General features: G+C 41.1%; 10 protein-coding genes across 18 annotated transcripts in view; 5 read left to right on the top strand and 5 right to left on the bottom strand.

Annotated features, from left to right (window-relative positions):
- The first annotated feature begins 14,957 nt into the window (after positions 1-14,957).
- On the top strand, positions 14,958-65,299 carry glra4a (glycine receptor, alpha 4a). Of its 2 annotated transcripts, XM_085789350.1 has the most exons (10): positions 14,967-15,258; positions 45,696-45,826; positions 50,448-50,515; positions 51,632-51,855; positions 52,955-53,037; positions 56,291-56,428; positions 56,759-56,973; positions 59,509-59,658; positions 61,631-61,741; positions 64,293-64,585. In XM_085789350.1, the coding sequence occupies exons 1-10, from the start codon at positions 15,191-15,193 to the stop codon at positions 64,581-64,583; spliced, it is 1,479 nt and encodes a 492-aa protein (XP_085645476.1). In that variant the 5' UTR covers positions 14,967-15,190; the 3' UTR covers positions 64,584-64,585. The 2 variants fall into 2 exon arrangements, with proteins under 2 accessions (XP_085645475.1, XP_085645476.1); XM_085789349.1 differs by lacking the exon at positions 61,631-61,741 and having other exon boundaries at positions 14,958-15,258; positions 64,293-65,299.
- Positions 65,300-84,654: 19,355 nt separating this feature from the next.
- On the top strand, positions 84,655-89,819 carry gla (galactosidase, alpha). The gene is made up of 7 exons (XM_085789348.1): positions 84,655-84,914; positions 85,988-86,162; positions 87,014-87,188; positions 87,444-87,535; positions 87,656-87,817; positions 88,809-89,006; positions 89,193-89,819. The coding sequence occupies exons 1-7, from the start codon at positions 84,751-84,753 to the stop codon at positions 89,520-89,522; spliced, it is 1,296 nt and encodes a 431-aa protein (XP_085645474.1). The 5' UTR covers positions 84,655-84,750; the 3' UTR covers positions 89,523-89,819.
- On the bottom strand, positions 89,816-95,267 carry rpl36a (ribosomal protein L36A). The gene is made up of 6 exons (XM_085788928.1): positions 95,174-95,267; positions 92,625-92,758; positions 91,832-91,937; positions 91,667-91,734; positions 91,449-91,571; positions 89,816-89,896 (listed from the first exon to the last, which is right to left on the bottom strand). Exons 1-6 carry the CDS (start codon positions 95,265-95,267, stop codon positions 89,876-89,878), a joined length of 546 nt encoding a protein of 181 aa, XP_085645054.1. The 3' UTR covers positions 89,816-89,875.
- Positions 93,133-103,285, top strand: btk (Bruton agammaglobulinemia tyrosine kinase). 2 transcript variants are annotated; one of them, XM_085789346.1, is made up of 19 exons: positions 93,133-93,241; positions 96,321-96,373; positions 96,620-96,778; positions 96,912-97,016; positions 97,541-97,622; positions 97,778-97,903; positions 98,005-98,069; positions 98,166-98,353; positions 98,793-98,855; positions 99,000-99,054; positions 99,179-99,258; positions 99,584-99,711; positions 99,828-99,899; positions 100,249-100,420; positions 100,598-100,817; positions 100,983-101,047; positions 101,171-101,289; positions 101,449-101,606; positions 102,237-103,285. In XM_085789346.1, the coding sequence occupies exons 3-19, from the start codon at positions 96,638-96,640 to the stop codon at positions 102,306-102,308; spliced, it is 1,911 nt and encodes a 636-aa protein (XP_085645472.1). In that variant the 5' UTR covers positions 93,133-93,241; positions 96,321-96,373; positions 96,620-96,637; the 3' UTR covers positions 102,309-103,285. The 2 variants fall into 2 exon arrangements, with proteins under 2 accessions (XP_085645472.1, XP_085645473.1); XM_085789347.1 differs by lacking the exon at positions 96,321-96,373.
- A 338-nt stretch (positions 103,286-103,623) lies between these two features.
- timm8a (translocase of inner mitochondrial membrane 8 homolog A (yeast)) lies at positions 103,624-105,540 on the top strand. The gene is made up of 2 exons (XM_085789345.1): positions 103,624-103,848; positions 105,106-105,540. The coding sequence occupies exons 1-2, from the start codon at positions 103,738-103,740 to the stop codon at positions 105,265-105,267; spliced, it is 273 nt and encodes a 90-aa protein (XP_085645471.1). The 5' UTR covers positions 103,624-103,737; the 3' UTR covers positions 105,268-105,540.
- Positions 105,541-105,842: 302 nt separating this feature from the next.
- LOC146979506 (magnesium transporter NIPA2) lies at positions 105,843-109,962 on the bottom strand. Its single transcript, XM_085789344.1, has 6 exons — positions 109,860-109,962; positions 109,430-109,562; positions 108,564-108,620; positions 108,180-108,270; positions 107,244-107,404; positions 105,843-107,109 (listed from the first exon to the last, which is right to left on the bottom strand). Exons 2-6 carry the CDS (start codon positions 109,560-109,562, stop codon positions 106,475-106,477), a joined length of 1,077 nt encoding a protein of 358 aa, XP_085645470.1. The 5' UTR covers positions 109,860-109,962; the 3' UTR covers positions 105,843-106,474.
- A 685-nt stretch (positions 109,963-110,647) lies between these two features.
- mars2 (methionyl-tRNA synthetase 2, mitochondrial) lies at positions 110,648-113,585 on the top strand. Its single transcript, XM_085789343.1, has 3 exons — positions 110,648-111,192; positions 111,440-111,774; positions 111,905-113,585. The coding sequence occupies exons 1-3, from the start codon at positions 110,916-110,918 to the stop codon at positions 113,075-113,077; spliced, it is 1,785 nt and encodes a 594-aa protein (XP_085645469.1). The 5' UTR covers positions 110,648-110,915; the 3' UTR covers positions 113,078-113,585.
- A 953-nt stretch (positions 113,586-114,538) lies between these two features.
- On the bottom strand, positions 114,539-138,524 carry med12 (mediator complex subunit 12). 5 transcript variants are annotated; one of them, XM_085789337.1, is made up of 43 exons: positions 138,393-138,524; positions 137,480-137,584; positions 137,177-137,368; positions 135,338-135,497; positions 135,046-135,221; positions 133,889-133,999; positions 133,260-133,532; positions 132,979-133,125; positions 132,551-132,650; positions 132,295-132,431; positions 131,897-132,028; positions 131,084-131,210; positions 130,651-130,880; positions 130,473-130,532; positions 130,155-130,328; positions 128,930-129,074; positions 127,881-127,999; positions 126,326-126,469; positions 126,051-126,214; positions 124,908-125,039; positions 124,549-124,776; positions 124,303-124,447; positions 123,983-124,103; positions 122,975-123,085; positions 122,751-122,864; positions 122,488-122,624; positions 121,576-121,755; positions 121,187-121,258; positions 120,922-121,085; positions 120,570-120,731; positions 120,133-120,334; positions 119,387-119,496; positions 119,116-119,251; positions 118,707-118,856; positions 118,099-118,464; positions 117,862-118,006; positions 117,558-117,775; positions 116,792-116,866; positions 116,314-116,543; positions 115,985-116,174; positions 115,490-115,714; positions 115,059-115,140; positions 114,539-114,969 (listed from the first exon to the last, which is right to left on the bottom strand). In XM_085789337.1, exons 1-43 carry the CDS (start codon positions 138,492-138,494, stop codon positions 114,932-114,934), a joined length of 6,531 nt encoding a protein of 2,176 aa, XP_085645463.1. In that variant the 5' UTR covers positions 138,495-138,524; the 3' UTR covers positions 114,539-114,931. The 5 variants fall into 5 exon arrangements, with proteins under 5 accessions (XP_085645463.1, XP_085645465.1, XP_085645464.1 ...); XM_085789339.1 differs by having other exon boundaries at positions 117,567-117,775; XM_085789338.1 differs by having other exon boundaries at positions 117,862-118,003.
- Positions 138,525-140,721: 2,197 nt separating this feature from the next.
- LOC146979503 (ATP-binding cassette sub-family C member 5) lies at positions 140,722-172,316 on the bottom strand. Of its 2 annotated transcripts, none has more exons than XM_085789336.1 (29): positions 172,279-172,316; positions 162,613-162,801; positions 161,952-162,107; positions 158,262-158,409; positions 156,993-157,226; positions 156,472-156,645; positions 155,621-155,768; positions 154,229-154,377; positions 153,947-154,054; positions 152,910-153,254; positions 152,734-152,805; positions 152,459-152,583; positions 152,296-152,368; positions 151,941-152,144; positions 151,621-151,746; positions 151,188-151,299; positions 150,850-151,034; positions 150,304-150,450; positions 149,161-149,290; positions 148,614-148,767; positions 146,311-146,439; positions 145,979-146,165; positions 145,031-145,120; positions 144,386-144,578; positions 144,099-144,258; positions 143,383-143,461; positions 143,158-143,271; positions 142,608-142,772; positions 140,722-142,069 (listed from the first exon to the last, which is right to left on the bottom strand). In XM_085789336.1, exons 2-29 carry the CDS (start codon positions 162,789-162,791, stop codon positions 141,977-141,979), a joined length of 4,179 nt encoding a protein of 1,392 aa, XP_085645462.1. In that variant the 5' UTR covers positions 162,792-162,801; positions 172,279-172,316; the 3' UTR covers positions 140,722-141,976. The 2 variants fall into 2 exon arrangements, with proteins under 2 accessions (XP_085645462.1, XP_085645461.1); XM_085789335.1 differs by lacking the exon at positions 172,279-172,316 and adding an exon at positions 164,549-164,911.
- A 6,613-nt stretch (positions 172,317-178,929) lies between these two features.
- Positions 178,930-256,088, bottom strand: part of enox2 (ecto-NOX disulfide-thiol exchanger 2) — a 209,027-nt gene continuing 131,868 nt past the window's right edge. For both annotated transcript variants that reach the window (XM_085789333.1, XM_085789334.1), the window contains 13 exons: positions 231,706-231,837; positions 217,597-217,752; positions 210,507-210,713; positions 206,881-207,114; positions 204,994-205,206; positions 201,851-201,957; positions 196,213-196,327; positions 193,610-193,797; positions 191,697-191,837; positions 187,724-187,771; positions 186,781-186,877; positions 185,118-185,203; positions 178,930-179,753 (listed from right to left, as the gene is read on the bottom strand). In XM_085789333.1, coding sequence (XP_085645459.1) covers positions 179,622-179,753; positions 185,118-185,203; positions 186,781-186,877; positions 187,724-187,771; positions 191,697-191,837; positions 193,610-193,797; positions 196,213-196,327; positions 201,851-201,957; positions 204,994-205,206; positions 206,881-207,114; positions 210,507-210,713; positions 217,597-217,752; positions 231,706-231,837 — 1,856 coding nt within the window. In that variant the 3' untranslated portion in view covers positions 178,930-179,621. The remainder of the gene's footprint in view (positions 179,754-185,117; positions 185,204-186,780; positions 186,878-187,723; positions 187,772-191,696; positions 191,838-193,609; positions 193,798-196,212; positions 196,328-201,850; positions 201,958-204,993; positions 205,207-206,880; positions 207,115-210,506; positions 210,714-217,596; positions 217,753-231,705; positions 231,838-256,088) is intronic.

The raw sequence follows: 256,088 nt of genomic DNA, 5'->3' as shown, positions 1-256,088 counted from the left end.
ATACTCAAGTAATGATGTTATGAATTTGCCCAATTAATGCACTGCTAAATAGTAAGCAGTGCAAGTTAGTTTTGGATAGATGAGTAATTAATCAAGTTTCCCACAAAACAGCATTGTTCATTTCCCATAGCAAGACTGTTAATACTGTTTATTTTATCCATGGGACCGAATCCCTAACCTTGAGAAATAAGTCCTACTTATTCTCCCGAAAAGCATCTTCTCCTAAACCTAACTAAATAGTTTTTAAGGCCTATAAGTGTAACTAAGCTGTTACTGTTCCTTAAGCCTCACCTAACCTATAATAAGTTCATTATTGTAACCAGGACAATTAGAGCTTTTCACCATAGGGGCACTGTTTAAGCAGATGTGTATGGATTGTTTTCGTGGATAACGACAAATGACCTATTTTTAGGTTGGAGGATGCTGGTATATTTAAATTTGATATTTTGGAAATTTAAAATCAGTATCAACTATGTCTGGATTTGTCCTCATGAGACACACTATGAGCTTTCTGTGAAGAGAGAACATTTTGATACGAACGTGCTCTTCTTTAAATCCTCATTTTTGAGTGTGCAGCAGTGAGTGAGCGGTTGAAGTGTTTGAGAGTTAGTTCTTCTCCTGGTTTTCTTTCCTTTTGCTCAAATACCAGGAGGTCACGCACATAAAAGACCTCACACTTGTGTTGTTTACAGTGTTGTTGAATCTCCCGCTGTTTTCCAGCTGTGGGCTTATTTTGATGTCAGTGTGAGAACGGCGTTACGCAGCTGAGACAGATGAAGGTCAAGCCCCCCAACACTTAAGACATGTACCGAATATTTAAGACATGTTTTCGGCAGAAGCGGTGACTCATCTGTGCATGAGTGTTTTTCGAGTAAGTGAAGTAAGTGAAAGAAAGCGAAAAAATTTTTTCTTAAACTCAGATCTACTCAAGGCATCACGCTGCTGTGTATACTACTTAAAAACGGAGCATAATTTTCATTCATTTATGCAGGCCTTGATCCATAATGCACGAGGAAGACAAAGTTGTAGCATGAAAATTAATGGAAAAATGTAACAAATCTATTTTGTGAAATATGATACTGAGGGGAAAAAAAGGAGAAATTTACAAATAACTAACAGATCACTTTTGGATAACGTGAATCCAGATCCGACTGTACAGAAAGTCAGAGCTCACATGGTCCACAGTTATGAGAGAGCTTTACTTTACCCAGAGCTACTATACAGAACACCACCACCTTTAAGTCACAGCATGGCTCAGACTTTTTTTTTAGCTTGGCTACTGAGATAAATACATGATTCAGTGATGTTTACTGTAGAAACCACGGTTAGGTGGGTTGTGTTGGGGTGAATGATAGGAAGTTTAAATTCCTATAATAGTATATTGGAACTGAAATGACCCCACAGGTGACCAAATAAAACACAATGAATCGTGCGAATGCCATTAAACACCTTCTCACTATATCTACAGCCCTTTCAGCGGGAGGCCTGGTACCTCCTGTGCCATCTCACGTAAGCAGTTTCCAGATACGGCCCCATGAATCATCTTCTCCCTGTTTTTACTGCAGTTGGTCTCTAGTCTTGCTCTCTTGTTGCAGCAAAAATTGTTGGTTATCCCCCTATTCCTCAGACCATTCTGAAATGAGCAGCATTAGTTAACTGTCTTATTTTCCAGAAAATCAGTTGTTACCCTTGAGCAGCCGGTGTATAATGTGCAAAGCAAAGGACTTCTGGGAAATATAACCTCTGAGGTCTGTTCCTTGCTAAAGTGAAAGACTACAATGTCAACCTTTTACATTATAAAAAAGATAAGGTGCAGTTGCCCCTGGTTTCATCATGCCTCGTGTCAGAGAAGTTTCTTGTTGAATTCTGCAGGTTCCCCCCTCTATGTCTGGACACCTCTGACAGCTGAGAAGAGCTGCTGCCTTGTTTATTTTATCTAACATAACTCAAATTCCTCTTAGACCCATTAACTCAAAGACACATTTCAGGATCTCATCACAACACTCACAACTGAGAGCAAACAAATAAACATGTTAAGATTCAACGATCTTGCACAAAAGAGTTGATTGACTGTATTTTAATTGGCTCTATTTTCAACCTCACTAATTTTGCACCTAATTTGTATTGCAACTTAGAGTCACTGATCAATTATGAACATGTTTTTCCAGAACGCATCCACTCAAACGCACTTGCAGCCACGGCAGAATGTGAATAAGAAAAACTCACTCATTGTGAATTCAAATCAATAATTTAAGCAGACATGTTCATTTCAAATGTTGGTCTGTTGTTGTGCTCTCTGGCCACAGTGAAAGAGAGATCGCTCCCCAGAGTAGCACTCATACGTCTTTGTACTTGAGTCTGACACTAACCATCCAGTGTACTGAACTAAAGCAATTTAAGGTGCATTTACTCAAATGTCAGATGGTGCTTACAGTATCTGTGAAGGTTTACATGGCCAAATAGGGGCCATTATTCATGTTCAAACATCGCCGTCCACTTCCCTGCCAAGACAGCTGCTCAATCAAACTGTGCCAGGTTATTCTACTGATATATAACCACATACCAGTAAACATGGGACACCAAAGGAAATTGTTACAGGTTAAGAAAGAAATGTTTGCATGTTTCCAAATCCATCACTGTTATGATACAGCATTCAGAAAATAAAACTTAACCCTGGTGCTGGGTGTGTATGAGACAGAACACGCACTGGGTTGGTGACCTTAGAGCTGAATTTTGACATTTAACTCAGATAAATTGTTAATTCACCTAAACCAAGTGAATTAAATACTACAGTGAAAACTCTGTTGCTAGATTGTATATAACCTATTCACTCAGCTATTTCCTGCCTTATTGCTAATGGTTCTTATGAGTTATTCAATCATAACTAGAAGAACAACAGTATATACAAATTGTCATTGTGTATTCAGATGGTTATCTATAAAGCAAAATTGTTTGAAAGCAAAAAAAAAAAATAGCAAACTGAGGATGTTAAACAACACCTGTAGCTATATAAAGACACTAAATAAAACACTGAACTGAGAATGAAAGAATTGAACCATGAAAGCAAAGAAGGATCTGAGAGTGAAAAGAGACAAAACAGTACAACTGTTTTCCTTTAGATTTTACTCTCAGCCCACAGTTGTATTTGCCTGTTTCTTTTAATTACAGTAGTTTTTCCATTTACATTTTTTTGTAGTCTAATTGACAGTTTGATTTTCTTGTTTACAGGTTGGGTTTTACATCCACAGTTTGATTTCACTTTCAAAGGTTCCTAAATCAAGCTCGACAAACATCCACCCTGTGAAGTGAAAACCCAAACTTACAGGCTGTAAGTTATAAATATATGGCCTGTAAATGGCCTCTGGGACTCATCAGTTCAAAGACTTTTCCTCTTAGGTGAAGCAGCAACTGGACAATAAAAGTATAAGGTGCTGCATTATCAATTAAATACAATGATAAATATGACAAATTATATTTCTGAAGCAGCAACTTCGACTTTTTGATTGTGTTGCCATCATTATGAAGTGTTGCAGGAACATTCCAACCTTTATAGATTGGGACAAATTACTGTAATAACTATCTTACCTGGTGTCATGTCATGCAGCACTAAGTGCAGTTTCCCTCTTGCTGAGCACACACATGGATTCTTTCATTGATCACAGCCCAGTTGTCAATACGCTTTCCCACTACCACAGGATTAAGCTGCCGGAAGTCTTGTGACCTCCAATTCTGAAAAGATGGAAAACAAATAGAACAACAGTGTTTGAAGAAATGACATGGGCTTGCAGGAATAAACTATGAGGAAGAAAATTTTGATTTAACAAATCAATTGCACTTGTAGACAGTTTCTGATGAAAAAAAAAAAGTTTTATGTCAATTAATGTTTTTAAATATAAATAGACCTGGAGCCCCAGAATAAAGTGGTTCTGTTGAGGACAACTGTTCAGTGCAGTTCAATGCTCTTTCTCAGCTGAGACAGTGAGCAGGAAGAAGATTCATGATGGTCATGAAATAACTAACTCAACCAACATTAGATCTACCATGACTCTAACTTTTTGACATGCATAGGTTAGATTTATTGAACTCACTAAATCCAGGTGTCATTAATGGCAAATTTAGCAGACAAGATTGGTCGCCTGCAAATGAAACCATTTGACACAGCATTAGCAACACAACTGTTTTTATAGCATCCCAAATAAGCCAGAATCATTAAACAGCATAGTTGACCCAATAATGTTACAGAACATGAGAAGAGCAGAGCCATGGTGCATAACAATGTCAGCATTCAACCATTCATGAATGAGTGCTGATTGCACAGAGCTGTAAGGCTTACGATCAGGATATAGTATGTACAGGTGTCTTTCCAAGAAAGGTAGATGTTAAACATTAATACTGTATGTGCAGTGCTGCCTGGAGGCTACATGAAGAGCATCCATGATTGAATATATATCCATGATTAATTCAAAAAGGACACTGGTTCAAAACAATAGCCACATAAGAGCAGATGGTATTGTGTTTTCAAAAAAGACCAGAAGATTCCTCGCTGCAAAGGAAAACTACAACCAAGAGGGAGATGTTTTAACTCTTCACTGCCTCTGTAAGCTAATTAAAATGTTATTCATTATCACATTGCTTGTTTTCTATTCATTCACATTCATTCACATACTGTACAACAGCAACATAATATAAGCCACAGGGCACTGTATTGTTGTCTCGCACCATTTCTAGCCCTGCAAGTGTCACAGGCATAACGTGGAAAATAGGACAGCAATTGAACGCTTCTTCAAAATCCACTCCAAACATAAATGAGTCATACAGACACCATTTAAAACCACAATCTTCTAAAACTCCTTTTATGGGGGATTGTTTAGCTCAGTTGGTAGAGCAGGCGCCCCATATGCAGAGGCTATACACTAGTCCTCGCTGCAGCCGGGCCTGGATTGAATCCTGACTCAGGTGGCCCTTTGCTGTTCATGTCTCTTTCTTGACAATACTATCAATTAGTGGCAAAAAAAAACCTCCTTTTATGAGCTGCTTACATGAAATAAATATTTTCCCCAAGAAATAGATCTTCAGCCAATTAAATATATTTTGCCCTAATGACAGTAACAATATTAACACATTTTATAGAGCGCTTTCCTTGACACTCAAAGGCACGAATTTGTGTTTGCAGCATGTTCCTGAGCCATTAAGCTGCACACAGCTGCACAGTCGAGTCAACACAGCCAGAGTTGTATTTCATGATTACAAGTATTTAATACAGCGGCTTGTGTATCATAAAAGACGCTGCAATTAAAGCCTACTGCATCACTGTTGTAACATGGCTCAGAGCACACCAATTCCAATCTGCTCGGTGTACAAATCATTACAATTGATCAGTGGAGAATGGTGTGTGAATGTTGTGTGCGTGTCTGCTAAATGATGAAAGCCTGCTGTTTATTCTTGGTTTCGACAAACACTCCTGAGTGTGTGTATGTGTGCATGTGTGTGTGTGTGTGTGCATGCATGCCGGTGTGTGCTCAGCTTAAAAAAAGGAACTGTCAGTGTATTTTTTTAAACTATGAAAATTGGGACACTTTCACATGTTACTGAAAATCAAGAGCTATGAGTGGAAAATAAGCCTTTGCCTGTTTGTTTTAAAAAAAAAACCTGTCTCTAGTAGACGCATTCTATAGCTCTATGATAACATCACCTGACTTTGTTCTTTGTTACCATCATAATTAATGCTGTCATTCTTCCTGGTAGTCTCCTTTTAAACCATCAGAACGCAGTTATTGTATTAAAATGCCAATTAATCAAATTGGAACTGATTGCAAACTCAAGTATGTTTTCATTCGTTTAAAACGGTAGATGGTGGACACACAAACTGAACAATGCAGTCAAGTTATCTGTGCCTGCTAACGGTGTTTCAACACAATAAAAGAGGGACGTGGTTGAGCATAGTAAACTGGAGGGAATGCAAATGCAGGTGCAAGAGGTTACAAGGTGTTCATTTTGCCATTTAGTCCTGCCCCACATGTCGTTAGAGAAAAAAAGGTGTTTCTCCTCCTGTAGCTGTAAATAAGGCTAGAGTAAAAAGGTGCAGACTTGGTCTTTTCTTGTTTGAGAGATGGAACAGGGTTTGCTGCTCAAGTTTGAAGCTCTTATCTGGAATTGAGCAAAGTGTTCCCTTCACTTTTGTAGGTGACGTGAGACCAAAGCACCAGCGTCTGTCCACTTGGTGGGACGTACCACAAAGCACTTGGTATTTTATTGGAGGAAAGAGGTTACAATGAAGACTTGTACAGTGATGTTGAAAAAAATCCCTATGTGGTAAATATGTGGTAGCGTGCAAGATGGACATCACAGGAATGGAGAGGAATGAAAGGAGATACTAAGTACCTTTGATCAGGCGTCTAAAAAATACGTTCATGACCTTTCCCTCAGTGACATACGTCACCCATGTCACCATATTCCCGTCGGTCGTCAATGGTTGACCTTTTCTTTCCATTTTAGTTTGTTCCTCTATTTATACCACTGTTGAACATACCAGGCCTTCAGTCAGGCTTTTACCAGACTCTGTGCAGTTGTTTGTCAATATCAGGAGATGCCATGTTCCTCTGACAGGCCTTGTAGGTTAGGGAGAGTCCAATGCACATACCATTTTTATTCCGTGTGGGTTAATACGTCTTGGTACAGTCTGGATGGTGTAGTGCTGTTGAGGTTTCTTCATAATTATGTCTCAATCAAGTGAAAAGGGCTGCCTGCCCCACTGGAAGCTTTAGTCAGAGCCAGTGAGATACACTGCAATAATTAGTCTTTTTTTTTTTCTTCTTTTTTTTTAGTTCTTAAAGGCTTGTGCTTTGGACTCTTTGAAATTTAGAGTTTTTATTCACTACCAGCTTCACAGTAGGAATACAGGAACACACTGTTACTGCTAAACATAGATTTACAACAGGCGCAGGGCATTCCCATGTGAGGGAACAGACAGTACATCTTGGATAAGTTGGTGGGCTAAAGTTGAATTAGGATGCAACTGTGTGAAGCCGTTGGTTTCTATAGTTGACAGTCTGGCTTATAACTTTGACATTCACTGTTCTTTTCACCTCTAACCAAGTCAGGTGGATAATTTAGTTGAATTGGGAACTTATTTAAAAGCTGTCTGGTCACTAATGTGGCAATGCCACACACATTCTTTCAAAAACTGAAAAACAAAAGCACAAAGAACAGGTATAATAATTGCTATTCTACACTCAATGTATGAAATTAGAGTTTAAGTTAGTTTTACTTGAAATAGTTGAACATTTTGGAATAATGTGCATATTTGCTTTCTTGACGCTTAACACACACATCTGTGATACATGTTTTTACAGTTGAGGTTTGTCTGTATATTAGTAAAAAGAATTGAATATCAAGCTTCAGATGATTCAGATTAAGGATGTGGCTGCATTCCCACAAATATACAAAAAGGTCTTACTGTAAGACATGCACCTTAATCGACTTGAAAATTCTTTGTAAGACTCTTACAAAGATTTTTCAAGTCGATTAAGGTGAATGGACTTGGCATAACTGAATCATAAGTCTCAATATAATACAGGTGGTAGTTCCTTTGAGACAGTTTTTCCTCCTATAATAATTTCTTTGAAGGAGATTGCCTCAGACCAGAGGGTTGCAGTGCTCCACTCAACTACGTGCTTGGAAATCATAAAAAAGTCTTTGACAACCTCTAATATGAATAACATGTAAAGCCCATATTGTGTTAAACTTACTTTGGCATTGTAATCTCCCAATAATTTGGTTGACTGACTCTGACTGAGTGTGTATAGCCTTGTCATTTTCTCTGTGGCTACTGTGTCCATCTGTCAAAGCCAATCAGCTTTCTTCAGGATTGGCTGTCTGCTTTGGCTGGTTGTACAAATTGAATGGATGCTTTATGCATGCAGACTGATGGTCACGTCTGTTTGTATTATACCTTCACTTGTACTTCTTTGAAGACCTGGAGCACATTTACCTCTACATGAGGAGAATGTAACCGTATGATCAAATAAAATATTTACCGCACACTTTGATTTTACATAAAGTTTTCCTTCAAAGTAAAGTTTTTGTGGCTGAAAGCATGATTGAGTAAACGGCAAAGGCCATGAGGATTAGCCTGAAATGGGCTGAGCGCTATATTTATTTATGAGGAGTTTAGATATGAGCAAGCACGTTCTTCATTGAAAGGTGGGTAGTTCTTGGATAGGTTTATCCTCGTACCTTTTAGAAAACCTTATCAAAAAGTTTCTCTCATATACACAAGATGAACACAAAAATGACAAAATGAGACCAAAGAACAACAGAGATTGTATCAAACCAAAAGTAAAACTTCAGTAAATGTCTGAAAAATGAAAAAAGGGGCTGAGGCAGAAAAGGAAAACAAAACAACAACAAAAAGGCAAAATAAACATCAGACAATTTGAAGAAGAGATCTGAGGCTTCACTTCTGGACTGTGCAAACACTTCATTGTTGATTATTGTGTCTTTGATTTACACAGTTTCTACACTTTTGGAGTATTTGTTACTTAGTGTTTACACTCATATTCTAAAGCACAGTGCTTCATCCTGTTGTTAAAGGGACAACGGGGAGTTTCTCCAACGGCAGAACGAAAAATTCCGCGACAACAAAAAAGGGCCCATTTTCGATAAATATATCGTTTTGTCTCTATCGTTATTTTGTTATTATTAGTGGTGGCGGAGATGCTGGGCGAGCCGACCAGTGTTTCCTTACTTTCGGTTTCGCGGACATCATGAGAATAACGCCGCCGAATCGCCGTTTATGGTTGGAACTACGACAGTATCTGATCGTCTTTGAACCTCTGACTTTAATTCTTGATGAATGAAAACATGAGTTCTTGCGCCGGTCAAAGAATTTCACAGTGCGCGCGGAGGCTCATAAATGTAGTGTGAAAACGCTTCGCTTTTCCAAAACTCTGTTGTCCTTTTAAGTCATTTTCCTTCTATTATAATGAAAAATTACTATATATTTAAAGCATCATTCACATAATGCAAGGACACTTCACAAGAAGAAGCAAATAACTAAATTTAATACTGAACACTAAATGAATACAAAGCTCAGCTAAAAAGATAAGTCTTGTCGAGGTTTAAAAACAAACAAATTAAAGCAGAAGTAAGTGGTCCGGTCGTTTTCGCTAATGCTGCGTTCCAGGCAGGCTTTTGAAATCGTAAATTACAGCTTCAAGTCACAACTTACGACTTTGTAGCGTTTCAGGCAACCCACTCGTGTTTTTCCGACCTGTTTTACCGGTGAAAGTCACTATAACGGCCACTCGTAACTTCCGACCGGTGAACTCGTACCAGATCGAACTGGTACCACTTCACGGTCGGAAAAATACGAGTTTCCTTGAACGCACCATAACAGTCCTCGTCCCTACGTCGCCACATTCACGGCGTCCCTTGGCTGCACACACAGCCCTGCATGCCGTTCTCTCTCCTCATTGGATAAAAACTGTAGGATACGATAAATGTTTTCTCCTCGGCTCAGAGCAGAGCAGAGGGACTGAGAGACCCGTGTTTCAGTCCAAACACTCTATGTAAGTGATTGCTGTCGGAAGATATAACTATTTAAGACTTATATTAACACAAATATATCACTTACTTCTGCTTTAACCTAAAAGCAATAAAGAATCAGAATAAACTGAGAACAGAGAACCCACCCTGCCAGACCCTCAGCTACTTGCTTGTGACTGGACCACAGACGGATCTGTGTCCTCCGAGAGAGAAACTAGGCGACTAGCAGCTCCAGAGGAGAGACTGTCTTGGTAATTTGCCTTTCAAAGCTGGCAAGAATCTCCAACTGACAAGATAACTAGCTTTCAAAGCTCCTCAGACTGCAGTTTGCTGCTATGTTGCATTTCCTCTTCTGTGTCCCACTATACGTCATATGATAGACAGATGGTTCATCCACTCACCAGTCAGAGAGTTTTTTATAATACCTGCCCTTTTTGCCAAACAAAGTCTTCCCAGATGGTTCAGTGTGAAAAACCATCTGGCCTGTCAGGGCAAGTTTGTACTGAGGAACTAAAATATCTTTAAATATGTAACTGATCATTTATCATGTCATGAATTTGAACAGGTTGCATATTTGTCACCTTGACAACAGGGGGGGAAAAAAATGGAGAAATAATTGCCACATGTTGAAATCTGTCAGGTTCATCCGGATTGCCAAGGTGACGTCTCTAAAGGAGAGACAGTTGTTACCATGACCGTCCTAAATACAGATAGCTGAGATACCTCTATAGAGCATGGCACCTTAACCTTGTCTCCATGTAAGTTTCTCTAAACATTTTAAGGATAATCACCTCTTTAGGCCATAAACAGCATGGACCGCTGCACAAAGCTTTTTGTATTCACCTAGACCGACCGACCCAGACAGCCATGCAGAATGTTATTTACTCTGCAGCCGAGGATAAGAAAGAGGTTAGGCCACAAACAGGCTACTCCAGCCACAGGTCAATCCTTCAGGGGAAGGCTCAAGATTGGGATTTTGTGCCAGGCTGAGCAGCCATTTCTCTAGGACTAAGGGGGTGAAAACCTTCTAAGGCACAATTTTGCCAGCTAAAAACCACTTTCACAGCAAATGTACAAATGCTGGACACGATGACAACATAATGGATAGTCGATAGGGAATTACATGCATTTTTTGAAGCAATTTCCACTCAACTGTTACCAGTCTAAATCGGGGTCTCGGTGATTCCTCTTTCTTTACAGACTTCAAGTGAAGAAACAAGCCTGTGATGTCATGTGAGGAAATATTAGAGCCAATCTCAAACACCGTCTACTTAGGTTACTGTGTTAAAAAGGTCAAGTTTGGTATGTGACCATGAATAAAACAGAAGCATGGCTCGTGCTTATATTAAGGTAGGGTTGGTCGTAGTCGAGCACCTTCTGTCCACTTGTACGGGTGAAAGGGAAAAAGGTCAGTGATCACCACAGCTGGAATCTGACCTTTCATTGGCAAGCAGCTATTAATCTGCATGGCTGAGGGCAGGGTGAGAGGTTACAGTGTGACAGACAAGATAAAAGGGTTGACATTTTCTGCTTTCACTACAGATATCACTTGGGTAGCTTATCAGCAGCTCATTTTCCTTTTGAAGAGTTGTTTATCTTGATGTTGCAACATTTGAAAAAATTAAGTTGGTGTCATTTCAAAGCACGAGGCTGGTAATAATTGATATTGCTCTTATTGTTGTTTTTTTTAAACGGGATCTAAGGACAATAAGGGAAAAAACATAAACTCAATCTTCGTTTAAAAAAAAATTATATTTAGATATCCGGTTTAAGACTTAGCCAGTCCTCGGCTAACTAATGGGAGACGTGACACTAATATTCATCTTCATTTGCTGAATACTAGTCACCAACAAATGCACAATTTATTACTGTGTGAATAACATTTGCTAAAAGTGTTTTAGCTCCACACAAAATTGAAGTGGAGAAAAACAACACTTTCTGGTTTCATGGGGTGTTACGTGCTGGACTGGTACAGTGACCACAAACAACCGCTCCCACGCATCTAAACTGTCCGACTGGACAGATGTAAAAGTGTTGTCAATCTTCTCGTCCAGCTCTCGGCAATATCACGAACAAGCACATTTCAGGAAAATGCCAAACTGCTCCTTTAAAGATTTGCATCTTAAGAAAGAGTGAATGCTTGAGGCTACAGACAGGGTAGGGGAGCCTGTAAATATTGAGTGACGGGCTAATGCATTTTTTGTTTTTCCATAGGATTGAATGACATTAAGAAAAGAATACTAACAGAGCCTTCTAAAAAGCATACAGTATATAATTCACACAGGGCTTTAAATTGTAAAAAAAAAAAAAAAAAAAAGAATGAGCCAGACCTGACAAACCAATAGGATATGTGACATCAGTGTTCATCTTAATTTGGCAACACTGCCTTCCTTTGTGGAAATCTGGTGGGTGAAATTATCTGTAGTAGGTGGCGTACTCTCAAGCCCCAGATGTCGGCACTTATTTTAGAGCTCCACTGCTCGCCAACTGGATAGGAGAGCAGCAACAACAGCCTGGCTGCCAGAGACAGAAGCCCTCATCTTTTCATTTCCTCTCTCTGTTTTTCTCTCCACCGTCGACTCTCTGCATCTACTCACCCCATCTCCACCTCCCTCAACTCTACATCCTCAACACACTAAAGCTGGCCTCTCAGGTTTCTGCAGCTGATAGAAAATAAATAGAAATGCAAGACAGTAGAAAAGAAGCTGGGTGTTACACCAGAGTCTGACACAGTTGCCGTGGCAGCTACCAGACATCATGGGAGGCATCCTAATAAACCTTTTCAATAAATATTATATTTCACAATCCACTACAGGTGTGAAAATCTTCTTTCCAGCACATAAAACAGATCTAAACGTAAAACAGCATTTGCCTGATGCGAATAAAAACGGATGTAAATTAATTATCAGATTGAAAAGGCAAAGAAGCTTATGATTTTTCAGCCTTCATAAGAGCAGAGAAATCTAATGCATCTTTAATGCGTACCTCAGTGAAAGGCGAATGAGGAGATTGGGTTACTGAATAAGGTAAAGGTTAATCTGCTCTGTTTTCCAATATAAAGAGAACAAGAAAATGGTGACACCTCAGCCTGCTTAAGAAACACTAGATCTGCTGGGTGGAAGCCACTTGGGAAGAAAAATGGCTGCAACAGAAGCAATTTAATGGTCAAACCCTGTGAGTGATGTGTCACATTGTGCTACTGCCCTGTGATCTCTAATACAGAGCCTTTAATGGATACTGAGAGTGCAGATACACTGATCTATAACCAGTCACTGCATTTCTGAAAGACACCTAGCAGGTATGTAATCGACACAGATTTATTCTTCTATGGGAGAGACAGAGCTCATTCCCACAAGTAGACTGATGGTGGACTTGTTGGAGAAGTCCACCACCTGCTTTGAGATGTCAGCTGGGGAAAGGCGACTACAGTTACTACACTACTTGTCTACTACAAAGTAACAAAACCCACACAATTTACATTAGCGTCTACTGTATGTACTAGAACCTTTTTTTTTTTGATCCCAAAATAGGTTGGCTGTAGCAAATATCCATGTTGTTGCGAAACCTTCATGCCAGAGAACAATTTCTGCCCAGTGTAGCCTACCTTTCATTAATGTTGTTGATCTGTCTCTAACCTATACCCCAAGTAGCTTTAGTCCAAACTAAAATACTGTATTTATTTATATGGCCGGTTTCTAACTTTGATGACTGCTGCTGGTTGGAAAATAAGACACAATGTCATCTAGCAATGCACTCTGTTTTCACCAAGCCAGCCAGCCAATCTATTTCTTTGGTAACTTAGAAAAATAAATAAAACACTGAATATTTCATATCTTTAGAAACTACATTTGTAACATGTCAGATAATGAGACATAATTTGCCTTAAAGGTAACATTTATCTCCCTCTTAATTAATTTGTAATTTGAACATTTAGGGTCAGCAAAACAAGCTAAAAACACGATGTATCATTAAATGTGAACTACTCTGTTCACAGGCACTGGTAAGTATTACTATATGTGGGGGGCGGTATAATGGCTTAGAAGGAGCTGTGCGAGTGATGTCACTTAAGTCAGTATAATGTAAGGCTGAAAAGTACAAGTATGATAATGTGGTGTGGCATTATGAGGAAGTGACGTACCAGACCTCTGCAGCCCGAGGTCTGCTTGAGCCAGAAGCTGGAGGCTACATCAGCTGCTCCTATAACATGCACATCACTGACTGAACTGTTGGTCGTCACATTGCAGCGTGGGTAATGTAGTTGCCACGTTTTGACAATGAAGAAGGCAGCATTGAAGGAGACAGTCTCTGATTCTGGTGCATTGATTTTGTTATTTATATAACTAACTGTCCATTATAGGTAATGTCACTGGGGTGAAATGCTAAACTAATGTAGCAGCCTGAAAAACATCTTAGCAACCGATTGTCTATTTACACAGTGACCCAAAATTGAGCAATATTAAAATTTCAGTCATTTATCAAATTATTTTATCAATATGTGTCTTGTTTTTGTTTTCACGTGTAACCAGGGAACCAAAACAAAGGGCTGAAAGACAATAAAACACTGAGTAGGCTTAATGGCAATTAAAGGCAGTTACGAGACAATTCAATGTGAGTTAGCCACTTTGTATGAACTTAATATAAGAGGAATTTCTAAACTTGGTAAGTGTAGCTTTAAACTTTAAATCCTAATGTATATGTATAAGACTATTTCAGCATACTCTGCCCTCTAGTGGCCAGAGAGAAGCACAAGAAGGTTTAATAAAGCAGCCAAAAAACTTCAGGATACTCTGATTTACAGATACGGACTGTGTGAGTTCACTCTCAAACTCTTAAACACAATTTTAAACCTATAACACCAGCACTACATGGGCTGCACTCCCACACACACGTAGCCACACACACGTAGCCACACACACGTAGCCACACACACGTAGCCACACACACACACACACACACACACACACACACACACACACTCAGACATATGTGAATCCTCTGAACACCTCCTCCAATATTTCCAAACTGAATTTTGTTATTAGTGTTTGACTCTAGATTGCTCATCAACCAGCCTCTATTCAGCGATGTAATTTAGCTCATCATCATCATCAGCATCAGCATCATCATCATCTCAGCCATCACTGCCCCATCCCAATTAAGGCTAATTACACATGAGGAAGACGTCAAAACAAACGCGACTGTTCCTTTAAATCGTCACCCGTTTAATATGTTTTGAGTGGGGGGGTTCAAGAGAGACAGACCGAAAGAAAGAAGGCGAATTCACACTTTAATAATAAAAAAAACAACAACACACACACACATACACACATAATGAGTGACACGCAAACCGACACTCCCCTTCTACACAAGCAGCAACACACTGACTGAGTGAGTGAGTGACTGACCAGAGCTGTCCAGCTGCCTGAAGCAGAGAGAGCCTTTGCTGTGTGGATGTGTTCAGCCCTCTGTGGACTTGGTGGGAGGGGGGAGAAGTTTCCCCAAAGACAAGCTTGGATCACTGAGAGAGACGATGCCTTCCTCCTCTAACCCACTCTCACTAGCTGCTCAGTGGATTTGCTGATTCCCGAAATTATTTTTCCTTGCAAGTTTTATTCGGCGGGACTGAGGAGAGATTTTTAGCCAGAGGATGCTCCCACAGGTCATTCGGATTTTGTATGTCTTGTCTTTCTGCTTTTTCCAAGGAGGCTTTATCAGGTGAGGCGCACTGACATTTCTTATATTCTTTGTTGTTTATGCGACTTGTTTTTTTTCCCCCTCCCAACCTCTCATGAACTGCTTTATATCAACTTTTCCGCGACATCTCACATCTGTCATTTTACGCACTTTTACTTTTTGAACTTGATAACGTAGACGTGTCTCTTAAGGGGGGGGGGGCGCACTACACGGAGAGGGTTTTTAGTATTGGTGCGACGGAAATGTGTGAGGTTACCTTGAGGTAACTACACCCCCAAAACACTGGTCACATTTAATAAGATATCATTAAGTGAGAAAACCCGAGACATCCTTTTATAGAGCGGAACATGCGAGCCGAGGTGGGGTTGATCATCACTGGAAATCATCCACTTCTTTTACCCACAGCGCAAACTCTCATTGCTCGACACCAACTCTGAGATTTGAGATCATGGTCGCAGTTTGTAAACAGGCTGCAAATGCAAATTAATTAATTAATTGCACAAATTAACGAATAAAAAAAACATCATTAACTATTGCCTTATTACCTACCCTGGTCGAAAAACTACCTGTGGAATTCCTGCTTGCATGGCAGGGTTAATTTGGTGGCTTTTAGAGGAGGTTAAAAGGTAACGTCAAGACCTCAGTGAATGATAAGATATTCATGGGCTGATTAACAATTTACCAACAACATGTTGGCAAGGAGCTCATTGGGAGACGACCCATTTGATGCCTACTGACTGAATGCCATGCATACCAAACATCTGGATTCCTCTTTCCAGAATAAGAGCTTGTAATAGAGTTGAGAACACATGTGGTGGCAGACTGCAGTCACTGTGTATTCAGTGCGCCTGGGGACAGACGCAAAAAAAACCCCCCAAAATCATGTCTATTTTCCTTCACATATTTATTCACTCACTCAAACCGTCTACAAGCGACCCAGCTTCCTTTTCTCTCTTTTCTCCTCCTCCATACACCCTTGCCCTCTTCTACCCCTTCCATCTCCCACCCTCTTGGTGGCAAAAACTTTTATTTGCAGTGAACACTTTCCCTATTTCATGCCCTGCCAACCTCAGGTGGGAGCTGAAGGGAATTAAGATCTGCATAATCCTGGAGCGGAACAGAGCCGTGACTCTGTGAACCCAGGGGCAAGGAGAGCAGCTCTTAGCCTGGAGAGCAGTCAGCTGACAGCACCTCCTCTTGAGAAATTATATGCTCTCTCTCTCTCCAAGCAGCCTCTCCGCTCGCAATGTAGGAAGGGGAGAATGGGGGGGAGGAGGAAGGGATCGAGAAGAGGAGGGCAGGTGTGAGAGAGACAGGCAGGATCTGATACGGGTGTGGTGAGGTAGGGCTGGAGAGATGGAGGGTGAAAATGGGAATGGGAGCAAACTGGGATGAGGAGAAATGTGAAGCTGATTCATTTAGCTGGAGGCGGCGAGGAGATTAGTAAAGTGGCGGACGGGCTGAGAGATGGAGAGAAATGGTTCAGATAGGAAAGACGAGATGAGATGGAGAGAGGGGTGGGGGGAGGGGGAGAAGATGGAGCTGTGGGTGTGGGGGACAGGAAGTGTTGTAAAAGATGTGAGGAGATGTGAAGATTGTCATGTAAAACAGACCACAGGCTGGATTGGTATGATAGGTTTCGCACTGGATTGTTGTCAACAAGAGGAAATGAGAAACAGGAAAGAAAGCTGTAATAAATAACAAAGTTCATCTCATCTCAAGGCCGAGAGTTAAGAAGAGATTGTGTGTGAGAGAGAGAGAGAGAGAGAGAGAGAGAGAGGGAAAGTGTGTGTGTCTGTGTGTTAGTGAGTGAGAGAGAAAGAGATGACAACTGTGTCGGTCGTGTCTTGTTTCAACACTTTAGGTCTGTTAGTCTTAACTCAGAAAGAAAACCTGAATCTTTTTTCTATCACTTTGCTGCTTTCAGGAACGAAATACAAAACTACACTTTAATTAACTGAAACGTCGATTTATATTGCACTGACTGTGATGTCTGCAGTGGGTACAGTACAGGTATGTTGGTGTAAGTGGTTGAAAATTTGAGTTTTGTTCACTTTTTCTCAGTTCATGTTTGATTCCTGTTTTCTCTGCTGATTCCTTCGATCAATTACTTTATGCTTTGAGTTGTTTCAAGTTGGACTTTGATGATATGGTGGAGAAATATAAATATAACATCAAAATCACACTGTTAACTTGCAGAGTGTTTTCATGTTTCGAGTCCATAAGTGGACACGAGCACAGTCAATAGGGGGCGACAACATGACTAGTGTGGTGGTATTCACTATTGCCCCATATGAAAAGCACCTGGACTTGTTTGGTGTGTTTGACAGTTGACAGTCATGCTGTTGTCAACTCACTGCAACTCACCACAAGTCGTCAGCTTTAGGTGAAGAACAACTCCATTTACTGTACCACAGTGCCAAGTGGCTCCAGTGGCCAATTCACTTCTGGACTGTTGTTGAGTGACCTTTAGACTTAAAGCCTTAACACCTGTAGTTTCTTACTCGTAACTAATCTAAAGGTTGGCTGTGTATTGTTAGCTGCATACAGAAGGTTTTGCGGAGTTGCCACCACATCCATCTTTGACTGAATAAAATAAAAAACTGAAAACTGAAAAATTCTCATTTAAAAAACATATTGAAAAACCTGACAAAAGGGAAGTAAACAACATCATGAAATTTGACCGAACATTCAATCTCAGCTTTCACTCAGTACATGGCAGGTTTTTTTGATTTAATGCTACTAACACATTTGTGTGCACCAAAAATGTTTTGTTGAGTATAGCCTGGCTCCAGGTGAAGCTCTGAGCACTCTGTTGGGGACTATAAAGACACTTATCACATAGTTATTTCTGTGATTTGTGAGCTCTGCCATCTGGCATGGAGCTTGAAATTGTGCTACTTGTGTTTGCTCTCAATGGGGTGGCCAACAGCAGTTTGTATTTGTGCAGGTTCAGTCCGTTATAAGCAGAGCTAAACAACTGCAGCAGCTGGCTGGGGAATCTTGTTCTCTCTAAAAGATAATCAAAAATCTCAAATAAGCCTAAAAGTATCCCCACTGTGAGAAATTACAACAGTGGACACACAAATTGTGCAATTGTGTCCCCGTCCCCCATCATCTGATGTGGATCTGTTCGTTGGCAAATGGAGAGTGAAGTGCAGCGTGTTGCATTGAAGTGAAGGGCAGAGAAACGCGTCAAGGATCCCTTCTGTCCTTGCCTGGAGTCACTGAGAGATCATGAGTCAGAACTGGAAATATCAGAGAATAAGTCTTATCTTGTAGTGGAGCCGAGTCCTCACATGCCTGGTTATTGGCTGTCCAATTGATGTGTGTGTGTGTGTGTGTGTGTGTGTGTTCATGAGAGAAGGAGAGGTGGATTTGCTGGAGCTGTGCTGTCTTTTCCTCTGAGCTGTAATGAATTATTTCAAGTAGGTAATGACTTTACTTGATGATAAACTTAAACACATCACATCTTCGGAAAGTGGGTCAGCAGCAGAATTATCCAAATAAACAAATTGCAAGTGACATCTTTGGAAAAGAGTAAAGGAGCTTCATAAAGAATTGCTCTAACCCAGTTCAGCATGTTATAAGGAAAGTTTTCATTGCTCTGCTCTTGCTCCGTTTCTCATATTTGGTTTTAAGTATGTGCACTTGTTTTAATGCACCATCACTGATCCAAAAATGTGAACATTGTGAGAAACTCTTTGACATTTACATTTCTGGGTCCATTTTGTTGTTTGTTGGAAAGTCTCCAGCATCCCCATGAATAACTGGCCCAATTAAGATTATGTTTGTGCCACTGAGATACTTTCTAGTCTGACACCAATTTTGTGTAATAACAGAAAAAATATTCAGATATCCAAACAGTAGACTTAAAATGTCAAATTTTGTAATCAAAGAGCAAAGCACTTTGGACTCTTCAGTTTGCACAAATGTTCAAAAATCTGTGCTCAAGTCTAAGAAGTCATTATTTCCAGTCTGAGATCTCGTATTTACCAACTACTTTCAGTGGGAAAGTGAACACTTTTAGCTGTGCGTGGTCATGTACATAAAATGCATTCTCTCAATGAGAAATTGGTGAAAGAAAATAACAACGATAAGCCTCACTAAAGTCCATTCATACCCCAAATCAGCTGCCTAACTGTTATCAGGCATAATACCTTAACACAAAGACATCTTTGCTGCAATTTTTCTTCTCTTAGTTACCCCTTTTTGAAAAAGTCCAAGAACACAGTGTAAAAGAGGAAGAAGGTTTGGGAGTGGGCCTGGTCAGGGTGAAGACAAATGGGTGATAACATTTTGTACCAAATGACCTCTCTTAGGACAAGTACCCTTGACCACAGCCGACTTCTTTCCTGAACAAACTTTCTTGAACATTTTAAGCACTGCCGAGGAAATGGTAGCAGGTTTAGTGTTGTATGGCCTGTATGGAATGCATGAAACTGTGCTGTCTTAAAATGTAGTGCTGCTTTTCTAATATCTCTAAGTGTTTAAAATGAAATCACTTCATTCAGTGGATTTCCATGTGATGGTGAAGAAAGTCTGCATACTGTAAATTTTGTCGAGTTGTACTTTGGTCAATTTAGACACAGAAATTCACGATATTATAGCAAACTGTCTTAACAATGACCTCTTAAGAAGCAGGGAGCCAGAGAGACCACAGATGGAGAGAGCTGATGGAGCTTGTTAGCTGTGTTGCACCATCCACTTTTATTTCCCCCTTCTGTCAGAACAGAAACTGATCCAGACTGGCTTTAGACCGTTGTGGTAAAGCAGTCAAATACAAATATTTTTGAATAACCTGTGTGAACTACAGTGTTGTCCCAGTAGCTGACGGCTGCCAAACTGGGGTTGCTGTCAAGGCTCTCTGGCAAAAGCTGCTACCCGAAACACTGGGATTCATGTCCTTGTCGACCTCTTGACTAGTTAACTTAGTATATTCTGTTTTATATATATATTCTTATTCTCAGTTTTTCAGTTACTGTTAGTTTAAGTTTCAGCACAACTACTTTCTGTGGTTCTCTCTCTGCTTAAAAACCTTTCTGCCTGAAAACCTTCCAGACAGATGTCTTTCATGCAGGCAAATTTGACAGGTGCAGTGGAAACTGTTTACACATGATCACGTCTAGCCCAGTCAAATCCACTCTTATAAGTGGGGGATTATAATGGTCATAATAATTTCTTATAAAGATTACGATGTAATTGACATTTGTATATAGATAGATATGTATATTTCTCTCTCTCTCTCTCTCTCTGTTTTGCATATTTTTCTATTTTCTATGCTACGATGCTACTACAACAACCAAACTTCCCATGTGTGGGATAAATAAACAGTCTTATGTCTTATGACATGAATATAAAGTAATGAAACAGACAGCTTTGCAGGTTGTCCGAATGGCTCAGGTGAAATCATTACACTGCACTCATGAAACACACCTGCTGAGAGAGTGTAGGGATCTTAATTACACACTGTAGAAGTCCTAAAATGTTAGAAGAGCAGGAACAGCAGGCGAAATAACTCACTGAGTCAAAGTGGTGAGGATGCACACACATGCACACATGTTAGGAGAGGGTCGGCAGCGGAAGGGCACAACCATTTTTTTCAAGTGTTGTGTGAAAAGAAAATCAATTGTAGGTGAATTACCTGATAACTATAAGCAAATTATTTCTAATGACATTTCTATGCGAATGATTCTGTGCCGAGTTTTTTAAGATTTTTTTAAAAATCTGTATGAGTGGTGGATCACTAACAACATTACGTGATCACCATAACTTGTTCCCACTGTACCCAAAAGCAACTTCACAGCTGTTGACTGAAATCAAAAAGGTATAGAGTCTGAATTTGGGCCCCTCCTCTCAGACTCAACATCAACTTAAATGTGTGAGATCAAGGGTTTCCTAAAGGGAAATGCTACATGTAGAAGACACTATGTTAAAACTCAAAGCATATTTTCATGTTTATTGAAAATATTGTATCAAATTACTTGAATAAAGAAGCACCTGTGAAAGAGCAGGCGCAAAAGCGTTCCCTGAAGAAAATGTTCTGGAAAGAAGTAAACACAATTTAGTCAATCCAAACTTCAAAAGCTTCGTTGTTGGGTGAGGACACAATCTTTCTATGATAGTTTTTAATTAAATTCTGATGGTAGTCCCAGCTGGTATAGAAGTATCTGCAACAGAAAAGTAATATCTGGAGGCTAGTAAACAGTAGTGGAAAGAGGTTCGCAATGATTGTCTGCTTTTTTTTCTAAATGTTTTAGGCCTACAACTGACAGGGAGATGAAAACAAAGTATGAGTGTGTAAAAACCTGGATGAGAAAATGTCAATTCCACCTGGGAACTGTTTTTCCACACATGGTGAACCTAAAATTGGCCTCGTGTGGAGAAAATGCATAGCCTTTGCATAACTGAACTGAAATTAAAGCGTAGAAGTCAGCTCACATGCAGGGTTTCACTTGTTAAACCTTTTCCAAAAACGAAATTGCACATGCCAGTAAAAACAAACAATATTATCAATCGAGTGTAGCTGTAATTTCACCTTGAGTAAGAGTGTCACAGACACTTTTGGGGCTCTGTTATCCTCTCTGAAAACACAGGAACCCCCCCCCCCATACACACACACACACACACACACACACAGGGCTGGTACACAGACTAGAGCAGAGAGGAGTGCTGACGAAAAGGAGGCATGAAAGGAGGACAGATGGGATGTTTACGTGAGTTAATGACTAAAAAATGAGAGCCAAGCTGGAGACAGGAGTTGAACAGACGGTTTGCTCTCCGCAGCCAGCGCCACCATGAACAGTAGTGGTATACTTATCAATGAAATATGAAGACTAGGGATACAAAGAAAATTCATCAAAAGATAAACAAAGAGTTGATATATTTTTCCCTGGTAAGCCTTAAATTCCATTGAGGATAAGTTGTTGATTTAATTGTAGCTTGTTAAATAAAACTTCAAAAGCAAGTCTTTATTTACTCTGCCCATTCTCAGAGGAACGTCAGGATTCGTTTTAAACTAGTTCAATTTTATATAGTAACCGTCTTTGCAGCCGGAAAAAGTCACTGCACTGTTAACTTCTCAGCCAAACTAAGAAGCCATCCTTCTCATTATAAATTTGCTACGAGCAACTTTTAATAAAAACGAGGAGCTGGTGAGCATGCATATTTGGCCTCACAGTCTAATCTAAAATCCTTGACAAGCCAGCGGTGTCTGACACAGACCTGCCCATAGCCTCAGTGGGCATAAAATTTGTGTTTGGATATATGGAGGTGACAGCTTACTGATGGTCTCCAGCAGTCAGCCAGCACCTTCACAGTTACTCTGACACCCCAAGCTGAGAGATGTGACTGATGGGTTTCTACCCATTTCAATCAAACCACACATGACCTTTACCTCTTTCTGTTATATAAAATGTGCATTACAATCTCCTTTGCCACATCTGAAGACATAGTAATTTTCACAGAGATCCTGATGCTGGAGGGTAAAAGATAGTGGTTTCTATCCCCAGGGAGCATATCTCCTGAAATACGCCAATTATCTTTATGATCTTTTCTCTTATTAAGAATCTCACCATGAGTTTAAAAGCTATCATCAGTGACGTCTTACAAAAACCTTCCATCTTGGAAGAAAAATGGGCATCTCTCCCTTTTGCTGACGCACACTGCTTGTGTCTGTGAGATGCCTTTGCTGCCAGCTGAAATCAAAACCCCGAGCCACTGAATAATAAACGCATCATGAAGTGTAACTGATGCGTATCAGCTCAGGGTAAACATTTAATCTCTGCAGAACTGTAGCCCACAAATGCTAAGCTGACATCACTTGCTTCACATATATGAACAGTTCATGTATATGGATGAAAATGTCACGCCAAGAGTAAAAGAAAGCATGGAGATAAACTTCCCACCTCATGGCCACAGAGAACTGCAAACTGGCAGAAGTCTATGCAAAAAGGCTTAAAGCAACATTAACCAAAGAAGTAGGACAAGAGAAGTCTTGCTGGGGAAAAAAAAAGAAAGAAAGAAATCATCAAATTAAAGCTACTCTTATCAATATACTATAATAATAATGGATGAAATTACTATTCAGAAAATGGGTTGCTTGCTGTGATGAAACCATTGAGGATCAGTTCCCCTCAGCTCTATGGGACCTTTTTAGCATCTCTCAGCCTTTAATCTTACTTTTCTGGTTCACTCTAATGATTCATTGTCACCAGAATCATTTTCAGATGCAGACATGGTTAGTCAGCAGAGAGCGGGTAGCAACTAAAGAGTCATGGATCTCCATCCTGAGCTGGTGGAAACCAAAACTGAATGTGTAAACACACAAAAAAGGCTTTGCAGCACCAGTGATGCCTAATAGGTCAGCTGTTGTGTTTAAAGCAGAAGTAAGCGATCCGGTCGTTTTGGCTAATGCTGCGTTCCAGGCAGGCTTTTGAAACCGTAAATTACAGCTTCAAGTCACGACTTACGACTTTGTAGCGTTCCAGGCAACCCACTTGTGTTTTTCTGACCTGTTTTACCTGTAAAAGTCACTATAACGGCCACTCGTAACTTTCGACCCGTGAACTCGTACCAGATCGAACTGGTACGACTTCACAGGTCGGAAAAACACGAGTTACGGGCTGCCCTGAACGCACCATAACAGTCCTCGTCCCTACGTCACCACATTCACGCGCATCCCTTGGCTGCACACACAGCCCTGCATGCTGTTCTCTCTCCTCATTGGATAAAACTTGTAGGATACGAGAAAAGTTTTCTCCTCGGCTCAGAGCAGAGCAGAGTGACTGACAGACCCGTGTTTCGGTCCAAACACTCTATGTAAGTGATTGCTGTCGGAAGATATAACTATTTAAGACTTATATTAACACAAAAATATTGCTTACTTCTGCTTTAAACCGTGCTTTGCCACACCCAAAAGCAGCATTGTGTTGACACCATACTTGTCTATTATCAATACTGAGAAAGGTCTCTTCAGCCAGACTATCAACTTGCTATAATCACACGTATAGTCAGAAATAAGTTCAAGTATTGCCCTGGCTGCTTGAACCCAGAGACAGCAGTGGTGGTGGCACTGTGGAGGTGTCGCAGTTTAGGTGGCTTCAGTGGTTCGAAAACCAAGTTGTGCTTTCAGATACATGAGAATCTTTGTTTTGGTTTGTGCACACAGTGTAACATCTCGAGACAACACAGCACACAGAGTCTTGTCATTATCTTGGTAACAAAGTGTGTGACACAGTGAAGGGGTAATGCAATTAAGTGGACCTCTCCACTCTTTTTCTCTGGCCCTGGCAGATTAAAATGGCCACTTATTGACTAGAGCAGCACTCTGGCTCTGAGGTTCACCACTGTAGGTCATTATGTTCTCTGCAATTAGGAACATGAAGTGGGTACCCATTATGAAACCCTCCATCATGTCATTATGTCTGACCATACAGTCCCCTGCTGATTAAACCTCACTCTGAGGGACAGGGAAGAGTGAGGCCTACAAAACACCAAATCTCATAATAAATGGCTGCACAAAAAGAAACTGTGGGGAGTAGGGTCAAACTGCAGATCTGTTTTGTAATTGAATCAAAATCTCATTAAGTGAAGCATTTAGAATGACCATGCTGCAATCAATCAGTAATTACAAAGGCCTGTAATTTATCAGCCAAATAGAGCAGGAAACAGTAGTAGAGTCACTAACTCGAAGTAAAATGTACACCTCAGCCTAACCCATTAGCTTTAATTAAGGTTATTTCGTTTGTTTTACTTGAGTGACACTTTTCAGCATATGAGACCATTTTGATTCAGAATTAGATCACTTAAAGTAAAAAATGAACTCAACAAGGAGATAGTGGATGAGCGAAGTGCACGCATGGACGCAAGAATAACTAATTTAGAACAAAGCTTTAACTCAAATCTTGTAGGCGTGATCTGCCTCAAATAAAACAAAGGGATGATTCATATTGATAATATTCTTACTGTTTGACTACTTTATTTGTGGTTTGCTTTGAAAACATACTCAATAGTAAACTGTACATAAATAATTTTACCGTAGTGGATAAGCTTTAAAGGGATAGCTCAACATTTTGGCAAATTGGGCCATTCCCTATAGTTTTAGGAGTAGGTGCAAGCTGTTTTTTTCTCTCTTTGCATTTGCCTTAAAATCAACTCGTATAAATCAAATGTATAGTCTGGAAACGACCGGTATAGACCTCGGCACAATCCTTTCAAACTGCCTCTGCACGCAATAGGGTAGTGCTATGACTAATCAGAGCAAAGAGCAGGATGACGTTAGCCCGACAAGCCAATTAAAATGTATGTCGCCATCGCGTTAAGCCCGCCCAACGACTCTCTAAACAGATAGAGCGCTGTGATTGGTGAACACAATCGGTGTTCGAGACTCAAAAAGTTCCTATGGCTCGTTTCTAGACCCACCAACGGCCTATCAGCCTCCGTAGCGTAGCTCTGAGTAGCTAGCGGCTCTGCTCCGCCGTTCTAAAAATACTTGCACCAACAATTAAAGCTAACAAACCTACTGCTATGACTATAGGGATTATGGGCCATGTGGGAAATGTTGAACTATCCCTTTAAAAATGACCACAACACCCAAAAAGACAAGAGCCTATTCTTTCATTGCATGTTCATATTTCACTAATTGGAAAGCCAGCAGTCCACCAAGCTGCTCTATAAACATAGCTCTCTTCCTATTAACATTTTTTACAAAAGTGCATTTATTGTAGTCACTGAAGCTCGTTCCTGTGACTGTAATGTAACAGCTCATTGATTAAAGAAGCTACTGTGTGATCCTCTTACATGGTACATTGCAACATCCATTTATGCCTTCCTGCAGTAAAAAATAAAAGCTCGAAAACATCAAAAACATGTTCCTCTCACTCCATTTTAGTCCAGCTGAGGTCATAGATGACCGATGAAGCAGGTTCTCTCAGGTGGTGAAGGAGGTGCAGAGGGTCGTTGAGGAGGATTACAGCTGTGTTCGTCAGATAACACAATGGCAGAGAGAGGGTCTCTTGTCTCCAGCAGCATGAAATGAGAGTGGTCCATGTTGGTATACAAAGCAGGGGCCTGTGTAATTCCTCCCCACGCTGAATGAATTACTGCCTGGTATTGGTGCTCACTCTGGCCCGCAGGTGTCCGTCTTTTATACACTGTGCAAAGATGCTTCAAGGGTAAAACACTACAGTTCATGTGCTTCCACAAATCCCTTGTGTTCTGACCTCTGGATCACTGGCAGACTTTTTCTTACTACATTAGTGAAATGACTGGTTGTCCTTGACAGGTGAAGTGCTGTATTTTAACTTCAGATTACAGTGGGGGAAATAAGTATTTGATCCCCTGCTGATTTTATAAGTTTGCTCCCCCACAAAGAAATGGATGGTCTATAGTTTTTATGGTGAGTTTAGTAATGATGTGATTTGCTGTTACTGTTTTAGCTGTTTTGTTGATGTTGTCCAAATGTGTACTTGATGTGGATGTACTGTGCTGCTTTCTTGGCCAGGACCCCCTTGCAAAAGAGATTCTGAATCTCAATGGGATTATTCCTGGTTAAATAAAGATTAAATAAAATAAATAAAAAAATTTAACAAAAGAGAGACAGAATATCAACAAAATATCCAGAATTAATGTCATCATGTAAAGGTTAGAAATTAATTAACATTTGATCAAGTGAAATAAGGGCAAAAATCAGCAGGGTATGAAATACTTATTTTCACCACTGTATATCATAGTACACTAAAAAACGCAGTGAGTGTCAACGGCTTTGCTTATTTTTGCAAAAAATATTGTAAAGTAGTTTACAACCAGGAGCATTTAGGTTAAGGAAGTAGTATTTGACGTCAGTGTACAGTAACAAGTTGAGCTCAGTCTTGACATTTCATTATGTCATTGAAGCAGAACTAAATCACTACTTCATGGATTTCCAGAACTGAAAAAGAGAAAAGTATAGGCTACGCCTTGTTTTGGACAAAACCATCTAAAACTAGAAAAAGCATTTCCAAAAATGGAAATGGTGTGAATGCTGAAAGCCATTGCTGAACCATGCTGAATTAGCAGAATAAATTGACAAAGACATGCGGAATGGCATACAAGAAACATGTCCAAGGAGGGAATTGAACCCACAACCTTCAGCACATCAGCCCACTGACCTAACCACTTCACCATAGTTGGATTCAATGAGAGAAGAGTAAAAGAAATCCATGTCACTGACTGATAAGAGGTCACTGACTTCTGAAGAGAGGTTGAGACTTTGATGAATGTGAGATTTTTCAATGATGCTTAAAAAAAAGAAAGAAAAGAGTATAAATGAGCCATTAGAAGTTTGTCTACAGATGAGAATTTGAATGAAGTCTCTATCAGAAAGTACCACATGAATGAGGCAGGAATCGAACCCATGGCCTCATGATCAATAAACCTTTACTCTGCCATTTCACAGAGAGTACACACCTAAACATGTTGTCATTGATTGTGATGATGTGCTGCAAACTGTGGCTCTTAACGAACACCTGTAACCAATTGAAGGTGGGGGAGGGGAGCAGAATTCAACATAACATAACAAGAGTGCCCCTCTTGGATTTGAACCAGTGACCTTGAGGTTGGCAAGCAGCCACCTTACCCATTGGACTACAGACAGAGCTGTGGAGAAGGGAGGTTGAGACTTTGATGAATGTGAGATTTTTCAATGATACTTAAAAAAAAAAGAAATGAGCCACAACAAGTAAGTAGAGGACCTTTTTTGTGACTTGTGACTATTTTTTGATGAAATCAAACAAAGTATAATGCCCATTCCAGCGAATTAAAAAGTTGAGCTCCTGCTACTCTGCTGTGAAATAAATTGCATTGGGCTGAATGGCAGAGAGAGAGGAGGAGGGAGAAGAAGAGGGGGAGGAGGGAGAGGAGGAGAACGAGGGAGGAAGGGGGAGAAGAGGAGGAGGAGGAAGAGGGAGGAAGGAGGGAGAAGAAGAGGAGGAGGGAGAGGAAGAGGGATAGGGAGAGGAGGAGGGAGAAGAAGAGGAGGAGGAGGAGAGAGGAGGGAGAGAAAGAAGGCGGAAGGAGGGAGAAGAAGAGGAGGAAGAGGAGGAGGGAGAGAAAGAAGGCAGAAGGATGGAGAAGAAGAGGAGGAGGGAGGAAGGAGGGAGAAAAAGAAGAGGAGGAGGAGGAAAGTGAACTTGGTGGAGACATGAAATGATGTGGTAATGGTTTAATTCAACCAGTTACTCTTTCTAAAAAATATGTTGATGTTCATCTGGCCTCTAAAAAATAGAGGAGGACCAACCTCCTCTGACTCTATGGACCAGCACATAGCCAGCACAATACAAGTACAATTGTTGATCACCACAAAACCCCTCCATGTGCTAATGATCTGATTGAATACACCTGTGTGGCAGCCTGCACCATGGTGACTAACTGCTTACCTTTTACTGGGTGGCACTGTGTGTGTGTGTGTGTGTGTGTGTGTGTGTGTGTGTGTGTGTGTGTGTGTGTGTGTGTGTGTGTGTGTGTGTGTGTGTGTGTGTGTGTGTGTGTGTGTGTGTGTGTGTGAGAGACAGACTTGATGGCCACCTGCACAACAGAGCAGGAGCAGAACAGTCAGTTTTGAGCTCGACGCAGCTCTCCTAATGACAGCCAAAAAACAGAGAACCGTACCTCTTATCAGAATGTGGTAGAGACCATCTGGGCAAGGAGACCTTCCTGAGCACATTGATGTGCATTAAATGTTTGTAGGGCAAAAACTTTTCTCAGGGTCGCAAGGTAGAAAAGGGGGCATTTCTGCTTTTCTAAAAAAATCAACTCCTACTTTTATATTGAAGTGGATGAGCCACTGGAGCGGGTCTAGCTGCACAATTAGGCTCATTGAGACAATTCTGTAAGTCTGTCTGCTGTTCTGAGCACATTAAATGAGACACGACAAGAGTGGCTACAAACCGGTGAGGAAATCATGTGTCTAGAGTTTAATTTGTGGCCGTGCTGGCAATTTATCCAGAAAAAATCCTGAATGTTTTTTCGATCCCTCTCACTCTAGAGATGATGTCACTCACTCTAAGCCCTGCTCGTTAGACGCAACACACACCCATTATAAAGCTGGATTTTGTCAAAAAACTTAATGATTTTAAAGCGGCCAAATATCAGAAACTGTTGAAGATATCAATAAGCTGAGTCATAGAGGAATACTTAAAAAGTTTGTCTACAGCTCAGAATTTGAATGAAGTCTCTAGCTGAAAGTATGTGGACACTTTAAAGACTGAAAGAAGTAAGAAGATTTGAAGAGTTTCAAGACTGTTCCAATGCATTCTCTATGGGGAAAAAAAAATCAAAAATAGTTGAATATTGCAAAAAGTATGAATAGTTGAAAAGAGAAAAGACATAGCACACCTGTCCCGAAAAGGCTAAACATTTTGATATTTGAATTGTTGAAATAGCACAAAGTATGAAGGACTAGTTACATGACGAAGAAAGGCAGAAAATGGCCGAACCGAATAACAATAGTGTGAATGCTTCCAGCATTCACACTAATAATCTCATTAAACATAGATCTGTTTAAATAAATTAGTAAACCTACTGAGCATTCACAGATCACAAATTGCATGGTTATGAATGGTTTAAGTCATGGGCAAATATATGGATTTAAGACTTAACAGACAGGCTCTGCACAAAATGTCAGGTTCCAGACTGAATGGAGTCAAATCCACATTCATCACTAACTTTGTGAGTCCTGATCCTTTAATTAACTCTCCCTCTTTTCTTCAAAGTAGTAATTAATATGATGATTAGTGATATGTATAATTTCAGCTTAAATCAGACATAAACTGTGAAAATAAGTCCACACCAGACTCAAGCTCGAGCTGATCAGGCTCTGTTCCAGTTGCAGACCTCGTAGCATTAATACCGAAGGCATGTAAAATTTATCTAAGACATTTTGTATGTTATAAAGTCCACGTGTCAATTTAGACAATATATATTTTTGTTCATTATAACAATGAATATACAGGACAGGCCATCATGCACACACTTGATTTTACAGGGAAAATGGCATGTTGAGGTTTTCCAAGCTAGATTTTTTTTGGGGACTTTTTGACATTCCAGTGGTCATAAAGTTGATCTCCCATAGTCAAGTTTGGACATATTGTTATGCTGTAAGAGGTTCCAGTGGTCATAAGCAACTTATGTGCCGTAAGCAGTAAAATCCAGCTCTTACTCAGACAGCAGAGATGGTCATTTCAAGGTAAGCCAGTTAATAGTGTTTAAATGTCCTTCTCTTAATGACATGTAATGTGGAAGTCACATTGACTTTGGGTAGAGATATGTTGACAGTGCCATCGACATGAATAAATTCAATAAATCTATTCATTTTATTGCGCCTCCTTGGAGGAGACAACTTTGTCTGTGCTGATCTTCACAAGAAGTGATATTATTGTCATTTTGTACTTGGTGACACACACTCTTTTTAGTCATGCATTGCCATACTTTGTCCATGTTATCTCAGCCCACACACGAGGTGCAGAACCATCCATAAAAGGACTGGAGACACGTCTTTATCATGTTGAACAGACACAATGCAAGTCAGAAAATGTATTCACCTTGGTGCCTGACCACTGGGACTCCCTCCATTTGTCTGTATGTTCCCATAAGACGCCCACATTGTTTCCTGAAATAGTGTGTCAAATCCCATGGTTCTCCTCTTTGGATGAGAAATGAGTGCTTTTCAATAAATGGGTGGTACGCTTGCTAAACGTGTCAAGGACTCTGTCTTCTGATGGCCTGGGGTTATGCTGTTGTCATTTACGCAGCTAGTAAATCCTGTCACATTTTTGAAATGTTTTTAATCTTTGTGATACATGTCTGAAGTGATAGGATATATTACACCAAAAACGAAATAAATTCCAGTGAATCGTAGAAGCACTAGCATCTCGCTTATACAATGCTTTAATTATATCCACCTGATAGTGAAGACATGGTGAAGGCACAACAGTGTATGTCAAACAGGATTAGCTTGTAGTCTGTCTGAACTTGTTTTTCCTCAACAGGCTAAAGGATTACCATAGCCATATGCCTTTGTTCTTTGGAAAAAAAAACTGCAAGACATGCAATGCGTGTCCAGCACCCCAAGAGGCTCTTGTGAACAAGACATCACCCTGGAAAAAGTGCACAAAGCAAATGGAGCAAAGCCTGAGTTGTCTCTTGGACTCGAGCCTCTGAGGAAATCTCACAGAGCCAGTGTCTGTCTCGCCTGTGGGTTTTTCAAAACATGAGGACGTCTTTTCTTCACCTGCAGCTTTATTCCATCACAGACTTTTCTGCCAAGACATAATCAGCGATTCTCAAAAAGTACCATCTATTCACTCAGACTGCAGGAAAAGCATCTTGTGGGTTTTAGTTCATTATTTGCAAGTGTCACTATAAAATATACTACAGGGTAAGGTACTGTATTTCATACTTCCGGTGCTACAGTATATAAGGACAGGTGAAAATATACTACAATGGATTTCGTACTACTTGACAAATAACCCTCATCACAAGGTCTCTTCAGTGCAGTTGTTGTAACCTCTACCAGTAGAACTCTGCTCAGTTGTCATGAGATTAGAGATGTTCAAATTTCTTCTTTATTTTTTCTTGATGAAGCTCATAGCACATGACTGAAAACTCCATGACAACTTCTTAATGCACCTTGGGGTAAGACGTCCTTCATCAAACTCCCATTTCCAAGGTGAAGAACGTACTTTGAAACTTCAACCTTTTCAAAAGTACTAACATTACCCACTGACTACAGTTAGACAATGGTGGATAGGATGTTCTTTATCTCAAATGTACTCTTTACTCTCTCTCTTTGGGAGAGCCACAACATCACGTTCCGACACCTATTGATAAGATGATGCCTCGACACTTTCCAGTCAGTGGAACTTCATTCCCCCTTGTGTAACAGAATAATTTCAATTTGGTAAAGAATAACTCACTGACATGCTAGCCTAGCAATCGTAACAATAAATAGAGAAAGAGCAAGGATGTGAACAAAAAACTCATTCAAATAATGTAGTCAAAGTTCTCTCAAAAAGGGAAAACCCAGCTTTTAGACATATTGAAATTCTACATTAGCAGCATAAGTGAAATGAGGGACTGACATTTCACAATGCAGTGTTAGGTTTCCTCCTTTATGGGTGTGATTCAGAAAATCCCTGGTAGACTGAGCTCCATGGTGGCTTTGTCCTGATGCTGTTGGTTCCAGCCAACAATTTGATCAAGCGAAACAGGCCAGCGGCAATGCCTACAACTTCCTTCCTCCTTGCTGTCATGTCCAAAATATGGGTCATGTAGAGTGCAGGGACCGTCTTTGTGTGTGTGTGTGTGTGTGTGTGTGTGTGTGTGTGTGTGTGTGTGTGTGTGTGTGTGTGTGTGTGTGTGTGTGTGTGTGTGTGTGTGTGTGTGTGTGTGTGTCTGGATGTATCGTGTGTTTTCGGGGGAACGTTTATCTGCATCTGCTTTACTTCATCCTCGTGGGCTGAAACCCCATGTCTCTATACAGATTGACAGCAAATCCCCAGTAGCTTTTATCATCTGTTTTAAATTGCACAGGTGAATCATAACTGGGACCAAGCAGAGACCAATTCGCCCACTGGCCCTTGCATTTCTCATATCTCTAACGATGCATAGTTACTTCTTTGGTGCTGTGGTCCTGGGGGCAAAATGAGAGAGCCACCAAATCTAACTTCCTCCATAAGCAGCATCAGTTAGCACTTAATAACCACTTGGGAGCAGCTAGAGGAAAGCCAGAACTACATAAGACTAAACTTCATAGTAGCAAAAAGCCAAACCACTGCATATGCAGCTCAAAGCAGTTAACAGAAGAAAAAAAAAGATTATGATAGCTGGAAATGAGCTGCAGTGGTGACAGGAAAACAAGCATATGCTATCAGAGGATGTGATTTATATGGAGACAGATGGGAGCTGACACCTCTATCCATATTCATATAGGTACACGTAGCAAATGGAGAACATTAATCATCACAGCCAAGCAGTCTACAGCTTCTAATTACATGTTCACTGTTAGACTGTAGTCTCCTTCTGTAGGAATCCAGCTGCAGAGATTTCCCCAGACAGCCTTCGAAACTAGAGGATGGGAGGAGTGTGTGGGGATGCAAAGCCCCAACATGTGGAGGAAACACACAGCCCTCTTTTTGTATGCCGAAAATGCACATGCACACACACGCGCTCAGCAGTGCTTCATTATGTCATGCAATTACCATCCCAGTTTGGCTGCAGCGAGAAATCCAATCTTACTGGTACCCCCCTTTTACTTCTATCTACTGCATTTCATTACCTTGACTACAGTACATGGAGGAGATGAGAGAGACAAACAGCCTGCTTTGATCATGATGTTTACACCCTCCTGTGTCTGAACACAGCCATTCAACTTACAGCGAGGCTAATAACGATATAAGCATGAACTGACATGCAGGCATACATCAGCTGTGAAAGCTTCAAGAAGCCACAGAAAGTCTTGAATGTGCAAATGATAAGATGCATGTATATATTTAATAATATATAGAGAGAAAGACTAGGTTCTATTTGCATTAATCTAGATCTGCTGCTTCTGTTTTTGAACAAAAATGGACAACTATTTCCCTCCTTTCCAGTCTGCAGAAACATGACAAAACAAACCTAAAGCCTCTGTGGTGAGCAGCTGCCTACTGTATTAGGATAAAGCCACAGTCCATCTCAAGCCCCAAAGCAGACACATCAAAGCAATCTTTTGCAGTCAGTACAGTCCCTTTTCTCTATCAGAAATCCTGCTAACTCTGTTTCTCACAGACTGACAGGAGGCAATCCGCGCCGATATCAGATCTTAGACGTGGAAAAGGTGGCCTGAATACAGAGAGGCTTTGAGAGATATCTGGAGGATGGGTGGGTCTGAGGATGCTCGATGCTACACTCAGCTCCCTCAGGGGGGGCAAAGGTGAGCTCCTCAGGTTTATCACAAAAATTGCCATTTTAACCACTGCTGTTGGAAATCATTAGTCAGTTTGATTTGGCTGTGGGGAGAAGAAGAATGCCAAACACGACATATACAATCAGATATATATTTTTCCAACAGAGTATAATGCCAGTGGCCGGTTGGAAAAAATCACTTTGGTTGAGTCACTGTTGATTCAAATGTCAATTATGACCGTAGGTTTTAGCTAAGAATATACATTTGATAATGTACATAATATAAGAAAATACTAATTAATAACCCAAGACACACAGGGCCCCTCCTCCAGGGCTGTTATATTGTTTTCCCATCAAGTATTCAACCAAGATCTACCATAACTCCTTGTTTCCACTGAAGCATTTCAAGTGGCAGTGGCAATGTCTCCAGTTGCCACTATACCACTATGAAGAAGTCTCAATCTCTCAGCTATGTGTATATTTGAATCATTCTTACCATTGAAATTGTGGCATCTTGTTCATGCCACTATGTTTAGAGAATCAGTGACCCCCATTTCGAGTTGAGTAGAAAACACATAAGTGATTCTGTTCAGGTTATGGCTTCCATTCATACAATTCAACCTTTCTCAGCTTCCCTGTGTCTGTTTGCTGGAAGTTTAAGTCTTTAAGTCACACAGGGTGGTACCAATGCCTGAAAACACAATGAGTGACATCTCATTTCCTCTTCATTGTCCACATTTGTGGCATAATGGAGTTGTACTGTATGGTAGCCAGTAAGGAGTCAATTTAGTATATGGTTTCTGGGGATTGAGGTGCAAGGAAACCAATAACCACCCATCAGTGTAGGTGACGATATCAGATTAAAGCACAGGGTGATGGATAAGATCTCAGCAGTGCAGCTCTGGTATCACCATTGTTCGACAGATCCTATACATTGTAATCTACTTTAAGCACAGAGGTTCATCACAGAGCTCTCGTCTTTAACATGTTTGACATTTCCACATATAAATTCAGTGTTCTGTATTCCCAAGTTTAAATGTAAGAATATTTTCAGAGATTAACTCAGAGAAGAATATTCTCTTGATGGTGTGTGTGGGCTGAACAATTCATTCTGTCATGGCATCTTGACAGCAGATTTAGAAATTGTGTTGGAGAAAAGTGTGGGACAGTTTTGCTCAGATTTAATGGCAGTGTTCAGAAGCCCAACAGATAAAAGAATTAATCAAAAAGAGAGAGATTATATTTCACCAAAATATGAATTTTAAGTCACTTGCCTAGAATGTATTAGAGTGCTGAAGATTACTTAAGGCTGCATGGGAAAAAAGCCTGGGGTGGTAGTTGGAGTTCAGTATAGTAGAAACAGGCCATCATGAACAAATCTGTCATCAAGCCACAGCTCATTGTGCCCTTGTCATTACTGTGGCACAAGCCTGGAAACATCATTCTGCTGGGTTCTCCAGAGATGCCAAGCCCCAGTCTCACAAGATTAAAGATTGCATTACAAATTAGATTGTACGAGCGATGGCACAGAGTTGCGAATTACCCTGGGTTAGTATGGATTAATCTAAATTTGCATTGAGGCAGCTATATGTAGTCCTGTATTAACAAGAAGTATACTATATTTTACTTTTAGCATTGGCTCATGCCTGAACTAATTATGCTTATTTGAAAAAAAAAGATCAAAGTTAACACTATGGAGAATAGATATCAAAGGTAGGCATGGGAATGAAAGCGAGCCTGTAAACACATATCTTGTGGGAGTTTTCTGCCACTATTTGCAACTCATCCTCAAAAAATATTTTCTTTTCTTTCAGCTTTACTGTTGTGGTGTATAAAAGCAGTGATAGGGACGCTGAAGCAATGGAATATACAGTAGACTATGTTATAATGATTATGTAAAAACATGTTGTATTGATTGGTATATTCAACAGTTCTTTTAAAGGAGGAGTGCGGGGATACTCCACATTTCTCTGTCAACAAATGTCATGAGAAGACTAACCTAAATTGAATTATGTGACTTTATTACATTAGTATTACCAAAGGATTGTATTGTACTGCTGTTTGAGTATAATTTAGTCTAAATTACAGTGACACATTGTTGGTTTTGGTCTATTTATGGGATTTATTGATGAAAGCACAACTATAGATTGTCACTAAATACATTGTCTATATCTATATATCTATCATTCACATGCAGCCAAGGATCTAGACCAGACTTAAACATGGGCCTCAGTGGTAAGGACTTAGCCCCAGCTCCTGGTACGTGCTCTACCAGAGCACTCTGGAGGGTTCCCTTATACTATATTACCTTTATTATGATACATTATTATTATTATTATTATTATTATTATTATTATTATTATTATTATTATTATTATTATTATTATTATTATTATTATTATAATTATAATTATTATTATTATTATTATTATACCTACATTGGCAATAAAGAAACAAAGAATAATAGAAACAGCTTCACATTCATATACAGTACCTTTACCAGAAGCAGCAAAACAGAATATGGCTCATGCTCTTGTTTGACTGCAGACAGCATACAGTAAAAGCATGTAATGATGTCAAGACGTGAAGTCTTTAGCTCGTCAATCTCCTCCTACATAATGACAGATATTACTTTACAGATAGAGGTCATAAGAAAAGAAATGAACTGTCTACAAAATTCAGGAGTAATTTCAAATCCATCCATCTTCTATTTTATCAACATAGAATATGCATGTATGCCCCGTAGGTTTCTCCAATGACATCATAAACCCAGTGGAACAATCTCCAGTAATCTGCCTTGCAAATGGCACCTCTGTACTGAATGCAATCTGCACATAATTTTTCATTTCATCTCAATCCTCCTTAAGTCTTCCTTATTATTGGCATTTGGCACACAGAAGGTTTGTTTTATCCATTCTGACTACAGCCTGCCTCTCTGGGTTGTTTAAGTTGGTTTTTCCAACCCCTCTAAGTCTCTAGTTGTGATCCATGTGTCAACTTTACTTTGGAGACTCAAATGTGGTTTAACAGTCTCACTGAGAAGCCTTTAACCATAGGAAGCTCCGTCTACGGATATGTGCTTCCATACCTTGGGGTGTCACTGCGCAGGACTGGCAGTGGTCATGTCACTGAAGATGAATGTGTAAGGGTAAATTGCAGTGTGCTCCAAATCCCATTCCCCAATGAGCCTATTGATCAAAAAAGGGACAGCAGTAGCCATAGGCGATCATATACAGTAGTGAGAAGACAATGGCTACACAGGTCATTTAAGTCAAATAAAATGACATGTCATTGTATTACCATAAAGCCATCTTTGGATATAGTTTGATGTAAGGCCCATCACTGGCAGGAGTCAATTCATATGGGTGGACTGAAAGTTGTGTTGATTGCCCAAAAGAACTGCATCCAACTTCATAGTGAGAGCCTTGATATGAGAGCAGTTCCTAAGGCTCAAGTGGATGTCAGGGTCAATTTGACAAGTAAGAAATTAGAGAAATGTGTTTCAACAGGCAGAGAAAGCAGTTTTGTTCTCTTACCCATTATGCTAATGGCACTAAAAACTTGGTATGTTCATGCATGGATGTCTAATGGCCCTGATATCCCCCAGTGCTTCCTTGTAGGAAACCAGGAAGAGACATACTGTGAAATGATGTGCTTTTCTGATCACCAGCTTTCTAATGAAAAAGCAATTAACAGAATATGTTTGCACTCCATGGGCAGAATCCCATCCCATGTAATTAGAAATCATTTTGGACCGTTACTTCCAAATCTGAGGCTCAACGAGGTTAAAGTTACACAGAATAAGACGATAACTTACTGACAAAATGCTTCATGCTGTTATTAAGTGAAAACCATTCAACCGGTTTCACTGTCTATCAGCAAATGCATACATTTTAGATTTATGTCCATCTACACTTAAAGCAGAAGTAAGTGATCCGGTCGTTTTGGCTAACTTCTTGTCAGCCGATGGAGTTAGCAGTCCCCGCCCTCGTCATGGATCTATTGGTCCTCATCCCTACGTCACCACATTCACGCACATCCCTTGGCTGCACACACAGAGAGGACTGCCCCTTTATGCTGTTCTCTCTCCTCATTGGATAAAGGTTGTAGGATACAAGGAAAGTTTTCTCCTCGGCTTGCAGCAGAGCAGAGTGACTGACAGACCCGTGTTTCAGACCAAACACTCAGTGATTGCTGTCGGAAGATATAACTATTTAAAGCAGAAGTAAGCGATATTTTTGTGTTAATATAAGTCTTAAATAGTTATATCATCCAACAGCAATCACTTACATAGAGTGTTTGGACCGAAACACGGGTCTGTCAGTCCTTCTGCTCTGCTCTGAGCCGAGGAGAAAACTTTTCTCGTATCCTACAAGTTTTATCCAATGAGGAGAGAGAACGGCATGCAGGGCTGTGTGTGCAGCCAAGGGATGGGCGTGAATGTGGTGACGTAGGGACGAGGACGTTATGGTGCGTTCAAGGCAACTCGTGTTTTTCCGACCTGTGAAGTCCTACCAGTTCGATCTGGTACGAGTTCACGGGTCGGAAGTTACGAGTGGCCGTTATAGTGACTTTCACAGGTAAAACAGGTCGGAAAAACACAAGTGGGTTGCCTGGAACGCTACAGACATGACGTGAAGCTGTAATTTACGGTTTCAAAAGCCTGCCTGGAACGCAGCATTAGCCAAAACGACCGGATCGCTTACTTCTGCTTTAAGACTTATATTAACACAAACATTCCGCTTACTTCTGCTTTACATAAGCTTTATATTGAACAAGAGGAAACAGTGAATTTTGCAGATGTAAACGAATGTTGGTCTGACGCTGACCTTGCCGCCCTAACCCCTTTCCCCAGTCCATTTGTGTCCTCATACATTTAAGCTTTATGTACCATACACACAATGGCAGCTACATTCCCTTTTCTTTTACTGTGTCTGGTCATATACTACTCCTTGTAACCAAATGATGCACTGTGCTGGAAGTGGGCACCATTTCTGCCTACGCACATTCATTTTAGATATTATCTACTATGAAAGATTGTGAATGGTCAACAATTAAAATTGCTTTACAAGAAAAACTCAAAATTAATCTTATACACCATCTGCAATGGCTCAGAATCCATATTTTAAATTGAATCCATCGGCCAGAAGGGGAAGCAGAGCATGAGGGTTTGTAGGTCAACTTTCATGCTGCAGTCAGAAGGTTTGTGTTACATCCCATATGCGCAGTTAATGTTGCCTTTTTATTAATTGTAACCATGATCTGTCCCTGGCCTTAGCCAAGAGATAAGTATTTTAGATGCCTGATTATCTAAAAAAAACTAACAACAAACACACAATGTGTATCAAACTTAAGATAAGGAGTTCAGCAAAAACAAGAATTTCATTAGGCCTAGGTATTTAACTGTTCTTTAAGCACCCAGTACATGTACCACAACTCATTTCATGTGTTCAAGACACATATTTGTCTGCACCCACTTATCCTGGTTAGGGCTCTTGACATCATGATTTTATGTATAACACATATTACAAACAAGTGTGGGCCATTTAAATTTTTTTGACATATTTCGCTGTAGGGGTGAGAAAATTGGAAAAACAAGGAAGCCATGTCCTGCACTGCTCCATGCATCCATGTTTGCAGAAAATGACTACATGCCGTTTATTTGAAACACTGGTCATGTGTACACATACTTTGATTAAAATTAATGGCTGACTGAAATTTTTGTTTCAGGCCAGGTGTGGTGGAACGGACAGTGAAAAGCTGACTACCTCCTCTGATTATTTGCACATACAGTGGCTTCCCATGGTTGATCTGCTGACAGACAATGTTTTAAAAGAGTAACGGTTTTCTTTTTCCCTTTCATAGCTGTAGTTTGCATTAGTTTAAACCATACAAGCTCCATTCAGAACAGAAGTATTGAATCTTTCTCTGTCTAAGTCTGTGTCAGTATCTGGACAGGATTGCAAGATTAAAGCCCTGTTTTCAATGTTAATTTCTCCTCAGAGAGATTCAAGAATTCAAATAGATAAGATGTTCATATAAGCAATAAAGATGTACACTAATAATGGCTGACATATACTGAAATTTCAAAGACACTAATCCATTCCTGAGTAGCCGTGAAGGTGTTTAAATATGGCTCTCTTTCTTTCTTTCTTTTTTTTATAGCCAACTCTCTTTTTCTGAAACTTCAAAGTGTGTATATACAATTTCATTTCAGCTTTGAGTCAACTTTACTTTAAAAAGCCAAATAAAATCCCTTGTTAACAGCAGAGTGACAGCCAAAGCTCTTTAATGGAAGGAAAGAAAGTTGTTGCGTATTCTCGACAGCAGTCTGGCACGGATGCTCAAATGAAAGGGATGTGGAGGGAAGTAAAAGGTCAGGCTCATTAAATGTCAGCAAAGAGCATCTTAATAATTGAATCATTCAGACAAAGAACCACATAATTTAGTTTTGAAGGGTTCTGTGCAGCCACTTGCAGCTACACATGTAGTTTAATAAACTAGATCTCATTTTAAGAAGACCTGTTGTACAGTACATTAACCTCGAAAGTACTACGTAATATCTGAAAACATTTGCCCAACTCATGTAATATACTGGTTATCAATAGAAACAGCCATCTTTGAAGGTGTTCATCCATCTTTCTACATTGCATCTAAAGCCTCATTCACTCTTGACACAAGTATGCAAATTTTCAGACATACGAGTTTAAGCCAAAGCATCAAAGACTAAAAATTTGATGTGCTCGTAAACAGATTTGGACTGTCTCTTCTTTCATCCCCCTCACAATGTAAGATGAGATAGTATTCAAGTGCTGATGGCATTATATGGAAGCTTGAAAAGGACTAAATGGAAGTGAAAATGCAGTAAACCAATTTGCATTTCCACAAATGTGTACAGTATGAGCAATATATGACAAAATTAAAATTAACATAAGAAAAAGCTGTTTGACATTTAATTTTCAAAAGTCATAGCCTGCTGCTGGGTGGACAATATTCAAATAAAAACGTAATATAAACACCTTTAACCTATTTTCACATTGAGGCACGCAAAATCTATGTTAAAATCAAAACTAGAAAATCTAAAAAATAAAACATTTGAAATTACAGTGGACCATATTCAAATGCAATAAGCAGAACAGCCTGCAGTCTAATGCATTTTCATTGCGGCCTGGATATTGTTTGCCTATTCAGGTCAAATTGTCTATACTGCATTTTAATTTAAACATTTTAATTAACATTTGAATATTGTCCACTGGGCAGAAGGGTATATGTCTTTGAAAATGAAAATCTAAACATCTTTTCCATTTTCATTTTAATATGGTCCTAGAATGTATGTATGTGTATAAGTAGTACAGTAAGTGAAAATGAACATTTGTATTACACAGTAATTTTTAACTGAAATAACATATTCATATCTGGAAATTATATTATATTATAATTTAAATATAGTCCCCTATAGGCTTCCATGGCCCCGTACACAATAGGAAAGTGTCTAATCAGAAATGCATGAAGGTTGATGGAGAAGCACTGTAGGTCCCAAGGGAAAGCAGAAACCCACGACTACTCGCACAGCCGGGGGTGAGAAGTTCAGCCGTTGTCACACCACCACAGGGTTTAAGTGTCTGTAAAAAATGTGAACTTCTGTTGTGCATATCTCAGGATGTATCAGCTAGGTGTGCCCATTTTTTTCCGAATTTGTATCTATTATTACAATTATCTTTAGCCTCGAAGTACCAAATCATCCTCAAAGAGTCACTGCTTACAGATATTACGGAGCTCACAAATAATAAGAATAAGAATAAGAATAAGAAATTAAAGAGAAAAAAAACCACAACATTTTGGTTGCTGCATTATTATGCAAATTTAAGATTCACTTATCAAACAAGAAAAAGAAAGAAACACTGATCAGGCATATTACAACTGTATCTGTCCTGTTCTTAAATACAGTTTAAGACTACTTGAGTCTTTGTCAGTATCAAAACATGATTTAAAAAAATACTGTATTTAAAGACTTTTCATACTGCTGTTTTTTGCATGATTTTTACCATAAGGAAGCAGAGATATCTCTTGCACACAGACCCAAGGGCCTGACCTGTTATGTGTTGGAGATACTGCTTTAACTGTAGTGAACTCCTTTATGATGTTCACAAGAAAGAAATGTCCTCAAATGGACCATTTTCAACAGTCTCAAGCCAGCAATGTCTAAATGCATTCACAAATCACTGCCAACCTGCGCTATTGTGTCAGTGAGTCATTCTTCTTCTGCCAATATGTCTTTAAAACTATAGTATTTACTGTCACAATCATTTGTGTCTGAAAGCTTGTGACCATCCATCAAAGAAAAGTCACACTTTTCCAAACAGGATTTTTTTTTTTTTAAACATTGCTTTGTAAAACAAGCACAACCCAAGAGAGGCCATTTGTCATCAGGGGTTTACTGTAAACTTAAGGCTCAGACCACCTCTCTGTCAAACCGTGTGTGTGTGTGTGTGTGTGTTGGAGTGAGGGGAGGAGATGAAACAGTTACAATATAGTGTAACATCAGCAAAAGTACAGAGTGGACTTTAGCCAGAAGCAGTGGAGGGGAGTCAGGGGACCAGTGAGAGTTAAGCTCTATAATGTAAGAAAGACGGGGATGTGTGCGCAGCTCCACTGGGAAAATCAACCAAAGGTGCAGGGTGCTCGTATTATTTTTAGCCACATTAAGTGTGAAGCTCAAGGGATGGAAACTATTCAAGGGTTCGCAATGAAATTTTGTACCTTACCATGGATATTATCATACTAATATGGCAGATGTCATGACCTTAACTACGCTCACATGGCTGTGCAGGCAGAGAAGGTGCCTCTATAAGAAGTACAGCACAGTAAATAGTGTAGTAAACACATGAGGTTCACAAGAGTAGATGTGTTTATATGTGCATGAGTGAATATTTAATGTGTCAAAGTGAACTGTGAGCAGCAAAAATCCCATCACTGGTGATGAACTGCACCATTGTCAGATCAGACATGTTCTAGCCTACGGCGTATTACATAGGTGATAAAATCTTATCAAGACACTGCAATAGCCACAGAAACAGCCATGATGTGGTGACTTGATGTTGTAAGCAGTCGATCACAGAGCCATTAACCCTATAAACAAGGGTTATAGAGGTCTATAGTCCATGTCTGAATTGAACAGAATAACTGGAACCAGCAACAGAGGCAATGTACTACTGAGCAGAAGCTCATCACAAGCAGCACTGAAAGATAGGTTGGTATCGACAATGATACATTCACTTACTGCACTGCATGCTAAATATGTATTAACAGTGATTCAGTCTCTCAGGTAAGGGAAAAGTAAACAGATCAAAGAGAGTTACAGACAACATAACAGCCTCATGAAAAGTGATTAAACTGATTAAATTATGCAACAGATTGCATTGTTTTATATGCAGACATTGTATGGAAATGCTGTCAGTTCGGAGCAGTGAGCAATTGACACCATGCTGCTTTCTCTCTGAAGGCTAGGAAGCAATTACTAATCATGGGTGTGCATGCAAGGGCATTTCAAATGTAGGTGTGTTGATAAGCAGTCTGTGCAGAGAGCAAATAAGGAATGGCCAAAAAGTAAACCTCATTAATGCTACTATAGCCTATGGAGAAACATACCTAAGTTCCTAAGTAGGTGTACAGGGAGGTGAATGTCGTCAGTGTATCCAGATAATAGAGACAACACCACTGATGATATCTCATGGCACTGCCTGTTCCACTTAGCCTAGCGTGCAATTACCTGGTGAGACCTCACACCCATCTTGGGACATTTACTGTAACGTGTAACAGAATATCACACAGTAGCTTCATTTTTATTCAGTTTCTGTCTGTATTTGTTAGCAGGAATATTCAGAAAGCAGAAACTAGTGGAGCAACTTGTTTTTAGTTTTACAAAGTTGGGATTTTTTTTCCCCCCATTCGTTTCTTGGGAAATAAAATTTGGATCCTGATGCCAAAATAAACACAAATAGCAAGATTTAAAAAAAATAAAAATAAAAACAAATTTTAGTTTAATTTATTTGCCAAGGGACAATGTACATTAATAAAACATTGTAAAAAAACAAAAACAAATGTAAATGCACCCGAGTTAGCTAAAAAAAAAAAAGCTAGTTTTCAATTTGGTGTACATCCACATGATGATCAGGGTATGGTGGGAAAAAATGCTGAACCCAAATTACACTCATAGCTACTACTGATTATGCACATGCAGGCAGCAGCATTTAGGAAGGTTTACATCTGGATTTTTCTTGACATTAATGAATGCAAATTCCTTGATAACAAAAGGTGGGTGCCACATCACGAAGAGACAATCCATGGCACTGTAGAGCTGAATGAATTGTATAATGCTCACATGAACAGGCAATAACACCATACAGCTGCTTAAAGGTGCAGGGTTAAAGATAACACAGAAATAAAGATATACTCAAGAACAAAAGACATGTGTAGGATTGTTTAGCCTTAGAGGAGGTGTGTGCTCCCCTTAGTGCCATTCTAGTTTCCATATGATTTCTAATTGTTGTCTACACTATTACAAATGGAAAATCTCTCAGGATCAGCTCAGCTTTACTCATGAAGTCCCGAAAATATCCTCTGCAAATTCCTCCAATCCTGTAGCCCCTGACAATGCAGTTTATGTGACTCTAAATACAGTTAAGAGGCCATAAGATTGGTGGATCAGTGGCTGGCTCCACACACACTCATGGGAACACAGGGTATCAGCAAAGCTGTGCCTCGGAGGGGATTGAACCCACCATCTGCACTCCAGAGTTTCAGATCATGACAGATCGTGAACTGTTAACAATTGTATCAAAGCATGGGGTGCAATCAGCTGTGCTACAGCAGGAGCTCATAAGAAATCCACTCCACAATAAAGCAGGGTTTCCTTGCTTAAGGAGTGTTTTCCTCATTTCTAATGTCTTTCTTTTCTTCTTTTAGATCTTCTCTGTTCTCCTTCTCTTTACTTTCTCTCTGGCCTGTTGGTTATTCCTGTCAGTGGCTGCCTGAGCCTCACCGGAGCTTGTATCAACTCCTTCCCTTCCCCGGTGTGACATTCATAGCATTACAATTGAGCCATCAATCTGTCAAGTCTTACCCCTGCTAAGCCACAAGCAGCAGGAAGCACAGGAGAGGGACGAGTTTACCTCCACTTCTGTTTTGCTTCTCTCTAGTCGGGGCCTAACAACAACGATAAGTCTCAGACATGATGTGAAATAGATAAGCTTTTAGTCGCCAGCTGAGGCAAGCCATTCAGTCGTCATTTTTCACCCTCATTTCCTCTTCCACCGCTGGGTATTTTTTGCTGATGACTGACTTGCTGATAGCTGTTGGCTTCTCATTCTGTTGGTTTCTCATTATTTCCCCACCACCACCACCACCACCCCCACTGCTACCTCTCATACATATACAGTACACAGTAGTCCTCCTCTGCTATTTCTCAAATCCTCTCTGTTCTTTCTGTTTGTATTTGTTCACCCTCTCTCTCTCTCTTTCTCCCTGGGTAATGTCAGACTGAGCTCCTGTAAGGAGGAGATAAAGCCCCCCAGCAGGGCCGGACCACAGCTGTCGCCGTCTGACTTCCTGGACAAGCTCATGGGGAGAACGTCAGGCTATGATGCTCGCATCAGGCCCAACTTCAAAGGTACAGTACATGCCAAGGCCGACCATCGCAGTAGCCCTCAAGAAAATCCTGTGGAAAATATGAGTCCAAAAAAAAAAAGACCAGTGGATCTGTGATGTGAAAGCAGAGCATCTGACCATTCTCATGTGTATGTGCTGAATGTTATTCTGAAGCTATAGTATAAATCTCAGGTTTCCAGCCTTCCAGTATAGCTACATATATTGCATCAGCTTGTCCTCATTTTCACCCTGCTTGGTTTCAAAGAGTTCAGCATTTAATTAAGCCTTTGAGGTGACAGCCAGCCATTTTGTTGTTTTGCTATTGACTTAATTTAAGAACAGAATATTTCACCATGAAGTACAAGAACACGGTCTCCTAGAAGTCACATTTATATACTGTTAAATTGTATTGACAATGTTGTTTTGATGGGAAAATAATTGCCGTCAGGATTATGTTCACTGGTACACTTTTTTTTTTTTTTACAGGATGTGCTACATTTTCGTATACGCGCAAGTCATACAGAGGTGGTTTAGGTCGATGGTGTTCATACAAAGTACATTCTTCTAACACAAGAATCCTCTTCACAAGTCCTGTATCTGGCTCATTTTAGGCCTCGTTAAAGGGAAATATCACTTTTTGAAGGCTCTTTAACATATATTTGGGTGTTTGTCTTGCCTTCCAGCTCCCAAAATGTGAGAATTGACAAAAAATCTGTAATGTGCAGGAGATCCACGTGGTTTAATGAGCTCAGTTGTCTTCCAGTGATGTAACTAGGAATCAAATTTGCATAACCCCACCCCTACCTGGGACCGGTAGAAGGGGTGTGGGCGGGGCAACCAGTGGTTCATTTGCATTTAAAGGGACAGGCACTGAAACCAGACGTTCTGAACAGGGCTGTTTTGAGAGGATGAAAAGAGCTGTGATGTTTGATCCTTGGGGTATTTTGACCAAAGCATGTCACAGATCTGTCTTTAAGACACCTGGGAACTATTTTAATTTGTGGAAAGAGGGCATACTATGTCTCCTTTAAAGCCTGACACTTAACATAACATAGAATAACACCAAAACAGTTGATCTTAATGGATCGTTTAACTTTTACTATCACTCTTCGTCTTACTTTTGATTGGGGGGATAATCATGGTTATTGTGGTTCTCAACAATCTATGGCCTTTGGAGTATATAAATACAAAATATACCATTTTAGGTTGTATTTGTCTACTTTTTTTTTTTTTGCAAACTGGCATCCAAAAATGTATTGCCAAATCGGCTACTGTCAGCTCCTGTTTGCAGTGGACTTATGGATGGAAACTGGGATTATATTTTAGAGTGGATTCAGAGATAACATTCTCGCAAAGCGTGAGTCATACTGATAGTCTATCTAGTTGTTTCCAAAAACTTTTGCCAAAAAGTTTCATTATATTGATAAACACACTGGGTGATGTTTAATGTATTTGCCATTGCAAAATAGTGTAGTAACACAACATAATTTGGGGAGATGGGCGCACAGAGAGGATTTTCTCAGACCCCATGCCAAATGTGGGCAGACACCTTCCATGATCTTAGTTTTAACAATCCCAACATTAGTTCTTTTCCGCCTAGAATTTCTCTTAAATCTTTTTTTGAGTTTAGTTTCAGTAAATTAGATTTTTTGGTAACACTTTATTTTAAGGGGTCCTTGTTCCTGTGTAGTTACCTAATTAATTACAGTGTAATTACCTATGTAACTACATGTAATAGCATGTACTTACATTGTAATTACATAGTGTATTTTGGTGTACTTACAGGTCCTTGTTACACTTGTAATAAGAAATGCTTGTTACAATACCTGGTCAAAGTGGCCTCTCTCTTTGGGGAAGGGGTACATCTGCAAGAAAAATGGGTGAAACCACAACCCATGTTGCCTGGGCAACCTTTTCCATCAATCTTCCTCCTGCCTCTTGAGTCTTGGGAACATTTATGCTGTTTCACAACTTAGTCTATGTAACAGTTGTGTTAATACACCGTTGTTACTCTTTGATACAGTGTAATAAGAACATTAAAGTGTACCTGCTGGGATACCTCAGTTCTTAACCATTAACTGCAATAACCAGTGTCTTCGATAGTGTACCACGTGTGCTGTTACACAACTTAGTATATGTAACAGTTGTGTTAGTACACCGTTGTTACTCTTTGATACAGTGGAATGAGCACATTAAAATAAAGTGTACCTGGGTCGGGATACCTCAACTCGTACAAATTAACTGCAATAACCAGTGTCTTTGTACTGTCTTTGAGGGTTAAAAAAGTGTGTGCTTTTGTTCAAAGAAACCACGTCCGAGTGAGTGGTCTTCTCTTTGGTTCAGAGAAACCGCGTCGAAGTGAGCGCTCGGCTCGTCAAGTCCAGCTATGTTGTGTTTTTTCTGTTGCATGCTCACTTCTCATGCTCGGGTGTAAAAGTGAGCACAGACGGCTAAACAGACTGCTAAATAATATTGTTGGATGCTTTTGCCTTGGGGAATGTCTATCTGTGAGTAGAATATGTCAATAGTGTTACATGATTGTGTATTTTTGTAATTAAGACATGATTAGTTATGTTTTCGGTAAATATACCTTGCTAGCTTTCAGTCTATGCTTACTCTTTTCATTTTGTTAATCTGGATGCTAATTGAAGTGTACCTATTCATGCAATGCTACTGTAAGTACTGTAAGTAAATTGTGTTTCTGTGATCATTTCAGTTTTACGGAGGAGAAATAGAGGACTTCATTAAAGGACAGGAAAAGATCAAGCCTTGTGGTTTTTTGGGGATAATAAAAATAAAGGACGATAAAGGAACACTGAAATGCATTTTTTTGAGTGTGTGGTTTTATGCATACAGATTGCTGATGATGTTTTCAGTTCCATATGAATTGAGTTATCCAGCATTGTCTCATTTTCTGAAAAAATGCTATTATTGGTTTATGTAAAAATACTTGAGTACCAAGTTTCTGCATGATGTTACATGTAAGTATGTAGCAGGTACACTTTATTTTAATGTGCTTATTCCACTGTATCAAAGAGTAACAACGGTGTACTAACACAACTGTTACATATACTAAGTTGTGTAACAGCACACGTGGTACACTATCGAAGACACTGGTTATTGCAGTTAATGGTTAAGAACTGAGGTATCCCAGCAGGTACACTTTAATGTTCTTATTACACTGTATCAAAGAGTAACAACGGTGTAGTAACACAACTGTTACATATACTAAATCGTGTAACAGCACACGTGGTACACTTTATTTTAATGTGCTTATTACACTGTATCAAAGAGTAACAACGGTGTACTAACACAACTGTTACATATACTAAGTTGTGTAACAGCACACGTGGTACACTATCAAAGACACTGATTATTGCAGTTAAGGACTGAGGTATCTCAGGTACACTTTAATGTTCTTATTACACTGTATCAAAGAGTAACAACGGTGTACTAACAGAACTGTTACATATACTAAGTTGTGTAACAGCACAACAGGTACACTTTATTTTAATGTGCTTATTACACTGTATCAAAGAGTAACAACGATGTACTAACACAACTGTTACATATATTAAGTTGTGTAACAGCACACGTGGTACACTATCAAAAACACTGATTATTGCAGTTAATGTTTATGGACTGAGGTATCCCAGGTACACTTTAATGTTCTTATTACACTGTATCAAAGAGTAACAACGGTGTACTAACACAACTGTTACATATATTAAGTTGTGTAACAGCACACGTGGTACACTATCAAAGACACTGGTTATTGCAGTTAATGTGTAAGGACTGAGGTATCCCAGCAGGTACACTTCAATGTGCTCATTCCACTGTATCAAAGAGTAACAAGTGTGTATTAACACAACTGTTACATAGACTAAGTTGTGTAACAGCACACATGTTCCAAGACTCAAGAGACAGGAGGAAGATTGATGGAAAAGTTTTCCCAGGCAACATGGGTTGTGGTTTCACCCATTTTTCTTGCAGATGTACCCCTTCCCCAAAGAGAGAGGCCACTTTGACCAGGTATTGTAACAAGCATTTCTTATTACAAGTGTAACAAGGACCTGTAAGTACACCAAAATACACTATGTATTTACAATGTAAGTACATGCTATTACATGTAGTTACATAGGTAATTACACTGTAATTAATTAGGTAACTACACAGGAACAAAGACCCCTTAAAATAAAGTGTTACCGATTTTTTTTTTTTACCAGTAATTACACTTGAAGTGACAGGCCCTAAAAGAAAAAAAAACAAAAACATGTACTTTCTCCAAATGTCTTCAGTTAGCAGCAGTAGCACTGGAGCTGGTATGACTCGCACTGAAGCAACAACTTTTTGAAAATTAATGGAGTAAATGCTGCAAAAGGCCTAAGGAGAAGTACATAATAACTGGTATCTGTAAATGCACAGTATATAACTTCTGCCGCTTGAGGTCTCTCAATCAAAAACAATAATCAAAGATGGTGTCATGAAATGAGATAATGGCAGTAGTGGTGCTATGGTCATTTTTAGACATGTAAATGTGTGATAATGTGTTATGTCTTTAATGTGAGGAGTGAACAGTGTGAGCTTATAAATCCCATCTGAGGTGAAAGATGTGAAATTCAGTTTGTTTCTTGTTCCCTCAGGTCCACCTGTGAATGTCACCTGTAATATTTTCATCAACAGCTTTGGGTCCATCACAGAAACTACAATGGTAAGAAAATCTGTGTAATTTCAAATGGTGCATATCAACGACTGCTAATGTGTTCCCAGCGTTATCATCTTTAAAACCCTGACTGCAATTAATTTGTCTCTAGACATGATTATGGATAATGATTGGTGCAATTCCAGTTACATCTCACCCATTTGAAAAAAAAAAAAAAACTTGAGCACCCCATCCTCTTTCTTTCCTCCAAACTTCTTCACTAATCCACTCAGTGCTGAAGCCATCCCCTCATTTCTGTGTTTCCTGGAGCATAACAGTGCAACCTTCAGAGACCAGTGGGTCACTGACACACTGATAATGAACTGTCCACTCTGCAATTAAAATGAAAAATTGAGAAAATGAATGAAAAGGGGGCAGAGAGAGAGGACGAGGGGTTCATGGGGAAATGGCTGCCCTCAAGTCTGCACTTACAGTGTAATAACTGTTGGATCAGCATAATGCAGCGGTGAATTGTTTAAGGGTGACCAAGGCAGGCCCAGAAGGCCAGACCTCTGGTCAGGTTAGCACAGAGTACGACAACACTAATGATGTCAGTGTATGCACTGGTGAAGCCTGCTTTTTATTCTGATAAATGAAGTGACCAAGCAGGGAAAGCAACAATCTACAATGCCCAAAGATGAATTCTGAATTAATTGCATGGATTAGAATTCTAATTTAATTACTCATGTATGCTGGCTGCAGGCAGGAGTGATTGCGTTCGGCATTTGACATTGGCCTGTCTTGTGTTGCCAACCCTCTGTGCACCAGCAGCACATGGCTGCTACGGTTGAACAGACAGTAAAACCATATTTGTCAGTCACTGTAGATCATTTTTCTGGTAATGAACGGTTCAATGCTCATACATATATCTTGAAATTAGTTTTGTAGTTTTGAAATTTAAATTGGCACCCGGTCTCAATATGGTCACTTGCAAAAGTTTCATCTTTCGTGTAGTACAACAACTTGTTCAGTTCAGTTAGAGGGGACTCCAATAGTGACCAGTATCCGTCCATTTCCAGAAACACTTCAAATCACTACTGCAGAATGAGCCACTTCAAAAGTCCCATTTGCACCACAAAACACTGCTTTATTATTTTCCATTAACTCGCCTGAGTTTTTCCACAGGACTACAGGCTCAATGTATTTCTACGGCAAAACTGGAATGACCCTCGTCTGGCATACAGCGAATACCCAGATGACTCCCTTGATCTGGACCCATCCATGCTGGACTCTATCTGGAAACCTGACTTATTCTTTGCAAATGAAAAAGGAGCCAATTTCCACGAGGTCACCACTGATAACAAGCTGCTACGGATTTTCCAAAACGGCAACGTTTTGTATAGCATCAGGTAAGTAAGAGATAATTCTCCCGAATTTTTACAGATTGCAGCGATTTGGCCAGTCGGAGAATGACATCACGGGTTTAATCAAGGGCTCAGTTTTGAAGCAGAAATGTTGCTGCAGAATAATTGCTCTCCCACACTCACATTATTTGTGTCATAAAGGCAGCTTACCACTACATACATAAAATGAAAGTGCAACAAAATTGTTGGATGAAAGTGCAATACAGTGTTGATTTTAAATTAATGTCCCCCCTGATTGAGACACTTTGGGGTGCTTTTCTGTAAAATAGCATGTTGGTTAAGATAAAGTTGAAGTGGAATCATTTTTCAACATTTCAAAAGGCATTACATGTTTAACTATAGTGTGATTTAGCTTTTTTTTTGTGATTGCTTGCAAAGTGGGAACAGCTTTTAGTAGTGGGAGAGTTGTGCAACAAATTCCTCCAGTGTACTTATATTAAAAGTAATGTAAATACAGATAATCAAAAGTTCATTCCACTGATTTACTGTCTCTGTTACATCTTTCTATGCTCTAAATATATGACACAGTTGAAAGTCAATCACTAGGGTGTTTACAATTTGTTCTTCATGTGGCGAAAAGGATATTGTGTCATCATAACACAGTAGCAAATGGGTGCCTGAGTGTATACTGCTGGCGGCTCTTGTCTCGCCTCTGGGCGATGCATTACAGCAGGTAATTACACAGCTTTCCTCCAGACAGACTCACAAATAGCTCGCTCTCTCACTCTCCTCCAAGGATTCATGAAGGCTTAACGCATCCACACCACAACAAATAAACATAAGGATGCCATTGCCTACAACAATTGCTTTGCCATTACTGTGGTTACTGAGTAATCAAATGGTAGAAACTCTATACACTTTCTCCAATTTACTGTTTTAAGGTTACCTTTTTCCCCCTATTTGGTCAATTTAATTGCACTGAATACCATATACAGTACAGACTCATGTTTCATAATTTGCAAAGAAAGCATTTTGGCGCTGATATATTACACCGCTAATCTATAATTTCTCCTTCTCTTGAGCCCCTTGTGCCTTTTGACGCCCGCTAAGGCTCCTTTTCTCTCTTCTATTCTGTCTGTCTTAGGCTGACTCTTATCCTGTCCTGCCCTATGGACTTGAAGAATTTCCCTATGGATATTCAGACCTGTACCATGCAGCTTGAAAGCTGTGAGTCTTCTCTTGCTTCCTTTTTCCTTAATTTTCCTGTTTAAAATCTCTCCTTATTTTCACATTTTCTACCTTTTGCTTGGCCTGTGTCCAGCCTTGCTGTGTTCCAACTAAGAGACACTGTATTGTCCCAAGTATTTGTCTCATTACCAGGGTTTTCTGCAAAGTTTGTATGGAAAATAATTCTCTTGTGTTTGCAGATAGCATCCCATGTTTTTGCAGTTATTTATCAACAGCATGTGAAGCTTATCTCGGTGCGTGCAGTAACCCAGCCTGATCAATGTCTAAGGCTAAGGCATCATACCACATCACTTTATGCAGTTACGTTAGGAAAAGTAGATATTCATGAGAAGCACAACTACAGCTTTTTCTCCCTGTGTGTGGAAGCCCCACAACAACAATAACTCTCCTGCTCTGCTGGATTTTAGGACATTTTCTTGAAACCCTCAGCTTAACCTGTTATCTGAGGTAGCTTAGTGTTAAGACACATTGGTTAGTCCACATCCCAAAGGACAGAAACTGTAAACTGCAGACAAGGCATATATGTTTAGCTAGCGAAATTGATGGTTGTAGACTATAGACTAGATGTCTGCTGTTATCAGCCACCGTTGGAAACCAGTGACAAGTTGTTTCAATAACCACTAAGTATTTCAAGTGGTTGCTCTACCACTGTAAGCACTGTAAGCTGCAAATGTGCTGTGTGTGTGAGTGGGAAGCTTGACAAGTGTAGCATCAGTGCAGTGGAGCTTAGCAAATAATCACTTGTTTTCCATTTCTACTTCTACTTTCTGTACATTTATTAAAAGCAGAGAGCTCGAGAAATGCACAAAATGAATTTGAAACCTTTTAAAATGCTATTACAGCGATAAAAACGTTGGGTAGGAATAATATTGTCCCCTTTAAGCCCTCCATCGCCGTTGGCAGAGATAGTATCTGCCCTCATGAAACCAATTTCCAGGATATAAATAATGAAACTTTAATTTTGTGTCCCTTTTATTATATGTGACCCACCCCCTGTGCCTAGAGGTGACCTAATTTCCCATCATCGGGACAAAAGAATTTAAGCCAAGCAAAGGGGGAACAGAGAGAGCACTCATACAATGAAGTCACTGCTCCTTTACAGAGGCATTGCTCACAAAGAAATAAGTCAGGCTGAATGGTGGTATCACTACCTGCATTCTTATCTGATTCAATAAGAACAATAGGTATTGGTTTGTATGGAGCCAGAACTCCCTCTATGTACAGCAGGCAGCGTGATTTATTTCTGCAAATTAACACAGGACAAGCGATAAAAAAAAAAAAAATCCAATGAGTAGTGAAGATATACGCAAGCCAGTAAAAAAACAAAAAACAACGGTACCGATATTTTACCCTTTAGCTGCAGAGGAGAGGAGAATTTCAGGCAAACAGATGTGTGCTTAAGGCAGAAGTGTGTGTATGTGAACATGTGTGTGTGCACGTTTGTGTTTATAAGTGTATCGTATCACACAGCCATTAGAGGAGATGTAATCATTTCTGATTAAAGGCCTGGTGGGTGAGGATACTTGGCCTTGTGTTGACAAGTGCTGGTACACCACCCAAGGGTGTGATCACCTTGGCTAGAGCTCGATGTTAAGAGGACGTTATAGGTTTTTACTGCCACTGCTGGAGCTGTGGCAACACCGTCTGTTCAACATGAGAAAGAAAGAGAGAGAGGAAGAGGCTGATGAAAAAGTAGAGTTATCTTTGGGGTTCGAGAGAGCCAAGGCCAATCTTCTTTTCTGGCCTTTCGTGCCACGGGCTTATATAGACGTATAAATAGATTCTGCCTTATTCTGACACATCAAAGCCCCATATACGCAGCTTATACCATTTCACTTTGCCTTTAGCAATTAGTGTCCAGTAACCTCAAATCCACTTCGTAACTTGCACTATAAGTGCAAAGCAAGACTAAGACAGCAAATCAGAAGTATAACCACACTCATATTAAGATAGTGGCTATCATTAGGTGAACTGCCTCTTACATGAAAAGGGAGATGACATGTGACTAACGCTCATTACTCTACTTTGCCGAGATATCCCAGACGTTCTGTCTCATGAATTTTGTTTTCATTGCACCTCGAGCGCTATTGTCAGTCGCTCTTTAATGTCTCTTAGCCATTATGGGTGGACAAAAAGGAGACCATTTCATTATCTTTTAAAAGCATTGGTATTCCCCTTGCTTGTTAGAGCAGGATGTGTGAATGACAGTGTCTTCTCCTCATGAACAAGATAAGCGTGTTTGAGTGGTGTTGTTTTTCCAGGCGTGTGGTACAGGATAGGGTATAACATCTTGAATAATTGATGTCTTTGTAAGTCAGTCCCTAAAGGGTCCCAGAAGACATCAGTATTATTCAGATGTGTGAGGAATTCTGCGTCGTTATTGTTGCATGTTACATGCATTTTTAATACACCTATAATCAGGCAGCTGCGAGGAGGTTCAGCCCTTGAAAAAGGATCATGCAAATCAACAGCGAATCTGTGTGTGTGTTTGTGTTTCAAGCGGGTAGGCAAAATAATTATTGATGTATCCTGAGCGGAGATTTCGTAATGCTTCAGTAGTTTTAGATTTCACTTGCAAAGATACATACATCTGCACTTTTATTGGCTGCAGCCACATGCTGTGCATTAACAGGATTACACACACTAATAAGCTCAGTGCGAGTGAACACACGCAGTATCTCCACTGTCCTAAGCAGATATGCTCCTCATGTCCCCCCCTTATTCTGTAACCTTCAAGCCACCATGACAGCTCCAATGTAACTATGGTGTGTGACCTTTACTGTGACAAACATGATGGCAGAGGGTAGCTGGTAGCTGGACAGATGGGCACAGGGCCATTACATCACCACAATCTTCCAAGTTTCCTTCCCTCGCTCTCCAAGTCTCATTAGCCAAGGTTTCTGATGTTTCGGAGGCACAGATTTTACTCCACAGTAACAAGATCCCAGTGAAAAATGAGGTTAAGGAGGAGGAATGGGGGGAAGAGGAGGGAGAATCACAGCAATAGTGATAATAAGGATATGAATTTTTAACAGCTTGTGCTGCACATTACTTGACTTTCAGCAATGTATCAAAACCTAAACAGCTTTGTCTTTGTTATTCTTGTACTGAATACAAAGCAAGAGGAAATATGCCCGAGCTCACGACTGCTGCAAAGCCTCATTTCTCACCATCTCTCCCTTATTTAGACGTCTTCTCTCTCCTCTTTATCTGCTCTGTTCTCGTTTCACAGTTGGTTACACCATGAATGACTTGATCTTTGAGTGGCTGTCTGACAACCCTGTTCAGGTGGCTGATGATCTCACCCTCCCACAGTTTGTGCTAAAAGAGGAGAAGGATTTGGGCTACTGCACTAAGCACTATAACACAGGTACATTATGAATTCCATTTAAAAGTGTTGAGAAAGCAGTGACCTCGTGGTAAAAAAGGCAAATTCTAATTGAGTGTTTCGACTCACTTCTTCCTCAGAAAGGTCTATAAAATGAACAAAGTGTAGAGCAGACATTCAGCTGATTGAACTATGAATACAGTTCTTTTGATTCTTTGTAGGGATTGATTTATGACTTGTAAAGCTCAAAGGATAGTTGTTATGACTAAAACGTTGATTCTGCAAATTGACCAATTACATCTACTTATATTCTATTATTCCAACAGCATATTTGAGATAAACTACTACTCGAACTATGTCGTGTGCCTGCAGGTAAATTCACCTGCATTGAGGTGAAGTTCCATCTAGAGCGTCAGATGGGCTACTATTTGATCCAGATGTACATCCCTTCACTCCTCATCGTCATCCTCTCATGGGTATCTTTCTGGATAAACATGGATGCTGCACCTGCCAGAGTGGGTCTGGGTATCACCACTGTCCTGACGATGACCACGCAGAGCTCTGGGTCCAGGGCCTCGCTGCCCAAGGTGAGTCCTGAACCCTCTTTGATGCAGTAGGACACTTAACTATGTGAAGTGATCAGCAAGGATTCAGAGGTACGGGGGTTGAATTTCTAATCAGGGCTGCAAAACTTTTCATATTTTTCTACTTTTCAACTTGAGGGGATATTCGAAACAAGTCTTGCTGATGTCTAAAAAATCAGTGAAGCACAAAGGAGATTAAGTTCTCTCATACTGAGCTTAAAATGTGCTACAAGTAACACGTATATATGAAAGAAAACAGCATCACATAATGCGAGCAGCTCAATAAAAAAGGTCAGTGACTAACTAAAACAGTCTAATAAATGAAGCATATCCAGAGTTTGAAACTTGTATCGACTATTCTGACATTTTGTCTCTGACATATACCCTTAAAAAACCCGATGCATGATTTAGAAATACCATTTCCGTTAGTGGCTGATATTTCCTGACATGCCGACAAGGCGGACACAAATGCTTCATGAAACACGTGACAGATGCACAAAGGATTTCTGGTCACTGTCATCTGCAAAAACGAGGTATCCTACTCAAAGTGAACTGAACTTAATTCATCTGTATCAGTTCTCTTCTTTTGTCTCGCTTTCTTTTTTCACCCCTTTTCGTTTATTTATTTATTTAGTTTTGTTATCATTAGTACTACTTTTATTTTTACTACCAACATCTTCCCCGTATTTTTCTTTTTTTTCCCCCCCTTTCTTTTTTTTTAAATTTTGTTATTTCTATACCTTGCACAAGGTATGTGATTATTATTTTTTGACTGTGCTTCAATTATTTGTTAGATCAAGGTGAGGTCATGTTATAAGCCTTTCGGTTTTCAGACCTCACCTGCACATTTCTTTTTCGTATCTTTCTCACTAGTAAGAGAGATAAGTAAATGTTTAGTTTTATTTTTTTATGTGCAAATAAATAAAGTCTAAAAAAGTCTAAAAGTCTAAGTTGGGTGAAAGGGGCATTAGTGAGAGTTTTGCAGTGCTATCTATGACCTGTTGGGCCATGAAACGCTGACTTTGCATGAGACGAATTGCTGTAGGGAGGATACATCAGCTAGGTGAGCCGAGGACACAGGGCTCCACGTGAAAGACATGCAGGGCGCAGCTCCTGGGCAGAGGAGGGCAAACTGAACCCGTGGAGAGAACACAGTCTCCCATCACAACGCCAAACAGTTGTTTCCGATTGGCTGGCAGGTGTTCATTAAAATGTGTTTTACGATACCTTGATGAGATCCAGTGTTTCTAAATCACTGCACAAGGTATATCAGATTGTGGGTAACCATAGCAACAGTACTTCTGCCTCATGCTAGGTTACCAGTTGGCTCACTGGTGGTGCTTGCAGATTTTTGCCTGCATGTTGACCCTGAAAAGGATTGTTAACACCTTTAACACCGGGAGCGTTGCTGCCTTTTTGACGGTTGCCTGTTCACATTCACACAGTTCACACATTTACACCTGGAAGCTGCTCAGTACGAACATAGTCTGTCTGTATAATAGATACTGAACTGAACCACTGACAGCTGTAGAGTCGTGCTACTGCAATTTTCACATCCATAAAATGCAACACGCTGCAATATGGGATACTTAGCGGAAAGTAGTGGAGATGCCATGGACACTCTCCCCACCATGATTGTATCCCATTTGTCCTCAGGGGTGAACTAGAGATGAATGAAGAGATTTCTACCTAAAAACAGTTTCTGGTCTTAGTGTGAATCTGTTTTACACATGGGTCTTGTGTTTTATCATGTCGCCAACAGAATAAAGGCTTTTCAACTTGTGTAATTTTACAAAACATGCACAAGGAAGAATCAAATCATTTCAAAACTTGAACGATTTGACAAGAAAATTGTGTTTGAGTTTACATAACTCTTACCTTTTGATATTTGGTAACTGGACAACCTTGTTGGTCACGTCCAGTTTTCTAGTGTCCATTTCCTCTTTGCCTGAACACACATAAGTGCCGTCTCATGGGTTAATCATGAAAGGAAGGCACAGATAATACAAGTATTAAGATTGTTAGCCCAGTGAGTGGGTGTTAAGTGGTATTTTGACAGAATGAAAAAAGAAGACAAAGAGGTGTGACAGCTGGAGTATGAGACTAATGTGGTGGAAGTGTTGATTAAAACATGGTTGAGGTGTTCCCTGTGTCCACAGGAGGTAACAGTTTGTACCCAACCGATGTGTCATTTCCCGCTCTTTCTCCCTCCCCGTGTATCTGTAACAGTCGGCGAGCTGCTGCTCAATTGAGTGAAGTTTCCGCACTATGCCTGCTCAGTGTTCATTGCTGATGTGTTTTGACACATCCTTTCTCATGAGCGACACAGCCAGGGCTCTCCCCAAGTCTTACTCGTGACCTGTCTCATGGCTGTGTGTCAAGTGCCCACATCCCACTGACTCATTACAATTCTAGGCCACGCCACAAAAGTATGTCATTACGTGGCCGAGATGAGGAATGGGTGGATTGTGAACTCCTCACAGATTATCCATCAGCCTCACTGATTATTGATGACTGTGCGACCTTGCGTGTCCCCAGGTTTCCTATGTGAAGGCCATTGACATATGGATGGCGGTGTGTCTTCTGTTTGTGTTCGCTGCCCTGCTGGAGTACGCCGCAGTCAACTTTGTCTCAAGGCAACACAAGGAGTTCATCAGACTGAGGAAAAAGCAACGGCAGCAAAGAATAGTAAGTGCACGTGCACATACACACACACACACACACTAAAGCATGCTTCAACAAGGAAATGCATGCACATACACACTGTCACTAAGAAGAGAAACACACAGACACACAGTCCTTGTCGGTCCCTATAACGCCGCCTTATGCATCTCGTTATTGTGGGACGCTGTAGATTCAGGAACTGACAACATCAACACGCTACAGCTGGCTGTCACATTACATGAGGAAGATCTACTCACTTCACTTCAGCTTGTTTCCATGGTGAGCACTGACCTGTGAAGAGCCTTTGTGATCCTTCCCCTCTGTCACCGCGTTTGACACAGCAACAGCCTCCCAACAAACCCCCCTGGAGACGGGATACCCCGGCTCTACGGGAACCACCCTGGTTAACATGCGTATAGTGGACAGTGTGAGGCAGTGTGAGGCAGTGTGAGGCAGTCCAATTACTTTATCTCCTGGCAAATTAACTTAATTTTGATGGATTAACATATATAGCTAGTATATATTTGAATACAGTTTCTAACAAGGTGTCTTTCTCTCACTTATCACTAACTTCAGGAAGATAAAAAGCAATTGACTCATCACTGATTCCACAGACTTACCATTAACAAATCAAGATTTCATGGGTTATTGGACAATTTGACCATTAATGAACTACTTGATTTCTTATAAGTGACAATGCAATTACTTATAGAAATGACTCACTCAGCTTTCCAATAAGGCATCGGACGGTTGCAGTTGTGAAGTAAATGTTAATGAGACATTAATTAAGGGTCATGGGTTTCATTTTCTATAACTACATTAAAGCCTGTAGTTAAAAATGTTACTAGGCTGCTGTTGAGTGAAGGAGGTAAAAGATGGCAGCATCTTAGATGCTCATTTAAGAACACAAAGCTGGTAGAGGAGACAACACACCAACAGTTTGTTCTGATAAATGTTCGTTGATGATCTATAAATCATTTAATGCATGATTTATTAACATCAGTAATCCCACTGTGGGTTATTACATATCCCTGCTAAATTCTTGGATTTATCTTCAATGAAGATTATAAAGTAAAACAGTTTGTAGGTTGACAAATAAAACCATTTGGTAAGAGGTGTGAGGCCTTCTGTGACAGAGAGAGAGGTTATTCTCAAGCAAGACAGATGAGATGTCTTGAAAATCCCATTAAAACAGTTCAGAGACTGGGCAGCCTCCCAGACTCATGGCAAAGTTCCCCGGTAAAGGCAGAAGAGTCCAAGCAGATTTACTGGGCAGTCTGTCCCTGCTGCATCGATACAGCAGAGAGAAATGATGGTCTGTGGAGGAAAGGACTTCCCCTGTCCACATCAGCTTCACAATTACTCCCACTGAGGAGTTTGAGGTCGCCAACTATCCATCTAAGAGGTATTGATGCATGACCCGATGTGTTGTACTAGAAAGAGGCTGGGAATCTGATGGAGTGTACAAATCCCACACTGACCAGGTTTAATCAATGTGCAGTTTCAGCCTCGTCTTTGGCTAAGAAAACACCAGAGATGTCAAACAAATACAATAAAGACTCTACACCCAACACAGCCTTCAGGACTACAAAATAAATAAATAGATGTGTAATTCCATTTATAGTCTTCACATAAATAACTTGAAGAGGCTCCTTGAGGATTTTGTCTTCGTCTTCAAAGCCACTTCTCCAAACTCACAGTGGCAGATAATGTCCTGTATTATCACACTTACAGCACCTCTTCAATTAAAAGCTAAGAACGTCTGCTCGAGTTTGTTGTTCGAATTTGAAGTATGCATCTTTAATCACTTTATTTTTGGCATGACACACAGGTATTTGTTTCCTTTTCCTTTTTTATATTTAAATGTAGCAGAGGGAACAAATTGTGTGAAGGAATTTTTCTTACCGGAGTTTGTAATACTTCTTGTTTTAAATCAAAAAGATGAAATAGAGCAATAATTGTTATCTTGATGCATCTACCTTCTTTTCCTGTGGAGGTGTTTGACTGTCAGCCGGGAAGTGTTGAGTCGTTGCGGAAAGTGAATGACATCCCTGGTAACAACACAACCTACAGGAATCTGAATCAGCACTGCAGCGCCTGTGCCAGGGTAAAAAAAAAAAAATTGACCCCCCTCATGTCAACCCTGACCTTCAAACCTAATTTTTGTCCATGCCTCCAGCCTCCCAAATTGATTGCGTTGTGCAACTTTCACCTCAAACCTGACTTTATCCTGGCATCTTTCCCACAACCAACCAAACCTACTTTCTGCTGATCTCACCCCGTCTCTGTGACCCTCTCTTTCAGACCGTCTGCCCCTTTATACCAACAGTACTCACTTTGCCCTTTATTCTTTCCTAGCGTGTGTTCTGCAAGTTTAATTCAATATTTCTCAAAGACTGTTTGCATTTTCAAAAGGCAGAGCTATTATTTGTTTTGTTTGTTTGTTTTAAATAATCCAATTGGTTAATTTAAAGAAATGGTTTAACATTATGGGAAACTTGTTTATTTGCAGTCTTGAAAGGTGCTATATGAGAAGCTTAATACTTGAAGTCTGACAGCTTAGCCAGGCATCATGAGAAACGGGGGGAAACAGCTGGTCTGGCTTTGTATGAAGGCAACAAAATCCATCTACTCACAATCTCAGATAGTCACTAATCAACAGGCCAAACAGTTAATTTGTTTGATCCATACAAAAGCCTGTAAATATGTTACTGACAGAGCAAGGGTACCAGTTTCATCCTGTTTCTAGTACAGACCATAATGTTTACCTAACTCCCTTTACAAGACGGACAGGAGAGTTGTCTTAATCAATTCTCTGCATAAAAGCAAAGAGGTGCATTTCCCAACATGTCAAGCTACTGAGTTTTTTTTTTTTTTGTTCTTTCAGTTGTTTTTTCAAAACAGAACTGAGTCCTAAAACAGGAAAAGCAGCTGGCCAGTGATCACTCAATGAAAATGACAGCACTGAGCACAATGTGATAATCAGGACTATCCTCAGCTGATCTTATGCCAACAAATCACATAGTGTGTGGTTGTTGCTGCTGAGCGCACAGACCAAAAAACAATGAGCACCTATTATCTTTAGAGAAACGCACCATTAGACCTTCACACATGATGTACTGTATCGTTTAGGAAAGAGTAGGAGGGATAATTAAGCTGTGCTAGAAGAGCTACAGCTCCCTATCCCCCTGTTGTATGGTGTAATTTGTCATTGGGGCAACAGATCGCCCACATAGAGTTAGTCACAACCAGACAATTGTAAAATGGAGGAAGTTTACAGTAAATGAAGGCAGCACCGTCGCCCTCAGCTCAACAGTAAAGGTGCAAATAAAGGGCAGTTGGAAGAGATCAAAGGTACAGGAAGTTTTTTAAGGACTAAGTGAATGCACTGCACAAGAGAAATTTAACACTGAGAGACAGGTGTGAAATACATTAGTAGCGTTGGACCTTTGACAGGAGCTGGTAGTGTCTCACGGCCAAGTCTGTCCCCCCAGCGCCGGGATGTGAAGTTGAGCAGAGAGCTGCCCGGGTCAGCGAGAGAGGAGCAGAGAGAGCGAGGAGGGGACGCAGGGATCAGAGCTTTCAGGGCACTTCACACTGACTACTAATCATCCAATTTAGATCCCACATCTTCACTTTCCCCTGCTAAAGTGAATCTCTCAAAGTGTCAGGAGGCTGTCAGAGTTAAGCTGCATGTCTATTAATATTCTCTTCAGAGGGCGGGAACAGTGTCTCATTCACTGTAAGAAAGTGCCCTGCCATTCATCAAAGCATAATACCAAGTGCAATCTTTTTTTTTTCTTTGGTGGGGCTTAGATCATGACTTTTTATTAATAGGCATTTTGAAAAGTCTATCATTCTGCAACTTGAAAGGAGAGATGGAGGTTAATTTTTTGATTAACTTTCACAATTATAATTTCTTTCTTCCTTTTAATGAAGATGCCCTCCAATTCCCCTCTTTGTGTTGCAGAAACTTCAAAAAGCGTAATTGATTAAAGTTTATCTGAGGCTACTGCCTGTATAAGCCCCCATCATGAGTCTCTCATGTATTACCATTAAATATGAGGTAAGCAGTGGTTAAATACGTGACAACGTCTGAACAACCCAGTAGTTTGTCTGACAAAAAGACTTTGATACTTTTCCGCAGCTATGACAGAAACCCAAAATAGCTAATCTCTTTGTTATAGTGAAACAGCGTGAACCAAAAATGCAAATTTTGGATTAATTATATTTGTCTCAATTTACTATTTTCATTTATAGAAAAAAAAAACACAATTTGCTTGTGTTGTACAACCTCCGTTTAGAAAACTAAGTTCTTGTTAAAGACCTTGTCAATGAACTTCTGTGAGTTTTTTTCAAACAAACACTTGTGTTCATTTTTAAGCAAAACAGGTACTGAGACAAACTAGGAGTCACCCATTTTACACAGTCACTAGCAAATCATTTACTGTATTTGAAAATTGCCTTTTTCAATGGTGGCCCACGCTTCTTTTTTCTGCCACTGTCCTTAATCTGTTGCACTCTGCTACCCTTTTGTGCTGCTACACCCCCCAAACGCATTTGGGAATCAGCCAGCGAGAGAAAATGTGAAAAGCTGTAAGCTAATACTTGTTGACAGAGAGAGGCCAATCTGTTTTTCCCTATGCTTGACTCCACAGGAGGAAGAACTGATGAGGGAGAGCCGGGGTTTTTACTTCCGGGGTTACGGACTGGGACACTGCCTGCAGACCAAGGACGGTGCCGCCGTGGAAGGGGCCACTGTGTTCGCCCCACCACCTCCGATCACCTTGTATGACGGAGAGGTGCTTCACAAGCGTTTTGTGGACCGGGCCAAGCGCATTGACACCATATCCAGAGCCGTCTTTCCCTTGAGCTTCCTCATATTCAACATCTTCTACTGGATCACCTATAAAGTGCTGCGACACGAGGACATCCATGCAAATTTGTAAAACGCTCTCTGCCGACACCAGACGCTTACATTTTTTAGTTACTTTTTTTTTTTCTCAGAACCAAAACTGCCTGTCAGATCTACATTACAATGAGGAAATGTGGCAAGAGGCAGATGTGCTTCTTAAAACCACTGCTTAAAAAAAAAAAAAAGAAAAGAAAACTTTGTGCTCAGGTGCGTCTTCAGGATCTCAGAGTAAGAGTGACAAAGGGGAAAGACAAGGTTAAGCTGCGTGGATTAAGGCTGGTGTTGTCGGTGGTTGGCCTCTGTAACCATCTTTTGATTTGTCCTGACTGCAACAGAGACAAAACACTGCTGGTGCTTTTGAGTTTATGACGTTTGTTTGCGATGAGGAGAGTTTAGAGAAGTTGATTGATGTTGATCCTGGCTGGATGAGATATACTGACTTGAATTTTGACACTACGCATCTCTGAATGTTTTTGAAAATTAAAAAAAAAAAAAAAAACAATAATAATGGGAATTTTTATTACACTTTAGATTATCAAATGGGTGCAAATGGGTGTGGGAGGGGAAAGGGTCTTTATGAATATTCAAGAAGTGGTGATAATTCAGTTTAGCTACTTGTAACAAGAGATTATATATATATAAAACAGTGTATAAAGTGTATATAAACAATTCTGTTCATTAAACTGCACAAAGCACAAATATGTATTTCCTTTTGTCTAAATTTAAATAAATTGTTATTCTGCCAGGAAATTGGAAATGATTTGACTCTTTTACTTGAATATTCAGTTGATTGGTTTGAGCAACAATGCAGAGCAGAGGTCACATGCACAGCAGTGTGTGCAGGAAATTCAGTCACAATTACTTTTCCATTGGAGTCCTTTAATAGACCCCATCAACTCGAAATCCCACAGGGGAAGAGGAGGGGAAAAAAAACAAAGGTGGAAATCAAATTCTACAATTGCAAATGCTGCAGGTGCAAAATGAGCAATCAGTTCACAACAGTGGTTCCAGCTCTTTGTAAAGTTTTTCTTTCCTCCCCCATCATGGCTATAATTGTTAGCTGTGAAACCGTACACTTGCATAATCAATCAGGGAGAAATCATGGATTGACTTGGGGGAAGAAATTGCTGCCATTTCTTTTTCCCAGTCTCCGGAAGGTGTGGAGAAGCAGAGATGTGGTGGAGCAGGAGCGTCTGCAGCAAGGGAGGATGTTTTGTTTTTTTCTTTCCTTTTTTTAAATGGGAAATCAGAGGGTTGTTTTATCAACTAATGAGTTTGAAAAGGGCTTGGTGTTCCACTGCTAATGACAATGAATTCAAAAGAGGCAGCTGGAGCCTTCTGTGCTTTGGTCGGCAATCCTAATCAACTCCACTGTGTTGCATGGTTCCCCAGGTAATGGAAATTAAGTGTGTAGCCTATGTGCGCGCATGTGTGTGTACATCATCTTTTATTTGTTATAGCCCATTGGTATACATTTGTAAATTTCTCATTATTAAGTCTCTTTCCTCCTTTCAGAATCCTCCACCCTATTTGAGATTAAAAAAAAAGATGAAATAGGGACCTGGCATTTACATCTCTGGAGCACAGACACAGAAAAAACAAGGGGAGATGACTTATTGCCCCCGTTTGCTGAAGGACAGAGTGGTTTGACACATTCGCTGATGTGCCCCCGACAGCTTAAGTAGATTTCTTTAAACAGAATGCGAGGGCATGCAAAAGTCAGAAATACTGGCTGTCGCTTGTCACTGTCACTGCAGCCCACATCATTTAATCCCCAACTTTTAAGGCAATAGTTCAACATTTTGTGCTTATTTCCTCTTTTGCTCACAGTAAAATAAGATCAGTATCATTTTGAGACCCGGGCGTGCCTCTGCACAGAGGTAACTGAAGTTCATTAATCAGTACTTCATATTTGTCTGATCCTTGGCAAAAACAAAGGATCAGAAAGAAACGTTACGCTTTAATGTGAGATGATGTAGTCTGTTCAAGACTATGTGTCGGTAAAAAAAACAACAACAATATATTCACTACCTGAGGTAAATGATTGAATTTGGGAAGCTATTATAGGTTTTAAAGAGCTTATCTTATTCTCCCCACCGACAAAAAGCTTGAATAAAAGGATTCTGTTACGGGTTTTACAAAGATTTAGAGCATTTATGCCTTTTGAAAACTATTACAGATAAAAACCAGAGAAGGCTTGTGATTTTTAAGTACAGACAGAGCAGCTAGACATATTTTCTGGATTCTTTTGTACTTTTGACAAGTAGGTTTCAAAAGAAAGAAAGAAAGAAAGAAAGAAAGAACATGACAGTATGCAAATGTTAAGATTGGCCCTTCCATGTCACTGCTTTTGCCATCATTGCAATCCAAGCCATGTGTCACCAAGTTGCAAATTGAAAGCATTAATTATTTTGATGTTGACAATCCTCAGAGCCACAGATTAAAAAGTATCAATCATCCCTTCCGACCACAAACCTGAGTACTAACCAAAACTGTCCCACACACCTACAACAAAAAAACCTTATCATTAGTAGTATCAACAAGCACTCTTCTGTCAGTGACAGCATTGTTTCAATCGTGATGAGACTAAACACCACACGGCATATTATGGCAATATAAGAAGCTTTTCTAAATCCACAAACCATGACTGACGCACGCAAAATAGGCCTGTGATTTCTGGCACATAACGCTCCATCGCCTCTTCCAGAAAACAGCGCGTCTCCCCTCAGAACGTGTGTTATTGTGAGGACACAGGGAGACTGATGTGTTCCAATAACGCAGGATCTTTTAGCTTGGTCGACCGGATTCACGCTCTAACTTTAATTACGCACAGAATCCCAAGAGTATGATGACTAACAACACACACTCCCCACCCCGGAGCAGCTCTCAACCCGTCTCCTTTTAGTCACAAGACGCCAAAAAGAAACCAACAGCTATCAAACTGGCTGATCTACAGTATAAAGAACTCCTCCAATGGACAGCCAGCCCTAAATGATGACATTAAATATTGATTGTTCCAACCAGCCTTTAGACGGCTGTGATGCTTTGCTGTGTGTAGCGTTTTATTGGAAGAGCCCCTCTAAGAAATGCTTAGCATTGATGAATGATACATATATACATTTAAGTCATCTGATTCTGTCTAAATGAACATACGATGAGCAGGAGAGCAGAGTGTGCATTTGATGTAGCTGCTCGTCGTCATGTCCAAGGCATGCCCTTGCTGTCTCCCTTGGGGGTAATCAACATGCTTTCCCCCTTCCTCATTTCAGCTGAATGTCAATGGTGCCAGAGCTAAAACTGATGTGTGAGCTTTGAGGGAGCAGCCTGAGACCTGCGATCAATACTGCTGTCCCTTAGAGCACCAGCTTTTTACCCTTTCATGCACATAAAAACACAAACACACACATAGATAAAAAATAATAATAATACTCCAGTGCATAGTATTTTCCGCCCATAATAAAATTTTACAACAGCAATCAGTGCTACATCGTAGGAGCTTTTCTCTGCCGATGGCTTTCTTTATATATTTGTTATGTAACCATAACCTGGGCAATACTTTTTCCTTTTGACAAAAACAATAAGTTAAATAAATTACTGTCAAGAACAAGTGCAGATGCAAAAACAAGAGTTATATTAAATTTTGAATTAAATATTATGTGATAATATCCCTGGATCTCTAAGCAACTCTAACCTGGTAAACAGCAGCTGGATGAAGAAACGGCAGCCAAGGGGAAAATATTGGTTTCTGTTGACAGTGATGAATTAATGAGACAATGCTACACGTGTCACCTTTAAATATATGAGTGTAAACAGAGGAAAATGCTTGCTCCACACAGCATTATGGATGCAAAGCTTGTGAATGTCACCCAGTATGTGGGAACAGATATCCTTGTAAACACGCATTTTCTATGTGGCCACTTCTGCACCACCCACTCCACTGCTGAGTGGTCCTGTCAATCCTGTGCAAACTGATCTAATTATATAAAACTGGATATACACAGCTTACAGCAGGATTTACAGTATTATAAAGACATGCATTCAAATATACTCACACTATACTTTCTAGTGAATGACAAAGTAGCATCAGACTAGTGAGCCCCACTGTACACAAACACACTCAGACCTACATCTTACTGTACAGGTATGTTTGTCTATGATGAGAATGGGTTTTGTTTTCCGTTACCGAAACTTTCTGCAGAATAATATTTACATTACAGTATGTTCCAATCCATGCATCTGAACATATGATGATTGAAGTTTAAAAAAAGGTTTGCATCAGCTTCAATGAAACTGCTCTGCACTTCGCCCTAGAAAAGATGCAATGTCACGGCTCTGATGTGAGTAATAAATTTTGAGCAGAACAAACTATAAACAGCATATGAGAGCAATGTCCAAAATGAGGTAATGGCACATCACTGGAAAATGACTTCTCCATTTCTGAACACTGCGTATGATGATTTCCACTGGGGTCCAGAGAAACAGCAAAGAAAAGTTGAACAAAGGTGAACTCTGAAACCACGAGTCTCAAAAGTTCACACCAAACGAGCATCAGAGCAGAGAGAGAAACATGATGTGATTACACAGACTCTCTACTTAACCACTAACAATGATAAGTAAAATGGAGTAAAAGCTTGACAAACATCTCACAATCATCTCTGTTGCTCGGTGCAAAATGATGCTTAAAATACAGAGAAGCAATATAGAGGTCATAGCCATAGTTTTACTTTTCCCTATTTATTTCCAAGTCTTTAGAACAGATATCTTATTGGTGTCACCTCATTTCCCAGTGGCAGTAGCTGAAACCCCCTGAGAGTTGATGATGTTCTGTGACAATACAGAAACAGCAGTTTCAGATCAGATATTTCTCCTCCTGCTGCAGAGGTTTGAAACATTCCACTGGATTTCTTCAGCTCTGTCAGCATTTTTTTGCACATGCTATACACAAAGCATGTTGCATGTGCAAAACGGGGAACTTTTCTACATTAGCCAACATAGCAAAGACAAATGCGACCAAACGTGATGGCGAGAGGAGTTGACTAGTAGTCTACTCCCTCTTTGCATGAGTCAAGAAGGTGATGCATCACAGCAGTTAGATCTTTCAAAGTTCAGATAGGCATCCAGGCTGATCTGAGTTATATCCCTTCTCCAACTTGAATCATATCCAGTCAAGTCAGTGCATGTGCATGTTCCTGTTTTGTTGTGTCGTCCAATCTTGATAATGAAAAATCAAGGAACCGTGCATTTTCAAATGACATGCTTTCGAGAACATACATTTCAAACAACACTAAAAAACCTCATCCTCGCGTATAGTTATACAGAAAATCCCACGTGGATTCATTTTTTTCACTAATCCCTCACTGCGTCTCCACTATAATTCCAACATCTGAGAGAAGCCCTGCAGCTGGGAAGACTGTAGCTCGGGGTTTTACGTGGATAATGGTTATAGACACGTATGCACACTGCGTTTCCTTTGTGTGCAAACAGGAGAAACAAGGAATTAGTCCCATCCCAATCCCTCTGCAGAGAGAATAGGCACCAGTCAGAATTATGTCAACCCCCTTTTCAAAATTCCCTCGCTTTAGAAGAGATTCTGAATTTCTAGGGGAGGGCTTAGTTGAAGATTGAATTAGGTGCGACAGCGATGCTTAGCACGATGCAGTGAAAAGCAATGGGTTTTTTGTAGTGCAATATAGAGAATGTAAGTCATCTGTACAAGGGCCCAAAAAAAAAAAAGATTTATTTTTAGGACTAGGTTTAAGTACTGCAGAACGACACATAACACCTTCAATTAAACACCTGCATCGTGCTGTAGAGGCGTGTGCCAGCTACACACAGGAAAGCAGGAGAGAAATGTGATAATGACATTTTAAGTTAAACAAACAGTGACATAGTTTTAGTATTTAACGTGTAATCTGTGCTGACATTTATGAAAAGCAGTGATGAAAGGTACAAGTACTTCAGAATTTCTATTTTCTGCTTCTTTATACCTCTTTTTCACTAAAGTTCAAAGGGAGATGCTTTACTTTTACCCCCTCTTCATTCCTCTGACAGCTATAGGCTGGTCTTCAGATCAAGATTTGAAGTTTTTTTGTGTGTGAAAGATTAAACCAGTGGCTCTCAAGCTTTTCTGTTTCCATCCATTGAGAGAGAGAAAAAAACTTGTCAAACATGGGCACGATGTCACATTTTAGACGTCTGAGAGTTGTTAGCACTTTTACCAAAGAGTTATGTCCCCTCAAAACTTTTCAGATCATTTCATTTTTTGAGAATATAATATATTTTAAACCAAAGGAGGTAAATGTATTCATTATTTTACAAAAGGAAGTCACAGGACTCAACAGCCTTGGTTGAACATGCACATGTCCTGCAGTATACAAATTATTTGTTAACTTTTTAGAACTTAATTTCCTGAAAATTCTTATTTTACTCTTACTATAATGAGATGAGATTGGTACTTAATATTGATCTGAATCTATGCATCTGAATACCTCCTCCATCTCTCATAAAAAACACTTCATTAAAATTATGTCTCCTCTGTGTACCCTTTTCTTTACACTTAACCTCATTCCCCTTCGCTGTCTAAGCAAAGCACAATGAAGAGGTCTGCAGGTAAGCAGCTGTGGACCAAAGCACTGACATATGTGAGTATGTGCTTGTGTATCTGTATGGGTGGGCATGTTTGTTGCCTTGCTGACTTCCTCAACACCGTGTCTATCCCTCATCCACCGTGTTCCCAGGCCTCTGCTCCTCTGCTCCGGGTGCTATTTAAGTAAACACAGGATTTTCTCTACCTCCTTTCCTGCCCTGTCCATCAGACACAGCCCACACTGCCGTTAATGCCCGAGAGAGCAGGAGAGAGCGACAGCTCACAGCCTTTTTCCTCCTCTAGTCTGACACTGATTCAGTGCTGGAGGTTGGCTGGGTTAGGTGAGCCGAGAGGGAAAATAATCATTTCCCTGGTAGACGATGCATATATGAACGACACACGCACGCGCACGTGAAGTTGGAGCAGCTAAATCACTCCTTGGAAGAAAGCCAAGGAAATAAACAGCAAAACATGCTAATGTGTTTACTGTGCTCTTAAAGACTCATCATTACTTATAGTACATCTCCACTCCGTAACCCACAGCTTTTTATACTGATTATTTGGATCTTTTAAACACAGAGTGAAGCTTTGATGGCTTTATAAACTTACCTTAGCAGCTGTTAGCTCCAGGTAGCTCCTGGTAGGCCTCATGGTCCTCCATAGACACACATGCAGCAGTGACTCCATTTTTTCTGACTGATATCCAACTTCATCCAGGCACCTGTTCTTCCAAACATTTGTATACACCAGTTAGTGCAATCCTCCTCGAGGTGTAGGCCCTGCCATGTCCTGCTATTAAGCAAGCTGTTGCTGCCACACATGTAGCCTTCTCTCTGCTGGCCGTGTTCAGGTTACAACCCCTGCTCACTTCATGTTGTTGGTCATTCTGGCAGACAAGGTGGTACAGGTGTAGCTACTCCTGTGACTCAGTCAAAGGTGTTCAGGGAAATTAGCTCATATGAATGTCTCTTGGAAAAGCAGCATCGCCATCTGTTGATCAACAATAAACAATCCCTGGTGCTTGTTCTGACAAAAAGCTAATATTTGATAAGGAAGTATCTGCAAATACCATTGTGATGAATTTGGATTGAATCCAGCCATTTACAAACTCTGTTGATTCACAGCTTGTTCTTGTGTCACACACTGTTACATGAGACTGCTGAGCTGCTCTTTATATACGCAGAGCAATCAAGGTAATCACCCACAGGTGTGTGCTGCTGGTTTGCTCCTTTAAGATCCAATGGAGGAGAACCAACATGCTGCGTGGGAGGGGCCATGACTAACCACACCCAGCTCAGCTCTCCTTTAAATGTGTCACAGCAGTAGTAGTTTTCTTCTTTCTCTTTACTGAGTCGAGCTACTCTGAAAAACTCTGAGCTTGGGCGAACAGCATGCAGCTGCACCACAGCCAACAAACACAGGGCAGCTCATGCCTGCATTATCCACAGGGCAGATGGATCCCCCCCAGCAGCCCAGCAGCAACAGTTTCACAAGTGCATACATTTGCATTATCTGATATTTGCCAAAAAAGAAAAAAGGAAAAAGAAATATATGTGTGGCCAAGTGGATAAAGTTCTGCATTGTACAGTTTAAACTTGATATCATTTTGCAGCCCATTACCACTGAGGTAAATCTTCCTTTCCACTGAAATTCAAGCTGTCTATTTGGACTATATCTTTGGACATTGAGCAGCTAATTAGGTGCAAATTCTTATGAGTTTAAGCTCTGTATACTGGACATGTTATAAACATAAGGCAATAAAACGGATTTAATTTCTGCATGTGAAGGTGACAGAAGCTGCAACAATTCAAAAAGGTCATTTTCTTCAGCACTAATTAAGAGCTAGGCAAGAAGAGTCCCTTTGTTAAATATCATGTATCCCAGAGAATGCCAAAGACAGCATGATAATGAATGGTTGTGATGTCTCTTAAGGTTAGCCTTTCCATCTTCATCTTGCTTCTTTTCACTGACAGGTCAAAAGCAAAGCTAAGCCTGCACCGTCCCACCACTTCTTATTTACCTTACCTCATACATTTCAGTAGATATTAACATATAATAGAGCCTTTTATTCCAGAATAATAGAACCCCATGCTGTATATTATTGCCATAATCAACCAAGCTTATTTATTAAATAACATTTTTAAAGTATCATTTCTCAGATGTTTGACTGTTTATAATTGAAGTAAGTTTAGCAGTCTCTGGAGGTTTTACTCGCATGCACTCAATTTGCATAAATAATTGTGGTCTGAATGGATATCTCATTTTAAAATGTAACACAAGAGATGAATAAACAGATAGCCACACAAGGACGCCCCACAGCATACATAATGTGGCTACTTAAATTCATGGCATTTCAAAATCTTCTAATTCAAACATGGTGAGAGGCATTTTAAAAAGGAAGATAGTGTAGGGGATTGTGTCTCTTTAACAAGTCATCAAACTTTTGGCGAGTGTGAATCCCCCAGGAAATGACTACAGTCATTTTTGTTGTTGTTGTTTGGAGGTTTTCATGCATAAAGACTTCAGGGCATACATGCTAGAATGTGTATACTCATGATAAACGATAAACTAATGCAGCTCTTTTGGTCTCCTCCCATATATGTAAAGGCCAGGGTAACGACTAATTGACTTTTCCTCAGCATTCAACAATCAGCGAGCATAGAATATCTTGCCTCAGACCTTATGGGCTATGCATCACATGCTTTTGGCCCGTATCCATGTTGAGGTGACAGCAACACTGAAAACATTTTCTTTCTTGATCTCCTGCAGCGATGTGATTACTGTGAGTGTGGTGGTAGGTCTCCCATGCCCGGCCCTGCTGCCCTCAAATCTGATCCCCCACTGCTGGTCTGCCCTCTTCCTGCTGAGTTTGACAATCTGATGCTGCTACGGGAAACCAAAGATTATGACTTTTTTTTTTACCTCCTTTTTGTACCTATGCCAACTTGCCTTGCCTCCCATAACTACTGCATCACACACAGAGTATTCTGTATATAGTTTATGTATGGAAATTACTGAAATGTTGCATCTAGAGGACAGATCCACTGCAGTAATTTAGATAAATGTCTTTTTTTAATGTCATATGCTGTAATTAGAGGTGCCACTATATTTAGTCTCTCCTTGCTTTGGCCACAAGGGACCTGCCCCTTTGAAAGGACTCTGGCATTTCAAAAGACAATTGGCGAGGACATCCTCCCAAGTGTCAGTGATCACAATCACCTCTCAGACAGGTTGAGAGGTGACCTTCTTTTCGAGGTGAGCAGGTGGTGTGTGGCCTTCAGGGTTGAGTTGTCCCGCCAATCTGCTTTAACAGTGGTGTTGTCACAGTGCCGCAACACCTTAAACTAGCAATGAAGGGAGGCGATCGTGCATCTGCCACTGTAGCGTCCATCAACAGACTACATGCAATAAATGTTTCAATCAAGAATCAGGAGTTTAAACTATTTATTGCAACGTTATGAATTTATTGCAATGGCGATGTGGTTCTTTTTATGTGAACAAGTGTGCAAACCATCCCTTGAGTTACCAAACCTGCCGAGCCAGAGTCTGAAAAATCATGTACAAATAATCTTGATACAAGAGGGAACTGGGGAGGTGTAGGGAGTTTTTGAAAGCAGAGTAGTAGAGTCATAGCAGTGAAACAGAGCTCAGTGTTGTTTCACTCAATTTTTAAATGAATTCCCTGTTGTTAGAAATAGATTTTTGGACATACACACCCTATACAGAAGATGTATAGAAGGTATTAATATTAAATGACCTTCATGCCTGTCTCATAGTGCAAGGATTCACCAGGACGATGAACTGTGTGTTTCATGAGCTGGTTCCCCATTTTGAGCATAAAGAAAAACATAACTGTGGTTATTATGCATCAAATTAATCATCAATTATTCTTCTTTTCTATTCTAACTGAACTAGGTCTAAGATGTGTGTGTGTTGCTGACAAGTCAGTGTCACGTCAGGGGGTGAACTCATCAGCCTTCACCTTTTCACAGTGAATGCAACTATGGTGTTGAATGGGCTCATTGTTATTGTTTGCGTATGTATATGCAAATGTCAGTGTGCCAAGATGCCAGCCAGCGCGCCTTTTAGAGGGGTTGTTAGCTGGGATCAACAAGTGCAGAACTATCAACAATGCACCGTGCAAGGAATAATCAAGAACAATTGTTATGGCTGAACAATTAATCAAAATATGACCAAGTGCAGTTTTCAAATCAGAGGGGCTGCGGGCAAAATGTGTTACAACATGGGCTACCATAAATAAAGCATCATATGGTGCTACAGAGATGTCAATCATATGTAAGGTACCATGCATGTTGGGTAGAGATTAAACCATCATCATCATCATCATCATCATCATCATCACTCTCATCATGACTCATCACAATTAAATATCTGCCAAAATAATCACAGTATGATTTCCCTGCATGTTGCTCAGCCAGAGAAAGCGCCAATTACAAAAGGCAATAAAAACAATTCAGACTCTCAGGAATATTAAAACGCCGCCCGTGTTCCAGTTTGTTCAGTACATGATTAGCAAAACAAACATTGTTCCCATTTCTGTTAAAGTTTTTCAGCCTAGTTAGGGCAACCTTAAAAAATGCTGATTGTCTAGACTACAGCAAACCCAACACTCACACACTAAGTCTTGTTGCCTTGGAAACAAAGGTCCTGCTGAGAAGCCAAGAGTGAATAATGCTGTGAGAAGCAGGGATGGTGTTGGAGAGGAAACAACCAGTCTACTGGGGCTGAAGCATGAACACGTGTGTATACAAGTGTGTTTGTGTTTGCGTGTGCTTACATGATACATATGCTCCTGTTGGAGTGAAGGGTCTTTGGTGTTTGGAGGAGATTCACCAGGATCAACACCATGTGAGCTGAGCCCTTGTGCTCTCCTCACATTTTTCCTTTCTGCACTAAAACTCCTGTCGTCATCACTACGGGCAGTCGCTTCAAAAATAGCTATCATATCTTTCTTTGTTACTTTTCTTTGGTACCATTGTGAGCTGCAGTGGTTTCGCACAAAAGGATTCAGCACGTTGAAAATGTTGAAAGATGAGACACTCGGCAGGTGCCGCCACACCCTTTTATTTACTGTCCACTTCCTGCTGAGTAATGGTCTGCTCCATCCAGTTACCTCCTGCTACACACACCTCATCCAATGTGTCACTGTAACTGCATGGACATAAAAATGCTGTACAAACTTGCATTTTCCATCCCCTGCCATTGCTCATGATATATAGATATTAAATGTACAGTTGAGGGCCATTTGTCAAGCGCTCAACCCTGATGCAGGTGCTGAAAGCTTTTCCACACTGTCACCAAGATTTCTCCAAATCCATCCTAACAGAGAGAGAAATGTTTCAGCATAGGCCTATTTATAGTTTAGTTATTGGAGGTTTTTATTTTAAGACGTGAATGGTTATTTTAATAGACACGTGACACCTTACCAGAAAAAGGAAATACCATCAAACGATTAGGCTATGTGTAAAATTAAAGAAGTTGTCCGAAAGCAACAGACATTTAGCATTTTAGCCTCTTTCAACTCATTGATTTGGTTTTACAGTATTACTTTGTCAGAGAGTGTCAGAGATGTAATTAGTCATCAGCTGGTATACTTGTGTGTGGAGACCAAAACTGGTCAAATGAGAGTCAGCGTCAAATTATTGCATTTTGGTTCATGAAAATGAATCTCATTCTCATCAGTGCCTCTCAAAAAAGAAGTTGGCCAAACAGCCAACTTAAAGGGATAGTTCAACATTTTGCCGAATTGGCCCATTACCATAATCCCTATAGTTTTACAGTAGAAGTAGGTTTGTTACCTTTAATTGTCGGTGCAAGCTATTTTTAGAACGGCGGAACAGAGCCCAAGCTGCTCAGAGCTATGCTACGGAGGCTCATGGGATTTCTTGGTTTCCCTCATTAAACTCATCAAATACACAATCCAACAACTCCAAAACACTCTCGTGGACAAGTTGTGACCTGCACATTCACCACGCTATGAGATAATATCAGAACGTTACCAGACAGAGTTGTTTTCAAGGCAAATGCAGAGACTGCTTGCTGAAAAACTGCCCACGATGGGAACGCACATCAGCGGTTTTGCATGAATTTACCTAGAAAACAACTCTGTCCAACGTTTTAAAAATAGCTTGAACCGACAATTAACGGTAATGAACCTACTCCTACAACTATAGGGATTATGGCAATGGGCCAATTTGCCAAAATGTTGAACTATCCCTTTAAGGTTATTCAATAAGCTCAAAGAACCCCAAAATGTCTCTGTGTGTCTTTTTTTTTAACATTAGATGAAATGAGATGCCCCCTTAAAATGCTCCAATCTTAAAACACAGGTGGGACGAGACCTTCCTCACTCAACTTCCTGAAGAGCTCACAAAAGCACACATCATTTAAAAAAAAGATATTTTGCTCAGAGTAATACAAGTCACAACCTTTAATCTCTGTGTCAGATAATTAAGGAGCTGTGAATGGGATTTCCTTTGACCTGCCAATTCCTCATTAGCATTTAATATGAAAAGAACTCAGCATTAAAATTTTAGCATCTTCCAACACACAGAAAATTATTCTAATAGGTTAAAATCTCATTTGAATCCAATTATGCCTTTGCCATTCGATTCAAGTGCTGAAAAAGCTTACCAGTCAAGTGTAACAGGCGTAATGAGCTGAAGCCGCCATTTCAGCATGTTAGAGAGGTTCATGGGACTGTAAACAAGTGGGGAGGTGTTCACAACATGGGAACATGGACATGGAATTGCAATCAAGGGATCTCCTGAATGCATGGCGATTGTGATCTTGCTTTGGTTACCATGGTGATGGTGATCATAAAATCCTGAACCTGCATGTTTTCTTGTTTAGACCCGCTAAAAATTCACAGAAAACCTATATAATCTCGCTTACACCTATATTTCTGTCCATTAGGGTCCAACGGGGCATTTTTGCTGTCACATAAGATAATGTTTAACTAAGGGGCAAAATACAACCTTGCTGGCTTTTTAAAAGTGTTTTTCATCGCACTCTGCATGACCAGATTAAATAATATGACTTGATGACCTGCTCCCCTTGGGCTCTTACTCATTTCCATCACCAAATAGAGCAATATTACAATACATTCCATGTGATAACAAAGAAGTAGAAAGGTGTGCGTGACATTATTTGTTTTCCCTCTCAGAGTAAAGAAAATAAAAAATGTGCTCCAGGCTGCAAACCCACCCAGAGAAATCAATTTGCAGGTTTGTGGTAACCTGAGACATATTGAACTCCTATACAGAATAATTTCTGCTGGTAATACAGAAGCAGTGTCTCAGAGAAAACACGGGCTGAATTTTTCAACCTCAAATGAAAAATTAAACACAAAGTACAGCTTGAAAAAAAAGAAGACAAAATTGATTCTCCACTTTCAAGTTCCCAGCTACAAAATGGGGTGCATTAAAACTTTAAGGTCTTTAGTTTCCAATAAAACTGAAAGAATCATTTATCTAATGTATAGGTGTAAGCTTTCAAGCCACAGTGTGCTCATTGCGTGGTTGATACAGCTTATCAAAGCTCTGACGATGAATTATAGTGTAAGTGAAAAGTTCAGACCTTGATTCTTTACACTGATACATAATCTGAGACATAAACTGGTAAAGAAATAAGACTGAATCGTGGGCACTTTATGTATGGCAAAGGGCCTCTTTGCGTGATGCCCCATACTGCCACTGTACAGTACTCCCAGTAAAAAGCAACTTGCAAACATAAATAACCTGCAGATGTTATTGACTCTATAAGCAAGAAAACACCCCAAAAAAGGTCACTCCGTCTGGGACTTACACAGCAAAAAAAAAAACGAAATACAAACGCAATAAGTGGCAGTGATGGAGGAATGAAAACCTGCTTTGAGCTATTCAGCACTTCAGTTAACAGTCTTTTCAGCAGTAACAGCTTTTCACATGATTGCTGTGTGTTAATGTCTTCTTTGGTTTCTCTGTAACATGCAGCTACTGAGCTCAACTACACACAAAAGTTATGTGTTGGTTGAAACTCCATAATACATATGTTTACCATGGTCGCCATCTTAGTTTAGTCTTTTAGCAGGCTAACAATTAGAAACTAGAAAATTTCCTCTGGGGAAATTTTGAAAGGGCAGCGGAGCTACTGCCGGTTTTGCCATCTCTGTCAACATGGGAATCAAACCCATTATTTGAAAAAAATTGCAGAAAAAGTTAAATATTTAAAAAAGTATAAATAGTTGAAAAGAGAAAAGATGTAGCCATATTGTCCTGAAAAAGCTGCACGTTTTGATATATGAATTGTTGAAAAAGCACAAAGTATGAAGAACGAGTTAAACGACAAAAAAGAGCGGAAGACTCAGAATAATAATACGTTTAAAGAAAAAAATGGCTTTGCCCAGGCACTGGTCCCTGCAGCTATTTCATAGCTGTAGGGACCAGTGCCCGGTGCGATGGCCCGTGGCCCTAACTAGAGTACAGCTCAGGCTGATGGCATTTTAATTTGTTTGTTGAAATAATAATTAAATAATACATTACGTTTCTGCATTACTGGCAGAAGTACATACTGTATGCAGTGAACTTCAGAACAACATTTAATGGAAATCCATTCAACAGATCAAGACATTTCACCCAAAACCACAAAAGCCAACTTCATAGCAGCCCCTAGAGGAAAAGTCACGGTCATCAAAATCATTAGCATATTTGATATATAGCCATGAAATGTCAAGATATTTCCATCTAGACAAAAATGATGAAACAACTGACCAACTGTCTGAAGAGCCACGTCACATTGCTATGGCTAAAAGTCAATTACTGCTAAATCAATATAACGATAAAAACAAAACAACTAACTAATATTTGCCCAAATGATTCAGTCATCACCTGGCTCACATTAGTCTACTCAATTGAATGAGTTCTTGTAGGAGCTTGTTGTTTCAACTGGAGCAAAAAATAAAATTAATACAATTAAAATCCAAGGAGCATAATGGTGAGACCTACAGCAAAATTGTATCTGAAATGTCTTTTATCAATCTACTTGGACTCAAATAGACACAGACATGATAAATGCCACAGAACAAGACTGAAACAGATGCCAAGTAGACAGCCTCAGAATATCCTTGAGTAAGTGTCCTGCATACTGAGCCAAACAAATCATTGATTTCATCAGAAATGCCTCTCTTTGCCTGTTATTGATTTTGTAATGCACTTTGTTTACCAGCTATTCCACACAATACGCCATTCTATCTAATTATTGTGCATCATCAAAGGTAGGATTAGTCCTGGCAGGTCCATGCTGCTTTTGTTACAGAAGCTGGAGCAAGGATCAGTCTTTGTGTACTCCCCGACTTTTTAAGGACTATGGACTGGATCAAGTATTGATTACACTATTAAAATTGATTTTCTCAAAATACACTGAAGTGCCTTCTACTGAGGCCCTGTAACTCTCCCTGCTGCAGTAGCCGCTCCTAAAATCATTAGTAATAATATTTCAGATGTAATCACAGAGGAGACTATTATTCTACCCCATTTTCACATTGGCAACAGAGTAAAATCATAATTAGACTCATAATTTCCAGGACAGATATGTGACAAATGTTTGATGCTGCATGAGAACTGAAGATATCGGAGGTTCTCTTTTCCCTCGGAGAAACCACAATGCTTAAATAGTAAACAAGAACAATGAGGTGGTTTCTTTCCATTGAACCCTTTAGCCACAAGGCAGTGAATAATGTTTTGGTGAATCATTTATTATGAGCGCTTATTGATAAAAAATACAACTCGCCCCTAGCGCTAGTGCCTAAACATCTGCAAGGGAGCTACAGAAAAGCAGAGACCAAAGTGATGTCGATTTTTTCATTTGAAAGCAAATTAATTCCCGGCCTGTTTATGTTTCAAAATGTAATTTAAAGTAATTCATCAGAGACGGACAGACCATCAACAAGGAGAGAAAATGAGCAATTCTGCAATAAGCTGTTTAAGTATATATTATTTAAATAAGGACAACATCTGCCCTCTAATTTACATAAAATCCTCTTATCTCTTTGGTTAAAAAAATATGCAGTTACTGCAACATGAAAACTGTTGTTGATCCAACAAACTGTGGACCCCTTCTGCGCGCCAAGAGAGATGTAATCAGCTTCACAAAGAACTGACAAATCTATCTTTGCATAACATGCTATCCAGCTGGGAGAATCTTGGAAAACAGAATTAAACAAGCAGCAACACTTTACTAATATTTCACAAAAATTCTCTCCAACAGGGAAACTGGATTCAGCACACTGTAAGACTGACATGAAATGCGCGCTGCATTTATGAATTTCTAATTACATTTAGCACTTTAAGAATGAGTCATTGCCTTGTGTGAGTCTAATTAAAGATATCTAGTACAATACAATTTTGAATCACCACGCAACTTAATGGTTCATTCTTACTTGTCACAATGTAATTAGAAACCATCTTAAATTAAAAATCTGGCCAATATTAAATTAAAATGCTAACTATATGGGGGCCTCTAGTGGCAGTGTTTGAGCTGCATGTTGTATCATTTAAAAAAAACACTTCATACTCATTGCTGAAATCTGAAAAGCAAATCAATCTGATGAATTACAAAATATGTAGCTAGATTTGAGACATCATTATCGATACAGCATCTTAAAAGTATTTTTAACCCATCAAAATCAATTTGGACAAATCTTAAATTATTGGTCCTATTAGACACACTGCATATGGCTGTGCTCTAATTATGACTGATCAAAAAATACACATATGGAATTAGAGATGATGAAAAAAAAAACCAACTTATATATACTGTATTTACCCCACTTGCCATTTATGCCCTAATGAGATTTAAACCCACTGGAAATGAAGAAGGTCTGACAAATAACAAATAGCGTCAATTAATCTTGAACTCGTTAGCAAAACGCTTGCACAAGTTATTTTAATTTTAGAGAAATGTTGAAAGGGGGGGCGACATGAAACATATTGTCAGTGGAGTAATTTACAGGTCATAAGCTCGCCTCTAAAGGTTATTACCAAAAGCCATTTCATACACACTCACACTCAACAAGGACCTAATTAAAGTAGCAACATCAGCACATGTCAGCTCCCTCTCCTGCGACAGTCACATAAACAACTTAAGCAGCTAATTACCCGACAATAAATGATTTTCCACTGAGCGTATATGAGCCATGTACCGTTGGCTGTTGCATTTATGGAGGCACAACTTTTTGATGACATTTGCCACCTGTCCCCATGGATCAATACAATCATGTATTGCAGCTCCTTGGCAAGAGGGCACACAATAACACGGCTTTCCCTTTCATTTTTATCCCTGTACTCTTCATAACAAAGTTGCCAACATAAGTCAGCCATGACAGTCTCTTCAATTATGTGACACTGGCGAAGAAAGGAGCGTGATGGATTGGTGTCAAAGCTCTAGGGAGCCATATAAACCAGACAGAAAGCGCAGGCTGCCCATCTGTCAAAAATCTCAATTAACCACTGTACAGACAGAGGCAGGCTGCTCTTTTATGCAGCGCTGTGAGGGGAAAAAAACAACAACAACAGGGGTCTCTGTCATGACGGTGGGCTGCATCCCATTTTTACAAAGAGAAAACCGTGTATTCAAGTGAGCTGGATTGGTCCATCCATCAGCAGGGGGGTGAGTCAAATTGAAATCTGACATTTAGAGCCTCAACACCATTGCTCGCTGGCACTGATATGAACTATAGCAAGTGACAAATTGTTTGTATCAGGCCCGTCCCTTGGTGAAGCCTATGATAATGTTTAGGGGTTGAAATGGGCACCCTTGACATTTCACTGAAAGGTCAGGTTTTGTGTTCATTAATGCTCCCTTTTTACACTGAGCAGTGAGGATGAGGATTATTTTCATAATCTGGGTTTGTGCCAACGGGTGAATGCCTCTGCCGCCTCTTTCCCTTTTGATTCACACAGCAAGGTTGTATTGTCAGGAGCAAGAGCACAGGGTAATTTTAGTGTTTTAAAGTTTCAACAGAAAAAGCTGATCTGATTATCAAATAAACAGTTCACATCTGTCTTCTTAATTTCCAACAAAAGAGCAAAGTATTGCAATAAATACAAAACTCATCACTCTCTCTGCGTGTGTGATTGCTGACAGTTTCACCAGGAAAAAATGATTCATTTGCCAGTGTAGTAGGGTGTCCATTTACAGCTAAATCAAGAAACGTATCTATAATTCATTTTATGTCTGCACCAGACAAATTAGTGTCTTGGATCCGAAGCTAATAAACAGCTTGAAGCAGTATCAATATGTACATAGTCCTACATTATTGCTGACCGTGTTTGTTGCATTTTTGATTAGCCAGCTCCATCAGGGAACAGTGGGGTAAATTGGGCCGATTTCTTTCATTCTTGGAAACAAATGGTGTCAATTCATGATGACTGCTGGGGTTTCAAATCTGAGAATCCCTTAGGCTACATGCAAACCTGGCTCTGTTTAGGACGCACAATCATGGGTAAAAAGGTAAAGTATGCGCTGAAGTTTTTCACAGATTTCATTAAAAGTTGATATTTTTGACATGAATTGTTTAAGAAAGGAAGGAATATTCACAGATAAAGAACATTTCTATATGCTGTATTTATTGTGTTGCATAATATTTTTGTCCCAGTATGGTGACATGTTAAATCTAAATAAAAGCTTTAAGTAGGCAAGGCAAGGCAAGGCAAGGCAAGGCAAGGCAAGGCAAGGCAATTTTATTTGTATAGCCCGTTTTTACAAACAGTTTGTCTCAAAGGGCTTTACATGGCATCGTAACAACATCCTCTGTCCTTAGACCCTCACATCGACTGAGGAAAAACTCCATGGAAACCCTTTTAACAGGGAAAAATCGGAGAAACCTCAGGGTGAGCAACAGAGGAGTTACAGTTTGTCACAGAATGTGCGAAATATGGAAATGTTAGCAGGAGTTGATGAAGGCAGTCTCTGTAGCTCCTGTTGTTTGCCCTGTTATACCAGAGCTGTATTTTCTGAATGTTTACAACAAAATGACCCAATCATGAGAATGAGACTGGCTGGAAAATACTACCTGTAAGGCAAAAATGCAACAAAATCTAGCTTTGATTTACGATTAAATAAATTCAAATATACATGAAAAGCATAGTCTACAACTGATACAACCTACAGTGTTCAATATAAAAAGTTTTATTTATTACTGCCCTTATTTTGTCACCACTGGATTGTATTAAATTTATGGTGTGTTTAATATCCCAGTTTGCCTGAGAATGAATAAACCAGAAGATGCAGACATAGGACTGTTGGGCTTTATGCAGCTGTTTTGGTGTATGTGTTCAAAGAATCAGAAGATGTCGTTATTACACTGTCATATACTGTCAGCTGACCTATCCTGCTTTATAATGTCACCTGAACAGAGCAGTGAATCTTGGCGCTTCCTTGTTTGTAGTGAAGAAATCCGTGATTGGACGGTCGCAGGCGCATTTTGTCTCCATTGGTCGAGGATGCTGTCAATCATCTAGGGGGCGGTCCGAGCGCGCGCTATACGAGGAAATAGGTCTTTAGGTCGCTGTTTATCAGTGTTTTTACATGAAAAGTGTGGAGTTAGAAAGTAAACATGAGCGGCGTTGTTGTGTTTCTCCTCGGACTCGTCGCTGTAATCGGTCCCGCCGCGGAGGCGCTGGACAACGGTCTGGCTCTGAAGCCCACCATGGGCTGGCTGCACTGGGAGAGGTTCATGTGTAACATCGACTGTGACGGAGACCCCGATAACTGCATCAGGTAAGAGACGGTGGTCGAGCACCTTGACGGTGTTTGTGAGCTCAGACACAAAGGGGGAAGGGGAATGCTCTCCTACTGATATGACTCACAGAAACACCTCGGTGAGTTCAATGTAAACACCTCATCTGTGTCCCTAAAATCCCACAAATGTTAGTTCTCCCCAGACATTGCCACTTGAATGAATGATGCTTTACATTTCCTGCTTCAAATCAATCACCTACTTTACCACGGGAGTCCACAAACCATGCACAGGAAGTGACGTTTCCACCGACCTCAGGAAGTGGACTAGCTATTGCAAGTGATTAAAATCATTAAATACACATAGACCTACAGAAAAGTTCAGTGTTAATGCACAGTGGTTTGAGAAAGTGGGAGATATTAGTGTTGGCCTAATGTAAATGCCATTATTATGTCTCACGGGCATTTAAATTTATTGGGAAGGTTGATATAAGGTTTAATTCAAATTGTGCATATATTTTTATTGCATTGCTTGGCAGTAAAGGGTTTTCAGATTCTTACACTGACACCAGACTTATCTATTTAAGGTTACATTACCAGTCCTGTTCTCCTTATGATAACCACCATTGCTTGAAAAAAAGAAGATTTTATCAATTTATTATCATAATAGCCTCAGATTCATTTTCTTACAATGGATGGATCAGTTCATCTACTAATGATTGCAGCTTTAGTAATAATTCTCCATTATTTTCTCTAATGGATGCAGAATACTTCAGGAGTAATGCTAGATATATTGTTCCCTGTTACATTTCTGGGACCTCTGTGCTGATTAGTGACAAACATAAAGTACCTCACTTAATTGCACATGGCATTTTTCCCTCCCCTAGAAGGACCAGAGCCAGCAAAGCACCGAATGTGGGCCTCGCCATGGTTGAATTGTTATTGTTTCATAATGCTCAACAATGAACAATAGCAAAAACTGGCATTTGCTGTTGCATGAATTCCTTCAGCATGCACATATTTGAGTCTGCCATATTGCTTTTGACCATGACACTGAACACTGGCATCTTGCTGATACTATCGGCCCTGCCTGTCTCCTCCTGTTGCCCTGGCAGTGAGCGTCTGTACATGCAGATGGCAGATGTGATGGTGAAGGAAGGCTGGAAAGAGGCTGGCTACGAGTACGTCTGCATTGATGACTGCTGGCCCGCCCGTCAGCGCGATGCCGGGGGCCGCCTGCTGGCAGACCCCAAAAGATTCCCAGGGGGCATCAAGAGACTGGCTGACTATGTGAGTAGTAGTAGGTGTAAAAGAGGCATAAAGGCTCTGAATGTGAATATAATACCTCCATCGACATCAAGAGGAGAGGAGTTCAGAGAGACTGGAGGAAAAGGGAGAAATACTTTAATTGGAGTCATCACTAGCTGGAAGGACTAAGTGAGAATGCGCAAGAATAGGACTGTTTTTTATTTTAATCAAAGTTCATCAGTCTTTGCGATGCATTATGAATAGTGTGCCCAGTAAACCATGTCATATTTAACACATATTCCCACGGATGTGAGCTGCAGTGTTAAAGAGACTAACTGGTGCAATGCGTCTTAAGTTTGGAAATCTTTTGACAAAATGAAAACTTTAGGGAGCACCGTTTTAATAACTCGAGAAGTAAAAGTGATTACACAGTCAGATTACGTATTCATGATACATCCATCCAGGCCCGACCTGCAATTATTTACATAATGAAGGGATGGAAAAGGACCAGATGTAGAACCCGAGTCTCAGATTTCATACCGATAGATATTCAGCACCTTGAGCCGAGGGAGATACCCAAGGCATTAAATTGTCTCAGGTAAGGAGTGTGTTGTGTGTTGTTCAGCCTCTCCGAGGAGTTTTCTGCCTCGCAGAACACTGTGGCAGGCTGATTCCTACACAGGCAGCTGAGAAAAGTTATATTCACCAGTCAAGTCATATATCCAGGCCCACAAATGTGGAGCTGTGTCTTAGAAGAGAAGGATGACATTTGTTTTAAGCTGTGCAACATCGCCACCTGCTGGTACATGTCTATATAACCTCTCAAGAATCAAACTTTGGTAACTTCTTAAAAACTGAATCAATGAATTCCTGTTATTTTGTTTTTGTTAAAGGTGCATTCTAAGGGCCTGAAGCTGGGCATCTACGCAGATGTTGGGAAAAATACCTGTGCTGGGTACCCTGGCAGTCTGGGATACTATGAGACGGATGCACAGACGTTTGCTGACTGGAATGTGGATCTGCTGAAGTTTGATGGCTGCTATATGGACCGCACCATGCTGGCAGACGGTGAGCTTTTTGCATCAGTGTTTAAATGAGCTGTGACACCAGAACAAAAGAGAAAAAAAAACAGTATTGTGCAAAACTTTTAGGCAGTAAAAGCTGAGGATACTTCAAAAATAAAGCCAATTATCGACAAAGTTCATCCAAAGCACAGTAAATGAAAAAATCTTAGATCAAAACTTTGCTGTCACTCCTCATGTGATCTCAAACAAGGTATTATATGGAGTTTGCTCTAACTGCCTGATGTTTATTCTGGTTAAGGCTACATGAGAATGTCAGAAGCACTAAACAAAACTGGAAAACCTATCCTGTACTCCTGCGAGTGGCCTTTGTATGAGTGGCCCATCAAGCAGGTGAGAGACTCTAACCACAAGAGACTAAAAATAAACACTGACTAGTGATTTGTCCCTGCATGATGAGGCCAAATGCCGTAGGTTAAACTTAACTGTAAAAGAGCGTTTTTCTGCCTCCAGCCCAACTACACAGCCATTCGTGAGACATGCAACCACTGGCGCAACTTCGATGACGTGTACGACTCCTGGAGTTCTGTCAAAACCATCTTGGACTGGACTGCTGCTCATCAGGACATCATCGTCCCCTCAGCAGGACCCGGGGGCTGGAATGACCCCGATATGGTATTGTGCTCTCACAGACTGCCCTCTTTGACCTCAAACTCAGCATAGAGCCGTAGTCTTCAAGTACCAAGCTGTGGTAATGTATAAGCCACTGAATAACTCAACATTTGCAGCATTTTGAAGTCAAGGGTACTGATTTGTTTCTGAACTGGAGCTGCACGGCTAAGTGGCTTTAATAAAGAGTGTAACATTTTCAGAAATACCGAGAAATACATGCTGAGATAGATGAAATGACATAGCATCATCACTTATCTCACTAGTATTAAACTGTAGCTATGATTTAGCTTTGCACAAAAAACGGAAAGAGGTGAAAACAGGTTGAACTGCTACGTTTGAGTAAGTTCATATCTTTTCCACCTCTTTGTGCCACATTGCAGCTTTATAATGACTGTACCATCATTGAAGTTGTGTGGACCCTAATATTTAAGCAAAAATGTCAAACTACTCCTTTACAATTTCCAATAGCTTTCACAAACAGTGCGGGACAACGAGGAGTTTCTATTTGGTTATAGAAATGTCTCACGTTAATGTGGATGAATCTCCGCTACCCACACTTGTTAATGGGCCCATTTTCGATAAATATATTGTTTTGTCTCTATCGTTATTTTGTTATTATTAGTGGTGGCGGAAATGCTGGGCGAGCCCACCAGGGTTTCCTTTCGCAGCGAGCTATGAGAATAACGCTGCCGAATCGCTGTTTATGGTCAGAACTACGGCGGTAACTGAACCTCTTTGAACTTCTGACTTTAATTCTTGATGAATGAAAACATGAGCCTGTCTTGCGCCGGTCGAAGAATTCTACGGTGCGCGCGGAGGCTCATAAATGTAGTGTGAAAACGCTTCGCTTTCCCAAAACTCCTCGTTGTCCCTTTAACCTATAAATGGAAAAAAATTATATCAATACAAAAATTGACTTAACACATTTGTCAAATAGTGTGTTGCAGATATACTGACTACATTAACTAAGCCCTGTCCCTCTTCTTTTTTCTAGCTGGTCATTGGGAACTTTGGCTTGAGTCATGCCCAGCAGGAGTCTCAGATGGCATTATGGGCCATCATGGCAGCCCCTCTGCTCATGTCTAATGATCTGAGGGACATTTGTCCTCGCTCCAAAAAGCTGTTGCAGAACAGACTCATCATAGACATCAGCCAGGACCCACTGGGCAGACAGGGACACCGCACTGCCAAGGTGGGTGTGAGAGGTGACTCGGAGCATGTTCACCACCTGTCACTGTTTCTAGTTCAGATTTCTACAGGAATGCTAAATGCTTAGTAATTGCAAACCTTAGACTATTGGCAATGATTAGTTTTAAAAATAGTGATGGCAAGAGAGTGTATGGAATAGCTCTATCAACTGATGTAACTTGTTCTCCAGGTGGACGGTTTTGAAGTTTGGGAGAGGCCTCTGTCGAAGAACCGACTGGCTGTCGCAGTCCTGAACAAACAGGAGATCGGTGGCCCCCGAGGATACGTCATCAGAGCAGTTCCTGGCTGGAAGATCTGTAACCCCCAGTGTAACGTCACTCAGATCCTGCCTCAGTACAAGGAGCTGGGCATTCAGACTCCAAGCAGCAAAATGGTTGTATCCGTCAACCCTTCAGGCACTGCTCTGCTCACTGTCACTCCGATCAGCAGCGACTCCAAGAGGATGCAAGAGCTGTACTGGCAGGACACGTCAGTCAAACACGAGGATGATATTTTGTAGTCTTGCAGCATTGTGCAGTTTACTTGCCTGTATGATATGAAAAAGTGGACGGTTTAACAGGAAACTGTTCGTTTTTGGGCTTTAATCATCTTGAATGTTGTGAGGACTGTGCACAAGCTACTTTTTTAATCATCACCACTGGAGAATGTTTTGAACACTTGATGTGAATTATCCAGATGAGGCTGCTACTGGTAAATTAAATAAAGACAAAGCTTGAATTTTATACATTTAACAAGAACAGTAAAATAAGTTGAAGGGAAAAAAACAAAACAAAACAGGACTTATATCTGAAGTTTGTTTTAACAGATTTATTGAAAATAGTGACAACTTCGCCCAGAAGATAGGACCACAGTTTAGAACTGGATGACCTGGCCCTGTAAGAGAACAGAGGAAAAATCTTTGTTAAAATTAATGTCACAAACAGAGCATACGAGTGGCATACAGTTCACATGAAAGCAGTTGACAGTTTCTATAAACTGAAAATACCAGAGGATTGAATATCATATTTGTATTTGAAGTTCTGCGATCCAGTTATATTCACTTTATTTGTTGGATCACATGAAAGCAGAGCCCCTTCATGTTTTACATCCGATTGGTCGAACTCTAATCCAAAGAGTTCAGATGAGGACAACACTGCACAACAATTTATAAATGTGCTACTATTAGCCTATTAACTACTATTAACGCATAAAAGCATCGTCCATTCATCCTGTACTGTCAACAGAAATCAACTACAAGCTAGTGACGGCAATTTAATACATCAGTCGTACTAAGCTCTCGCAACACTTTGTATTGGGGCAGGAAGAGGCAGCCAATCTCAGGTATTTTAAAGTTTACAGTATCTGTAGTAAAGTTTCAATGTGATTATGGCACTGCCATAATTAAGATTTAGATTATTATTAAGAGTGTCACACTTCATATCTGCCACACATATTAGTTTGGATAACTAGATCAGTAAAATGACTATGGATTAATTCAATGTACAGACACGAGGACACCTGTATACTAAATTTCTCGTGTTGTGCTCCTAACATGTTTCATGTTATATTACATTGGTATTTTATAGAGTATTTATTTAAATTCTGATTTTGAATCACAATCAGTGAGCTTGATTTCTGTCCATGTCTCTGTACTGTGTTTTAAGTGTCCATTGTTCTGTCATTTTAAATGTCCATGTCCTCCTACTGCAAAACGGTAAAAGTGACCTGACTATAATGCAAACACAAACATACTATAGGCTTTTGAATTTTGATCAACACTTTTCCCATTATAAATCACCTCATTTTTATAGGTATGATACCAATTCAAATCAACACAATTTGCCAACAATGTACACAAACCCTCCCCTCTACCGTCTACGATGAAATGTGCTCTTGTAAAATTGACTCAAATAAAAGTGCCATTATTAATTATGTCTTGCATAAATTTCTATTCTTGATACTTTATTTAATCCTGTGTCTTTAGCATGAGGACCTATTTCAACATGGACGACTAGTAGTCCTGTCTTTTCAACACTGACCACATGCTCACCCCTTTTTAGGAACATTTTATTTTATGCAGTAAGGACAGACCATGCTTGACATATAATGGCACTAATTAAAATTATTGTTTCACTTTGCATTTTAGTTTAATATTTCATCACCAAACAATCTGACTGATGCCATAAGCTAGTTTTGGAGATGTTTTACTCAAATTTCATATGTCTGGTCATAGCTATACGTCTACCATGATGTTCAGGAAAATTGTTAAGATGTATTTCGCTGCTAATGGGCTATTGACAGAATTTGTTTGGATGGATAGTTACCCTATCCACAATCTAAATAACTCAGTTACCGGTACATCCGCCTGTGCTTTCTGTTATCACAATGAAATCTGTACATTGAGAAACTGAACACATGGACATGACAAATACACAATGACACTTGCCTTTCTCTTCTTGTCACCACCCAACTCGAAGTGCTTGCATCTCTTGATGGCCAGCATTCTCTTGGATCTGCAGTTGGGCTCCACACACTCAAGCCTCAACACAATCTTCTTTGTAGTCTTAGCCTGTTTACAGAGAGCAGATTAGTTATGACACACCACTTCTTCTGCTGCAACATCACACATGTCTAGCCACACTGAGCTGAGGGTTTTTTACTCGCCTTTTTGCGGAAGATGGGCTTAGTCTGACCACCATACCCGCTCTGCTTTCTGTCGTATCTCCTCTTACCTGCAACCAACACACACACATGCAAGTTCAGACCACATTTCATAACAATGACAGCTTGCCACACTGAAACGTGAACCGCTCATAACAGACTGGTTACCCTGTGCGTAGAGGGAGTCCTTTCCCTTCTTGTACTGGGTAACTTTGTGGGGTTGGTGCTTCTTGCACTTCTTGCAGAAGGTCCTGCGGGTCTTCGGGACGTTCACCTAAACAGATAAGAAAAATAATCAGCCAAAGGACACATCAAATATGCCTGAAAGCATGTGGATTATACAAGTCACGTTGCGTTTCTGTATATTGATGGGGTTGCATGGTGAACAGAGCTAACAGATGAGCCACTGTCATTTGCACATGCTAGCCGACGGCTAACGCATTGATAAGAGTACAACCAGGCCACATATTAAATTATATAGATTAATTTTTATGATAAATACAATGTCCATCTTTTGGTCTAATGTCTAAAAGGCTCGTGCCTCTCACGTTGTCACCGTTAGCACAAACAGCGGTTAGCATTAGCCACCAGGCTAACACCGACGCTACGTAACATGAAATAAATGACAAGTAAGTTAGAAATACATGTGACAATGAAACGCAGTAAGAAGTTTACATTATTCTGTTTATCTGCACGGTTGCTTGGACATTTAACTCTGACTAAACCCAAACGAAAGGCCGGTTCCTGTTGGGACGCAGCTAGCAGCGGCATTTCACTGAAGGCATCGATTATATCAATGCCATTAAACTACGAAAATGAACATAAGACGGGCCAATACTGTAATCATCGTGTGTATCACAACATATATCACATATTTGAGTTGTCCAGATGTAAAAACAATTCATCAATAGGCAAGATTGGGTTAGATTAAGTAAAGTGCATTCGTGTAATAATTTCGTACCATGGCTGCGCCCCGCTGCAGAGGAAAAGAGGGAGCTAGAGGGCGGAAGCACTTCTTAAAGTAGACCCGCAGACCTCGGCTGTGGAGCGGCTGCTCTCCTGGCGGCTGCCCCCTAGCGGCCGGAGGGTAAATAGCTAAGATAATAATTGAATTTTTTTAATTAAATGTTAATAAATTAAAGCCTGTATCTTGTTTTTGTAAAACACAGTAATCAAACTTTCTGATGCCAGTTTGTGGCATGTTCATCTCTTGTTCCTGAGAGTAGCAGAATAAGACAACAACAAAAGAATAAAAAGAGAGCAAGAAATTGCTTAAAATAAATGTGTATAGGAGCGTGAGAGTGTGTGGATACCACACTGTGCTCCTGTGTTAATGTTTAGCCTGCTTCCACTTATCACCAAAACTGTCCAGAGGGCCGATATGAAAATGAGCAGGAAGAAAAAGGGGAAGTAAGCAGAGTCGATTCCTCTCTGTGGGTGAGTTTAAACTTCTTGCATCACAGACTGCCACATTTAATGGAAGACAGGCAGCTGAGACAAAAGCTTTCTGCCATCGCTACAAGACTCAGCATCTATAGCTGTCGTTGAGTTGATGCTTGACTTTTTTTGGCTGCCTGGGTAAGTCGCATGGCTCTGTGAATATAGACTGTAAGCTCTAGAAGTATTTTTAGTGATGTGTTTCATTTGAAGCAATGTGGGTAGACGCAGATGAATGTATTGTGCAGGTCAGTGCATGTACTGTATGCAAATCCAAAATGAAGTGTGTTCTCTTCACAAAACTACAAACACACAATTATATATAATTTAAGTCATAGTCACTATCTGTTACATTGCAAAATGGTTATGTTTGTTTCTGAATGTTTTGTCCACAGTGATGCACGGTATGATGTATTTGCTGAAACATTGGAGTGATCTAAACTTGTTTTTCAAACATTTTAATTGATACATCTTGCATCACTAAACCAGTTTACATCTCTGGTTATCTGAGAGTAGTTTCCTGTGGTTACTTTTATCATTGTTGCATGATTATGTTGTGAATATTCTGAATTCACACGTTCTTTTGGACCTACATCTTAAGAGGTTTTGTAAAATAACCTCTACTTACATGCATTACAAGACCTGACAAATGACAGTGTGTGTGTTTGTGTTTGTGTGTGTGTGTGTGTGTGTGTGTGTGTGTGTGTGTGTGTGTGTGTGTGTGTGTGTGTGTGTGTGTGTGTGTGTGTGTTCTGCTAATTGACCTTCCAAAGGAGACCACAGTGTTAAACTGATGTGGAGGGGGAGAATGCTTTGTGGTGAGATCTAATGCTCATAACTTACAGTGAATGTGCTGCTCACTCTCTATTCCTCTCAGTCTTTCTCACATACACATACACGCACACACATCCTTTTGCATACTACTTATCTGTCAGGAAATGTCAGGAAAAGAGAGCATCTCAACAGGTTCCTGTTTGACCAGCTCCTTCATGATACGGTTGGGTTTGCACTGTCATACAGAGAGCATACATTATGCAATTACATTACTGTAACAATTGCATACCACCATGAAACATTTTCATTAGCCTTTATAGCTCATTTAACTTCTGATGTATGGATGTGTACACCAACATAGGGCCACAACATGTGATGACGGTCACAAAGATCAGTTTCATTCACACTCATCACTCATCGTCACCACCACAGTTTCTTGCGATTAGATGATTCTGTGAGATTAAAGCAGTCAATTTTCACATTGGCTGCTCTCGACTTATGATTTGCTTGAAAAGTCAGAGATGTCTCTTAAGGTTTTTCACAAGCCAAAACCACACAAGCAGATCAAAAGATAAGCATTAAGAGACTAAAAGAAAACGCTCTGCAAAGTGTAAAAGTGCTGTGTTGTCCATTAATAGAAGGGAATTTTGCAAAATCTAAAATAGAGAGTCTTGGTGTTAGCTGTAAGTAAGTGGTGAGGGGATGTGTGAACAACACACGTCGCAGTTACGAGACGTATATTTTAGACGCGCCAATGACATGTAACGATGTTTGAGAGAGAAATTATGTTAGGTTCGAAGTGCTGCAGGGCACTCGGTTTCTTCTGCCTTTGCATTGCAGTAAAACACTGATGCAACTTCCCTATCAGTTTGTCTGTGTCAGCCACCATGAGTCAACTCCCTTCCACAGAAAAAAGAAAAGAAAATCTCCTTCTTGTGGCCATGATACAGTGAAATGTGTACATGAAGTTTCAGTTAACTGGCTCCAAATGATCAGAGACAGCGAGGAGGGTTGTGGATTATCCATTATCAGAGTTTATTGGCCTCTGCTGTAGTTAGTGATGTGAGAAAACACTGAGCTGCAACGAATGAGGAATGAGTAAACAATGTTTCACAGAATAGGGAACACGTCTGTCTGTTTGTGACGGCACAAACAAAACCAATAGGTAGTGTCAGTCTAGTGTGAAGAAATGTCACACTCTTAGTTCGCAGGGAGTGACAGAAGCTTCAGTAGTGTTACAGTTCATATGATAGAAGGAAGTGCTCACAGGCTGAAAATAGGCCGAGCTGAAGTGCACACATCTCACAGAGACTAACAGGCCGTGAGCACTCAGCTGTGTGACAGGGTGAGTCTGAGCATCTGATAGTCCACGTTTGACCTGGCAGTATGGCATGATGACTTCCTCCCTTTACGGTATACTGTGCACTTTTGTTGTATTTAAGACTAAAATGTATCCAGAACAAGTTAGTTAGTTTTAATTCTGCATTCATCTGCTGCAACTAAGCCTGATATTATATTTTCTGCTTCTTCCTAATGCTAACTCTACACACTGGCCTCTCACCAGTGCATCTGTTGACATTAAAATCCTCCAATTTTGAATTAATTATGTTTCATAATTGTCAGCTTTGACTGTTCAATCTCAATATTTGGTGTTTTTGGGCTATGGGTTGCATGTCTGAATGCTCCCACAGAGTCAACGTTATCATCCTCCATCTACCCACATCAGTGTCTCTCTGTCCTACTCCACTCTCATCTATCTGTGGTATCAATAGAGGCCCTGTCCTGTTTTGGAGGTGCTGGCTTCATTGCTCACTTATGGCTTGATGCTAACCAATGAGTCACCATAAACTAAGAACAGACAGGCTTTTTCATTTGCCTACTTATCTCATAATGCAGGTGAAATGTGATTATGTGTGGGTGAGCTAATGTATGTGAGAGAGAAAGGTGGCCGTGTAATGGTGAGATTGTTTGATATATTATCAGTGTGGCAGTAAACTAATTTCCTTTAGATTGTTGTTTCTTATCTATAAGAGCATAAATTTTGATACGTTACATTAAACCCGTGGAACTGGGTAATTGCATTAGTAACAAGGTTGCTGGAGCTTAAAAAAGCATTCAAAAATCTGGTTCAAAAATGTGTGTACGTGTGTGGAAAGTCAACTAATCATATAAGGATTACATCTCCACACCAGGTATTTTATATAGGCACTTTTATCCTTTTATCCAACATTTCCTAACGCAGCTTCCTGGTACAGACGCAAACTGTATATTTAGGTCACCATCAAGACCAGGATATAGTAGCGGAGAAACACAGATGTGCCACTGGGGGGGAGGGAGGATGTTGCTGGCATGAAAAGCAGGGCTTATGCAAACTACAGCTAATCACGCGCTCATACTTGCTCACACTCATACTTCATCTCTCTCTCTCTCTCTCTCTCCATCTCAGATCTGTAGGCTCACGTGTCGGCCTGGCATCATTGCTCTGACTATCTAGAGCGGGTAGGTATCAACTCCAACTCTTGGAATAGTTTTAAAACTTTCCAAAAGACATGAAAACACTTAGTAAATAAGTGTGAAGTGTGACACAACTCAAAGAAGTATAATGCTATAAGAACCCCTGTAACAGCTCTGGAGAATTATTGGTTGGGTTTGGGCGTAATTGTCGTGTTTAATGTTGCTCTGCCTCCCAGAAAAACATTCTGTTATGCTTCTATTATACTATCATTCCTCCCTCTTCCCATGTAGATTCATTCTGACTGAATCATGTCAGATCCTATACTAGAAGAAACCTTCATTAAACGGTCTCAGCAGAAGAAGAAGACATCCCCACTGAACTACAAGGAGAGGTGGTTTGTTCTCACCACGGAAAAAATAGCCTACTATGACTTTGATCCTGACAAAGGGGTGAGTGGCAATGTAGAGCATAGCATCACAACTGTCTCAGATTAACTTTGCTCCCACCGTTAAAGGAACAATGCGGCTACATTTGTGATTTCAACCCTGAGTTCAGCTGACTGTTTCCTCATGTGTTAAGCAGAAGCGAAAAGGTCTGAGAGGATCGGTTGACCTCGAGAAGATCAAGTGCGTAGAGACGGTCCAGCCAGAGCCCAACTCCCCGCAAGAGCGCATGTATGCTTTCCAGGTAGACGCTTTAGTCAATTAACTCCGTTATCACCTCATGACAGTCATGAAAATTACAGACAAACCTGCAGAGCAAAAAACGCCACACGCCACCTATCACAATTTGGAATTAGGTAACTGAGTAATAACAAACAAAGCAAATTAAATACACTCCCAATTTGACTTCTGCCACCTGTCACTATGTGGACGCTTTCTCCTGGAGAAGAAATACCCCCAATAGTTAATAATGTGAAAGTATTTTCTTAAGAAGTGAAACCATCTCACACTCAAATGAACCTGGGGCTTTCAGTGATTGTGCAGGTGTTGCTTTTGCACACGTGTAAAATCACAAGCTAGGTGAATATGTGTCAGGCATTTACCATCAAAGAGAGTGCAAGTAAGAGTTAGCAGTTTCTTTCTTCAACTGCAGTGAACATGTTTGAATGCAACTTTCACTGCACTTTTCTCCAAACTGTTTGTGAGAGTATAGCTACATAGCCTGTGCAGCTATTAACTCTTCTATTTTCTTTTGCATCTTTGCCACAGATCATTTATGACGAAGGGCCATTGTACATCTTTGCAAAGAATGAAGATATTCGAGCACAATGGATAAAGAAGCTGAAAGAAAGTAAAGCAAACTTATCTCCTGTTTATATATCTTGTCACAGAATCTTATATAGGCAGTATTTGCCTCCACAGCACAAGAGTTGCATGCTTATGCAAATGCCAATGTTGATTTAATGTAAATGTCCTGTGTGTGGTTTGTGTGTGTGTTGTGCACAGTGGTGCGCTTCAACAAGGACCTCATGCAGAAATATCATCCTTGTTTCTGGGTCGATGGGGTGTGGCTGTGCTGCCACCAGGAAGTTAAACAAGCTATGGGTTGCAAGGTGCTAGATAGTAAGAATGGTGAGAACTAATTGTTTTGTTTTTTTGGTTTGTAATCTGTAACAATCAGCTGCTAAACCTTTTTACTGATACGCGTTTGTGTTAAATGATTTTATTAATAGGTTTTTCATCTAAAAAATCTCAGCGAAGGGGATCTAGGAAACCTCTTCCTCCCACCCCAACAGAGGTAAAGTCCAAATCCTTTTAGATTGATATTCACCAGTTAAAAGCACAATGTTTGTGACATAATACATCTACTACCTGTAATCATATGTCGTTTCAGGAGAAGGTTGTTCGACCTTTACCCCCACAGCCTCCTGAGCCTCCTGCCCCTTCTCCAGGCATGAAGGTTATAGCTGAGTATAACTACGCACCTGTGACAGAACAAGACCTGGAGCTGAGGAAGGATGAGGAGTACATCATCCTCGAGATGTCTGACACAAACTGGTGGAGAGCCCAAGACAAATATGGGTGAGATGACATTCACACTCCTGCATTCACATCAAAAACAATGGGAAAAAGCACTGATATAAAACATTGTGACAGTGTCCAGAGAGTAGATCTGAATGTGCTGTATAACTGTATGGATGTGTTTTATTGCATTTACCAAAATACATTTTCCCAACTTCTTCTGCCAGAACAAAAACATTTTATAACATGATGAATAAAATGATGAATAAAACATTATATAATACTGATAATGTCTTGTTGAAATGAACCGATGTGGTAGATGTATAGGGTGTTAGAAGCAATCTTTTTTTTTTACAAGATGCTACAAGTAGAGCTAACAAGCTAAATAGCTACTAGCACATCAGTGTCTAGCTGAGAGGCTAATTTGGTGATGTATTTGTGTGTATGCACATACCCAGTATCATATTATGTATACGATGTGTTTTGTCTTCTCTTGCAGCAAAGAGGGATACATACCTAGTAATTATGTCGTGGAAGCAGAAAGCGGACTGGAAAGATTTGAGTGAGTATAGGTACTAATGTTCTGTCATAGATTGGTGAATTATCTTCTAATATACAATATATAATTATTATGTAAGACAGTGAACAAAGAAACGAATAATGGTTCACGTCTCATGAAAAATGATATTCTCATTTATTTTTGCAGCTGGTATTGCAAAAACATGAACCGTAGCCAGGCAGAAAAGCTGTTAAAGACCGAGGTAAACCCAATGATCAGTCTAACCAATGAGGACACATAAATGTGTTCAACTATGCTGGACCACATCTATTTAAAAACATTTAATTATGAATTTTATAATACTATGTGTTGTTTCTTATTCTCAGAACAAAGATGGAGGCTTCTTGGTACGGGACTCGAGCAAGGCCGGCAAATACACCGTGTCTTTGTTCAGTAAGGGTGGCTTGTGAGTAAGCTTAGTCTTGTTAAAACACTGTTACGTGGTGCACCTTTTATATACAATATCCATTGGCTCCACTCATGTGTGAATGTATGAAAAGAAGAACTGTCTGTAATGAAAGCGGAAACAGTGGGCGACAGAGGGAGAGAGATGTAAATTTTCATGCAAAACTTGGACTAATCAGCATGCAGAGAGCTCTAAGACTGAACGACACTGTGGACAACACTGAGGAGATATTATCTTTTAATGCATACACGATAAATAACCATTTCCTGTGTTTATAAAAATCTGTTGACTGTGTGTAAGTAAAATGTTCCTTTTCTGTCCACAGGGAAACCGGTGGAAGCTGCAGACATTACAACATCTGCACCACCCAACAGGGCCAGTTTTATCTTGCAGAGAAGCATCATTTCAGCACCATCCCAGAGCTCATCAACTACCATCAGCACAATTCAGCAGGTGTTTGGAGTAGCTCTGCTCTGAATACATGGATGCCTAATAAATAAAATAATAAATAATTGTATAAATACAAATATATTATAAATAAATTGTTGTTTTTTTATATTTGTCACTAGGTATGGTTAGCAGGCTGAAATACCTTGTATCAAACCGGACAAGGCCTCCGTCAACAGCAGGGCTGGGCTATGGTAAGAATATCAATATGACTTGACAGAGCTGAAACATGCATTCGGTACTTTCCCCTTTCATCTTCTCATTCCTGGTGATTAACCTCTGGTGACTGATTAAACATTTCTCAGTGAGTGCAATTTATAAACGCTGCATGTATTAACATAATGTCCATTTATTAGCAGCGGTTCAGGGCACGAGCACATTCGATAAAAAATAATGACATTTTTGGAAGTACTCTTACTCCCTTTCTTGCAGTGTTACATGCTATGCTGCTGATACCACCAGTGGTATCAGTCAAGTGATATTCCTTTAAAGTGGATGCTACAGGTATAAAGACGTCCCTCCACTCTTTCTTCTTTGCTCCAGGTGTGTGGGAGATCGACCCCCGTCACCTAACCTTCATCAAAGAGCTGGGCACGGGTCAGTTCGGAGTGGTGAAGTATGGAAAGTGGCAGGGCCAGCATGACGTGGCCATTAAGATGATTAAAGAGGGCTCCATGTCTGAAGATGATTTCATCGAAGAGGCTAAAACCATGATGTAAGTAAAACTAAAGATCTGAATTTAGACTAAGTTCACAATTTTGATTGATCACAGAAGCTCTGACTGAACGTGACTGAAAAATAGATGTCACACTGAGACGTGTAGGTTCTGTAATTACTGTGAGGAAAACTTGCTTATAATACTTAACTTCCTTCTCTTTTTGCTAAAAACCAGGAAGCTTCGTCATGAGAACCTGGTCCAACTCTATGGTGTCTGCACCACACAAAGACCCATTTACATAGTGACTGAGTTCCTCTCAAATGGCTGCTTGCTGACATACCTCAGGGAGGGCCTGAAGCAGCACCCGACCACTGTCCAGCTCCTAGAGATGTGTAAAGATGTCACCGAGGGCATGGCTTACCTTGAGGCGAATCAGTACATCCACAGAGACCTGGTGAGAAGCAAAGATATACTGTGTAAACTGCAAAGCATATCCCACTACATTCCTACATCATTGCATCATTCTATGATGACAAACACTGGAGTTAAATGTTTGAAGATAAGGCTGAAAGTTTAATGAGTACACCTAAATCAAGAATGTTGTTTGTTTTGTTCCCAGGCTGCGAGGAACTGTTTAGTAGATGGCAATGGTACTGTCAAGGTGACTGACTTTGGACTGTCAAGGTAAAACACTTTGGTTGCACACCGGTTACTAATAGACTAGGCCAAACATCCCTTTGCTACACGGGTATAATCTGAAGGTACTTTTCACACTTTAAGTTCAAAAATCTCCCACTGCTGCCTCAGGTATGTGTTAGACGATGAGTACACAAGCTCAGCAGGTTCCAAGTTCCCTGTTCGTTGGTCACCGCCTGAGGTCCTCCTCTACTGCAAGTTCAGCAGCAAGTCGGACATCTGGGCATATGGTAAATTAACATAATGTACAGAACATTTTCAGTTTCAAATTACAATTCTCTACTGCAGCTCTGGACTGTTTTATGTTTGAATCTGTGTTTAAATGTCTTTACACATTTGATGATTGAAGCGCTGTAGCGTTTTTCACCACGTTAACTGTTTCTATATAGGGGTTCTGATGTGGGAGATCTACACTTTAGGGCGGCTTCCATACGAGCGCCTAAACAACACGGAAATAGTGGAACAAGTGTCCCGAGGCTTTCGCCTCTACCGCCCCCAGCTGGCCAATGAAAAAGTCTACACCATCATGTCCAGCTGTTGGATTGATGTAAGTGAATTTAATTTTGTAGTTTGAGCAATGGTGGAATCTGACCAGAAACCAAAGGGTGCTATTTTGATGAGACATTCAATATCTTCATATGTAAACACATCTGGTTGTTCTTTATTAAATGTTTGTTGGATAACCTTGACCTGGATGACTGGGAATCCTCACACACATTGAAGGGATTATATTTACTCAAGCACTAAGTACTAACAGTGTTGACATATTTGTACTTTACTTTAACTTTACTTTAACTTTACTTTAACATTTCTACTCCACTGCATTAATATTGCAGTACTAGTTACCTTGCTTATCAGTAAAAAAAAAAAAAAGAAATACAGTAAATTATGATATATTGATGAAGATACCCAGCAGTCTATAAAGTACCTGCTGCAACATTAATGCTGCTTACACACTGATCTATCAGTAATTATAAATCAACATTATGTGTATGTTGTTATTGGGGCATCTATACAGTTGATACTTGATGCTTGATGTGGTATTTCTATTTTTTACTAATGTAGGAAATCTAAGCGCTTCTTCCACCACTGACTGTTGGCGATGTTTTTGTACAGCCTTCGCGATTCTGTAAGCACAAACCATCTATCTCACAGCCTCTCATTGTTTTGTTTTCAGAAAGCAGATGAGAGACCAAACTTTGAAGAGCTGTCAGTCTCTGTCCAGGACTTGCTGTACGAGCTCCAATAGATCTCAAAATGATTCACATCAACAAACACGACACAAACAGTTCACGTTGATCCCTGCAGAGCAACATCTCCAAAATGTCCTTGGAAATGTTAGAACAGTTGACAACTTGAACATGAGACAGCACAGCCACACTGAGGTCCTCTGTAATGTGAATATGTGTAATGTGAATGTCACTATAGCTCAATGACTAGAAAAGCTAATCGAGTCACATCGATTAGCATTTAAAATGTATATATATTATTGACGGTTATCGGATTAAAATTATTGTATGTCTGTATTGTATTCTGTGGAATCATTGTGGGTGTACGGTGTAGATGACTTTGCATGAGGAAACAAGCTTTGTAAGAGCAGATGTATTGCACAAAAAAAGCCAAGTATGATAGGCTTTGAATGACCTAAATGAAAATGACAAAATATCTAATGGGCCTGTTTGTTTAATTTAAACAATGTTTAGTGTAATAGTAATTATTTTTGCATTGGTTGGGATTAGCTTTATTTGTTTAATTAAATATTATATAACTAATTTAAAGATCTAATGAGCTATTAGATGTAACAGAGGCATTGGGAAATCAGACCTCCATTTTAACATCAGTAGAGTAAAGTCCATACACTGGTGGGAGAGTCTAAGTCTGAACATAAAAATGTCATGCATTACGCTATATTGAGACAGGGATGTGAAAAATGAAATTATGCAAAATAACACAACTCTGCACAATCATTTCTGAATTACTGTAAGTAATGCTGAGTTCAGTAGATGGGAAAGATTTAGGGAAGTTAGACGTATGAATATGGAATTTGCCTAAAAAGAGAGTTTGTGGTTATTGTTTGCATAATATGGAAGAATATGTCTGGTCCATAGACTGTGTATAAAATATCGGTCTCTATAATAATTGTAAGGGCAACATATTCCTTTATTTTCCTCTCAAGAATAATTGTAAATGAGGTTTTATAAAATAAATGTTTTATTGTGTCTTCTTCATTTTTACCAAAGTTATATTTGTTGATGTATCTATCGCTTCATTATGATGAATTGTTTGGAGTAGGCTATGTCTAATGAAAAAAAACAACAACTTTTAAACCTTTTTTATCGATTGATGAAGGTCTCTCAGACGATTATGATTTTGTTTTTGGACAAATATAATGAATTATTTGAAATTATTTCAAGATAAATTTAAAACACATCAGTGTTGTGTTTGTTGGTGAAAAGTATTTTGGTTAAAAACTACAGAGAAGTTACAGTGACTTCATTCAAAATATTATTGCAACATTACGTATGTGCGATGACAAGCGACGTAAGAACGTGCTCAGCGATTGGTCGAACTAATTCCTGTTTCCTGTCGTCCATTCACACACGTGAAGGTCAGGATCAGAGCCATAAGGCATTCATAAATACAGAAATATTACCCGTACGACCTCTCGTTAGCAAACCATGGACGGACAGGGAGCGACAGCCGACCCTCAGCTGCAGCAGTTCATCGAAATCGAGTCTCAGAAACAAAGATTTCAGCAGCTGGTTCATCAGATGACTGAGGTTTGCTGGGTAAGATGAGCTTTAAGCTAGCAGTGCAGGACAGCTAGTCGCCTTTTATTCTGTCTGTGGGTGTATCTAACATAAAATATGTAAAGGTTGTATTCACGGGTTTTATTTGGTGCAGATAAATAATGTTTGCTTACTAGGCCTGGACCGCATATGTGGCCGGAGCAGCCCGTGTGCTACTCGGTCACTGCAGCTTCCACCACTGATAAGCAACTTAAACACTGGTGGAAGAAGTAATTCAGATTCTCCAGACAACTTTTAACTTACAAGCACTAGTTACACTATAAGTAATTATGTAACAAAACTCCACTGTCAGTAACAGCCCTGCATTTGAGATGTAAAGTACAAGTAAGGTACATTATGTTCTGGAAATGTTTGTTTAGAGTAGCCTAAAACTACAAAATGTCTACAGTTATTGTCACACATTAAATTATTACTACTAATTGATGTCTAAAGTATTTTCAACTATTTCAGTTTGCTGCAACTAATGATTTTTGTCATTATTGATTAATCCCCTGATTATACTCTCAAGTGATTGTTGGTTTTGGGTGAAAGAAAAATCCCTTTTATCCCGCTAATAGTTAAAGCCTTGAAGAAAAAATACTATAATAGCCTAAAGTAAAAGCTTGAACAATGAAATGTTTGGCATTTTTGCATGGGAATTGTCGGGAATGATAAAAACCAATAATAAATCCTTGACAAATTGATTGACGGATCTATTCAGCTACACTTGTGGAGTAGTCTCAACAGTAACAGTATTTTTATGTTCTTTACACAGTATGTTTGTATTTAACTAATGAATAAAGTTACAGTGAAAAGTACAGTATGTCCCTCTTAAATGTAGTGGAGCAAGAGTATATGAAGCAGCTTCAGTAGTCCTGCACACGCCTCAAATTATAATGCAACATTGCTGAAGTAAAACAGTGTTGCATTCCTCATTAAAAATCAACATGTTCCTTTGGCCTGTTACTAAGACTCAAATGGTTTCTAATAATTTAAGTGGAGTGAAAAGAGACACAAGGTCACATTCAAATCCTTTGAAGACATATCCCACTGCTGAATGTGTATTCTTTTAACCATCTTCTTGAATGTTTGCATTGTGTCCTGGGGTCATATAAGCAGACAAGCTCTTGTATTAACGAGCTGCTGTACCAACATGTAGAGGTGAAACAATTAAGCAGTTTATCGCTGCTTATGTTACAACATCATACGTATGTAATCTGTAGGACTTTGGCTAAATTGTTGTGTCTCTGTCTCCAGGAGAAATGTATGGATAAACCCGGGCCGAAGCTGGACTCAAGGACTGAAATGTGCTTCGTGAACTGTGTGGAGCGATTTATTGACACCAGCCAGTTCATTCTAAACAGACTGGAACAGACTCAGAGGAGCCGGGGCTCGTTCTCCGAGACCATGTCAGAGTAAAAAGCTGTCACTAAAAGGACTGACAAGACACGCGGCCCTTGCTCTGTGACGAGGCCTTCTGGTCCTGACACAGCTGTCTGAATGTTGCAGAACTGTCTGATCAACTGGAAGAAGGAACAAGATGAAGAGTTAACTTGTGTTGCAAGTGCCTGAGAACGTACGAACTCTGGAAGTCCACAGATGTCTAGTGTTTTATTTGTCCTCCACTTAGTGGGACACAAGTATTGCGAAACACTTACAATGTGGTCCGTTACTGGCAGTGCCGTTATGTTGATTTTGTCAAGTTGATTGAATTCAAGCTGTTGCACCGGTCAGGGTGTCAGCTTGAGTTTGTTAATATCCACTGCTGTAACGAGTGGGCTAAGTGTCGGAAGCTGCAGAAAGATGGACACATCTGGGACATTCAACTTGCCAACTGTTTTTGACAGCCACAAGGACCTCACCTCACACACTGTTATAATGCAAGAAGACTGACAATGTCTAGACTGGAGAGGCATGATCAACATCTCAAGGTTGTAGACTGTACATATGCAATAAACAAAAAAAAAGCCAAATACTTTGGAAAAGCAGTCGAATATTGTTGTAGTTATGTTTTAATAATAAGCATTATCAAAAACAAAATGAGGTACCGTTACAGAGATATGTTACAGTTTGGCACGTGGTGGGAATTAATTCATACGGGGAAAGGACATTCTTTGGTGCAGTTTGTTTGAGGTATTAACAGTAATTCATCACAGGAATTATTTAAAGTTGTTCAACAACAACAGATGATTGAATTTAGGGCAAATAAATGTGTTGCCATAATTGGTCACAAATTAATCCATACATTTGTACAACACTATAAATAGGCCATCATTTTCAGTAACAGAAGGCACAGTTTGGCTTATGCAGGCTAGTATTAAATCTTCAGTAAATTAAAATTAACATCATAGTCTAAAAATTGTACACAGCAGTGCAACAGACATTCACATGTATAAACATTAAAACATTAAACTACCAACTAAAGGAAAAGGATCTGGATGTACCATAACATTAAATATGGATTCCAGTGTATTGACAGCAAAATTGTGCACATTTTAAGGCAACTTTGTTCATTCAGTGCATACTGCATTGTGAAATTCAGATTTAGTAAACGTGTAATACTGTAAAGCTGTGTTGTGCATTAAAGCTTCAGAATTGCAATAAGCAACACTTGGTGATAAGACTGTTAAGGAGCCCTCTGGTGCGTACCCCTCCCCACCTTTGAGCCTCCATCTCTTGGCAGCTTCAGCTCATCCTGCGCTTGGCTGTCATGGCTGGGAAGAGCCACATAAGGCTGGTGGCCACATAGAAAGCCTTGAGGACCCTTCCTTAGGTACAGCGGGAGGGAATCCCAGCTAAATGTAATGTCCTTGAAGGCGTGGAGGAGGAAGATCCCCAAAATGATGGTGAGGAACCCGCTAATTGTTCCCACGACTTCGTCAGTGGTCATTCTCAGCCATTCCTTGAAAAGGATAGCCGAGCAGGCCATGACAGAGGTGGTGAAGAAGACGTAGTATATGGGCGTGACTATGGAGGTGTTATAGATGTCAAGCGCTTTGTTCAGGTAACTGATTTGAATGCTGACACAGATTACCAGGCAGATGACTAAGGACCAGAACAGAGGTTCCTTCAGCACTGCTGTCCCAGCAAACAGCTCCTTAATGCCAATGCCCAGGCCCTTGACACAAGACACAGAGAGGGAGCCAATCACAGAGCAGATCAGGATGTAGACCAGCACATTCTTCTGTCCAAACCGCGGAGCCACAGCAAAGATAAGAACCAGGCTGCTTCCCACAACGCACACAGCAAACACAATGAAACCTAGTGGGAGCATTCAAGAGGGAGTTAGTAGCCTGGAAAAGATCCATCCACCCGTTATCAGGGATTTTAGTTTTCACAAGCAAGGTTAATCAGATCACACAAGTAAACTCTCACTAATCAGCCTCTCTCCGTACCTGGGTCTTTGAGCTTCTCGGCCATGGAGGCAAGAGAGGCAACCTCCTCTTCCTGCGGGGCGTGGATCACCATCACTGTGGAGCCCAAGACACACAGCAAACAACCAATCTTCCCATGCACGTTCAACCTTTCATTCAGAAAGTAAGAGGAGAGCACAGCACTGGAAAGAGAAGCAAAATAGCACAAATAGGCATTAATAATAATCATTTTGGTATTATCATCACCAACAGATCCCAAGAAAAGACCAAAACAAATGTGTTCTGGTTCTCAATGATCTGGGCACTTAAAGATGATGATATATGTTTCTAAATGTTGGATACTTTTACCCTTGTACGACTTGTTCAGAAAAAAAAAAGGAAATGCACATAACACATCTAAATTAAGACACTAGTAGCCTGTGTATGGCAGTTGCAAGCAGACATTACTTTGATCAGATTAAACCACCTCTATCTGTACACAGCTTGTTGTCTTCAGTTTCAATTCTCCACCCAAAGTTGAACCATTTCTTCCATCAAAATGCTGCTGTCCTCAAAAGGTTTTGCAAAATGGCAGGCCGGTTTATACATAACTTTTATTGCCGGGGTAACCAAACAGCACATCAGCGGCGCTACTATCAATAACCTGGATTTCTGTCAAATTCATTCTGCTGACTGGTCTACCAATAAAAACTAAGTCCTGTAGTGTGAATAGCTTTGTCTGATGCAGTTTATCTGATTTATAAAGAAAAGCAAGTCCTTACTCTTTTGCCAATATAACTTGTCATGAGATAAATTAAAAGGAACAAATGTTTTAGTCACACAACATTATGCAACCAGACTTATTATTTTTACTACTGAGAGAGCTCTTAGTGCAAATGATACTCTCACATTCCTGTATGGCACTAACAGCATGTTTAGATGTGTCAGTGATATGAAAATAAACATTAAGGATATTACCTCACAAGTACGCTGAGTGCTCCAAGGGGTGTCACCAGTGTGGCAGGTGCGAATGCGTATGCAGCGAAGTTGGCCGCCTCTCCTGCTCCCACTAGAACATAATCAGCATCACCATCAGTGTACAGAAGAAATACAGTGATGTTGCAGCTGTTGCAACCCACACATGTGCAAATGAGTTCCTTGGAGGAATGTGTACTTCTAAGATGCGATGTGGGTTCTAAGGCAAAGTCACCAGCAAAAATACCAAACCCACAACAGCCTCTTTTTCCCTTTGAGAAAACAAAGGCCACAATGTTTCAGGCCATGGCTGGTAGGCAGTGTAACCAACTAAGAAAAAAAAACCTCACCACCCACAGAATTTATTTCTGCGAATCACTCACTTACTTGAAATGAGCCCTGCCCACCACAGCCATTCCTTCAGGTAAGCATACCCCCCTTGACCTGTGGGACAGAGGAAAGGGAACTTGAATAGATGTCACAGTAACAATTACAGACAGTTGTTATAAATTTTTGCTCACAGACTCCAAGCTGGTCGCTAGCTTCAGTCAACAAGGCCCAACTTTACTTAAAAATGTACCCAAGCTGATCATGCCGTGTTATTATTATTGGCCTTATGAGTAAAGTTTACATAGGACTGATACATATATCTACTACACTCACTTAGACACCTTCCTGTTCAGTATCTGTTAAAAGTTTCCCTTACCTCTTTAGTGGTGGAGTGACTAAGGTATTTACCAAAGTGAACTATACTACCACTGTAAAGAAAAGGGAAATGCTGTACTTTTTTACTCAACTACATTTGTCTTACAGCCATAGTTAGTAATATCTTTACAGATTAATACTCTACACACAAATGATGCACAGTAACAGTAAGTTATGTAGTGGAGTTGAAATTAGCTTCAACAGCCAGCTACAATGAGAGACCACTGCTTACAGATTAGTATAATACAGTAGTAGGATATAGCTGTAATTGTATACACAATGATAGAGCTGCAGCAATTAGTCACTTTATCAATTGTTGACTGATGGAAAATTAATCAGCAAACACTTAAATAACCCACTGTTAATTCTTTTTTAGAAAGAAAACTGGTTCCAATGTTTTTCTTCTTCAATAAATCTCATAGCTAAAGAGGTTTAGACTGTTGATTGTTGTGAGAAACCATTTATTTTTATTTTAATACTTATACTATATTTTGACCCTATAATAGTTTATCTTTGGTTTAGACTACTAAAAGCTCACAGTAAGTTACCTGCTCGCATTGAACCTTTACTCGCCAATCGCAGCAGGCCTTTCTTCTTCAGGATGAAGCTGGCACCGATAAAAACACTGGAGCTCACCGCCAGTGAGAGACCGATGTAGAAGTCCAAACGGTTCACCTCCATCTGGAACGACAAGAACACGGCGTTGCTACGTTACGGGGTGGGGAAAAAGTCAGGAGTAAAAACTCAGCGTGTAGGAACTTTTCACGAGTCGACCAGCAACAGGCGCCCCATGTTTAACATCACATGACGGGCGGACGTTTCGCTGCCGAGAGGCTCAGCGTAGCCTGGCTTTTCAGAAACTAAGTTAAGATATCTCATAAAACGACAGACTGACGACCTCTCTAGCGTGAATCTGGCGAAGTTTTAACACTAGACAGTGCGCAAACTAAACAACAAACGGTTAGTGGAGTGTTTTACCTCCGTTGTCACGTCAACCCCATCCGCCGTAAGTGACTGGACAGCAGGAAGTGAAGCCGCTGATTGGCTCGGTCATGGAGGGGATGGACCTTGTTGACTTTTACTATTGCGACGGAACTACCGTACAGTACACAGCAAAATGTAGCTGGAGGGTTGAGGACACGGTCATAATTTAATATGAAGGCAAACAAGAGAAGACTGGAATAATAAAATATGCCCCCTGTCACTAACAAAGCAATTAAAGTGATGTATCGTCTTCTCAAAGAAGGTTCCACTTTCTAATATGGCACTGTTTATTACGCTGCAATTCATTTATATAGGCTAGTGGTTAATAAATCAGTAGCTAATGCTTTATTTATTAGTTTGTGGGAAAACCTTTGTCTGGACACGACTCATCACAGAGATCTCCGCAATAGACCCATTTACAAACTGCTTATTAGCATTTACATTTGACTACAGTCCCCCTGTCTTGTTATGGTAGAACCAGAACTGTATGTCTGTCATGCTTATTCCAATAAAGTTATTTGAAGTGAAAAAAAACGAGGAAAATGCTTACCTCTCTTTTTATTGTACAGTCTACGTTACCTCGTATGCCTGCAAACTTTTCCCGTAAATATTTCCTGCTTGACTAATTCATTACTTAGTATTTAGACAGCTCTAATGTCGGAAAAAGTTGAATAAAAGTTGAATAAATAAACGGAAGTAGTACGCGCCATCTCATTGGTGGATGTCACCATATACGTAACATATGTTCCAGCGTTTTTATTGGACGAGCAGTTGTTGTTTATAGAACCCGGAAGTAGCGCTAACCTTCACAAGCAAGTAATAACCTAACACATGTGTGGGAAAACAGGAGGCAAACAGCTAAAAGTTCAATGTCTTCCATTATTTTTGATCCATAACATTAATCGGGGCTACGTCAAGACCCTTCTCCGGTAGTGGTGCCGTTTTTCCGTTTATCTGTGACAACTAAATCTTTGAGCTAGCTGAATGAATAACTAGCACTTACCAGCTCATGTCTGCACGCCGGGAGTCAAGATCGCCTGGTGTCCAAGGATGAGGTCGCCTTTTCTTTTCGTTAGTCGAAGCTGTAGAGCTGTTCACGGACTGAGACAAAGCCCGTTTTTGTCACCAAATGCCGCTCCGTATAGACATGCCAGGGTCGCTGTGTTGAGCCATCAGTGCAAAGATGAGAGGAGTAGTTACTACATAACCACTCCCATCTTCTATGTCAATGCATCTCCCCATTTAGGACATCTATACTCAGCTGTGATAGCTGACTGCCTACACAGGTATAAGCTGCTCAAGGGCCTTGACTCAAAGTTCTCAACAGGTAAATCATCCAGTGATTAAACATACAGCTGCATGTTGCTTTTCTTGATAGCCACAGTCTTGGAGGTTTTGTTGCACCTATGTTAAATGTCATGGAAAAGTAATAGAGCTCACCTGGGAAGCTTTGATAGTCATTCTTCCCCCCTTTCAATTTTCTAGTCTAAATTCAGTTAGAAAATTACCAGATTATTTTTTGATAATAAATAATCATTTGTTGCACTCAAGTTCTGTATCATCTTGAATTTCAGGCACAGATGAACATGGCTTGAAAATCCAACAAGCTGCTGAAGCTGCAGGAAAAGATCCCCTGACCTTCTGCACTGACGTGTCCGAGAGATTCAAACATCTCTTCAGCAGCTGCAACATTTCGTACACAGACTACATAAGAACCACAGAGCAAAGACACCGTTGGGCGGTCGAGCATTTCTGGTCAGTGCTCTGCAAAAAAGGGCTCATCTATAAGGGGCATTACGAAGGCTGGTACTCCACACAGGACGAAAGCTTTCTCATGCCATCACAGGTCAGCGATGCTGTGGATTCGTCAGGGAGAGAGATTAAGGTGTCGCTGGAGAGTGGGCACAAGGTAGGTCAGGTTTATATAAATACTTAAGTGTAATATCAATATCTGTTCACCTGAGGCTGTTGTAAAAAAAAAAAAACCAATATATTTTGTAGCACCTTCAAAGCTATAAGGCACTTCACTGTTTTTGCAGGTGGAGTGGATGAAAGAGGAGAACTACATGTTCCGTCTGTCTGCGTTTCGGTCTCAGCTGCTCGACTGGCTCAGAGGAAATCCCCGTGCCGTACAACCTGAGCATTTCTACGAGACCGTTGTCCAGTGGCTGCAGCATGACCTTCAAGACCTCTCAGTGTCCCGACAGCGAAGCCGTCTGCAGTGGGGCATCCCAGTCCCTGGCGACCCTGAGCAAACCATCTACGTGTGGCTAGATGCTCTGGTGAACTATCTCACAGTAGCTGGCTATCCAAAAAATCACGACCAGTGGTGGAACGTGGCCCACCATGTTGTAGGAAAGGATATCTTAAAATTTCATGCCATCTACTGGCCAGCTTTCCTCCTGGGAGCCGGACTGCCGCTACCTCAGACCATACATGTGCACTCTCACTGGACGGCAGGAGGAAAGAAGATGTCTAAAAGTCTGGGCAATGTGGTAGATCCTCTTCAACGCTCACAGATGTTCACGACTGACGGTATGAGGTATTTTCTTCTGCGTCAGGGTGTCCCAGACTCAGACTGTGATTACACAGATGACAAAGTAATCAAGCTGCTCAACGCAGAGCTGGCCGACTCCCTGGGTGGTCTGCTTAACCGTTGCACAGCTCCAGCTCTTAACCCGGCCCAGATCTACCCTTCCTTCTGCCCTCAGTCCTTCCCAAGAGAACAGGGAGGAGGAGGCAGGGCCGTGGCTGAAGACTACCACATGTTGGATGCAGTGAGAAGTCTCCCTGCTGTGGTAGAACAGCACTATGATAGCATGCATGTGTACAAAGCTCTAGAGGCCATCACCGCATGTGTGAGGCTGACCAACGGGTTTGTTCACCGCCACGCACCTTGGAAACTGGACAAGAGGAACAGTGAAGAGCAGCGCTGGCTAGACACCATCACCCATGTCTCCCTTGAATGCCTGAGGATTTATGGCACGCTCCTCCAGCCGATAGTGCCAGAGATTTCTAACAAACTGCTTTCCAGACTCGGGGTGCAAGCAGCTGAGAGGAGCTGGGCAGCTCTGAGCTTCCTGCCGAGGTGTCAGGGTACGGACTGTCCATTCGAAGGGAGAGCACTAGGATCTGACACTGGAGTACTCTTTAGTCGCTTGGAAAGTCCAAAAGCAGATAAACCAAAACCTAACAGAGCAAGAAGGCAATAACATTTAAATTGTATTAGTAATTGTTTTTATGTTCACTGTGGACTGGTTCAGTTAAGAAATAAAACATTGTTCAACTGTCTTCATTTTGCTTTCAACTCTCAAGAAAGAACAGCTTATATCTTTTATACAGTCTCATTCTATGGTGAATAAGACTGTTTTTTTAGAGCACACATTTGATTTGTCATAGGAAACAAAACAAGCGGAGCTCATAGATGACAATGCATCCGTTTCATTTTAAGTACTGTATTTCAGAGAGCCAAGGCAGTGAGCAAGCAGGCTCAAAACCCAGACCACCAAAACTGATATGTCTACCTGGAATACAGGCTTTATATTATTTACATTAATTGTATCTGTGCTTGTTTCTCTATGGTGGCAGGTCAGACTGCTGTCAAAAAGATTAGGGGCAGATTTCACAGCGATAAACTAAAATATGGCTTGAACGTAATAGTCAGATCTTGCATAGACATCAAAATTCACCTGCTGCACAACCCAGAAATGTTCAGCAGCTGTTGAGTGACAGAGCAGGGAAAAACATGCAATCTGCTGCAGCCTCTAAAAACTCTCTCCCCATGTCAATGCTCTGTCCATAACAATATAAGTAACCCACAAACTATGAGTCATTTTCCTGTTATTGGGTGGCACTGGTTACCTTGGTAACATTGGCTCATTAAGATTGAACTTATATGGGAAAAAATAAGTCTAAACAAGTCTCTGGGTGTCTGGCACCTGAGCAGAAGTATACTTATAAAGTGAAAACACCTGTGTGGGCATGTCTAACTGTAGCTTTTGAAACCTTTTAATTTGAAATGATTGGAAGTGGTTTTTGCTTCTTGATTTTAAACATTTGTGTACCTGGTTATTTACAACAGATAGATTTGTTGATATAAAACAAAACTTACCTCTACAAGCTACACAGGTTGTGATGGTGTGAATGATGTGAAGGGTCCTTCAGTTAACTTCTGAAATTCTTCCACTGCTATGTCACAGACGTTTCTTCTTGATAGTAGCACTGTACATCTCTGCTAAATTTGGAAAAGTTGTCCATTTACTTATAATCACAACACAGTAAACTACAAGCATAGATGATTGAATGGATCAATTTTTCAGGTTGAGCAAGTCTGCACCGTTAATGTTATTAGTAACACCAGTGCGGTTCCTGCTGTGAGGAAACATCAGCTGTGAAAACGGACTAGTGTAGTAAAGCTTGCTGAACTGCTGCAGTAATAAGTTAGGAAAAATCCCTTTAACCTCAGTTCACCCTGTAAATAGTGGAGGAAAATATAAGACACCAGTGTAACACCAGTGTGTTAAACGCTGTTATTTACCTCTGTGCATCATGTTAGGTTTTTATCCTCTGCTTCACATCCATATTTGATTGAACAAATCCTTCGATCCCCACCACTTATTATCTATTTGATTGGTTTTAAATGGTACACAGGCAGCCAACACAAGTACAAGACATAAAAACTGACATGATTTTTTAATGAGAAATACACGAAACTGAAAAAATTGTACAAATTGAAATAAAATAAAAAAATTGCATTATTCTTATAATTTCTGGTACTTTTTTACATAGACTTCTCCATTATTAACCATTATCTGTTAGCTCCAGAGCATGATCCCTCCTTTGATAATCCATAATTACAAACTGAAGTCAGGATATTTTCTGATCGTAGCCTCAGTGGTCGACATGGGGTTTGGTTCTTCTGTTTGGTTGTCCTTTGTGCCTCGAACAGCCTTCCCTCCTAACAGCCTACACAGGACTGGACACAATTCATGTGCCACTATACAGAGCTGGGCCTCCCCACATTATCAGGGCCTATTCTCTCTGCACACTACTATGAACAAGCACTATCAATAATATGAACTGGTGCCTTGTCCTGGTTGTGTATCTGAAAAAGAGAGGGAACATATTGTTATAACACTGCAGGTTCATGTATGAATGGGAAAGGGATGTGATGTTTGAAGACGTCTGACTTACTTGAAAGTTGCTGTTGCAGCTGCCTGACCAGAGCTGCAGTCTGCTGCTGCTGTTGAGTCTGCTGCATTCCCTGTCGTGGGAACTAAAACATAGGAGTCACAAGGGGTTAGGAGAAAAAAACTTTTTTTTCTCACTAGACCACACTGTTGTTTTGTTTTAACTTAACAATTTGGCTGAATGCATTCATAAAACATCAAGTTTTAAGAATTTTTTTGACGTTTTTAGAGATGTACGTACATTCCCTGTATGCTATGACACTGAAACTAGCCTGGAGTTTCATTATTATTTTTGAAATCTAAATTATGTTCTACGGCGTTAATCGTGGACCATACCACACATATTAAGAACTGAGTGGTTTTCTTAAAAAATACTGTGCATCCTGTACAGAACTGGACTTGCAATACAGTCCCTGTGATGAAGCTTCTACCTACCATTGGTTGCTGGGGGGGCAGCGGCTGCATACCCAGGCCCTGGTTCTGTGCCTGGCCCGGTGGAGCCACCGCTGACACCTGCTGCTGCTGCTGCTGTTGTGGAACTTGCTGTTGTGGAGGAACCTGCTGTGGCTGGACCTGCTGCTGCTGCTGTTGTTGCTGCTGTTGTTGCTGCTGCTGTTGTTGCTGCTGCTGCTGCTGCTGAGCTTGCTGGGCCGCCTGCTGCTGTAGCGGACAATCAGGAAAAGGACGACAATTAATATTCGTGATGAAGACTGGTGACTGGCCTGGTTCCTTGCAACACTGCAGATTTATCAGAATTGTAAACATTGTAGTGCAGCTCTATTTTCTCAGCGCGTCCTGCAGACTAGACTCAAGCATAACCATGATTAGGCTTTTATTGTTTATGTATGGAAATAAAAAACAGCAGCTTTTAGTTTTTAAAATGAATACCCTAAATAAGCCAAAGTAATGATGATGAAATCAATGACATACTCGTGCTAGTGCTTGTTGTCTGATGTACTGCTGCTGTTGCTGCTGTTGCTGCTGCTGCTGCTGCTGTTGCTGCTGCTGCTGTTGGTCTGGCAGCATCTGATTGGGCCTCAAGCCCATATGGACACCCTGGCTTGCCATGTGACTGAGACCGTGCATGATGGGATTCTGCTGAAGGGGCTGGTGGGCAAACCTGAGGTTTACAGGACAGAGAGAAGACACATGAAGGGAGGTAGCGATATATAGATGAAGTAAAGTCAGGGAGTAAAACAATGCAACGCAAATGAGGAGAATGCCGTAAACTGTCCCCATCCTTATTCCACTTTACTGACCTCTGTGTGTTCTGCATATTGTGTCCGTAGCCTGGAGCCTGCTGGTGAACATAACCGCTGGGCCTCTGCGGCATTTGCCTAAGAGGATCCACCACACCCGGGTTGGCTCCAGGATGTGTTCCCTGGAAGTTCTGGTTCCCATAGGAGGAAGGAACTATACCGCCACCTTGTGACGGATGCTGCTGCATCCCCATGTGTGATCCATATGTGGTATAGCCCTGAGATATGTTCTGTACACACAGACACAACGTAGACAATTATTCAAATGGTTAAACCAAACAGGACAATGACAAACACACAAATGAAATGGTAATATTCTGTTGAGGGCAAATGTTTAGAAAATGATCTGAAAATGCAACAACAGTGACTTGAATTCAGTTTAAATAGTTTTTTACAGCATTAATGTGAATAAATCAAGGTGTCAGGTGACTTGCATGCAATTCTTAGATGGCGAAAAGAAAACAGCAGAAACATTTACCTGAGTTGTCTGCATTGGAGTGTATGGTTGGTTGGGTGTTATCTGTCTCATCTGCTGCCCCATAATGCTCTGATTCTGAACAGAAAAATAACAAGTCAGCAAACAGCAAAGTTTCAACATCCTCAGTGGATGTTGGTGGTTGAAGATGATTCTCAGTGGTGGTTTAACTACTGAACATGTTTCACTTATAACCATCAGTCTCAACTAAAGATTCACTTAGACAGGACTTATTTCTCTAGGGGAGATGGTGTAATTTTAATATTTCCTGTATGTGATTTGAATCCAGTCTGGAGCATGTACAGTATTTCAACCTCCCAGTAATAATTACAGCTGTAATTCCTTTTTTTCTCATCAAACTCACTGGTCCTCATCTATTTTAAATGCTGTCTGGAGCAACATTCTTGTATTTTACAGTGGATCTCAGATTTTCTTTCTGACAAACATCTTCTCCTGGTGTGATACGCAGATTTTGAAGAAGTTGTTTAAAGACGCTTCGCATACACCAGGCAGTCTCCCAAACTCAAAGACTTTCCATCACATAAGGAATAAAAATCTGGTCTGAAGCAATGAGTTTAATTACCACTGACAACAGGGAACATTTTATCCCCCACTTCCTCCCATAACATTAATACCGTCCAAATGGGTCTTTAGCAATCACACAGGAAATTAACTCATCTAATTCTGCTTCATCTCACCAGCGACTCAATTTGTTCAGCTCTACTTGACTAGAAGGTGTCACTTGAGCTGTCAGTGCAGACTCACTCACCAGTCTGACCTGGAGCTGCTGGCGCAGTATCTGGCTCTGTGGCATGGCAGGCTGGGGCTTATAACCCATTGGGTATTGCTTGTCCAGCTGCATCATGGTTGGCATGTTTGCCTGCATGCCGGGCATCATGCCTTGGTAGGGGGGCCGAGTGGGCATCATTTTGTGAGGGTTCTGTGGATTGCGGGCAGGTCTGTATGGAGGCTCTAAACCAGGACCTCCTGTGAAAAACATAAATAATGTAAAACAACAAGTCGAGATGGCGTTCAAGTTGTTGTTTTCCTCAATCCAAGCGGTGTGAACTGACCTGGAGGTAGGGGCTGGTTCTGTGTGTACATGCTCATGGTTGGCTGGCTGTATGGCATCCTGCCATATGGGTGGTTCTGCATGAGTTCAGGTGGCATATTAGTGCCATAGCTTACACCACCTTGTGGACGGTTCACAAAGTCCTGCTGATAAAAAGTACAACATACATTATTAGTTTTCAAATGACTGTCTTAAAAAACATTTTCTACTAAAATCATTCATGGTAGACGCAACTGACCTCAGTCTTCGCTGGTGGGGTTTTCTTCTTCTTGTTGGATTTCTTCTTGCTTGAGTCAGTGGGCACAGCAGGCATCGCCTTCTCTGGCTTCACCTGCTCCATCACCTTCTTCTCTGGCTCCTGGGAGACGGGGGTCAGGGGCTCCTCCTCCTCAGGGGGCAGAGGGAGCGGCTCCAGGTAATAGCTACGAGGTTTGGGCTTCAGGTGGGTGTGGTAGAGCAGGAAACGCTGCTGCTCCTCAAATTTGGTGACCTTGCGGTCCACGCGCACTGTACCAAACCAACCCCAGGAGAGAGGGGCCGAGTGTTTGAGACCCTCAAAGACATCCCAGGGAGAAATCTTCTGTTTGGTCGACACTTGAAGGCCCTGACGCAACGCAAGACACATCAATTATCGTCTTGCTCATGATAAGCACGCACATATTACGCTACATGATTTGAGGTTTGTTACTAGAAACAACTGAATTTTGAAAGGTCAATTTTGCACAAAACTATAATGCCACAAATGATCATTAAATGGACAATAATCTGTTTTTACTTGGAAAAAAAAATCACAATCTAACTTCACTTTTAAACAGCAGGAAACAAATATGCAATGCAGCCGCTCACCTCCTTCTCAAAGCCAGCGATCTTGTTACCCTTTGTGTCTATGAGCGAGCCCTGAGGTTCACAGGTGATGACATCACGGGTTTGTTTAGGCAGCGGCAGTAGCTGACGAACTTTTTCCAAACTTTCCGACTGACGATCCCCGAGCTCTTTCTGTTGATATAAAACAGGTACAGGGTGGAGAGGAAAACGTAAACAATGAAAACCAAACTCTTTCCCTCGTATTTATAAACTGTTTCAGGCTGAAGTGAATCAACCAGTCAAGAAAGATGAAGTACAACAAATTCATAGCTTTTCTTTACAAAAGGCATATGGGTCTTGATTTCTGAAGAACAACAAAACCTCAAACAGTTATTCTATGAACATCTTCAGAATCACTGTCCTGTGGGCGAGAAAGGTGCGTCACTCTTACCCTGAGCTTCTTAACCAGGTTCATATAGGCTCTCTTGTTCTCCTCCATGCTGCCCTGAGAGATACTGGACATGTCCGCAGCCAGCGTGCCGTTAATCAGCACACTCAACATGTCCAACACCGTGGTGAAGAGCTCGCTGTCGGCGCCAAACAAACAACACAGTCAGGAGGATCAAGTGATTGATAATTGTAACTGGCAACAATGTGCGTTTTTATTGGCAATAATAGGTCCAGTTGGAGCGATAATGAGCAGACTGCAACTAAGCACTCACTTGTTGGACTGCATGTCTACTGTGCCGCTGCTGATGATGTCGAGGAGCAGCACGGCCCACTCAGTTGTCTGCTGGGTGCTGCGCTGCACCGTGTCAAACATACCGCCCACCTTTGGAAGGAGAGGAAAGCATGCTGTTAATTTCCTAATGGCATGTTTAATAAACCCACTGCAGAGTAATAATGAAGTGAATGACTTTCATTAAATGGTTTGGATGATTAACTTTCATTTTACGGACTTTCTGCAAAGCTTACCAAGTCAAATCGAAGACTTTTAATGACCCAATTAAAAGCACATAGGATGAATTTTTACACCCTTTTCATGACTGATTAGGTTAATTTGTTCCACACTTTGTTTTGTACTTTTCAACACTAACAATAAGTCTAACAGATTTTTCTCATTAAATTAATGAACTATAATAAACTAAAATATGATGAATTCATCTCCATAATATCAGAGCTTTTTGGGCCTCCTAGCGACTGTAGCATGAACAGACACTTTTAATTGACAGGTTTATCTCCCAGTGGCTCACAAATAGACACAAAAGCTATTTCTAACTAGTATGGCAGGTAAAAGAAAAACAGACACTATTACAAAAACTAGATTCAGTGCTTTGTAAGATTGGTTCTGGCTACCTGGCATGACTAGAAAAAGTCAACATACAAAGGTTCACAAGCAACTACACAGAGGGTTTGGTTTATAAAGCCAAAGATTCTGCACTATAAGCCTGGTTCGAGGAATTCTTACAAGGTTCAGGCGCAGTTTCAGAGCCTCATGCATCATCTGCTTTGCCTTGCAGTCATCCTGGTACTGGTCTTCCCTCCAGTTGGTGACAATCTGCTGCACTTGGCTGTAGAGCGAGGTGAGAAGGCCTTCCCTCTGTTCATCCTGTCCCTTTAAGCAGGTCAGCACCAGAGAGAGGAACGGCTGCTGGCTCAGCAGAGACATACTGAGGGAGGGAAAAATGAATTAAGTGAGGAAGCAATCGTGTTCAGATGGCCGACTAATTTTGTTTTTGAAGCTTCCAAACCCTGTGGAAGCGACAGGAAATGAAAACAACCTTCCAGCTCAACAGTTTGCCATATGCAAGCAAAAGTTTTTTTTTTAATCTAATATAACTTCCAAAGTGAGTGAGTAAAATCTAATTTGTTCCAGAATCAAAGAAGTATGAGTTTGTCTGTTACCTTTTCTGTTTCTGCCTGTCCCTCTCTTTACGTGAGGAGGATCCCAGGTGCTGTCCTTTCTCCAGCTCCTCTCCTGCCGCCTTCAGAACATGGCCCTGAACTGAGGTGGGCAGCTTGGCTATCAATGGAGCCACCAGCCAAACACCTGATCGCTCCGATGAGCTGTGGATCAGAGAGCAAACAAAAATGTTAACACTTCAGCATCACAGTGCGCAGACAAAAATGTGTGTGACACCAGGTGCAAGGATTTAAGCCTGAACAGAATCACCTACAATTCAGATTCAAAGAATAAAGTGCTTCCCAAATTATTAACACAAAGAAAAACTGTGATCTCCCACAAATGAAAACACACCTTAAAATCGGCTTCATCTTGCTTGTGGTGCTGTTGTTGTTGGATGAGGAGCCACCTTGAACCGCTGCTCCGTTCCCTGAGGGGTTACTGGAGTTCATCTCAGCTGATTTCTGAAACACCTCTATGGTGGCCTTGGCTATGTTCTCCAAGAGAGAATAGAGCTCCTATTGAAAAACAAAAAAAATGAATATTCAGCTTATTTTGATAAAGAAAACACATTTTATCATCATATTTAATCCAAAAAAAGTAGTGACATGCAGCGTACATTGTTTGAGCTCTGTTTGATCATCAGCTGCAGCTCCAGGGATGACTGCCTCATCGTCCATTGGTCCATGTTCTATGAAAGAGAACAATTGTTTATCATATGCATTTTTACTGATTCTCATCAAAAAGACAGTTTCAGCCAGGAGAGGGCAGCAAAGCCTCACTTTTCAGATTCAAGGAAGCCATGTTATTATTTTTTTAGGGATGGTCAAAGCCCACACATTTGGAAAACCTGTCCCACGCCTCATACATTTTACTACATGCATACATATGTATTTCCACAGAATGGTAATTTACCAAAAAAAAAAAAAAAAAAAGCCATTTCCTTGATTGAAACAGAGAGACGCCAATTAAATTAAAACACAATGAGGGTCTATGTGTATTTTCTACCTGTAGGATGCGTTTGATGCGCTGTCTCTGTGGGTTGTCGCCATCATCGCTATCCAGCTGGCGGTGAGGGTAACAAATAAGCTGCAGCAGCCGTTGAGCCTGAATGTTTACCAGCACCGGGTCCTGGAGGGCACTGCTGTCCTCCGACAGAGACTTCAGACAGCGCTCTCCAACCCATTCCTGCAGGAGCAGAGCCAGAGGGGGACGCAGGGGAAAAGGAGAGAGGGAGAGGAGAAAGCAACAGAATTAGAAATGTTTAAACGGTCGGTAAATTACATTTCCTAACACCCTAATGCCTGACTTACAGCATCTTGATTTTGGGAGCAAGACTTCAGCCAGAGCTTAAGATATAGAATCATATAAACTTATGACTCATGCAAAGCGAGCTTATCCAAAGCTGGGTGGGTGGCGATGAAAACAGTGCAAAGGCTCTTTACTCAGGAATAGAACTGCACATGTCAGAGCCTCGCAGGGTAGAAAATGTGTCTGAAGTCTCTGAAGGGCTCAGAGCACATCCAGCCCTCGGAGCTGCTGCCAGCTCTCTCTCTCTCCCTCTCTGGCCTTCATATCCATGTGGCATAAGTAACATCTGTTGCAGAAAATGATCTCATTCACACTTTTTTTTAAATAATATACCGTATATCTTTGACTTACTGCATTTATAAGTAGACTCGGAAAAGCAGGAGAGCTTATATTAGCAAAAATAGAAACTTCACTGTCGCCACTCACACAGAAGCTTTCAGGACAAATATAACAGCAGATATTAAAACTGACCATGACGGTGTGTGTGAGTGTGCACTGATCTTCGAGGTAAAAAGCCATTCGTGCCTCATCAGTTATCTGAGTCCCTTCATTTTCACATCCTCCATTCGAAAACTCACTCATTCGCCTCATTTCAACTCCTATTCTCACCTGCTGGCAGATCGTCTTCAGAACATATTTTGCATACACGTCGAGGCTGGCCGTTTCTATGGAGACATTGCGCCCCTCGGATATGTCGTCGAGGCCGGCGGGGTGCGACAGTCCTGAGCCTCTTAGCTCAGCATCACCTAGAATCAACCAGTGACATCAATCAGCATCACGAGCAGAGGTTTGACCTGGAAACCCAGTGTCTGTCACGTATGAAAGGTAATGAAGTATATGTATTGATATGTGAGTCTCACAAATATCCTTACCTAGCATGAAGACGGCTTTTAGGACGGCGAACACTGCTCCAACAACAATACTGTTCTGAGAGGCAGCGAGAAGGTGGCGATCACAAGACGATCGGATTCCAACTGAGGATTTATCTGTCAAGACGCATCAACGGGATACGATAAAGAAGCACAGTCAGATAGGAATATATTTTTAAAAAAGTGTTGTGACTATAATAAAAAAAGTTTTTGGTTGTGTTCACTACCTGACTTGACACCATCTTGAGGGACAGGGTTGCGCTGTGGCGTCTTGAAAAGATGCAACAGAATCCTGCAGGTGAGTCGGGCTCCTGGCTCTGAGTCTTGCTCGCTGCAGGCTGGACGTGAAGACCGGACACGAGAACTTTGATCAGAGTTGAGCTTCTTCCCATCACATTAACTCCGGCTCACATTGTTTTGCATAGGCATACACCATCTACTCTATCAAAGTCACACATCTAAATTTAAAACCTTGTCCTAGATAGACCTCTCATCAGTCAGGATGAAGAGGAATTTTCATAGAGCTGTCGTTTGTGAAAGAGGGAGCGAGAACAAAAGCATTTATCACAAGCCAGAGTTGTTGGCATTTGGCATGTGTAGCTGTGTTATAAAATGAGCCAAACACCAAACAGCATGGCTGAATGGGGCTTTGTGTCCAAGCTGGGGGAAGAAAGATTAACAGCAGGGAGAGAGAGAGAGGCTCTTCTAGTGCTAGTGCACAAAGCACATCGAGGTTTCATGCATCCAAATCAAATATGCTGCGTTTACTTTCTTCTCTGACAGAAGTAATGCATTACACAGATTGGTATTCCTTCCTATGAGCCAAGTTGCAATGTGCTGCTCACTCATTCACAGAAAGCCTAATGGCTGTGAGATTACATATACATAGATGCTTTCTGGTTCATTTCCATCAGTGATTCTCGACTAAAAGAATTTCTACTTCATGAAGTGTTTCTCTGGGAAAAGCTTTGCTCAAATAATTTGACAATATATATCTCACAATTTCATTAAAATATATATACAGTATATGGGTTATTATAGACAATGAAAAGCTTTGAGTGATGAATAAGTGGCTGTGATAGAAAATGGTGAAATAGTAAAAAAGAAAAATCTCAAAGTTGTGGATAAATGGTTTTTAAAAAAACAGTCAAGTGAATGGATAAGTGGATGAATGCAAACTAAACTGATTGGATAACTTCTTTTCATTTTGCACTGATTTAATTGGCAATCCTTACCGGCATTGAGGAGGGAAGGAATGGCCACACAACGAACCAGGTCTTCTAGGAGTAGGCACTGTCTAGCTATGAGAATGGCTACAAAGGTTGCCAAAGAGTCGTGGAAGGACAAATCGCTCACCTGAAGGACACAAGCAGAGATCAACTTTAAAATTTTAGCTGTACGGTGTGAAAAGATGCTTCAATTTAGACAACAACTCAATATAAGACGTGACGCTGAAATGTAGGCAACTGCATAATAGTAAGCACAAAGCAGGGGATGGCAAGGATAAAATCCAAAAGAGGAGTGCCAGAAAATCAATTCTGAAACCACGACTCACATCTACGTTACACAGTAAATCGTTGAAGCCGCAGTTGCCATTGTTGGAGGAGCAGCAGAGAGCCTTGAGGATGCCGAGCCACTCGGCACTCAGAGAGCGACAATACGCCGTCAGCTCTGCACACAGGATCCCGATGTCGTTCACCCTGAAAACAAATTACACAAGATCAACAACGGTCCAACAAGGAGCTGAAAAGCTGTAGCAGTCTCAGACAAAGACAAAATGACTGCAACAGGAGTAACACACCTCTCAGGGTCTCGGTGGTCCACGCACACATCCATGAGCACGTTACAGACGAAGCTGTAGCGGTTGGCCGGGCTGTCGTTGAGGATCTTTCCAACCATCGAGTGGTTGAAGTTGTGGGCCGAGGGGTTGGCGATGGCCTCCATCATGAACACAGGATCCCAAAGCATGTTGGAGTCTGACGGGTCGATGTTGCAGTAGATGGAGTTCTTCACTTTGGAGCAGAACTCACTGGGAGAGAAAACAAAAAAAGAGTCAAACACGGACAAACAACTGCACAGAAATGTGAGGATTTAACATCTGTCCTTGAGGGATTCGTTCCAAAAGATCAGATGCAAACAGCTGAGGAGGCTTCTTCTCACCTGAAGATCTCACCAAACTTGTTCTTGAGGTGACTGCAGGAGGTGTAGAGGTCGTACAAGTAGGCCAAGATGCAGCGCTCAGCAGAGGAACAGTCTGCCGGATTCACGCCCGATTTCACCACGATGCGCAACCTGTGAACACATGTGCACACATGAGTCACCTGCTGCTGCTTCAGCTGTAAACTCAAAGAAAAAGTCTGACAGTTTTGTTTGACTTCTTCGATTTCTCATCAAATAACAGCCAGATACTTGACTGACCATTAAAACTGAAAACAGGAGTCAACAGCCTGGCTTTGTCCACATCCTCTAACGCTCACTAAATTAACTTATTTATGTGTACATCACTACAAAAACTGAAATGTTCAACAGCAATTTGCACTTTTACTAGTGTTTATGTGCTGGACTGTTCCTCAGCCTGGACTGATGACATCCTGGAGAAACAGTCTGGCACATACTCTACAAACAGAGTGAGCTTTAGAGATGCAATTAGGACACTGGTGTTATCTCTGGGCAGAGCCGGCCTCCGATAACTTGTCGCTACGTTAGCTGGCTGCCGGCTGCAGCTTCCTCTTTACAGGAAACACATAGAAGTGGTACCAACATTCTTGTCTTAGTCTCGATAAGAGAGCGAATGAGCATATTTTCCAAAATATTAAGCCGTTCCTTTGACATTCCTCTTTGTACAATCGTTGTTTTCAAATAGAGGCATTATATAAGTAAGCTTTAGCTTGACTATCTATCTCTTAAGGCACTTAAGGCATTTAGCTGATTAAAATAAGAACTTCACAGATCTGCACCAGCACAATCAGCTGGAATAACTCAAATAGCAGCAACACAAACAACTGAGGACAGTCACTCTGGGACCAAGTGTCCAGTCAGCAGTCCTGAGACAATTAAAATCCTCATTAAAAACAGTGGAAAGATTCTTCACCATGCAGCTTCAAACACCGTGTTTACTACTTTAATTATAAGTTTAACTGATGTCTTGAACCTGCCAACATCCCTTTGAACATTACGTTTTGTGATCATGTCTACAAAACTGTTCAGACCCAGCTTTGGGCCTCCATTAATAATTGACTCTAGTCTTGAATTTGATATGTTGGCATTCTGTTAGCAAACACCACGGCTCATTAAGTCACATACCCATCGAAAACCTGCGCTGTCTGCTCAGGATTGAGAATGAGGCAGGAGTGGTATCTCCTCAGCACAGCCACGATGCACAGACACAGGCTGGTGGTGTAGCTGCCCACCAGGCTGGATGACTTCAGCAGCAGCTCGGCTTCCACCAGACTCAGCTCATTCAGAAGCTGGAAAACACACAGGCAGTGGATTATTAAAGTGATGATAAAAATAGATTGATCTGGATTTATCCATGTTAAAAATAACATAAAGTGACGTGACAGTGAAACTGCATGTACCTGAATGGCAAAGTCTATGAGGCCACTGATATTCAGGGAGTACTCCATGAGGTCGAAGATGAACTGAATGTGCTGGACGAGAGGCAGGTGATACGACATCCCTAAGGCAAAGCTGGTGATCTGTTCCAGCACGTTTCTGGACACCTGCACAGAAAATATCAGACATTATTAACATGCAAGAAACAAACAAACAAACAAAGAGGAGGGAAAACACACACACACACACTCTCAGTCTTGGCTCTGACTCTGAGCTGTAAAAGCACAAAACATTGTTGTTCAGCAGAGCCCCATCAGAGACCGTCTTTATCTAAAATTAGTACAAACATTCAAAATATGCCAAAATATTTCTTCACTAACTCAAATTTTCTTGTCTGAAGGGAAAACCATGAACAAATCTAATTAGAGTTTATCCTAAACACTTCAGCAAGTTTGGTTGCCAATAAAATGGGTAATTAATCTTTTTCTAATAAATTGTATTAGAAAAGATCAATACCACTCTCACAGCTGTCCATTTACTATGAAGCCACAACCATTAGTTAAGCTCTGCATAAATACTAGAAGAAGCAGAGAAACACCACTAGCCTGGCTGTTTCCTTTAACAGACACAGAAATAAGTGGCATCGATCTTCTCGTCTAACTCTTTGCCAGAAGCCAAACAAGCAAAATGTCAAACTATTTTACACAAAGACGCACACTAACACAACCATAATGTGGAACTGACTATTCACTGACAGAACAGGGCAAATCCCTTAAAATAAAAAACAGCTTTTGGCCTCTGAAAACGCTGTTTCTGTTGCTTTATAATCATATTCAGGCTCTTTTAAAAGCAAACAGAAATCACAGCTACCATTTTATCTATTCATTTTATTGGTTTTAACTTCTGTCTCTTGTTATTTTATTGCTCTCATTAGTATGTAATGCCACTGCATTTTACACATACTTTTATTTAATTTTACTGATCAGTTGTTTTTTTTTTGTTGTTTTTTTACTTTTTATTGGTTTTTATTTCGTACATATCATTTATGTGTTTGTTTTTGATGTATATTTATTAATTAATGTCTACTGTTTTACATGTACATAATCTTCATAGTGTTTGTGTTTGCAACTTCTGTATCAGCTCATGCTTTGTGTGCTTCCACCTTGAGTGACATGAGCTATTTAAATTATGCTTTGCTTGCTTGATTGCTATTCAATACACTATAATTAAAAGCAATTGAAAATGCAAATTAAATTGTGCCTCATTTTCGAATGCAAAATGTTTTGTATTCGATCATCTATGGGATATTATTGAATTTGTTGCATTTGAGATCACCTGCTTTCTCTGTTACGACCTGTACAATCTCACATTTAAATACATTATGTTCTGCTGGGTTTTTGAGTTACAGACCCCCCAACCGCATTATCCATTCAAATTGTATTCAAACATCTCACAAGAGAAATCAAATTACTCTCAAATTGCATTTACATCCAAATAAGTCACCTTGGGAGGCCTCTTGTTTTAAGCTGCTATCTGCATTAATGAACCCACTGATTAGCGAGGGCGTTTGGTTCCTACCTGCGAGGTGACCTGGTGCTGGTCAAAGTGGGAGAGGTGCTGGAATTTAGAGAAAATATCCTCTGCGGTGGGAAAGGCCTCCGGCTTGCTCCTCTTCCTCTTTTGTCCTTCCTCCCCTCCTGCGAATGTGGGAGAGAAAGAGAGAGGTGAAAAAATAAAAAATAAGAGAGAATGTAACTCATAACTGGTAAGCTGTATTCTTTCCATGGAGGAACAGACCAGCCGTGAAATCAAGTTCAACCAGTGGCCTGTTATCTTATTTCTAGCCTCCTTCAAACTGAAGCTTCACTGCTAAAGACACTTCTACAAAAGGCAGTTAAAGTAAAAGAAAATGGTTCTTTTCATTTAAAAGAAACATAGTGGCGCATTGAAGGTCATCATGAGCTGAAAGAAATGTGCTAAGTTGACACAAAACACTCCAATCTGTGCAATTATAACACTGAAAACCTTAAATCACCTTAATAAGGTCACATGTATCTGAGATAAAGTGGCTGTGAACAGATGAGAGCTATTAGCATAGAAATTGGGTGGAAAGAAGATTGAGTAATGCCATCCCCCCGGGTCGATAAAGAAAGAAAGAAAAAAAGCTTGTTCTCTTAGGAAGGGCAGGAGGAAGGGAATACAGATGATAAGTATTCAAAGAGAAGAGTTATTAAGAGGATAACAGCTGGATTGGCTGCAGTAAGAAAACAAGCAATCGATGTGTGAGAAATGTTTCGCAAACATCTCAGCATGATAAAGCTTCTGGTTTCTACAAGGAAAAAAAACATTATACTTAATTTGAAATACATGGATTATTCTGCAGAGCAACACAGGAACAAATCCGCCCAATAAATTACTTATCAAAACTTCAAACCATTTTTTTACTGACTCCATTTTCATCCCTCAAGATGAAAAGTAGGTAAAATTAAATTGACGACTTGTAATCTTAAAAGGCAGTCGGCTTTCAGACAAACTGCGTGCCTACAGCGAAGGTAATGTACAATATCAAAAAATGGGAAAATGTGAGACATAAAGCATCAGTCAAAAGCTGATAAAAATGGACTCACCAGTTTCTGCTGTGCTTTTGCGGTTGAGCACCTTCAAGATGTCTTTGGTAATTTTCTTGATGGTGTGTCGCGCCTCATCTCTCAGTTTGCCCACACCGTACAGGACCACTAACCGCTGGTTGCACTCGTGGCTGGCGCTTTCCTCCTAAAAGACAGAGACAGGCAGGAACAAAGATCCTCATGAGATGGATGCACCTGATCACCTGAGCAGCACGCCAAGGAATAATATGAACCCAAGAGCAAGAAATAATATTTTACTGCATATATTTGTGCCCCACAGGCATTATAAGGTTTAGGAAATGTGGCTTTTAACATCACATTTTAACATTCAATTATGATCTGACTGAAAAACATTTTCAACCACCAGTAACAAATGTATCACTACTTGGCAAAGGAAACTGCCAGGATGCCATGTTAGTGTCACCTATCAGCTCTTAAGTATATTTCCTGTACTGAACAGACTAACTAAAGCCTGGAAATAAAAAATAAAGGCATCTTAAAAAATGATTATTTTTCTCAATATTCCCCGCTACACATCTGAATAGAGATTCATTTTCAGATTAGTATAAAACAGGTGATGGGGAGGAGGGTTTCTGAAGCTTCACAGTTATCCAACAATCATCTGATGAATCATACTTGCCCCTTAAAGAGGAACTATGCAGGATTTGTAGCTTAACTCTGCTACATTTTTACCTTAATTAAACAGCTTTGGACTAATTGCGATGGTTTAATAAATGGTTTAACTTGTTACAAGGGAGAATTGAGGCTCTCTACCTTCCACGTGTGTGTCACTTATTACATCTCTTGGCTGAAAAACAACTTTGTAAGATCAGGGCCGCCGCCCCGGTGTCCCAGCTCTCGTCTCTGCGTCACCACGACACAAACGCCCCAGTAACCCAGTAATCTCTTGTTTATGACGGCTTAAACTACACAAATATACATGTCGTAACATTGTAACGTTATGTACCGCTCTATTGATTGATTTCTTGCCGGCTTTGTTGTAAACAAATGCCCATGGCCGAGAGGAAGGTTAGCAAAACAGCGGAAAAGCAACCAGACTGGCATAGTTCCTCTTTAAGCATTATATACAATATATCAGAAGCATTACTAAACTTCCACTCAACAGAATCCGATGTATTCTTAGGAAATATTTGCTCTTCCGTAAAACTCAAAAGTTCACTTTGCTGGGGTTTCAGTTTAAATGCCAAACGTTGAGCGCTCTCACCTGAGGAATAGGGAAGTGAGTGGCATACTGAATGTGGCGAGGTTGCTCGTATAACTGAGGAAAGGCCGGGTCCATGCCCTTGTCCTTGCAGCCGGCCTTGCTGTCCTGCTCTGGAGCTGGCTTCTCTGGAGATGGGCTGCCTTTAGACTCACAGTGCATCGGAGGAGAGAACATCTGCCAAGCAAAAAGAAAAAGGCTGAAATGACTCGAGCGGTGCCACAATGTGTGAAAGACATTTGTTATTTAAGTCATCATAGGTTGTTAATTATGCAACTTTATGGCAAGAAACTTAAAAAAATTATTAAATATTGTGTTTACCTCGTCAAAATTAGCGCTGGAATTGTGATCGATTTCCATCGACTCTGACAGACCGGTATCCTGTGGAGCAGACCATAATGCCATGTTACCCCTTTTTAATCTGCACTGCTACTGTGCATTGCTGTACAAGTGACTCATCACACTCCACAACACCAACAACAGATGCCTTCCAACATGCCTCCATCTTGACACTGCTGCCCGCGTCCTGCTCCTTGCGTTCTGATTCATCGGAGGGCTCGTCGCTGGGGGACCGCGGGCGCGGCAGGTGGGAGTCAGAAGCCAGGTCGCCGCGGGAGATGAGCGTGCACATGTAAATGTTGTGGGAAAAGACGTCGTGACGGATGAGCTCGCAGAAGAGCAGGACCAGGTTGGAGAACTCCACTCGTTCGCTTTCGTTCCCCGGCTCCGCTGCGGAGGGGAAGAGAGGATTTGAATAATTTAAGAGCAGGTTTCCCCTCGCCAAATCATTTATAATAAATACGCACTGGGAAATGAAATAAGAGGCAAAGACAAAAGGATATAAAGTTCCTTCAGTATGAGATTTGAGATCAGGTTTGACACATTGGAGAGTTACAGGCACAGGAAATGAATGAAAAAGAAGGAGGACTCACTCAGTGTGGGGGCCTGAGTGTCAAGGAACTGCAGCAGAACATCCTGAAAGACCGGTAGTGTGGCAGCTGAGAGGGAGCCCGATGACACAGAGCCCTTCTCATCAACCACCTCCGACTCACCGCACCTCTGCAAACAAACACACAGCAGACAGACAACACACGGCAAACTATGAGCGCATTTATTTTAAAAGTTTCCCTCATTTAAGACGTCCATTTTGGTTGACAGTTTAGTCTACAGAGGCCATTTTAAATGTTATAATGCTGGCTGCCATGTTTGGGCCTGCAGGGTAAAAGAGGGAGCAGGAAAATCGGCTGTTGAAATATTAAGTGAAGAGCTACACAGATGAATATCAAAGGTGGATATTTTCAGACATGACAGTACGGTTACTGAGACTGGGATCTGTGGTTTCTCATCCACCCATGGGGTCCCGAAATAAATCGGAGGAGTCAAAAGATGATTAAAAAGAACTTGACTTTTTCTTTGGTACCACAGTGAAAACTTTCATCTCTTCCAGCCGCTAAAAAAAAAATCCTCTAAATGAAAATCTGAGCAGGAAAACTCATTCTCTGTTTGAACTGCTTCTAATTAATACACACAGTAAGCCCCTAACTTGTGATGTAGAGTCACAAGAAGATAGTGCCGTGATTTAAAAGGGTCACAAGACAAGTCAGGACTGGGAACCAGAAGAGATGCAATGTTGCTGATTACTACTAAACTAAAAGGGCGGGGAAATCGGTTTGGAGCCGTGTGTGAAACAAGCGAGAGATAAAAATGTTTACGAGCAGTCAGCAGATGTGCTGTGTGTCTCTTACCTCTGCTTCTATCTCAGCCTGTCTCTTTTCCAGCAGCTTGGCCACCACCATGGCCCTGTGTCTGCCAGAGCGCTTGCAGCACACTGCCCACTCGCAGAGCAAGGTCACCACCGCATCATCATCCGGTGACATCTGGACAGAAACACGCGTTATGAGACAGTACCGCGAATAACATAATCACTCGGTGCCACGTGTCAGCACAGCCCAGCTGCCAACATCAGAATCATATCTTTTCAATCCACTTTTCAGTTCCAAGAGATTAAAAACTATCGGCTCAAACTGAATGCTAGCGTTGCATTTTTCATCTTTTTAACTTGCAGAATTTGACTTGTAGGATCTCATTTAAATGGTTGAGTTTTTTCATACTACTGTGCATATAAATAAGAATCAGTCCTTACTTCATGGCCATCTTTACTCTGGCCTGAGCCAAATATCCTGTTGTACAGTGAATCCAGTGAGTTGTTAAAGTCAGACTTTTCAAAGCTGTGGTTGTCCAGAACCTCCAGAGTGTGAAGAACTCGTCCAATGGTGAACCCTGTTAACACATTGTAGAACTCATCAAATCAGACTCTCACCTTCCTCGCTTTTCTACAAATCTGTCTGTAGGGGCTGTTAGGAGGTGTCTGCAGAGACGAGGGGGAAACGTCCTCTCACCTGCTGTGGTCTCCTGGCACTTATCAAACGACCACCTGAACTCCACCGCCTGGCCGCGCTCCTTAATTTGCTCCTCGATCTCTCTCAACTTTGCACGAACCTGCGGTCAAAGAGCAGTTCAGAGAACATTATCCCGTCATCTGGCAAATAAAAATACCCAGAAAACCATGGGAAAACCAAACCGAGAGCGGTTACATAAACTACTGCCAAAACATCCCCAGCTGTGTTTATCAGGAGACTGGTCTCTCTTACGAGCTTTAGTGATGTAATTACACTGCTTATTTTCTGGGAGGTTAACATTAAAAAAGAAACTTAACTTGCAAATAAAACATCAAATGAGAGGATTTTGTGCTGTGTGCGCAGACACACACTTGAAATAAACAGACGTAAAAAAGGATCAACACTACTTTAGAGGCGGATGGAGGTACCTGCTGTGTAAAGGCAGTGTTTCCTCCTGGCATCGGTAAACTGGATGGGGCGATCGGCAGGAGGTCCAGAGGGGAGCCGGTCTTGTTTCTGCTGTCTGTTAGGGAGTAGTGCCACACCAGAGCACTGGGGCAACACAACACTATGCTCTGATGCGACAAGAACCACACACAAACAACAAGGGAGAACTAGTAAGTAATGGGTTTTTTCAGTTATTTATTACAGCACAGCAAAGAGTGCCCCAAATATTAATTATGTATGAGTCAAAACTAAAGTGTAATACCTGTAACATGCAGCTGAGACCAAACACCAGAGGCCTGTGCTGTGGGCAGATGTAGAAATCCGTAAAGGGCGTCTGAGGCTGGTTCCCTCCCGCTGGCTGCGAGGTCGGGGTGGGCGGCAGGGCGTTACCTTGCTGCGTCAACATACCGTGCGCTGGATGTCCTCCTGTGCCGGGGCCTAGGCTCCCGTCGCTAAGCAACAGGTTGAGCCGGCGTGTGCAGAAGTAAGCCAGTCTCCGTGACAAGTAAGCGGACTGTACAAATTCCCCCGAGTACTGCAGGACAAGAGGAGAGATTCACAGCATCACCCGCTTGCACTCGGTGACCATTAACATCAGTCAGCTTTGGAAATAGAAGCAAAAATAAGAGGCCGTGGGCCCCAGAGGGGACTGTCGGCAAAGGTCAACACGGCCAAAGTGCAGTGGGCAAAGACGCACAGCAGGTTGGTGATAAACCGTTGACAGCTGCAGGGGCCTGTTGTAACGCGCAGGAGCAAGTGTGTGTGTGTGGCTGTGTAAAGCTGTGTGAAAGTAAACTAGGACGGCATATTTCCCAAATGTAATCCAGCGGTGCATCAGCGGTGTGAGACTGATGTGGAGATGACAGCGAATGGATAGAAGACAGTAAATACCTGCAGAAGAAGGGGCAGCAGGAGTCTGAGCAGCTCATCTTCACCAGGCCGGACCTTCTCAAAGCACTCCAACACCCACGTCAGGAACTCATGTCTATCCAACATACCATCCTGAACACACAAACAAACATTTTTTTACCGACTGAAAAATGTCAAATTTTGTTGATGGTCTATTCAGGCTCTTTTAAAACCAAACAGAAATCATAATAACCATTTTATCTATGTATTTATAGGTTTTAACTTCTGTCTCTTCTCTCTCGGTCTAATTATTCTGTAATGCCACTGCATTTTACACATACTTGTATTTAATTTTACTGATCAGTTGTATTCTTTTTACTTTTTTATTGGTTGTTATTTCATACATATCATTTATGTGTTTGTTTTTGATGTATATTTATTAACTAATGTCTACTGTTTTACATGTACACAATCCTCATAGTGTTTGTGTTTGCAACTTCAATCCATAATAACACACATTTTTGCAGGATGTAACAGGAGCACCTCAGGATCAAGTCAGTGGGCATGAGATTTAATGTACAGACCTCAAACTAATTCATGGGTTCATGCAGTGACGCCCATGTCCACTTCAAGGAGACAAGGATTAAAAAGGTAGTCCATTCCGATTGTTTTCCGACATCTACTGTCTCCAAATGTACGGTGATTATTTTGTTACAGAGAAAATGTATCATATTACTATGTTTGTCCAATTAGTCCAATAGACAAGGTCTGGCTGCATTTTCACCAGTGAGTCTCATTTTCCCTGTGACTCTTGGTGTAAATCTAATTAAATCGTATGTTTGCTTGTTTATTTACCAGGCTGAGACCAGATTATTTAATAAAACCTACAGTGGTGTCATCTGCTCTTTGTGCTATGTGTGATTCCAGATAAAAGTAAAGCAGAACAAAGCAGGGCTAGAGGACAAAGCATTTTCCTTGAGAGCGATGTGGCCACAGTGGACCAATCTGTTTTTCTGATAATTATATTGAAATATTATGTGTAACCTGAGAAACGCCCGGGGCACAATTTTCAGCGCAGCACTAAATAATGTAACTACAACACATCCGTTATAGTGAATTATTCCTACCGAATCACTGGCAATATAAATGTGATCATTGTAACATGTTAACCCCCTAACAGTGTTCAGCGGTGGACTGACCTGAAACATGAACATGGCCAGTTTCTCGTTGTACTCCCACTGCTTCATGGCCGTGTCCACGTCGGCGGGGGTGGCTGGTAGGGGGGAGCTACAACCCTGACTGGGAAACTGTCTGTAAAACTCAGCCACCTTCTGAAGCTGCTCCCACAGGTACTTGGTAATGATCTGGGTCCATTCTACAAACACAAAACGCACACAATACGTATCAATGTCATGGAAAAATCTAACTGAAACCAACAAAATTACACACAATGAGCCTGAAACAACCAACTACCTGCTTCCACTTGCTTACCTATACAAGGGTCAATCACATGCCTCTTCTTGACTTTAGTTTCTGTGATGGCTGCATGATACGCACAGGTCATTTTGATCATCCATGCTGAACGCATAACAGGGACCGAGTACTTGGCCAAGTATCCAAAAACCTCCTCCTTTTTGCTAAAGATGGGAACCTGTGAGAAGGGACAGTTCATCAGCGACGTTGTGTGAAACAATGCACACACCAGGATCAAACCCATACAAGTGATAAGATGAAGAAAAACACTGCCAGTGAAAAAAAGGTCAAAGTAATTTATTGACTTTCTTGGGACAATAGTTTGGTTACTCTCTTCCTGAACAGCTTGAAAAACTTGATTTAGGATCTTTATTGTTGTCTTCATAAATAAATTAACCAGAGGAATCGCGTGCATGAAGTCCAAAGTTTTCCTGATACGGCTTTGTTTATGGGGCGGATGAAGCAACTGGGAAGAAACCTGGATCTGCTGCACGTCAGCCAAAGTGCTCTGTCAAAAAACACAGTTAGAGAAGCATTGTTTATCATAGCGGGAAAATTATGAAACGTGTATTCAGAAATGCAGCAGCAGGAATAAAAGGAAATAGAAAAAAAAAGTTACAGTTGAATTGTAAATAATAAAAGCTTCTGAAAGCTTTTGAGTACAAGGTTCATCTTTAATTTAACCTGATTTGTATTTGCTTTGTGAGAGCAAAAACATCTCCCAATACGATCTATAAATATAGATTTAACTTAGAAAAAAAAAACCAAAAACACCACAAACAAATAAAACCTTCCTGCATGCTTGAGTCAATACACTCAAACAAGCCGAACATAAAGTTGATTTAAACAGCAGCATCAGGTTGGCTGCTTTAATAAGGACATAAAAGGGAAGAAAAACACATTACCTACCTTTACTGAATTTGTTTTTGTTTTCCAACTCCAAGGTTGAACCAATTCATCCAGGAGAGTTGTGCACATCGGCCCCAGTCCCCCCACCCTGTGACCATGCCACATAAGCGCTATAGACGATGGACGGATGGATGCAGTGGTGCACGGTTTTGGAGACTGTTGTCGTCATCATCATCATCATCATGTCCAATGCAGCTTTTTGATGTTAATTTGTTCTCTTCTTGTATTATTGGCTTTGACTGAACTGACCCATAAATATCTCTGGCCCAGTGATGTACACATGGATCCACCCAGGGTCGTCACCGTGACATCAGGACAGTCCAGTCATTTCTCTTCCAAAGCAATGTTTTCAAGCTTCTCAAGCGCTTACCAAGGCGTTTTTCGAGCCAAGTTAAAGAAATAATCTCTTAAACTTACACCAAGCTCCCCTATACTGACATTTTAGTTTCACTTATTGCCAGAACATGACAAATGAGGCTGAATTTGCAGGTTTACACTGTGGAATATACAATGTAAGGCTCTCAAACTGTGTTAGCTCAACGTTAACATTTAGCTGTTTACCTAACAGGTTAACAGTGTGCATGTTAAAAGCTGATGATAGCATTTATCTTTAAAACCTATGACTAACCCAAGCTTATTCGCACTTAGCGGGTCAGGTCCATTTTCTTACTTGAGAGCATGGATGGCAAATGTCAGATTTTGTTGATGGTCTATAAAAATCCAGACCAATTTTTGCAGGATGTAAATAGTAGCAATCGCACAAATTGCACAAATTACACCGACTATCCAGCTAAGGCGAGCACAGTGCAGAGGGGCGAGGCTCGTGTGGAGAAAACATTTCAAACAAAGCATATTTCTACTGCAAATTACACGACCAGTTAAAGAAACAACATGACACAAAGGCCATTTAAGTAAGAAGGCTTTCAGTGACGTACACCAGGGTCTTACCTTTTTAGCCAGTTGTGTGAGGGGTTTAGTCCCTGCTAAGTCCGTGAACCAGTTATTGATGGAGCTCTGTGACCTTGCTGTGACAAGCCAGAAATTATCCTTCTGGTTGACCTGTGGCTTACGCTTCCCTGTGTCTGGAAACGTGTTGTAACGCAGCTTCTCTGCGATAATGCTGCTGAAGTTTGAGCTGATCTGTAAAGCATTGAGGGGTGGGGTTTGGGGTAAAGAAACGTTGTCACGAGCACTTCCAACAAAAACACAACATGAAGCATGCGGGGCCTCTGAAGTGCAAAGAGTCATTACCTTTAAAGGGTTGAAGTTGACATTTTTGGCACTGCCATGTTCATCACCAGACACAGCTGGTTGGTTATTGAATCCTTGCTTCACATTTAGTGCAGTCAACTCATCCTGCAACAGACATACATTTCAGACTTTATTAATATTTTTAAAAATAAAATTAACATTTGTATTATTTCTGATCGCAGACTGGTTGGTAGTGCATACATAAAACCAGGGTGTGCATTTAATTGGGCTTGCTGACACCAGGAAAATGTATTATACCATATTGAAATTCAATTAAGTCTATTTTTAACATTAGCACACACGATGACAGAAAACCCCAGAGGAAAAGCAGTCCCCTTTTCTATCTACATCAACATATTATCTTAAGTTAATAATAGATCAGCTGCCAACAGCACAGCACTGCCCTGCTAGGCCAAACTCCAATTTTTTTTTTATTACCACAGCTCATTTTTAACGTCAACTGCACTCGCACTGATCACAAAGCTTATAGCTATGCAGTGTTTTCGCTAATGTTAACTCGCTGTGCCATAAACATGAAGCTAACAAACAATTAACCAGTCACGCACAATCACAAAAAAAAAAAGCCAACGCATATCGTTTTCCATCACAAAGCTAAAACACTCGTAGATTATTCATTTATTTATTTGTTTAAAGCTGCTTAATAACCCAGTAGCCGATGTTGGCGTCTAACGAACCGGTTCTTTTCCTAATAAGCTCTCGACCTAGTAGCTAACAAACTGACAACTGGGAGCTGTTCATTGTTGTTGCTAGGCCCCAGTCGTCTAGAGGGCTTCGCTGCTAAAACAGGCTAAGCTAAGCGTTAGCTTCACACAGCTTCTACGTTTCTCTGCCCTAAATAATCATTCCGGGTTTCTTTTTTTTAAAGTTTGGGCGTCGTATTCAAAAAACAGACCTCTTTTTGTTTTGGATCCTGAGGATAGACGTCCGGAGGGCCGAGCCGGGGCCGCTTTAATGGCCGGTGTTCGTAACTTAGGATCCCGAAAGCAGCCATCATCCAGCGGCATCACAGCCAGGGCTTTCCTCCACCTCCTCCTCCTCCTCCTCAGCAGCCTGAGCCGAGCTACAACAACCAATCACACTTCCGCTTACGACCTTCAAAATAAAAGTCCTGGACAACACATCAACACCTCCACTTGAAAGGGACCTTTTCCCTTTGACACTATCAAATCAAGTCAAATCAAGTTTATTGTCATTGTGCTGTACAGTAGCCTAGTGCAAACAATATGAGAGCATTTCTTCCAGGGAAACACACACACAGAGACACAGACACACACACTTGTTGTTAAAGTGCCAGTTAAAGTGCCAAGCAAGGATGGAGGATGATGAATAAAATATTTAAAAACATAACCAGCTACAGGTGCTAAAGTGTCATGGTGTGCAGTTGAACAGTTGTGGAAGGAAGCTGTTGATCAGTCTGCTGGTTCTTTGTGGAGAGGGTGTAAGGATCCTTTATAATGATCACTAAAAAATTAAAATAGCACGGTTCCTCCATACTGCCCCTAAAATTTGTGACAGTGTAAGTAAATTTGTCATCTATTTGCACATGTGCAACCAACAAAATTTGCCATTTTTTAAAACACTGGTGAAATGTAGAAGGGGCGACTGAAAGAATCTGGACTCTGTCATTACAGGTGACAGTGAGTGCGTGAGGATCGTGAATGAATATTTGCTTTGCAAGTCGATTTATTTTACAGTGTGCACCCTTAATTGTCTGCTTGTGCTCCTAGGGGCCACTGTGCTCCTGGCAGCCTAAAAGTTAGTCTGGAGCCCTGAAATAATCATTGACAGTTAGTGGAAAGACTAAGCAGGCTATATTAACTTAATTCAACATTTATACACATGTTTTATATATAATAATATATATTTTGGGGTATTGTCAATAAGGCATTTCCCGGGCCAAATTAAAGAAATACTCGTTTAATCTACCCCCAAGTTCCCCCATACATGACATGACATGACATTTAGTTTCACTTGTTGCCAGAACACAACAAATGAGGCTGAATTTGCAGGCTTACACATGGGAAAATATAACTCTCTCAAACTGTGTTAACTACTCAGTGGTTATTTACTAGCCATTTACTTAACAGGTTAACAGTGTGCATGTTAAAAGCTGATATATTTCAGGTGTCATTTGTTAACATTTCCACCCATATATTTACTCCCTAAACTATTAGAGGTAAAATGATCCAGTAGGCTATGTCACAGCAAATACTTTCCACATGTATTCATTATAAGAAAACAAGCTCATGTTCACAGTAACATACTGGAATCTGAACCCTAGCCTCCACTTCAAAGTCAGTGCCATTAATCACTGACCAGTCCAGCTGGATGTGTTGAGTGGCTGTGTCCACCATACTATTATCTTATATTACACCTCCTAATAAAAATACTTAATTATAGTGACACAAAACACAATTCACTGTGATTACAGAAAATACTTCTTCTCACATACATTCAATATTAGAAATCGGCAGAGCAGGGTGCCATACTGACCAAGTCTTCAGATTCCTGTCTGGGAAGGTCTGACAGTTTCATACATTTGAGTGACAGACAAATAAGCAGTCAGTCTGAGAATGTCAAATATTTTCCTCACAAACAGTCTGTGTATATGCACACACCCTGGTACTAAAGGGACATAGGTAGCTGCAAGTAAATAAGACTATGGTAACTATTACATTATCTTAAGGTTATATAATGTTGTTGTTGCAGTATTTAAGGTCAAGGAAGTGAACTCTGGACAAGAAATACAAACAACCTGAATGGTTTTCCTATTAGGTGGTCAACCAATCAGTAGGTGATGACAGGATATTGATACTAAGTCCAGACTGACAGCAGCACATTGCCGGGTTTTTGATCCATAAGAACATGATCACAGTTGGCAGTTCAGTTTTTGCACTGTTTCACTTACCATTGATCTCAGGACTAAAACACCACATATCAAAGTGGATGTGAGCAGATCCTCGCTGCAGCCTGAGCTTTGAAATAACACTTGGGTGGGTAATGCCACTTCAACACATAACTGAGTTACACATATAAAAGGTGTTAACACTACCCCATGAGCCAGAGAGCGGTGCTTGTGTCAGTGTTATGTTTATGCAGTCCTGCTGGGCTGTTCTGACAAGTTGTTGACACTAATATTAAAACACTACGAACTGGAAGGTCTATGGCGCATGTAAATGTCTCCATATCTTTAAAATATAATAGATGAAAGGACATCAGTGTATACAAAAAATATTTTTATTGAACAAAAAGAGGGTTTGTGATAAAATTCAAACATTTACAAAAAATAGATTGCAATACAACAATTTCAAGTGTACAAAGGCAATCTTGAAACTGTGTCAATGCAATAAATCCATATTGCACTCATTATGATTGTTCAGCACATACTTGATTATAAGGCAGATGTTTACAATCCCCAGCTTTGTGAAAACACAACATTCAAAAGACACATCCTGATGTAGATCAGTTTCAGCTTTGTTGCAAATAGCATCCTGTACATACTGTACCATGGTTTGAAACCTAAACTGCAACTGCATAACATACTTTGTTCAACACCAGACTTACCTTACTGGTAGAAGAAAAAAAATACAAGCAGTGTAAAATGTGCAGATTTTAAACTCCAGCATTTGGATTCAGAGGAATAAGTCGCTCATTAAAAAAACCCAACAAAAAAAACACAGTACTTGCATGCAATCTTAAAAAAGCATGCTTACATGGCTAACTCCACTATGTGACCTGAAAATGTCGACAGCTATAGGCACATATTGCATCTGCAATAACTTACTGCAATGACTGCATTATAACATTCGACTAGACGCAACGAACATTGAAAACAAACGTGAATGTGAAACATTTCAAACAGTGCTTCATAGGAAAGGTTAATAGGCAAGATTTTTTTTATAGGTATAGCGTATTGATTATTCAATACAATCTACTTAAGTCTTGCAAACAGTCATATCAATAATGATTTGAAGTATAAATAATAAGTGTTAGTCTGGTCTATACCATATTTTACTGAACAGTAAGATCTTGCTTTGCAAGGTCAAAATGACTAAGACTAATTTGGAGTCCCATTGATTAGCTGATGTCCAGAGTTCTTCAATTTCTTCACATGAAAAATAAAGTGCGATTCTCAGAGTCATTCCTCTCTTGCAAGCTCTCACTTGCAGTTAATTATTTCACCTCCAGGAAAATAACTCCTGTGACACAGCAGCAAAGAACAGGAAGTTGTAAGGTCCTTCTTTGCATAGTTAGTTAGAGTTGAGAAGTCCTTAATGTGGTCCCTGGGTCTTTGGTGTGGAAATGAATGGAGATCGTTACATGAAGCACCCATCACAAAAGCCACTGTATTTCTTAACACATCACTTTCACACCATGGCAGGATTGGGATAATTGTGTGTTTTTGTGCAATTCAGGCATTCCACTGATTATTCTGTGGAGCCACAGCTCATGTCTGAAATTCATCTTGTGCATCTTTTATCTGCTTTGGTTCTCCAACGCTTCTATCATGGCTCTGAATCTTGAGTTTTCATCTGCCAGCAAGGCAGCAGGACTGTCAAACTCCATAATCTATGAGAATGAAAGGGATAAAACAAAATAAGCAGCAGAATATAAATTCAAAGGTTCAACACACTCTTTCCATGAACTTGTGTACGGAGAAAAAAATAATTAAGCCATATTTCTTCCCTGTAAACACTGCACAGTCAAAGGTCTTGCATCTTTAAGTTAGTGATAGTAGTTGAAGAGAATTTTAATGTGTGGAAAATGTTGTCCTCAGACAGCCTCGTTGTCCTCAGGAGAATGACACAAACCGCTAACTGATCCCTAAAAGATACTTTGCACTCATCACACATTTAAGTTGTCCCGGCTCTGTGGTTAACATTCAGGCAGAATAAGCAATCAACCGTCAAAGCTGAACACTGTATGTGCCTGATATCTGCTAATGCAATAACGAGCATTACACCATTTAGAGATAATTATAAAATAAAGGGAGGCCATGGAGCATGGATTCATGTTCAACGTGGCAACAAATTAAGGGTAGATTCACAACAAGAATATTATCTATCCCAGTCGGGCTGAACTGTGCAATTACTGTATTGGTACACACCTGACCCTTATCCAGCACCATGACCCTGCTGCAGCTCATCACCGTGTTGAGGCGATGGGCGATGATGAGGGTGGTGCAGCTGCCGAACGCACAGCGAATGGTCTCCTGGATGAGGCGATCCGTCTCAGTGTCGATGGCTGCCGTCGCCTCATCCAGTATGAGAACCTGAAAAAACAGCAGAGAAGCAAGTGTTACTGTGTGAATAATAAAGACCAGGCAACAAAACGGATGACACCAGTGACACAAAGTCTCTGTGTCTGTGCTTGTGGATAAATGTTAAACTGTAGAATGCTATTGGTAAAAAAAAAAAAAAGCATCCTGTTCCCATTAAATTCTGTCCTATCTGCTGCTCATTCATGCTCCAGTTGTTACCCAGCAGATGGCAGTGTTATCTCATGCAGGGACACGTGAACGCTGACAAGCAGAGCGGTCTAGTTTTTTCATTATTAACGTGAGGAGCATGTCTCACTTTAAACGGCACCGATCATCGCCCCATGCCAAACAATGTTCCACATGTAAATGAACAACGGCTGCATTATACAATCTGCACCTTGCTGTTGCGCAGCAGGGCCCTGGCCACACAGAGTAGCTGTCGCTCTCCCACTGAGAAGTTCTCCCCGTTCTCCGTCACCTCTGAGTGGAGGGAGTGAGGCAGCTGGCTGACCTAAAGAGGGTCACACAGAGGTAGAAAGTGGGGAAAAAAATCACAGGGGTTTAATCCAAGAAATGAATCCTTTGCCACAATCTAACAATGTTTCACAGTCTTGTCACTTACCATCTCTTTAATGTGCGTCTTCTCAAGAGCTTCCCATATCTGAGAATCAGAGTATTGATCCCATGGGTCCAAATTGGTCCTGTCGGAAGGCAAATGACAATTTTGCAATTCATTACCTTGATTAAGCATTATGACAATTTCACACTGAAATAAAATGTTTATTGATGAACCCTTGTCTAATTAACATTCATTCATTTTGTTTTTGAATCACTCTGTCCGTCTGTTAACTTTGGACTATCTGTTCTTGTATTTCTCTTGGTGCCTTTTATTTTTTTTGTTTTTGTGAGATTTCCCTCTGGCGTGGCTTTACATAAACACTAACAGACAGCGCTCAGATCACTGCTGGAACCATTCACAGTAAATACGTTTGAATGGGGGAATGTATGTAAACAGGATCACAGACAGACACAGACTGACCATATATACCCGACTTGATATCCACTGTTCACTTGGGATGTAACAAAATTTCTCATGCAGCTTTAAAGGCACACTTCTGCCTGCAGCAGGGAGTAGCCAGCTCTAGCAGACATGCAGACATTTAAAAGCACAGCTGACACCCATTTACACTACACTGTTGCAATATTAAACAGAGAGGATTTTCAATGAGTAGGTGCTTTAATTGCCAAGTTGTCTCTGCTCTGCTTACTCTTCGAAATTATGCAGGAAACTGAATTAGATACAATTCTTGCTAATAGAAGCGATTATCATTAGATTACCTGACGGTGCCAATGAAGAGCACAGGCTCTTGAGGAATGATGGCTAGCTTGCTCCGCAGGTCATCCAGACCAATCTGTGCAATATTGATCCCGTCAATGATAATAGAGCCTCCTGTCAGCTCTACAAGCCTGAACAGAGCTACGCCCAGAGAGGACTTCCCTGAAAACACACACACACACACAGAGAAGACACTTGTGTGAACAAATGTGTGCACGAGTCAGAACAGAGATGTAAGCAGCGAAGATGAAATCGCTGCTGGCTCGGGAACACAGAGCGTCACTCATACCTGATCCTGTGCGTCCCACAATGCCGATGGTCTCTTCGGGCTGAATGGTAAAGGACAGGTTCTTGAGCACCAGCGGCAGATCATCACGATAGCGCATCTCCACATTGTGGAAGGTGACCTTTCCCTGCTGGGGCCAGGAGGGGGCAGGAGCATCTGCCTCAGGACTTTGTCGCGGTGCTTCACTCTCTAGACACTGAGATAAGGAGCAGGCGATAGGCATCAGGTATTAATCCCTACATCTCTGTGGAGGTGCTTGCCCCCGAACTGATTTGCAGTGATTTTCTCTTCCTGTGCTTTTCTTCACATTTGAAACAAAAAAAAAGAAAAAAGTTCTGAGTTGATATTCATATCCATGTGGTTTGATGGCTGTTGTGTGAAACACGCCCTGTCATGTGCTCTGGGCTGTGTAAAGGCCTCATACTGGGTTTCTATTTGCTTCTTGCTGTGTTTATCACACGTATACAATCACATGTGCACAACAAGGATACACACACACCTGAACACGCCAAGTGCCTCTGAATTCAACAGTAGCGAGCTGTACTGTGTCTGATAATGTGATTCTGAAGTCTAGTGTCCCGGTCCGACCTTGTGCAGAATATCTGAGCGCCACATAATCCACCTGGGTGCACTAATCAGTACTCTTACCTTTATATAATGATTGATCCTCTCAACCGATGTAAACCGAGCCTCTGTCTCTGAGAGCAGCCTCACTGTAAACTGAAACAGGCCGGTCAGCTGCAGGTGAAAGAGAAGCAGAGACAGGGGGGTGGAAGGTTAATGATTAACACTGTCACAGCAATTACTTTGAGACGCTCGCTATTCAAATGAGCCACTCCCCTTTGATGAATGAGCTGTGCAACATTGCAAACAGCCTACGAAACTGTTTTGCAGATTTGGCTCCTTGATTGATTGTCTGCCATGTCCTTGTCCATGACGACACTCACTAAAGTACTGAGCATTTAAAAAATAAGAAAACCAAATATTTGATATTTCATCAATGAGGTAACAAATATTCCTTTAACACATACTGTGGAAAATAGCAGTAAGTACTTATTTGATGCATTTTCCAACAGCAGTTAAGCAGCTAAAATGTTAAGCTACTGTAACAGTAGCATGAGTGGACAGTGCAGTCACAAAGTCAGTGAACTGAATCAGACCAAGTATGGTTGTGAGTGCACTGAGCTGGACTGCAGCGGTTTCTGTTGCCTATGAATTCAACTAAATTCCTCTGTAAGAGGAGGGTTAGGAATGCGTGATTTATCACACTGTCTCACTTTAAGCTTTATTTATCTATGGAGCAGTTTAAAGAAGTGTGAACAGGCTTTAGCTCAGATTTACATCCAAACAGTTGGCTGGTAAGACGGGCTATGGAAACAAACAACCCCATTATATAAATGCCAAGTGTTGAGACAAAAGTAAACCTGAAGCAACACAGTGCATTTCTGCGGTAGCTGCTAGAAACTAGAAGAAGCTTTACTTCCTGACATTGCCTACAATGTCTGAGGCTTTAAACTACCGTTTTCTCAACCTTCAGACTCTGGCTGCCAGTGTTTCCATTCATCCCTGTGTCAATGCGCGTGTCTGTTTACAAACCTGCACTGCGTACGATATGGCCAGGCCCGCATAGGCTGGAGGTATTTGATTGTGCATGAAGACAATGAGAAGTGCCACTGCAGTGATGAGAGAGATGCTGATGAGGTCCAGGCGGACAGCCAACCATCGCATTGCGCAACTGAAGAGGTAGTTGGAGGCCTGGTTGGTGTCCAATAATTCCTGATATCTGAGCAGAGAGAGAGATGAACCCATTTCAGCCAGAACAAAGGAAGGCAGAACTCTACATCTTCTGGTATGAAGCTTGGTGTATCTACTTAAAACTGTAGAACTACAAGCAGAGATAAGTCTCTGACTGACACTATCGTGCTCACCTTTGGAGGAAGTCATGACCTCTTCCATATGCGTGGATGGTGGAGAGTCCCTGAAGACTGCTGGTGAGGTGAGAGGTGAATGGTGATTGGCTGATGTTCTCCAGGCGCTTCAGCTCACGAATCATAACCCTGGAAAGGGACAAATATTATATTTTACATTTAACTTCATACAATGGGGAACTACCGTTTCACTCTCAAGCATGTGAATGCAGGGTAAACTGAAAATCTACATAAGAGAATACTTTAAAAATCCGGTATGAAATTTGGAGACCAAGCCTTTATGAGAGTGATTTGGTATATGTTACAAATCAAAGCTTGCACTTCACACTGACTTGTAAGATCTAGGAGGGAGCGCAGACAGTATTACATCTTCACACTGAGACACCACCGAGGAGCGAAGGAGTGGAAAGTGCATCAGCTTTAATGACACACTTGTGTGGCAGACAGGGAATAATGACACAGTGGACAGAGAGGGATTCGATTCACAAGACAGCGGCCCGTCCACCTGGTCGTTTCCCCCACTATCTGATGCATGTGCCATGTTCTGAGCATGATGTCACACACAGCCAGACAGACAGACAGACACCAGCCCCGCCGCCGTCGACAGGTTAGTGTGAGTGAGAGAGGTTTATTGACAAAGGTGGGCTGTCTTTCTACTTTTAGATGCCAAGATAGAATGGATGGTGCGTGTGAATTACAAGTCTCCCATGAATCATTTGGTTTTCTCATAAAAGCTGAGAAGAGAGAGGGAAAGAACATGACACTTCCCCGCTCCGGGGCTGTGATCCAGACAAACATGTTTATGCCCTGGGCGGTTTCATTTCAGAATTCAATAAAGGCTGCTTTAGAAGTGGGAAATTTCAATGGGAGATCCAGTTTGATGTAACAGCCATACATATCCTGTGATGTCGTGACTGTTTAAGACACAGTGCTTCATTATTTGAAAACAGAATTGCCAAAAGGTGATCACGGGCTTTTGTTAACAGCTGGGGATCATCTCTTCCGCTCGCTTTAGGTAAGGTTAAAGCTCAAAGTGTGTCATTCATTTCAAATTGCAGTGTATACGCATGGAGTGCCTCTTAAATGATAAATGGAGATATTCTGTGATTAAATTGCTCCCCGAAGAGACAAGATGGTATCAGACTTGATTAAAGGAGTCAAGAACTCAGGTTTATGTGGGGACAAGATATCAACTGGTACGTATCTGCACCGAGGGAGGAGATCAGAAGTTAACAAATGCGAGTACACTGCCAAATTCGACTTTGTCTGACAAATACATTTTCAAATCAAATCTGTCGTATGTCAACACTGCATGGTATGATGATAAAAAAAACATACATGTATAATATTTGTACATGTAACCACTCATGCAGCCTGTTTTTGTACTTTCAGATTTACACCTCAACAACAACAACACTGAGACTCATGTTCTTCTATATCTAGCAGATAGAGGAAACGAGATATTGTGGTTATTTCCCAAGATACCAGTGAGCTGTTGTTCCCCTCGGTGAATTCACCTTTATTGCGCAGTTGCTGCAATGCAATGACTAAAGCAGAGTCATTGGATCAACCAGGGCTCTCCTGCAACGTTCACCTCTGAACAGATGCTGAGAGGATTTAAATCAGTGATCGTAACACTCACAGATTAGACTATCACTGCACTTCCTCCACTGTCTACCCCTCAGTCAGTTACTGATAAGAAAAAATATGCAACACTTAAAATCTTAATCATACAGTAGCACAATATGCTGCGTTGCCATGTACATAGTTGATCAGTAATTGAAAGTGAAATGTGGCCTGAGCTCAAAAATCACCATCAGTCGCACAGAAAGCTTCTTTCACTAACAGCATTTTATATGCATGAGATGCTGTAAGACTTGATCGTTTCCTTTCTCTTTATTTAAAACTTGCAATAACAATAAATGAGAAAATATTAAAGAGAGAATTAAGTGATAGATTTAGTCAGAATGGCACATTATAATCTCATTTACATTTCATTATGAAAGAAAAAATCGCCAAATTCACAGAGAATTGTCACATAAGTCTGGGGCTCATTATTCTGTTATTTCAGCTGTGCATTTTCTATGGATTTGTGTGATCACTCTCATCAACCTTTTGTTGCAGCAGCAGCAGCAGCAGCAGGGCGACATAATCAGAACAACTCTGATAAATGTACCGTAAATTACCTGCCAAGGACCGAGCAGTAGGCTGGTTACCAACACAGTTTAGGATAAAGTGAAGGACGTTTTAAAAGGTAGTGTTTTAAAAGCCAGAGCCATGAGAAGATGAGCTGAGAGTCTGACCTGGAGACGCGGTTGACTACGCAGAGGAAGATTCCCAGGGGCAGGATGGAGACCAGGAACCATGGGAAGACAATGCCCACCATTCCCAAGCAAAACAGCACCAGGGTCAGGTTCTGCAGCAGCATTTCAGCTTGCATGGTGAGACGAACATCAACTGTGGAGGAGGCATATCATGTGTCAGTCACATTGTGCGGTGTTGGATATATCTATTTCCACATATGAAGAAAATGTTCTCTATCTAGTGTCTTTTTTGAGTGTTTATTTATCTAAGTGTAAAAAAAAGATATTCAAGTAACAAAGCACAATGGGATTCACAAAAATATTGTGTAGGGAAACAAACCCAATCATCCAAAGACATAGCAACCCACAAATGTCAAGCAAGAGACACCAATGAAGTGGATAACAAGCAGCCAATCGCTTGGGAAAACACTCCCGTGTCAAATCACACTGTGTCTTGGCACAGCACCTTGTCAACCAGGGTGACTTCACTGACTGAGAGCTCTCTTGGGGGGGAAAAGGTTCACAGTCAAGACAAATCAAGCCTCACCCTCATCCATGTCCCTGGAGAAGCGGGTCAGAATACGACCCAGAGGTGTTGTATCAAAAAAGTGCATGGGGCTGTGGAGGAGGCGGCGGAACAGCTTGTCGTGGAGCGCGGAGGCAGCCTTCACCGTGCACTGTCAACACAAACAACAGCCGCGTTTGAACACGAGACCTGACACGTATAAACAAACTGCTTTAAGAAACATAGGGAAACAGTCACAGGGTTGGATAAACAGACAAGTTGGGAGGAAAACTGTCGATGCGCTCAGCCTCAAACACAAAAACACACAATGGATAAATACAGTGGCACGAACGTGTTGCCCGCAGAGTTGCAAACACCACCTCACCATATGCTAAGGATGTGCACAGTGGTGGGTACTTATTTTTCCCCGGCTCGCACGAGGCACGCTGTCAAATCTTCATTTATAATGAGCTTGTGGGAGGCTGACATAAAGGTCATGACCTAATGTGCAAGAGACATTTCAGCAATTGGACAGAAATTACATGTGGCAGCAGAGAACAAATTAATTCTATTAATGGAATATTCAACACTCCCAAAGATCTCATCACAGCTAGGGGTAAAAAAAGATTAGCCATCTTTGAAAAATTAGCAATTTCAAGTGGCACGCATTAACGTGGGGACCCGACCTCTGCAATGCGGTGTCAGGATGGGTTAGATTGAAAGAGAGGACGCGCACCCGAAGGGGCACTGACACACATGCAAACACACGCAAGTATGCACACATTCGCGCACGCACAGACACACACACACACAGCTTTCTTTTCTCTCTGCCCCTTTGTCTCTCTTGCACTCACAGACGCACACAAACACATCACACACATTTTTGCTGTTGTAAAGCTGCGAGACATGGTCGTGGACAGATAAATGGATTTGGCCCACAGGCATTTTCAATTACAGCACTGGAACCGTGAGAGCATGAATGAATGACAATAAAGACAATTAAGGAGGAGCACTGCTTAACTGTAAAGCCATAATATGACAACTTTCCATATTCCTTTCATACACCACTGTCACTTGAAAGTTCATCAGTGTTCAAGAGGACAAAGCGGGGGCACAAAGGAGTGTGTGTGTGTGTGTGTGTGTGGGGGGGGGTTCTCTGAGGAAACACAGTGGGGGATGACTTACCTTCACAAACACCAGTCCTCTCAATGTCTTCAGTAATAAAGAAGCTCCCATGGTGACGACGTAAATAGTTGAGTAGTACTGAATGTGAGGGTTGAGCCTCATGCTGTTGCTTGCCGTCGTTTCATTCACCGAGATTAATGATGTGTTCTGAGGGCAGATGGAGCAACAAATTACAGAGAAAGACTGAGAAGAAAAAAAAAATCAATTTTTTTCCCCCCACATAGGAATTTTGCTCTAATGAATTTGAGAAAAGCCCAGGTTGGCATACAAAAAAATACATGAAAAATCAGTCAGTTCAATGATGTTTACTATTCCAAGCACATTTCTCAATGGCAGCCAGTGCCTGCTTTGCTGCACATCTGTTTCTTCACTGCTCTTGCTTGTTTTTAATTAAGTTTACCGTGGTGCTGTTACTTTTTTAATCATGTGCATTCAGATTAATGCTCGCTCAGCTGACACAATTCACTGAAGCATAGTAGTTATTTTTCTTTTGGGAGCCAAACGCACTAAAGGGAGCCGTCTATTATAGTAAAGCTCCAAACTCACCCCGCTGCCCTGTCTGATCCAGTGGCTTAACCACCAGTTACTGAAGGCTATGCTGCCCGTGGTGGAGAGGAAGAAGAAGACGTTGATGATGAAGACTATTGCACCTCCCGCCGCTTTGATGTAGGCACCGTACACCGACCAGGCGACGGCACCAGAGCCCTTCTCTTCAGCTTTCATCAGTCGCTCTAAATGAGATGCAGGGAATGAAGTGAGGGAGGAAGTTTAAGAAAGAAAAAAAAGTAGAGCAAATAAGTTACTTGTGAATGTCTGTGGCAAAAAAAACAAACATTTAGCATTCATTCTATATTTGGAGGATGAAAAGTGGCAGAGTCTCTCACCTCCTCCCTTGCTTTCCACCTTTGGTTTAACCTTGGCAACATCAACACCACTGTCAGCCTTGTCTGCACCTGCCCTCTGCTGTTTGTTTTTTAAATTCTCTTTCACCAGATTCTAAAAGACACAATGATAAAAGAAGAAAGTGAGTTCAGAAACACGCCACAAGCCACAAATCACACGAGCCGGAACAACAAACCCCTGCGAGTCATTTGAACAGAGATATTGTTGACAGGGTCTTTAGCTGCTCACCAGTAAATCAATGCACGCATAAATAATGAAGGGCCTTGTATGCATTAACATTTCCCAGCTACTAGGGCCTGCATCTCTGAGCCTATGAATTATTCAGCTTGTAATGTTCAACGTTATTGTGTAGTGGGGGCAAAGATGCTTTATTCAGAAGAGCTGGGTCGGTGCCTCAAGTGCCCCTGGCCTTACCTCCTGTTGCATGCTGTTGAATAGGGTGGCGTAGTCACGCTCCTTAGCCATTAGCTGCACATGGGTGCCGTGCTCAGCGATCTGCCCATCCTTCATCAGAATGACGTCATCACACTCAGAAAGGTACTAAAAAAATGAAATAAACAAATAAATAAAAGGCAAAATTACAAAATGTAATATGGCAGACATATTTAGTTCCTCAGACTTTAATCAACTAATCAATGCTTTTAGAGCAACTCATGTTATTGCAGGGCTCAGACTACAATAAATTACACATTATGAGGGGAAACTACAGATTCATTAGAAATTCAGTCACATACCTGCAGCTGGTGGGTTACAAAGAGCACGGTCTTGCCTTTGGCAGCACCTTTGATGGCTTTATAGAAGATGTGGGAACCCACACAAGCATCGACTGCACTGAGAGGGTCATCCAGCAGAAGGATGGGGCGCTCGCTGTAGAGGGCACGCGCCAGACTCACTCTCTGACGCTGTCCTCCGCTCAGGTTGGCACCTCTCTCTCCAATCTAGAGAAAGTAAAACACCTCATTAAACTTTACACCAGTTGTGGCTGCACTCACTTTGTTAGATTTACTGAAAGTCCTGTGTAAGTCATTTCAGAAAAGAAAGTTTGCAGAACGAAGAGCAAAGACACTTTGTTAAAAAACAAACTGATACCTCTGTCATGTCTCTGAATGGGAGCTCTGCAAGATCTGGGAGGAGACAGCAAGCTTCCAGGACAGCATTATATCTAATGAGGGAACAAAAATGTAAAATTAGGGATAAAATCAGCTCTCATGGCTTTGTTCTTTTAAACTTTTTTTTCACTGGTTGGTCTTACTTGTCTTGGTCGTACTCGTTACCAAACAGGATGTTCTCCTTGAGGGAGTCATTGAGGATCCAGGCTTGTTGTGACACATAAGCAAAACCACCACTGGCAGCTACATTCCCCTCTAACAGGGTCATCTGCAAGACAAAAATTGAAGGTTGGAAGCAGGAAAAAAACAGAAAGCCCCTTTAAAAAGACCAAAGCTTTTCTTGCTCATTCATGCATGTGTCTTACTGAGGAGGAAAATTAAACTGACCAATCTAAATGAATATCCAGTTGAATCTCACCTGTCCCAGCAGAGCAGACAGGAGAGAGCTCTTTCCAGTCCCAACGCCTCCACAGATCCCAACCAGCGAACCCTAAAAAAGTGGCATTGTGGGAAATTTGTGAAGCAGGCAAATGTTTCTCCAAGTGTTTAATTAAAAAAGTGCTTAATCCACTTAATGCATGTCCGTGTCGTTACCCTCTTAACGCGCAGGTCAATGCGGTGCAGGGTTTTGTGCAGCGGGGGTCGTATGCTTTGAGTCGAGGAAATGGTGCTTTGCGGACTCTCCTGCTCCATGTTGGTAAGGAGACTTTGTGCGTTGGGAGCCTCCTTGTTTCCTTTGCCGTCCTCTGTGGAAATGTACAGGCTCAGCTTCTCCCTGCGCAGCACCCGCTTCATCCCTCCTCGTTTCTTGGGAGGAGGTTTAGCAGCCGGAGCACGCGCCTTTTCCCAAGCCAGCGTGGCATCTTGAAATTCTACCGCGTTGCTCGGATCCTCCATTTTGGCCAAAACAACCTCTCTGTCATCCATCATGAAGAGCCGCTGTGAAAGACAAACACAACGGGTTTCTTTGTGCAGTATTGAGTGTCAGCCACACATTGTGATGTGATGTATAAAATCTTGGACTTCCCTTTTTCATTTTGTGCATGATTAAGATGAAAAAACAAAGTATGTGGTTTACCATACATGAGGTTGGCAATGTCATGAGATACTGACACTGTTATGATGAAAGCAGCGTCAACAACTATACCAGGACACTTTGTCCCAACTGCCCATCATTACTTTATCATGCACTGTATAAGCATAAAACATAGAGTAACCTCAAGCCTTTTGGTGCGTTCTTGGCAGATGTGCTTGCTTATTTGACCCTCGCTGTGTCTGCAAAAAATCTCTCACTAACGTGTGACTTTTACCGTGTGTTTGGAATAAACTATGTTGAAAATGTCAGTATGTGGAGAGGGCAGTTGTGTTTTTAGCATCAACATGAGCACCTTATTGTCAGCTCCAAGTAGCGCCAAGTGACACACTGTATATACATTCTCTGGGATTATTTTAGTATCTTGACCTTTATAGCTTGTATGCACAGTTTGCCAAGTGAGATGTTACTATGTGTTATAACTGTTCACATTATAAAATCCTGTGTCGAATGATATTAACACCTGCTATCTTTGTGCTTGGCAGAATATTGCTCTGAGGCGGGTGTGGCTGACAGTGTTTATGTCTGTATTTCTCACCTGAAACCTTTTGACCGCCACAGCACCCTCTGACAGTGACCTCACAGCCAGTGGTGTGACTTTCAGGGCAAAGGTCATAGAGTTGAAAACTGCCACCACAGTGAAAGCCTGCGACAGGTTGTGTAAAGACGGAAGTGGGTCATTAGTTTGTTTGGTTTTCAAGGGCATTCACCCCTAAACATTCACATTTAAAACTGTGGTGAAGTGAAAACTTGGTGAATGTATGGTGAGCAGAACATGCAGTGGAAACACAGATGATATGGTGGCTAAAAAAAAAAATACCTCGGCTGCAGTGAGGTCGTAGCCTAAGGCCATGTGCAGGGTGAAAGTGCACACACTAGCTATCACCACAACGATGGGAGCAACGCCCACTGTGAGGCTCTGGACTATCCCAGCCCTCTCCAGTATCCCTCTCTCCTTAGATCGCACCTCTGGTGAAGAGATAAGAAACAGAGAGATATGATAAAAAAAAAGGCAGTGAGGGGCAGAAAGAGAGAGAGAGAGAAGAAAAGTAATGGCTGAGTGACTCCCAAAGGGTTCTCCTCTGAACATCCAGTCAACAACACCATAAGAGTCACTAACCAACACACAGCAAGGAGACAAAAATAGATACAAGAGGGAGGACAAGGGCCTCACATCCATACATGGTATGAAAGGGGCCTCAAAACCTGCTGAACCTTGATAACTGTCCAGGTCTAATGCCCGAATCCTGCCCCCCTCCTTTCATGTTTGTATCTCACAAATGCACATGCTTGCTGCTTTGTTAACCTACTTCACTGGGTGCAAACACTGGAACAAAAAGCATCCTTAATTCAGCCCCAGCAGCACTGTGTCTATGCGTATGTATGTGTGTGTGTGTGTGTGTGTGTGTGTGTGTGTGTGTTTGTGTGTGAAATATGAGAGCTCCCTCCTCCTGGTACATGCTATTCCCACTGGGATTCCCTTTGGATGCTATGTGTGTTTCTGCATGGATTATAATAAACCAAAAGTCACGCGCGCCAGACAAAAACACTGTGATCATCCGTTTAACAACAATGGGAAGTGAAGGGAACGACATTGTAACGTCTTAAGACTCATTGGCCATTCAGTTGAACGCCAATTAATTATTATTATAATAAGTAATCATGGGAATGGCAGGGGAAACGAGCCCCACCTGGCTAATTTGGAGCATGATTAAAAGGGGAAAATGATCCTTATCCACAGCCTACAGCAATGGCCTCGGGAGAAAAAGCCATCGCTAATTCATGGATGAGTAGAGCTGTCTTGACAGTCATTCAAGATATCATAAGGCCCCAGACACCTTGCAAATTAACCTTGAAGCCAGGGGATTCAAACTGGCCTTGATTATAGATGATGGCACAGGGGAAGACTTAAAAAGAGCAACCTAATGAAAATGGATTTAGGGTCAGGGTTATCTTGCCAGTTCTCTAAAAGGATAAGTCTAATTTCAGGTGATTAACAGACTATTTAGTCACTAATTTGCTACAATGACAGGTGTTCAGATGAGGTGACCCTTTGCTCGGACTACGGTAAGTTTGGAATAAAAAGTCAAATACAAGCATGAAACAGCATGAAGTACACATATCTGGGAAATATCTGGTCCTGACCACAAACAGGAAATGAGCAGTGTGTGAGGACATCGCTGAGTCATCGGGCGACATGGCAGCCACTCACTGTGAATATTCTGTGCAAAGGCATCTTCCCAACAATACATCTTGATGAACTTTATGCAGCCCAAGATCTCATTCATCAGCCTCACGCGCCGGTCAGTCACCGCCACACACTTCTTACGGAAATACGCCGTCAGCCTCGATGCAAGCATCTGTCCAGACAGGAATAAAGGAAATGATGACAAGGGTAAATAAGTGGCAGGGGAGGAAATGAAAGCAGACACAATCACATTAGCTTTGCTGCAGACCTGCCCGGGGGACTAGAGTGATAAATGCTTTTCACATCAATACCAGGGTCTCCGGCTGTCAGCCTTCAGCTTAGACTGAGTGTAATTTGAAAATAACAGCTACAAAGTTGACAGGAGATTGATAGCCAAAGAGTTATGATGCCTTTAAAAAGTGCTGGATGTGTTCTTCAACAGTCTGAATTAATGTTAAGATTTTAAAGTGATGAGTACCCGTGTCTTCCGCTAACCACATTTGTAAAAGTTCGAGCTCAGGAAAAAACGAGTCGGCAAAAAAGTCATGTCTCTATTACTTTAGGTGAAATGTTTCCAAAATGAAAATGCATGTCACTTCTGTAATGAGTGGGATTGTTATTTCTACACATCAACATACTAGGTCTGCAATGAAACTACACTCTGTTGTTAACGACAATAACAATCGTCCTTGACAGTCGTTTGTCTTTGTTTGCATGTGTTGTTGTCAATTTATAATAAATTATAATTTAAGTGCCTCTTATAAATGTACAATCTATATTGTCTCATGTTGTCAGTGTTGGTGTGGAGGTAGTGAGATTGCAAGGAGAAGACAGACGATATCAGTCGTATCGAGATGCTCTCGCTGAAGTCGTACCATGGCGGGGTAGAAGATGATGAAGATGGCCGACCCCACCAGAGCAGTGGGGCCCAGGAAGAACGTGGTGTAGGACAGACCCAGTATTCCCACTAAGGGTCCACCGGCCAGGAGGCAGCCCACTGACACAGCTTCGTACAGACGCTGGCCGTCACTGGAGCAGATGTTGATCAACTAGGGAGAGAGACAGCAATTCATATTACAAATTACATTTCAAGTCTTGAATGAACCAAATCGCTTCATACTGAGACCTCCCTAATAAGACTATAAAATCAATTTTACAAATAGAGTTGCCCTTATTCCTACGTTTACTTGTTGGACAATGATTCCTCTTAAGCTGTGTAATGACTAATCTAAGACGGTCTCCCCTCCCTGAGGCTGTGGGATTTGTCAAGATCTAAGCGGGAATGTTGAAAGACCAGAAATTAAATCCATCTCAATCATCTGCATGTGGTGCCCTGCAGTGCGGGATGATTTAGTTAATTTGGAGATGAGTACGCCTCCAGGGTCGCGCCACCTACCTCGCCCGGACCGATGTCTTTGGTGCTGCGCAGGCGGAGGATTTTGTGGAAGGCGAAAGTAAGAGCTGCCCCACGGAGGCGTGCTGCAGTGCGGTAGTTGACGGCCCACATGAGCGCCAGAGACCAGGAGCGAATGAGTTCCATGAGGAAGATCCCAGCTACTAGAGACAGGCCGTACGGCACGCAGGCCTCCAAGCTCTGGGAGTACTCCAGCAGGGCTCGTACCAGGAGCGCCTGGGAACAGAAGGCAAGAAAGGGTACAAAGTGGGAAAGAGGGTAAATGAAAAGCAGGCAGAAATAGTAACAGACAACAAATGTGAGCAGAAAGCAACACAGACAAAAATCAGGAACATTGAAGAGATAAAAGCAAATGGAGGAAGGTGGAAAAAATAACAATGATATGAAAAAGAAAGGGCCCGAATGAGGAAATGTCATGGGCAAAGATAAAGAGGGCCGGGAGCAGATAAAAGGATAAGTAGGAGAAGATTGAAGATAAGATTCACCATCAATAGATCAGAGACCATGCAAGTAAAAAAAGCATTAAAAAAATGGAAAGACTGGTTACAGAGACAGGTAGTCATTCAAGGAGCCTGACTGAAATCACATGAAAAGACCAAAAACATTTTGTCATGAGTTGGATAAGATTAGAAACTGATAAAGTGAGAAAAGAGCAGATACAACACTGCTTCATTAGCAAGTGCATTCAATAAATCAGATGGGAATGCAGAACAAGCACATCATTGTGTAAGAGTTAAGTCCAGTTAATGCTATTAGTTGTGGGTAATGGCAGGCACACTGTGTACACATAACAACACCAAAATAAACAGCTTAGACCGTGTGAAACAATGGGAACAACTGAGGAATATCACAAACTCACAGCTCTGAGCATAATTAACCTTTATGCTGATTGCTTAAAAATCATGAGGAATGTTTAAAAATGTCTGCTCTTTGTTGATGCTTATCTCAGGACATGTTTTGGAGGCAAATCTAAGGTCACAAGTGCAGCAGATAAGAAAGTATATTTCTGGACCAAAGCATTCTGGGTACAAACCAAACTAATCTATGGAATTAATACTGGTTTCACTATCTAAGGCTTTGTAATCTCCCTGTATGTTTTCATTTCAATTTCCAGACCAGCGTGAAACGGGATAAAGTGATTTTCAGAAAATGCACCCGGACTTGGGACTGCAAGCCAGCGACCGAGCTGAAAGGCATATTAGCCGAATCAGCGGAATATGAAAGGCAAAGCAGGATTTGGACGGCACTCACGGGCCCAACGAAGCCCGCCACCATTGTGAGGAGGAGGGAGAAGACGGCCACCAGCATGCGAGTTTGGCAGAACCTCCAGAAGACTCTTGTCAGGGATGCGCCCTCTCGCCCTCGTCTTTTCAGCTCGTCGTGCCACAGAAATTCGAGCCTGGAACGAGAAACCAGGAGCTCAGAATGACACCGCTCAATAAAACATCATTACATTGCAGAGCTAAAGTCATGATGAGTTTCAGCTGTTGGTTAAACTTTTTCATACATGAATTAAGTCTTGGTAATGTTCTGATTAATTGTATGTAAAATTTGGCATTTTTGAAGGGCAACAAAAATCACAAGTGAAAAGAATCCTCTCTATATTGCTATTTTCCCCTTAAATTAAGTTGATTAAACATAGACCTGGTGCACTTACAATTAATCAGACTGCCTGAAAGCACAGTGGGGGATATAAACAGTCTGTCAGCGCAGTTGAAAACAACCAAAGAAAAATTAAAGAAGCTAGGCTGATAATAATGTAAAGGTGACCTACAATACACCATGTATGATGCATTACGTAATTAGACAGAGAAAGGTATCACCAAATATGTTGAAGATGTGTTAACGAGCTTTTATCGGCGCATAATGCCCGTGGAAGAGGGTAAAACATCTTGTTGGCCAAATACATCACGGCTAATGACTCTATAAAGCAGCAGCATAGCAGCTGCAGAAAGTAATTTACGCCCTAATGACTTTATTAAAAACGTATCAGAGATAGACAGAACATTAAACCAACCAGCCTCTCACACAGCCTGGTAATTACTACTTGAAGTCAAATGGCATTGAATCTAAGAAATTACAATTAACTGCACTCCAATAGCTGCACTGAGCACAGCTTGAGTCACTGGAAATGCAACTGCTGTGAGTATCTTGCGTATCAAGTGGATAATGCACTGTTAAAATAAAGGTAAACATCCCTATTATGTCCAAAGCTATGTTAATTCCAAGTGGAGGAAAAGAGGACATAGGTAATTAACCACCAATAAATCAAATGTAAAACAAAAGTAAGATCAACTCATACAATAGGTATGTGTGTAGTCACACATGAATGGAAATGAGAGCAGAGGGGCAACAGCGTGGGATCCAAAGGAGGAGTGATTTGCTTTTAAACATGACTGAAACGCTCCTAACAGCCATCAGCCTCAGTTTGCCAGATGGCAAGCGAAGCTGATGTTCCAAGAGTGTGTTGGCCAGGACATTGCGTCCAAGGTTCGCACCTCACTGAGCACCAACAAGTGTCAACTCTCCCAGGGTGCCCTTCCCATTCCCTCTCTCGCCACCATCTTTGCTTTGCATCAGGGGGTTGCGTAACTGTTCTTGCTATGTAAACAGAAAATAAAGCCCTCCCACCCCGTGCACACCATCTCCGGGGCCACGCCAATCTGATAGTTTTATGTTCCCAGTGCTTGTTCACTTCTATGTGCACTCACACAAAGCAGAAAGCAGCGGCAGCAGCAGCGCAGACCCTTTAGGCCTGGAGCTGCAGCCTTTAAACAGAACAAGTTATTTACAACCCACACAGTTGTCACTAAACACGAGAGCAAACTTCCTCAAATGGTCTCACCCTCTATACTGCTGAGTAATGGTCCTATGACTCGGCAGTATGCGAGTAATGGGAGAAACGCACTAGTTGAGCACTTGAGAACACTGAATGCCCCCTAATAAGCTTATTGTAAATCTGTATTGTTCATTCATAGAATTAGTACGGTACTACGTATTCCTAAAGCTGTGGTTTGGCAGGAAAACAGTGACGTTTATCTCATGGCCTGTCTCCAGCCTGGCTGCAGTCAGTGGCAGCTAATGAATGTGACAGTGAGACACAGTGCATCGCAGGTAGAGGAGTTAATGACATAACCACCCAAGTCAGGCACTAACTCTCACTGTAATCTCTAATCCCTGCTATTCATAGCAGCCTCCCAGCCTGCCACAATGGTCCTATATGGGACCAGAAACACTGAGTGATCATTAGTTAAGTCCCGCTGCACAGACTGAACACATGTACAAAACAAACAAAGTCCTGGAGAGATGTTCACATGGCGCTGAATAGCTGTTCATCACTGACCATTCTCACACTGGGGATACTCTGAAGCAATCTTGAACCGGTTTTCTTGTTGCTGTCTGCAGTGTGTTTAACCCATTTTATCACCACAGTTATCTTGTTCACATAGGGAGCTGGACAAGGTTTCTCAATGTTTGTTTGAAAAAGAAAAACAATCCCGGGGAACCTGCAGTGTGAGAGTGAAGTCACATTGTGTAGATCAGTTCACATGAGTATCACGTCCTGATAAAACCAAAGCTCCAGTGGGTACCAGAAACTGACAAACACGACTTTTCACCTTTTCTCCATTTCCACGGTTACCAACCAGGCAATGCAGCACAAAGAGTCTCACTACATGCTTGTAATTTGATTGTTTCTAATTTCTGTAAGGGAAGTTTCCCGACGGATGTCCAATATCTACTGGAGCACATCCTGCAGTTGTCAGCTAAACTTAAGACTGTCTCTTATAGAAGTATCATGTGTCAAAAATATTCTTAAGAGCTTTATTCTCTGAAAACAAGGGACAAGCTAATAATCCAGCAAATGTGCTTGATGATCTCCCAAGTCAGCAAATCTCTCAGAGAGGCCAAAACCAAACTATACATTAGCCTTATGTTAGCTTTTTGTTTTGAGTTAATTTGCAGTTTTTAGAAAATGCTACTCAAACACAAAAAAACACAAAACAGTGCTGCACTTTCATTGTTTACCGATTTTAAGTGTGATGTGTTGCAGCAAATTGCTTTACAAGGAAACAGCCCATAATAATCCAGAGTGCCAATGTTCACTTTAACGAAGGAACATGTCAGTGAGGCTCACTGATGTGTTTTTAATAGTTTTTGGATAGAAAACAACAAAACAGCAACCACACACTCAAAACACTGTGTATATATCAATTTATTGCAAGCTTTCGGTCATTGTGACCACAATCGGTCATTGTGACCACAATGACTGATTGTTTGTGACCACAATGACCGATTGTGACCACAATGACCGAAAGCTGATATCTGATTATATCTGATTGATATATGCACAGTGCTTTGAGTGCGCAGTTGCTGTTTTGTTGTTTTCTAAGTTTCAAAGTTCAGCTCCAGCACTGCTTCAAAGTATTTTGCCTACGGATAAGCGGTGGCCTTTTTGCACTGTCAATAGTTTTTGGATAACAATGGAGTTCCAAGGCTCCAAGGAGCAATCGCTGTTAATGTTGGCTTTGGTCATTACATGGGAGTTGTTAACAATCCGAAAAATACAGCACATCACCAGAATGAGCCTCTTAATGGGAACACAGTATCAACAGGGTAGACTTTGCACAAGGTGTTGCATGTGGGATCAATGGGGGCACTGCAGCATATTGTAGCTCTGAGCACTCACTCACAAAACTCCCTTTTAGTCTTCAAGACAGTTGCATTTTCTGTGTGAGTTTTATCTTTTATGAAACTTGACCAGTCACAAATTACTCCTTTGTGGTGCAACCTCACCGTCAGACAAACCTCTTTTCATCACGTCATCTCTCACCTCAACTATGGTTTTCTAGGAATACTGAGTGTCATCATCAAATAGGCTTTTTCTCAACACCGCAGGTCACTTTCATCAGGCAAACCTCAGCAGTGCCACAGTTACCTCACCTTTGGCAGTTGATTTCAGAGGCTTCGTGGCAAGACAGTCCCCACACATCATCTATAGACAAGCTGGACGCCTTGTAGGCCTTCAGTGCCAGCGGAGAGAGCCAGTGCAGAGTCATAAATGAGAACAGGCCGGCGTTATCGACTGGGTGCTGGTGTCTGGAATAGAGAAGAAGACGTGGAAACGGGTGAGATGTCTAAAAAGTGCAGGCACACACAGAGGTGCTATGTTTGGGGAGCGGGCCCGCGTCGGCCCGCTGAGAGAGAAGCGGCGCCTTTGCTGGCCGGAGTCATCGAAAGGTGAATCATGCCCACAGTGTTTGAACAGTAATTTGCACGCTCTTCACAGAAATCTGAGAGAGCAGCCAAAAAAAAAAAAAAAAGTTCAGGGCAGTTTATCAGCCAGCATATGTTCAAACACGGTGCTGTCTGTCGCTGGGGGATAAGTTCTCCGGGGCCTTATCATGGCCTCCTGCTACTCGCCAACAGTCAGCACATAAGGAAGCATAAACACAACAAAAGTTAACTTTCTGTGTATATGTGTGTTTTTAAATGGGTATCTATCTGTCAGTGTGCTAACCTAAAACTGCCTGTCTAAGTCTGCTTTTATATGGCTCACAGTCAGAAAAGTTTCTGCCATGAACTTAAATACAAGTTTGTTTACTTGTGAGTTATCCTGAAGGGCTTTAAAAGCTGCAGGCTTTTGCGGTAGCGCCCTCGTCTCTTTGGTCCCCTCTCCACCGATGCCTCTGCTTCCTCTTCCTCCAGCTCTGGTAGCGGCTGTGGGGAGGACAGCGGCAGGCCCTCCACCCGCCCGGCTGCTTCGAGGGCATCAGGGAACATGGTGGACCCTCTGAGGAAAGAGAGAGAAGAGAAAATCCACATTCATCACAAATATATTTCAGGAGTGATAACAGCCGAAAACAACCACAGATGTTTCTCCATTGGTACTTAATAATACTGTTATACTGCTACAGACAAACAGCCCCTATCTCCAGCATGTGTCGTTTTTATAAACAATGAAAAACCTATTTGCTTGTAGCCTCAGGAAGAGCTCCTGGGTCTGATTACATTTGGTTACATCAGAGTTCTGACCTTTAAATTGCAATTGTCCAAAATCCAAAGATTTTAAGTTCATTACTATACGTAAGTACATCAACACATTAGAAGGAACTTGTATTTTTTTGATAGAAAAATAAATAATTGCTGCTAATTATTTTTGAGCTGGATCATCTAATTCATGAATTATCATTTCAGCTCTATTGAAAAACAATGAAAAACGTCTCCACACAGTGGTAACAATCTGTTCGAGGGGAGTGATAATAGTTTTTTTTTTTCAAGACACTCCCAATCTGACATTTTTTGCTCACCTCCCAGTGGGAAATACATGAATAAAACACTGTTATCTGCCTGCTCAGCCTTCCTCTGACCCACAGAACCATTATAGAAGAGCTGTGTTTTGCTGAATCACCCTCTGAGTCGCGGATAGATTTGAGAAATCACCTTGCTCACAGGTCACAGCCCCTCTCTGGCATACAACTAAAGTGCTTATCTATTTAAAGACGACCTGCCAGCAGCCCCAGGAGCTTGAGAACAGACATCTGAGCTGCCAGTATGTCCGTACACTGTCACTGATCCCTTCAATGGCAAAGCTCCATGACAAGGTCAACCCAACTCGGTCTGGGGTGCAGATTGAGCGTCCAGAGAAGCGGTCAATGATGAGATTCGATACAAATGCCCCGGTGGGCACAGAAATCGAGAGAGATAGAGAGGGAGAATCACATAACAGAATGTGAGGGGCAAAAAGTCAGTGTCAATGTAAAAAGTGTGATGGGAACCAAACTCTGGGGTTGAGAGAAAGCATGAAAAGATGTATTGTCTTGTCCCTCCACAGCTCTTACTGCCTATATCACGTGAAGTTTGTCATATGGCTGTGAACTTTACAGAGGTTTCTTTAAGGAAGCGCGGCATGCTCACATTTCATGACCGTCAGGATCTTCATAACCCCGTATTCCAGGGACTTAAAAACTCAAACACCAGTAAACGGAGGATTGTAACTTAACCAGTTGGTTGGGTTCGATAGGTTTGTAAGAAACAAACACAAACAGCAGGTCAGCAAGTGTGTTTGATGTGGGCCAACAGACACAGGACAATGACACAGCATGGAAAACAAAACTAAAAATTAGGGCATTAAAAGTTAATAAGTACAGCAATGGTACACAAAGAATTGGGCCAAATCAACATACCGGTATGTTTTCTCAAAGATATTGTTTACACTTTATGTTTAGCTGACCCTGTGGTGTTATCAGTTGTTTCTTAGGAAGAGAAGTAAGTTCTGTAAACGTCACAGCATAAAAAATTAAAGATATTAGGTCATTTATTTCCCATATATTTTCACATGTTCCTCACTTTAAATGACAAATTTAACTTTTTTGCTCAGGTATTCAAACTGTTATCTGATGAGTGCACTCATTCTATCACAGTCTAGGCTCAAACAATCACTACCAGCTGTAAGTAATGTGCTGTAGCGGTGTGTAGTAATAGTTAGAATCAGTGATGTTAGCTGAGTGAAACCTTCATTGACAATATTATACACTTACATTGAAGCCGGCCTCGTTGGGATCACCTTGGCAGCAGCAAAGATCTCAGGTCTTGTGTTTATGAGCAGGAAGTGCTGGTGAAGAAGAAGCAGCAGCTGACCATAGTGTCTCTTTTCTAAGTTGTGTCATTAAACTTGAACTTCTCTTCCACACCCAGCGAAGACACACACACACACGCGAGGCTGCTGCTGCCGCTGCCGCTGCTCTTCTGCTGCTACTTCTTCTTCTTCTTTGGCGGCGGTGTAACGGGACTCGGATGAAAACACGGGCAGGAAGCGGCTCACGTGTATGCAGTGCGTGCTGCTTAACCCCCCCCCTCCTCCTCCTGCCCCCCCCCTGCGGGCACCGTCTGAAACTCAGCTTCGCCGTCACACGGAGCCGCACGGAGCCCTACAGGGAGAGGAATCCCCGCTGTCACTCTTACGTCATAGCGGCTCCGCCAACCGGTGACGCTGCTGCACAGTCACCGTAGCAGCGCCACGAGCTCCATAGTAACGGGAACGATGACGAGGAAGTGAGTGTTCGAAACAAGGAAGGGGGTGGTGGGGGGATCTGATTGGCCGCCCGCTCTGAGCTTTATAACGTGAGAGGAAAGTGCTCCGTCGTTGTTGTTGTTGTTGTGAGTGTGTGTCGGCGTGCACCGCAACGTGTGTGTACCTACAGTACCGTAGTACACAGCTGCTGTATGTGGAGTGTGTATTTCCTACAGTTCAAACGCTGGTGCTTATAATGTTATTTAAATAAAGATAATACAGAGCAAAACATTACAGAAATTTAAAAAAAAATGTCAATATAATATGATAATATAAAAAAATATATAGCCTAAACTTATAAACTGAGGGGAATCTTAAAGTCTTAGTAGTAAAGTTATTATCCTAGATAAAAGAGCAATGAATTCCTGACAGCAATTAAGCGTCATACTGTATGTAGCTTTTGAATGAGGCCCTTTTGTTTGTGTTTGTTTTAGTTCTAAGTACTGTATTTAATACTGAAACTCAAACCTTTAGGGCAGATAGCAAGCAGATTTTTGAATATGACATTTAATCAAAGTTGAATCGTTCCTTTGTTATGGAGTTTTAATGTAAGTAAGTAAAATTGATTTATATAGCATGTCTACATTGTGCCAATGTAACTTGATACCTTGGCTATTAGCTATTTATCTTTTGTGCTGTATCACGGGGTGATGTATCAAGCCACATTACAAAAGACAAAGTATCGCTGCGCGTCAGGATGTACCGTATTACGCATGGCCACAGAACGTATGAAATGAAGTGATGACAATACATAGAGTATAAAAAATGAATGAAAGAAACCAAATATAAAAGCACATTAGATCAAGTAAGAAGAGATATAAATATGATGGAGAGCAAGATGATTCATTATTAGTACTTTCACAGACAGTGCACAACATTTAAAAAGTAATACTGAATTTTAAGATGACCTGAGAGCTGGAGAGAGGGCTCATAGTAAAAAAAAAGAAAGATGTATTTTTGTACTAAGCCATTGAGAGATTTATAGATGAGTAGCGTGACTTTAAAGTGTATTATCTGAGGAGCTGGAGAGGCCTGAGAGCTGGTGTGAGGTGTTTAATTTTCTTGGTCTTTGTTAAGATAAGATGAAACTTTATTCATCCCCACTGACCCACTTGAGAAAAGTCCATTACAGTTATCTAACCTGCTGTAAATAAAACAATGGCTATGTCTCTCTGTATATGTCTTTTTTTTTTTTTAGGATTTTTATAAACTGGACTACACACTAATTTATTTATTTATTATTGTTGTTGTTGGTCCTCTAACCCCATAGTAATAGGCATGGTGGCGTATAGAGATTTGGCAACTGGGTTGGGGAAGGGGTAAGAGAAATATTATGTAGTGCAGTCAGGTATTTGCAAAAAAGAAAAGATGCAGATGAAATAAAGATGATGATGAAGCAACTGTGCATTTCTGGTAAAAGAAATCATGATTCAGTCATGAGTTGGCAAAGATGAAATGCAAATGACATCATTACTTGTCAGACTTGCAGCTATGGTTGTGTTCTTCCATGTTAGTGATGAGTCACACGTACAGCAAAATGACCTGTTACAGAGGTGGAAAGTTACCAAGTACATTTTCTCAAGTAAAGCAGACTGTCTATTTTTCCGATCTGTTCACACCTAACTACATTTTTGAAGGAAAAGCACTTTTTTCTGACTCATTTCTTTAGTTACTTTAAGGTTTTTGCGCACAAGGAATGTGCAGAGCTTATAAAGTACAATGCTTTATCACATAAAGCTGAAGTGATGAATGAATGAGTGAAACAAAACATGCCATGGCTCCTGCTTCTCAAATGTGACAATTTTCTGCTTTTTTTTTGTATTTGTACATACCTACATATACGGTTATTCAAAAGTGCTGTTTATAATTCAGAACATTTAATCAAATAAAGGTTTGTTGTGACTCAGTGTGGGAGAATTTGTACTTGGCACAAGTTCCATGCACATGTTACTGAGTCAGATAGCTATGTTGCAAAATGCAAGAGACAGTTTAAGACAGTGTGAGAATTGAGTGAGTGGAACAAAAATCTGCTTCAGTTCTGCATGAAATACTGACACACATAAGGTGAATTGTGACAGAAAATTCACATACTGGTACATGTGTACACCATAACTACCAACATCACAATGGCAGCTTGTAATCCGACATATATTTTCTATTTCCATGTGTTTTTCTGTTTTCTAGAGCAACCACATCTCTTTAATTACAATTCCTCGCTTCAGGCACTCCAAGTTCACAAATATGCTCTCCTGACTTTTGCAGCACTTCATGTGATAGCTCGCCCCTCTGCACTGTCACTCCCGCATCTAAGTAAAGGTTCTGTAAACACATTTATCACAAAAAGCATTGCCAAAGTCAAGTCAAACATCACTTTGTGGTTTGAGAGGTCATATTTGTGGACTTGGAGTGACCGATTTGAGAGGAAAATCGACTCAGGAAATGAGTAAACGTTAGATTACAAGTTTGCAGATGTCATGTTATATGTGTAAATATCATACACAAATTTCGGAAGTGAAATCTATGAGGTAAGTTCTCACATTGTATTACAGAGCAACATACTGTATTTACCTAATGGGTAACGTCTGTTGCGCATATTCTGTCAGAAGAAGAAGACGCCCCTCCCACTGCACTCATGTTTACATCTAATGAAACTCATTTTGAAACATTAATTTTCTCATAAATTCAAAGTGTTAACATATCGCTTAAAATCCAAATTGGCGCAGCCTTTCGTACGGGGGGACAGGGAGGCAATAAACAAAAAGAAATACAAACATTGACAGATAGCAGACAGAGGGGCTTCAGATGTTATGATAACCTGCAATTAACAAGCTGTGCTGCTGGTGCTAATAAAACTGCTGTCACTGGCTGGAAGAGTTTTTAACGTCCTAACAATGCTTTGTTTACTCAGCTGACAGGAGCACAGATGGGTTATAGCACCGAAGCAATATCTGCCAGATAAATAGTAAACCCTATCTGCAGTGACTTTTAAGTGGTCCTCATGATTAAGCCCTTATGCCCAGCTGGCTATACAAATGACAGCTACACTGAGGCCTCCAGTCTATGCTCCTGACGGGCCGAAGAAAGTTAAGCAATGGCAGTCTGTGAGCCTTGAACATACACAATTGGCAGCGTGATGCAAAGCCAGAACAAAAACAACTGAAACTGTGAAAGAGAGAACAGAAAACAGAGCTTGTTGAAGCTTGTTTAAGCAGTTACATGTTCTCTCCACTATGTTCCTACATTACAGGACTGTTTTTGCTATACACTCATAGGAAAATGTCAGACAGTCAGTACTTGTATTGTGATTCCAGGGTAAGGCCGATTTATCATTAATGTTATATTTAGCTATTTAGGATTGATACTCAGTCCTGTGCTCTACATATCACATCAAGATGAATACGTACTAGGCCCTGAATGTTTTAATATGTCCGTTGAAACTAGGACTTGAACATGTAAATCCTGTCTGCCATGTCACTGATGTGGTTTTATTCTTATTTGTCTTTTGCAAAGCTTGGTGGAGAAGATATTAGCTTCAACAAACATCTCTCTCTCACATTTTCACAAAATCGATATCACATAACTTAAGTCCCATTTACCAGGCTACGGAGCATAAATACCCACTTGATGAGATTTTAAATACATCAAAAAGTAACAAGCAATTAGGAATAATGTTTGCTCTGGGGTGAGTGTTGCATTTACCCAAATGATACCCCTGAATCTCTTAGACTGGTTATTAAAGGCAAAATAAGTTTCAAGCGGTTAAATTGTTGCTCAATCAACACTCAAAGGTTTTCTGTCTTGAGATGATATCCTGGTGATATCCTGAGCAGCAACAAGAAACAAGCTGAGACACTGCAGATAAATATGCTCCCTCCTTTTGTCCAACCATAATGCCAATTACTTTGAATCGGATAAGCCGACATATGTCTCTAATGGGTGATTGATTCCACTTTGTTGAAAAATAAATAAAGGCTCTGAAACCCACAGACGTGATTGTCACAACAAACTACACTTGAGGGGAAAAAAAGGATTTGGGGAAATGGGACAATTACAGGCCAAAGTGTTGTTTGAACTTTGGACAGATAGTTGTGCTGAGAGGATTGGGAGTGCCCACATTCCTTCAAACAAAGAACTGTGTGTGGAAAAAACACACACAGAAAAAAAAAGGATTCCATTGCATCTTATCTGAGGATAGAAATAGACATGTCTGATAGCTCTCTCTGTGATGGTGACAGTGAAAGTGTGATAGCGAAACCTCGGAAAAGGGCATATAGCCAACACAAGGAGTGAATACTGTCCCACCTCTGCAGAGGAAGAAGTTGATGAAGTAGATTTACCCATGAGCCAAATTCACACGACGAAAAAAGAAGCTGAATGTGACTGAAATCAACAGCTTGTAGTTTAGTTTTGATCTCCTGCTGCTGATGTTACTATAATAGCAAAACACTTCAACAGGAAGTGACAGGGAAAATCAACTGTGAGAGTGAGAGAACGGTTTGCAGCTCAGGAGTTCTTCTGTTTTTAATCCTATCTCCTTGAGAATTATATTTTGGTAAAATCTACATGTTAACAACCTGTTTGCACAAACCTGCAGTAGGTGTAATGGGACTTTAATCATGCTGAGGCCTATTGTGTATCTACCAACACCAGTTGCTCATCCAGTCTCTGATGAAATCAAATGAGGGAAAATTTCATATTGATGAGCCAAACAAAACAGAAATGCACGCACGCTGCTTAGAAAAGGCTTTTGTTTCAGAGGCTTACACAATAAAGAATTCATGGGGCTTTAAGATTTGATTATGGAGACAAGAGACTAATTAAATCATATCCAGCAGTTTCTCCATAATTGTTGTGCTGTCAGCAAATATAAAGAGAATCTCAACAGTTTCTAGCCTGTGCCTCTACTTTTCTCGCAATATCTGTATGACTTAATACAATGATGCAATCTCACTGGCAGCCTCCCCTGCGCCACTGACAGATAGAGAAAAGCAATACGTGAAATTGTGTAGAAAATCATTGACAGGCTTTCAATTTACTGGGCTGGGAAATGTGCTGAACCTCAGCGATCACTGCTCTGAATCTCCCAAGACATCTATGATAACTGCCAAGCCCTAGTTGAGTGTGATCACACAACTATTTCTTTTCTACCAGTGCTACATGATTTAAAAAATGTCATAGTGACATTGATACAGTATACTGTACATACGGAGGAAGTGAATCTAAGGCATAAATGATTCCTCATGACATGGTATTTTTACAGCTACATTTGAATTTTTTCAGTTTTCACCTTCACACAGTCCTGGCATAATATCTTCAAATAGTCCCTTACCATGCTGTGAACTTTGCTGAAGGGAAGACATTTCCATTATTTGTGGCCTATTGAGGCTACTGTCCGAATAAATTGGCTTCTCTGCCTCCAATATTAAAGTGATTGTTGAATATAGGTGGAAAATGGCAGGCCTACAAAAAGGAACCAGTGTCTCAGAGACTAAGACTAAATCAAACTCTTGTATACCTGCACCAGAAATGTCTTCCTATGACATTACATTGCCTACATTTGACCAGGTATCCTCATGAGTTAGACAATTACAATGGGCAAACAGCTAAATATATGCAAAGTACATTGCCAATAGGTATGTCACAGTATTTCAAAGGAAAGCTCACAGTTGTAAATAATTCTCCCTTTGTGATACCTTATGTTCAAATGCAGAGCACAACTTGTTTGACTTGTCAAATACCATTAACATTCATAAATCAGCCAGCAGATTTGCATATTCTAATTACATGGCATATATTAGAGAGCAGACTTCACTTTGTGGTTATTTTTATAATGCAAAAGAGAAAAATGTGACAATTTTGCAGGGCTTTGGGTATGAAAGGAAACTGACATAGAGCAGACTCCTGGAGACACATGTCATTAATCATGCAGGAGGTCATATCTGAATGCCACTCCACAGTTTTAATCTGTTCAATAGGGAGGACTCGATAATAGTAACTTCCAATAAGGGCAGCAACCACCGGTGGATTCTCAGCTGAGCAAATCTGTTTTTCTGACTCCGACATCAATACGTATAAATTTATCTAGAGAAAAAAAATCAAATATTAATGTTAGAAAAGATAAGGCCAGGCATCATTAACCAGGTTGATGATCAATTTTTGCAAATGGATTGTTTTATTACTTCTTACGATTCATGGATTTCCACATTGCAGCATGAAAAACTACAAATGGGCAAGCAACTGAATCAAACTCAGCTATCTGCCTCACTGAGATCATGAGCAATGAGATCTTACTCTACATTTACTTTCTGCTGGAGATACAACTGCCTCTCTGAAGGAAATCCCTGACAGTAACTTTGGGAGCAGAACTCACAAGTTGACAATCTATCAGGTTTAATAAGGGATCGTTCATGCATTGCGTCAAAGCTCAGGAGTTGTCAGTGTTTATTTTTGGCAGACTGTATCCTTGGGATCTTGATCAAGCTGTGCAGCCTGGAATCAAAAGACATTAACTGAAGACTGATGCAATTTTAATGACACACTCTGGTTCATCCAAGGTTACTGCAGGGAGAAAGCCTCCTCAAATATACCCTTTTTTTTAGGGTTAAAACGTGTTAATTAGGCCGAGGTATTTGTCTGCCCACACTATACAATAAACAGGTTGTAGCCTACCGTACCTCCACTCCATCCATTACAGGATCTGGTTAAAATAGTTTAAATATGTTGTTTTTGAAAATAACTTTAAAATTGTGTTCCCTGCATTTTTAGCTAGGCGATGTTGTGCCCGGATGCAGACAAAACAGACAATACATGTAATAATTATTGCCTATGGTAGGTGCTCTAACGTTATGCTAAATGCTAACATTACCATGCTAGCTTGAACATTATGGAAAATGTCAACCTGACTTTAGTAGGTTTGGCTTTGACGTAAAAGTAAAGCGACCACTGATAACTGGACAAATTAGAGCAGCATGGATATTAATGAACATGTTAGCTTGTTGCTGGTGCTAAGTTAGCAAACTTTGCCATTGGACAACATGTCCTCTGTAAATCATAAACATCGATAGCCGACCACATTTGTGCGTGCCATATTTTAGTATTTAAAAAGATACGTTAAAAACACCATTTTAATATATATGTAATGCATGCACAGCTACTACGGTAAATGGCTAATGTGCTAGCAAACAGTTCTCCACTTACAGTACATGTCCAGCTTCGGCGTATTTCCCTGTGGCTGTGATCAGAGCGATATGATTAGTTTGAAATTCACAGTTGGCGCATTTTTTTTTTTTTTTATAAATTAAGTGGTCACCATGGTAACTGAGACTGCACCACCAGAGCAACCACTAATGCGACGTCTTGAGTTTCAGGTTAGAGATTATTGGCCTTTTTCTATTAGGTTTATATATATTATTTTCATATAAATATATTTATTTTATTGTTCTCTTAGAACAGATCATGGATTAGCAAGCTAACTTTATCTAGCTTTGTGAGTTGGCTCAGCTATGTTCATTAGGGAAGACAAGAAACACCGGTTTGTGAGTGTAAAATGTTTATTAACAACTATTTTCTTTCCGAAATAAATAGTTTATTTTGCATATAGACAAGTGGAATCTATTAGCTCACCCTAATAAATAAATTACACACCTGTCTGCCCACTAATGTTCACTCAGTTGCCAGTTGCAAAAATCTAATGCAGTCCAATACAGTTTCCCTGCAATAAATCCTCCTCTGGTAGGTTACAGTGTTAAGTTTTTCGTGTAATTGTATTGCTTTGTAGTAGTACCATTGTTATTGTATTGATAGATTGTTTCAGTTATTTTGCCCACCAATTTATTTTAAGGAGATATAGGCATAAAAACGTGTAGAAGCTCAACAGTAACACGCATACATCCACTAAAATGACCATGCAGTAAAATCAATGCCGCTATAAAACAATTTCAAAAAAATATGCATTAGACTATATAGACACTCAACTCCATTAGTTTTAGCATGATGAATTTAATTAACTGCTCTGAATGTAGTTGACCCTAAAATAACTAAATTCATAGTTGCATATCAATTGCAGGAAAATTGTTTTATTTCAAGGAGAATCACGGACATATTGGCTTCCATTCATATTTCATAGAAGAATAATGTGGATTTGGTAACATCCTCCACATCGTTTTTAGATGAATTCATCCTTTCATCAGCGTCACATTATCCACAGTTTAAAGTTTAGAAGTAGCCTACTGTATGTGCAATAGTTACGAGGTGGTTTATGCGGTAGTTCACCAGCAGTAGGCCTAGTTAACCAGCAGTCTCTGTGTGGAGAAGACATTAGGATTAATTTGTTTGTTGTCAAGATGTTCAAGGCAACTACAAAATACATGGGAGTGTGATAATAATTAAGATCGATCGTGTTAAATAAACGCAAGCCAAAGTTCAAATTCCACACATATGCTAAATGCATTAATGCACATTTCCCACGCTGTCAACTCATTTATCTCAGTCAGCTGATTGTGGCTGTGCACCTCTACCAATGTGATATCGGTGTGATGTTTGGTAACCAGTCATCCCTGTGGCTGTCAGGAGTAAAACTATTCCACTCAGCTGTCATTTCAGTGGTGCATTGACAAGCTTCACCTGCTCCCCTGAACCTCCTGTGTTCATCCGATCAAGCCCCACGGTGTGATTCAGGGTCCAGCTCCAGTGAGCACATCACATAATCTCCTCCATCCATCCTGAGTTGAAAATGTATTTCCTGCAAGAGTTTTCTCTTCAAGCCTTTGGCACATGTTCAACAAATTTCTACCCTGGCTTCAGGAAAGAATAACCATTTAGACCAGGGGTCTTTCAACGGCCAAGGACCCCCAAACTGATGGAGAGATGGAGCGGGGACCCCCTACTTATATATAGGCTATTGTATAAAATTGTGTTTTATATTTCACTGGTCCTGTAGTGTCATATGCCAAAAGTGCCATATTCTATAAGTCACGCTTTTTTTTTTAGGAGTTTGGCTGGTCATGCCACTCCTATATTTCAAAGGGAACTGAACACTGTTACTGCACCAATGAAAGAATTACTCGACTAAACCATAAAAAGAGCGGTGTTTCCCCCACTGTGTTTTATTTCTCAGGGTTTTTATGCATTTATTTTGAAAGGGCAGCTGGAGAGAGACGGAGGCGCGGAGAGAAAGTGAGAGGGCGGATTGACACGCAGCGATGGGACTGTCGGAGGGTCGCTGCAGCGGCCGTGCTCTACCAAGACATATGACGCACATATGAAGCATTTACACCGGGCGCGCCGTGTCATGTCTCGGTTCCACGGAGCGTTTCAGTGACGGCCTGACGCTGCTTCATTATTGCTCCCTATTTGTCATGCAAACAAGGGGGGATGGGGCTGTCGGTGAAAAGAGAAGGCAACGATGCCACACTGTACGTTGGCTATTCCAGTTTAAAAAATAAGAGCGTATGCAGCAGGACCAGTGGTACAGCGTCCTACAGCGTCCTTCCGCATATATTTTAGCCCGGTCGTTACCAGAGTTTTTTTTTTTTTTTTTTTTATGACTGGAGCATGAGCCGAGTTTTCCTCCTAGACCTAGCACAGTCTCATCGGTGCATTTCATTATTATAAACTTCAACTTGAAAGCTCTCTGTCCTCAGACTGTCCACTACCCAGGCCATCACACAGGGAGAGCATGTGTGGCTTGTGTCATGAGTGTGTTACGATATGAATGTTCACATCAGTCTTATTTGTCAGTGCTTTGTTGTCGTGATAGTTAATAATTGGTATGCTGAGAAACAAGCTTGTAGCCTAGATCCTACAGGAAAGACCAGTTTATGTTTAATAAATCAAACATTGTTCAATAGCTTCAAGTGAGAGAGACAGAGATGGTGCGCCGTGTTTGTATCGGATACAATGCAAAGGCTTGCCTGACACCTAGGAAAACAAAGGACTTGTATGTAAAAATCCGATGTTCAGCAGCAGGGAACAATATTCACAATGGATCTTTTTTTCATAACTTCCACAACTTTTTTCATATTTTTTTTCCCTCAACCAAAACTTTCGCGACCCCCCTGCAGTACCTTCGCGGACCCCCTAGGGGTCGCAGACCCCCTGTTGAAGACCTCTGATTTAGACTAATTTGAACTCTTCAGCTTTATAGAAAAAAATGTTATCAGAAAAAAAAATTATATGATAAAAATATACCATGATAGAGGATTTACTGTATATTGCCCAGTTCTGTTTCCTCCCATATTCATTTCATGGACACTAACTTGGTTTTGTCAGCATGAGTGTACTGTCCCTTAAGGCTCGAGCAAAAGGCACTCACATACACCATCATCAGGCTCCTAAGGTGCCTAGCATCCCTGCAGGCATGTGCAGTTCAACAAGAACTTAATGAAAACCTTAGAGTGACTGTAGGACACCACATGGGGTTGTTTTGCCTGCTTGGATGCCGAAAGTAATAAATATATATGCTGGAGAAATTGTCAAAGATTTCATAAGTCAACAAATTCACTCCTGTCTAAAAATAAAGTTTTCTTAAATAAGTTTCCACTGTGCAGATAATTGCTCTTGGTGCGAAGCAATTCATCTTTGTTTAAGGTCACTCGATTAATAACAGCATGAAGAGTGGCCATCGCTCATTAGGAGAGTTTCACGGTCCCATCTAACCTGGCATGAGCTGCACAGTGCTGGCATTTCAGATCAAACACACTGATCAGGCTGCACTGCTTTCTCCATCTAATGGGCCAGAAATACCACTGCTGGACCCGACTGCAGGAAGATCTGTGGTCAAGACATTTTCTTACCAGTCAACAGTATTAAATGGCAACGATTTTTTTTCTACAGTACAGAGAGATACTTTTCTTCCACCATTTTCTCTCCATACCCTTCCTCTCAACTTTAGGGTCTGCGTATTTGATGTAGTAGAACCTGCTTAGGGGGTGTAAATACCTTCTGGGCATTCACTGCTGCGCTTTCAACTCTTCCCTTCTTTGCATGATGATCTATGTAAAGGAGAGGGGAAGGAAGAGAAATGGAGAGATTGGTTTGAAACAATGAGATGCAATGTGTGTCATACTCCACTGAAATCTGCAGCTTAGTTTTCCTGTGCCCAGACACCCCAGAGAGCACAGTGTAAAGCAATTATTCCAACACTTGTCATTCATTCAGGCTAAAAGTGCATGCAATTCTCAGAGAATACCAAAAAGCAGTAGACAAAAAACATTACACAAAACACGATTTGCTACCTGCCAAACTAATAATCCTCAAAGAAATAGAAATCTCTTTAGTTCTAGCTTTAATATTTCCATAGTTTTGGGTTCTAAGATGTCATTCCAAGTGCCTGCAGGCAAGTGTTTCTGGAGCTGTGCTGCAGCACTGGCACCCTGGAAATAGAGTCAATTTTAGTAGCTTTTATGCATACATAAATTAACGAGGACCATGCAGCTTTTATTGAGACAGAAATCCGCATGAACATGGCCCCCGGTGGTGTGGCCATACACCCGTTGTCAATGCAAATCACCCCCAGTGCTGCTGTCCCAGTGGCTGAAAAATGCTTGTGTGAGGTGCAGCTGCTACTGTGCTCAATAGGAGGAGCTGTTGACTCACCACGTCCTGTCAACAGGCCGTCGGAGGTTTCTCCTGTGATGCATCTGGATACGATTTAGATATGTGCTGATTTATTAGGTGACAGGAAGGAAAGAAATAACAGCAGCACACTGCTCTGTGAGGTGGCGGTCGTCAGCTGCAGACCTGTGGTTGTGAACAAGCGCGGAAGTAACAACCCCTTCCTCTAATTCTTCTAATCCACTATCAGAGGTGATTTGGAGTCACATCAGTTGCCTACAAAGCCAGAATCCTCTCACCTGTTCACTCAAGGGAGGTCATCAACATAATTAAGTAGACAAGGATAGCTCCAGGTAACAACATGAGAAGAAAAGGTAATTAAAGGCATTTTAAGTGTCATGATATCACCCCAATGAACCTAGTTATCATCTCCTTGCATCAAGTTATACCTGTCTTCAACATAATGTGAGCATGCATTAATGGATTTATGAAATCATTCAAATGAATCCCTGAAGAATGCCACTTATGCCCTTGAATTAACATTCAGGTTCAATATTCATATCAACTGATGCCCGAGGACATTTTCAAACATTTTCCCCCTGAGACGTCACAAGTTGGGAGTCGTCGTACAGCTCTGTCACCGCCGGTGAGGCAAATCACACCCTTGAACAGCGTTTGCTTGCGTACACCTTGAATTGAATTAATGAGGAGGCTCCTCGCTGTGTCACAGCGATGAGAAGACAACAGTGAATAGAGACTGACATTCACCAGGGACTGCTGGTGGATTTAATTAGTCTGTGTTTACCTCCTTGTGCAGCGCCCGAGAACCTGAAGCATCACAAGCATATTTGTGCGGCGCGAACACAGAGAGCAAACTGAAAACTCACTCTCACACGCCGACAGATGCGAAAAAGAGAAATCGTGAATGCCTCCGGTCTGTCCTGGCGTAGGAAAAGGCAAGTCAGTGGGGAGGAAATGCAAGAGTGAAAGTAGCTTCTGAAAGAGAGGAATGTGGTATATTAGTGTTTTGTTTGTGTCAGGAAGAGCAAGAGGGAAGCCTAATGAGTGAGAGAACGGATGGTGTGAGGTGTGTGAGGGTTTGTCATCAGGGATGTTGTGCTGAGATCAAGTCTCACAGTGTGGAGAGAGGAAGTGTAGCGATGCACAACTCACAGGCACAGGAGGCATCTCTCGCAATCCCAAGTGCACCATCAAACAGGCAGACGCTGAAAAGTATGGAGCATAAGAACCATCATTATCAACAAAACGGCCTAACATGTCTTGGAGGAGAGGCAGGACCTATCTGTACTCTACTACGTACAACGCACAACGCAGTGCTTTAAAGCAGCAGCATTCACTTATCTCTCTAATCATGTTTGACAAGAGCCTACGAAGTAAGTAGGTTGGAGGTTATGTATTGTATTTAACATGCAAACAACTTCACTCCCACGACAGATAGTTCACTTTCCATTTATGAAACCTTCTTCATTTCCAAACCACTGCGGTTCAGAAGCAATAGATGTGTGCGGAAGAAAAGCCTTGTAGGAGCTTGTAGGCAAAACATACTCATTCCCCCATTATTAATTCAGGTACAAGGACTAGTATGCTGACAAGTGCATGAACGCTAATTTTTCAAATGCGACGCCTGGAGGAGATGGAGAAGGCCAATGAGAGCAAATCATGTGTAATAATAAACCTTTGTTTCCCTGAGCAACGGGGGAAGAGAGCGCGCCGCCAAATAGCCCAGTGGAGGCGCATTAAGAACGCTTGACAGGGCTTCTGGGAGGAACCTCCAGTCCTGGCAGCGAGCGAGAGCTCTCTATCTGACGAAGGTGGAGCAGAAAACTCCCCTCTGTAGAGTGTTGTATAACCACTTAATATATGGATCCAGGCGAGGAGTACACAAACATTTTGTTTATGTGCCATGCCAGGATCCGCACACACACACGCACCAACTGCCTTACCAATTAAACATCATTAACATGATCCCCAAAGTGTGTTTCCCAGTTATGTGTGATGTGGCTGTGCTATGCCTTTAGCCAGGCAGAAAGCCAGAGAGGGCCTTAATTGGCTTTTCAGAGACACAAACGCCCTATGCATGGTTTCTGAAACCAGCCTTGAGTACAGCTACTATGTATAAGAACAACAATAGACATCAGAAAAAACAATGTCCTTGAAGCAAAAATAGGCACAAACTTTGAAGGAGACCACTTTGTTTTGTGCAGGTGCGTTCTCTCAGGGCACATAACCACCACTACATGCTGTACAAAAAAATATACCCCAACATTTCATATATACTCAAACATCTTTTTATAATCAAAAATATCATCCAAGCATTTACAGTGTATTACAACAAATGATTCTATGCAACTGTTAACAGCCTTTACAGAAAATGAAGAAATATATCCATTTGTCATCTATGTTACAAACCAGGAACAGCAAAAAGAGAAGAGAGAGAGGCCGAAGGGTTCAGAGGTTTGAAGCGTTCGGTCAGACCCTGATTAACCTCCTTGGGTAGCCCTGTAGTCCTGGCCCACACTGACACCACACAGAGCCGAGCGACAGGCTCAGAATGTACAATGCCCTGCCCACGAGGGCGATGATGACTACACAATAATCCAGTGACTGACGGCGGTGCTTTTCTGTACCTCCCAGTGAGACGAAAATGATCTGCACTGGGAAACTGTGAGTTCAGTCTCATGAAGACTTCGTCGCTATGGTTTGGTGTCAACATTCCTGCAACCATGGAAATGTGTCTTTTTCACGTCCCTGCCACCAACAACAGTCCCTGAAATGCTCTCGTTACATTCCTTCCTGATCCGAGATCCGTGCTCACAGTCTTCTGTGTCCTTGTACAGTCAGGTAACAGTCCACAGACTTTGATATTTGTGGGCTTTATACTGTTTCCTTCACATCTCCACAGTGTCTCTGTGTTGCCTTGTCTGCCTGTCGTCTCCTCCACGTCCCAGAAGTGTCACCAGCAGAGTTTATGTGCTCTTGATGCCCTGGAAGCCGCAGAAGTTCCAGCGTTTTTCCAGACTGGCTCCGACCCCGGTCAGCTCCTGTTTGAAGGTGCAGGGCAGCCGAGACAGAAGAGCCTCCACCTCGCTGGGGTTGATCTGTAGACACAGACACACACACAGAGAAATACTCCTCAGTTAGAACCGATTTGTCTGCACCTGTTTATACATCCAAAGCACTTTCAAGGGGAACTTATGAAATTTGAACTTTAACATGTTTGTCTTGCCTTCTGGCCCCCGAAATGTGAGAATTGACAAAAAAAGCAGTAAATAGCAGGCTCCCTAGGTTGAAATCCATGTGGTTTCACAAGCTGTTCCCTCAGTTGTCATACAATCACGTCAATAGTTTTCAAATTTGCATAATACCACCCCTACCTGTGAGTACTGGGACCGGTAGAGGGGGCGAGCAGTGGCTCATTTACATTTAAAGGGACAGGCACTGAAACCAGCCGTTCTGAACAGGGCTTTTTTTAGCAGATGAAACGAGCTGCGATGCTTGATCCTTGGGGTATTTTGACTGAAGCATGTCACAGACATTTCATTAAGACACATGGGAACTATTTTAATAGATGGAAAATGGGCATAATGTCTCCTTTAAGCCGTTTTTACACCTGTAGTTTGGTTCTATTGATCCAATGATTCTTTTCTGGTCTGTTTCTTTTTTCTTTTTCTTTTTTAAATGAACCAAGAGGAAGTTAATCACTGGACTGATTTAGTGATGTTACCCTGCTTACACTGATCTTCTCTGGTGGCACAAAGAGCTCACAGAGAATTTATTTGGCTGCTAGACTGTAAACTGATCACATGTTATGAATAATGACAAATGGTTACATAATAGATGAAACAGAGACATCTTGTACAGCAACATACTGAGCATGTTATTGTGGGAACACTGTGTCTTTTTAATAGATTTAATGAACTGTGAAAATACACAGAGGATGCACACACACACACACACACACACACACACGACTGCAGTTTTAACTACTTCTGACTGATCCGGGTGAAGTCCCTGCACTCATGTGCTATCATGCATATGAGTCACCATGGGTACCACATGATTGACAGTATGCAAATAATATACTATACATCCACTGCACAGATGAGATTGAATATAAAATCTCTTCCTGTAACATCAGCAGAAGGATTTATTAGTTGAGCTTTTGAATTTCATGATAAAATCACAAACAGTATCGACCATCACAAAATTCCTTGGTTGTTCTAAAACCACATGAACCAGTGAAATGCACCAGTGCTCATTTTAACCAAGGTGTGAAAACACATCATGACCCTGTGTAACTCCAATATTACAAAAAACTAAAGTCTTGTGGCAATCACATTTTTAAAAAGCTCAGAGGCTGCTCTGGTCTACAGTGTAGTGGGTCAAACTTGCTGTTGATGTTCAGTTGCACTTCATTTAAACTCTCTCTTAAGTTTGATTTTTGACAGAGTGCATCTCATTTTATTAAATACTTTTTTTTTTACTTTCAATTCCAAGTCAATTTCTAGAAACTTTTGCTGATGTGATGATGGTCTGGTTTTATTTGAATGCAACTTGCAAGTTGTTTCTCAGTGCATCTTAGTCCTTTGGTTTCCTATTATAAAAACTGATAGAAGCAGACAGTAGCAGATGGATCTCCAAGGATGTGACTTTAAACTCCAGCTCCTGTAAACGTCCTGCGATTGTGTGCAATCACAAAGAATGACCTCACATGAAATAAGCTCTTCACAATGGCTCTACACAGTGGAGTCATACCGAACTTTAACATGTCACCTTTGCAACTTTTCCTGCTTTGAGATTTCCTCACTGGTCGTGACTTCTCCTCTATCAGATCACGACTGATAAGGACTGATAAGGTGTGAAGCATTTCAGCTTCAAAGATGCGTGTGTGGATGTGTGTGTGTGTGTGTGTGTGTGTGTGTGTGATAGAAACGAGCTTCTGTGCCAACTGAAAAGAGAAACGCCTGCACACTGTTAACCGTGAATTTATTTAAATAGACAATGTTTTGATCACAGTTGGATCCTCATTCCTCATCATTAAGCCTATCAGCGGTATATGTAAACATACATACACTGTGTGCTGTTAATGTGAAAATAAATATAGACACAATGAAAAATGAGTAAGAATTTTTTTTTTTTTCCTCTCTCAACTGGGTCACCCGCTGAGTTAACTTTGGTTGTGGATCATACAACCAATTTCCATTCTTTCTCCACACTCCACACCTCCTCTCTACTCACTGACAAAACACTGACTCGTTCCAATCCCACCTCTGCTGCAATCGCACAATCAGAGCGTAAGTAAATTCATAGCGACAGCATAGCGGCCGCCTGACTAAGCATAATCTGGCTCACACCGCTCGGGTGGGCTAAGGATCATCAGTCAATTGAAATCCTGAGGTGACGGAGCCAAAAAAACGCAGCGTATGAGCCGCTGTAGACAACCCACAGTGCTTTGCATTAACAGCCAGATTGTTGGAGCTCGTGTGCCGGTGTCAGGATGCATTAAGGTCCATCAAGGAGATATTCATTATCATTATACACAATGGAGCTGTGTTTGGAGCCACCAGATAAGCAGAGCGGATTGGGCTTGTTGTTGGGGAGTCTCGCCAATGATATTGATAAAAGTCTGTGGGCTGCTTGATGTATGTGGTGGAGAGTTGGTGTGGGAACAACAGATGCACAGGCTCACGCTCAGACGTATACAGACAGACAAGTGTGGGTGTACACTCAAAAACACACACACACACACACACACACACTAGACAGAGAAACCCAAAAGGCATGAGAGAGGACAGTCACACTCCACTCTTTGCATGTGTGAGAATGAGTCAGGGTAGTGATGAGGATTTTCAAAGAGAGAACAGTCATTTCTTGGGGCAACACAACGTAGAGACAAAGTTTTTTGCAGATAATGACTTAATTCTTCCAAACAATGAGTTACTTAAAAGCGCCTGAAGTCTGATAGATTCATTGCTAAAATTTGAACCCGTCTTCTGTCTGGTCAGTGACTGTGAGTGCGCGGAGAGCAGAGACATCTGCCATTTTTCCTGAATGTCTGCTTGTCAGAGGGCGGATAGCGGCAAAGGCCATTAATCTTGGCGTTACCTTTTGGAGGTGACATTGAAAGTTGGCATTTTGAAAGCCTCATGTAAATGGCAGTGAAGAGCGATAATACGCCTAAAATGCCTCCTCAGAAAGATGGGGGATAAAATAGCTGTGCTTTGCCAGACAGAGTGGAAGCTAAGGGTGTCTGAGGATTGAGGGTGGTGTTTGGCTTTAAGGGTCAGGATGAAGGATCTAGTTTTAATATGTTCCATTATCAGGGGAAATCACACGACTTGCCAGATAGGGCTCGACAAATAGCCGTGGCATTTCAGGCCAAAAGTGTGAGAAACTGTCTCTGAAGTTTTTTTTTACTGCGAGCAGGACAGGTTTTGAGGGATTTTGTTTTCCACTTACAGGTACACTGAGAGATGTCTGATTGCTTCTGGTGACTGTATTTGTTGTATACCTCTTTCTCTGTGAATGTTTCCTCTGGACTAGGATGCGACCGTGACGCCCCTCCCATTGACTCAAAGGTTGTTCTGGACAATCACAGCAGCAATCGATCCAAAACGTCGCTTTTCTCAGCTCATGCTGCTCGTGTATTTGTTTGCTCTCTCTCTTTTCCCATCTACTAACATCCTCTAAGTTTTTGCTTTTCCCACACCCAACGCCTCCACAGCTCATACACCACTCACGCATGCACTGTTTTTACGACTAAACTCGCTGATTGCCACACCTCCTCGTCTTCCGCTGCACTTGTAATAAATCATTTTTAGTTTACCTTTGTAATTTCCCCCTTATTGTCACATTCACTGAGCCTGTTTGTGACACAACATTTAACAGCATTTTATCATAATTCAAATCCTGTACTGAGGAAGAGTCCCCTGTTTAGGAAGAATAATGTGTTTCCTACTGAACTGTGCTGTTACAGAGTGATGAGTCTTTCCGTTCACAGACAATCTGCAGATCATTTCAGAAGCTCCAGAATTAACATTAATTATTCACATCTGATCTAATCTGTTACTGTTCATGTCTGTCATTTTCAGCTGCTGCTGCTGCTGCTGCCAGGTTTTAGCTTTTACTTTCTCCTCTAAAAACCAGTGTGTTTTTGGATCGCTGTCATGTTGGGAAATTTCTGCTCTGTTTCTTGTGACGCAGCCTCATCTTTTCATTCAGTAATTTGTTATACTGACTTGCAATCACACATCCATCTAAAAATGCAGCCTCATTTTAGCACATCCCACCTCCACCTTTCACTGTTGGCACCAAACAGTCACCGGTCCTGGCCAGACAAACACGCTGGGCTACATCTGATCCAAACAAATTATTTTGGTTTCATCTGATCAAACACCATTTCTGAGACAACGCTCTGCTGCCAACACTCAACAGGCAAGGTAAGTCTTACAGATTTGTCCCATTTTGTGAGTAATGCTTTTCTTCATGGATGCCGTCTACAGAGGTTGACTTCATCCAGTGTTCTCCAAACGGATCAGCCACCGAAACACCAGTTTCCACAGATAATTCTTGTGCCAAGTCAGAAGCGCTTACCTGCCTCGTTTTTCAGCGCAGGGGTGTGTAAATAGCAAATTGTGCGTGATGCCATTTTTTTCCAGGATGGCTGCTGCCCCCTCTGTTATTGGTAGTCTGGCTCCCCCTGCACCTTTAAACCACTGCAGCAGCTGTGTTTCACTGTTTGTTCAGCAGCCTTTCCCCTAGTACTCTCTCCTTTCTAATGGAGTCTCACAATCTGGTGTCTAACCTGTTCACACATTTCCATACCATATTTAGTCACGTTGCATTAGACACAACACAGGTCAAAATTTGAGAAGCTACTGTGCACATGGGTTATTTCCTCAACTTGTTCATGCAGTTGACTATAACCTTACAGCACACTTAAAATCACTTTAGTATGCATCGATATTGCACTTTAGAGGAACAAATACCCTACACTTCAGCTTCAAAATAAAACACTTGTTATGAAATAGTTACATTTTGTGTCATTCATTTTTTTTTTTGATACAGCCTAGAGGTGTAGTCTGTTTTATTGTACACTGCACTCCTAATCGCCTTACTGCTTGAGTTAGATGGGAAGATCGATACCACTTTCCCCCAAAAAAGTCGAACTCTTCTGTGCACGTGCGTCAGATTCACCTAAAGAGCTCTTCTGCAAAATGAATGCATTGGTATGGAAAGGCATGGAAAATTAAGGAGCACGGCTTGCATCGAGGTGCCGTGCCTCAACTGCACAGCAGGACTCTGGCGTTCAACAAGCCCATATGCTGTCTCTGTAGGGGGGGGGGGGGGGGGGGGGACTGATACCGTGTCTGTAAGGGGTGCATGTAATCTAGAGCGATGCTGAAGGCCAGCTCTGTTAATCTACTCCACTGTGGAAGTTTTGATCCATGTGGTTTTGTTACCTTGGTGTCCAAGCGCTGCAGGTAGGAACAGATGTACTCGATGCTCGCTCCAAACGGGTGAACGTGCAGGAACGTTGATATGATCCCTGAGGTGGAGAAAGGAAAAAAAAAAAATCATGCAAAAGATGTTAACGCAGCAACACAACACCAGCGTATCTAACTCCTTCTCCGCTCCTCTGACTGAGTGTAACACAAGCTTCGAGTGGCTTCTCCCAAAGTCCCAGTACTGTTAATAGCCTCTTGTATATTGTGGCTCCAGATTAGAGGGAGTGTTTAATGACGGCTTTGATGCCGTTGTCTCTCATCAAAGCCATACTCTCCCCCAGCTCAAACAAACCATCTGCTATCAGCTCACAGATAGGGCCAGGAGAGAGATAATCCTCCACCTCTGCTTACTAACCACCTATGGAGCATCCAGGGACCAACAGTTGAAACAAACACACACAGTGTTAAAACCACAAAAGCTTTCCACTGACTCAAACACTACAACAAGAAAAAAAAAAAACACAATCAGTGGAGTCTTTAAAGAGGAAAATACTCCCTCAAGACTTCATTTTTGCCACCTGCAGGAGGTCAGTCGATATCTGAACACAAACAACGTGCTGGCCTGAAGCTGCTCCGCCGACAGTGAGTGAAAGTCTGACTGGGAGTCTAATGGAGCGTTCAGATGCAGCACCGAGAAGAATTTCATGTTGATTTATTTGCATGAATTTACCCACTGGAGTGATTTTCCTGTCTGTGTTTATTAAAGAACCAATGAACATGTTCTCCAGCTGACGGTACAGATGCTTGCTGCTGTGTCAACATGTTTCCACAACATGTGTGTGGAGGTTGTCGGTATGTGTGTGTGTGTGAGTGCAAGAGCTCGCACAGAGGCTCATTATCATTCCATGTTTTAATGATGAGCATTAAACACCTCAAGTCTAGGTCTACACCACGTTTTGGTCTTCTGAGTCTGATGCCTTGGACTAAATGTGATTAAACTGATGGTGGTTTGGTGGTAAGCACTGTCGCCTCTCAGCAAGAAAGTCTGGGTTCGATTCCTGTCCAAAAACATGCACAATTGGTTAATTGGCGACTCTAAAATGCCCAGAAGTGAATGTGTGTGTGTGTGTGTGCCCTATTTGTCTCTATATGTCAGCCCTGTGATGGACTGGCGACCTGCAGGGTGTGTACCCTGCCCTTGCCCTATGTCAGCTGGGATTAGCTCTCTGCACGGATAAGCGGTATAGCGAATGGATGGATGGACGGATGAATCTGATGGGAATCCTAAGATCTTACTTTACAGAGTCATGCAAACCTGCAGCTCTGTCTCAACAGCAGCAGATGAGCTTTCATCTGAAATCGCAGCAGAGCAAACCTTTTTCTCGCTTCTTTTTCAGTCTTATTTGTGATATTTTATGCATTTTGATATCTCTAAATTTTGATCTCTGCTGCATCTGAAGAAACCACTAACCAGCTGGAGTAACCTGGGCAAAACTGAACCGATATATTTAATTTTCAGCAATATTGCACATTTGTAGTGCATATTTCTGAAATATGCCAACACATGAAGGGAAAACCTCTAAATATCCAAGGAAATGTATAATACAATACAGTGCATTATATAATAAAGTGAATACAAAATTACAAACACAAAGAGTCCAGAGTGGTGGGAACATACCGACTAGAAGTGCTTCCCTCTCAGAGTGAACGGGACTCGGTGGATTCTTCTCTGTTGGACCTTCCTTCTCCTGACTGCAGGACACCACTGTTGTTTCCTACACATACACACACACACACATTCAAGCTCAGTTACCTTGAGTGAGTCTTCTAACAGCCACGGTTTGACTGCGGCTGACGTGAAGTAAACAAGCTTAAATTTAAGCTTATTGGCACACATTAAAAAAAAGACAATCAAACACAAATAAGCAGAATGAACACATCAGAAAGTTTCACCACCAACACATAAATACGGAGAGACAATGAGGATGAGGATAATGAGGCGAGGGAGAATATTCAGACAGCAGCTATAATTCTGAAGGGGGATTGAAATGCATGTCACACACACACACAGACTCACAGACGCACACACACACAAATATAAAAAAAGAGACAAGTCTAAGAAGAACAAATAGAGAGAGAGGGGAAGAGACTTGGGAGGCAAATGATCAAGCTGCTTGCTTCAGATCTGTGACAGGAGGCAGAAAAAAAGTCAGGGGAATGACAGAAGACTTTTTGTCTGTTTGTTGTCCCACATTGTATTGTCTCTACTATTTCCATTTATGGTGTGGGATGCCTGGTGGCCTTTTTCTGTTTTTAATCTATCCATAACACCCTGCCAGTGTGTCAGCGTGTGGGTGGGTGTGTTGGCATATGCACATGTGTAAGCCATTTTGACTTTATGACTCTTTTATTTCGTAGCCCAGTTGTGTCTGTGTGATTTATTCAATGACAAATGCAGTTGCAGTGAACTGGATTAGCCTGTAATGATCTGTCATATCAGTGGAAGAGGTTAGAGAGGAAAGTCAGAGGAGGAAGAAGAGGAAGAAAAAGAAGAAGTGAGAGTGAGGACACAAAATAATATCTGGAGAGGAGTGAGAAGGGCTCAACGTTTTTCCACTTACAGTGTTTTGATTAGCGCTCTCCTCATTGCCTCTGTCATTTTGCTCCAGCTGTGGGACATTAGAAACATATGAGGGATAAGCAGCTGAGAAAAAAAGCTAGGAGCTAATGTAGACAGACGGAGAAGCGTGGTTGTGCACAGCATGTTGTGCAAAAACAGACAAATATAAGCAATGTTTATTTTTAGATTTATGTCCAGAATGTGCTAAATTTGAATAAACAAGACACCAAATCCGTATGGATGTAATTAACTCCCCAAGAAGCACAATTAGCACAAATGCAACAAATATAAGACTCCCTGGATCCTGATGTCTTGGTTATATATCTGCTGAAATGGTGAGATATACAATCAACAGCAAATTGACCGACAAGAAATTTGAAGGTTGATTTATCAATGAGAAGAGTTCCAGCTCATCAGATGTCCCATCAAAGGGTTTTGTTGGTTGCCTGAAGACGTGACTCTGGGTTTCAGATTATTTTTTCTTTTTATGATCATAGGAAAAACCAGTGCATACTGTAGTATCTCAGTGAGGTGCTGGTCCATGTTACTTGGCATTGATTCTACAAGTCTCTGAACTTCACTGAAGGGATGAGCATCATTCTCTCAGAAGATATTCCCTCATGAGGTTGTGTGAGGATGGTGCTGCAGAGCAATAGGTGTTCAACAGGGCTGAGATTTAGTCACTGGTTTGATCAGTATTAAAAATATGTCAATAATACCCTATGATCCTCACAGTAAGTGATCTGTTGTGCCTTGTGGATGGGAGCATTTCCATCCTGTTTCTCCACTAGTATCTCTGTTCCCTTTAATTTGTTATATATATATCTGAATTTAATAATTAATCCAACGATTCTATCAATTTTACACATGAACATCCATTTCCTTGTCACAAGTAGTACGGTCTGTCTTCTAGAGCTGTCACTTTTACAATAAGTCAATTTAAAACAAACATGTATTTTGATAAAATGCATCTACTAACAGCCTTAGCTTTGTTGGCAACTTGTCCATTGATGGTGTGAACCACAGAAGACCTGCAAAGTTGCAAAGTTTCACCATTATCGCTCTGAATTTAGTTTACCAATAGGTTAATGGGGCAAAATGCTGATTATGCATTTGAAGAACACCCCCTGCTGGAGCACACAGGAAACTACTTCAAGGCGTCTTCTGTTTACTGACTGTACATTCTTGATTCAAAAACAGCATTAGAGTTTGAAAAGAGCTGACATTCCTAGTATGGCTTGATATAAATGGATGTGTACAAATGTGTTGTCTGACTGTGTGTGCAGGCAGCAGTATTTATAGCTGCTCTGAGCATCCACAATCAAAGACGAGGTGAAAAGCCTCCTGTCAGTGAGGTTTAAACATGGGAATAACACTTTTGGACAGTCTTTCTTTAGAGGCTTCAAAGGCTTTTGCACATGCACAAATCAAGTAACTGTGTGGAAAAACTGTGTGAGCTCAAAAGAAATCACTCATTGTGTTAAGTGAGTGTGACATATGAAGTGGGTACGAATGTTGGATTTTCAGTTTGAGAAAGTTTGAAAAAAAAACCAAAAACCCAAAAACGCAGCCCTCAAATACCGCGGTCGGGAGCTCAGATCTTGAGCATGTGAAAAACTATGATTTACTGTCTTCTGTTGCTTATGTGCATGTGAGGAAACCTCAGGTGATGTCATCAAGGTTAAATCAGTTTTAAGTTATCGCTGGCTGTGGAGTTGAAAGACAAGAAATAAAAGTTGCATGTGTTGCTCACACCGCCCTCCCATTTTACAGTCATTATTTAGATAAAAAAAATCAATGGATCGATCAAAAATGAAAGTAATTCTTGGTGGCATCGCTAAAATATACATGAAAGATGATAAAGGCGTTTGTTGTGATCATAATCAGCTGCACTGGTGTCGATCCAGTAATGTGCGGTGACAGCTCGGTGACAGTGGGGACAGCGATTAGCCCGGCAGAGGAGAACTGATGGCATGAAGAAGGACTCAAATTAGAAGTTAGCAAATTACAAATTCACCTCTGCGTTATATGAAAGCTGCAGTCGTCTTGTACATGTACATCTCAGAGCAAAAAGACGGCACACGGAGCAGCTCCCCACGTGAATTGAGAGACTCTTGTTTGTATCATTATCCAATTTAATAGGTGATTGAACCTGAGGCTCATTTTAATGACAGCCCTTCCTCTCATTATACCGAACCAGAAGGAGCATTAACAAACATTAGCACTTTATTACTTGGAAAACGGGACAACACCTGAAACATTAGTAAACACGACATGTCTAAGAGAGAAAAATGACCCATGAAACTTGAAACTGCTTAATAAGATTGTGAATTGTGGTGCACTGTATTTCGCAGTGTACACTTGTGGTAATACAGCGTGCTTCTAATCAATATTAGATGGAGTTTTGTTGGGAAAAACATGAGTCAGTGTGAGCAACGCATTCAATCAAATAACAACTGTGATGCTGGGATGGATGAATAATGTAGGAGGAGTGGCTCAAACTGATGATGTGGGCAGTAGCAGCTGCGACCGCACCAGTGGTTTACATTAGTGCAACGTCTTCTGCAGGTACTCCCTATCTCCCTATCTGGGGGACCACGCTATTACTCTGTGTACATATTGAGTATGTACACAGATGTCTTATGGATACTACCTCGTGGTCGACTCAAACCAAATGACTGATGTAGTCTATGTGGCCGAGAGGACAAAATGTTCAGGAATGAGAGAACGTGACTGGGACGGCTGGTGGTCGATGTCATGTAACTTCTCAGCTGCAGATAAACACGGAAACAATTTTACTGCGGTCAACCAACCATGCTCAATGTGTTTCTGGTTAGGAAATGAATGGATATCCTTAGTTGTTTTTTTATGTGGCTGCTGTGAGAACACACAGTTCAGAGGACTGGACACAATAACAGGGGAGAGAAACATCCCGTCCAGAGACACAAATTAAACTGCAGTTATTTTGTATTCTCATGTATAATGGACGTGGTTAATGAAACTATGTGCACTAAACTTTTAAAATGATCATTTCTACTGAATATTTCTGCTGCAGGATGTCTTTGATTTATTCTCTGATTTGCACCAGCTGAACAAAATGGCAATTAGTGTTGATTTCACACTCAAATAATCAAACTATCTACTAATTATTTCTATCTTTGTATCAATCTGAGGATAATCTTTTTTTTTTTCTTACAGCTTATCACCATGTCAATAAAACTTATGCCTGGCAGAGTCCTGGGGATATTTCAAATTGTTTTATCTGACCAAGAGTCTAAAACCAAATATACTCTGCTGAAAAAAAGGAAATATTTGTTGAGAAATTATGATTAACCAAACATTTGTTAATTGATTATTGGTCAAACAACTCATTGGACTAACCATCCGATTATTTCAGTAGTGAAGACATGGTATAGCCAACACAGCAGTATGATTAACTGTGACACTATGTCTCTCTTTTTCCACAGTAATGCAAAAAACATCAAAGAAATTATGGTAATAACAGTCCCTCAAATGATTATTGGTTAAACATATTTTTCTTTTGCCTATTTGTTCATTATAAGACGAATGGAGGGAAGTCATAAACATTTCATCATCATCGTTTCTGAGCTGCATAAAAGTTGAATGTGGTTCAACTTTTTCTGAGAGAAATTAGAAATTAAAGAGTCAAAGAAGAGAGATGTTTTCAACACCCTGGGAGGAAAATGGGAACACCAGAGCACTGATTGAAGTCAGAAATTGTTTGTCTCACTGTGGTAGGCGCTTTCCCGCAGTGTTGCTATCATAAAGATGCACTCAAATAGCTACTTTAGGACATCTGATGAGCCGACTACCATCCTCAACCAAGAACCACATATTACAACTATCACATTCTGGCTTTGTTTATAGATGAATTATTTCTACAATATCATCCATGTGCTAAAACTGATTTAGCACTAATTTCGCAATTCTCCCATTAAGAACAACAAACCAACCTGCATAACATGTGTGTTCTGCAGGTTCTGGAGACCTTCCTTCAGGGTCTGGACTTGGTTCTTCAGTTGTTGTTTGTCATCCAAACTCTTCTCCAAGTCTGCCTCCCGCTGTTTTAATTCTTCCCTCATTTTTAAAAGTTGCTGGGGAAAAAAAAGAAAAAGAAAAAAAAAACAAATAAACAGAGGCAGGCATTCACGCAACAGTGAACCAACTAACCGTGACGATATAGTAACCTTGCACTCAAAGGAACAATCAGCCAGTTGTTTTATTAATATTCAGCGTGTAATCCCTACACCAGTAATTAGAACTTGAGCTTGTTACAAAAAACAATTAGGCGCTGATGTGAATTATATCTTTAATAAACATTTTCTAGGGAGAAAACAAACTGTTGTGTCTTATTTGATTCTGTTGTATGGTAAACGTCTAGGAGGAGTAATTTACCAGATCTTTAGTTTGTGAACACAAAATTATGAATTGCATATGAAAATGTGAAATTTAATTCGAAAATTAACACTTGTGTGTGTTTTATCTTCACTTTGGGTAATGCAACAACATGTGTTTAGAAAGCTTTGATAGCTAATTTATCGTCTGAAGTTATCTGCTAAACACTGATGAAAAGATTCACCTCCTGCTGTGTTAATTTCAGCAAAAAGAGGGTCTGCGAGTTCCAGGGTTGTCTTCACACTGCTACAGCATGAGTGGCTTCTTTTGTTACATGCGCTGCAACGTGTCCAGTTTTGTTGTCCTCCAATCCATTTAATCTTTTCACTTAATCTTACCGACATGCAAGGAAAGATGTAAACTGGAGAGGTAATAACTCTCTGCAGGCAAAAATGAATGGTAGGGCCTTAATGTATTCTTTTCTTCTAAACATGCATCAATCATAATTTCTACTACCTGTGACAGCTAGCTAAGTGGGAGATGGCTGACAAATGGCAGAGTGAGTCAATTTCGGTAGTTCTTTTGTATTTAAAGGGCAGATTTAAGATTTTCTACCATTAATGGGCTTGGTCTTTAGATGGACAGTCATTATATATCATACTGATTAATTCGTTTTTCTAAAGAATTTCACCCCATTTAGTTTTATTGTGAGTAAGGAATTACCAAAAATGTTTTTCCTCACTCTGTGAATGTGATTTCTTTCAGTCGGATGGACTCGTATACAGTAACTCTCAAAAATTAAATTTGGTCCAATGTTCAAAACTGTAATACAGACAGCAACTTTCACAATTTCATCCGTCTGATATCTTCAAACAATGTTGTCAGTCAACCAAACCAAAAACAGCTTAAAAAAGAAGAAGACAACCACTGATGTGAGCTGAATTTATACATGTGAAACTGAAGATGCTCTCCAGCAGTATTTTGAAGTTTGAACTTGTGCGATGATATTCAAGGCACGTTTTCAAAGTATGGGGAGAAAGAAAAAATCCAATACTTTTCATTATCTTTCTTTGAATAAATGGTCTGAAATACTTTTAATAGCTTTGGCTCCAAAAAGTATCTGCGTGCTGTTTGAATCATAGCACACAACCCTCCAATCCCAAGTAAAACCTATTCCAACTGTGAATAGGCTTTCCAATAACCAGAGTAAATCTGAAAATATTATTTTTTAGTAGCTCCTTGTGAAAGTATCCCAGCTGCTCCAGACAGCAGTATTTTTCTGCTTGTTCCCAGATAGCTCTTGGTTTTCTTTTAAAGTACTGGGTCTTATGAATAAATGACTTGAATGAAGAATTATATTGTGCAATGGAAAATTCAATGGGCTAACCTGAGCAACCCTGTTCCTGTAAAGAACATGGTGCATCGCAGAAATGAATAGCAGATTAAACTTATTGTTGGATAGATGACTGGAAAAAAGTGTCTTGATACTTCTGTGTGTGTGTATGTGTGTGTGCATATTCATAAGCACTACCTTCTGCATGCCTTGCAGAGCCTGCTGCAGGAAGCTGAGCTGCTGCGAGTGCGTGCTGTCCTCCTCACTCCTCATTGGCTGGTTCTTCCCCTGTTCCTGTTTGAGCAGCTCCACCTCGTTCCTGTAGGCGTCCAGCTGGCAGCGCAGCGAATCGTTCTCCTCCTTTAAGGCTTCGGCTTGGGATACACCTTGAGATTTATACATAGAGAACAAGGAACACTATAAAATGTGTCTTTTGTGGAAATGTATCTTTGTTTCAACAAATAAAAAAAATCAAAGGTTGTATATCTTTTACACAGTGACATTCACAGGCTTGAATAAATTGGTCCTTGCTCACTTTACTTTTTTTGAGCAGAGACACATTGCAAAGGGAAGTGAGCATGAAAGCATTAAGATTCAAGGCATATCAGCAAATGAGTACAGCTCAGTTTTAACTCATGCAAATTTTAGATGTCTTGAAACTCAAAACAGTAAAATGTCGTCTTGATAGATGTCTGCTGATTAAAAAAAAGATCTCAGTCTGTTTTAAAAAAGGGCGAGATCTTGTGTTTATCTTCTGGCCAAGGAGTCGGATGTGTATGCATCTTGAATCAATTTAATTTCAATTATATCAGCAACAGTGTTTTGTTAACACATTCAACAATTGTGAATGACATCCCCTGATTTCCCCTGCTGCCGCTCTGCTTCCTGCCCCTGACCTCTTTGTCACAGTAACGATGGCCTGGGCCGATGGGTAATGAGAGCTGCCACCACGCCTACATAATGGGATAAACATGATATCTCAGAATTGATGTGGCAATAAATAAAACTGGTGGTAATAAAGTAAACCTCCATGATTAAAACACAGAATAACACCTCAGTCCAACACAAAATGTCAAGATACAATTTTCTCATGTGAATAGGAAATTGTCATTTGGATACTTCCAGCAGCATCTCATAATCAAACACCTACAGAATATTTACACAGACCAACGAAAGCTGTGATAATCCCAGAGAGAGACTTTTGTCCAATAGCTCTCTACTGCACATTTGACCTGACCTATTGAGCAAAGAGAGGAGACAGTGGGAGTTATTATTATGTGAGACCTGCTCAGCTCCAGAGATGTCCAGTATTATCAGCTCGGCTCTCCCCCTTTGGACCTTGAGGGGAAGCTCTTTGGGAAAGTGCAATACTCTGACTGGACTGGGGAGATAAGCCCCATCCTGTGTATGTGTGTGTGTGTGTGTGTGTGTCTGTGTATGAGAGAGAGCGTGTGTCTGTGCATGAAAGCGTGTCTGGTTAGGTTTTGTGTGGGTGTTCATGAGTGCTGCCTGCAGTCTATCATGGAGGACCATTGGCAGTGTTAATGAACTCTTGCTGGGTGAGTGTATGTGTGTATGTGTGTGTGTGCTTTTCCCCCAGCAAAATGAAGGTTTGAGGTGAGAAGGGTATTGATCTGAGAGCCTCATCAACTTGGTGTGAGGAGATGTCAACCGCTTGGCCAGATTCTGAGCAATTCCCCCTCTGTTACAGGCAGCACTATCGACCTGCAGATATCCATGAACGTGCACACACACACACACACACACACAACTTTGGGCACACAGTGACGTACACAAGCAGCTCTTTTGATTTCTATTCTGCACATGAGTTAGGCACACGGTATCGATTCACTTTCTGAGAGGCTGCAGTCATAACACAGGTGTTTCCAGCCGGGATGGCGGACGTGTAAACATGCCCCTTTGCTTAAAGGTTAGTGAGTAAAAGGGGGTGTAACGGTCGGCCTGTTAACACAAATACCAAGAAGTGTCACATTAACACCTGCCACCTCGGCCACTGCCGGAGCATCAAGCGAAATGACAGGTTCTTTGACAGCAATGCTAATGACTGATAGCTAAATAGCAAGGTTGCAAAAGGGAAGGGGCTGAGCTCACGACTGCATTTACATACATTTGCATGCTGATTAGAGGAGCTGTCATATTAGCAAATGGCAGAGATCAGGATGATTAAAAGGCGAGAAGGGGAAGTATGTGAAGAAAGCAAAAACAACACGCAGAGAGGCACAAAACACAAGATGAGAGGCAGCGTTACGTGGTGCTGATGGCTACAGCATGTGGCCCCGGTGAATACTCCAGACTTATGGGTTATTGTAATGGAGGCTCAGAAATAAGCAGCACCATTAGTTTTTGTTGCTTCAGCAAACACAAAGGGACTCCTCTGAGGGAGAAACACAAGATTATGGCACTTCAGTGATACCCTGATCTGAAATAACATGGCAGCTGGCAGGTGTGGATACACACTCACACACATACAGACATACATACATACATACATACATACACACAGGGAGACAAACACACGTTTTTTCCACATCATTCACAAGGGTGGACTTGGGTGGATGTCCATTTGGCAGCTATATTGAACATCAACCCAGTAAAGCGTGGTGTTGTGTGGAGTTGTCAGATGGTTGTCAGATGCTCGGGGGATGATTACTGCCATTTCCGTCAAACACAGCTGTCTCCGTCGGTTATTTAAAACTCTGTGTTCATCCTCTGGAGATCTTGATCAGTGTTATGTCCTGTCATCTTGACAGAAGCGCTGAACTGCGGATGCATATGCATACCTGAGTCCTCAGAGTCCTTGCTGTCAGGGGTGTCCTCCATGTCGTCGTCAGACATCTCCATCTCCTCCTCTCGCCTGATGCCCATCAGCTGCTCGTTGTGCATGTTTCTAATCTCCTGAAAAACACAACGAAAAGAGGGGTGGGTCAGAGCGGCAGCAACTCATGGATGACGCACTCTTTGGCAGGTGCCAGCAGGAGCTCGATTTCCAGTGACGCACCTCTTTGATTTCACTGTTATTATTAAGCATTAGCTGGAAGGAACACTTACAACAGTACAGAACAAAGGAGTGTAGACAAATAAAGATGAAAAGGCTCAGAGCTGGGGCTCAATTCCTCCTCCGGCACACTAATAGGGCAGATGGTAGCATAAATATAGTTAGACCCCACCGTTTTGTACTTTACTGCTTTGGTTACTTCGGGAAAACAGCAGATTAAAGCAGCCAAGTAAGAATATGGTACTGACCACGGGCTCAGGCCACATCGAGTCCACTGTTGTCGTGTTTTTTTTTTCCGTGTGTTATGCTAATTGAGTGCACATCTGGAAACACCAGCAGTAAGTGTGAAATACCAACGTCCTCTGTTTCATTTCGCCCTCACAGACACACCCACTAATGACTACATCTGCCTGGAGACCAGTAACTAGAAGCAGGTTTCAGAACGGCGTCTAGATTAGGGTCAACCCACTGAGTTGGACTGGCTGTAAATTAGACCGAGACTTCCAGGTTTTGTCAGCAGGAAAGAAAAACAAAAAAACAAAGAAAATCCTGTGTGATACATGACACACATTACACTTAACCAGAGACATAATGTCTAAGAATCTGTGCTTGGATGGTTTTTTAAATACCATTCAGTTTCAACGGTAACAGTGTCTCCTTCACCAGCAGAGGATCTAATGCTACTAGAGCATTAGATCTAGTAGCATTAGATCTAATTCTTTTTTTCTTTGAAGGTCACACAAATATCTTCACAATGTAAGTAGACCAGCGGCAATGAGATCAGGATCAGACATGCGTGTAAATGTGGTTGTGTTGTGGTACAGCAGCAGGCCCCTGGAGCAATAACATGAGATAAATTGATTTTTGTTGTTGTTGTTGTTTGTTTTTTCTCATTAGGACAAAATCTTTTGAAAATACTTCTTGTGTATTTATGATCTCATACAGACTGATGTATAAAATGTTGCTTTTATTACTGACCATACTATAATCTACAGTAGTGAACCTTTATCATAACATGGCATGGTCTCCAGAGAAATCAAAACGCGTTCACTGGCCTGGAGACAATATCATGTTTTCTACATGAAGGTCTCTCCTGCAACTTCAAATTGGCTCATTTACATTATTTGTTTTTTAAAGTGGTTTATGCTGAGAGGTCAATTGCCTTATCTGAATCATTAAATGTGAGATTTGTATTTTAATTGAGGGGTTTTGCAGGGAAAGTAACATTTAAATGACCTTTTCTAACCTTTAGTAGCCTGTTTCTTAAGGTTACTAAAACCCACTGACCATTTATATAAAAATCCTGGCCAGGTTAGATATAAAGGTTTCACACTTAATGTTTCAAGAACACAAATACAACACTCTACAGTTCAGACAAGTACACACTGACACACATATGGACACTTACAAACAAAACCAGTAGCACGAGAAATGGATTTTCTATCAATGAAATATTCACAGCCGACTGAAAAATAGTCCTAAAAGGCTAAAAGGGAGGAGAAAACTGCCCAACAGTAAATAAACTTACAACCATCTGTCAGCTGACGTTATCAGCCCGAGCCCATGGCGGAGGTCAAACAGGTACTCTACACACACAAGCACATGCAGACACACAACCATCTGGTGTATGTGGAGCCGCACACTGTGCAACACACACACACACACACACACACACACACACACACACACACACACACACACACACACACACACACCACACACACACACACACACACACACACACACCACACACACACACACACACACACACACACACACACACACACACACACACACACACACACTAAAAACACTGATAGAAGGAGGCAGCTGTTGATTCTGCCTGGGAGCTGCAGCTCCTCAACACTGTGGCTTGTTCCTCCTCATTTCTCCTCCAGGCCGCAGAATCATACTGAATATACAGTGTGAGTGAGTGAAAGTGGCTGCCTATTTGATGATACACTACCCCTGAGCAACCACACTTACTTACCTATGCTCTTTATACTGGCTAGTGGCCGCCAGCCCCATATACATTGGAGCCTCTGAGTCATGTCTATATTATCAATATGAAATTAGTAGATCTGGGAATACTTTAATGGATCATTATTGGTTTAAAGAAATGCTGATCAAAATCCCATCCTTTCATTACTGCACTCTGCTGCTCCCTCCTTCAACAGCCGACTTCTCCGGTTCAGCATCCTACAGCATGAGCCAGGGGAAACTCACAGGTGTGAAAGTGAAATATTATTTGGGCTCGGTGGTGAGTTCAAACACAGAGTTTGGGGAAAAAAAAATACACGGATTCTCTGACACCAGAAACCATTAGCACAGCAGCAGATGAGACACCCAGCTAGCAGCTCCTCAGTTTTAGCTGATGCTCCAGGTTGCTTTCGTCATATCAGCTGTCACTAATTCTTGTTAATTCTGCAAGCAACCTGATGACAGGTCTAAATTAAACTTGGCTGTCACCACAACATTAGCATCATAGTTTGAAAGGGAAGAACCTCTGCTCTGCAACACCACTCCGCAAGTGTTTCTTTAGCTGAATCCAGCAGAGTGACATGTCACTGTCAGGGGCGGGATTCCAGCAATTTACTTTTAATTTGCCATCATATCAATAATTTAAGTTTATTCACTTTCTAATTTTCAACCATTAACTTCAGAATTTGAAGAGACTCAAACATAGGGTGTGTGAGATATTCGAATGTGTCAGACACAACCTAATATTGAAATAATTTTATGACTATATTTTATAAATACAACATTATTAGGCTACATATCTTTGCTTTAAAGAGGAACTAAGCAGGATTTTTTTTACCTTCATTAAAAAGCTCTGGAGTAATTGTGATGGTTAACTACATGACTTATGATTTGTTACGAGTGGGAACGGAGGCTCTCTGTCTTCCACCTCATGTCTCATGGCTGAAAACCAACCTTGCAACATCAGTGTAGTATCTGGCCGCCGCCCCGGTGTCCCAGCTCTCGTCTCTGCGGCACCGCAATACAAACGTGCTCCGTAACCCGTAATCTTTTGTTTATGACAGTTAAGACTACACAGATATACACGTTGCAACATTGTATACTTTATGTTATATAACTTTACCCACCTCTATGTGTATTGATTTTTCGCTGGCTTCGTTGTAAACAAATGCACATGGCCGAGAGGAGGGCTAGAAAAACAGCAGAAAAGTGACCAGACTTGCATAGTTCCTCTTTACAAAATTTGGGTTTAGTGACTTTGTTAGCAAATAGTAATTTAATGAAACATCCACTACACCTTTTTGTTTGAATGTTGTGTCTTAATCCGATTCTGTGGATTTTGATCCCATCCTCAATCTCTTTTTTAACCTGTTTTCCCTTTTTATCTGTTATCTGCCACTTTAAAGATGAATAATGTGTCTCTTTATCTGCTAAATGATCGACGGTATTTATCATTACTATTGTCTGTCTGCTGTCTGGTGCTGGGCAGGTGGTGCACAGTTGGCTTTTAGAGCTTTGAGCTGCGACTGGGAAACCCTGTAGAGCTGAGGGGAACTGCACAGTCAGGTAATAATGATCTGTAGGTCATTCATAATGGATGAACTCGTTCACATAGGCTACGTGTAGGTATTTGATCATTGTTTTAATTATTTGTTGGAGGGTTTATTTTAACCAGTCTAGGGCGACCTCATCTACGACACATAGTAGTCTGATTCTGGCCCAGTGTATATAACCTTGCTCTGACAGCTGCAGAGAAATACAGACGAAGTTCAGGCCGCTGCTGTAAATGCTGTGAGAGCTTGGAGTCCAAATGACTTCATCTGTCTGTGCCGCCCTGACTTTCAAACACTCACACACACATATAATCTATGTGGTTTGACTTTGAACGACAAAGTCTATTCTCACAGCTATTGAAAAGTGTAAACCAACCGAAGAGGAAAAAAACTATAAAGAGCGTTTGAACCATGACGTTATTTAAAAGATTTCTTCATAACCATGCCTTCTGAATGAGGACACATCCAGTGGTGGAGTGTGAACCCACAATGGTTTCTTCGCTTGAAACTATGGCCATGCTGTACTCCCCTGGTGTATACAGACGCTATACAAAGGAAGCCAAGGAAATCTGAGAGACAATGGACGGATAGATGTAATACTACCTGCTGGAGTAGGAATATAGGAGAGAGTGCTTCTTCAATTAGCGGCTGAGAGATGGAGAGAAGGTTCGAGCAAAGACAACAATACAAAAACGAACCTTACCGACGTCATACTAGCAGGCATACACTCGATTATTTGCACATGAACATGCATCATTCAGCTTTCTACTTACTCATCAATTGTGTGTTAAGATATCTCCATGGTTACACAGTGGTTAGGGTTTTGTGTTAGTTGTTTATTTTCATGGTTCTGCTGCAAATCTCAACGTCAGAGAGACTTGTTTTCCTTGCATCACCTACCTTTTAAATAGAGGTTTTTGAACAAGTTGAGTGGTGCTTCTGTTGTATGAGATTCTGACAGTACTGTGTGTGTATGTGTGTGTTTGTCTGAGTTTGACTCTAAAATACACTGTGAATTCAGTTTTTTAGACTGAGGTAGAAACTTACCAATCAGATATGATAATATATGATCCATTAGACCCAGGACTACAGCTCAGACCAGACCCTCTTTCTAAGTGCTATACCAGGCAGCTGGACCTGCTTGAGGTTCTTGAGGCCGTATCCCCTCTCATCCGAAAGGCTCCTTCAGTTCACAACTTTGTATAGCACTTAGAAATACCATGGCCTGAACGACTGAGGATCTTCACAGACACTCCAGACACTCCATTACATACAACCCATCATCATGCTAATTAATGCTCCATTTGGCTGGGAGAAAAAATTGGTGTGCAGATAGTGGATGACAAAAATGCTGTTAGATTTGAAAATGAATACGCTTTTATGTTTCAAGATGTTCCCCCTTAATTATCTACTCAAAAAAAAAAAAGAGGAAGAAAGAGAAAACCTTCAAATTTGCCAGTGCAGGGGAAGCAGATTTACCTGTGGTCTGGACACCCTTTGAGATGGAAAACTCACCCAGCAGCTCGTATTCCTTCATGAGGGAGGGCAGTGGTAGAGGAGGGGGGGAGGAGGAAGGGGCAGAGGTTTGGACCTGGGGGGTCTCTGGGTCTTACACTGGCTGGGGTGTTTTGTACGCTGGCTTCATTCAAAGTACTTACTTTAACAAGAAGTTTGCTCTTTTCACTTGTGATTTCTCCTACTTTTTCTTGGCTTGTTTCACTGTGAGTGTCATAACGTGGCCCTAACATACTGTAATCATTCTAACTATTAATTGAAAAACAAAAAAAGAGCTTTACGGTGACACATGTGAAGAACAAAATGGGATCAAGTCTAATTTTTTTTTTTTCAATAAATCACGTGAACAGCAGAATGAAATCAAAGTGTACCAACCTCTGCTTGTTTGTGCCACATGTCCAAGTTCTTGCGTTGAGCTTTGGAGAAATGGTCCCATGCCTTTTGTTTGGAGGCAGCTTGGAATACAGACACAATCTGTTCAACTGTGGCGGGATGCGGGGAAGGACCAGAGATCATCCAGAGACAGAGAGAGAGAAAGACAGAGGGCAGGTGGGAAGGAGCAGAGGAGTGAGAAAGTGGAGTCAACTAGGGATGTAAAGAAATGTGTGTGTGTGTGTGTGTGTGTGTGTTGGTGTGTGTCTTTTTATATGCGTTTGTGCAAGCGTGTCATCCACTTACCAACTGATGCCAGTGCATCATCTCGTGGATGGTTGGTCAGGTACAGTTCCCACACACAAAACTTAACAACTTCAATAAATCATACATTCTTCCAACAAACTTGAATTATAGATGATACACTGGTTCATGCTGCCCGTGTTGTGGCTCCACAATGGGGATGGAAATGCTGGCCTGTTCACCGCTTTGGCTCAGATTTAAGATCACTTGAGAGGTGGATGAATACTAATGACTGTGATGCTCCTCTGACCTTTGCGCCACATCGTAACGTTGACATTTTTGTGTGAGTGCCCTGACAACTATTAGAACGGATTGCCATGAAATGTGGTGCAAACAATCACATCCCTCTTAGGATGCATTTTAATAACTTCATTGATCCTTAGACTTTTCAATTAGTGATGCACCTAATTAGATTCTCACATTTTATAGATGAACAGTATGTAGTGCATGGGTTAGTAATGCTAACATGCAGTGATAAAGTGGTAAATGTGCCTAAGGAGAGGCTCAAGCTCCGTGTTGTTATGGCTGCAGACTCTGTCTTGTCTAATGTTCACTAAACAAAGGAAATTTTGCTGTACAACTGGCAGCTGCCAAAAATAACCTACTTTTAAGTCTGCCACTGTTAACCACTGTGCTGCTCCACTTCAGCAGTGGGCTGTTAAGAACCTTGCCCAAGGACAGCTTGTTCAAGTAGCACGCTATTTGTGATTTTCTTTCTCTATGCAGATTTCGTCTTTTTTTAAAAAGGAACAACAGCAAGCTCCGAGGCGTTAAAGGTACAGTACAGCTGTGACGAAACCGTATCATGTTAGACTGAGCTGAGCAAGCTTAGTTTTGGATCAGAGTTGTTATGATCACACTTTTTATCTCTACTGTTCATACGTACATGTGATGTGGATGATGACAGCTGCATATATATATATATATATATATATATATATATATATATATACATAATGTATTCCCTTGCAGGTGCTGTCTTAGCTGCAAAGTATTGATACAGTCATTCCTCTCTCAGCTATTTGTATGTTGCCATGTGGGGGGCTCATGAAGGACTGTATGGGTGGTCTGTGTATCCAAGAGGTCCTAATGAACAAGTGGGGGGGGAGTCGATATGACCACCAGCTAAGCGTGTGTGTGTGTGTGTGTTTGCCTAACGGTGAGAGAGAGAACACTATAGGGATCAATAGCATCTTCCCAGCACCCTGTAATTTGATGCCGCACGTCGATGGTGAAGGCAGAGAAGAGAGGAACGGTACAGACACTTTCAGGACGGTCAGCTTACACGCAAATATAATGATATGTCTGTTAAAATACAAGGTATTTCTATTACTAGGTTACAGAGACGTTGTTTCCGGAAAAGCAAAGCGCTTTTCAGTCTTTTCAAGTGTTTTTTGTTTTTTTTTCGACGTTTTGATCACCACAAATTGAATTCCCTGCACCTCTGTTGTGGCTAGGCTGAAGCATAAGATTGATATGGCAATATCTCAAAACCGGGGTACATAAAATGAAAACCATCTGCATGGTGAGACACAACTGAGGTTGAAGTAAGATTATTTCTTCTGTGACTGGGATCAAGTGGGCCTTCGATGTGATATATTCCAGATGACTGAATTTATTTGGTATGGGCAGAGAGCTGTTCCCTGGTAAACCCTCCTCACAGGACGACAGTCTGTCTTATCATTAATGTGACCGGTGATGCACCAAGATAAAGGCTTAGTGAATAGGAATGTGTTTGCAGAGGTTGAGCTATTCAAAGGCAACTGGACTTGCCTGAGTTTCTGGAAGACATCTCATCCGTCATCCAAAAGACTTCTTCGAGTCTAATTGTTAGAAGTGAGGAGGCCTCTTCGGTTGCAGCTTTTACAGATACTGTGACCTGGATGACTGATAGTCCTCACAGACATACAGACTGAAGTGATGGAGGATGGCTGACACAAGGACATCAACTCTGCTTCTCCTATTCAGTCCTCTTATGTCTTCTACATGTATTATTTAAAAGATAAACAATGAACAAAACAAAAAAACGTTTGTGTTGCACGATGTTTATATTCTACGCACATATGGTGGGATATTTGTTTTAGACAAAAAGGCTGCAGCCTGTAGCAAACCAACAGCTGTCGGGCAAAAGCTGTTGTCTGGCCTCCATTGAATTCATGCAATGAATGTGTTGGACGACTTACTACTTCTTTCTGAAGGCAAACTGAATAACATTCACCTTCAACCTTCTCTTTGCTTGTTGATGCTAACAACAATATTTATTCTGCTGATTTCTGAGATATTTTGTATCTTGGAGGCAATGAAGAAGGAGCAGGACACCTCTGAATCCCTAGTGGCTTAGAGAGGTATCGGGGTTAGGAAGGAAGTTAAACTTACCTTTCAGCCATACTCCATACAGCAAATAAGCACCAAAGAAGATGGCTTCTATGAAACTATTTATCTTTATATCCAAAATGTGTATTGCTTAAATATCTACAGTACTGTACACACATGCTCTGTGCATCACGAGAGTAATGGCGGCTGTGGACAATATCACTGTATACTTACTATTTTAGAGGATCTCAGCTCTCCCGGAACAATTTGCCTTTGCCGACCTGTACAATGCACTGTATCCTATAATATGTAGATGTAATGTGTATGGTCCTAAAATATGGAAACTTACACTGAACCAGAAACTTTACCAAGAAAGATCCTCCTCCTGCACATATACTTCATGACAAGGAGAGTACTTGTGGAAACTTTAAATGAGTAACTCTTTCATTGTATTCCTGAACTCATCTTTGGACTCATTTTAAAGATGATTTACAGTTTCTGTGTGTGTGCCTTGAGGATGGAAGACTCACATTGACCCAGTATGCCTGACAGAGCGGTCTTGAACTTCTCTTTGGCTTCTTCCATCTCCTTCTCATGCTGACTCTTCTCGCTCATCAGCCGGCGGATGTGGCTGTTGGACGACTGGATCATGGAGTAGAAGTTGTTGGCGTTCCTGCGGTTGACCTCACCTCGTTCCAGCCAGGTCAGGAGCACACGCACTGCTTCGGCAAACTTGCCGTCGTCTGGCCAAGAGGTGAGTGCACAGAAAAAAGACATCAGACTCTGAACAGGAAAGTGACAGGAAATCTTTCCTCTATGGTCCCAGGTGTTATAAGTTAACAGGACGTAAGCTGGAAACAACGACACCCTCATAAAAGTGAACCTTTCAATCATAGCAGGTGAATTATGCACTGTTTTCTGAAGCTGAACATATACACATACAGTATATGGTAGCATGAGACACTTTGGCTCACTGGCTGAAAAGAAGAAGTAGTAACGTTAGGGTTAATAACACAGTAACACTGAAAACATGGAAAAATGAAAGTAAGGAGAACAAGGACAAAGGAACAAAGAGCCAGCTGTGATGCTGAGTGAAAAGGGGAAAAAAACTATAAATATGTGACTAGAATACCTGCCTTGCTTTCTCCAGCCAGCAAAGATGCAGGAAATATGTCACAATCTCTCCTTCCTGAGTTACAGCACTGAACAAAAGGCCAGGCGTTTATAAGAGGTCACCATAACCTTGAACATTGACATTTGACCTACAAATTCACCTCATCTTTGAGGGCCTAATTAATGTTTTTGGCAAATTTGAAGAAATTGCTCCTTATTGAGATATTGCATTCATAGGAATGTGACTTACAGATGTAAGGACAGAAAACCTGCTGGCGCATAATCCAAGACAACATTGCACATCTTATTGACACCACAGGGATGTTAGGGAAGAAGCGAAAAAAGAGGAGTGATGCTTATTTGGAGGTGATCTGGGTAAAAAGCTCCTCTGTGAGCTTCTTGACATGAGAAAGGAGGAAATAAGTGGCACTGAAAAAGTCTAAACCCTTTTTTTCCCTCTGGGTGGGAGATGCATCCAGGAAGAGAGTAAACCTAAATCTGCAGCAAACAGCCCTAATGTGTCTCACAACAGCAGCCCAGAGTGATCAGACACAAATCCCTGATTTAAACCACACCGTGTTAGAGGTCCGTAGACCGGGGCCAAGGAAGTAAGAGCCGGAAAAAAAAGGCACGCGCAGATGGCGGAGGGGCCGAAAGTCACAGCCATTTTGTTATCAGGCAACTGTGACTGAGACCTGAAGTGTCACTGCTCATTAGTGAAACAAGTTTATTCAGCCAGAAAGTCGACAGAAAGTAGAGTGGAGAGGAGAAAATGGACACGACGAGCAGAGAGGAACAGAGTGCAGAGAGAAGAGTGGAGGAGAAAGGACAAGATAAGAGAAGAGCATGTGCTGAGGGCAGAGTAAACTGATATCCCGTGTTTAACAGCCTTTGTGTAATGTCTTCTGAAAACAAACTCCCTGAATTTGTTATAACATCAGAGAACTGCTTTGTCAGTTTGTTCCAGACTGCTGCTGTAATGTCAGGGGCTTGTAGCCGCTGCATAAAACCATAGACATCTGATCTCCTCCCTTATCTTCTCCTTTGTTAATCTGCGGTTTTTCATGAACTGCAGTGGTGCCGTGAGTGGTTCCATTTTCACTCAAGTCTGCTCTTTAACAATGCAGCTGTTTGAATCTGTGCTGTATTCCCAAAACACCCTTGGGATGATTTAACAAACCACTTTTCTTCCACGTATCAAGGTTTTGCTTCTTTTTCTCCTCCGTCTCAGTTTGTGTGTGTGCCATCACATCATGCATGCAGCACATACACTGTACATGCTTTACTTTGCCACGTCTACCAACCTTTGATCTTGTCTCCCAGCTGGCTGCACTCATGCTCAGAGTAGTGGACGATGGGCGGAGGGGAGGGCGGCCGCAGGCGATCCTCCTCCATCTTGCGCCGGTGCCTCTCCTCTCTGGCCAACATCCGCTGGTGACACTCCCACTCATAGAGGTCGTCCCTGGCCTGGGCGAAGTCCACATGAAGACGACCAGTGTCTTTTTTGTCTGTGCTCGAGCCCAAACGGATACGATAACCTTGGCAGACAAAAAAAAAAAAAAAGAAAGTTAAAAATTAGCGACTAAAAACAAAAAGAAGATGGAAAGCGCTGGAAAGGGGAATAAGCAAATATAATGGGGAGAAGCAGATGGGGCAGCAGGGAGCTTACCAATTAAAGTGAGTTTATCTGTCTGCTCAGACAGTTTGATGTCATTTTCACAGTGTGCTCAGAATACTGCAGCTGTGGAAACACCCTAATTTTTTTTTAAAGAAAAAGCTTTTCACTGTTTGTTTGTTTTTATTTTTATTCATTTTGCATCCCTCTGTACTTACACTTGCTATTTTGAGTGAATAATTGCATTCACAGTGACAATTATGGCAACATACCGAAAATGTTGAGTGAGACAACAGTCAGCAGCACTGTAGCTTTGGAGAAGAAGGGCGGGGGCTAACTTATCTATTCTGAAACTTGTGAAAATGGCGGCCGCAGCAGCTGCATACAATTGTTAGGACAGTGAACACTTGCACATGTCATCAACACTTGTTTTTTGTAAACCAAGATAGGAGCCATCAGCATATACAAACTGCCTTAATAGTGTTGTCTGTAATGATTTGATATTGACATTAACTAATTCAATTTGCGCACTATGCAACTACGTAGTCGACACAGTGTTTGAGCTGTAGGTGCACTGATGGGAGTCAGTTTAGTCACATTTAGTTTTTTCGCCATCCTGGTAAAATAGCTGGCACACAGTGATGATTCCCGCAGGACGATCTGAATTTTTTCTTGCAATCGCTTTACTTTTCATCGAGCACCAATCATCTGGTCAAAATTATATTCTAATCAATACTTTGGTCAAATTGTATGACAGTCCAATTAGCTGCAACTGGACTTTTGTGTTTAGTGCTGCTCACAGAGCATGTAGACTCTTAGCCCTGATAATAAACATCTGACAGCAACACCAAACACACACAGACAGAGAGAGAGAGAGAGATGGAGAGAGAGACAGAGAGAGAGAGAGAGAGAGAGAGAGAGAGAGAGAGAGAGAGAGAGAGAGAGAGAGAGAGAGGGAGAGAGGAGGATGACATATGACAAAGATCACTAGTCAGATTCAGTCTGAGGAAGTCATGGTTACGTTGTTTCCACCTCGGTCCACTGCAGCGTTGCAGCACCCGGATGCCTCCAGTTTTGACAGCTGTCAACTTCATTCTTTGCATTCACACCTAACGGCCACTGTTTTAGCAGACTATACTCATTCCTCAGTGACTTGGCAAATATACAGTATGTAATAATCATTCTAGTCTTACACCTTCAAGGCAGCTCACTAAAATGAAATGAAAGAAACAAAGAAACACACAAAACAAAACAGATCAGTGAAATTAAGGACACTGTGCATCGTTTTAATGCAAATTAAAAACACAGCTGGAGGCGTGAATTTGATGAAACTGAATAGCAACATAGGGAAATGGGAGCATACGGCAGAAAATGTACGCTAGTGAGCTGTAGTCTATAAGTTGTGAGGTTTCTTTTTTGGGCCAGTAGCACTTTCCTTCACCCTCTATAAATTGTCTTTTGACCATTCTCACAGATAAGAGAGAAAAATGACTGAGCAAGCTTTTTCCTTTTTCCTTGGGGTCCACCTGTCCACACCCTCTCCCTTCATCCTCAGTGTTCCCCATTTTTGCTGGTTGGATCTCTTTTAGGAATTCATACTGTAGCTGCAGGATTTTGCGGTGTAAGAGCGCCTGCAGTCTTTTGTCAAACGTATGGAAGGATAATTACTTATCAAAGACCCAAATGTCCCATTATTACCCCCTCTTTTCCTCACTCCTTCTCCTCATTGCTCAGTTTTCACTAATAACTGGTTGCTGAAGTGAAATCATTCCTATTTTTCTGATTTCATTTGGTTGAATTAATCAGAAAGAGTGTTTAGTGTGTGTTACTTTACATGTGTGACCATTTTTTCTTGCTGGACACAGTGAATCACACCAACTGGGTGTTGTTACTGAGAGAACATACTCTCACCATACGAGAACCGGGGGTTGGTGGTGGATGTCGGCGTAAACAGGAGAAGAAATGAGCTTGGGTTTGGTGTCTCTGCTTCAGTCTGCTCTCTCCACTTCAGCCTCCCAATCTACCACGACTTCAATATTTCATATGTGGAGATCTCAGTGTGCTGGGGCTACTGGAGTGTGTGTCATTTCTGGGTACTGTGTTTGCACAAAGTGTCTGTCTCTTTGTGTGTGTGTGTGTGTGTGTGTGTATGTGGGTGGGGTATAATTTATGGGAAAACTACACAGCTCTGTTATCTGCCTAATATATGAAGCTCAGCTCCCACATCTCACTGTAAGAGAACGGAGACGGACCGAATAACAAGATCCCTCATTCAAACTCATTTGCACACAAACACGCGCACATGCACACATACACACATACACACTTAATAATGCTAAGAATACTACTGGATTGGCTGCTAGTTTAAATGAGTTTGAATAAAGTAGTGGCCAGCAGTTTGCACAGAGAGATGAAAATGAAGATAAGATAAGAAACGATAAGCCTACATCACCATGGGTAGTAGCTGCTTTTTATTTTCCCCCTTCGATGGTCATTTATAATCTTCTCCGACTCCTCTAAACCACTGTGAGTGTATTAGCCGCTGGTTGTGTAAGTTTTTTCTCTCTCAGCTCTGAATTCCCATCTCAGAATGTTTTTTTCATGATCTCCTTGACATCAACACATGGGAGTCTCCTGAATAATGAAATGATCCTTTAGGTGTGGGTTATGGGTTTTTTTTTTTAATTAATCGAATTTTTCTTCTAAAAAATGTATTAATTCTTTTTTTTTCTGCGTGTGTGCGTGCTTGCGTGTGGGCTTGGCATGGCGGACAGCTCTAAATAATACAATACCCATGAGCCTTGGCTGCTGTTGCAATGGAGAGGAAGCTATGAATAAGATTTTGCAAGAAACTGGATGTGTCATTTCAGTTGTGACCAGAACATGATGCTACCAGGTTCATCCACAATTTACAATTTACCCAGAATCCCATCGTGTTTTAGTCACAACAAGCTGTAAGATGATTCATCTTAAAAGCAGAAATGTTGACTTAGTAACAGTTGATCGTGGACAATTTATTTTCAGTATACAAGTGCTTGTACCTTCAACTTTATCAGACAACTGGATCTTTTACTGATGCAGCCCGTACGCTTATTTTCACGACCATCCAAGTGCTTCAGTGCTCCAGCTCTGAGTCACATGACACCGTCTACAGCAAAAACTTCCAGTGGCACACTTCACAACTCTGTGTTCTTGCTTGACATTTATCTAAGTGGCACTTACTGTAAACTGACGCAATAGACTGAAATATTACACCAACAGGCACTTGCACGATGAATAAAATGAAGGTTTCACAGGGATGACGGGCCGGCTCACCTGACAGGAAGAGAGCCTTGTCCACGGTGAACTCCTCGGCAAATCGGATGTGGCAGAAGTTCTTCTTGCTTTTGCGTATGGCGGTGATGTCGCCACACTGTCCGAAGACCTCCATGATCAGCTGCTCGTTGGCGTTCTCCGGTAGACCCCCGACGAACACCGTCTTACACCCTGGGGGGCGGTCTCTGGTGGCTGGAGGGGGCAGGTCTGGGCAGAAGTATCGGAACAAAGGAGAGATAATGATGAAAAAGACTAAGCTGGGAAACAATAAACTGAACAATAAAACTGTGAGCATCTGGATTTATGCAGGGATAAAACAGTGGAAATACACAACTGTGTTACAACTGCATGAAAATAATGAAACTCAGCTTTGAGGATGAGTTACGCTTTTTTGAGAAGCTCCAGAAAATACATCTGATTGCAAGAATATACAGTTTTTTATTACACTATTTGCTGTAAATCATTCTGGTAGAGCCAAGGAGCAGGTCTGATTCCCACGTCTTGTTTATTTTACTCAAATAGAAAGCAGCCAAATGTTATTGTTTCTGCTCTGATAAGTCAGAGAACAGAAGCGGCTTTACGGTCTCATCTCCAAACCAAAAATAAATTTAATCACTTCTTTATTCAGTTTATCCTGGTGTACAGTATCAATATATTAAACACTGAAGGACTGAAGGAGGGAACGCCACCCGTACAAACAGAAATGGGTTACAACTTATTGTGTGTGATAAAAACAAATTGAGGAGAGGAAAGTGGCTCTCCAATAACTCTCATAAAGAAGAAATTACATAATATCCGGACCGCATGAATGACAAATAAATCCAAAAGAGACCCTGAGGTCAGACTCCGTATTCAGGCTGAGAAGAATGAGGCGCCGGGTCGCACCAGCGTTTAAACTAAAAATCGGTCTATAATACGATGAAAGACTTCGGAAAACAGAGCCACATTCTGCAGCTTGATGCTACAGAATTCAATTAAGTCATATTTAAAACATAGCGCTTATGACCTAAAAAAAATGATAAAGCTTAATGCATGAATAATGATAACTTGGAGCAATATGCTCAGATCGTTTTTTTTGTTAGATAAATGTTAATATCCAACAATTCCATGCATGAAAATGAAATCCTTTTGGCTACAAAGTGATTGCAAATCCTCTCATGTGGAAGGTCCCCTGCATTGCAGAAATCACTTATTCTACACAGATGAGTGTTGACTGATCTAATCTCCGATAGATCAGGCTTCTCAGCCATGATGAATGTGATTAACGGGGTCTATGAGGAGTGAAGGAGCTAATCAGTGGAACGCCGAGGATGATGCATTTCTGGATGTCTGTTAGAAAGGGCCTTGCAACAGTGGTTTGGGACGCTCCAACCTTTGTAGATATCGACACGGCGAGAGGACCTGGGGTTGAACTTGGTTGGATATCTGAGGTGTATCATCAGAGTCCGGTTGATCAGCACCAAGTGGAGCAATTCATATGTCTTGAGGTCTTACGCTCAAGTATGATCAAAAGGATTTCAGGACTGAGCATTTGTTGGGTGCGGTAATATTGATTTTGCATCTGACTTTTCCCGCTATCAAACAGAGAAATTAATTAATTAAATAAAGTGGAAAGCTCTGCAGCAAAATCACTGGTAGTTGGTGTCTTGACTCATTATTTAATACTTTTATAACTTGTGCAAACTGCGTTAAATCTTCTTTTTATACAGTATGGTGTGCTCATGTGCTTTTTATGTGTCTGCTGATAGACAAATCGATTATTGAGCTTGGCTTTAAAGACAGAGCATCTTCATGCCAACGTTCTCCTGTAGTTGAGTTCGACATTAAAAGAAAGATGGAGATCAGGACACAAATGGCTCATACGACGTCTCTAAGGAAGACGGCCGGTCTAATTCTACCAGACAAAGAAAGGAGCTGAGCAGTTTGAGCTTTTATTGCCGCTTTACATTCAGCTGATGTCTTTTGGGCTCCTGCAAAGAAGCCTCCTGTAATAGTGAGGGGTGGGTGAAAACATTTGAATGGGAAGACCACTTTCAAAGAAGCTTACAGCCCTGGTTGGGAGCAGTAATAAACAACCCATTATTAATGGTTAGAGTGCTGCTTCAGTGTAATAAGTGAATGGCAAATAAATGCCACAGACAGATTATGAGACAATGGGCTGCTGGACACAGACATGTAGGAGAAAGTCACTTTGCATTGTTACTGTGTGTGTCTCTTCGGGGCCCATTTTCATATGTCATTTTTAATCTCTTTTTGGTTATTTTGCATCTATTCATGATTTTGTTATTTAAAATACAATAAATACATAATGTCATACAATATTTGAAAGCCTCTGTGAACAAGTCCAAGCGACTGGATTTTTATGCAAATAAAAATAAGCACATGAACCTGAGGCAGAGACGCGCAGGGTGAGGGATGGAGGGAGCAGCTTTTTGCAGATTGCTCATAACGTGTAGGTGCCAGACAGAGTGTAAAAAATAATATTTGTCCAAACTCTAACGCCTTATGTGTGTGGCCACTTCAAGCAATTACGAGACAAAGACTTCAAGGCTGTTCATTTTAGAAATGCAGACAGAGAGAGAGACTGAGGCGAAGAGGAGGAGAGAGAAGATGCAGAGCCAAAACAGAAGAAAAAGGAGCAACGAAAATAAACAGAATATAACACTGACATTGACAGGTTATGATTCTAATATTTTGTCCAACTTATTTCCACATACTGACCATAACAACATTAGAAAGAACTAATTAAATATGAAATATTTATATAAAAACACACACATCCCACAACCTACCTCAAAAATAGAATCTGCTTTATTGAACTGAATAATAAATACAGTTCCTACTGCATACTTGTATGTTTTAAATCTTGACTGTCTTCTCGTATGTTTACTGACTTATTTGTTTTTATTTTGACATTAAACCTCAGAGCAATATTGAAGCCACTGTAACGCAAACACATGGTCTGACTGCGCGTCCAGCCGGTCCCAGAGGCCCGCTGTCTGGGCGACCACCCACTGGTCTGTTTCTCCAACACAAGTCATCACCATCCATCACCTCGACTGGGCTAAGCACCTTTTTATAGTGGGAGGCGCAGCTACAGGGAGGGGGCTTCAACCCTCTGAGGACTGTTACTGGGAAGATAAACTACGTTTACATGCACTCAAGTGAACACGTTTAGTGCATCACCAACACACAAACAAACATCAGCATTAACCTGTATACGTACATGAAGATTTATCACAGTGAGAAAGAAACCCCTGTATTAACATGTTCTAAAACACTAGGACGCTCCATCTTTGTCTACTGCTCAGTTGTTATGAGCGTCTTGGATGACGGATGTATTTTGATTCTTTTTTAATTCATGTTATCCTGTTGTTTTTCTGAGTTTTATTTATTCATGGAAAACTATTTTTAAACGATTCTTCATTCATAAGATGAGAATTTAAAAAAACATCATTTAATTATTTAGTACAAAGAAAAGACGGGAAAAAAAACTCTTAACATTACTTTAAAATACACTTCTTCATTCAGGTTTAATCGAGTGTGTACTACAGTATGTGGTACGCAAAGAGTATGCTTCACCTTCCCCTTAGAGGCAATTATCTCAGACTGTCTTACAGAAGTTTGAAAGAGAGGTAAGGTACAAGAGGTAGACAACAGAGTTTGATGTCCAATTTAAAAATCAAAGTCAGTCAACAGGTCAAATCGTTGAGTGATGTCTTGGCAAATCATTCAGAAGAGAAAAAAATAAGACATTATACCAACTCTGCAGCAGCAAAGTGAGCAGGAAGAAGTGACAAATGTGAAGTAGATGAACAAGTAAAGAGGTAAAGCAGTGTTGGGACTGAATAGAGAGGTATATTGACTCGAGAAAAAAAGATAAGGTTGAGAAGAGAAAAGCACTTTGCAACTGCAGTGACCATTGATTCACTGTTTGAGTCACTCTGAAGCATTCAGCCATTATGAACATGTTACATTGTTACAGCCCAAACAACTGACACGTGAATCCAGAAAATAATCACATTAATCAATACTGAAATTGTATTGTCGTATATCTCTCAATATAAATAATGCAAAATAATAAAATAACTAATACATTATATACAATATAACAACTCCTGGACCTGGATCAATGCTTCCATTTACAGTACACGCTGCAGAACAACAATTAGTAGATATATACTAGAAATAAATATCATCTTTTGTTGCAGGTCTGAGAACCCCTGCAGAGTTTTTTTTTCTTTCATTTCCTGACACTTTTGTCCACCAGCATCACTACTTTGCATCCATACTGTAGGCAGCACGGTTGACAGCACACAGTGTGAAATGACGATACGCCTCAATCATCATCTCCTCCTCCCGTTCCCCAATCAGCCCTATATATCATCCTCGGAGGTGACACAGCTTTAGTGAGACATATGCTACAACCTGCAACAATCCTCAGCAATAACACTTTTAGCTACTACTTTTTCCTTTCAGCGCTTCCCTGCCATCTTTTTTTTTGATGTGAAAAGCCTGGTTGACACTTTTTAAGCTCATTTCCAGAAATTTCAAAAGAAATTTCACCTAAAATGTGACAGTATTTGGCAGGTGCTATGCATGTGTGTTTGAAGTGACTGCATGTGTCTTTTCGCCACGAGCGGAAAAAGCCCAATACAGAATCAGTTTTTTATCCATCTAACAATTTTCCCACCACTTTATCTAGCTCTACGTTTCTAAGTGTCCTCCTCTCCAGTCATGTCCTCTGGCTCCCTTAGGGGAACTTGAGGCCTTTCAGTCAAGGGGGGCTTTGTGCACTCTACAGTATCTTATGGGTCTCACATGATCAGAATGCCTCCACAGGGGAGGCGGCCAGGAAGTGTCCTGAACAGGTGGCTGATTCACCTCAACCGCCTCCTTTCAGTGTAAAAAGAGCAACAGTTCTCATCTGAGCTCTTTCTGGATAGAAAAGCTGCACCTCCTAAAGATTAACCTAAAATATAATACTGTACTTAGGCAGCTTGAACCATCACTGTCGGTCTTCCACTCACTCCCCGCAAGTAAAAGCCCTTGATTATGGTTCTGGGTAGATCGGATCGTAAATAGATAAGTAGTGGGTTGCACCAGGGTTTGGATCTCATGCTCCCATCTTTAAAAGGCGTTATCTTTCATATTTGCATCGCATTTTGATAACATTTTCAGGGTGGTGACAGACAGTTAAAAAAAAAAAACATAGATCAAAAGTGGTGCAGCAGAGCTGGAGGCAGACTTTGTGTAACTCCCTCTGGAGCCATAAAAGACTTTCTCAACAGACTGAAGAGAGGATCAGTGACATTTCCCTTGAACCTCATTTGTGAAGGAGACCTTGAGATACACGGACTCCTTCTCTTGGGGCAGCAACTTTCTCCCAAACTTTCACAGATTTGAAGGTGCCGACTCTCCTCCCAGACTTCTCACAAATAGCTGCAAACCACCTCGGTGCATGCTGAAGGTCGCAGTCAAACTGAGACAAGAGGACAACATTACTGACACCCAGCAGAAATGCGATCCAGAGGTACTCGCGGTTCAGCGTGGAGACTGTCCATGAAAATTAGAGCTGGTGGTAAGCCACAACCTTCCCAGACACAGCAATTCAAATAAGCCTTTGAATTTCAGGCCCCCCTCGGTTGGCACCAATTTGCCTTGAGAGACGCTAACAGGAGCTGCTGGCCTCGACAAAACAACTCGAGGATCACAGATGCACACAGTCCGCCGTGTTGAGGGAGCAACTCTCTCGAGTGCAAAACTCATCACTGTTGGTTTCTAACAGACTTGACTTTCATGAGCAGAATCAAGCCTAGAAAGTTTTCCTCAGATGTTGGCCTATTCAAAAAACCTTGGCTTAGAGATTAACCGGTGACAGGCAAAGAGATCTTAAGAAGAGATGGGGATCAAAAGAGCGAGTTAAGAGTAACTGGGACAGAGCGGGCAGAGAGGCAAGAAAGTAGAAAGTCAGAAAGGTCCATAATTAAGCGCTGTGTCCATGTATTACCAAGGACTGAACCACAACAGACTTTGGAGGCACAAACAACACAAGTTTTAACCAAAAACTTCAATTTTACACTTCATGCAGGCTCATCAGGCCACAGCGGAGAAAACAATTCTACTTCTGTCACAGAGTGATCGTGACGGGTTTCCAAGTTGTTGGGTAATTTCGCGACTAGCTGATCCCGCTCTGAGCCTCAGGGTTTATACGTGTCCCTGGCATAAAGTACCTAGTTCATTTCGCTGTGTCTGCCCCTGAGCACTTTATATTCCTGAGTTCAGTTGAACTTTTAATCAGCCTTTCTTCTTGTACCCAGCTGTGACAGCGACGCTTGATACTGGAGCCATAATGCAGACACAAGGTATACAAGCAAACCTGTAAAACAGCTTCATAGGTGTGGTAAAGAAGAAAAAAAAACTGCCAATGACAAGAGTGTGGTGTGATTCTGTGACAGGATTGTAACCTCCCAAGAGGCAAAACAATGTGGAGATTTTTGTTTGAGTTCACCGTGAAGATGACATGTTATACTTGTGTGAGAGAAGATACTGTGTTGAGTCTTTTCTGAAATCTGAGAAGCAAAAGGTGAGATCACATCCCTGCTGACTTCTTTTCTACTTCTGGATAATTGGATGGTGAAGGTGAGATAGCTATAATTAACAGCTGGTTCACACCTCCAGTCAGATTATACAAAGTGAGAGGCAAATTTCTACACTGCGCTGTGCACTCAAGAAAATTAAGGAGTGATTGAAATTGGGTATAGTTTATCAAATGTGTTCAAATCAAGGGGGAGGGGTCACTTTTGACAGTTTATAAACCCACTTATGAATCATTTACTGACAGATTAATCAATAATAAGAAATCGTTATTACAGTAGGTGCAAGAATTACACACTGCAAACTATAAGAGCTCCATAAGCTGAGGAGGGTCATGAGATATGACAGAGCTTTTTTTTTTTTGTTAAGCTGACATATGATGTTACGTAATCAGAGACCTTTAAAAGTGTGATTCTCTTACAGTGGTAGAAGAAAAGGTGGGGGCAGAGGTGGCGGTGGTGGAGGATTAGTATGATATACTGTAAAGGCTTACTGGGGTTCGGGGGGAACAGGGTGCAGCTCTTGCAGTGGATGATCTCCTTGATGGTCGGTATATCTTGGGAGAGCGGTGCGGGCACGATGCCGAGGCCGGGCATCATGGGGTTCATGGGGGTAATTCCTGCCATCATGCTGAGGTTGGGGTCGAAATCTGAGGGGTTAGGGAGAGAAATATGAATGAGATGAGAAAGATGTAACACCCACAGTAACATCAAAAGACAGACATTTTTGGACAGGTGTCACGTCAGTCCATAAAGTTCCCATTTCCCATTGCGCGCTTACATCCTCGGTGACGGTTCTGCCGACACCGGTGACACACAAGCAGCAAGTACATAATGGAAAACACACAGCCATTCATGAATAAATCATCTTGTAAACAACATGCATATTTTACAAAGTTTTTATCGACTCAATCTCTGTCACTCCTGCTGTTTGAGTGATGACCCTATAGATAATGTACACAGTTGCGTCGAAAACCTAAGCTTTATTTACAATATTGACATGCACTGCAGCTGGGAAAATATGCATACACACACACACACACACACACACACATATATACACACACAAGCCCTGGCATCCTCAGCCACCACATGTGCTTTTATGTGCACTAGCGTCCCGCTATGGAGCTTTTTGAAATGGAAATGACACTGGCCTCCGGTATGTGCCTCGACGTCACCTGCAGAGGATTTGGAGTTGACAATTATGCCGCAGGGTGCGCGATGTTTATGCACCTGTGTATGTGCATGCAGGAGCACTGCTCGCTAAAACAAATCCTTCACTAGAGATTATACACACACCGTAATATACTAGACATGTAACAAAATCAATCTGACACGCGGGCTAAAAAACAATTTTAGAGGCGGCGCTATTTGCCGACTGTGACAGATGATGAGATGAGACTCATGAAATGTAGAAACAAACAAGTAACATAATGAGTAAGGGAGGAGAATGTGAGAGTTCAGAGTTCAATACTTAGATTTCCTTTGGTTTATCCCACTTTTCTTTCTTTCTTTCTTTTTTTTAATTGATCCTAAGTATGCAGATGTGATCCCTTGGTATCAGTGCAGTGGCAGCAGATGCCTGGAGTGTGGAACCTCTTAAGTGTCAAACATAAAATTCAACATGATACATGATGGAAAAGTACTGAAAACTGACTTCTGAAATCAATATATTGAGATTCCCGATGTCCAAATTTTATGTTTAAAATTCAACTTTTTTTAATTTATTGTGACTTAAAAATGTTATGCCTTTAAATAAAAATGCATGGCCTCATTAGCAATAAGAGGAAGAGCTATTCCCCTCTGTGGATACCAGCAGAGAATGGCATCAGCAAAACTTATGTGGGCTCCATTTCAGCTGTGACAGTTTTGATCTTCAGTAGCAATATCCAGTGAAGGACAAATAATATTTACTGTTCTACAGTATACACCATTACCGGGAAATAGATAGCATGTTTCCTCATAAGTGATTTCCTCTAAATCTACTGTAAGAGCGAAAATGGATGAATTAAATGACACTCAGTGAAGGTGAATCAAGAAATATGCACATTACAGAAGACTTGCAATAGGTCCCTGGAGCAGGAGAGGCTGTAATAAATATGGTGGACTGATAAAAAAAAAACAGGCTAGAGGACAAAAATGGGGAAAGAGAGACAGAGGCTAGATAGAGAGAAGAAAACAAACCAAAAAGAAAGTGAGCCAGGTGAACTACATTAAAGGAAGATGGATGGAAAATATAGGACTATTGATGACCTCACCATCAGTCTCTAACTAAGAATCAGAGTGAGAGGAAACGAGTGATAAGAGGGTCCCGAGTTGCCAGGCGATTGATGACTTTTTCTGCACGTTAAGGTGAAGGAAAGGAAGATGGATAACAGGAGGGATGATAAAAAAAAAAACAGGGTGGAGGTTGGTGCAATAGCCAGCCTGAATACCAAACACGGCATATTAGAGAGGACTGAGGAAACAAAACGTAGTATAAACCAAGACTAAATGCAGTGTTGTGGGAGGTTGCCCTACAGGCAAAAACATTGTAAAAATATCTTGGAAACAATATTTCTGGAGATGATGCTCATTTTTTCTGCCAAGCCGATGCTCCACTGTTTCAGGGGAAGAATAAGGAAACATGCTTATGAGTTCATATGTTGTATATTGGGCCAAAGGAAGCTAGATTTCTGCTCTTATAGAGGGCACGATCTGGTTACATCAGGGCACGGCTGGTATAATTTCACTGCAGTGCAGCTCACAGTCCCTCAGTATTTATCCTCACTCATTAAGAGCCTGAAAACTGAAGCAAGCATGTAGCACAACTGTGTGTAATAAAGCAGATTATTTACTTCTTCCTAAGCATTTCCAGCCACAGCAGAGTTTTCTCATCTTCATTTTTTCGACAGTGTAGCCGGAGGACATGTTTTTATCACCAACATACCATTATTTCCTCCCTCCTTCATTGTTACCCATTACTGTGTTGGCTGTAAGCAGGCACAGATGAACATGCAGATCACACTGGCGCTTTTCATCCAATGTATATGTATTTATGCAGTTTTCTAAGGGATTTTGCTGTTATGTTGCAGATTTAAATGTATTTTGTGTTGTTTCAGTTATTTATTACAGCACATTTTGCATGTGAAAAGGCGTAGAGGTGGATTTGACTGCTCATGCTGTGGTGTGAGCCAGAGTTTCAGGAAAAAAACAACAACAACAACCTCCCATCATTTTGTGCCTGTAACAGCTGCAGAGAACAAAATGTCAAAGTTATGGACGTGCAAGGTGCAAGGGGTTTGGATGTTAGAGAGAACTGACTTATTAATTAGCTTTTCATTTCTTTCCCATTTTATCCTCTTATAGAAAAGTGTTTCACTTGCTCTAATACTCTTGTCATGGTAGCTTACTTCAATAAGCTGCATTTACTGTAATGGCAGTGTCCTACCTGGGTCATTTGTTGCCTGTCACCATCTATTTCTTTATTCTCTGTAGTGTAAACCATCACAGTGTAACTGCCATAGAGAAAAGGCTTTAAAATAAAGCCAGGCCGTGGTCCAACAGCAACATTAAGGGGGGTCGATAAGATTTTAAAATCAATCCTAAATCACATTTGTAGCCGATCATTTGAAGGTAGAATGAGGTTAATAAAGAGTTGATGCCGCCGAGCACTGGGCTACACTTTCATAAAAATAACAGAACAAGCTGTCAGGCAGATCCATTCACTAACCACTGCTCGTAACGCTACAGGGATGAGTGGATGAGTGTGTCATTGTAGTACATCACACTTAGATTTACCCGTACTTCTCTCAACATTGCAAACATTTTGTATTTATTCTGAGTATAATAGCGACTGTCAGTGGTCAGAGATTCCCTCTATTATGTGTCATGTATTTGGAGCAGTGCACAATTGATGTCGTTGACTTAGTATGTGGCCTAAATGGTCTGTTTATTGATTTGTTGAGAGAAATTTCAGAGAACTCTAATTTCTGAAAGTGAAGAGTAACAATAACATCAAGCTTTGTTACGAAAGTCAATTCTGAGACCATAACCTGCTTTTCTCAATCAGCTGTGGTGACAAACTGAATCCATGGAAACTGGAAAGTTGATCAGACAACTGATATTTTACTGCTATTTGATAAACAAAAACAATAGACTTTTACACAAGCTGTGTTGGCGTCATAAATGTAATGTTTTCTGACAGTTTAATATGAAATGGTGTGTGATGCATGTAGCTCATGCTATTGATACTTTTGGACAGCAACACTTTTACTTGCAATCTAGGATTGTGCTCTTTTTCTATGATAATAAAATAAGCATCTTCAGATTTTGGACACTTGCCTTGCACAAAACAAGCAATTTAGAAAAATATCACTGAGAGCTTTGGCAAACTGTGGGGGTTTGGGGGATTCCTCAGTATTCAACACTTTTTTTTTTTTTTTACAAACAAAACAATTCCTGTAATCAAGAAAATAATGGACAAACAAAATGAAAATAACTGTTACATTGCTAACTAGAGAAATCTTACAGTTTCTCTCAAATGCTCATTGGTGTAGAACACCTTCAGAAAACATAGATGGATTTGGACCAGACTTTGTCTCCGTCTCTCCAATCTGGAAAATTCTGCTTTTGCATTTCAACTTTTAACAATATTAAAAAAAGGTACACACTGTGTTTTTAGACAGAATTTCCTTTTTGCAATCTTTTCGAAAGGAAAATGATAAATGATGCATACAGTATTTAACAGTTCAGCTGAGATACAGCCTATACTCTGCGCCAATATGCGGTGCAGTGAATGATAGAGCAGAGCAGGTCTTTTTGACTCGGTAGAAACTCCACAGAGACACTTTGAGAGCGCGCGGGTCCTCTAGAAGAAGAACAACAAAAGGAACCTGGGGCTGGGTCCTCCCACACATGAGCCGTGATGTGATCCTTTTTACTGTGCCTCTCTGTGAGCTTTGGTCTCTATTCCCTCTCATGCTGGAAAAGCTGAAATTCACAAACATCTCCCCGCTAACACCTCTTCCTTGTACAGTTACACACATGGCTGCACATACACACATAACGCACAGGGCTGGCCAAAGGTTATTGCTCACAGTCTTCCCCCCTTCTCCCTCTCATTCTTCTCCATCACATACTTCTGATGTTAAACAATGCATTTCCCGGGGGTTTACTCAAAGTAATGACATTTGGAGCTGCCCATCAATCAGGAGGACCAGAGAGATTTAAAAAAAAAAAATAAAAAAAAAAGACATTTTGATTGTGGGAAGCTCCTGGTTATTAATGTCGTCCTCCTTTCCCCTACGCCTTCTTTCTCCTCACTGACTCCTGGGGTAAACGTCGCTTCTAGCAGTCAGCGGCGCGTTGGGGTGGCGGGGTGGGGGTAATATTCTCTAATGAGGCGAGCGAGCCACGCCACCTGGAACCAAACCAGTGGCTGAAATCTGTCTCACTCAAACTCTGCCAAGAGTCGCCTGCTTTGCATTTTCATATGAATATCTCCCGACTTCATTTCTCTTAGAAGAGCATTTATCTACCTGCAGGATACAAAATAATAAAAATAAAAAAAACCTTCCTGTTTATAAAAAAAGTGATCTCATCTCCCTGTTCCCCCTGCATCTAAATAAGAATCAGATTCTTTATGTTTCCTTTCCAAAAAATCCATCTCCTTTATCTGACACCACCATACTTAAATATCTGAACCACAATCTAATACATCTGCCAAGGATAGGAACAACTGTCTGAAAGTTCCTCCTCAGTAGACATATAACTACCGCTCTGTTTTTTTTATTTTAATTATTTACCAGACATACTATATATCCAAAGTGAGGCAGTCTTTGCCTCACCACTCTGTCCGCCTACACTCCAGCCAAAAACCTCTGGCACTGTACCCAGTGCAGCTCCTGAGCAGTCAGCAGAAAATGACACAGCATCTAGCCCAAGAGTTGGAAAAACGCTTATGGCAAAAAATGTGTGTCATCTAATGTATTTCCTGACATTAGGGTGAGCTAATGTGTGAGAATAAGGAGACTCTGTTTCATATTGTGTGTGGGAGCCACTCCTCATTCATATGGGGAGCATTGCTTTGATGAGAGGTTACAGGGAATGACACTCAGTATATATTCATATGTTCATATATTCCACCGTGGTTTTGTGTCTGTTAGTGTGTGTACAGTGGTAGAGGAGGCTTGTGGCGACCGCAAGGGAAGGGATGAAGATGAGTGGGATGAAGCCGACAGACAAAGGAGTGGTTGTTTATTCAGGGAACGGTCGTCTGTCCCTGGAGCACTGTTTATCTATTCCTCAGGGTGTTTTGAGTTTGTGTGTGTTCAAGCACAAGAATGTGCATCTAAATTAACTCTGATAAACTTGCAAATACAGTACATGTCTATGTCTAAATGTTTTCCTTATGGGGAGAGTGTGTGTATGTGTTTGCATGTGTTTGTGTGTGAGGGCAGCTATCCTCTTTTCCTTGTTCCACACATATATGACAAAGAAATGTGATGAAACCAAATGGGCTGATCAAACCCATCATTCCTGGGAATATAGACATCTATTGTTATTAGGGAAGCCCATTACACATGCCTAAGATGTTCCACAGGGCTGGGCTGCGGTGCAGTCACTGGTGAGGCAACACACACACTTAACTCTCAAGGTCAGACGATACAAATAAAATGAGAAAACCAGGCAACAGAAAACACAAAGCATTACTGCAACCGTCTCAAAGTCCTATCACTAAAAGATGGTTCGCTGTCTTGTATTTACATAACATCTACTGCAATTCATTTGATCCTGTCAGAAATGTGTTAATTGGATAATATTTGTATTATTGAAGTCAGTGTTAAAGGTGGCACTGTACCAGATGACATGACACTTCTAATGTATTTCCTCTCCCATTTACATACATGGAGCTGTCAGGACATTAGGAACACCTCTCAGTACACCACTATTGTGATCTCAGTGCTAAAAACACAGAATTCAATTAACACCTCTATGGCGGTGTAGACAAAAACTGACACCGATAAAATGAGGTGTATTTTTATTCCCCAGACTTTTTGTCTAAATGTTGTCAGAAAGAAAGCAGACTTCTGGTGTAGTCTCTGGAACGAGGCCAACTCCACAGAGGAGCTGCCTACATGAACCATACAAGTGTCCTGGATAATAAAAACCATCTTGGGAGGTCTGTAGGTATTTTCAGAGAAATATTGAGGAGGAACTCTATAGCTGTACATGTGCTTTTGCTTATAGTCTGGACGTGCTAGAGAGAACACTGATGAGGGCTGGGGAAATACGTGGTGAACGCTCCTGGAATAGGATATTCTCTCCCTCTCATGTCAAAGATGTTGAAACCAGATGTTGGTTCCTGCTGTTGCTGCAGCAATTTCTGCTCCGTTCTCTAAGATAACACTATATCTGCAGTTTTCCTCACTGTTCCAGGTTTGAATGTCGCTGACCATTATGACAAGACTCGTCTGTGTTTTGTTCATGACAGGACAGGAGTGTTTACTTTGTATCTCATGAGACAAACAGACACCAACACCGGGAATCCATGCAATCAGCAACGGTGTTATTTGTGATAATCACAAAAACCTAACCGGCTCTGAGCTGAATTTCCCCTGGACTGTTTTTGGTTAGAAAAACAAAACAAATTGTAAAAACCTGGATCATTCACCATCATTTCCTCTGACCTGAGGAAAAACTCCCGCTATCAAATTATGTGACTTCTCAAATTTTCTACAACCACAGGACGTCTGTTCTTTGTATAAATAAACAGAGGTCCACCAAACCATTGACATCCTGGGGTTTAGGTAAAGCCTCAGTAAAACCACTATTCTTCACTTTCCACAGCATCAATGCATTGATTCAACTCTGTATATTCTGCGCCATTACTTCACTTCACTGAAACGTATACTGTTCAGTATGCTGATAACAATAAAAGCAGAATCCCAGACTGTAGCTGTAGCTATTATCAGGGCAGAAACATCCAATCAATATGTCCTCCAGAGACACAATGGACCTCACCCCTCTCTGTCACATGTGGGTCAGATTCCTTACACTCAGCTCTGCCCTGACGTCTCACCTTCTGGTCGATACTGTCGGTCATGTGTCCTGCAGGTTCCTGCTCTCCTGGGCTGACGTTTGCCCTGAAAGCTCCTCCCCATCAGACGTTTCTCATTTGTTACCAGGACATCTCCGTCGCCTTTTCTCTCCTGAGCCTGAGCCTGAGACTGTCACATAGATTATCCATTTACCCTTCCCCTTAAGCCCTACGCAACCTGCTTGGTGGCTTGGACTCGATGCAATTTGAGGAACTGATATTGCACGCTTTCCTTGGATTTAGCGAATTGTATTTTATCATAAAGAGGGTCTCTACTATTGATTCCTCACATCCTAGAGCATTTTTAGTGGAGTCTGAGCTGGAGCTTCTATATAAGTTGAGTCAATTTTATTTTTCTATCTCAAAATCACATATTTTACCTCAAACCGCCGCTTTACAATTTGCACAAACTATGACACCCTCTATCCTTGAGGCAGTGCAGGTGCTGCTAACACAGGACAAAAGACCTGCACCAGGCTCAGCTTTAGTAGTAATGCCATGTGAAATCAATCAGTAAGCCCCGAATCCTGGTAAATGTGTAGAAAGTATTTCTACTGAAGCACATTAAGCTGTTATTCAAACTTAACTTCCTGGCTGTTATTTAATAGTTTCGCCACTATGTTAAACAGCTCGCCTGCACCAAAGCAGCACTGTGTTGTTTTAATGCACGGCTGTTTTCGCTCTGAATCCCCACTTAGACTGTTGATATGGAAGAGGATTAACTCCACACAAGAACTCATAACAGTGAAAAGTCTTAGAGGCGGGATCCCTCTTTCAGGATGGACACACAATACATGTTATATATGTTATGTAGGACACAGAAGTAGCAGCAGTAAAGATCATATGGAGACAAAGAATGAGAATATGACGTAAACAGATAGTAAGTGCAAAAAGAGCATGGATTGGAGAAGAGTTTCGAGGTTGTGTGGGGCCATAGAGTATATACAAACTTGATTCATGCCTCAATCTAGTCCCTTTCTCTCTATCCAAACACTTCTCTAACACAAACATGTTACAATAACTTCCTAACATACACAACCCATTGCCCTGGCCATGTATAGAAATAAAACTGTCATTACTGTAGACGTGCAACAGGCTTTGTGAGGCTGTAGTGTGTTGAAGGCTCTGCCCACAGTGGTCTGTTTATCCAGCTGTCTGTCTGGATAAATCCACTTGGCTGGAGGCAGAGAAAAGACTTTGTGGTGAAGAAATACATTGCAGGCCCAGAGTGAATGAAACAGAGGCAAACTGTAATGAAAGCACTCAGGCACAGACGGCCTCTTTTTAATGAATGACCCTGAAACTAACGCATTAAAAGCCCACTTAAACCTACACGCACAGAAACATATGACTGCTGGCATGCATGCACAAGCACATGCACAGATCAAACAGGAAAGGACAAAGAGAGACCGAATGCTCCCCTGTTGTTTAGAGGTGAAACAAAAAGGAGACAACGATGATGTTCAGCCATGATGGAGAATCAATAACTAATCCACCCGGATTCCTTCAAAAGGCACAAGGTGCTCTGGTGCCAAGCGCTGCGTGACGGTATGACAGCGTGTGACATCAGGTGAAACTGCGTGTGTGTCTAGAGGGTAGTGCCGCTAACAGAGATTTTAGCAAGAGCTCACAAAAAAAACGAAAAAGGAAGTGCAAAGACGTTTTTAAAAACATTTTGGGACGTTTTTTCGCAGCAAGCCTCAAGTTCTTTGTCCTCAAAAGTTGTTGTCAACTGAGTAAAAGCGGAGAACAAGAGGAGTGGTGCTTAAGTGGATCTCTACCCACTGACATTTTTCTCTTGGGGTTCAACAAGTGAAGTTTATTCGTGTGCATGGGAGGAATACACAGGCCTGAGAGTACGATACGTCATATTCATTTGAAGTGTAGTGAGATGATAAAATAGCAGCACATCTATGACATGTTCAAATCATAAGTAGCTTTTCTTATTCATCTGGGAAAGAAAAAAATATCACCTCATCAGTTTTAAATTAGCTTTCAGATACATTAATAACGCACCGCTGTTGTAATTACTTGTCATGTGTTGGATTCGACGCACCTTCATCGCACACTGTGTGAGACCAGATGAGCGTTTCAGTGCGACTAAGTGCAGACTAAAGTGTGTAAAGGAGCTCAGGCCTGTGAAGAGCAGATGAACAGCGTGTGTTTTTCGGATGTAGCTCTGGGTGACAGTGGCTGACTCAGCTGTAATGAGACATAAATGAGATGTTGGGTAATTTAGGGCTGGTGAGGGAGGAGAGGAAGGGAGAAGGGAAGGAGAAAGGAAGGAGGAAGAGGAAACAGCTGCTGTTTCTCAGGTGATGCAGGAGAGGAGACGCAGATGTGATCTTCACACGCGTCTCCTCCCCCTCCATCTCCGTCTACTGCGTTCTCTCCTCACTACGCCACCCTCTGCAAACCGCCTCTGATAGCCGAGGCTGTTTAGGCTTAAAGGCTCTGCACTCCCATGGTAAACCCACACAGGACAGTTTAATTATTTCGCCTGATTAGAGCTCTCCTCAGGACTGTGTGTGGGTGTGTTACAGGCTGCACTTCACTCACATCTCCCCCACTCTTCTTACTTTATTCCACTTGTTAGGACGGGACAAACAGCACTTTTATCATCCTCAGCGGTACAGGTGTTGGTTGACCGTTATGTAATTCAAATCCAGGTGCACCAATCCTCAACCTGCCAACCTTGGCAGCTTTGGATATGTGGGATAGCGCTCACTCACTCTAAATTATCAAAGCAGAATACTTGCTCTACCCTCAGATGTCCAACTCTGCAATCATCCTGCAACAGTTTCAAGCTGTCAAAAGTGAATGTTCAATCGTAAACATGTGAATCATTCCCATCTTCAGTGGTCCGAGAATTACTCAGATCTTTTATCCAAGAAAGAGCGGCAGAGTACAAACAGTCTGTTACTAGTTCATTCAAAACATTACGTGATTCAGTCAATTTCATTAGTGTGAGTATTCCTTTCATGCTACAATTACATATCAAATAACAGAATTAATATGTACTGTACATCATATCTGAATTTGTGAAATAACAACTAACCCATTCTTTAAAGGAATAGTTCACCAAAAAATGAAATTCAGTCATTAGTGACTCACCCTCATGCTGATGAATACTCCGGAGTAGTTTTTTATTCCTCAAAGTGCATCTGGAGACCCGGGAGGCCGGTTCGTAGTCCAACGAAAACTTTATGAGAGTAATAGGGCCCGACACAAAAACGTCCATAAAACTACACAAAAACCATTTAATATTCCTACACACTTGCTTGTCCACTGCAATCCAAGTGTCCTGAAGGGATATAGTCCAGAGTTTACTGGAAACAATGTCATTTAGGACATTTTTACAGTCTAAACAGTCCTGTATTGAATTTGCCTGGTGTGCGCTCTCTCGTTGAAATGACTGAATTTCATTTTTTGGTGAACTATTCCCCTTTAAGAAATGTGGTAAAACTTAGTTTAAGTACATTATAACAAATACTTACACTGCCAAAGTGCACTTCAGTATAATGCTAATATTTTGTAAATAACCGTAGCTAGGATCTTAAACATATGTCTGGGGGGGATCAGGGCTTCCAACTCTCTCCTTTGCTCACAAATCCAGGTCTCTTACTCACTTTTCCTTCCGATTACACAAACCGTCTGCACCACGCACCTGGTGGAGAGTGTGGCTGGAGGGAGGAAGTGGCAGAGCTGGAAGAGCAGCGTCGTTGACTTTGCCAAACACAGGTGCAGCTAATAACATCGCTAATTACCACATTCCATTTATGTGAGCGAGCTAAAAGGCTCCGGTGGTGTGGATTGCTGGATCTCTGGCACGGCTCTAATAACATAACGAAGAACGGGATGGAGCCATTGTTAATGTTATTGGTTACACCTGTGCATTCCCTGCTGTCACAACTGAGAACGTCTGCTGTAAAAAAAAAAACTCCCTTAAAGTTCTGTAGATGGGGTTCAATGAGAGGAATTGGTCACACTAAGTGCACATTTCTCCCGATATACAGAGCCCTGCTCGGTGTGTGTCCAGTTCCTTTCACTGCCATTAGGTTCAGCTCCTCTGCTTCCCTCTGCCTTTATGAGAAGTTCCTCTGCTACTTGTGTCCCCTCTCTTTTAGCAGAAAGGCTTTTGTTTACCGTGCTTGAAATACGCCAGGCCTGAGTGTGTGTGAGTGTGTGTATGTGTATATTTCCCTTAATATTTCTTGAGGAGTGCACTTGGAAGACGGTTCGTCTGCAAGTGTGTACACACACACACACACACGCATCCACACACATAGACACAAGCCTGGCATATTTCAAATATGAAAGTGCATTTCAGCTAAGAAGTGGGAAGTGATTTATAAAAGGCTTTAGGGAAAGGCTTTCTACTGAGGAGGGAGAAAAGACATGGCAGAATAACTCTTCAGAGATATGGAGAGTGGGAGGGTGCTGCTGCTGAACGTAACGTTATGGATGGTGGGGCAACCGGTAAGGGTGAATACAGTGGTAGATCAGAGTACAGTAGCTTACGCAATGCTTTTTGGGGTTGTTAGTGCACATGTGAAATAATCAAAGGACACAAAGGCCGAACCCGTCAGAAAGATGGCATTAAACTAACGACAACAGACTTTTTGACATTGTAATGTGCTGAGCCCAAATCCTTGTTAAAGGGATAGTTCAACATTTTGGCAAATTGCCCCATTGCCATAATCCCTATAGTTTTAGCAGTAGGTTCGTTACCTTTATTTGTGGGTGCAAGCTATTTTTAGAACGGTGGAGCAGCTACGCTACGGAGGTTCATCGGATTTCTTTGGTTTCCCTCATCAAACTCATCAAATACACAATCCAACAACTCCAAAACGCTCTTGAGGACAAGTTCTGACCTGCACATTCACCACGCTATGAGATAATAAAGGAACGTTACGAGACGGAGTTGTTTTAGAGGTAAATTCATGCAAAACCTCTGATGCACGTTCCTGTCGGGGGCAATTTTTCGGCAAGCAGTCTCTGCAGAAATCTCATGAGCCTTCAGCGTAGCTCTGAGCAGCTTGTGGCTCTGCTCCGCCATTCTAAAAATAGCTTGCACCGACAATTAAAGGAAACGAACCTACTCCTAAGACTATAGGCAATGGGCTAATTTGCCAAAATGTTGAACTATCCCTTTAACGTCATATAAACACAAAGGCTGAAATGAATATGTGTGTGTATGTGGGTTGTAAAATATCAATAAATAAACTTGAAGAAGTTGATTTGTCTTTTTTCTAGGCAGCAAACGATCAAATGCACTGTGCACATTCATCATCACCTTTGACTGTAAACTGCTGACATGAAGTCAAATATGTGTGAAAGAAAGTGTCACATGGGAACCTGTGTATAGATGCATTTTATACACATATTCCAGCGACCTGGAAAGGTTAAGAGAAAAAGTGTCAAAAGCTGTTGAAGAGATAAAGGAAGTGATAATGAACACACACAGGTGACGACAGAGAGATATATGCAGCGGGTTTGATTTACCAGCTCTTGAAAACAAAACCCTCTACTTTTCCACTGATCCCGAATGACTGAGTCATATCAGCCTCTTTCAGACAGAGCTCGCCTTGCCTGTGTACAGTATGCCATACCAAGACTGATTACAGCATCACAAACCCAGCTCAGTGACTCAGCTCATCCTATTATTCTAGCATACTTCCTTTTAAATGAGCAGTCGAACATCCACTTCCATACCCTTCTCAAGGCAGATATTCTACACTCCTGAGCGGCAATGGAGTTGAAGGCAGTGCGGCTAATTAACAAACCCTCGACTTCACATGTCAAGAAAAGACCCTGCTCATCCTCCAAATGACAGAGTTAAAATGGTCTATTTTAGATGCAATAAGACAGTCAGCCCTTTAGACACAGATTTAAGCTAAAATGTCTCCACCAAGGTTTTGATTAATTTCCTGCACTAAGTTTTCTTATGTCTCTCATTGTGTCTCTCTCACTTTTCTATATTAAAAGAAAATTAACTCAAAAAATAACAAAACTGATATGATGCGAATGGATTAGCAGCTAAAACTACAGTTCGGAAGTGAATATATGAAGATAAAATGATGATTTTTTAAAAGTTTTTAACAGTGTCCTTAATATAATACAACTTGTTAACAGTGTTTTTAACTGTGTTTCTAATGAAATTTGTATCTTTTTACAGTCAGTCGAAGGCAATTTTACACCATTATTGTATTGAAATTAGATGACGGGACATCAGGTACTTTCACTAAAAATGTGCATGTCTGTGAATGATATTACCAGCTAAGATGTAGCACTGCTTAACAATATAAATCATGAGAAGACGTTTGGTATTGTGCAACAATCATTAGCCATTCTGGTCTTTCCAAAATGACAGATTTCATATTTCTGGCCTCACAACATCTGGATAAAACTGATTTAGGATGCCTGCAAATAAATAACTGAATACAGCAACGGTGTCTGTTCCAGTGGATCGTTGAAATTAACTGTCAGTGCAAAGTGTGGTGAAGTTTGGACAGCGAGGTACCTGGCATGAGTGGCTGTCCAGTCATTCCCATCGGAGGCATCCCCAGGTTGTTCATAGCTGTTGCCCAGGCGTTGGGGTCCGACATGGGCATTGTGATTGAGTTGGAGTCCATTGTCATGTTGCAGATCCCTTCTGCACAGACACAGAAAAACAGACAGAGAGAGGACTCAGTATCATTCCTGTGACATCAAAATCATCCTGATAGTGAGCCATGGCCAAGCCAGACAGGGAATACTGTCATGACAAACACTGAGGAAGAGGGTTGTTTTCAATAGTGTGGTGCTGTCGAGGCATCTCCAGATGTCTTTAAGTCTGTGTTCAGTCTGAGAGGAGAGGAGAGGATTGGAGAGATGACCCTGCAGTCAGTCTGACACCACAGTGGTTTCAACAACATTGTCATCTAAAACATCTTGATGTTGTTTGTTCAGTTTTTGCACGGAGGTTCGACAGCCTGGCCTCTTCCTGTCTCAGTGACCCGTCCACTGGAAACACCACAATATGACTGGAGAAAAAACTGTCACAGAAAATGTTGAATCTACTCCACATGGGCAGATTAAAAAAAAAAAATAGGAATGCATTCATATGTCTACACAAAATCTACACTAATGAGTAAACCAGTGAAAGATCAGAGGTTTAATTTGCAAGCCACAGTAAGAAAATAATACAGCGTAAAACAAGATTATCATGGTGCTGAACACAAATGCTGATGCTATCTGGCATTTGCCAGGCACTCTGCTACTAAACCTTGAATTTAAAAAAAAAAAATCTCCAACTTAGCTCAACTAATACACACACATCATTTGAAACTCACTGTGCCAAATGTTGCATAATAAAGCAAACATACTTAGATCGCCATAATAAAATCTCTGCAGTAAAGTCGACGTGAACACATCATACATTCACCAGCGGCTCATTCTCCCCATCTGCAGTCTATTTCACAGCTCTAAATGCTCTCTAATTCTCTCCTCTGGTCGACCTCTTTCTCTCTGGCAGACCTGTAAATTGCTGTGACTGCTGGCTGCGCCAAGCTGCCCTCTCCTCTCCCGATGCCAAAGCCAACACTACTGTTAATAGTGTGGAGCTCTGCACCTTGCACACACTTCACACCTCAGAAGGTCCGTGGCAAAGCCCACTGTGAAGATAACACTCTATGAGTATTAATGCGTGTGTGTCTGTCTGCACAACAACCCCTATGCTGGTATTCCTGGTGTTCGGGCACAGCTGGCGATGTGTAATAATTCTGTTTGCCTCTTTGCCTCCCCGTCTGAGCTACTAATTTCAGAGCTGTCTGCCGTCGCCGCCGTAGAGAGGCCTGATAAAACCGCCTGTGTCTGTGCGTCGCTGTGATAATGTAACTGACATGGACTTCACGGGCTTGTTAACTAACACAACCCCATTAACTGCAGACACTTTCGAGGACCCACAGTGAAGGAGGAGAGCAGAGGTGCTGAGCCGTTTTACTGCAGTTTTATTATAGTTTACAGTATGTCGGTGCAGTGTGGATGGAGACGCACACTCGGGGTTTGACAGGTGAGTTTTCTGTTTTTCGCTGTTAAAATAATGATAGTTAAGAGTTAGGAAACATGCTGTTGGTGCAGCAGTATGTGCAGCTTCAACTGACAGGTCAGTTGATGAAACAGATGAGCCGACTGACCACGTCCGACCCAGGAAACGTGGGCGCCCTCGGTGAGATTTTTGTTTGCGACTAAACAGCAAAGATGAGTGGTGATTCTTACGTCTCTATTTGTTCTTTCTTCCACTTCCTGCCTTGTCTTCCTGATAATTTAATTCTTTTTTTGACTCATTTTGCAGCTGCCACTCAAAGGCAGACCTAGACAACAGCGTTGGATGATGCGTTATGTCGTGCATTCATTGGTTAAATGCATCACGTCATGGTAACAGACAGCATTCATCACGTTGCCAACTGACAGTTCGGGGGGTTGCAGGATGTCTATTTTGCCATTAAAAGTCTGTTTTGGTTGATAATGCCATTAGAGTAACAATGATTAATAAAAATATGTTAATGGCATATCCGGCTGCAGCAGAAAAGAAACACAAATCTATTGTCTAACCTCTCTTGTTGCCCCCCCTCCCTCCCTCTGGCATTTTGCACCCGAGGCGACCGCCTGCATCTCCGATGCCACGGCCCGCCCCTGTGACTGGCTGAATTAATTTACATGAATTAATTTGCTGTTTTTAACGGCGTATAAATACATTCCCTACAGTATTGTACATGCTGACGTTTTGAAATCATTTATTTTGTACTACCATAGCTCCAACAGCCAATTAACAATTTTTATGAAACGGAGAGAAGCAGAAAACGTTTGGAATCTTTGTTTGATAAATAAATAATTGATTAATTGTTTCAAGAATAATCGGATTATGTACGCAAACATCACCCAGTGCGAATACCCACTGGGTTTTTCTATCAGTAAATGGGTTCTTCTTCATAGCAGAAAAGGAAATATATTTCACCACAGTATGTGCTACTACTACTACTACTGCTACTACTACTTAGAAAAACAATCCATAGGTCCATATGCCCTCTGATTTAATCCACTGAATTGTGAGTGAAAACACAAGAGGGCACTGTCTTTGATGGGCAATCACTGCACAGGTCAAAGACACTTGAGCAGAAATCATTTCTGCTCCTCACTAGAGAACAGAGTACCTATTGACTGTGCGTTGTGTATTTGACTGGGTGGGTCACAGCTGTTTAAGTGTACATTCAAAGCTGGGTCAAGTTAACTCCTCTCCACTCGCCCTCCCAACGTGCCGACTCATGATCTGCATTTGAGCCACGAACGCTGCGGTTCATCCGTCTGCCCCTGAGCTCCCCATCCATTTAATGCCAATACGTTGCTGCCCTCTTTCTTTTCATTACTCTAAACTCTGTTCTTTTTATTTTTCTGCTCTGCGTTCTGCATCGTCTCAACCGCCATCCATTGTCTCGTGTTTCCCCCAACAACTCACAAACAATCTTCCCTTCGTGAATCAATTATACTTTTCAGGCCTGCAGCTCCGTGCGTCAGTCACCCAGGGCTTTTGATTTTGGCACAACAAAGTGACCTTGAGGGCAGGAGTCAGCCTTGGCTTCCCTTAAAGGAACCATCCCACACCATCACATCAATATATTGAGCTGCAGGAGGAATAGAAAACAGCTGCTGAAAGAATCAACACAAGGATACACGCATGTGCAAGTGCACACCCAGGCACGGATAAACACAGCACATTAACCTTGCCAGAAGGGAGGAACAGGAGCCAGGAACAATACTGCCAATGAGGGAATCGATGTTGGTAAACATTTTTAACCGGAAAAACACGGATTTGAGCGCTTTGCTGTTCCAAAGCCAATTGTCTACATGGAATCAAAAAATTCACCTAATTGAATCCGAGCATTTACTTATTTTTTCCAAGGTCAGGGAGACGCAGAAATCAACGGCGATAAGAGAAAAATAAGCCGAATTATTTTCAGCTGTTGGCTCAATATAACTTGAGCTCATACAAACGGCACATCTAATTATTTAAACAGAGCAGTTTAATAATATGTAGCCAAGACCTAATGACATAGAGATCCAAATGCAGAACTTAATGAGTCTGGTTAAGCTACATTTAAAACGAGCTATAGGTGGAGTTTATATTGATCGCTTTTCATAGGATGTCTCTCCAAGTTAGAATTGCCAAATCAACAGAGTTAATAGTATTCAGAGCTATAACACATAGGTGATTATGTTATACAGGATGTGAGCTTTCAATACAGAGGGATGATTTATGTTTCTTAGAATAAGTGCTTATCAAAACAACATTAAACCTGATAATCAACTCACAGTTTGTATAAGAACTTATGCCAATAATTCACTGATCCAATCTTCTCAAATGTGAATAATTGATGGCTTTCTAACTTTTTCCTTCTATTATATAAATATCTTATGGGTTTTAACTGTTGGATTGACAAAACATGTCATCTCAATTTGTCAGTTTTGGCGCTTTAATAGGCATTTTATGGACCAAAAGACTAATCGGTTGTAAAATAAAAACAACATACAGTACATACCAAAAGTAAATTCAAGTGTAACAAGAACAATAAGCGAAACAAATTATGACAAAAAGTTACACTAACAGCAATGGGCAGGCTGTGCGGAGACTGCCCTGAGTGCAACTCTACACCAGTATCACCATGATACATTTCTGTGTAGACAGAGCCCATGGCAATTAAAGTGATAGAGATTTTGATTCAGCTGGGGTCCACCCAGCCCAAAGCTTTCCTGATACTCACTCTCTGAGGGCTGTGACCAGCTTTCAGCTTCCCTAAAAGCTCCCCCAGGAGGCAGATAGGAAATTAAGTCATTTTAAGGCCCATTGGCCGTGAGCCCCAACAGCAGGCAGGGAGACGCTAGGGGCCATTTAGTCTAAAATGCACATGGTTTTAACAGCTAACTACAGGTTTATTACAGCCTCTAGAGAGCAGATTCGAGAGGGAGCTGAAAGACGAGGGACGGAGACGTCAGAGAATGAAAAGGTCATTTTTAATAGACAGATGTGATGCTGATGAGACGAAAGTAGAAAATGGAAGCTACCCCAAATTGAACTTCCAACACTGCAGCAATGGATAAGCGCACAGGCCTGATGACTGTCATTAGCACAAAGTACAAGCTGCAAAAACCTACAATTATTGTATAATATAATGACATTGCTGAATACACAGTGGTGAGCGGACAGATGATTGTAATTAAGTTTCAACACATGCATGTCCTCCAATCAAAGAACAAAATAAAAGTCGAAGTAACTGTTACTGGATACTTTCTGGTCCTCTGCTGCATTTTCCATTTGGAAGAGCTGGTAAGTGTCCATACTTATGCACAGGAAACACAGAGTAGAAAAAATGCCTTCAGTGCAAAATCTCTTTGAGAAAGCGGATGCTTCTTTGACCTTCAGCTTCTCCTGAATGCAGATCTGTGTGTTTACCTGACTGTGTGTGTGTTTGAGTGTGTGTCTTAGTATGGGAGGTAGGTCAAAAGACCAACTTTTAGGGTCAGCTAGAAAAATAACTTTCATCAGAGTGTGAGAGGAACCTCAGAACATAAAGATAAGATATAAGCATGAGAAGAAACCCTTGTTTAGAGGACATTTTGCACAGAGAAATGTCCCGGTAAAGATCACTGTATTATTTATCAATTATGTACGTGTCTAACATACACAAGCGTGCGCACACACTGACACACACACAGTGACTGTTTAATAATGTATGACTGCCCTTCTCTCCGCTTCTTTGATCTGGTAATTATGATAAAACTGGTAGGGGTCTGGTGATTAGCGGTGGCACAGTGAAAAGTGCCCTGAGTGTTCGACTACACCACGTCTCATTTAGGACCAGGAAAGAAGACAACAAAATGAAGATGTTGAGATGACAGAAGAGGCCCAAAGATATTCTGTCCTCATGAGAATAAAAAAAAAGGAGAAGAACAGGAAGAGAAACTCCCTCTGTCATATATTTTTCAAAAACCTCTACATGCAGAACTTTAAAGAAGAATTCAGAGAGATATGCAGGGAAACTGTGCTGTGGTGGTTGTAACAGGGGGAAAGGGTCAAGATATTCACTACCAAACCCCGGGTATAACTTTGAGCTTCGATGGTTTACTTCTCCTGCATCTGGTCTCCTGCACTTTATCCACTGTAAACTTGTGAAGATGAGGTCTGCCATAGAGATAGACAGACGTACTGCTGGACTAACTACTAAAAAGGCCGATATCATCCTACCTTGCTCTTGTTCTGTTCATGATTTAGTGGTTTCCAAATATCACTGTGTGTTTGGTGTTTTCTGATTTCATCTATCAGATTAGGAGGGATATTTCCAACCTCCTCCATTTTCATACAAAAGTAAAATTTCACACATGGTGGATAAGTAACTTTTATTTATTTATTTAAAAATTCAAAACTATATCAAAATACAAGGACATTGTGAGATGGAAAAACAGTGGGTAATTGCAGTTGCAATTATTGCTGGCTTGTGGGTGAAAATCTCCTCACCTTCTCGCTAAAATAAATTCATCCTTTTTAGACCTAAGAAAAAAAAAACAGTCTGGGAGGCACAATGTGTTGTCAGGTTTTCTGCATGCATGTGTGGGAGGATATTTTGATAAAGTTTGGCAAAGTTTGGAAGCATGTGGTCAATCTTACAAATCTTACAGATCATGAATGTGATTATTTTTAAGTATGACTTTTCCATCAATGTGATAAAAAAAATCTTAATTTATCAAGGAATTTAATTAAATTAATTAGATGAAAGTATTCACCTCGGTTTTTTAATTGGGATTCATTTATCCATCTTATTCAAACAGGAGAGAATAACTGTTGGAGCGATTTCATTAGACGTTACAGGTTACAGAGGCTAAACAATGTTAAAAATATAATGACTGGCTGGCTGACTAGTGCACTTGAGTATAAAATCATTACGAGAAGAGAAGAGCGATTGCTTTTCCACTGTTGTAGGAAAAAAGTTATTTTATTACCCTCCAAACCAGAGACTTCCTCAGGCGTTTCCTGCACAGAGAATTTCAATGGAGCAGGCGAGGTCTTTTTCTCATTCTATGCTTCCTTAAAGATCTGACCACATTACAGATTAATCCCTAAAACATTGCTAAACATTAGTCACCATAGTAACAGGTGATCATTGCTATAATGAGGAGGTGGCAAAGGAATTTGGAGAATTTAATTTACTACCTCCCAAAATTGGGTTGCAGTCCCAATTAGGTTTCCATGCTCATAAAGACACGACTCCTCGCTAGAGTCATGATTTAGTCCACTGAGTCAAAGTGCACCAAATCACACTTGCTCCACAAGACTGAAATGACTTGTTCATTCAGGCATCTGACCCACAGAGACCCTAATCAGGAAATGATCAATTACACTCTTTTACCTGTTCCACATGATTAAGAAAACCATTCCAGCAGACTGAGCAGACATCGCCATGGATCTAAAGAGGACGGGTCAGCCTTTACCGATCAATGAAATCAGACAAGCTGTCAGTCACTGCAAAACAGTGAAACACCAAATAAGCAGGAGGACGCCACTGTTGTGTACAGACTGAGCGTGTGCTGCTGACCCATAATGAGCGAGATTGTAATTATATTATTTAAACATTGTAATTCTAGCTTGACAGAAATATCAACATAGTTTTCCTATGTCTGAACACAGAGGTGGCTCAGGGGCAAACATCCACGCACTGCTGCAGCGAGCTGCTACAACGTTTACATTAAACATGATCAAATCCACCTCATTTTCATTCATCTCAACAAATCATCCACATTTAGAGGGATTGAAGAATAATGCTGACATAATAAACCAATAAATTAAAGCTGCTCTGTCATGACTCCAACAAGCTTTGTTCAGCAAGTACAGCTAAATGCCTAGTTTCAATTCCCTAAACGAGCCTCAGTGCTGGGTTTGAAATGGCCGAATGCTGCATCTCCTTTTGTAAATACACAGCATGATTAGACTCGGCTAAGTAGCAAAGACTGATGCAACACAAGCGTGCATCAAGAGATGCAGAGCTATGAACTCCCTGATGTGACAAAAGCTTTATTGAACTATGAATTTATACTGGAAGTAACAGAGAACATGAAAAAGAGGCAGAGGGCACACCAGCATATGTCTCACTGAGGGAGGACGGCTGGGCAGATTAGTTATAGTAAACAACTTCAGTTTCTATTGCGTTATCTGGCGCTATTTTTATACAAATGGAGCCGAGCCACTTGTGTCTGTGTCAATGTTGTCAAGGAGGAACATCCATTTCTGGACAGGAGCACGGCTCTTTACTTCCTTATCGGTCTGAGAGGGGTGACAGACAAGAACAGATTACTGATATCTGAGGTGGGGGAAGTGGGGGATGGGATATAACAAGAAAGAAAGAGAGAGAAGACGAAGTGATCTCAAAAGGAGTTGTAACCTCACCACAAAGTATCTTTTAATAATATCATGCTAAGTGGTCTGTGTAGAAGCTATAATTAACCGACAGAAAAGAAAATGGTGTCGGCATGACACACTGCCTGGTGAAGTTTCTAGAATACAAACATTTAAATGCTTCAGTTAGATCGAGGTCGCATAATTAGGATGAAGCCACAGGTATCACTGTGCTTTAGTACTGTAGCAAATATCAAACTCCCAGCAGCCTCTAACGTTGTTGGCTTCCCATATACTGTACACTGACATTTGTGACTGGTCAGAATAGCTGAAGCTGAGATGACGTTGATGAATGTAACTCTCCAGCAGAACCGAGCAGAACCGAGTTCAACTCTGATTGGACTGAGCTTAACATGAAGTGCTGCAGGACCTGGAGAAAACACCCTCGACTCCGCTGCGGAACAACAACTGTAACGTTGTTTTTTTTACTGCTCCTGAGTCAGAGCAAACAGAGCAAACGATGCAGCTACTGCTTCCTCTGCTGCTCGCTGTTCAACGCCACCGTGTCATCTCTCCTTTGCGATGTGCTTCTCCTCAAACACGATCCCTGTTTGTCTCAGCTCCTTCACACAATCATACCAATGTAACATAATATCTGTGTCTAATCCAACAGCCTGCCTCTGCACAGTGGTTTCAGATTATGCTGATTAGGGGTGTGCCAAATTATATCTGTCATAAAAATACCAGGATGAATCTTGATATGATAAAAGTATCACCGGCATATTGTATAATTATGTAAAGCTGCAAGAAACATGGCGGACAGTGCAGTTACGAGTCTTATAATTAAAAACATGATTATCGCTAAAATAAATGCCATTAATGTGACATTAGTTTGAAAAATAGACTAAATTGTAATTCCATTTAGATTTTCAAACTTAAGTATGATAATTACTGATTACAGTCACAGACATCAGGTAGGTCAGAGAGGCAGACTGACTATTCCCAAGAAAAATTGATATTTGTTTTTTTTTTCATTCTTTTCAAGTATTTTTCCCCAGGTGAGACATTCATCTTATTTAATTTCTCCCCTACCCTTAGACACACAGTAAATCAATCTGAACCTCTCTTATTTTTACCATAAACATGAACAGCCTCCTTAATTAAGTCACCACTGACATCTCCAGGAAAATGACTGCATGACTGACAGGCTGCGGGAACAAACGGCTTGTACCATTGATCTTAATGATGTAGCAAAACAGCTGCTACTAATCTCTAAGAATGATGGGCTCTTAGAGACAGGAAGTTACTTTAATGAACAAGTTTGCAAAGCTGGCTGCTGCCATTCTTCTGTCCTCGCTGACGACGGTGAAGATTTGCCCAATTACAGAGGAGCTCATCGTCATCCTGTATGTTTGTCACACCTGGGAGGAAAAGCTGCGAGACAGTCATAAAGGATGGGATCAAGTCTACGCAACTCTCTTTCTTTGGCTGGTTCATTCATTTGAGCATGCACAATATACCACTGAAGCATTATGTGATGTAAAGCTCAAATGTATTTTGCAGGATTATTAATTTAAACATGAACAATGAACCAGTGAAGCAGCACTACATAAAACTGCATGGAGCCTGATACAAGACGCCTCCTGTCTATAGGAAATGTTTGTTATATGCATTTCATTTCATTCCGAACACCAATCTCACGTTTACACCGAACCCGTTAAAAAACAACAAGTCCTGCAGATCTCATTACCGAGCAGGAGAAACGGCTTCTCATTTTAATGTGCAAATGATGCACAGCGTCTATTCCACTGAACTGGAGGGGGTAGATGAGCACGACAGCAGCAGAGACTATGAATCAGATTTTTTTTTATTTTTAACATGGCCAATCTGTCACATCAGTAAATACTGATTTCTGAGCAAGGCAATCTAATGCACAGTGTGGTACAGATGTGAAGAAACAGGCTTCATTACCAGAACAACAATCTAAAGAGGTGAGATGAAATTGGCAATTTGATCATTTAAAGTCAGCTGGGCAACAGGAAGAGGAATAAACTGGCCGTGGATCCAAAAGCACCTGAGCCACTACTACAGGTGCTACACGTGGCTGGGAACAAAATGCTCTAACCAGATGAATTATGGTTAATCAGGTGTAAAAAAGGAAGCAACCAGGGATCAATCAAGCACCCTGGTATGTTTATTAGACAGCTTGAGTAGACAAGTCTGAAATTAGCTTTAACACAGTGAACCCCATCAGTGCTGATCCTGACAAGATTCAAAGTGAATCCTCATACTTTAGAAGCTAAAACTTAGGCGTGTTTGGTGATTTTGCTGTTAGTGTTAAGTGTTAAAGAAATCATTGCATAGTAACTTTTATTTTATAAACTATGTATCTATTTTATATTATAAAACCACAAATTTTAAGAGAGGTCTATTGAAACAGGAATGTAGCAGAGCCGCTGTGTAGCTTACAATGCTAGAGTGTTGAGACCATGAATAGAGACATTTAATGACTCTATTCATGGTATTACACAAGCAGACAGAGCTTTTGTGCAAGAATGACCCTGTTTCACCATTTTACAGAACAAATGTATTTTGGTTATTTATTTGACGCCAACATTAAACATCTTTCTGTATGGTAGTGCATGTTCTGCTTCCTTCCATCACCATTTCTTTTCATGGCCTTTCCCTGAGAAACACTGAGGACCATTTATACAACACAGAACCAGAAGCGTTGTTTCTCTACAATGGGCTCTATGCACAGCTCCACCACTTCCTGAATTTAAGGCAGGTCCTTCATTTCCTGTCTTACATTATTGGACAAACTGATTAATCCAGGTGTGTCTGACCGTTGTGACTACTCAGACACACCTGGATTAATCAGTTTGTCCAATAATGTAAGACAGGAAATGAAGGACCTGCCTTAAATTCAGGAAGTGGTGGAGCTGTGCATAGAGCCCACTGTGGAAGGTGATGGTGTTGCCTTGCAGTAAAGTGGCGAAGAAGGACAGTTCAGGAAAATGTGGTCCATATCCAGTAAACACCGCACTTCAGAGTTAGACCCAGTGAACATCTATAGTTCAAGTAAAATGATCAACATGTCACCGGGAGTCTATTCATTTCTTACAGAACTAAGCAATCACGGAAGCTCAGCCAGGTGGAAAAGGTCCAAAACAACTCCTGCCATTTACTATATTTGGATTGGCTGAGACACATGAAGCTGCTCCTGTTGCCCAGGCTCAGTGACACTCTGGCCTGGGCTGCGTCAGGTTTTCTGTGAGTGTCTGTGGTTTCGGACCCACGGGCGTCAAAGACAAACAGTTTGAGTGCAGGGACAGTTTCACAAAGGCAAAATTCAACTCTGTTTCAAATCAAACTCGTCCACTAATCAGCTGCATGAAACAGTCTGATTCTTGAGTATTATTAGTGTAACTAATTAGGCATTACAAACATGACTGACTGACTTAAAACCAGATTATTTCAGCAAAAAATTGGTTTTAGTATAGCTAGAGTTAAAAAGAAAATGTCAAAAAGTAATCTGCATTGGACTGAAATGAACACAAATTTAAAGACAGGGATAATACTGAAGAAAAACCTAGAATATGTTTGTGAAACTGGAACCAAAAATGGCAAAATTGAACATCCTCCTTAAATGGGTTGAAAAACCGTACCAATAACTGTCTGAAAAAAAAAAGTTTTAAATAATTAGTATGGGGATCTTGATTTAATTCCAAAATTATGTAAGACATTTGCTCATATATTAATTTCAAACGTATTTAATGGAGACAAATTCTGCTTTGATGTGACAGTTAAAAACGCATTACAACTTTTAGAATAACTGATTAGAACGAGAATGAAATTGAACTCCTCTTGAGAAAATAATTGGGAAAAGATTCCTGCAGCGTTTTTACAAAGTGAATAACTCCACAGTAGTGCGACGACAGGGAGTGTCTTAATAGAAATGATAAATTCATCCACAGAGACTTCGAAGCTCAGAAACAGGAATGTCACGGTCCTGAATTTAGATAAACATGGACACAAATGTAATAAGACAGCTGGGTTCACGTATATGCTGGATTAATTTAACTCCCTCTCATCAATTATGCATTGCGTCAATATGAACCAAATGTGACTTCTCATAACCGATTCACATGACTTTCAGCTCTCCTGCAGTGCCCATCTGTTCACCAGACAAATCAAACTGTTCTCAGACGTAGCGGAGAACAGCCAACAGGCAGAAAACAACCATTTCTTTCAGATGTAACAAGTGTTTACAAAGTTAACTTCAAAGGTACTGTAAGTGAATTCCAGAAGGAAAAAAAAAGTTGCACTTAAACAATTAGTTTTCAACAAAGACAGAACAATACAACAGAGACTTCATTTACACCGCAGAGACAACATTCAATACTTCAGTGTCTGACAGTCCAGTGGAGACTGGATGCACATGGTAATGAGACGTACTCAAGTCTGGCTTTCAATAAAGGATATGAAGTAATATGGGCAGATATGAGGGGAAAAAGTAAGAAACAGAAGCAAAAGCAGCAAAAAAAGAATCAATCCCACTTTCTGGGTAGATTCACTGTCATTTAAATCACAAACCAAACAAGATACCATTAGTGACTAGTAGCTGGGGGTCCATTAAATGTGAAACAGATATTGATGATACTTCTAGTTCCGTTCTATTTTCTATTTGAATAATATTCAATCTGCAGGGTTTCCCAGAGGTTAGATAATAATAAACCAACCTAATGCTTGTTGTTTTGTTTTGAAGTCAGCTGGTTGGTTTTGGTTTGAGTGAGTAGTAGTACTGTACTAGACACTCACAAAACAAACATCTGGAATTTCACGTGCGAGATATTACTTCTGCTATCTTCACTCGAAAGGTTAAGGTTTTGTTTTATACAAGTGTATCAACATCTATTAAATGTCAGCAGAGATGGTCTTGATATAAGAGGCGAGGCAGGCTTCCTTGTCTATAACACAATGGGGAAAAACATATATGAAATACAATGGTCAAGTGCCAATTACTGTAGACTTTGGATTTTAGTCGTGTCTCCCTACTGCAGTATGTCCGCTTGAGCTTTGAGGAAAACCCACACAGCATGATGCATACAGTAATACCATACCATGGCAGGTGTCAGAACATAATATACATCCTATATACATATACCCTATATCCCTTTAGGCTCAAGTTCCGCCAAGGATATTCATTCTCACATCTCACATCTCTCTTTCTCACTACAGTTAATGCTTTCTCACTCTCTGGCTTTCCCTGTTCACTGTCAACTACTAGAGAGAAATGCTACAATTATTACTAGTACTACTAACAAATCACATTATGTAATAATATAACATACAGCAAGTCATCTTGGTTCTTTCTTGGTTGGCTCAGTCCTCCATAATATATCTGAAATAGTCTCTAATGACCAAAGCCTGATGCCAGACCAACAGAAAGCCAAGACAGAGGATCAATAAAATTCAGAGGGCTTTGCTTGCCAACTGAGGATGGATCAGATGGTGACTTGGATGAGGAAAATAAATGGAAAGCCTCCAGATTCGGGAGAAAACAACACAAACAGATCCAAACTGTACTATAGTCTATAGCGCAGAGCCGGTTAAATCTGATTGGAAACTCAACAGCTGTGCAATATAATTGATCCCACAAGTGATGTCAAGCACAAAAACCATCTCAGACTAAAAACCTGTTCTGTGAGAGGTTAAAAAATCTTGCAGCCGGGATATAAGACCGGCATTGTTGGATTTATTGTGTTAGCCCACTGATATGCAGTTTGATACCTCAGCCTCAGAGTGGAGATGTGGGATTTAGATTTAACTTCACTCCTCAGTGCAGCGTTGATCCATTTTAACCTTCATTAACCACATCAGCTTCACAGGTCAAGATTACAATGTGGAATTGGTTTGAAAAATTAACACGGAAAAATTGCCTTAAACAACACATTGAGCTATCGTAACCTGTTAAGATCTTTATTTAACAAAACAAGACACTTCTCCCCCTTCCTTGCCTTTTAATTGTTTTCCCCTTTCATTTATTTACATAATATTAACACTGTATGCATAATTTCACAAAATATCAACATAATTTCTTAGTATGCGTGTGTGCTACCCTTCTAGTGAGGTCTCCCAAACCCTAATTTGACCTAGGAATTCTAGGTTGCTTTTATGAAACAGCAGCTTGAAGGCAAATCCCCAGCCTTTAAGGGTAACTCTTCTATAGGAGTAAGGGAACGACTTAGAAGAAAGGGTGTGTCATAGAAAAATCCACAGCTTTTCCACTGAAGATTCATGGGCTGAAATCTCTAGAGTGACAAAGTGTGAAGTTCTGAGGGTCTGATTAATTTCCTCCTCAGTGCTGTCACTCTTTACGTCCTCCATTGTTCCCCGGAGGATACGGAAAAGCAGAAGAAAAGGATACCCACACCGGCGAGGATGCATTTACACAGCCCAGCATACATATTTATATATACTTTCTTTAAAGCTGCAGGAATCTGGGAACACACCAGGCAGCCAGAGGGAGATCTCACACGGATGACTGAAGGTTAGGACAAAGGTGAGGTCACAGATGGAAAATGGCGAGCTCAAAGCAACACCTATTAACACGGACTTCAAAGGTGATTATGGAAATACAAAACGGTGATCTATATGTTAAACTGAATCCTTGAACCATTGCTCTTACATTGGAGAACACTTGAGCCCTATGAGCCCCTCAGTGTTGCATATAATCCACACAGTCCATGTCCAGTTTGCAGCCTTGTAGAGGTTTGCTGTTTAACACAGCCCAACCCTTGTTTAGCACTAGAGACACATTGAAGTGTCTATTGATGCCTGAAGGACAGCTTGCCATCCTCCAGGAGGAAGAGCAAGCAGGGGAGCTTCTTTAAATCTGTTTCTGTTCTCCTCTCCTAGTTTAAACTGTCAGAACAAGAGACCAGAGCTTCTGAGAAATAAATACTGTAGGGCTGTCACTCTTTGTTGTAGTAAAGCGAATCATCACGCTCGAAGTCCTTATAGCTTGCTACATTATGCCATACTTGCAGACAGACAGAACACCTTTGATGATCATGGTTAATCAGTAGCTGAAAAAGTCCAGAGGCAAACACATCTGTGACAGGCACTTTTTCAGCATCCTAAAAATAATATTCATCGAAGAACCTAGGAAGTGTAACTGTAGTCTTTCTTCAATCACATAAAGAAGACTCAAAGAGAATTTCTTCCAGGGTAAGATGCAGTCCATTACATTTGCACTGAAACCTAATCACTTCCCTCCACTTCCACTCAGCTCTGATGGTTGCACATGTTGCCCAGTGCCTTTAGAGCACACTGTGACCTTTATGAAATCACATCAACTACTACTACGACTATAAACTACTCAACACAACTTAAAGTCATCAACCAGGAGTCAGTGGAGATTCAGAGAGAAAGGAGAAAGGTCAGCCACACCCAAAACCAAAACCAGAGACACTTTTTGAACAGACTCAAGGGTTCTTATCTCCTCTCATATTTGTTCACTTGTTTTCACATGTAAGGTTGCAGCTACATTTTTTAAATAATCTTATCACTATTGATTGCGTGGCTTCTTCTTTTGTTAATTAATACAATAGTCATTAAGTCTACAACAATTCATAAAAAGTTGTCTTATTAAGATCTTTTTTTCGTTCGTTTTTTTGAATAAATTTAAATGATAAAATTGATCAACAGATTTAATGGATCATAACACATGCCAAAAATGATTGGCAAAAAAAACAAAAACAAACTCAACCAGTGCAGGCTTAAGTAGACTGTCCAAACCAACTAAGAGAAACAATATGTCGACATAATCCACTTTTAAACAGGCCGAATTAACATCTACTACACTACACCAATCACAGGAACGCACAGTTAGAACATGACAGGAGTTGTCAGTAAAGAAGAACCTCATTTATTAGGATCCGTCAGACATGCTTTTTGTTTTCTCCTCTCATTAAGTGGTATCTCTGGAGACCAAACAAAAGGGCTGCAACATATAACTCTCCCTGAGACTGATGCAACATATGACAGAAATACATTTAAGACTTTCAAGTAACTGCACTTTTAAAATGTGCCTGCAGTGCTGCGGGAGCGGCCTGCGTACTCCTTCTCCTGGGAACTTAAGGATTTGTCTTCCTAACCCTCAATTGGACAGAGAGAACCTGTGACAAATGCCTTCACCCACAGTTAGCACTCACACACGCCCACGTAACCTTCCATTAGACGGACTCAGGGGACCGTAGCGCTGTAGCGAGATCCCACATGAGGTAGTTTGTCTGCCAGGCAAAGCTCCTTGTGCAAGTAAAATGAGAGGGATAATTACTTCCTAGAGATCAATCAAAAAATAAAAAAGAAAGATATAAAAAATGCCTGTGAGCATGCAGACATAAACAATAATGGCCGACAGTTCAAGGAGGACAAACAGGAAGAAGGTTGGTAGAGAAGTAAGGACTGTAAGTGTATTAATTACAGAGAGATGTAGGCTAAGGACACAATAGCACAAAAATCTCTTTATCAGCAGTTCCAGCTCAAGCCCAGGAGACTTCAGGCCACTACTGCCAGCAAAAACATCTGCTAAATCTGAGTAGGGCCTGAAACATGACCAAAATGGACTCAAGTTTCTGCAGAAAAAAAAAAGTGGCTTGGATTCAGCAGAGTCAGCTGTATAATAGAGAGTACAAAACTGGGCTATGAAAGAAACATTAATCTTTGTGACATGACGACTAGCACAGCGTGCCCAGGACCAGGGGACAAGATGCTGTTGGTAGTTAATGGTGGGACGTGTCTATCACAGGACATTAAATTGTATCTAATAATGGATTATATATATCGGTTGGAAGTGTTACACATCCTGCTCGTGACGTCATACTTCTCTTGTTGCCATGGATACCATTCAGCAGCACCATAACCTACACATATACCGCCCGTTAACAATAGACTTTACTCAATTTCCATAACCTGGGGGCAGGTCAGGGTCAGACCTTCTTCTTCTTCTTCTTCTTCTTCTTCCTCTGGCTTTTCTTGGAAGCCGGGAGTTGCAGCGAAATTGCACTGCAGTATAACGTTGGGTACATTTAAGCTCTATTATCCCTCAGTGCTCAATACTGTATATAATCAGTCTTTCTCTGAGGTTGTTGTGTAGAAGACATCCATTTCATTTATTTCTTAAAGGGATAGTTCACCCAAAATTCAAATTTCACTCATTATCTACTCATCCTCATGTCGACTAAGGACTGGGAGAAGTTTCAGAGTCCTCCGTGCCTTCTCTGAGTTACGGGGGGCTCCGTGCAGCACTGCATGTCCATATGACGGTTGCGAATGGGCCTCACTTTTCTTCGTCCAAAAAGACACACCAAAAAACATCCAAATACCTCCATACTACTCGTCTGTAATGTCCCTCTTGTATCGAAGCCCCAGCATGAGAAATTGTTCCGAAAAAAATTAAATAAGTCTATATTTCAAGCTTGTTTGTAGCAGAATCTCCCAGCACTGCTCTTCCTGGTCCGTCCAAATCTTGTGCGATTTGCACTGACGCTGATGTCTTTTTGGACAAAGAAAAGTGAGCCCCGTTCGCAACCGTCATATGGACATGCAGTGCTGCGCCGAGCCCCCCTGTAACTCAGAGAAGGCACGGAGGACTCTGAAACTTCTCCCAGCCCTTAGTCGACATGAGGGTGAGTAGATAATGAGTGAAATTTGAATTTTGGGTAAACTATTCCTTTAAGCAACGTCAAAGGAAAGTGTCGAACTTTAAGAATTTATCGGCTGAATCGGCAGCTTCCTTCGACTACATGGAGCCAGGTTCAGCTCATTGTTTAGACTCCAAATGAATGAAAATGCTCTCTAACTCATAGATGCATTGATAAACTATTGTTTGCTAATGCTAACAACAACACAAAGTGATAATAGATCAGTGTTGTTTTCACAACTTGTTTCCCCCCCCTTGAGCAAGCAGAGCAAATTACTGCGGGATAAAATATCCATTAGGAATTCTCAACAATCACAATTAAGGTTGAGTGTGATGTGATCTGTGATTTGATTCGCACCAGGCACAAACAACACCACAACTCAACACAGTTTGTCATGTTTGATTGAAATAGTGCTCAATTCTGTCTGATTATGGTGCATAGAAATATCTGATATCTACATCATCATCTTCATTTTCTAAATAAGTCTCACTCTGATCAGACTCATTCAGTCCAGCAGAAATATCTTGTGAAAACCCAAGCTGTTTTAACTTTGACAGAGAGAAATGATATTCAATTAGGTCCCCATGAATCACATTAAAAAGAACTGGTTTCAAAAATATGTATTTAGAGCATTTGAGCAGCATCTCCCTGGTCTAAAAGTCAGTTAACACCCGTGACTGGAATAGATTCTCTATCTGTGGAAAACAAGGTTCAGGCCCTGGATTTAGCCCTGTCCGCCCACCAACTCCTGAGCTGTTGTCATCTCACCATGCTGCCGACTACCGCTGCAGCTGACAGCATCTTATCAGCAGCTGCCAATTACAACATGGGAATCTTATCAGCGGTAGCCAATTAGAACCAAGGGAGTAGCTGTGAGGAAATGTCAACAGCTCAGTGAACTTGCCAGAGCTCTTATCTGGCCACGCCTCTTCATCCAGGCAGCTCTCTTTGAGTCTACTGTCACAGTAACGACTGCCAGAGCAATGTTGTGACAAGAAAGGCTGGAGGTATAAGCAGGGTTTCAAAAGAGCAAGCCTCCCGGAAAGACTGCACACTTGCTGAAAATGAAAATATTTAATACGTATTAGACAAGCTGATAGAAACTAGAAACCAACAAAATTCTCTCATTACTCACTCGGCCCCAGCTGCTTGCATGTTCAGACCGAATACATGCAAGATATTAAAAAAATGTGATCAAAAATGACTGAGAGGTGTGGAGCGCAATGTATTTAGCCTCTCAGACAGATGACATTGGAAGAGAAAGAGAGATTACTTTCTCTCTTTCACAGCTCCTTGACATGGATGACAGGTAGGACGCATTATTTCCACTTATAAACATCTGTTCACCAATCTCCTCCGAGAAATCAGTGACACGCTTCGGCTTTTCCAAAGCAGAATGAAGACCCGTAAACAAAGCAAACGCATTGTTTCCTGTCTTTCTGTCGATTTGTGCAGAACTTATCTGATTTTTTCTTATCTTGATAATGAATTCACATTTTTCCCCAAACGTTTTTTTGTTAGATCCCTTTCTTATCTTCACATGGTGGATTAGGATTTTTTTTCCCTCTCTCTCTCTTCACCACAATGTTTTGCCTGTTTAACATTATTGGATTAAATTGAGGAGGTTAAGGATTTTCATTAAAGATAACTTCTTCACAACTCACATTTGCCAAAAGTGACATCTTAAGGTGACTTGTTTTGTTCAAGAAACCAAGCCAAACCAAAAACCAAAAGATATAAGGAAAATATTTTCATTAGAGAGGCTGGAGTCACTCTTTTTTTTTTTTTTTTTTTTTTAACTTTTTCTCTCATTTTAGCTTGAAAATTGTGAAACTATTGATTTTTGTTTTCAGATTAACTGAATAACTGTGTTTTTCCATTAATTTACTCTTTCTTTAATTTACACACAAAAGGCTTGAATTTTTGTGTTATCTGAAAAAATGTTACTTTCGATACTGACTGCTTTTTTAACTGTAGAATCGATAGCAAGGACGGCGCTGTTGTTGAATTCAAACTCTCACCAGCGTGATCAATATTACTTTGACAAATGGAAGGAGACAAGACTTGAAGTGTGTCTCTCCGATGCCTTGGAGTGCTGACAGGCACATTTCTGTCACATGTCATCACCATTTGGATCATTGGTCATGAAACTTAATGGAGACACCTAACAGCATTGTCTGGCTTTTAAGGGCACATGCAAGATTCGAGCAGACTGTGACCTCCATAGAGTCATGGAGCATTGAATGAACACATGGTCTGCTGCTTTCTGTAGCTGGGCTTTCAAGAATGGAGGTCATTGCTGTTATTTCAATGGCCCATCTTTTCTCTAGTGGCAGTATGGTTGACTAGAGGTGTGAGAGATACCTGCAGTGACAGCAACATAGAGAATATGACAGACAAAAATATCTGATCTGCCTTGTAAACTCTGCTGCTATTGCTCTCCCAAGCCGGTAGAAAGAACAGTGTATAGGATTTCTGCAGGATAATGCGGCATTGTGTGGCTGCACGCATTTCCACTGCACATCTACTGTACAGGAGGGGTTAACAACCAACACCCAATATTGTGGCTTTATGTGGGAGCAAGACCGAAAACCGTGACTCTGGCTGTGTTCGACTAGGCTGTATACTGTTACTGCTCAGCACCGACGGCCATGTATCTCTGTCCATATGTTGACTGAATCACTGGTATATTTATTTATTTATGAAGCTATTCTGGGCAAGCGTCCATCGCTTCTCTGCAAACTGAGTTCATCCTGCAATCGTTATCTAAGTTCACAAGACACAAGACACGTCGCTGTCTGTACCTAATGTCTACAGATATCCACCCACTTGGAATCAGCTGTAAAATGAATTGGATATAATGTGATTTCTCTAAGACAAGACTAGTGTACAGCCTGTAATCATTTGTTCATTTGTTAATTGAGTCTGGGTTAAGTGAAAGTAAAAAAAGAAAAGAAAAAGATAGTACCTATACTATGCATTTTTCTCATTTGCATCCATATACAATTAAATACAATCAACAAATGAATACTGGCAACTAGAAAGAAGGGTTGCAAGTAAATTATATTAATTACAGCAAATGTATTGAATACTGTATGTATTTACAGTGATTATAAAGAATGGGAAAATAGTGAAAAGTGCCTGTTACCATTTCCCACATTACCATTTGTTTTGTTTGCACAAATTGCTTGTTCTGTGCATTGAACAGCTCAAAAACAAAAATGGGATTTGAAGTTCTGCCACAGAAAATATAGAAAGCAGAACGTCAGTAAATTTAGATATATTTTGTACGAAAATCTGCCAATTCCTTTCCTGACTCATCACGGTAATTGAGTGACTGCTTCGACGCCTCTAGAGAGAAAGAGAAACGCCTCCAACTCATCCTCAAGGTATACAGCACAACACAACACAGTACAGGGAAAGTACTTGTTCTCTGCCCATCTGTTCTATACTTGTGCTTGATAGCAGCCAAAGGGCAGGCAACATAAGAGTATAGCAATTTAGAAATGTGGAGGAAAAGGATAAACGCGTTTGACTGCACAGTAAAACCCAGTACATGACATACTGTAGGGGTGGGCAGATAAGCAAAAGTGAAAGAAATGAAGTGTAAAGTCGGCACACAACAACAACAACAACAAAAAAACCCACCAACAACTTTGATTTTCTTCCACAGGCTTTGACAAATAGCTCAAACACTGGTGTGGTCAACGTCATTACATCAAAATTTAACAACCCCAATCATCTGGTGGCTGGTTTCAGATTAAACCCATTAGCCCTCCTCATACAAAACAAACACCTCGGAGGGGGGGGAGTCGAACCGAGCAGGGGGACGTCAACAGGCTATTAAGAAAAAGAACAAACAAACGCGCAGCTGTGTTCATGCAAACATCGCTGTGGTAGAATAGCCTGCAGCCACTGTAATATACAGTATGGAAACTGACACTTCAAAAACAGAGGCCAGTTCTACTGATGTTCGACTGAACAGCCAGGTCAGCTATACCAGCTACATGTCCAATTTGATCAACCTAATTTGTATGTATAGAACAAATGCTGCTGTGATAAATAAGAAATCAGTCAGAATACTTCATGCTCCATTGGAGTCCTGTCCTTTTCAACTGTCATAATGCTTTTTATTGATGCCAGCCCCAGCTTTCCCACATGCTCCTGTGTCGCTATTAGCTTCTCCCATTTATTCTACTTTATGTTCAAATACATCACTGAAGTCTGTGATAATTAGGCCACATTGCCCACCGAATATCCTCAGTCCTGTTTCAAAAGTGTACATCAGAGCTTGTGTCCCGAGCGCCCCAATCTGTGTACACAGTGAACAAAGTGTAACAAGGTAAAGACGATCTCGTGAACTTGAAACGCTGTCATCTCGCTCCTCCACCTACGCACAAGAACAATATCCTCTCTCAGGCGAGAACTTGCAGAGAGAGAGAGAGGGAGATAGTGAACAAAGGAAAGGCGAAAGTGGCAGCCAGATCCACAGCAGTGTTAGGCATTGTTATAGAAGGGGCTTGCTTAGCATATAATTAGATTTTGGCAGCCGGAGTACATCTGTCCTTCTTACATGTCTCGGAGATTCGGCGAGAGAAACAGAGAAAGAGATAATGCAGAATTATAGTAGACTTTCTTCTAATCCATCAGGATTCTCACATTGCAGACAAAAGGTGTCTGTATGATGTAATTTTGAGTTTGTCTTGGCAGTCGTTGCTAGAGAGCGGTGCCCTTTAGAAAATGGCTTTGATTAAGAAAAGGTGCTTCTATGAATAAAGTCGGCCATGATCACTGCAGCAGGGAAGGTCATTAATGAGAGACTTTAAAAGGAATGCAGCTGCAACCAGAGAGTACGGATAAAGTAAATAATAGAATTAAACATTTTTATAAATGATACACAAATTGCTTTGCATAATCACGACAGGATATTTATCTGTGAATATCTTCTTAAAGTAATTTATCCCAAATTTAACTGGCTCCACTTTTGCTGTTAAGTCTTTTTATATTAGAAACTGAATGTATTTCCATTTTGGACAGTTTGTCCAACAAAACAAGATTTTCATTGCATCAGCTTCTGCATTTTCAGACAATATAGAGACAAAATAAGATTTTATAGACAAAACAAGTCGAGAGAATAATCAGCTGCAAGTCATAACTAACAATTTCTAAAATGATGTCAACAACCTATGACAAAAACAGCTGTTTGGAAAGCTTTGAACCACATTCAACTGCTACAGAATGAAAATAGAAGAAAACTCCAAGACAAGGTTTTAGCCATTAACACGTCTTCCATATGTTTTTATTCAAACAGACATGCACATCTAGAGCTTGCAAAAACACGAGGACACAAAACATGTGGTGTATAAATAAAGGTGTAGTTAGCCACAGTGCAGCAACCCCACGGCATTTTGGGATTCGAACGCCATGAGAAAGTCTCGTCAACACCGATCCCAATCTCTGTGCCATTTCTCTGATGCTTTATGTTGTGTTACCTCGTTCGGCCTTCAGATAGACTCTGTCACCACTACTACCAACAAGCACACCCTTGGTCTTTTGTAAATAGGAACAATCATGCATTAATTATGGCTGGGTGGCACCAGTGAGTCGACCCCCTGACGCACGATAAGCTGCGAGGATAACAGAGTAGAAAACACGACTAGGGTTTCCCAGAGAAAACAGACTAGAGAAAACCAGATAGCCCGAAAGTGAAATAAAGGAATATGAACAAGCGAGAAGTAGGACAACCGCCCTCACATTCAGAGCTGAGGCACCGGTTCTGTTTATTGTTTAGACCGTTTAATCTTCCCTTACACTGGTGCATATTTAAAGACTTACATCTCCCAACCCTAACTAGATCAGTATGTGGCAGTAGCCACTCACAGCATCTGTCCCTGTCATAATGGCAGCTTAAGTTACATGGGTATTAGCTGACCATCTCCCTGCTGACAGCTAATTTCATCACCAAGCCGCTCCAGCAATTTCAACACATATGATCATAGAGACGGCACATGGAGCTACTGAAGCATTTATCTGATCCCTGATCAGTCCTACCACTGAGCAGTCAGTGTGTGGGAGGAAGCAGCAGAGGTAAGAGCAAACGTAGACGATAAAACTTCTGCCTCATACTGTTCCCGTACATGCAGATCTCTTGCTTATCTTATAGTCGTTGTTAGCTTGCTGCTAAATTGTTTGTTTGCGCCGTAGCGGCTGAACCCCAACAAGCAGCTCACAGCCCGAGAACATGAATTAAGACAGTTTAAAAAAGGGCTAACTAAAAGTGATCCTTTCTGCACTAGTTCTTGTGCAGCGGCCTCTCACGGAGCAGAATGAGGGTGTTGGAAAAGGGTGGCGGGATAATGAAGAAGAGGAGAGGCAGAGGAGATGCTCAGCAGTAATGTCAGGCAGTGAGAAGCAGCTGGTGTGGATCAGTTAACCCGGCTGGAAGCTGAGAGAGAAGACAGAAGGACAGAGGAGGGGAGGGATGGAGGGATGGAGGGAGAGGAGCTGATAGAAGAGGAGAGGAGCCGCAGGGTCACTGTGATGAAAATGCTACTGTGAGCATAGCGCTGGATAAAAATGGGGTGATTCCTGAGGAGATTCTCACTGAGGTTACTGATGTGAGGAGGCACAGGCGATAAAAAGGAGAAAAATAACAGAAGACAGAGAAAAGTAAACCCCAAAAAACTTTTCACCCTTCCTGAACTACAGCACTATGTGGTGTTTCTAAAGGACATAATTATGAGAACCCTTTGGATTAACATCTAAAACTAGAAA

The sequence above is a fragment of the Trachurus japonicus genome, chromosome 10 (genome assembly GCF_045865225.1).
Source record: "Trachurus japonicus isolate A0001 chromosome 10, Traja_1.0".
NCBI lineage: Eukaryota > Metazoa > Chordata > Actinopteri > Carangiformes > Carangidae > Trachurus > Trachurus japonicus.
Note: the sequence above shows the minus strand (reverse complement) of the source record. Positions and strands in the feature narration are given on the sequence as shown.

Excerpts from the sequence above, each read along its gene's own strand:
- glra4a (XM_085789350.1), top strand. The coding sequence starts at position 15,191 with ATGCTCCCACAGGTCATTCGGATTTTGTATGTCTTGTCTTTCTGCTTT. Across the intron at positions 45,827-50,447 it reads CATCAGGCCCAACTTCAAAG|GTCCACCTGTGAATGTCACC; the intron begins GTACAGTACATG and ends TTGTTCCCTCAG. Across the intron at positions 56,429-56,758 it reads CACTAAGCACTATAACACAG|GTAAATTCACCTGCATTGAG; the intron begins GTACATTATGAA and ends GTGTGCCTGCAG.
- gla (XM_085789348.1), top strand. The coding sequence starts at position 84,751 with ATGAGCGGCGTTGTTGTGTTTCTCCTCGGACTCGTCGCTGTAATCGGT. Across the intron at positions 86,163-87,013 it reads TCAAGAGACTGGCTGACTAT|GTGCATTCTAAGGGCCTGAA; the intron begins GTGAGTAGTAGT and ends TTTTTGTTAAAG. Across the intron at positions 87,189-87,443 it reads CCGCACCATGCTGGCAGACG|GCTACATGAGAATGTCAGAA; the intron begins GTGAGCTTTTTG and ends ATTCTGGTTAAG.
- rpl36a (XM_085788928.1), bottom strand. The coding sequence starts at position 95,267 with ATGCCATACTGCCAGGTCAAACGTGGACTATCAGATGCTCAGACTCAC. Across the intron at positions 92,759-95,173 it reads CCTGTTAGTCTCTGTGAGAT|CTATTTACCCTCCGGCCGCT; the intron begins GTGTGCACTTCA and ends TTATTATCTTAG. Across the intron at positions 91,735-91,831 it reads GGACTCCCTCTACGCACAGG|GTAAGAGGAGATACGACAGA; the intron begins GTAACCAGTCTG and ends TGTTGGTTGCAG.
- btk (XM_085789347.1), top strand. The coding sequence starts at position 96,638 with ATGTCAGATCCTATACTAGAAGAAACCTTCATTAAACGGTCTCAGCAG. Across the intron at positions 98,070-98,165 it reads TTCCTCCCACCCCAACAGAG|GAGAAGGTTGTTCGACCTTT; the intron begins GTAAAGTCCAAA and ends ATGTCGTTTCAG. Across the intron at positions 99,259-99,583 it reads TTGTTCAGTAAGGGTGGCTT|GGAAACCGGTGGAAGCTGCA; the intron begins GTGAGTAAGCTT and ends TTCTGTCCACAG.
- timm8a (XM_085789345.1), top strand. The coding sequence starts at position 103,738 with ATGGACGGACAGGGAGCGACAGCCGACCCTCAGCTGCAGCAGTTCATC. Across the intron at positions 103,849-105,105 it reads AGATGACTGAGGTTTGCTGG|GAGAAATGTATGGATAAACC; the intron begins GTAAGATGAGCT and ends CTCTGTCTCCAG.
- LOC146979506 (XM_085789344.1), bottom strand. The coding sequence starts at position 109,562 with ATGGAGGTGAACCGTTTGGACTTCTACATCGGTCTCTCACTGGCGGTG. Across the intron at positions 108,621-109,429 it reads TAAAGGTTCAATGCGAGCAG|GTCAAGGGGGGTATGCTTAC; the intron begins GTAACTTACTGT and ends TCTGTCCCACAG. Across the intron at positions 108,271-108,563 it reads GTGGGCAGGGCTCATTTCAA|TGGGAGCAGGAGAGGCGGCC; the intron begins GTAAGTGAGTGA and ends ATTATGTTCTAG.
- mars2 (XM_085789343.1), top strand. The coding sequence starts at position 110,916 with ATGAGGTCGCCTTTTCTTTTCGTTAGTCGAAGCTGTAGAGCTGTTCAC. Across the intron at positions 111,193-111,439 it reads TGACTCAAAGTTCTCAACAG|GCACAGATGAACATGGCTTG; the intron begins GTAAATCATCCA and ends CTTGAATTTCAG. Across the intron at positions 111,775-111,904 it reads CGCTGGAGAGTGGGCACAAG|GTGGAGTGGATGAAAGAGGA; the intron begins GTAGGTCAGGTT and ends CTGTTTTTGCAG.
- med12 (XM_085789337.1), bottom strand. The coding sequence starts at position 138,494 with ATGATGGCTGCTTTCGGGATCCTAAGTTACGAACACCGGCCATTAAAG. Across the intron at positions 124,777-124,907 it reads AAGTTTGGTGAGATCTTCAG|TGAGTTCTGCTCCAAAGTGA; the intron begins GTGAGAAGAAGC and ends TTTCTCTCCCAG. Across the intron at positions 123,086-123,982 it reads TCCTTCCCTCCTCAATGCCG|CCTGCAGCGAGCAAGACTCA; the intron begins GTAAGGATTGCC and ends CTTCACGTCCAG.
- LOC146979503 (XM_085789336.1), bottom strand. The coding sequence starts at position 162,791 with ATGTTCCCTGATGCCCTCGAAGCAGCCGGGCGGGTGGAGGGCCTGCCG. Across the intron at positions 156,646-156,992 it reads AAGACATCGGTCCGGGCGAG|TTGATCAACATCTGCTCCAG; the intron begins GTAGGTGGCGCG and ends CTCTCTCCCTAG. Across the intron at positions 142,773-143,157 it reads CCCTGCTGCGCAACAGCAAG|GTTCTCATACTGGATGAGGC; the intron begins GTGCAGATTGTA and ends CTGTTTTTTCAG.